At 48.0% G+C, this 238,173-nt stretch overlaps 3 protein-coding genes across 3 annotated transcripts; all 3 read left to right on the plus strand.

The window, feature by feature from the left end:
• Nucleotides 1-65,106: 65,106 nt before the first annotated feature.
• Nucleotides 65,107-110,469, plus strand: UBTD2 (ubiquitin domain containing 2; the record flags this gene model as incomplete). The annotated part of the gene is made up of 3 exons (XM_079542641.1): nt 65,107-65,176; nt 90,095-90,331; nt 110,072-110,469. The coding sequence occupies 3 exons, from the start codon at nt 65,107-65,109 to the stop codon at nt 110,467-110,469; spliced, it is 705 nt and encodes a 234-aa protein (XP_079398767.1).
• Nucleotides 110,470-121,426: 10,957 nt separating this feature from the next.
• On the plus strand, nt 121,427-162,444 carry STK10 (serine/threonine kinase 10; the record flags this gene model as incomplete). Its single annotated transcript, XM_079542181.1, has 19 exons — nt 121,427-121,582; nt 132,308-132,472; nt 146,002-146,050; nt 147,672-147,821; nt 149,563-149,635; nt 150,356-150,550; nt 151,317-151,398; nt 152,503-152,637; nt 153,150-153,701; nt 157,371-157,501; nt 158,248-158,371; nt 159,511-159,690; nt 159,930-160,022; nt 160,164-160,293; nt 160,699-160,823; nt 161,374-161,562; nt 161,727-161,852; nt 162,082-162,195; nt 162,304-162,444. 19 exons carry the CDS (start codon nt 121,427-121,429, stop codon nt 162,442-162,444), a joined length of 2,910 nt encoding a protein of 969 aa, XP_079398307.1.
• Nucleotides 162,445-168,903: 6,459 nt separating this feature from the next.
• SH3PXD2B (SH3 and PX domains 2B) lies at nt 168,904-231,851 on the plus strand (the record flags this gene model as incomplete). Its single annotated transcript, XM_079542568.1, has 13 exons — nt 168,904-168,975; nt 179,943-180,023; nt 197,646-197,721; nt 207,148-207,224; nt 209,559-209,650; nt 217,676-217,701; nt 223,108-223,242; nt 224,722-224,826; nt 226,970-227,087; nt 228,250-228,476; nt 228,695-228,744; nt 229,411-229,536; nt 230,421-231,851. The coding sequence occupies 13 exons, from the start codon at nt 168,904-168,906 to the stop codon at nt 231,849-231,851; spliced, it is 2,616 nt and encodes an 871-aa protein (XP_079398694.1).
• Between the last annotated feature and the right edge of the window lie 6,322 nt (nt 231,852-238,173).

Below are 238,173 nucleotides of genomic sequence, written 5' to 3' on the forward strand. Positions count from 1 at the left end.
CAGTAGCTCTGCTCTGGCTATCTTTGAATACCCATTCAGAATGCTCTCTGTTTAAAGAGGACTGGAATCTCATTTTCCCCACCAGGAAGATCTGCTCTGGGGTATTTTCCTCCTGGTGCGTTTGCTGAATTATTTGCAAGAATTTTGCATCTGGCACAGCCATGCATTTTCATTTGTAAACCAGTTCCCTGCTGATTAAACAATGCATCACATCTCATAAGAATTTCATTTGTTTTTTAAAACAGATTGGATGCTGATGAAGGAATAGTTTCAACACCAACACACCCTCCCACATGCCCGTGCTACCAGAGCTCTCAGCTCCTCTGCAGCACTGGATATTGGCGACCTGAGGGCTGGGCAGGATGGTTCATTTCTCTCCAAAAAAGAGGAAGAAAGCTGCCTGGAGATGCAGCCTTAGTGATGGTGCAGTACGGTGGGTGTGCTTACAGCTCTCAGTATTGTGGTCCAAGAATGCTCTTAGCAGAGGTACCTTAGGGAAACAAAAGGTCTTTCATACTTGACTGCCCTCAGGGAAAAATTTTACAGAAGGGCTACAGCACTGATCACGGTGTAGATTCTCTAAGCTTTTCCTTCACCCTTTTGGATTGGAAGAGCTCTAAAGTAAGATAGGATGAACCCGCACAAGGAGTGGTTGGCAGAGCAGCATGCAGCAGTGACAGCTCCTGAGGAACTGCAGGCTGAGCCCAAAGAGCTGTGTCTGCTCCTCAGAGGATCCCATCCAAAAGCTACGCAATTCAGAGGGAGAAAATATTGTTTATGAAAGCAGATTAGGGTCCAATTTTCTTAAATTACAGTGATATGAAGAGCAGAATGTACCGAGTCCCATAGATCAGGGAGAGAAGCAATAGGGTATTAAGGTATCATCAGAATATCTGCACAAACACAGCACTTCACACTGCCAACAGCAGTGGATTTTAAATGTATTTTTTGGCCAGCAATGAATCTCTTGGGGAAAATAACTAACTTATAAATGCCTGCTTTAGTTCTTGTGAAAAAGAGGGAGTGCTAGCCTTGGCACAGGGTACATCATTACATGTAAGCTCCCCAGCCCATCTCCTCAGCACTGTCAGTGCAATCTGCCTGTGTCCTGCAGGGCTGTGGCCAGCAGCAGTGATGTGTCCTGACACAGAGATGTGCACAGCCCCACTCGGTCCCTTCTGAACTCAGCAGGTCTTGGTGTCCATTTGGAAAAGCAAAGGGTTCCTTGTCACATTCAAGAAATGTGGAGGGATGTGGGCAGTGTTGGTGGAAGGTGGACAGCTGGACTTGCACGTCTTTTCCAACCTTGGTGATTCCACGACTGTGTGTTGTGTAGGTGTCAGGCTGGTCTCTAGGAACAAAGCAGGGAATCCCCTTCACTTGTGAGCAAAAGGAATTTCCACACTTGGAACACACAAAGATGCCACAGCCTACCGTGAGCCCTCAGATCTTTGATATTGGTACATTTTTATATTGCTGCATGATTGCCAACTAATTAAAGATATTCATCAGGCTGCCTTCATAAAAGCATTTTTGGCAAAGAAAACTTAATTCTCAATAAATAATCCAGTTAAACACTGTATATATGGAAAGTTTTCTGTATATGATAATGCTGCAGCTATATGCTGTAATTGATTGAGAAAATTATGTGTAATTGATTGAGAAAATTAACTGCCTGAAGTTTTTTGCAGGCATAAAACTAGAGGCCTTCTGCTTTCCTGGTTAAGAAGATAAATGTCTATAAATGTTACATTTCCAAGTTGAAAAGATAGGTAAATACACAGGTAGAAGCCTCCTCCCAGTGATGGGAAAACAGGCTGGCAGCTGTCAGTGCCCACAGTGATGTCATTCTCCAGCAGGCTGAATGCTGGCACCCAACAGCACCGAAATGCCAAGAGTAATTAAAAATCCGACTTCCTCCAGTGCCCCACATTACACTTGTTGGGACGTGTTTCTTTCATATAATGTCTCACCAAGCTGAGCTGAAGCCAGAAGTGGATGAGATGAATTGGCTGCCTCTGTTTTAGAAAGTGCTTGCAGTAAGCATTCTATGCTTGCTAAAGGATTAAGGTTTTTAAATGCCTAAGGAGTGCTCTAGTATCCAAGATTAACCAGGGAGGGGTTGGGGTTTATTTGTCTGAAGTATCAGGTTGTTGGCTTATAACATGGCTGTTCAACCTTTTGGCTTGCCTGGGCTGCACTGAGTGAAGAGGAATAGTCTTGGACCATGGTTGCTCCAAAAGTAATGCCTTTTTATTTCCATGGGAATGACAACCGATACAAAGAGCACAGTAACGCATTGATTGAGCAAGTTCTCAGCTACAAAACACTATTTTTCCACGTAGTCACCACCATTAGCTATGCATTTTTACCACTTGTCAGCAAGGGCTGCATGCTGCGTTCATAAAAATCTGCACCAGTGGACCACTGCTGTAATGCAGAGTATTGCTGTAATGCACCACCCACCACCTCACTGTGCTCATATCCACTGTCTGGTCTCCATTAACTTCAGCAAGTGTCAATGAAAGCCAATGGGTGCTGTTTTTTCTGTATGGAGGAATTCAATCTCACCCCTTGCTTCATATGCACTTCCATGTCAGGTGCCATTATGTCAGACCTTCTCTTTGCTGCCATCTGTCATATGGCAACAAAATGCAACAGAGTATTGATGGGAAGGTTCAGCCTCTACTGCCATCCCACCAACATCTGCATCTGACATCCCAGGCCAACACTGTAAAATAGAAGGCATCACTTTCAGAGCAGCTCTCATGAAATATGTACTGTAGTTAATGTATATAAAGCAACAAAGCTTAATCTTTAATGCTTGTGTTAAAACAAAAAAAGAGAGCACCAGAATCATAAAACCAGGGGGTTTTGTGACCTTATTTTGGTGAAACAGTCCCTGGTTTGATGGCAGTGGCTGCAATTCTCAGTGGGTTCTGGAGATGCTCATCAGAGGTTGTTGATGTTCTACTCTTCCTGTACATCATTCTCCAAAACAGTTGTTCACAAATGTAGTCATTGCCTGAGCTGGCAGCATGCTGTGCCCTGTGCCCAGTTCCAGCCCAGCTGGGGTTGATAGCACACCACTGCCCAGAGGATCCCAGACGTGTCATTTTAAATGGTTTTGAGGGCTTAGTAATTAGTAACAGCTTATGTGATATCTCTGTGGGGAGCCTCTGCTGCTTTTCTCCATCCAGCACAAAAGGGCTCACATAGCATGCAGACATTAATTAGCATGCTGCACCATTTCTCATAGGGGTAGCCTGATTGCCACATACCTGAGAATTGGGATGTAAGAATGGGGGAAGCTGGGCTTGCTGGCATGCTGGTACTGCCACAGAGCTGTTGGTGATGGCCATGCCCTGAGCTATGCCAGCATGCATCCCTGTCTCAATTTTGAAGCACAGAGCCATGCGGAGTGTTCTCTTGGCAGAAGTTGCTAGGACAGCTTGTGACCTGCCCTTTCATTTCTGGGTGACTGCAAGCAGCTGAGGTGCCCTCAGCAAACCTTCAGGTCAATAAGGAGGTGCTGGGATCATGGAAAATGTTGCTGCTAGTGTAACACACCCATAGGATGCTGATGAGGCTTGTGCGCGTTACAGAGGTGTTAAGTGGCTCCTCAAAGTAGTCATAATTGACTAATAAGGCTTAGTCAGAGGCTTTCCCAGGCATGCTTCATCAGTCAGGCATTTGACACATGGATGTACAATGTTTTTTTGCCGCCTGAAACATGCAATAAAAGTTCTCTGACAGCATGGATCCTCACAGCTGCAGGGAATGAGTGGCTGTGAAGGGTTTTGGGGCTGCATTGGGCAGGATGTTGAGGGGAGGGGTTGCAGCCACTTCTCCCTCGTGCAGCGGTTATGTACAGATGTTTGTATTTGCAATTTGTGTAAAGAAAGGCGAGCCCAGCAAGCAACTGCAGGTGAGCCTGTAACGTGATGTCTGTTAGCAGAGTGACTGTGGGGCAGATCACAGCTCTGTGCTCCCCAGGCAGCATCTGGAGAGATTTACCATCACCGAGTCTACGCAGAGCAAAACAATTCCCCAGATACTTTTTGCGCCAGTGGTTTGATCCTTTCCTGGCTCACAGCTCTTCCTCACCCCTTATTGCCACCGTAGGTGACAGCCAGCAACCACTTCCCTCCCAGCTCTGGAAGCATTTATTCCAACAGTTGGCTTCAGATACCCATCTTTCAAATGATTTCTTTTGGAATTTGCTTTTTCTTTTTTTTCTTTTCTCATTTGCTCATTCCTGCTATGTATTGAGCTTGCTTGTGCAAGCTTTCAGTGCTTGTAGTGCAATAGCTGGTGGACATCAAGTACCATGCAGGCCTTCATGCCTGTCATCGTGCCTGTAGCTGCAGACCTTTGGCAGAAGGTGCTGCAAGTTGGAAATGGGGTGATCCTATCTAGATTCTATCTGCTGTTTGCTTTTATATATATATATATTTTTTTTTTTCCCCAAAGACTCTCTCAGAAGAAAGCAATGGAGAAATTAAGCAACATCAGGAAGACCTGGTGAGAAATGAATCAGTCACTGCTTTCAAAGCTCTGTAGTATGGTCATGGGAATGCTGGCATTACTGCCACATCCATGGGTGACAGCAAGCACAGAGCTGTAGGAGACACAACAGCTGCAGGTGGATTGGGTACAGACAAGGCTGGGACACAGAGTCCCTCTGACTTCACTCACGGCTCTATGCACCTCTTAGAGCACAAAGTCATCTCTGGAAGGGGAAGAAACAGCAGAAGAACAGATCCAGCATAAAGCCAGGACAAATGGAGATAAATTAGGCAGTTGTGTTGCTTTTTTTTTTTTGCTGGCTACTAGTGGGAATGAATGGGCACAGAGCTGGTAGTGCCACATTGCAGTCCTGTTGCCATCCCTCCGTGTCCCAGGGCAGCAGCTGTGCAGTGGAATGGGTCGGTGTGGCCCGACCTGCCAGGCAGATGGAGGTGTCAGCCGGACCAGGCTGCTCCAAATCATTTATTTTTTTTGCTGCTCCTCTTCACAACATTTTTTACAGCCACAGTTGCCAAAGCAAGGCAAACAGACCTTGTGCTGGGATGCTTTCCAATGCAAAGATGAGACGTTGCTTTTCTTTACACAATTTGTTTAAGATATAGAAGCCAGTTCCACAGTGGTCCAAGTTCTCTTCCCCTAATAAATTATGGGCTGATTTGTAAGATGTGAAGCACTGCTGCAAAACCCCATTACCCCAGGGGCACACCTCTGCTCCCAGTGCTCCTATGCCTTGAGGTAATGGCTGCTGCACAAATCTGCAGCTGCCCCTCAGTGCACCCAGACAGGTACAGTAACAGCATCCTTTTGTGGTGCCTAAGCATCTTCAGTGAAAGAGCCTCTGCATGCAGGAGAAGCTGGAGGTGGTGCCAAGTCTCCAAAGTGTTCCTATGCTATTTATCACATGGAGATTTTCTCCTAGTTTCCTGGAGCACCTCACTGTGCTGTCAGGAGAGTGACTTCCTGGAAAAAAGGGCTGAAATAAGCCATGCACACCCTGGTGCTTCTATGCTAAAGGAAGGTGCAAAGTTTCTTCTCCTTTAATGCTCTGTGCCATACAGCTCCTTATGGGCATAGCCCTGAACAGCAAGAATACAGCCTAGCAACATGAGACAGCACAGGAAAGACACTGTGCTGCTATTGGCTGTTCTTAGGTGAAATTAGCCTTAAATATCACCCACCTGGCAGTACTGTAGTATCAAACAGGTCCTGGCCTATAGCAGAAATGCTAAGTCACATCCTGAAGCAGTGATTGAGCACCTGGTGGGAAGGCAGAGCCAACCCAGGGGAACTCAGGTACATGCAATGCATCTGAGTGACCAGAAGGGATGGAGCCAGGATCCACCCCTTCCTAGACCTCATTTAAGGGTTGGCAGTGGAGACAAGGGCATCTTGTTGGAAATCCCTGTGTCTTCCAAAGGTAAATGGTTTCTTTGCTTTGTTTCTGTGCCTGGGGCTGTTGTGTTTGGGTAACTCTTTGCTTGCTGCTGCTTTGCTCCTTGCTATTCTGCTCTCGTTGTTGCATTTCCATTGCGTTACGTGGCCTTTCCTTACTTGTGAATTTATTTCCTTCTTGCTGGCAACTCTTTTGTCCATTCTGGTGTCAGGGTGGGCACAGCTCTAGGGGAAGTAATATTTGACATTGTTTTCAACTGAAAGTAGGAACTTTCTGCTTTTTACACAAGCATAAATGGTTTCTGCCTACTCTCCTAGAATCCTGTCTCCTTTTGAATTGTGTCCTCATCATCAACTCCTATTCCTGTGTTATATATCCAGTTACAACTGTCTGCTCTCCTCAAAATTCTCAGCAGCTGTACTCAGAAACTGAAAGTGTAAGAGAAGCCACATCACCCTGCTGAGAAAGTACGAGGCAGAAACTGGAGAGATAAATATGTTCCTGGATGTTGGTGGGAAAGATGCTTGTTCCCTGCAAGCACCATGAAGCAGGATGTAGATGGTGGGGCTGGAGGAGAAATTCTAACACAGTAAAGAAGCTGGGTGATGAACGCCCTGAGCCCCCTGACAAATGTTGGAATGGTGCAGCATCATGCAGGAATTGTTATCACCCTGAGGGAGGTGGTGCTTATTTCACTTCCAAGCTAATTTCTTTCTACATATTTAACTTCAGAAGCCAGTTTGAGATAGACTTTATGGAGAAATGACTCCAGAGTGTTTATTCGTGCTGATAAAATACAGCATTTGGCTTCAAGCCTAACAACATGCCAGTTGTGAATTAATTAAGTGATAATCTTTATTGGTCTGCAGTATACACAGCAATAAACCTGCACCCTATGTATATTAATAATTGGAGTGACGGCAAGGTGCTAACTCAATCTCAGAAAGCTGCTTACTGCATGTAGATCCTGTTCTGTAGTGCAGCCTGGACAAGTGACTTCCAGCAAACTCAAGCTGCACTGGGAGCTTGGCCTTAGGGCTTCTCCTGTGGGAGCAGGCATGCGGGGAGGGGTGCTGGCTGTGCCCAGCTGCTATCAAGGAGCTGGCTGCAGCCCACCCCCAGAAACAAGTTGCAGTTTCTTGTAATGCATTGCTTGATTTTTTTTTTTTTTCCAGCTTTGGTGTTTGGGTGACCAAAGGGCTTTTGTTATTTCTGCACAGAGCCTGCTGCTAGCAGAGCTCCCCATGCAGCATCACTGTCAGCTGAGGGTGGTTTGAGATTGCTGCTAGCAAAACTGTGGCAGTTGTTCATTTCTTCTAGCTCTTGAGATTCTGAGGTTCTTATTTTTAATTTTCCTTTTTTCTTCTAAATGCAGAGTGGTTCTGTATGGTAATAAGCTTTTATTTCTGGCCAGAGTCTGGTTGCTTTATGCAAAAGCAAACATTCCAGCTTCATGTTGGCAGCTCCACCACCTGTTACTGGAGGGGTAACCGTGAGCACTCAGAGAGAAAGATGTCCTGAAGGACCAGCAGCAGCCGCCCAAAGGCCGTCACAAAATCACCCGCATCTCCTGTCTTACAGAACTGAGGCCCAGAGGATGCATTATTTCTACAAGTGTGCTCCAGCCCTGCTGTTGCCTTTGGCAGTTGGCTCCCTGAGCCTTGGTGCTGGCTGCTGACTGAAACCAGGGCACCGAGGGCAGGATGCATCGCCCATCCCGAGCCATGCTGACCTGTCCTGCTGCTCTGGGGCTCACACTGGGCTTGGCCAAAGAGTGTCCCCTCCCCTGCAAAGTAGGACACTTTGTCCAAGTGCAGAAAACACATGCTGCTGCTTCTGATCAACTAAATTAGGAGCTCAATTATTTTAATGGCTTTTTATTTTGTTCAGAGAACAATCATTCGGGGCCAGAATGTTTTTTCTTTCTAAGCAGACTGTCTGTGCTAATGGCTTGCAACTTGTCAACAGGAACCGAATTCCCATGGTGTCTGAAGGCAGAAACCATGGCATTTTGGCACATATCACCACGCTCCAATCAATCACCTCTGAAAACAATATTGTGAGAGAGGTTGGTTGGATGAGATGGATGGAAAACCAGAATTTATTCCCCATTTCCTTTCTCCTCCTGCCACAGTGTACATAACTGCAGCACTTGTATAAACTGTTTAGGGAAGAGGATCTCACTCCTCTGTACACAGGGGTTTGGGTCCCAGTTCTGGTGGACCGGTAGTAAGGCTCTTTCACACCATATATTTATGATGGGTGTCTTGAGATTTCTTTATGACTTGGTAACATTTATGGTGGAAGAACAGATGCTGACCTCTATTGCTTTTCATCATCTATTTTATTTTTTGAAGAACAGAATGCAATATAATTAAATATAATATTAATATAATAACCTTTTGAGTCTTCTGCCAGAAGCATGCAGTGACATAGTAGTGGAGTGCTACAGTGGTGGAATATACTCAGTAAGAGAATAAAACGTGTTCTGGCATGTCTTCATCAGATAATATGTCCCCTACAATTTGGTTCAGACTGTAGCCAACCTGATTTGTAAACCAGGAGATGGTCAGACAGAGATTACACATTTTGCATCAGATAATGTGTACATAAATGTTCCATTATTCCATCTGCTCTTGTTAATGTTGACAACAGTCACCATCAGTAGAGCAATATTTGCTGGCCATGACTGTCCAGGTGCTCTCTGAGATAACGTGGTCCATCCTTATAATATAAACTGGCAAATATCTGGGCTGCTTCCAGGCACAACTGTGTGGGATCTACTGATAGAAGCTGACTATTTTTAAATACTGTGTGCTATATATAAAATGCCAAACAATTCACAAATAAGGCCTTAAGTAACTGGGACATTATGTATGTATATTTATTCTATCCACTCTTTGCACCAAAATATCCTTATCTACTGCCTTAGCAATCGTTGCTCAACAGTTTTTTGAGTTCCCAAAGGTTTTTTTTCTTTCTACCACACCTGCTAATACAGAGTTTGCTTTAAAAAGATTGTTCTTGACAAACTGAGTTTATTTCTAGTAAATATCAGATGACCATTGGGACAAATATGCATGCTTCCAGTGTAATGGTAACTTGCAGTCTTTCATACTTTAAGATGCATAGACGGATAAGGTTGGACGTCTGGAAAAATTTCTTGGATTGGTGATGTGTTGCCCAGGGAGGTGATGGGGCCACTATTTCTGGAGGTGTCCAAGGACTGTGGGCATGTGGCACTGAGGGACGTGGGCATGGTGGGATGGGCTGGGTTTGGACCTCGTGGTCTTAGAGGTCTCTGCTTAGTATGTAGAAAGTTCATAACGCTTCTTCTGTCTGCAGGACAGAGGTGAGTAGACATTACAGAAGTTTGACTCTTGGATTTGTGATTTTTTTTGTGGTGGTTTGTTTTTTTTTTTTTTGTTTTGTTTTGTTGTTTTTTTTTTGAGGAGTGATTCTCAGGATGGGCAGCTTGCTGAGAGAGAGATGGCTAGTGAGAAGGCATTTGCTTTTGCCAAACTTTGGCTGTTCTGGATGCTCCAGAAAAGAATGTTGAGCATCAGGAGTGGGAGGCAGCTGTGTGCTGCTGGGTACAGAGATGGGAGGCTGATCTGATCTGAGCATCAGTCACTGTAAGTACTCAGTTTTCTGTGAAGAGCATCGCTAACCAAGCAAGAAATTGAGCATTCTTCCCTTTAATATGCAACAGTTATTATTTGCATAGGCTTTTGGCTTCAGGAACCCCAAGTGAGATGTATTGCTTCTGTTTCATGCTGAAACTTGACTTTATTCCCAGTTTAGTTCCCTATAGGAGTACTTTTTTCCTCAAACAGCTTTGCGTTCAGGGTTGGACAAGTTAACCTCCAGAAGCCTCTTTTGAACTGGAATTTTTCTTTCTAACCAGATCAAACTATCAGTAGGATAATTACTTTGTGCAAAAAAACAAAAAACAAAAAAAACACAAACCATGAATGGCAGTAATATATTGCAGTTATTCATTATAATTCAAACATAATTTGGCACTGTTGATAGCAAAGCTGGGCAGCTGGCTTTTCTCTCCATTTTCTCAGAGTCCCCAGAGGGGACTGAGACTTTGCTGCCTTTGGTGAAGTGTTTCTTCTGTGCTGCCATCTCTGTTCCTGCTTTGACTGCAATTGTGTCTTACCTGATAGGAAACACGCTGAATGCAGTGGCTTTTTTCGTTCTACTTTTTTGGTATTTAATGAGAGGGAACAGTGGGAGCAGGGGAAGAACCAAGTCCCTATTTAATCTGTACCAATAGTACTGAAAGAAAAGTGCAGAAAAATGTGCCCAGGCAGCATCTCATCTGTTTTTATCTGCTCAGGCAAAAGTATTTGAGCAAAGACACCTGCTATGCAAGTGAGCATCTCCACCTCTTAGTTTTTTTAAATTTCCTATGAAATGTGAGAAACATCTGATTGCGAGTATTCTTCTCGAGCAGCAGTGACACTTCCACTCCAAGTAGGCTCATAGCAGCCACCAGCTTGTGTCTGGGAGCAGTTCAGTTGGTCGCTGTCATTCCCAAAGAAAACAACTCTCAGAGCAGCACCTATGCTCAAGGGCCATTAGTATGCCTGGAGCATTTTGCACAGGGGGAACAGGAATTATCTTTCTATAGCAAAGCTACAGCACGAATTAATTTTCCTTCTTAATTTCCCGGGTGCAGTAATTTCACACTTGAGGGATAAAGCTTTCCTAGTGGCAGGGGCCTCCTCAGCACAGCAGACTTGTGAATTCATGGCAAATCATTGCCCTGCTAGAGCTGACACAGGGACAGCAAATGGTGGCAGTGCTGTGGGGTGGTTGGTGCCAGCATCTATCTCCCTTGCCCTCTGTGGACAGCCCAGTTCTCTCCAGGGTGAGAGGCCATGGTGTGTCATCATTAAACGTTCTTTTGTCTGCATTAATTACAACAGGGCTACTAAAATAAAAGCTTGGGTGAGCCTCTCACTGCTCTGGATGTTGGGCAGTTTAAAGGAGAAATGGTCCCTGCAGCTTTTACATGGGCTATCCCAGGCTACTGCAGGCTATAAGGAAGGGACTGAGCCTTTTCAGCACTTGCAGATGGGAAATCTTGACTCCTTGAGAGTAACTCATAGCTGTGTACTAAAACAGTCTCATTAAGTTCTAATTCAGGACAATTGCGTGGTACCTTCCTTGCTACCATGGAAGACGCTGTCAGACGACAGAGTTAAATCTAGCAGCCCTTGCCTCAAACCTCGTTATGTGCAAGCATTGCAGCTTTCCTCAGAAGCACAGAGGGGTCTCAACCAATGTCTTTCAGCAGTAAATCTCAGCCTGGCAAGCCCTGGGTGGTGGTCAGTGTGTGACTGCTTGAGCAGTAGATCAGGCATGGCTACTCTACTTTCTAGTTCATCTCACTTTTCAGCTTAAACTTTGTGGAAACAGCAAATAAAATAGGGGAGGGACTTTTAAAAAATAACTGTATCAAATGAGTATCTTTAAAAAAAGAAACAAAGAAAAACAGAACAAAAAGCCACTGAAAAACAAACAATTATACAACAGCACTGCCAACATCACTTAGAAATGCAGAGCTGAAGCCAAGGCCATCCATCTCCTCCCTGCAGCGCAGCTGAGGTCTGGGAGCAGTCAGTGTCGTGCTGTGGTGTTCAGGAGGCACACGGTGAGGCAGAGGAGATGCTATCACCTGATGCTACACCTGGAGAGACGCTGGGCTATGCCATGAGAACCTGGTGCTGGCCCTGCTGAGGCACTGATGCCGTATGTGGTGTCACCCACCACGCCCTGGAAGAATGTAGGTCTTTTTATTCAACTCTTTTTGGCAGAAGAAAGAAAAAAGCTGCTACCTGTCATCACAGATGTGTCAGGCTGAAGGTATGGGCTCCAGTGAACATCAGCTCCTTCAACACTCAGGCAGCCATTACAAAACATTAGATCTGTCATCCATATATTAATTTCTTTCTCCATTCTTCTTGTGTGCGGAGAGTAAAGGTATTTGTAGTACCGTTCTGCACATGCATTTTTGTGAGCTAGCTCCTTCTCCCAGTCAGGTTATGTCCAGCTGGGATTGTACCAGAGGAAAAGAAAGCAGGAGATGATCAGGAAGTTCTTCACCATGTAGGACCCACCATTAGCACTGACTCCTACAGGCTTTTAAGTAACCACAAACATGCACCCTGCTGCATGCAGCAGGACATGCAGTGCTGGGGATGAAGAAACTCCCTTTACTGAAGCGACTGTCATTTCTCTGACCAGGGACAGGATAATGGGGTTGATGGATGGGGTGGATCAGCAGCAAAACTGGGATAACAATACTTTGCATTCAGTCTCTTCCTGCCTTGTTGATCAGTTGTTCTCTTTTGATCTTTCTGTTCCTTTCTCCTTGTCTGGCTCCCTCTCCTGCGGCAAACTGGATGCAAGACAGCAGTTTAGAGGCTAATACAAAGTGAGGCCATAGCAGTCAGTGCTGGTTTAGCCATTTCCAGCCTCAGTCTGCAGGAAGTTTAACCTGTATTTGTTGCAATTTCTCAGCTGCCTCCCTCGTGCTTGTTGCTGACTTGGCAATAAGAGAGTTCAACAGCAAGGAATTCCTTTATTTCTATTTACAACCCAGGAAAAGAGTACTTTAATGGTCTTTCAAACAGAAGAGAAAAAGAGAGTCCATCTTGGACAGATAGCAAATGGATGCCAGCCTGGTTTAGTCTAATAAAGCATCACTGAGATTAAGGTTGAACTGTTTATGCTGTTCCTTCTGGAAAAAGGTGCTCCAGGATAAGGACTGTGATGTTCCTGCGACCTGGAGAATTACAGAGGAATTTCTCCGTTGCCCAGAAGGCACTGACCTCATTCCTCCACCCTCCCACACCCAGCAGTTTATAGGTTCATTGGGAAAGATTAAGGTAATGAACTGTTCTCTCTCATTTCCCCATCCATAGGCAGAAATAAGCAGAAATCGTCAGGCCAGAGCTAAGGCACTGTGTTCATCATAACGTGTTCCCAAGGGCTGGAGGTGAAACTATGTGCTGGTGGGCAGGAAGAGGAGAACGTTGCCTAGGTGAGAGGGACCAGTTCTCCACCTTTGCTATCTATTGCAACTGTAAGTTGCGTCCGAGTTCAAATTCAAGGTGGCTGAAAGGACTTAGTTATCCCAGGCTGTCTGGGAGATTACTTTCAAATTCACTACAGTGATTTAGGAAAATGGAAAGTGCTCCTTTGGGAAATGCCTCAGGAATATGGCCTTCCACTGGGAGGAAGCACAGACACACTTACTGTGTTTTCAGGGTTGCTGGCAGAGCCCTGGGCAGCACGGGAAGAGACACTGTAATCAAGCACGGATTAGGGCTGTCAACATGAGGTGCTGCTCTTCAGCTGGATGCTCGCTGTGGCTCCAGAGATGGGCACAGCTGCTACATTGGGCTGTGGTGCAGAGCTGGCACCAATCTCCTGAGCTAGAAGGGATGCTGGGGTGCCCTGTGGTGGCTGCTGTCCCCAGGCAGTGTCCTGCAGCACCCTGGCTAACTGGGGACAGGGGGAAGGGATGGGTGCCTCTCATTTGGCAGGTGTCCACAGGAAGCCTTGTACTACTGAGCTCGTTTCCACCAGGACCGAGGGTTCATTAGGAGTAAAAATAACCCTGGAAAAAACAGCTCCAAAGCCGTCTCATGGAGTGCCTCAGTTGTTGGGGCTGACTTTGGCCAGCTAAGGGTCTGCCCTTTCTGCCCTCCCTGTGCAGCCCTTGCTTCTTCTGCACCCACAAGTGTAATGAGACTGCCAGGACCAGGGGGACCACCCTTGGCACATCACATGGTTTGTATTGCTCTGCTCAAGCCTGCTTCTTAAGGATCAGCCTTTGCCATTTCTAAATCAAAGGCGTTGTGTCAATCTTCTGAAAAAGATGGAATCTTACATAGAAGAACATGACAAGGGCTTCTTAACTAAATCTAGCTCTGCCTTGGTGCTGTTGCTCTTGAGCTCTCTTGGACGTTTCTTGCTGTTTGAATAAGGAACTCTTCCAGCTCATTTGCAAATATGCTTTGTGCAGCAAATAGAGCTCTAGGATCACCTGATTTTTCAGTTTCATTGGTGAACAAAAAAAAATCAGAAGAAAACAAATTAGCTCAGGCCAAAAAGAACATTTTTCCCAAAGCTGCACTGCAGAACAGCAAAGCAGAGAAGATGAACTAGCCCAAAACAAAGAGACTTGTTTAGCTCATTGGGAGAGCATTCCTTCTTTTTCACCATTTTTCTCAAAAACAAAACAACAACAACAAAACAATATCAAGTTTCAAAATAAAAAAGGAATGGTTCTAAAAGATCAGGCAGAAAGGCAAATATGTCAGAGCAGAAGAACTGCAGCACCTTTAGTAGTGAGTGGGAGGGAAACCTAGGAGGGGAAATGTTCCACTAAACTCAACCTGAAGTATGTGGATGATTTCCTTCTTCCATAAGCTACATTCTTCCCAAAATTTGTTATCCATTGAGGGCAAGCACCCAGTTTCCCTGTTAATCTCCTCTGCAGCACTGCCCTGGAGTGAGGGATAAATTTGCACCAAGGAGAAAGACACAAAGTGCAGGACAGAGGACAGAAGAACGCCCAGCAACAAACAAATTTCCTTCTAAGCCAGATACTACTGAATCTTAAGCCACAGTGAATGTACTTGGCTCAGGGTTCAGCAGTCAGTGATAAATGTGAGGGTTATTTCTCACTCTGCTTCTGAGTTTCTGATAAGAAATGTTCGCATGCTTCCCCTGGAGGAATTAAACTGTAAGAAACCCAAATCTGGCAGAGCTTAGTTCTGCTTGGTTGTGCACAGGGAAAAATGAAGCAATTGAGCTCAGTCCACATCTAGCAATGTATTCAGTCCTGCAAAATTAATGAGGGCCTACATGTGTTACACGTGTTTTCTTACGTGATCCCATCTCCTGGGGGTGAACCATAGGCTGACTGTACGTTGCTGCTTCTGCTGGCTTGCATCAAATTAAATATTCACTGAAACACCACCTTTGCAGAGAAAAGGCAGCGTCCTTCACAAGGAGATAATATTTTGAAGCAGAAGCGTCTACTGGACTCTAAGAAGCTTCATGTCTTGCTGATACAGGGGCTGTATGGGAACAACTTCCTAAAAATGGTGTAGAAGTTGAGAGTTTTCTACTCCATGGTGCCACTGGAGAAATAGAGTGTGTCACCTTAAAGCCCCTGACCAGCAAACAGTCCTTTCCTCACTGTACCGTTGGGGTTTTGGTGGTTTTCATAGAAAGGAGCACCCAAGCAAGGGCTGGTAACCCACCTTGAGGTTGTCGAGGGCAGATGGAGGAATCAGCCATGTACCATGTATTTATGAGAAACAGAGTCAGAAAGACACACTCAAAGTCACTGTTGTCCATCTGGGTATGGAAAGATCACGAGTCCTTCAGGAGTAGCAGCTCTGCCATCATTCCTGCACTAATAATGATGAGGAAAAGGTCCCTTTGGGAAGGGGACGATGCCAGAAACCCTGAGCTGCAGTGTTACCACAGTCAGGTGTGATGTAGGGCTGTAACAAACCCACTGCCAGGGCTCAGGCAGGTCTCACGAGCCACCATGTTACATAATGGGAGAGAAGCTTTAATTAATTATTCTCGGGGCAATTAACATTAGCAAAAGCAGATCAAAGCAAAAGCGGCAGCATTGCTGAGGACACCTCCTGTGCAACACTGAGAAACGTTGCAGAGCCGAGAAGCAAATCGAAGCTGTGTGAAAAGCAGAGAGCAAGTTGCCCCATCCCTGAGAAGCTGATTGAAACCACTGCAAAAGCAAATGGCTCTGGGTTATGGCAGCAGCTTCCCTGCAACAACTGTAACCACAGCTTGTAGTTCCTTTGGAACACTCTTTATTAGAGCAGCAATTGGCTGTCACAGCGGAAAATATTTCACCGAGTGCATGGAACTTCAGTGTGCAATGAGAAGTAAATGCACTCAGTGAAATATTTTCCACTGAAAAAAGTGTAATTTTTGCTAAATTCAGTGTTGCCAGTCTTCCAAAGGGAAAGGCGCATCTTTGTATGTGGGAAGCATTTACAGAAATACTGGGGGAAAAGCTATTTTCGTTAATATCTTTCAGTTTGAATATTGAAATGACAATGAGTTCCACAGTAAAATTGGGCAAGATTATGTCTTCTTTTCTTTCATCAACATTTTATGCATGAGGGGATCCCACTCTGTGCCTGACTCCACCAAAGTCGTGCACGTGACACCCAGATGAGCACAGCCAGGGCAGCAGTGCTCTTTCAGCATGGTCCCCAGGCTTCCCAGCAGCACCCTCCAGAGCTGCACAGATGCAAGCAACAGGGAGAAGGCGAGACCTGAGGAATGCACTCCAAGCAGCAGCAAGAATCACCCAGCCTTGGTGATGCTCTGGTTTTTCAGCTGGGGCTGATGCTCCCTCTGTCCTTCTGTCATCAGGGCAGGGCCAGGGGAACACTGCATCTGATGAGGGGACAGGAGCAACATTCTCCTTCCATAGTGGTGCTACTGCGTAGGATGTGACCTTTTGCAGAACATATCTGAGCTGGGGAGCTTTATTATTCCATGCCAGCTACAGAGTGAAGGCAGATTAAGCTGTCCCAGAGACAAAGCTGACATCTGCAGTCTTCTTGACAACGCTTTGTCAAGGCAGAGGTGGATTTAATGAGGTGGTTATCATGGTCTGACAAATAGCAGTGAAATCAAAGGGTACAGATCATGTTTGAACACATCTGTATCAGCCAAGCAAAGCCTCATGGATCACTGAGGTGAGGTTGCTTCTCAGTGTGGTGTTCTCCAAAGAGCAATAGTGGAGCATGGAGCTGGCAGGGAGGCACTGGACAGCTTGAAACAGGGACCGTAGGGGTTGTGGCACATGGATCTGGATCTGCAGAGGCACCGGTGAGAAATCTACACTGCTTGGTGCCTGGCAGGACACACGGACCTGAGGGGGCCATGGTCGTGCCAATCCCTGAGCCACATCCTGACGGTCTTTTCACACAATCTTGAATCAAAAAGATCTGACCTTTCCCACCAGGCCATTTGCCAGCTGATCTGGAAAGGCCATCTGCCCCCACCACGTGCCCCTCCTGGCCGGGGTGATGACAGCCCATCTCAGCAGCCTCCCACGGCTGGGAACTGAGCATGCCCATGTTTGCTCTTTGTTTTTGCACTTTGCAGGTTTGTTTTTCCACCTTTTGCTTCCAGGAGCTGTTTATTATGCCAGGGAAAACAAAAACAAACAAAAAAAATCCCACAAAACAAACAAACGAGAAAGCAACATGCAAGTTTGATCCTGTATGCTCAGCATATTCCTATCTCTTTACTTTGTTCTCAGCAGCTTTCTGAATGTGTGACCTAAACAAAGACAAAGTCTTCAGTGTGGCCCATCCTCCTGACATGCACCCCTGTCCTGCAGGCACAGGCAGCCCCACTGCCTTCCTACCATTAGCACAGGCAAAGCACCATCCTTGCAAAGTGACAGCACAGCAGCTTTATCTGCCTTTACCTTCTTCCACAAATGGCAGGTGGGCCGGTGTAACACAACCCTTCCTCCATCCTTTGCTTGCTGCTAAATCAATCTGGGGATGCTAGAAGTTGGCCATGGGCAGCTCAGGGCACTCAGCTCCAGACCCACTGATTAAGATAAACAGTCAGCGTGACATTTTCCTAATTATGGAGAAGACGTTCCTAAAGGGGACTCAACTCACTGCTCTGGGCCGATGGAAAAAATAATAACTTACATTGCTGCAGTATTTTTCATCCCGTAAGATCCAGCGGTACGCTATAAATATAATTTATGCGCGGGGATTATTCTGCTCGTCACTGGAACACAACAACACTGCAAGTGAGCAGGAGCGGGATATGGAAAAAGCGCCTGTGGGCTTAGGTCAGGTTTTGTGAGCAAAGAGGGGCCCGTGCAGAAAAACTTATCTGAGGGGAGATTTGAGCAGGTTGGAGCCTGGAGACTCTTGAGGCAAAGACAGTAGAGCAGTGAATGCTGCTGGTCAGGACCATGAGTTTTGCCTCCCTTTGGCAAACCATTGGCTATTTCAAAATGATCCAATCACCGTCCTTTGCAAATTTCTCTTTAAATTCACCCTGGGGCTTAGCAGTGCCTTCACAGGGATCACTTGCTGCAACGTGGCTTGGTGCAGCAACTCATTCTCTGAGAGTTCAGCAGAATGATCTTCTCCATGAGCTGTGCACCCAGGTTATGAAAGGAAATCCAAGCCCGGCTGGCTGCAGGGAGTCAGGCATGAGCTGCAAACAAACAAAGCCTAGGAAGGAATCTCAGTCTGGCTTTTGGGGATGGATTTTATTTGACTCGGATTACACAGATCAGAGCTACAGATGTCACCATTTATCACTTCATCTCCAAGGGGATAAATATTGCCTGAGCGGGTCCCAGCACCCAGAATATGGGTGTGTGCAGTACGGTATTTTGCTGCAAGTAAGACTCTTCAGCAGCCTCTGGTCTGCTCACACACGTGGCCCTGGACTTCCAGCCCCACTGACCTTCCAACCCTGGTGCATTTGCTGCATGGGGACTCAGAGAGTGACACAGCAGGGGAGGCTCTGCTGTCAGGCTGCGGGGCCAACGCAGCTGGGCGCTGTCTGTCTGTCCCCTTGTACGGGCGGGCAGTGGCAGGATCTGGCTCCATCCAGGCCATCTACCCCAGCTCTCAGCCTGTCCCCAGTACTGCACTGCTGATACCCTGATTTTTCCAGGAATGAAACATAAACATCTCCCTGAAGCACATTAACAACTGTTTATTTGCCTTGTGCTGTTGCCTCCTTTCTTGGTCATGGTTACAAGATGAGAATTTTTTTTTTTAAACTTCAATGGAAAAGGAAATTAATAGCTTCCTTCAGCTACTGCCTGCTGCCCGGCCAGAACAGCTGTCAGCCACAGAGGGTGACTTGTGACCCCGAAAATATTGGCAGCATGTCCCCAGGCTTTGGGAGGGCTTGGGAGTCAAGCAGGAGAGGTGGCTGCTGCTCCTCAACCCCGTGCTCCCTGTGAGGATGGTGAGTCCAATAAAACTCATCTCACTCATGGAAAAATCACCTTTCTCCTGCCGAGGGTGCAGCCTTGGCTCTCACACAGGCAACAGTTCAGCACCACCACAGCACTGAGCAAAGTGGAGCAGCAAAGCGCCAGAGCTCCTTCTGTGCTGTTTGCTGAGCTGAAGATGGTCAGAAGCCACAGTGACGTCTCTTTGAAGCCCATCCTCAGGGACAGACATCTCAGCACCGAGCCCTGGCCCCGTGCACTCGTTCTGTGAAGTCACCATGACCCCTAGAGGGAGAGGTGCACAGTTTTGCTGAGGCTGCTGCACACTTCTTTGCCTGCCTGGCATCTCACAAACCCTCATCCTCCTTTTTCCAATGCCACTTTCCCACCAGGTCCAACTATATTGGGATGAGCTTCCCCTGAGCCTCATGAGATGTTTTCCTAGCATCAGCAGATTCCCAGATTTTTATCACACATAACAGAAAGTTATGTGGATTTTGTTTTTCCAGCAGTAAGTCAATATTTGGTGCGCGATTGTTTTTCTAGCTAGAAGAAAGTCTATGTTGTATGGCCCAAATGTGGCTTCCTTAGAATTTGCCTTGTATACAAAACAGATTTCATGGGAACTTTCTCTCATTTTTGACATTTTCTGTGGATCTATTTTTCACTCTGCCCTATTTTCCATGAATATCCACTGGTTTTTTTTGGTCTCACATCCTCAGACATCTCATTGTTCAGCTCTTGTTTTCTCCTGTTTTGCTCCCTCTTTTCCTGCCTGAGCCACCAGGCCTTATACCTCATGTCTTTGAAGGTCAACCTATGGCAAGTGAGTCCTTGGAAACCCCGCATGGAAGGTTCAGAGCCTTAAAAGCTCCTTCAGCTCACCAGGTCTGAAAGGTAATTCAGGTTGGATCTCTTGTCAAGGATTAAACTCCACAGTAGTGGACAGCCATGGAGAGTGCTGCGATAGAGCCTCCCTCCTGAGTGGATACAACCAAGCTGTCACCACCACACGTATAGGAGCATGGCTGCATCACTGCATCAGGGCCTTACTGTGCCCTGAGGCTCTGTGCTCCCCAGGGACTGGGAAGGACTTACATTCAGTGACGGTCTGGATGGGATTCATGGTGCACATTCCCAGTGTGACCGATTTGTAGTGTACCTCTTGCACAACAGTTCGCTGTGTCTTCATGGTGGCTGCGCACCCAGGACTGCCATCTGCTGGCACTGGCTCCGAGGCTGTCCCCAGCAAGGAGTGCACATGGCCTTGCTTTGTGCAGAACGGGGCACACACTCCAAGTCTTGATACTCCAGCTTTTTGTGAGATGTTTACTTTGGGTTCCCTCCTCTTGCTGCTTTTCCTCTGAAGAGTTCTGCACCACTGAGTGCCCTGGCCATTCCTACAGACTGCCACTATTTATTGTTTTTTCTTCTGTTATCACTGCACTTTTTGTGCCCTCTATCTCCATTTCTGGCTTGTCCAGGAGAAAAAATACTCCCTGGATGCTCTTCCGGATGGGAGCCACAGTGCAAGAATCATAGAACAGCTTGGGTTGGAGGGGACCCCAAGGATCATCAAGTTCCAACCCCCTGCCATAGGCAGGGCCACCAACCTCCAGATCTGGTACTAAACCAGGCTTCCCAGGGCTCCATCCAACCTGGTCTTGAACACCTCCAGGGATGGGGCACCCACACTCTGGGCTGCCTGTTCCAGCACTTCACCACTCTCTCTGTAAAGAACTTCCCCGACATCTGATCTAAACCTTCCCTCCTTGAGCTTAAAGAAGGTAGGAATAGTCCTGAACTGGGTGTCCCAAACGCAGCCCCAGGGACAGAAGCTCCCTGGCTGGGGCCAGCAGCAACCATCTGCTCCTTTGCAGTTGCATCTGGGAGCCTGGTACACACAAAGTGGAAAAACACTGGCTCAGGAGCAGACATCCAATCTGTTTGCAGAAGGCAGTTTTCCTAACTGCTTGGCTGGTGTGTGATCACTCCTGTTACCAAGCACTATGTAATGCAGGCAGCTAACTAGTCTTCTCAGCATCGTTTTTCAGCCCATACGTTTCATTTACTCTGGCCCCTTTTCAGTGCTCCGGGCTGAGGAAAGTGCCATCTCAGCTCTCTGCATGCACAGCTCCAGCACACTGCTTGGTTCCCACTGTTGCTTCTGGGTCATCACCTTGATCGCTTTGGTCTCCTTCAGTTGCTGTTTTTCTTACAATCAGAAGGGGAAGAAAGAGGACAAAGAGATCCATATTTTGCTGGGACAAGCAGAAAACAAACCCAGAAGGTCTCTCTTGGGTGCAGGTTTGGGACTTTGGGACATGCTACAACAAAAGTGTTTAGGTGATAGAAAGCAGGGGCTGCTTTGAGGTTCACCCACACCTATAGCTGCTGGTTGTCTGAAGGAGAAAATGGCTTGGGGTGGTTGCTGGGGAAATACAGTACCTCAGGGTAGGAAGAGAGACTGAATAACCAGAATGGGCTGGAATTCAACTATGGTTGCTCTTGTTCTTTTCTAAACAAGGCTATGTGTTCATCTCCAGCCAAAAAGTGGCGGCTGGGGACAGGATATCGTCCCTTCTGTTGCCATTTCTGCACACCTCTGACAGCTGCTGTGTAGGATTCTGCTTGCACACTGGTGAGGGCTTGGGCTCTTTGATGCTTTAAACAAAGCCACATCACTGCTGGGAAGAGGATGAGCTGAGAGCAGTTTCCTTGGATCACTCAGCTTTTGCACCAGATACAAGGAGCTGTTCAGCCTCCTCTGCTGCTTCCTCTGTTTACAGGATAATAACTTCAGTGATTAATCATACTCCCAGGATATGTTTCTTTTAAGCACTAAAAACTTGCAGTGTCAGTGCCTGTATTCAAAAACTCAGGGTACCCGACTGGAATTATCTGGAAATTAAAACAGGAGATAGGAGAATTAGCGGCCAGAACTGGATCCAGAAGGACATCTGAAAAATCAGGCAATTATATTCCAAAGGCATATCTTTTTGTGTTCTCACTGTTACAAATATAGCATGCAGAGCAGGCTCTTCTCTGGCAGTGCTTGTCTATTTTACTCATCAGAATAGTAGCCGACCAGATGATAAAGATCTTTGCTGTCAACCCTTCTAGCTAAGAAATGAAGTTTGAATGAACCATTTATAGACAAACCACTGGAGGAGAGTGAAGTGAAACCATGAACTGTGCTGTGAATCAGCTCCAACACTTCAGCAGTTCTCTCCAGACCTCCACAGCCCTCTAGTTCTTATGCAGGGTTGACTCCATTTACTGTCTGTTCTCAGTTAACCCCAACCAGAGGGACGCTGTCTGGCAGGGCTCCTCACAGCCATGCAGCAAAGTCTCAGGTGAGGAAAGAGCTGAATGTGCCTTTCTCTCACTGATCTCACTGCAGCACCATCACGTGCCTGGGACTGATGTTTCAGAACTTTCCAGATGCTCACATGGCTGTCAAAATTAGGACGTTAGATATTTCCCAAGGTCAAACTGCTGTCAACTTTAATACTATAAATGTTTTAATATAGCATGGAAGCTCTGAAGACAGCTGATTTTTATGCCTTCTCAGCCCTCGCGATCCTGTGAGTTCCGCTGATAAACAGAGAGCCCTTTAATTCTGTAGATTCTTCTACTGCCCTGCATTTGCAGAAGAGATCAAACCACTTCCTTCCCAGCACATCTCTGTATACTCTTCCTTAGCTCTTCACTTCCCTAGAAGCAAGGCCTAGCAGTGCTCTGGACCCTAACTGCCAGGCCTGGCTTGTTTTCACCAGGTATCTCTAAGCAGCTGTGGATATTGCATCCATCCCATGGTGCGCCTTCTGGGACAGGGCAATCACAGCTAAGCAAGGCTGGGGGGACCAGGGCCCCGTCAGGTTGCACAGTAAGATTTCCTACCCCAACCTGGAGGCGTATTGCCACTTTGTTTACTCGTAGGGCACAGCCAGCCTTGCTCTTTATTTAGCTGTGTGCATGTGCCCAGATCCATTCCCTTTACGGGTGCCGCTCATTTGGAGCTCAGCAATGCTCCCCATGTGCGAGGTGTTCGATCCATTCCTTCCAACATGACCTAGCATTTGGCACACAGTGTGACATGGTGCTGCTTGTTGTCCAGAGTGCCTGACGTTCTTTAGAAATTAATCAATATCCTTCCTGGACTAATGTAAATTGTTTTTTGAAATGCAAATGTGTTATCTTTCTCCACTATCTATGCTTTTATCATCACGGCCAAATAGTGGACTAGAGGAGTGAAAACACCCTTCATAGAATTCATGCTTGGTTCTGCTTCTTATACCATGTTTATTTGGGGGTTACGTAGTGCTTCTTAAAGCCAAAAAAGCATTTACAGATCTAATTCCCAGTTTCACCTTAGATGATTTCTGGACCCAAAGGTAGTCATTTTTCCACCAAATGGTCTTCTGAGACAGTTTAGTGACAAACTTCTTTGCCAATGCCTCAGCTACTTCATCATATTTGGCTACAAAGAAAACTACCATTTTTGGCCTTCAGATTAAACTTTGATGTCTTTCCAAGTGTATTTCAACTGCTGTCACTTATGGACAGCTCAAAATTTCCCAGTGAATACAGAGATTTTTTTATCAGTGTCACTTACGGGGTTTGCTATGAAGTGTGTGGAACTGACTCCTTTAGAAACCTTATGTGGGCTCCAGTTGTTTGCAGACTTCAGCCTGAAATCGTCCTCTGCTGTGTAACCAGACCAGAAGGAAACAAGAATGGAAGAGCCATAAGAAACTCCATGCTTTACACTGAAAACTAAATGATAACCATGGTTCCATCGTGCTTTAAAATCTTTAATATTGTAAAATCTGTAAAACTGCAACACCCCCTGAGTGCCTGCATAAAGCCCATCTGCTCCTGGGGACAGTTCAGCCTGTCCAGTCCATGGGAGGTCTCACATTGCTTCGAGTTTTTCCCTGAATCGATACAGAAGCTTTTTCTTTGAACACTACAATTTTAGACAATTTCTTCATCTTTATTGCTTGGGAAGAATATCCTGAAAGGTATAAATTGGTGCCAAATAAATAGTCTCATTTCTGTCTTACGTTTTAGCTGCCAACTTGTTTTCCTTGAAGATGGCTGTGCTTGGGGTGGTTGTTCATGGTTTGAGTGATACGTATTTGATGCAAATACATTCTTACGCCTTGGCAGCTTTTCCATTTTTCTTTTTTTTCTTCTTTTTTTTCCTCCTTTTTCTATTTTTTCCCCCTAGCCTCCCATTTCCTCATGAGACCAAACATTACGAAGTGCTACAGAGCCTGCCACAAACCTGCCTTCTCTACCTGAACTTCTAAGAGCTTCTCCACTCTTCTCCATCTTCCTCACCCCTCCTTTTGAAGCCAAGGCATGGTATTATTCCTGGGGAACCACTCTTTGCACAAAGATGCTGAATTTCATCACCTGCTGCTGCAAGCAGCTCAGCTACACCAAACAGCACAACGACATCTCATTGTCTGGAACCAGTAAGACACTAAGGAGACTGACGAGCACTTTTCTTGTTAAGGAAAGGTGAGACTGAGTTTACATTTACGCTGAGAAAGGGCTTTGCTGGGTAGCTTTACCAGGCAGTCTGTCTCCTTCCAAGGGGCAGAGTCTCTTGGCACATCGCTGTGCAGGCAGAGAGGCTCACATTTCCCACCCCTGGAGCCCTCCTTGCATAGTAACCTTTTTCTTATTTACCCATGTTTTCCCCTTGTTGCTTGAGCCACCCTGGATACATACAGACTGCTGCTCAAGCCCGTCCTGCTAATGCCTATCCTACACAAAAGACAACGTCTAGATGGTGCCTGGGCTGGGGTTTAGCCATTTCTCTCACACCAGAGCAGTTCAAAGCAGACTGCAAGCCTGGCCAGAACTTTATAGTTTCCTAGCAGCCAGTATCTCAGGCAGCTGAAGGAAAATGCTTTGACATGGCATTTTTGCCCTGCTTGTGTCAAATCTATGTTAGCCGTCCTGTTTCCCACCAGGCCTGCCTGGTAGCAGGGCGGCCCATACAAGATGAGATGGTCTCCAGAGCTCCTCGCAGAAGAGGCTCTCGCACAAGGATCCCAGGGACTCCGGCCCATGATCTCAACTGCACCTTGACAGACACAAGAAAACACTAATACTGGGAGAGTGAATCCAAGTTGCAGCACAGGCTGATCCTCGCCCAGGGCTTTCTCTGGTAGGCCCAGGACATGACGCTGTGCCTCAAGTCCAGGTCAGTGCAGAAGCACCCATAAGGTTGGGACCAGACACTGTGCAATGTACGGCAATGGAGCAGGGTCTGGGTTTCCCAGACTTTTCCTCATGACGGAATGCTTCCTTTATGCACTTTGTTGCCTCTGTGGCTGAGAAAGGTGAATAAAACAACTCAGTATGACTTAGAAAAATAATGTTGTCTGCAAGGTATTTGGTGAAGAAGGACAAAGGTGCAGCAAGTGTGTGAGGAATGTGCACACAGAGCTGGCTCCAGCCTCAAAGGAAGCTGCAGCTGTGTTAGCCAGAGAGTCCGAGGTTCTCCAAAAGCAAGCCGTGGAGCTGACACAAGATAACTATTCACCTGAGGCTTAAGGCACCCTTTGCTTTCCATTGTTTTCTCTATAACTGTAGCCAACACACTGCCATAGCCCCCACACCTTGCTACAGGATGCAGAGTAAGATGAACTGGTCATCCTAACTATAGTGGAAATGCTAAGTAATGACCTGAAGCAGTGATGGAGCACCTGGAGGGAGGGCAGGGCCTACCCAGGGGAGCTCAGGTGCATGCAATGCAGCTGAATGACTGGAAGGATCTTGGCTCCATCCCTTCCCAGACCCCATTTAAGGGTTGGCAGTAGAGGTGAGGGTATCTGACTGGACATCCCTGTCTACCTGTGACCTCCTGAAGGTAAGCAGTTTTTATTATTATTATTTCTGTACTCACACCTGTTGCATTTAGGTAAACCTGCAACTCTGCTGTTATTGCTGTGCTTTCCATCTGTTACACCAACCGTAGCCATGGCATAATTATCCCATGGAGGCAGTCCCATTGCTCAACTGTAATTATTAGGACCCTTTTCTGGCTGGTAATGTACCAGTTTAGGAAAGACACTATGCAGTGCTTTGCCTCAATTTCCTCATTCGAAAGATGGGAGGAAAAGCAGCTTGTCTATGTAGATGGGGAAGGATCATTACTGTGTGTCCTGTGCATAAAGAAGAGAGACATAAAATAATCAGGAACTATGATTGACTTTATCTTGGTTTTGATACACAACAAGTCAAAGCTTTTCCCTTCCTAGCACTTGCAGCAGATCCGCACTCCTTTGAGCTCAGTCTTAGTGCCACCCACATCTGAGCCTCACTGGAGCTGGCAAGAACCCTGAATGGAGCAGCCCCTCAAGCCGCTCTGGGAGGTGAGATCTCTTCCAGTGCCCACCTCATCCACAGCTCTGTGAGCCATTCCAGCACAGCAAGGAGCTGCCACCACGTAACCTTCCCTGGGACTGAGGCCATCAACCTGCTGCATGCTCCAACAATCCAGACATCCACTGAGCTTCCTCCTGCCAGCCTTGGTAATGGTTACGATGTTTTTGTCACTTTCCTCTGTTGGTGCATTCCCAGGCTCAGCCTGGTTTGGGAGAGGCAGTTCTACAAGTAAACCCACAACAATGGGCAGAGTCTTAGCAGACACCTTGACTTCTCTGTTGCCCACATTTTGATTCTCATCCAAGCTGGCAGCTCTCTGCCCTCACAGCCACCTGCAGGAGCTCCTCTCCTCCGTAGTGCTGTGCCAGCAGAGCAGCTCAAGAGCATTAACGCCCAGGGCAGCAGTTATCCAAAGAAATGTTCTCCCTTTCTTTTCTTTTTCTCTCACATCTGTTCTCTTCTTTCCCTTCTCTGCTTTTTTCCTCACTGTGTGCATGCTGAAAAAAGCAATAAATCTGGGCAGCAGTCCCCAAAGGTTGCTGTAACTCTGCATGCCCTTCCTATTGAATTTAGGCACTGTGTGCATGGCTCCAGCAAGCTTGCAACCTGCTGACCTGGCCACTAACAGCTATGGTTATGTCAGCCACAAACAATTAGAGTTTAAGAGCAGGTATGGCAGCCATACCTATAATCGCTAAGCACTGAGAAAGCCTTCTTGCTATAAAGGTGGCAGGAATAATCAGAGTGCTTTAAGAAGCACAGGAGAGATCTGAAGACAGCTCACTGGCCTCTGATTTCCTTTCTATTCAGAGTTATAGCCTCACTTACAACAATAGAGAAGTCACATCAGGAACTCAGCTTTCTTGGGAGAAAATAAGGTTCTAGGCATTTTCTGAGCTTAAAAATTCAAAACCAGTAACTGCTAAAGATCAGGCATGAAGAGATGCTCTGAGGGCTCTGAAGAATCCTTTCTCATAAGAAGTAAGGCATAGGGCCAATGATATGGGAAAGCAGTCCCAGAGATGTGCTACTCTTCCCAATCTCACACTGTGTCTGAGGGCTTCTGCATCCTCATGTCAGCCTTTATTTCCCCAGGTCTCTCTGTTTGCTTCTCCACAGCTGCCTGTCTCAGCTTCCTAACCCCATCCCTGCTCGCTCAGCCGAGGTGCAGCAGGCAAAGGAGCGTGCAGAGCACACCTCACAGCTGGGTTTGGGTGGTGTTTGGTGGTGGGGTTCAAGACGTAACATGGCAGCAGAGAATGAACATCAGCAGAGGACATCACCACAGACCATTCTTGATGAAGAAAGTCAAAATAACATTATCTACTTTTTGAGCTCTGAGAACCCAGACATTAACCGTGCTTCCTTCCTGTAGGTGCTGTATTTTAGCCCCAACACTGTGACCTCAGAGAACAAAACCTCAGGGTCAGACACTCAAAGTAGAGCTTTACAGAGCTGCTGCCACAGGCTTGCTGATGCTGAAGGGCAGTTATTGTCCAAAGTTCACACTTCTAACCCAGCAGCTGGAGAGTTGAATGTTAGTTTTCTCACTATGATTTGCCTTCCATGTCCTCTAAATAGACAGAGAGTCTCTCTGAACCCCAAGTATGGGGACACAAGAAGCAGACTGGCTGCTAACTGAGCAGAAGCTGCTTGTGGGAACGCAGTGCTATGGCATCTCTGATTTGGGCCGTGCAAACCCACTTAAGCTGTGATCTATGACAATCCCAGCCACTGAATTTTGCCGCTGTAGGAATGGGAAGGAGCTGAGGAGCAAATGGTGACTTCAGTGGACATCTGGATTTTTGCAAAGCATCTCAGTGCATCTCTCTCTGCTGTGTCAGAAGTCTGGCACATAAACTGCTCTTATCTTGATTTTCGATAGCCCAGGTGCTTCCTTGTATTCATGTGACAGAGCATGAAAACTGCAGAGCACCGTTTTTCATCCCACCACAGCTGCTGACAGCTCGGCTGACTCCTGCTTTGAGCTGGAACTGTCATGTTTGGCCCAAAGCAATACAGTGCTGCCACTCACAGCTCAGTTGTCAGCACCGTGCTGCCTCCTGCTCTGCACATTAATTCCTGCTTAAGCCTTGTGGCACTTGTTTGTTTTCCTCTATTCTTTGCCTATGAATGCATTTGCTGGTGTGGTAAGGTCAACGTGCAGATGTCACACAGTGCCCTGTCCCAGCACAGGAGAAGGAACCCTGTGGTCTGCCCCAGCCTTCCTGCTCCAATCTGTTTTTACAGTCATATCCCACCAGGAGAACAGCTAATCTGATTGTGTCCAGGTTGTTCTTCTATCTTAGGCTTCTGTCGAGCAAAGGAGCAAAAGGTTTGGGCTAAAAAAGCTATTTACTGCTTAGCTGTGCCTCTGGGACAGCTTCTTGGAGCTGCCAAACCATCAAATGGAGGCTTTCATATAGCCCAGCTTAGGTGTTGAGATATTAGATATTCTCTCATTGAGAAGCTCCAGGTTTGAGCTCTCAGGGTGATGCATTTGACTGATTTGTGCTTTTTCTTCAGCAAATCCATACCTCTTTCACTCCCTCCTTCTTTTCAAGCTTTTAATCGCAGCATTTTAGGAAAAATTCCTTGTGAATACATACAACCACTTTAGCTCTTATTCTCAGCTGGTGTTAATTCTAAAAATAATGGAGGAACTTTGTCTGTTAATTAAAACTAATGACTATAGAATTGCAGATGTGTTAAACTTGGAAAGATTTGCATTGGAGACCAATAGGAACAGACAATTTGCAAGTCTGAATAATGAAGGAAATTGCATTGAAATGGATATACTCGGGTTGCTGGAAGCCTCTCCAGCTACTGGAAGTTGCAAAGAGAATTAGTTGTGGCCATTGGTTCTTATAGTTTGTGTTTAACCCATGTTTCAGAGGTGCGTCTGGGAACATTGCCCTTATATCTTGCAAAATGGGGAAGGGGCATTTTCCCCTTCAAGGTAAAATCAGATGCAAGCCATTGCAATGATTACCACTTGTATTCTCCCGAACTGCTTCCAGATTAAGCCTACTCATTTTTGCAGACATAAGAAGTCCAGCTGGATGGTTCGTGCTCATCACTCCTCTACCAGCAATAAGAGCTCTGCTGCCTTTAATGTCACACCCAGCTGCAGAGAACTACATTGAAATTGTTGGTTCTCTAGAGAGTAGTGGGGAATGACAGCACTTATTCTCCCTGGGAGTCTGGTGATGGAGTGGGATCCCAGTGCCCAGAACGTGTTCAGGGAGCTGCACCCGATCCCTGAACTACCCGCAAGACCCTTTGCAGATGGGTGACACACAGCAACCAGAGCAGCAGCCAGCCGTTCTGCTGTGAAAGGCAGTGGGTTCATCATTGCTGGGGATTTGGAGGGATGCAGAGCTGTACCAGACAGAGCTCTCATTATTGGTGGGGTGGGGTGGTATTCAAGGAGTACCCCACGTCAAAGGAGAACCAAGAAACCCACCACTGACTCCTGAGTGTCTTCCCTGCCTCATCTGCTAATGGCTAATGGGAGAGAATGGGGTGACATAACTGCTGCAATTGGAGACCATTTCCAAGGGACAATTCAAGACTGTCTTGAGCAGAGTGAGGAGAAAACAAACACAGCAGTCTCTGACAGCATGAAAGCATTGCAAAATGTCAACTATCTGCTCACTACAGCTGCTGTGGGTGTCCTCCAGCAAACCGCAGCAGCAGAAAAAATGATGGCAGCAATACAGAGAGTAAAAAGCTCCTGCAAAGGGGAAGAAACCTTTATCAATATACACAGATTTCCCTGTGAGCTTTCCAGTTTACATAAGCTAAGGAGTGAAGGTTAGCTCGCATCTACTTTACTGAGATGCATCCATCTTGAATCTATTCTGCAGGCTGCGCTCTCCCAGATGTTTCCGGTAGCTGGATGGTGGTCGGTCTGCTGCCTGCCTTTGCCAGCTGTGCAGCCTGCTCCTGCGCTGCCAAATGTTTTGCCTGCAGACTGTATTTCCTCGTCTGGAGTTGGGTTTTCTTAATTACCCGCCTGTGTTCCTGCCTTACAGAAATTATTTGTTCCTGCCAGGCACTAAATCCAATGGTTGTGGGAGGTGTTTATGTGGGAATAAAAATGGCAGGCTGACAAATCCCTAGTGGCAAAGTTTTCTCTGGTGGACTTTTCACACTGAAACAGAGGAAGATGAAGAGGGCTGGGATGAGAGCCAGCCGTCCAACTGCTGTTCTGAAAATTAGCTGTGCTTCTCTTTTCTGAGTAGCGGTTGTTAAGTTTGAATTTAGCACGGTGTCAAGTGTGGGTTTCATGATCTCAGCTTGTGCTCACCCTGAGCTGTTCTGGGGGGAGCTTGGCAGCACTCAGAAGGGACACAGGCACCACTGCTTCAGCTTTACCTATTCTGGAGCAAAGCTGTGCAAGCGGTTTAAATGCAGAGAATATTTCTAAGAAAACCGTGGGGTTTTCTTCCTTAGGGAGGTTGTAGATTTAAATTTATTTAATGAAAGCTGTGCTTCCTTAAGCCCAGGTGCCTTTCTGCATGAAAATCAGATGACCGAAGTGTGGGTTCTAGACCAAATTCCTGATGGCAGCCAAAGACGATATGCATGCTCATGGGGAGGCACAGAAGTGAGAACTGTGTTTGCTGAAACAACTAGGGAGGAAGGATGCCATGGTATCCATTAAGAATTCAGCAGCTGAACTTCTGCATGGGTCTCAGAGCCATCTGGGGCTTTCACTCACTGACTTGTCTTCTTTCGCTTCTCCAAACTCACTGTAGCTCCTGATTTTTTGACACCGTGTGCAGTTTCTCTTCCAGTTTATTGCCCTGGGTGACACCAGTTGCTATTTTGTCACTCTCTCCTTGCCATCACGCTGTCTTATTAAGAGAGAAGCGTTTGCATGAATTAGTCAGAGAAGCATCCGCAATCAAACTAACACACAAAAGAGGTGGTAAATATTGACTCTTGTTGCTGTTAACTTGCCATGCCTCCAGCTGCATGGGAAAGGAGTGATAGCTGCATTGCTGAAGCTGATGACAGCTTGACTGACCTGGAGCTCAGGTTTATCTACTGGGGGACACACAGTAGTCACAGCTCCTGGGTTCTGCCTCCAGCTGGGCAGCATCCTCCCTCAGTGCTGCCTCAAGCACACAGCCAGGTGTCCTAAACTGTGGGCCCAGGGCTGGGCAGCAGCTGCTGGATGCTCGCGAGGAGCTGGCTGGCACCACAGCTTGGCTCTGCTCCTTATTTCCAGCTTGCTACTTCAATTAGAAGTAGCTAAATATACACAAGTGCTTTCCCAATATTATTTTCCATCTATGCAAGAGAAGAGGGATGCTATGCAGGCATGGAGGAGAGGTGTATATCTTGTCCTCTATTTGGGAGTGAGGGGAGGAAGGTCTGGATGAAACGAATTTGCTTCCAGATATAGCTCCTGCTACAAGGACTTCAGAAAGCTCTTTGAGGATCAGTCAACCTTTTTCTGCATGGTCTAAAGGGAAGTGATACAAACAAATAGAGATCCCAGCATAGTATGGCCTAGAAGCCCATTTCTCTGTCCTGTCTGCTTCACAATACGCAGCCAAACTCACTTTAATAATGCTCCTAAGAAGGCCAGAATTGTCTCCTAGAAAGCAGAAAAGTTGTCTGGGTGACTGCTTCATATCCAGATGTCTGGGAGAGCTACCCAGAGGTACCCCCAGCTCCCATCATCTTTCTTGGTGTCAGCAGGTGTGGCATCCACTGCAAGGATGAGAAGTATATTTCACCTATCCCAAACTACATGTTCCTTATTTGCAGGTGGAAGAAGCATCTTATCTTTACCTTTGTACAAGCAAAAGCTTGTCCTGAAAACTGACCTGTAGTGTCCTTCCAGGACTCGCTGCAGGTCATCTACACCAGCTTTGCATCAGCCCTGCTGTGAAAGCTATGTTCTCCCCTTACAATCCCAGGACAAACTCAGCGAGTGGTACAAATGTGTTCTGATGATTTAGGTGTGTGATGACTTTGTGTGTGATTTGGCGCATCATCCAACCTGTCGGCAGAAACATCCACTTGAGAGCAGATGTTTCAAGTATTTTCTCCTTCTGAGAGCTAAAAAGAAAAAAAAAAAGCCTTAGGCATTGGGTAGAAATAGAAGGTACAAAACTTCCTTCCTAGACAACTTCAGAGAAAACAGAAAAACAAAACAGAAAAGCAGAAGTCGTGTTCTTCAAGCACGAAAGTTGTGTAGGAACTGGCTGCTGGCCTCACTGGTTGTGCTGAGACAACCCTGTGCAGGTGGAAATATTCTGGTGCCTGCATGTCTCAGCTTCTCAACGTGCAGACGCATGACAGAGAGACCTTCAGCTCTCTTGAGCCCCACGGTCCAGCTGCCGGTTGTGCACCACTGTAAACCAATGAAACTGGGATGGTGCAGTGAGTTGGAAGTTTGTTTGTGTCCCAGCCTGGAGGAAAGGAGGTGGCCCCTTCCAGAATGATTAGGAGATGGAAAGATATCAAATGCTTCCCCCAGAATAGCAGCTATTCCATAGCACAGGACTTGGAGGCACAGTTCGGATAAAAGCAGAAGGGAATGGCAGCATATAGCGAATTGCCTGATGCCAAGTGGAATTTTTCCAGCCATGTTCGAGGAACTTGGGTCCAAGTCCTGCTTTGAAGGCCTCAGGTCAGAGGCTATATATAAACCACGCTGAATTTGCTGGCAGCGAGGATGGGGTGGACAGTGCCCAGCACCTCCCTGCCCCGTCATCTTCTCTTGGAAAAGTTTCTTTAAAGGTCTAAAAGTGCTTTCTGGTACAAAGGTAAAGATAAGATGCTTCTTCCATCTGCAAATAAGGAACATGTAGTTTGGGACAGGTGAAATATACTTCTCATCCTTGCAGACACCTGCTGACACCAAGAAAGTTGATGGGAGCTGGGGGTGCCTCTGGGTAGCTATCTCAGACATCTTCATCCTATTCCTTGGACAGACTAAAGTGTTTCTGACTTTCTTTGAGCCCTTCCTGAGCATCAGGCCTGCTCTGAAGGAGAGAACAGCCCTGGCTGCATGCCTCTATCTCTCCTGAAAGAGAGCATCCCATCGACACCATAATCATCAGCCACCAGCAGAGCAACCCCATGCAAATGCTGCTACTCACCATCACAACCCAGCCCCAGACCTACATGAAAACTTTATTTCCTGGACTGACTTCAAGCTTTAAGATGCACAGGCAGCCACACTGGGATGTAAAAGGCTGGCTGGATTACTCAGGCTTTGAGCACCATCTCCTGTCCTGTTGGCTCAGCTCCATCAGGGTACCAGCACACATTGCCTGCAGCCAACAAGCAGCAGAGATACAAGGGGTGGGCTGCTGACTGTGGTCCACAACCCTCCACACCTTTCCTGGGGCAGTACCATCATTTCTAGGCCATGATAAAGAGCCCTCGGGATTTCCTAGCACGAATTTGACTCTCTTCACACAGGGGTCAGAACAGAGGGTGGGAGCAGAGGGAAGCTGCCTAGATTACTTCTGGAGTTCGCATCATCCTGACAGCCAGTTCTCCCAGCTCTGAAGTTCTGTCTCGTCAGTAAAGGAGGCCGGTGCTGCTTTCTGTGAGGAGCTTGTAATTACTCGGCCTCTCGGGAGCTGCAGCGTTTATCGCATTAGTAACAGCTTCAGCACAGAGGCATTTTCCTGGAGCTAAATGCCGCTCCGCTGTAATGCAATGCTCAGCTTTGGCAGGGGTCAGATTTGACGTCAGTGACACATACTGGCTCTGGTCCTGGGTGACATTGATGCCCGGGCACCCTCCTGCCCTCGCCTTCCCTGCACCAAGCAGTCCCAGGAAGGAGCTGGAGCTGCGCTCAGGCCCACGTGCAGCTGCCACCTTCCTGCCCCATGCTCCATCTCCCCAGAGACATCCAACCATCGTCAGCTGGTGACTGTGCCCAAGTTCACATCCCCTCACTGCTCCATGCCGGTGCCACTGGAACCACAGAGCTGCTGATCTGAAAAAAGGGAGAGAGCACAGCCAGGCTTGTGCCACATGGGACAGCCTGGTCACTGTCAGCCTTCGTGTGGCATGCTCCTCATGTAAACACGTTTCTGTGTGTGGATGCAGGCTCACTAACACCACCAGTTGCTCCAGCCAATGTGACGCCATCTGCTGGGGCCTGCAGACCTGATTCCTCCCTGGGGCTGGGTGGGAGCAGCTGCAGTGTCGCTGCTTGGAGCTGAAGGCTGCTTGGGAGCCTTATCCTCAGAAATCCGCATCCCACCCACAGGAGGAATGGTAAGCCAAGTGAATCCTCCCTGTTTGTGAGTACATTCCCTGACCCAATGTGGCTCCTTCTGAGCTAAGGCATTCCCCATGCAAGTACTGCCTCATGCAAGTACCAGCCAGGCTTTCGGTATGGATGTAGCATCCTTCCTCATAACTTCATTCTCTACCAGGTTCAACACTGTATATGGAGCAGTAGATGTGAATGAAGTTGCCTCAAAAGAGCTCTGTAAGAGCATCACCAGCCCAAGCTGTCCTTCCTTCCCTGCCCGAGATGGATGTTTTTGATGGGTGAGGGCAGGACTGCTGCTTCGCACTGGCCTCACCAACTCATTCCTTGCAACTGCGCCTCGGCTTGGCCACCCAGAAAGTTTCTCACTGTGGGCCCTGCTTCACAGGGATACTGGGCTGGATGTGTCTCAAAGGGTCTACATATCTTACCAAGGATTTTCACAGGCCATCAGCCTATTTTTCAAACACAGCTTTGATAAAGGTCTCCATTTCCAGCAGCCTGACTCAGCTGCTGACCCTCTGGGAGGAGAAATCAAAGCCCTCAGCTTCTTCTCCCACAGCCATCTAAAGACAGGGCAGAGCAAAGATGGGAGACTTTATGTCAGCTGGCTTGTAGAATTGATGGACCACTCTCTTGCCTGTCTCAACAAGATGAAGGCCGTGCCAAAGTAGCCTTTGCCATGTAACATTTCCTTTAGTAGTACTGAACACTTCAGTGCTTCCAGTGCATCTCTGATCCTCTCACTCCCTCAAATGGAAAGGAGAAAACACAACCCATGGTGCCTTTATGAAACAAAATATCGCAATATATAGAGATGATGAAGTTACTTTGCTTCTGGCAATCTGTTTTCAGCTCCCTCTAATTTGTTAATAGTGTTATAATTATACCAGCAATTACAAATGGTTTTGTCTTTATTTACTGAAGTATTTCCCCATCTCATACAGTAATATGAACGTTGGCACAGTTTGGTGATTTTCTGCAGGAAACACAGAGCTGAAACACACTGCTAAGACAGATGTGTGCTGGGGAACAGGCAGTCCCTAAGGAATCCTCTCTGCTACCAGGGCTAACTACTGTGCAGTGCTGTCAGTAAAGCCAAATTTATTATTGCTTTAAATTCAAATAAACAATTCACACAGCAAGTTATTTAAGTAATAATTGCATAACCAAATCTAAAATTATATATTCCAGAGAGACATATACAGGGTAATTCTGATCATTACTGGGAAAAAAATAGCAACACGCCAGAAGAGCTAAAGCAGGGGGAAATACAGAGCCCCCAGAATAGCACCTATGAACCAGCTCTGTATTTTTAGCCTCCTGTGAGTCCAGGAGAGGACAGGACATGGGCAGAGACTCTGTGCCTTTAGCTGAGACCCACAGGGTCTGCCCTTGGGCAACTCCAAGCTGCAGACCCTCCCCATAACAGCACCAGGAAAGTTCTTGCATGGCAGCAGATGTTGTCCACACAACATGCCGAGCCAGCAAAGCTGTCTTGTCCATACATCTCTGTTTACAGCACAGCTGCATGGGCACAGCCAGCTCGGCTGGGTCAGCAGGATGTGGCAGGGGACACCTGGTTGGAGGCAGAGGAAAGAAGGGAAGAAATGCGATCCAGCGCATTTTCACCCGCTCTTGATTTGGAAATGCCACATCATCCTTAATGGTCTGTGTAATCAAAAAGTGCTTCACTCTGAACATGAAACCTCTTACAAAAGAAGCATCACTCTTGGCTAAAATGTCCAGAATCCCTGTGGTGCAGTAATAAATGAGATGAATGCAGGGATGTGGGAGCTTCTCATGTAACAGCTGAATGTGGATGCCAAAGTGCAAATATCTTGATTGCCTTGGAGCAAGCAGGCCGTGCCCACAGTTTTGATATATGAGTGGCCTCATGAAAACAAAGGCATAGCAGCATTGTGCTAGAAGCCAGGCAGAATCAGCAGCAGAGAGAGGTTTTTCAAACTCCATCCATTCTAACCAGAAGGCAGGCCTGCCCACACAAGTTTCCTGGGTGCCACAGATAAAGACACTTATACTGATTGCCAGAGGCACAAAGAAATGGGAAAACCATTCTGGTTATCATTCTGCTTCAAAGCTAACAAAAAGGCATTGCAGATCTCTAGCGCTGCAGAGCTGCAGCTAAGCAATGTAAAATTCATCCATGAAATCTAATAGCATGGCAAGAGAGGAACAGTTAGAAGCTCAGCTGTGCTGAGCAAATGTCAGGAGAAATAAGTTTCACTGTATTGAACATTGCTGCCCACATGTTCCCAAACCCATATAGCTGTGCCTACTTTCCAGAATGCCCTGTTTGTTTCTGCAGCATTGCAGCTCTGCTTCTCAGAGCCTCCTTCACACTGCCCCCTGCACACAGCGTGGCTGGAGGGAACTTGTGCATGCTCCTTTCTTGGTGCCAAGGACTGGCCAAGGTGGCTGGTCCACATTATAAATATGGCCCTGAACTAGTAGGTTTTTGCAAGCAGTTCACTTTTTACAATGAAGTAAGGATCAGAGCTTCTAGTTTTACCTACCAGTACTCATATCTATGTGGCCAGTTCAAAGGGAACCTGCTCAGTGATGGACAGTGAATTACATAGCCTGCATTTGTAACAGACACCACCAAGCTCCAAAATGTGTCTTAGTACATCTGCTCTGTAAGTCTTTACTTAAAATTTTGGTGTACAGGTTGATTTCTGGAGCTCTGAGAACACAGCCAAAGCTGGAGTACCAACTCGAGTACATCATATATCCTAAGCTCCAGATCTGATCCTGAACGTGCTCCAAAGTCAGTCCAGTCAAATTCAGGCAAATATTTCCCAAAATGACCCATGGCCCCAGACACTTCCAGAAGGTTTCCAGAGGTCTGTCAACTTCTGCAACCTGCCTGTTTGTAGCTTTGCAACCTCTGACAACAGCTTGTCCTTACTCATCTCCTCCAAGCAAACTGTTTTTAGCCCAGGGATAGATGTGTCAGGTTGCTGGTGACTAATGGAGCCTCACCCCAATTAAGCCAACACATAAGTCTGCTGAGGGTCACCAGAGATAGCAGGAGCTCACTGCCTCCATAAGCTAAGTACGTGCTAGCACACATCCCTGCCCCAAGGCTGCTTCCAGCTTGCAGAAAGACAAATGGCCCTGATAGGAAGTGGGAGGAAGGATAAGCATTAGGCACTGTGTCAAAGAAAGGGGTCTTAGGGTATGGGACAGTCATTGGCCTGAAGGACAGGCAGAGAGAGTGGCTGTCAGCAAAGGCCAAGGTGCAAGAAGCCAGAAGCAAGCTCTGCTGTGGCACCAAAGCTGTTTTGCTCCATGTGTCACTATGGCTGCATCCCAGGGCAGGGCACCAGGGAGCACAGCAGCTGGTGGGAGCAGCCCTGCTGCAGGGAGGTGTTCCCACATCTCGTGCTGAGACATCAGAAAGCTGTGCTGATGCTGCAGCTCCTTCCCCAAAGGGGACAGCGGTAGGTTTTAGTTTCTGATGCTCAGAGATCTATTTTCAAAATATTTTTAAGAATTACATTCTCTTTGGCACCTGTGTCCCTCTGTTTGGTGAAAGTTATCCAACAACCGCAAAGTCATTGAGAGAATTAAAGAGAGAAAAAATATTTAAGTCTTATTTCCTTAAGATTAAAAACCCAACATCCCTTTTTGAAATGTTCACCCCTCACATGGAATTACAGGTTATAATTGTTGTAGCTGACACAGCTAACAATGTGAAACAGTCCAAGGCTGCTCTCAGTGCAGACATCACTCAGCTCTTAGAGCTGAGGCCTGAGACTCCCAGGTACGCAAAGAGGTGATGCCAGGCCCCTTCCAGGCACTCATCTGGCCATGCAATGTCCCTCGCCGCATCTCCCTCCTCACAGCTGTAGAATATGTCTGTGTACCTCCATGTGCAGCCTCCCAGAAAGGAACAAAATGCTCTCAGAAGAAGACATTCAGAGCAAAACAGGACCGAAGCCAGCACTAACCCTGGCAGCAAAACAAGCAGCCCTTCCTGTGATGGATGGAAAAGCAAGAAGGTCGATGTGGATTGAAAGAGCTTTCCAGTCCCTGGTCCTGGTGGCAGATGTCCAGCCCTGGTACACTGGGTGGTTTGTTCAGTGCCCAGTGTGGAAGGAGGGAGATGAAGAGCCAGGCAGTGAGCCATGAGCAGGGTTCTGTAACTCCTCAGTGCAGGTATTTGGGTACAGGAGAATGAAATCTTGCATGCATGGCTGCCCAGTGCAGGACTTGCTGTGACAGCTGGATAAGCGCTGTAGCATAGGAGGTTCTGATCAGCATCTGCCACCAAACAGCAGCAGAAGTAACCTCCCCTAATGAAAGGATGTCACTTAGGTCCAGGGCTCCACTCTGGGTCGCTCCCACGTTGAATCCCTCTCTTATTTCACATTTAGGCGCTGTGATGAATTAATAATGGCAGAGCATTAATGGGCACACTGTTTTCTGTTGGTCCAGCCTGGCTCACATCACTCTGCTGCCTGCAGCAATCACTGCTAGCACACGGCTCCAACCATGAAATACAACACAGCCCCTGGAGGCTCAGTCTGTCCTGTGCCTGATGCTTAGTTTGTGTGCTTGGTCCTAATAGATACTTTCCAGGCTACTGGGCCTGTGATGCTCTTGGCTTCTTGTCTAGCCCAAGGACACAGCACAGTCACTGAAAAGTAGGGAAATAGAAAACAGCATGGCAATTTGAAATTATTTCAGTGCAGTGGTCTTTAGCCACCTCAGCTTGTCCCTAGCCTGGGTTTTCTGACTGGCATGTGACTGGATGGAGTCCCATTGGTGGAATGGAGGGAATGCCCCACCACACCTGAACCTCAGTTGGAGAGTGCTGCAGTCACCAGGTTACAGCACAGGGCAATAAACAACATGGGAAGTAGGATACTAATCCCAGGTCTGGCTCACTTATAGGCAGGGGAGACTGTGGGGAAAACCTTGCTGCTTCCTCACTAATTATCCTGCCCTGTTGCATTGTCTGCTTGGTGCATACCCTTTCCTGGAGGCAATGAAGCATTAAGCATTTCATGAGCTAGAAGAACAAGGGAAGTGTATGAAGTGCTGCTGGCACTATATTCACAAGCACAGAGAGGGAACAGAGTGATTTTTATTTTCCACCACACTTAGATGATTGTTATAAAGCTCTCAAAGATGCCTGGCACTGGGGGATGCAGCAGCAGGAAGAGTGATTGCAGAGCATCACTACAGGGTGGTCAGCATCTTTGCAGGCTGTGATAAACAGCCCTGGGGGTGCCACTGGGAGCAGCTCCCTGCAGAACAAGCTGGATAAAAGGTATATGTTTCTTCTCTGTATTAAAACACGTGGGAGATTGTTGGGCATAGTCTGCATTTGTATTTGCATTTACTGCATCTATTTTGCCTTCTGCTTTCTGTTCACCCATCACTTGTATGACACTGCGTAGCAAATGAGTGGGAAGCCCTGCTGTACTCCTTTATACAATCACTCTCTTCCTCTCCTGGTGTGTTGCGATGATAGAGACTTAAGAAGTCTTTTTCAGACCATTGGAATTTATTTTACACAGTCCACTTAGCCTCTGGAGGAGAGGAATATGCATCCTGGAGTCTGAAAGGGACTCTGGGGCTAACTGGGGAGCAGCCTTTCTAATCCACTGCTCTTTAGAAATGGCAGTCCTTCATAATTCAGGATCTCTTCTGCCAAATCCAAACTGTATGCATCCAAAGTGACTTTAAATAAGCAATCCTGCAGCCACAAATAATGTATGGTGAGAAATAGCTGGTCACTTAGCAGTCCTCCTGTATGGTAACTGCTGAGTCACGGCCTGAACCACTGACTGAGCACCTGGGGACCCAGTCAGCCCTGGGAGCACAGGTGAAGGCAATTCAGCTGTGTGACCAGAAGGGCTGCAGCCTGGCTGCACCTCATTTAAGGGCTGACTGCCACGGGGAAAGGTTTTCTGGTTGGAGATCCCTTCCAATGTGGAGTTTTCCTTGTGAGCCTGGATCATCAGAGATGGGTGAGCACATTTCCTTTATAATGCATTTCTGTTGTGCTTCAATCCCTTTGCCATTGCATCTCCTGGATCACCATTCCCCCACTTCGATCTTTCTGATTGTTATTCTTGCTCTTCCCATGTCCCACAGGAAGCACAGGCAGGTTGGAACGTTCATTTGCTGACACATCTGCACTGTTTTCTTTTCATCTCTCTTTTGTAAATAGCACCATTTGTGTGTCACTGAATACAGGGGGTGTCATAGGGCCTGTTGCCGCCGTGTCTCTCATTTTGACAGGAATCAGCTTCTGCACCAAGTGAAAATTAACCATTAGGCTCTTGGGATCATTTCCTTCACAGCTTCGGCAGTTGCCAGTATCCTCCTGCTCCCCCTGCTGAAGGGCAGGTTGTGTTCAGGCCCTTGAATGACCGGGTGGGTGGCTCATGGATCTGCTGATCTATTTGAGGTGTGCTGAAGGTACTGAGTGCCTCTACAGAAATGATGATAGCTTACTGTTGCTGCATCCAGACTCTAAGGTTAAATGGAGATAGAGGAGAAAAAATTTAAACTGTTCAATGCTGTGGTTAAATTCAGGTATTGCACACTGAGGCTTTTAAGGTCTAAGCTCAGCTCTGCTATTAATCTGATACTAGCACAGAGGTTTGGCCAAGCTTCCTGACTGCTCTATTGATCTTTCCCAGTGGCAACAGCTGAACAACAGCTTGGAGCACTGAGGATTTGTTTGTTAATTTCTTTGTAGACCATCATGAAATTCATTTTCAGTTTAGTTTGTGGACCTAAGAAAGTTCCAGCAATGATTTCAGAGCACACTGTGGATCTGAGGCACCTCCTAAGAAATGGGCTTGTCCTCTGTTCCTTCATTCTGTCCCTTTGGTCAGTTCTTCTGGGCCAAGGAAAGCAGTAACAGAAAAAAAAAAGAAAAAAAAAATTAATTCCTGATGTATTTATCAGTTCGTATGAAGGATGCAGCTCCCAAGATTAAAGAATATAATTTCCAGCTGATTAACCAATTATACAAGCTTGATATACGAGGCAGGTGCGCAGCAAGCACTGGCTGCCTCTGGTGGAACAATGTGAAAGCAGCCTCAAACATGCTAGATTCTTGCAGCCTAGGAGAAGACAAGGAAAATTGGAGTCAACAGTGGTTCTGTGTCCTGCTGTTTGCTGTGTCCAGATCTCCCAGCCTGGGCAGGATCTCTGACATGTGAAGCATCAGGCTGAACATCCCAACTTTTTTTTTCCATCAGCTGAGGTGATAAAAATTATTGTATCAGTGCCCCATGGTAAAAAGTAATATGTGCATAGATGGAAGGAGTGGGTCTGGGTAAGAAAAATGTGGTCTTGTACCCTGCAGACAAGCAGTGCCCACTGACACACTTTGCAGATCTGCGGTTGTGACTGCGTTAACCTAAAGCTTTCTGAAGAAAGCAGTGTTTCACAGCTGACAGCTGCGAGGCTGGTGAGGAATGATCTAGTACAAAACAGGCTGTGTAGCTTACTGCGTAACTGGGACTTGCTGAGTTCCATTCTCTGCAAGGGTATCTCTAAAGCATTCCTTATCACGACTCATAGGAGTCTGCCAAAGCCTGCCACCCCTTCCCTCCTACAAACCACCCCAATGGAGCGATCCCACTTCCTGCTGGCCAGCACCATTTGTGACCACCCCTGTGCTAACAAAAGTGCATTTATGTATTCATCCCATAAACTGCAATAAACTAAATACAGCTGGGGACAAAAATTGAAAGACTTCTTACCAAATGGAGCAATTTCCTTATTAAAGATCTTTCAGAAAATGAAAGCTGACATGATTCAGCCTCTAGAAGAGGAGCAAATATTTATTACCAGTGGGGAATGTGAAGAGCGGGAGGTAACGTGTAGTTACACAGTATGGGCTATTCAGAGTCCATTCATTTTTTCTGTAATAAACACAACCTGGCAAGGAGTGTTTCTCTTGTGTCCTCTCTCCTTGTAAGCTCTGTTTCTTAGGAGGATTCTTTATGGCCTTTGAAAGGCTGTAAGAGTTCAGACTGCACAGCAGGGAGACCTGCAGAGACAGAGGGGGAAAAGCAGCAGAGGGAAAAGCCATGGGTGGAAACCGACTGAGAGGAGGGCAGTGGCTGGATAAATAATATCATATTAAGTAGAATTCAAGAGCCAGACCTGCCATGCTGTGTTAACAGGGGGTGAATAATTACAGGAGAGGTTAGAAGGTGAAAGCCTGTCTCCTGTAGGGAATGAGGAGAGGATAATAAGCTTAGCACACTCACAAAGGCAGCCAAGGAAATCTGACCCCTTATCACACGGTTATCTGTAGAGAAGTAGATGAGATTAGGCCCATAATGGGATTGGTGCCACATGAAGCTTTGCATTTCTGACGTCCAAGGAGGTTACTGACACCAATCCCTGCTAATTTATTGAATTGCTGCAATAAAAATGCCTTCCCTACTGGAAATAGCAGAGAGTAACAGAATAAGCCTCTTGAGTAAAAGAGGATTCATTGCCTGAAGAGGATTTGCAGGGCAGTGCCGTTATTGAGTTAGCAGATTCGGAGGCAGCCAGCTGCTCCGAGAGGCAGAGCTGAATAATGATGCTCCCCCAACTGGCTCCTGCTGCCGTGCCGAGGAGGACCTGCTCCAAGAGGTCCCTTCATTTCTAGGCTGTGTTAGCACAGCATTTGGGGCAGGAGAAGGTCTTCGTGCTCCCCACCGTTCTCCTGGCTGCTCGTGATGCTAACCCCAAGATGGGTACCTCCGTGTTGGTTGGGTTCACCATCACTCCTCCTCCTTCCTCCCCCCATTGCCCGATCCTGCTGGGATCACGGACAGCACCAGGTCCTCCTGGGTGGGATCACACAGGGTGCAAGGAAACCTCGTGGCAAATGCCCCATCTCCCTACAGACACTTCCCCTCCTCTGAGCTTAAGATCTGCTTCGCAGAGACCTTTTATTCCATTTGCAATGAACTTTTTATTATTTTCGCTGTTTGACATTTTCTCCCCACAATTTGTGAGCTTCTCATCCCCTGTGTGGCTCCAACACATTAGTATCCTGGGAGCTCATGACAGCTATTGACAGAAAATGTTGTTTAAGTGGTGGCGACTGATAAAGCACAGATGGAGATGGGTTGAAGTTGGCTGTAAACAATTATTGCATAAAAAGCATGTGATTACAGTAGTGCTTTGAGAGCAAGTCAGCTAAAACAAGCTGAAGATGAAAAATGTTGGGAATAATAAATAATGTGAGAACTGGTTTTCAGAGGGCAGCAGATTTACAACACACCCTGACCAGAAAATAAAAGGGAAAAAAGGCTGAATTCTTTGAGCCCTTCCAGGCACAAAAGTGCTTATGATGAAGTCAAAATGCATCATCTCAACATCTTCAAAATCAGGTGATCTGCTTAGAGGCTAACACCAAAGTGGTCAGATTTCAGTTTTGATTTCATTTTGAAGTGACCTTTGTTGTCAAAGGTGGACCATTCTGTGAAAGGGATGCACCAAAGGGTTAAATTGTCCATAAATGAAACTGAATGAAAGGTTTTGAGTGGAGCCAAAAGAATATTTTTCGTCTTTTTTTTTTTAATTATTATTAAAGAAGGAAATAAAAATGTTTTGATGCAACGCAGACAAAATTTTTATTAGGTTTTTCTATTCAAGCACCAATGAAAACAAGCCCTCTTTTTTTCCCCTGTGCTAATAAAGAGCATTTTTGGCAGGCGTGGGTAAAACCCCAAGAACCAGCTTTTCGTTTGCACTCCGTGGTGTCATACCAAGAACAATTTTTCCACTTAACCAAGCCATAACTTGGCATGTTCAGCAAATTCCTCCCAGAGGAAACTGGGATGGAGCAGGAGGCAGCGGGGCCAAGAAAGCAGCGCTGTGGCAGAGTGCTGTGGGAAAGCATCGCCAAGGTGCGCAGGTCTGCTCCGTGCTGATACACAGAGTTGTTTCCCCTTCTCTTATATTGCATCCATCTGAACACATCTGCATTTCTGTGCTGATCTGGGGCTACATCTAAGAAGACTTTCAGCTCCATAATGGCCCAGCTTGGAAAAGCCGGCAAGCATTACAACCAAAGCCTTCAAGATGACAAATAGAGATGGGCTTACTCCTTGCAGAGCACTTGTTCTTGTTGCTGGGAAGATGGATAGATGGATGGATAGATAAAGCAGCCATTCCCATGGGGAAGGCACACTGAGGGTTTGGCTCTCGCAGCCCATTGGAGCAAGGTTTAAGCCTTTCTGTCTGTTTGTTTTAAATGTCCCAAATATGATGCTGACATAGAATTATTTGAACGATGATGGCAGTGTGAGCTGCCACAATGGGATGGTGGGAAGCTGTCACGTAATTCAGCCAAAGGACAGACCTGGAGCACAGAAGGAGGAGGACAGCAGAGTGGGTCCTGTAGGACACAGACACTGGTTTCCTCTTGGAAACATTGGCTGTTTCACAGGGGTGGTATCTCAGAAGGGTGCTTGACTCCCACTGTCAGCTCCTTGAAGAACAGCCTTCCCTGACACCAGCAGCCATTGGTATGAAGCTTCTCACTAACAGACTTTTCCAAAACAATACATTTCAGCCAGAAGAGGGTTCAAGTCTGCAAAATAATCCCACAATTGGATGTAAACTTAGCTCCCCATCCTGAGCACCAGCTGGCTTTCCAGCACCACAGGTTCATGCCAGCGATCCTCCCTTCAGAGCCAAGGCCAAGGAGCAGGATCCATTGGAGAAGTGGCTTCCACACCACAGTGCCCTTGTTCCCAGTGTCAGTATCACAGTCTTTGGAACCAGACCAAAAGTTTGCATTTAGATTTGCTTGCTTCTTACGGGCATTTTCCACTGGCAAAAAACGATGACGCACAGGGAAAAAAAACTGGAGAAGGCCCTTCTGTCTTTCCTCGCCTCCCCTCCTGCAGTCCCCTCCGTTTCTTTCTCATCATTTAATTGGAAAGTATATTTGCTCACCCTTGCTTTGTGACGCACTGCAGATATCATGTTCCCACCTGATTGCTTCCCCTTTGTTTGCCTGTATATTAATTCTCAGCTCACTGCCCCTGGCTGCAGAACCAGCCTCTGCCCGAGCACAGCCCTGCAGGTCCTGCTCACACAGCAGGTGAGGCCTCCTGGCTTTCTCACCACCTGATGAAAGAACACTGTGTCTGGGATGGCAGCTTGGATTTCCATGCCAGGGAGGGGGCACACACTGGTCCCCAAGGGAGGGAGGTGGTGATGGATTCATCCCTGTCCATACGGTAAAATCAGATGCCTGTGATTCCTGGCAGTAACAAAACCCTGCAGCCCCAGAAACAAGGCTTTTGGAACCAGGGCGCCTTGTCTCACTTCCCAGGCAGCTGATGTCCTTCAGCACTCTCAGCCCAGGGAGCACAAGCAGCAGGGTCTCATCTTCCCCTGCAGCAGGAAGGACCTGTTGCATACTGTTCCCTTCCCATCGCTGCTCCATTGCTGCAGCTCAGGGGTTCCCAGCCCAGTGCCACAGAGCTGTGCAAGAGACATTGCACCAATTCCTGATGTCTTCCCTGTTTGCACGTGGTTTGGGAACATCCCTCTCTGCACCAGTGGTGAGTCTGTCGCACCATCCACCTTCCAAACGGTGGCATCAGGTTTTAGCAATTGTGCTCAGAGGTCTGGGTAGAAAAGAAGATTTTTTCTTCTCATCTCTTCTTGAGATGAGATCGATGGGAAAGCACCACTCATGGGAAAGCTGTAGAGTCTGCTACACAGACCGTGGTTGAAGCAGGAGGAGATGCTGTGGATTCTCCCTTACTGCCTTTGCCAATAGGGTTGCAGCAGAGCATGTGTGCTCCTGTTGGCTCCACATGCAGCTACTGCTTCTGTCTGCACCTATCCCTCACTGCTTCATCCTCACAGGGTGAGGAGAGTTTCAGGTGGTGTGAGAAAGTCACAAGATCCTCCCGCTGTGCCCCTTAATCTGTTCCTTTTTCAGGTGGTGAATTGCACAAAGTAAGGCTCATGAGGCTCGTCTCTCCCTGTACCCTCCAGACCTCCATCATTCAGTGCTATCTGTAATGTAATTATACCTCCTATCAGCTCTGTGAGCAGTAATAAAGCCTTGCAGCACAACAAGTGGTCTGGATTATGTTTATCAATTCAGATGAACAATAGAAAGGAATGCAATGAAAAATCCAGAAACAGTTTGAGGCAGAAACCAACTCCCATATATTTAGCAGTGCCAGCCCAGAGTGGCACAAACACAGCTGAACACCACACCATGCAAATTTTGTCATGGAGCTCCTCCTGTGTATTACTCGTTCTCTATTGCTTTACCAACCCAAATTTTCATAAATGAAAACTGTACATTGCTGAAGAAAATCAGGAGATTACAAGAAAACAATCTCTTTCCCAGACGTAAAGTTTGCCTGGGAAGATGGAAGGCACAGCTCCTCCTCGTGTCATTTTCTGCATCTCGCTAACATCAGAGAGGCTGAGCAAAGCATGGAGGTGCTTGCTTGGCACACAGTGCCCGAGCTCAGGGAGCTGAGCTGCAGGTCTGGGAGACCCACAAAGGAGCTGTGCTGCCCCAACTTCGGCTGGAGAGCAGGAAACAGGAGTACATCAGCAAGGAGCAGAGCATGCAGCTGCCAGACACGCACACCCCGTCCTTCCCCAGTGGAGTAAACAGAAACATGGAGCATTTGGGGGCCAGAAAATGATATCTCCCTTTTTACTTCTGGCTTTGGAGAGGGGAGAAGTTATTCTGCAGCTGGTGATAGAAAAATTTGTCCTGCCAACCCCCTGCGGGGTCAACAGATGCAGGAGGCGAGGAGGGGATGTGGGGCTGAGCACCACGTACAGAGGCAGAGCCCTTTGGCATGGCATTGCCTCAGTGATTTTGGGAGCACTGCAGAATCTCCCCAAAGGCTTCTGGGAAAGGAATGTAATGAGCTGATTGATTTTTTTGTGTCTGGAACACAAGAGTCAACATATCAGTTCACTTCAGACTTCAGTGTGACTTGCCAAAGTGCTTACGCTCCAAACCAAGCTTGGTGTCTTCACCAGCTCTGCATGTCACTGGCCTTCATCCATGTGCACTGGAGCTCTCTGAGCTGCACGGAGTTGTGGTGTGCATGCAATTTGGGTTTTAGCTGGGAGAAGCTCCGTGCTGCGTGAGACATGGTGCTGCTCACAAAAGCACACTCGGACAAATCTATCTACACAAATGCACATGCAGAACAGCCTTGTCCTTTATCTTCTGATTCCTGACTAATTCTCTGCACACAAAGGGAGATAATGCCCCAGGTATCTCTTAAAGAAGGGAGGCAACAAATGGGAGGCCATAAAGAGGATCCCCTAGGATGCCATTGTGGCCACTCTGAGCCTCAAGTTCCTTAAGCCCTGAAAATGTTCTTCTTTTTTAAATATTTATTTTGTTAGTGCTGTATTTATAGCAGACATGCTGATGCCGAACAAAACATTTTCACTGAAAGAGTTAATGGCAAAACAGGAGCCATGCCCTGCAGCAGAACAGCCATACCAGCCCGTGCCATTCCAGGGGATCCCCTCTCCTTGCTGCTTGAGAGCTTACAATGGAAGCTACGAAGTTTGCAACATTCCCTCTTGGCAGCATCCTCACGTTTACTTAGACTGTGATGTAAAAGTGGTGCCTCCAACCCCCTTCCTAAGAGGAGCTACTTGCTGTATTGATCAGCTTGCAGGTGAGCATCAGACGTGGATGCAGGGCTCCAGGTCATTTCATACCTGCTTTCCTATCGATTATCTCATGATTTTTCCTCAGCCCATGTTTTTAGATGGATGCAGACGTTCCTCAACACTAACTGCACTTGGCAGACATCCCACCAGCATGGAGCAAACAGGAAGAAACCTCTTTTCATCAGTAGAGCCCTTCCCCAACATCCCCTGGATATCTGTTCTGTTATAAAGCCCTTGGGAGCTTGGAAATACTCTTTTGGTGTAAAAGTAATGCCTGAAAAGCATTATTCAACAGTCATCTCCTTCTCTTGGACAAGCTGTGTGCCGTGTTGGTTTCTTTTTCTCAATTTCCCAAACTTGTTCCAAGCTCTGTTAAGGAAGCAGAGACTTTTCCTGGCCACCCACCTGAGAGAAGAAATTCCAAATGTAGATTTCCTGGTAAACTGAGCTCCAGTCCACACTGCAGGAACGATCCCAGGGCACCCACTGGGGGAGGCCAGAAGTCATTGCTCATCTGCATGGGGTGGACATCAGCAGCAGCTCCCAAAGCAGACCCTCTGTACTGGCATTTCCAGCCCAAACTCTGGCCTTTAGCAGTGCTCCTCATACCCTCTCCAACTCAATAAATGAGCATTTAGGAAAAAAAAAAAAAAAAAAAAAAAAAAGCTATTTCTATAGAAAATTCTCAGTTGTCTCAATCACTAACAGCCCATACAAATTGAAAACCCCGAGGACATCTTCCTCTGCTATGTTCCTGGCATCACTTTCCATGTAATCTGCAAATTGTTGTTTGCCCAGCTCTGCCTCCAGCGGATCGGGAGAGATTTTGGCTACTGCAGCAGCAGAGAACAATAGCAGAGTGTGTCCACTTCTGCTACTATGGAGTTGTTCAACCAGAACGTAGTGAAGGGAGAATTGGTTTTCTTTGGCTGTGCAGTGTAAGTTATTGGCGAATAAACAAGCCCAGAGGCCAAAGGATGAAGTATTCATTGATTTTTGCAGTGTTTATTTCTGAGTTAATTTTCAACCCTCATAAAGAGAGAAAGAAATCACTGTAAATACAAAATGTGCTTTATTTTGTATGTATTATGAAAAGAGTTTCAATAAAAAGATTATTGCGTCCTTCTATGGGGTGTTAACTGGGTTTGGTTTTCACATCAGGCAGCATAATTTGATCGAATCGTAGCAGTTGCAAGGCAGACCCACGTGGCTTTTGTAATTTGCTTTAAAGCACACAGATGCCATTTTGTAATGCTGAAATTTAGTGGGAGAAGGAGATGTAGAGAAGTAACAAATGCATTATTTCAGCTCCCTGTGAGACCAACTAATAGTCCCTTCCAGCCACGTATAGATGTCTGGATGGGATGTCTCTGCGTGCAGCAAGCTCACATTGCCGTCTCCTTCTCAAAATCCCAGCATGCAGAGATTGGAAGACTTAATGCAGGAGTGTGCTGTGCTCGGACAACTCCATCTGACTGCATGGTCTGCCAGAGGTCCCCAGCTAATTAACTACTGATTGAAAATGTTGGGGGTTTATTAGAATCTTGTAGCTGTGCAGTTAGCAGGGCTTTAACATGCAGCAGGGAGGGGGCTGACGGAAGAGGAGCTGTCAGACGGTTTCTCAGGAAGCACTGCTGCGTTTGCAGGGCAGGCGCGTGTGATTTCTGTCCATGTCTGCAGAAGCACGGCTGGTTCAGCTGCTTCACAGCATCCCCAGGACCACGGATCCTAGTCTTAAAGTCAATGGATGCAATGTTTGAAGACCTTTTCTCTGCCTGTAAGCTGGCCTGCTGCTGGCTGAACGGCTCCCACGGGTACAAGCAGTGCGTGGCAGCAGCAGGAGGAGGAGCGCCGGCCGGGCTGTCTGCAGCACACAGAGGTTCAGCAGAACTCAGCAGGCATCTCCCATCCAAGGCCACCTTTGCCAGCCGCTGTTCTTTGGCACAAAGCAGGAACACAAATAGGAAGAGAGACACCGAACATCTGATCAGCACGGGGACTGGGCTGGCTTCAGCCTGAGGCACTGTGCAGCTCCTTCAGCTGTTTCCCAAGCTGAACAATTGAAATTCCCCTCTGGTTTAAGAGAAGGAACACGGTATGGTGAGCTCCTACTTCCATGTCCGCTTCCCTGTAGCATCACAAAGAGCAGGTCCTCTCCAGGCCAGATGACACTTCTTTGCTAAGCACTTTAGAGTGAATGGACACACGAGGTTGGATGATCTCTTTGAATAGGAATTGCTCAGCACTTCCAAGTAAGAGATACTGGCATCTGCTAAATAAACACAGGTCTAAACAAGCACAGCTGAAGTGGCAGAATTCATCCAGCTTCCTGCTGGGACCTTATCTGTTAGCCTTTCCATTTTTGTTTATTTGCTGAAGCACATTTTCTTTATTTGCATTGTGCTTTTGGCAGTAGTTCTCTAGCACTGACTCCAGCTACCTTCCCACAGGCACTCTGGCACACGAAGGGATGATGCCTAATCACTGCAGCCTTAGTGCTTCACAACAGTAACACTTTATATCCAAAAAATAATGTGGTGTGAGGAAGAAACTTCAAATCCTGCACTATGATCACTAGAATGAGTGCAGCTTGTGGAATACAGACACTTCTGGTGATGAAATCCAGCACTATTTTGCTAGGGCTGAGCACTGAAGTGACTGTCTGGCTGAAGCCACAACAGGAGCAGCATTTCCACCTTCCTTTCTGCTGGTGAGACGAGTTTCAGAGGCGAATGTATATACCGACATGAGGAATCGGTCTCTGCAGTCTGTGATCATTTTCCTGTTTAAATCAACGTGTTTTTACCATAGCAACAACCAAAGAATCAGCATTGTTTGAGCAAACAAACAGTTATTAAAGCACTCTGCTGAAATATTTATGCTTTGTTCCCAAATCCCACTAAGTGCAGTGCTTGAGGTGCACAGCATGGCGCAGTGTGGAACCAGGAGAGTCAGGAGAGCCTTTTCTCTGCTGCCTGGCAAAGTGGAACAAATGTTCAGCAGGCTGTTTGTCAGTCCCAGAGCTAACCATCTCCACACAGCCAGACTGAGGGACTGCCAGGGGAAACCGACTCCACCAGGGACCAGGGCATCCTCTGTCCTTCCTTGCACTGAGGTTGCAGACAGCCCTGGCTGCGAAATTCCAAATTGTCTCTTTTTTTGCACTCCCTGAACTTCATGCCAAACTCTAAGGAAATGATTTTTGTCAAAATTTGTCATTTCTGTGCTGATTTTTGTAAGGAACGGAAAGAGATAAGAAATGCAAGAGGAGTTTGTGGGGTGGGAACTCAAAAGTGTTCAAACTAGGAAGCAAATCAGATGGCCTGTTCTTGAAAATAGGCCCCCAAAACACAGTGTCACATGAACATACTGACATTAGACATGTCCCTTTGTATGGGAATTGCTAAGTCATGGCCTGAACCAATGATTGAGCACCTGCTGAAGGGGCACAGCCAGCCCTGGGAGCACAGGTGAAAGCAATTCACCAGGTTCCACCCCTCCCTAAGGCTCATTTAAGGGCTAGCTGCCATAAGGGAAGATTCTCTGCCTGGATATCCCTTCTTTTGGAGTACTTGGTGAGCCTGATCTTTGGGGTGGGTCAGTAAGTCTTTCTTTATTTAGATTGTGACTATTGCTTTTTGGAGGGAAGCTTAGAACTGGTTATCTGATATTGCCTTTCCTTGCTGCTTCCTGCCAACTGTCCTTTCATTGAAAATGATGGAGTTGCTCAAAGCCAGAGCAGTAGAACAGAATGAAATGACTCTATTGAGGAAAAGGGGCTTATTATTGTGTATTCCTAGCGCTGTCAGCCAGCTCTATGAGTAAATATTGTTTTACAAATAAAAGCCTGCAGCTATTGTTGGCTTTCTGCATAAATCACGATGGCATGCAATTTTCTTGGTAATACACTAACAGGTTTAAAACATTTGAGAGATTCAAATTGAACTGTGAGTTCTGTCAAAAACACCAAAACCTGTAAAAAGACCAGAATGGTACCAGATCCCCCTGCTGGAGTCCTACCCTCTGCAGCATCCAGGGTCAACACGTGTTTGAAGAGGAAGGCCATGTGAGAAGAGAAGCACGTGTCTCTATTTCATCTCATTTGGCAGTTGGGAGATCTGTGGGGAGTTGGTTGTCAGGGAAGAAGTGCCCGTTTTTCCTTTTATTTTCCTTTGTAAAGAAGCAACATGACTGCATTCCTAGGGACCATATGCCAGAGCGCTCCAGGAGATGGGGCTGCTGAAAGCAGTGTATGCATTGCTTCCAAACAACTGGTGAAGCAAATATCTTCAAGTCAGCCTCACCATTGGGATCTGAGTCATTCAGACTGGAACGATCCGGGGAAGATGACTGTTCCACCTGCACAAAGATGAGACACACATGGTCAAAGCATTTCGAACATCCCTCTAACATGGGAAGCAAGGGAATTAGATGCAACGTAAGCAGAAGAAAGGCAATTGGGCTGCACTTTGGTATACATTTAAATTGGCACTGTTATCAGAGCTCCAGCATCCTTCATCCCAGTTTCACTCTTGCACGCACCCACCTCCACGTTCATTTGCTGTGCATAGACACACAGTGCGGATGTATCTTCTGAACAGGGCACTGTGGGATGTGAGAGCAACTCTGGCCACATTAATGCAGCTACATGACTTCTTAGACATATTTCCACAGAATGAAGTATCTAACCTCCATCCTGGACTGCAGTGCTTTGTGAAGGCACAAAGAGACTGACAGGAAATGCAGCGCTCAGGCAGGATTCATGTAAGGTTTATTTCAATGTAATTTAAGGTTTAAGTCCTTTCAACCCCTGCTGTCACAAAAGAGCTTGGAATCCCATGCCTAAAGCTTCTTTGTAATGTCCTGCTTTTCTGACCTAGCAGCTCTAACATTCAGTTGTGAGTTGGATGCTTACGGAGCAAGAGGTGTATCAAGCAGAAATGAAAATGTGCTGCAGTGCACAGTCTGGGCACTGTGCAAGAACCTCACATTGCCTCCTGCTCAGCAAGGTGTCTCTGCTCTGCTTGGACCTAGACAGAGATTTCCGAGTTCAGCTTCAGAAAGAAAGTCCAACCCCTGGGCCAGGTCAGCCTTCATACATGCCCTATGACAAGGGCATGCCAGGGAAAACCTTCATGTCCTGCAGCATCCATAGGCTCAACCTGCTCTGGAATAATAGAGCACATCTTTTGCCATTTGTTCACGGCAGCAAAGCCCCCTGAAGGGCTATTCAGTGGCTGACATCAATGGAAGCAGGGATAAATAACAGCAAAGTGCTACTTTGTTTTCTGCTGCTGGAAGAACTGGACGAGGGAGCGTTCTGTGGCCGTTTAACCTAAATGATGTGGAGCTGACTGTGCTAGCCTGCAGAGCCCTGTTTGTTTATCCAGCAACACTAAGACAAGCACTTGGCAGGCTTTACTCCAGCTATTCCGGGAAGTTTTTTCTTAGAGAGTCACACTGTCCTTTCAATGTTCTCTAATGCAAGCGTTCATGGTGTTTCTCCAGTGAAGGTTATTGCAAATTGCCCAGCGTGGAAAATGAGGAGGAAAGGATACTGTTCTACTTCAAATACTTTTAATTGCTTTGTATTTGCTAGTGCCAGCATCTCCCATGGACTCAAGCAGGCAGATGACTATGGGGAGGTAAGTGCCATCAGCAGGGGACAAATGCCAGGGGCATGTACTCACACCCCACACCTACAAGACACAGGGACCAGGAAGTGGCTGTTTACACTGTGTTAATTGCCACCATGAAAGCTGCAATTGTTGCAATCCTTCATCTCCAGCTCTATTTTCCTCAGACAACAGCACCTTACTTCCAAGCTGGAAGCCAGCATTTCCCACCTCCCAGTGCACCAGCCGCTGTCTCTGTCCTTTAGTCCTACAGGTTTAGTGAAGCTCAGAGCCATTGACCTCAACCCATGTATAGCATTAAGTTCTTTCTGCTCTGGACTTAAAGAGAACACTTCATGCAAGAGTTCATCCACCTTTTTTCCATGACATCAATCTAATAAAAGATATTTTCTCTGCTAACTCAGTCTCACTCACACCCTTAGATCAACAACATTACCTACAAAGACTTTGCTAATAAATGTTCATGGCTTCAATTTTTAGTGTTAACAAGTCTCTGAATTTCTCTCCTGAACTTGATTTAGCACAGCGTCTCCCATCAGTGAACAAGGCTGATCCTTTGTAGGGGGCTGCCAGCTGTGTGCTCATGTTGCCTGAAAGGCTGGCTATTTAAGTTCTGGCTTAATGTCAACTTAACTTCTAAGTTGGAGCTGGCTTACAGCTGGGTGGCTCAGCTCATGGGCAAACCAGGATCCATACACCAGTCACCAAGAGGCACCACGGCATGGGATTATTGACTCTGAATGTAAACCCAAGTGTTCTTCACTTGCTCATCACATCAGCTCCTCCAGAACAGCCCTTTGTATGCATCCTAGGCAGAATTTCAAAGAACTTGCAGGAGCCAATTTGGCCCCTTCTCCTGGAGGAGGCTTTCAGGAGGTAGGCAGCCCCTTGGCCCACAGGCGTGGAGAAAAGGAAAGTCCTGAGCTGATGGGGTTGATCTCTACTCACACATTTTCAATTATTTGTTCTGGATCTCATGATCCGAAATATCATTTCCATTCTGTGCCACAAAGCAGTTGGCATTGGCTATAGTCTGGCTCACCCTAGTGGTCTGAAGCTTAATGAGAGGTGTGTAATGCTCTTTAATTGTTTTGGGTGGTTTTTAAGTACTAAGGAAAAGTGATCTGATCACTTTTGAGCAGCTAAATTAAAAGCAAACTGGATTTTGCTAACTCTGGTGTTTTTGTAGGTGATAAATGCTTTTTAATGAATCTCATAAAACCTCCTCTCTCTGCTGCCCTGAATGCAATTTGGATTTTTATGGTATTTTTTTTATTTTATTATTCTCAAATAATTTCATCAGCATAAAGTTTCCTCCTGGATGGAAATTTAATAAAAAGCTGAATTGTTGTGAAAGCTATAAGCATGATCTAATCTCGCCCACTGTTATTCCTAGACCTTGTAAATGTATTCCTAGCAGTCTGAGAGTTAATAATTAATAAATGCAATAAATTAATTGGAAATTTCAAGCACACACCCTGGTTTGCCCACTAGCAATAATGTCTTCATGTTAAAGATGCATGCACCAGTGCTTCTGCGTTCTGGTATATTCAGCTCCATTACCCAAATAGGGGAGTGGTGTGTCCCGCATGTGCTGGTCACTACATGTGTGACTTCCTTTGGCACCAGTGGGATGTCTTATGTTTGTAAAGCTGCACCAGAGCAAGACCTGTGCAAAAACGCATTGGGATAAAGATGCAGAAAATGCCCAGTCCTCCTTTTATGTCATGGAATGGCAAAAGGAGAGAAGAGGAAGTTTTAAAAGGACAGTTTCTGCTATAAGGGGTTTCAACTGCCAGAAACCCTTGAATTCTACACCCTTTTCAGGCCATAGATGTCCTCACAGCAATGTGGATGTGTGACTAATTTTTCAGAATTTTACAGTCCCTGACAATGTGGTGAATAAAGAAATGATCAGGAAATGATCCCTGTTTGATAGCGCGGCTTTTAGAGCTGATGGCTGCAAAGCCACGATCTTATTTTTCCCACAGATGTTTACTGAAGAGAGTCTCCAGCACAGAAGCTTGTTACCACTGCCTGGACCACATCTGTGCTTTGGGGGCCGGGACATCCCAGCTCCCTGCCTGCTCCCAGACCCCATTTCCCAGGGATGTAGATGCCCTCCGTCACAGTGCCCTCTCTGGGAGCTGTGCTCAGTGCAGGGCTGGGTAGGATCAGAGAGGAGCGTGTGTGGGAATGGGTGGATGTCCTTAAGCCAGAAGAGCTAATGGATTCCATCCCAAAGTGCTTGGGAGCACAGCCAGGGAAAATTCTAAAGCATTAGTGATTATCTCTGAGAAGTGATGGTGGCAGGCCCCGAGAGACAGGAGAAACAAACACTGCCCAGCTTTAAAAAGGAGAGAAGAGGCCCTGGGAGTTATTCGCCCGCCTGCCTAACTCTATTTCTTGGAAAGATGCTGGAACAAATCGTTAAATAATCAGTACAAACACCTAGAAGATAATAAAATGACAAGAAAGAGCCGGCATGGATTTCTCAAGAATAAATCACATCAAATCAATCTCATTTCCTGCTCCGACAGAACAACATCTCTGCTGAATGAGAGAGAAGCGGATGTGATATAACCTGAGTGTAAGAAGTCTGTGTGCTCAGTATTACATGACAGCCTAATTAGGGGCATGTGAGCAAAATGGAAACATAAACAAAATCACCACGATTTGGGTGCATAAGCACGAGGGAAAGCGCTTCCCAAAGAGGCTGTTTGGAGTGCGAGCATACGAGCCTGGTTTGTTCATCATGTTCATTAATAACTGATTTGTATGATAGCAAAGATAATACAATCTTATACTCTAGGAGGTATTGTAAACATTGCAGGGGACTGGATCTGAATTCAAATTGATCTGGATAATGGGATGAAATCTGTAACCTGAAACTCAATGAGGACAAAGGCAAAATGCTGTGCTTAGGCAGGAGAAAACAAATGTACAAATGCAAAACGAGAAATACCCAATAGAGCATTGCTGAAAGGGTGATGGTACCAATTACTTTATCACTTCTGCCTGTGTGCAGAGTATTTTTTTTCTGATTACAACAGTTAACCTAGAATTCACTGTTGGGTGCTGATGCTTAGTGATGTTGACAGAGCTGGAGGAAATTCACATGTTTTTACATTTGGCAAAGAGAATTTCTTTTTTCCAGGGTTCATTCATTAAAAACTAACTTTGTAGTGGGGAGCCTAAGTGGGGAACGTGTGTAATGAGTGTGAGGGACGACAGAGCTACCATCCCCCTGGGACAGATGCACATCACTCTCCATGAAGCTGTGGTGTGTGCAGTGTGCTGCCACGTGCCAATGGTCCTGTGAGTCCCACATTGTCTGCAGCTGAAGGACAGTGCTTGCCAAGCAAATCCACTCAGTCCCTGTACCTGGCTAAGCTGAAAGAGGAAATCTCAGCTTAGTCATTTCTCAGTTCGCGTGCAGAGTGCCACACAGCCACCATTATTTTCCTCGATTCATACAAAGACTAATAAGGCAGAAGGAGAAACTGCCTCTTGTTTATCAGAAGTGTAACAATAGGACCCTATTCTAAAGCAGGAGGCAGTACACAGCATAGGGGACAAACAACAGTTGTCACGAGCTGAGATCTCTTCTTGTCGCTATTGTTTTTTGATATCATCATCAAAAGTTCAAAACAGATTTTCAGCCAAGTTTATCATCCCTGAGATAATTCCTCCAACTCAACAGAGTTGTATGGAATAAGCTTCTCCTCAGAGACAATAGTGACAGGAGGAGACAAGCTTTTGACATAAATCCAGGCAAAGACATCCAACATTTCAGTGTGAATGTGTCGTGCATGCTGGGGATTTTGTTCAGCTTATTCTTTTTTTTTTTTTCCTTTCCATGTAAAACTCAGCCATGTAAAAGAGAACAATGTATTCATTCCATGTATTTCCAGGAAAGCTGGCATGAATCTGGGAGATGAAAAGTCCCATCATTCCTCTTCTTGGTAGCACTAGGCTCACCAACAAGGGAAATATCTCCCAACAAGGGAAATATCTCCCACACTCTGAGCACGGCACAAATTCACCAGAGGTCCTGCACAGCCGCAGATGGAACTCACTGGGGTGCCCCATGTGCAGTCAGCTCCTCTGCCTTCCCATGCCACCATTTCCCTTCCAGGCAAACACCTGCCCAGGCACATACACTGTGTGACGTGGGGAAAGCCATTGCCATACCAGATGTTTCCTACTGCTGAGGAGCATGGAGGAGGAAATTCCCACTGGAGCAGGACTGCAATCCAAGTGAGCACTTCCCAACCACGTGCCTCTCCTCCCATCCACGGCCATGAGAACGTTGAAGATACAAGTCTCAAATATTTGGAATATTAACATCTATCAGTGTCACACATTCCTTAGCGTAGCATATTCTCACATGATTGATCCTGCCATATGGTAACACTAGCCTGTACCATTACCATCTGGCTCAGCTTTAATTGTATCAAAAGCATTTTGACAGGAGGTAGCATCTTTTCTTCTCCCCTCCTCCTCCTCCCTCCAGAAACTGTGTGATTTCTCCTTACATGAACCCATTTCTTCGGCCCTGTGTGAGCAGGTTGTCTGGATATTTCGTCTAGGAAATAACTCAGATTTCAAATGCTCTGTGTTTGGGAAGCAGAGCTAAAACCCAGGAACACGTGAACACAAACTTCTTTACCAGAGGAGTTTTCGCTCTCTGTTGGTGCTCAGCCAAGACAGAAGCAATGGGTCATGAAGCAGCCTGCATGCCCCGACTCCACCACTAACACGCCTTCCTCACTGCTCTGGTACACAGGAGGCCCCTCTGCCTGCAGATGAACAGAGCAAGCAGCTGATGGGCTGTGCTGCACCTGTGTCCTCTCCTCGCGCCCAGCACCCTGCAGCAGGTATGGATGAGAGGAGCCGCCCCAGGGCATCTCCAGTTCCACACATGGACCTCTGCAAACCCTGCAGAGCCCTCAGGGTTATCCATTCCTCACACTCTCTGCTCAGTTACACGCTCCGTGGAGGAAAGCTGCTTTATCAGCTCCGGCTGATCCTGTTATCGCTGCCAGCACATGCCTTCATTCTTGCACTACAAAAAAAGAAATAAAGTAGTAAATCCAAATCTCTTGACTCAACTCCTCACACTTATTCATGACCACAGATATTTTTATCCTGTCTCCTGCTATGTTCCTTTTCTAATGTAAACCACGTCCTACATTTCCATGTCTTTCCTTTGAAACTTCAGTGTCCTTTTGGATGGAGATATGGGATTTTGGCTGAGCCCTCCAGACATTAATACAATAACTGCAAGTGCAGAAATGCAATAATACAGCCCATTGTGCTGTCTGTTGCCCTGTGCTGGCCCAGCAGCCTGTAACACAGCTCGCGCTGCATCAGCACTCTGCAAGAGGGCTCACAGCTTTTCCCCATGCCTTATCCCACTGCCACTAATCCACTTCATTACTCAGCACACCATAGGTGATACTCAGGCATTCCCCCCAAACAGAGAATCGATTCAAATGCAGCTGAGAGAAGAGAACTTGCCCACGAACAGCGGGTCCTAACGAGATAAGCTTCTGATGTCTTCTATCAGCCTATTGAAGGCTGACACTGTGTGCTTATGCAGCTTTGGGGAGAAAGCCTCCATCCAGCACCGCAACAACAGCAGCAGGATGGGAATAAACACTTGGCTGCAGATCAGTGAGAAAGTGATACTCTGCAAATGTCATCAGAATAACACAAAAAAAATCATTTGCCATTTTTATTTATTATACTGGCATAGCATTTCAGAGTGCAATCGGAAGGGACACCACGAGAGGGAAGCAGTGTTTCACTTTCGTCTCCTTAGCATTCTAGGCTAATTCTTTTAAAAATGTGCATTTTGAGCATTTAGAAATATGATGTCACAGAGCAATAAATATCAACCAGTAAGTCTCTTATTCAGACAATTCAAGTTGACAGGAGCTGGTTGGGAATGTGGGTTAAAAAATCTGCTTTCAGAACAGCTTGCAGTATTCAGAATTTATGAAAAAATGATAAGTGTGTTTAAAAGGAGAAGAAGCAATAAAGCTGTCACGAAACACAAAATAAAAGTGGACAACTCACTTGGCAGCTGCCTCACTGTGTGAGTGTCATGGTGGCACCTGCTAATGCTTTAAGATGTATGCCCTGGTCCCCATTTAAATAATGAGTTTGTAAGTTCTTGATACCCAATGCAGACAAGGAACAGAACTTACAGTGGAATTGCTTATATACTTATAGCCTGAAGTTAGAGCAACTCATTTCCCACATAATATTTGCCAAACACAATTTTGTAAAGATCCGGTTTTAAAGACACGAATGGAGAAAACAATTACCTGATTAATCATAGAATCACAGAATGGCTTAGGTTGGAAGGTACCTTAAAGATCACCCAGTTCCAACCCCTGCCAAAGACTGGTTACCTCCCACTAAATCAAGCTGCACTGGGCTCCATCCAGTCTGGCCTTCAACTCCTTCAGGTATGGGGCATCCACAACCAAAACCCCCAAGTCCTTCTCTACCGGGTTTATCTCCCAGTCTGTACACATATTGGGATTCACCTGATCCGAGTGCAGCACCTTGCACTTGGCCTTGTTGAACCTCACTAGGTCCACAGGGGCCCACTTTTAAAGCCTGCCCAGGTCCCTCTGGATGGCATCCCTTCCTTCTGTTGTATCATTAGCACCGCTCAGCTTGGTGTCATCAGCAATCTTGCTGAGGATGCGCCCAATCCCATTTTCAGTGTCAGCGATCGAGATGCTGAAGAGCACCAGTCCAGAATGGAACCCTGGGGGGCACCACTCATGACCGGCCTCCACCTGGACACAGAGTCATTGACAACAACCTTCTGGCTATGATCATCTAACCAATTCTTCATCCACCTAACAGTCCAGCATTCATATCCATATCTCTCCCAGTTATAGATAAGGATTAAGATAAGAGTCAATTGTCCACTTCAAGCTTTTTGAAGTAAAAAATATGCACAAATTTATTTCTCTGTTCTCTGTAAAATAAAATCGGTGCAGAAACGATCAATGAGAAACCAGCATTCTCTCTGAAGACTGTCAGCAGAGGGTACTGCCACCAGCAAAACTGCCAGCAAGGAATATCTGGGGGAATTCTGTCATTTCCCACAATAGAATCCACCACCCCCGCTATGGCTGGAGATTCCTACAATCACGTTTGAATCTGCACACTAAAAAGCAATTTTTAGCCACTCCATTGTCCCTTTTTCTACAGCTACTGAGGACAGAAACCACAGAGCTTTGTAGAAATGTACAAAAGAAGGCTGAAACATCACAACTCCTGTTACTTAACAGAGAGGACAACAAAAGCCTGCAAAAGCAGACCAGAGGAGTAAGAGCTGGGCTTGGCGGAGACAAGGAGAGAAATGTTATATTTCTCTTTTTTCTTTTGACAGCAATACACATTGCAACACTGGGGGAAGATCCCCCAGTAGCTCAGCTTGCCTGTCCCAGCACTTCCAGCAGCAGCTGTGTGCCAAGGTGTTCAGAGCAGCTCTTGTGCTGCTGCAGCTCTGCTGAAAGGCCCACCTTGCCAGTGGCCACACAACAAGGCAGGCAGTCATTCTGCTTATCCTCGGCCAGCTGTCAGTGTCCCAATGTCTGGTGGGGTTCCCCTGCCACAAGTCCCTTCTGTGCAGTAGTTTTCTTTTGGCTTTCCATGAAAACAAACTCTGCCCAGTTTAACATCAGTTAGACACAACTTTGCGGCCTCTAGGTGGTAGGGATTGGATGCTTTGGTATGGTTTTCTAAGGGACAGATTACACTAGCTTGGAGTCAGCTGAAAAACTGTCGGTGGGAATTTTGGAATGGGAGCTGGCATTCCTCAAAACCGCATCTAAATGAAAGTGCTGTGCACCGTATGGGGGGCAGGGGAAGCCTTGATCATGTTGCCTTTGAGATCGAGGCTACAGCCTCATTAGCTTTCAGGAAGAGAGCCATGTGGAAGTAAATCTGAAAATCGCAATTTGCTAAATTTCTTCAGGCTCTCTGAGGAGGAAGATGAGCTCAGCATCACACACTGATTGGACTCAACAGTTCTTTCCTGCTTCTGCTTCCTGTGGGACTTTTGGCAAATAACCTCATCTTGGTGTCTTCCTTTCCCATCTGTCAAAGGAAGATGAAAGAGAGCTGGGCAGACTTTCACTTACAGCGATAAGACTTTGATACTACAGTCCTGGGTAGCACGGATAAAAATCAAAATGTTGATGCCTGAGACAGAAGTTTCAGCACTGGTGCAATTTGTCGGCATCTCATGCTTGTTCCCACGCAAAGATGACTCATCAGAGAACAGGGATTTATCACACTGTGTCATCATGTGACAGCGAAAACCACCACCATTGACTGCAAGAAAACAGTAAGATCCCAGTTGGAGGCAAAGCTGGGTGAAGCATACCAAATGTTTTAGTATGTAGGAATGTATAGGAAATAACCCAGGCAATAGAAATGTGGATCCACTTAAGGCTTTTCCTATGCCTCGTTCCTTGGGCCAGGCGTCCCATCACTCTGACCCTCCTGGAACAACACACAGCACAGCAGCATCTTGTACCAAGAGAAAACTCTGTAGCCATTAGCACTGTAGGGTTTACAACCACAAGGAATAATTTCCAACCATATAGGGTCACTGCACCTGTATGGAATAGTCAATTCATTACCCCATTTAATTTGTGAAATGGCATTTCTGATCTTCAAAGTGTTTTACATCCCACACATTGCAGCAGTTAGCAAGTAATGAAGAGTAAGAATTAATTAATCCTAACCATACCCCAGGAGATAGGTAGACAAACATTAATCTACTGACAGAATTAGAGCAACTGAGGTTATGCGATTTGTCCAAGGCCACAGTGGGTATCTAGGGCAGAGCCAAGATTAGAGTGCAGGACCTTTGATTGCAAAACTCAGTCCTTGCTTCTTGTGAAACACGCTTTGAGAAGGACTGTATTCTGCAAAACAGGTCATCTGTATGGAAGTAGTCTTCACTTGCCTTCTGCACTTTATTGGTACATTACAAGTGCATCCAGATCTTGGGGTCAGACAGTAAATACCGACTGTGTCTAATGTTTACATACACACTAATACACACATACAGACTACATACAGCGAGTGTGTGAGAACAAGGCAGTTAATGACAAAGTTCAGCACCAACCATTCAGAGCACGTGTGTCAGTGAATTGTTGCAGTGTTCTGCTGCGTCAGGGCAACACTTTCCCACGCTGGCTGGCTGTCCTGCAGCCGCCCTGCTATGGAGCAGCCACATGTTAGTTAACCCCTCAGCACACCCACAGGAGTTCGGGATCTCAGGGCAGGATGATATCCAGTGCCTCCCACTGCGTATCCTGAGAACCTCACCACAGCCCATGATTTCCCTCCGGACAGTTACCATACTTTTGTGGTGATATGCACACACCAACACCTAATCTTGTTTAAAATTTCAAACATCCTTAATTTTCTTATCTATTTCTACATTTTCTAACAAATGACATTCAATCCAAAATTTAAAAAACAAAAATGTGTCCAGTGTATTTCTGATTACAGCTCAAACAACTGAGCACTGTGTTTTCTCTCTCTGGTTTAAAGTTCTGCACAGAAAAGGAATTTTTCCTTTTGCAATTAGTGCATGCAAAGGCAGATGTAATAATCTTTCCCCACATGCTTTACAATTCCTAACATTCCTACTTGGACCCATAAAGGAGGCCAGCTCTACGTCTTTTTGTTCTCAATGAAGCGCTCAGCATTTTGCACTCAGCTTATCTCATACATTTGAGATTTTAATTAATGACACAAGTGCCTTCCCAAAAGCTGGCTGGTCTTCCAGTATGAGGAATACATGTGAAAATTAATGGTAGAAATGGAGTTGTCCATGTGTTGCTCTCATTGTGATGCCTGTGAGCTTTATGAACAGAGACTGTATTTTAATTCTAAAAAATACATTTGCAAAAGCCATCTTTTAGTAGGTAAAATACTTTGAGCTTCAGTTCTGCTTTCTGCTGTTCTGTGTATAGGAACATTAAGCTGCTGTATGCGGCAGAATGTGCAGGGAACCCAGAGCTCAGTTTGTCACCAAGTTTTACTTTTTGCACTGCTTTCATTTTTCAATGCTCTGACTTACTGCTAGTTGTTCCAAAGAGCACCTGTACATCTGCAGCACACACACTCTAATTCCCCAAGCCCGCAGCAAGACTGCTGCTGGAGTGATACAGGATCATAGAACGGTTTGAGTTGGAAGAGACCCTTAAAGGCCATCTGGTCCAATTCCCTGCTACAAACAGGGACACCACAGCTCCATCAGTGCTCAGAGCCCCTCCAGTCTGACCTCAGGTGCCTGCAGGGATGGAGCACCGCCATGGTGCTCTGGGCAGCCTGTGCTGTGCCTGGCTGCCATTATCATAAAGAACTTCTTCCTTATCTCCAACTGAAATCTCCCCTCTTTTAATTCAAAACCATTTTCTCCTGTCCTGTCACAACAGATTAAAGCATCTGTCCCCTTCCTACAGCCCCCCTCTAGACACTGAAATACGTTTACATACAGATCTGTAAGCCCTTTATGCATGAAGCACACAACTTCTCCTCTCAGAGGTCTGAAGGCCGAGTGCCGACTGACCAAGAGGCAGTGATTTTGCTTAGTTTTGTTTCTAATTCAAACTGGCAGGCTGTTAGCACAGAGGTGTTTGTACTATTAGCAGGATATGGATTTATCTGAGCGCGTGTGTACCTTCTTTTCGTACACAAACATAAAGAACGCAGGAGGAAAATAAATCAACAAATGCAAAGGGAAAGCCCCAAGACCGCCAAGCCGGGAAAACCAAACAAACCGGGCCGCCCGCTGCCCGCACTCCGCTCCCGGGCCCGGGCCCGCCCGCGTCGCAGCGGAGCGGAGCTGCACACATCACGAGACCCGGCCGGCCCGCGGCCATCCGCGGCCTACGGCCAGGCCAGGCGGCGCGCCGATCCCGCCCGGGCGCGCGGCCGGGGCGGACCGCGGGCGGAGCCGCGCGCAGGGAGCAGGCCGCGCCCCGGGGGCGGCGTTGCGGAGCGAGGAGGCGGCTCCGCAGCCATCGCGCCTGCCCGGCCGGCCGCGGAGCTCGGCTGCAGGGGGAGGGGGGTGGGGGGGCGGCTCGGCGGCGGGTCTGCGGGCCGGGCGGGCCCCATGGGCGGGTGTGTGGGCTCCCACCACGACTCCTCGGGCAGCCTCAACGAGAACTCGGACGGCACCGGAGGTGAGCGCCGGGCCGCGGGGCGGGCGGACGGGCGGGTTGCCCCCGGCTCGGCGCGGGGACCCCCGGCGGGCGGGCGCTGCGGGCCGGGGCCTGCCGAGGGGCCGGGGCCGAGCGGGGGGACCGCGCCGCTCCGCGCCCGCCTTCCCCGCGCCGCGCCCGGCCGCGGGGCTGCCGCCCGGGCCGCAACTTTCCCGGAGCGATGTGCGGGCGTGCTCCGAGCCCTCGGCCCCCGGAGGGTCTCCCCCCTTTCGCCGGGAAGGGGCCGGAGCCGGGGGGCCGACGGGCGCGTGTGCGCCCCGCGGTGCTCCGCGGTCGGATCCCGGCTGGGGGCTCTGCTGCTCTCCCCGCCCGCAGCGCTCCTGCAGCGCACGGCGGCGGGGCAGCGGCCTTCCCGGGGCTCCGGAACTTTGTTTTCTTTGGGTTCGGCTCCTTGCGGTGCGTGGAAAACAATTCTTCAGATAACTCAGGTCCTGGCGCTGTCGTGGGTTGGGCTCTTTTCTCTCGCTTTTTATTTTTTTCTCTCTTTATTCTCTCCGAGAAAGATGGATGCTTTCTTCTAGCCTGGCTCACCCTTGCTAACAGTCAGCTTCCAATGACTTCAGAAGCTGGAGCGGTGTGCTCTCGCTGTGTGGAAGCGTGTGCACCTCCTTTGTGCAAACACTGCTGCGGTGTGAGTGCCTCAGCCCTTGTGCTTCCCTCCACCTAAACGTCTGACTGATTGCCTTTTCAATCTGAGGTTTGTGGACCCCTGATGTTCTCCAGCAGAGCTGTATGTGCTGTGCGGTCGTTTAAAGTCAGCCTGCCAGCACTACAGTTGGTGTATCGGTCGTCCTTGCACGTACAGGGGCCACGGATTCCAGGCTGAAAACTGCTGACCTAGATCTGCATCTTCCCCCTTGCCTTGCAGAGTGTTATTTATTGGTTTGGTTTCACTTCAGGCAGCCCAGCTGGTTGGTGTTCTGTCACATCAGTGACTTTACCATCATTCCATAATATATATACAAAAAATGCAGTGTGTACAGTTACATCTGAAGCGGCCACCTGCTGATTAATGCCAGGTACATAGTTTACAGAAATACCAGGAAATCCAGCTGTGTGGGATTTAATCACATCATTTTCATTAAAGGAAATTGCATAGCTTTGTCTAGTACAAGTCTTCCTTGCTCTTTGCATCTATTTTTTAAAAAAGTTATTCTTAAAAGCTGTGTCCAGTGCTAAGGAAATTTATCAGCCAGTAAGAAATGGAAAACTGAGTCAGGGACGTGGAAGTCAAGGAAAAAGAACAGCGGAAATCTTCACGTCCTCTAAAATCTTGACAAAAAAAAAAAGCCATCAGAAAGCTGTGTTGGCAGTTTTTTGAGGCAGGTGTTATGAGGTAAGATTGTGTCACAGAAATAGCTGTGGTTTAATTTCCTTACTCTTATCTTGCCTCTGATGTCCAATGAATGAGATAGGGGAAAAATAATTATTATCAGCATTTGGCAGATGTTGTAAAATAGTAATGCTGCTTTCTTACGTGCTTGGTAGCAGTGCAGAGGTACGTGATTTCCATCCAAGTTGTGTAAAGATTGCTGTCCCAAGAAGACTTAGTTGGAGCACGTTCCTGCAAACACCATGCATGGCATGACACGCTGCAGCCTTTGGGTTAATAACCCGCTGTGCTTGGTGCATCAGAACTGCAGCTGGATTCCTCAAGATTGTGAGATGCAGATGCATGTCAGCTGGCTCGTGTTGATTCATGCTCTGAGGATAATGTTCCTTAAGGTTGTCTTGCTGAAGTGAGAAGTGATGTAATTTCGGTTGAATTATGTGCTTCTTAGGACTGTCTTAAACAATGAGCTGCAGTGTGCGATAGGCTGTTCTGTAAGGCTGCGTATCTGTTCTGCTTCTCCAAAACAAAAGAGGGGAGGTGGGGATATAGGTTAAGAGGCAAGAACTTCAGTACCTCTTCTGTTACATTTAACTCCCAAGGCACTGAAGTCCTGCCTTTGCTAATCCTTAGGGTTACGAATTCTGAAAGTGTGCACATGCTGAGAATGAAATCTGACTTGATCTCTGGAGGAACCTTTTGTCTTAAGGCATCAGAAAACAAACCAGCTGAAGTCCCAAGTGAGTGTCATTTTTGAGCCCTTCCTGGACAGAACAGCAGCCTGCTCATCCTGATAACAGGGCTTACTTCCTCCAACTGCTGTTTTGTGACCAACTCAAGTGTAATCACTTTCAAATTGCTGTCAATCAGCAGGGCTGCCTCATTTTATAAATCTTAGGAAGATTTTTTAGAATAGAAATGTTCCAGTTCCAGCCAGAATGTTGCTGCTGATAGACTTACTTTGGAGGAGGTTTGTTTTTTTTCCTCAGAACAGGAAAGTTTCTTAAAGAATGGCAAGCAGTCATGAGATTGATTAGATAGTAACAGCAGTGCTTGATGTCGCATAAAAGCGGGAGCCGGATCTCAAGTCTAATTCATACCAGCCTCAATCTATTACAGTGCAGTGAAGAGCTGATGAAATCCTGCTAGATGATATCACTGGAATTAAAATCAGAATTTGTCACATCCCTGTATTGTCCTCCGAGCTTTTGTCAGTCACCGGCACTTCCAGTTATTTCCCTGCTGCTCAGCAAAGCTGACAGTGCCCTGACTGTGTGCGGTTCCTTTCTCTTTTCCTATTGGAAAGGTCAGAGAGATGCTTGCGTTTATCCAGAGAACTATTTAATGTACTTAGGTGTGTCTCTGAGCGTAAGAACAAGCTAATCAAATATACCAGCTCGTGTGTGTGTACAGCTTACTGTGTGATCTGTTCCCATTGACCAAAGCAGGAGGAATCTGTCACTTTGCAAGAATTAAACAGATGCTGCTCTGCCCATCCTGCTGGAGATGAAATGGTTTCTTTGGCTTGATACCACCTGTTTCATTATCACTGCTCTTTTTAGTGGGTTTTCATTTGATAGAATAGTTTTGTTGTATTTAGAAAAAAAAAAATCCTGTTTAAAGCTTGGGGCATTATTGTCCAACAGAGCTGCGTGGTGGTGTGAATGTCCTGGACGATGAGGTGGATTTATTGGAGACTCTTTAAAGCAGATAAAAAGAACAATGGGAGACGATTGTACACACAGATGTTTTTTCCCATTGCTTTAGCTCAGCTGTCTCCTGTCAGACATTCCAAGCTTTCAGGAGCCAAGCAACAAGTCTCCTCTTGCTGTGCCTTGTCAAAGGTGACGGAATTTCTGCCGAACGGGGAAATCGGGGGAGAAATAGCTGCTCTCTGGCTGCGTGCAGCTTGTGTGATGACCTCAGATATCTGTTCAGAAAAGCTTTGAAGCATTGGGTTTGGAGTTAACTGCTGGAGAGCTCTACGTTGTGTTTCCAAGCATGCTCTAACAGCTTATCAAGTTAAGTTTGGTTTGGCATGAAGCAGAAAATTTGCATTCCCACGTGCAAGTCCTCTTCGGAGGGTTCTTATTTCTTTTCCTTTTCTTGGAGAGGAGGATGGGAAAGGTTGTGAAAGAAAAATGAATCCATTCATTTTCTTCCGGTAAACTCTCACGTCTGTTCCTAGTTGCAAATGACTTTGTCTTACTTCCCGAAGTTCAGAGAGAGTTATCTGTGGAGAGTAACACAGGGCAAGAAATGTGATGTCCTGACGTGCTGGCATGACAAGTCATTACAGATTAAGTCTCTCGGCTGTGGCTGTCTGATTGCTGCTGTGCTCTCCTTGTCGGGATGCGAGCTGCCTGTTGGAGCTCTTATCGCCTTCTTTGTTAGGTAAGACGATGATTCTGTTTGAAATTTGTCTTCTTTACTGCCGCCCCTATCACCCAGCAGTGATAATGGCAGCAAGCGGAAATAGGGCTGCACATCTGACTGCTGCACCAGAATGTGTGAAAAGTATCAATTATTTCTGCAATATTTGGTGCAGTGCTGATGCTTCGTTAAGTTCTAGCAAGCCACATGCCAGGCTTGACTTCTGCTTTCACTGGCTGGACAACGGTTTCTGAAATATCTTCAGCTGAGTGGCATCGTGCTGTATATCACATGTCTGATCTGGAGTTACAATAACTGCTTTCATGGTGCTTCTATGGAAGGCTGACCAAGGGAATTTGCATATTAAGTAGTCAGATTTGTTGCTCACAATTGCACTAATACAGTAGGCCCATGCACAGCTAGCACAGGGCTTTTAAACAAGGATCTTATGACTGAGCAGTTAATAGCATTTGGTGCATACCCCGTATGTCAGCATACAAAGAATCTCCCAGATTGCATTTTGCAGTGGTTTAGCAGTTGATTGCAAGCCATGGATAGTGTGTGCCAGTTCATAGCACCTTCCTGGGATTGTGGTGTTGTGTGAAACAGGTTGTTTGGGACTTCAGGTTGTTCCTGCTGTTTTATAGTGCAGCCCTAAGATAAGGTGCTGTTTTGCAACTGTAATGCTAAATTCAGAACAAGCATTGGGCATCACATCCTACTGTGTTTTTTTGTTTCAAAATGGAATAAGAAGGCTTAGTATGGTTCTCACTGTAAGTCTCTCGTGATTTCCACAACAGTACATGTGGTTTTAATCAGGGCATTTTAATAAAAGCCATTAATGAATGACTTGGTTTTCTAATGGCTGGGCACCCTCAGCCTGCTTGGGTTCAGTGGGATGTGCAGTTTGGCACAGCCAGCACCTGAGGATCACTTTGATACCATTTGTAACCTCGTAGACTTTGTTTTTCAGGTGTTAACAAATAGCTCTTAGAAAATGAAATGAGGTATTATTTTTACTGCTAATAAGGGCTGACTAATGCAGCTGTTCTGTTTCCTTTTTGGCATTGTTCCTTTGTGTAATTGTTTGTTTGGTTTCTAGATGAAGCAATTTGTTTTAATTTCTCTGCTTGGGATTTCGGTGTTGAAATCACTGAATATTAAATATAATAAATTGAACATTCTTTGTGCTTTGGAGATTTTTGATAAATGAAAACATGTTATTCATTGCCTGTTTGAATAAACTCTAAAAAATAAAATCAGTAATCCCCTCTTATTGCAGCGGGATAAAATGATAGCTATTATTTTTCATATGAATGTTGAACAATACAATTTATGAGTCACGAGTTATAATACAATTGAAGCCAGAAATAAAGATCTGCCTTGCAGTTCGGTCCCAGCCATTGCTGCAGGTCCTTTTGCAAGTACCAGGAAGGATGAAGGAAGCCACAGGTGCTCTGATTGCCCAGCTTTTAAAAATAGACTAATTCTGATTCTGGAGAACTTTGGACCAGATGTTGATGTTCCAGCAATCAATGCAGCTATTCCTTTGTTTAAGTATCACAGTTCTTTTGCTTGGAGGGTGTGAAATAAGAAGCACTTTTGCTCTGTCCTGAAGTCAAATACTTATATGTCACTTAGGGTTTTTAGGCAGTTGTTACCTGCTAGTAACCAATAGCAGCATCTCCTTCACTTAAAATTCAGGCTCCACTGAAGCAAGTTCTTACGCTTTATTTTCTTTTTCCTCTTAGACTTCTGTAGATTTGCTTTTTCTTAATGTTATACATACATAATCTTGTAAAATATATATAAGTTTGCAAATTTTGCTTGTGCGTGCTACAGCGATGGATGATTTCATGGCCTTCTGGGCAGGTAGGTACTGACCTGGTACCTCATGATCCTCCCAGTTCTTTCCCATCACATTACTGTGACTTTGAGCTTGGCTGCTGTGGTGTGGCCATCCTCTGCTGCAGGTACCAACATGAATGCTGCTGTGCTTTGTGGCTTTCCGAAGAAGTGCTCTGGAGGAAAATGCAGTGGGTTGTTTCCATTTGTGCTGGGGATAGTCCATGAGAGTCTAACTGAAAAGTACAGCTGGGTGTGCAGCAGGAAGCTTTGCTTTTTCAGTGGCATCCCTGCTCCTGGAAGGGAAGGACGAGAGGTTTTCCAGCTGGAAGTCCTGCAGCTGGAAAGAAGACCATGTGGCATCAGTTGGGTGCATGTCTGGCAAGTGTCAGCCTAAAGGCAGGAGCCACTGGTTTGCTTTCATGTGCAGGTGCTTAGGGTGTAGTTCATGGACGTTTGTTTTTTCTTCTTCCAGCTGGAAGCCCTATTGGTCTTAAAGGCACATTATGAAAATAAGCCTTTCGACATGTTCCTGTATCTAGTTTTAAAAGCTATTCCATTTAGACAGTTCTCATCATCTTATTCATAGTATGCACGCAGTGAGCAGGATGAGCTTGATGACTCCCCAATTTGGGGTGCTGGAAGGTGGCTGACCTTGGGTGGGTGCCGGGCAATGCGAGCAGTGTGTGTGCACACGTTGGGCTCTCAGTCCTCTCTGTGCTCTGTTTACTGACAACACACGGTCTCTATTTACTCACAGTGATGCTAAGCCTTGGGTGTTTGCATTGCCCTGCAGCAGCAGTGCCATGGCCCCCGTTACCCTCCATTGGGGACCAGTGTAAGGACTGGAGTGGTCATTATATGGTATGGGAACAAGGCAGGGCTTGGAGACCTGGCTTCAGCGAGCTGGCCCTTTCTGTGAAGCATGCAGAGCAGAAGGAAAAATAAAAAAGGTAAAGTCAGTAACCTGGTTTCTGGCTGTTGGAGAGCAGCTTTACTTGCACCTTGGGGTTTCCAGTTACAACTTAATCTGCTGCGTGTATGTTGTCTGGCTGAAACCTAAGATTTGAAGGAACACAAATGTTCCACTGCTTGAGATGCAAAAGAAGCAAAGGTTTGTTTGTTTACTTTAAAGAAAAACAGTTTTTCCCTCACAGTGTGATTGCATTTCTGGTGTGAGAAGTGCAGAATTGAATTCAGTGCTTCATACTGGTTTATCAGAGATGGGCAGAAGCAGTACAAGTGACACATCCAAAAGCTACCAGCTTGTGTTACTCGTACAGTTAACTTGCTTGTACAGTTAATGGAAAACACCTCTAACATCGCCTGTAACTGGATATTTTACTGTCTTGACCTGCTTGCAGTAAAATATGCAGGGATGTCTGATGTGGTTTAAGGTTCAGACAGATCCTGAATTTTGCATTTCTGCCTTTGCTGACCCTGGGCTGATCTCCCAGATGTTACCTGGCAGCAGCTCTCTCTCCTTGCAGGCTTGGGTTAGGGCTGTGTGAGTGAGCAATGGCCAAAGGCAGAGCAGTGCAAACCGTGTAAGTGGATTTTAATCTGTTTCCTACCTTTTGAAGTGAACTAAAAGCTCTGTTCTAAATGCTGAGTGGTGCTGGTATCTCTTAGGCTACCTTAAATATTTGAAATGACATAAGCAGCCTGTCATCCCGAGGCTCTACAGTATTGAGAGAAGCAGAGCAACTGCAGACTGTGCAGGTAAGAAGTGCAGAAGCACCTAATACACGCCGTTAATGAATTTGCATCCATTTGACCCATTGGAAGCTAATGTGCAGCATTTGAAAACTATGTGAAGTACAAATACAGGTGGAGTTGGGGGAGGCTGTGCTTGCTTATTAGACTACTTTTTCAGCTCCCCCATTCTTCTTTTTCCTCATGTCCTTTTCCCTTCCCACGTACTCAATGAATGTGATTTAACAGGAAAAACTCAAAGCATTGCTTGGAAGCCATTTGTGGGAGGAGATGGGAACAGTTTAAAAGGGAAGAATCATTTCTTCCTGAGAAACTCAGATGTGTGCTTATGTGTGCATATGGGTATACATGCATATGTGCATATAGACATCGTTGTGCTGAAACGAGGTAGAAAGGAGAGGGGCTGGGAGTTTCTGCGTGAGCTATCGTGATTTTCCCACATTCTCAAACTTGAAACAAAAGGCCCTTTACAAATGGCAGTACTTCAGTGTTTTTAGTACTTCAGTGGTTTTAAATGAGAACAGGTGCTGCCATGGAGAAAAAGATTACAGGCTAAAGCGTTTGGAAATGTACGGTGTAATGCTGTACAATGCATATTTCATTTCATGTTTCATAGAGAGTGTTTACTCTTAGTATATGTTCCATCTCCCATTACTGACATTTTTTTCTATAAGTAACTAAAATATTGCTCATAATTATTAACATTTTCAATTTGTAATCTCAAGTAAATGTCACAACTGTAAATAATTTGTGTAGTGCAGAGAACCCGTAATGTAGGAAGGCATTTTTCACCTTTTTCTCATTAGAGATGCGTGTTCTTGGAGAATACTCATAGGGTCTGAAATTGCATCAGAAGCAGAGCACAATAGTTCGGGGCTGGAAGCTTGCTACCTTTGTATTTTTAAAATTCAGTTGTGGAACTCAATTTCTGCTCTCACGCTGTGATCAAGGGCACTCCAGATTCATGAGAAGGATCTCTCGTGGCATTTACTTTGTCGCTTTATTTTTCTGCCATAGAACTATCATCTCCTGTGATTTCTTGTCTGTAGGGATAAATACAGTCTTTTTGTAAAAGAGTACCTACAAAACAGTGGATAGCACCTGCAGCTGGCAAATGCCATTTCCTCCTGCCAATTTTTGTTTGGCAACGTGCTGCTTTTGAGCAACTGAGCCTAGTGTGGACCATTGGTAACTGCAGAGTAATGCCTATCTGGCGAAAAGGTAAATAGTTGAAGAAAAATGGCTAATTCACATGCTTACAGTAGACTTATAGAATGGCTTGGGTTGGAAGGGACCTCAAAGATGGCCCGGTCCCATGCCCCGCGATGGGCTGGCTGCCCCCCTCCAGCTCAGGCTGCCCCGGGCCCATCCATGGCCTAGGCCACCTCCAGGGATGGGACAACTGCAACACAGAATGAATTGTGAGATGAAAGCAAAGGAAAATAAGCTGTTTGGAAATGGGAATGGCAATGAGGAAAATGATTTGGAAGTGATAAACATTGCGTGGAGGTTAGACTAACAATTTCACTAACACTTGCTGGATGCACTCTCGAGGAAGCTATATTTGGTGGCAGCAATGGTTAAACATGGGTTGAGACGAAGCTTCGCGCTCCAGTCCTTCACACCTCTCTCTCACTGTCCTTCTGCTGCTTTTAGTGCTGTTGTGTTTGGGACGTGAGCAGAACGCCCTGCTGCTGAGGGCCAGCAAGCTGTGCTTTGCATTGCGTGTGTTGTGCTCTGAGCGCCCACCACAGGTGGGGAACTGTGGTCCCAGCTGGGGGCTGGCGCATCCAGGGCTGGGGAAGGGGAAAGCTGTCAAATCACTCTTTAAACTTTTTTTAAGAAGTGGGAACTGATTTGAGTTACATGTTGATGACTTGGCTCAATAAAACGCATAAATAAATTTTATTTTTATTTTTGTTTTACTTTACTATATGCTTATAGATTACAGTAAAAGAACATGGCTTGCTATTCGCTAAGGGCTTATGTTCTGTGAAGTGTTCATCAATACTGGCTGTTGCTCTTAGACAAGTTAAAATAATCACTTGAGATAAGTTCTCTTATTTGCTCATTTGTACATCAGTTTTTCACATCTGTGTATCTTCATTGTATCCCTGTCCAAATCTAAATCTAGTTCTGGTGCCAAAACAGCTTGAGTTCCAACAGAAAACCACATGTGTATTGAAATTTCATTGCTCAATTGAAGTCACATGCTTTGAATCAGTCACGTATTGTATAGCCTCATGCTGATGGTACTTAAGACAGTGATGGAACATTGCATTAACACGACTGAAACAAACACATTCATTGTACATATCCAAGGCATTCCAGCCGCTGTATTGATATTACGGCACAGAAATAGCTCCAGAAGTATTACAGACTCAGTTTCTGGCCTCAGCAAAATGCCTTCAGAAAGGAACAAGAGGGAATTCAGAATTTTGGTCTCCCCTCTGAGAGAAGCAAGGAGCAGCACTGTCAGAGCAGGCAAGCAGGGATGTTGTGGTTCAGCATCTCAAAGGAGCACTGAAACGAGGGGCCTTGGGCTGTAGGGAACCCACCAGTTCTCCAACGGTATCTCACAGGAGAGGCTCTGAAAGTCTTGGTTTTTCTCTCAATGTGAGAAGAACAATACAGAAAAGAGTTTATTTTTCTGTAAACCTTTCAAAACAGCTTAACTATTTTGAGATTCTTTACAATTTATTTGAATGGCATGATGGCACGAACCCTTTGAAAACATACCTGGTGCTCCTACTCTGTGATGAGGTGCCGATGGCCTAGGCAGCTCCAGAGAGGTCATTATAGAGTTAATGCCATGTCTCCAAACAGGTTTCCAAAAGCTTTTGTACAAAAGCTTATTTCTTCTGGGGAAAAAGCCTTATCAAAATACTCCAAATACCCTTTGAGTTAATTTGCAGTGAGCAGGAATACTGCAGTGTTTCGTGACTTGCTGCGACCTTGTGGAGCTGTCTCGGATTCTCTTCTGCTGCTGATTTCTTTGGGGAAGCTGTGCTGGATCACACTGTGTGAGTAAAGACACAGAGTCCGTGTTGGACGAGCTAATGAGCACGGGGTAGATTGAACCAGCGGAACAGAACCGGCCCCAGAGGGTTCATACTCAGATGGCCCTGAACAGTCTTCTTAGAGGCAACTTCTGCATTTTCTGTTTGCATGTACCGGTTTTTGGTCAAGTCGGTCTGACTAAAAGTGGTTTTCTTTGATTCCTTTTCCTCCCATCTTGCTTCTGTTGTCACCTGACTTATTTACCATTAGTCAGTGCTCTGAGCGACCTTGTGTGAAGTGCTAACTTCTGCAGTGGTTGGCTATGTGGGCCTTCCCTCACTGAAATCCAGAGAGATGTCAGCAGAGGTGAAGCTCAAGTTCTGTGTTTGTCTTCCTGGGATGTTTCATATCCTTTCTCATAGGCTTACTAGTCTGCTGTGCCTAATTCTTCCAAATAACATACTTTCTGGGAACTGGTTTTAAATTCAGAAGGAGGAGAAGTCATAGCTTGTGGTTAAATGGCCAACAGAGCTTTTTATGCAACTTGAAAAGGGAAATACTTTACTGATGTTTGGAGAGTCAATGCCCGGCACTGGGGAAGGCAAAGCAACCTTATTTTAAGTAGGAATAATTTATATTCCCTGTTTAACTTTAAAATAGTGAGTGCAGCTTAGTTTCGCCATTGGGGAATTCCAAGCATATCTGACATAAGTCAGTTAAGTGTGGATTATTCACCAGGCAGCCGAGGAGTAGAGGTCTGGTGGTGTGTTAATTTGTGAACCCAAAGGGAAGCTGGCCCTTAAGCCTGCCAGGTCCTGCTGCTCAGTGCTGGAGTAGCAGTGGCACATGGGAGGGCTCTGTTACTGCCCGAATCCAGACCCCAGGGCTGTTGTTCTCTTCCTGTTGTTTGTACTTAGGGAAACAAGCATGCTGTAGAACTGTGGAAGAAGCAGTAGTGTTTTACCATCTTGGAAAGGTATTACCGAGAGCCAGTAATTAACATGAAGCTCTGCTTTGGTTAGGAAAACACGATGGGTACTTGGGGCAGTGGGGGCGGTTCAGTTCCTGCAGGCACCTCGCCTTGTTAACGTATTTTGGCAGCCTTCGTGCAGAAGGATGCTGTGAGAGCTGCTGTCTGATGAACAAACCCATTAATAGTTTTTGTTTATTTGCTTTTATAGAAGTAATGATGTTTCAGCTTGAACCAAGGTTGTACAAAGTCCAAGATGACAGTGCTGGCAGAGGTGTCTGTGTTTTCTGATTCAGTGCTGTGTCAAACAGAATGTTCCCTATAAGAAATGCTACCGACCAACTTCATCTTCTCTTAAACTCTTTTTCCAGGGTTGCCTACTCAAATATGCTGTCGCTATCTGATTGCTCTTCCTGCCAAATTTCCCAGCTGAATTCATCTCCCATTGATAAAGTGTGCTTCTAGTGGCTCAGTACAGCCACCCTTCATTCTTTCTCATGTTGTATTTTGTTGTTATTAAAAAAATGAGACAATAAAGGATTTTCTCCAGCGGGCGGTGCTCTTCCATGCAGGTCAGATTTAGGTATTGCCCCACCTCTTCTGTTTTGTTTTGATGCGTTCCAATGCAGATTCGCTTGTTCATTCTGAAGGATAATAAATAAAGAACATGGTTTCTTGGAAAACAGCTATTTTCTAAGAAGAGTACTGACTATTATGTATGAAAGTCAATTTTATTGCTGAATAGTGAGCCCACATGAACAGGCTGTTTTCGATTAGGAGAGCAAATGCTGTTTTTATTCTACAAAATGTGTCTTAGGATGATTCAGTAAATGGTTCTGGGCAGTGAATATTCTGCATTGCTTTTGAGGACTACTGGCAGGCTTAAGAGAACCCTGCCTTGAGAATGGGATTAAAGATAGTTATGCCTGACACAATCTAAATTTCATATTATTTTCACTGTTTTTATAACTCTCTATTGAATGATGTGTTAGAGGGGAGTAGGGAATGTGTGATGTTAGCAAGGCGTGCTCATTACAGCTGCTTAGAAAACTTAATCCTAGCAAATATCTGCTATCTAGGAGTAGGCATACCTTGAGCTGTATGAGCCAGAAATCGGCCTTGTTTGTTTGTTTGTTTGTTTTTTAACTCAGTGCCTACCAAATGAATCAGAAGGCACAAGCTATTCTGTGACAGCTGAGAGGAAAACGCCGTGATCAGGGGAAGGGAATTGCAGCTCAGTTGTAAAAATAGAAGTCTGTTCAGAATGCAGGAAATCAAGTTCAGGTTTAGTGTGAAAAGAATATGAAAAGAATAAGAAATTCTTTCTGGTGGTTTCTCCATCAGTGTCAAAGTAGCTTGTACTCACCATGGACATACCCAGCAAGGATTACTCTTCCCACACCAAGGGAATCTTTTGTTTCTTGCTGCTTTTCTGGTTGTCTTAATGGCCTCTGTTGCTAATAGTGCCTAAATATTGCTGGAAAAGGGAGGGTCCTGGATGCTGGCCATAGTTCTCTGAACCAGAGATACAGCCTAAGAAGTAAAGAGAAACTACTGTCGGAAAAACCCCCTTGCCTGGGGGCTGGCTGTGATAACAGTGCTGGATTGATGGCTTCCAATCCCGGCCGTACGTTTCTAGTTCTTAGTTTTGATACAGGCTTTTAAAAGCAAGAAAACTCAAATGGTTTCTTTGTGTATTTGTTCTATTCACTGGGGGATGTGAATGGCTTTCTTTCATGTTTACAATGACATTGCTGGTGTCAGGGAGGCAGCAGTGGGGTCCCTGCTCGGCCAGGCCCTGGGTGCAGGGTGCCCTGATTGCCGCTTTGCAGAAGCAGCGTTCTGTGTGCATAGTTTGCTCATTAGAGCATAGCAATTAGCAAACTGGGTGAATCAAAAGTGTTCTTGCAGCCAGTCGTTCTGCGAGTTCTTCCCTTAGCCTCTGTAAGCAGCATTTTGCTCAAGGCTTTCAGTATTGCCTTCACCTAAACAAAAGAGTTGTACCTGTGCAGTAAATGTATGGAACTTTGCAGGAGGTGGCTTGTTTTCAAATGGCCTGAATAAGAAGCTCTTTTCACCAATGTTCTCACACTCATTATCTGCCAAAATTTCTTATCCTTATTTTTAGCTTAAGTGTATTTTCTCATCAAGAAAGGGGAAAGGTTGGAGAAGAGGCGTCTGTCTGATGATGCCTTACCCTCAGGGCCAAAGACTTCACCTACAAGAAGGTGTACTTGGGAAGTAGGAAATCTTTGTCAGAGTTTTATATGCCTAATACTGACAAATAGACACAAATTTTGCAGCATGGTCTTTTGAAATTGCTTGGGCATTGTATGTAGAGCATAAAATAGCATAGATACTCTTTGTGCAATTCTAGAGAAGTCCTGCTTTAGATAACAAAACCTCCTATGAGTTGTTCTGAAGCTTTACCTGTTAAATAGCCTTTCAGAATGTCTCGATATCCGACCAGTCTGTAAGTTCTATCAGTGTTAATCTGATCAGCGGTGAAAAGTAACTAAACCAGTAGAACATGTTCAACTTGGCCTCTGCTAAAATACAAAAAATACCAAGCAAACCACCCCAAGCCCTTGAGCAGAGTTTGTTTCACGTTAACATCATATGCTATTAGCTTTACCATCCTTCATTATACACATTGTGCACAAAAGAGAGGGATTTCTCTGCATTTACCGCCAAAAGAAGGCTTACTCAAAGGTAGTTGTGCTAACTAATGGTGAATTATTGTTATTATTAAACTCTAGCTACTTCTGAATTATGTGGCAAGACAGTATGGAAAGTAAACCTTTATTGTTATTACAGAAGAATAATTGGCTGAAAGATGACCCAAAACCCTCCCATTCTGGGTAACATTTTCTCTCCTTTACTTTTAAGATAGTAATTGAAAATCATTTTTACCATAAAAACTCAATTCCTGGCATGTTTTAACCTTTCTTCCATGATCCACGTTTCCACATGGAAACCAGAGCCAGGAGGATGGCTGGCACCATGTCACTGTACTGGAGCCTGATGGCACGAGAGGGAACTGCATGCCCCAGTCACAAGCTGGGACACATGGACAGGTGCTGGTGTTAGTGGAAACTGTCCAGCTTTGCTTATACTTGAGAGAAAGCGCTCCTGATCCTGTTTTCATGCTGTTAGGAGATGCTGGTCTGGAGCCATGTTGAACTGCTGTGCTGGAGGCCACGGCAACACCCTTGGAGCCTTCTTTTCCAGGCTGACCAGCCTCAGCCCCAGCCTGTCCTCACGAGGGCTGCTCTGTGTGCAGCAGTTGGGCCAAAGCAGAACAGCTACTGGGCATGAGGTGAAACTATTAAAACATCTCTTAAATGGGAAGCACATCGAAAGCATCTAAAAATTGATAAAGAAATCATTTGTGAGGGAGTGTGAAGCAGTAATTTCATCGTGGAAAAACTGCCTTGTAAAATAGAGCTTAGTGAAGCAGCAAGTGTAAGAAACAGAGCTTATTGATTAAATCCTTAAATGTTTGCTTATTGTGTCTTACCCGTTCCTTACACTGAGCAATTGCCTTTTGGCTTTCCAAATGGTGGAACATAAAGCAGAACTGTAAAATTAAAATCATTAACATAATGTATGTTTGGTATGTGTGTCAGGTGAAATTCCTATTTTCAGTTCATACTGATCTCTTAATTAACTGACAAGCTTAAGTAGCTGAGATGCAGTAGCAATGCATTTAGTTAATTGGCTAATGTGAAATTCTATCCCTGCCAATAGCTGTCACTGGAATAAATTCAAGGTACAGTGTTGGGCCTTGTTACCAAGCTAATTTAATCATTGATCTTTGTAAAAAACAATTGACAACTATGGGCTTTTTGTTCTTTCCCCTCTGGAGCTGGTGACATCTGAGCACACCTGGCGCTGTGCTTCCCTTCCCAGCTCTGCTGGAAAAGGGGGAAGCCTTCAGAAGTAGCAGCATCACAGTGTGTGCAGCTAGATGTGGTTCTGCTGGCAAGGGCTTGCTGGCTGGATGTCAGCAAGATTGCACCTAATCAGGGTGGAACCAGCTGCATTGTTTAAAAAAGTTAACAACTTAATAATATTCTTATAACTCTAGCAGGATGAAAGATAAGGCTGTCTTTGATATGTTATCTTTTTCTTACATAAGTCCTTCCAACATCAGCAAAATTGTGGTGCACTGACTAGAGAGCAGATAGGCAGCAGATGACTCTGTCACTTGGTGGATGCGGGGAACTCGTGTCACCTCTGTGCTGCCCTGCTGCACGCAGGGGCTCAGCGATGGCACCGCTCCATGGACGCAGCCTCTGGGAAGCTGGGCTGTGCTCTGAGCTGAGCCTGGTGCTGCCTTTGTCTCACTTGAAGCTCACGCAGCTCAGCTGTTAGCTTGCAGGGAAACGCTGCAGCACTTCGGCTGAAAGTTTTTTGGTGTTTGCTGTCCCATGCAGCTGGCCACGGGAACCTCACTGTACGGTTTTATCAGGTGGCTGAAGTTCCTCTGCTAGCGGAACAAGAGGGAAGCTACAGCAGAACCTTGGTACGTTAATAGTGAAGTTGCCAAATTGCATTCTTCCTCATAATGGGAGACAGAATGCCCTGGGTTTTTAGGTAATTCCTGCAGAAGCTTCCTGCTGCATTCCCACTGTGGTTTCCAGCTTTGCTGTGCAGCATGCTGTGAGTGTTTTGTTTTGCACTTGAGAAGCTGTGTTGCTGCCAGGATCTCAGCTGTGACCAAGTCTCAACTTCAACCACATTGTACAGCCTATCTCAAACAGAATCTTAGAATATCCTGAGTTGGAAGGAGCCCTTAAGGATCACTGAGTCCTGCTGACACCTTTTTTAATGGTGGTTGCCATAGGTATCCAATAGGATGGCCAGGTTGTGCGCTGTCATGATGCACAGTGAAGGTCTCAGTGCTTGCATGCAGTGATTTGCAAACACACGAATCTTTATCCTGCTCTTCATCAAGCTGAAAACAAAATGTTCCTATCTGCCAGACATAGAAATAGTTTAGATGCTAGTTTAAAGAGCACTGAAAGATAATTGTATTGATAAGGACAGTCCCTTGGAGCTCATCTACCGCAGAAGGGCTGAAGCTGTGCAGTCAGTGTCTCTGCACTGTGCTTGCCTGCTGCAGAGCAGGATCTGTGTCTCTGAGATGCCTCTGGGGTGCACTCATGGCAGGGCCATCTGGCCGTCGCCCTGCCTGACAGCATCTGGCTCCATGTGCCATCACCCCTTGGCAAAGGTGCTAAGGATTGGAGGTGGCAATTGCTCCCACGGACATTTCCTCTTTCTAAAGATGTACAGTATTAGAACTTTGAGATGAAGACTTTTTGCTTGTGCTTCCAGCAAGGAGCCGGTGGACAGGCAGGGCTCAAGAGTAACCATGATGTCCTTTGAAGCTTTTGCAAGCAGATAATAATGCCATAGAACTAACACTAGGAAATAGTGCTGAATTTCAGTGACAGACCAGTGTGAAAAAGTTCCCTTTGAAAAATTGTTTGAGAAGTTGAGGCAGATAACAATAGAGAACCTCGCAGTGGCTTTTCTTGCATTATTGCTCTACCCTGCAGCACTTACTCAGAGCGTTTGTAAATGTCAGGGTTCGGTGTCCTATTCTCACAGCCTTGGAAGCACAAAAACCATCCTCATAAAATGTGAATGAACAGACCAGAGGCTGACTCTCACCTCTCGCCAGCTGGCTCTCCGCTGGGAGCTGCACCTCACAGACAAAACACAGGTAGGTTCCTGAGTTCTGTGAGCAGCACCTCTGTTATCACAGTGCAGAGCGGGTGCCAGGGCTGCTGGGTGGCTGGACAGAGCCTGTGTGTGTTTTGGGATGGGCTGGGATGCTTGGGTCTGGTATACTGTCAGCGTGCAGATCTCACAGCTTTGAAGCCTTGACATCTTGTTGCAGTAGTTAGTTTCCTTGGAATGTGAGAGGTGATGAGATGAGCTGCTGGAAATCCACGCACTCTTGATTTCTTCTGCAGTTCCTGTTGAAAGTGATGTGAGCACTGGAAGATAGAGCGTAATAGCTGGTGATTAGAGTCAGCTCTCTTCTTTGTCTAGCACATTTGTACGCCTTCATCCTTTCATGTGTTTTATCTCGTGTTGTGAAGCCTCTGCAAGGATCTAGTGCCATGTGTCTGCGGAGTGCCTTCTGTATGACTTGTCCAAAGCTGCCTGTCGTTACCAGCATAACTTATATTTTGCACCATGAAGTTGTTTCTGTACAATGAATTGGTTTTAGAGGAAGATCTTGGGTAAAAGTTGAAGAGAAGCTTTGAGAAATAGGGAAGGTGTGTTCCCTGCTCCTGCTTCGAGTGATGCTCTGTGACACCCACGGTCTGGCACCAGTAGGCAGTAGCCACTGGGATGGTACAGGGATGGCACCTTCATCCCCAGTGGGCTGCATACACTGCTTAGCACCAGCACACTGCAGTCATGGAGGAGCACAGACTTGGCTTTGAGCGATCAGTTCCCTGGCCTCAATTGCTCCTTCCCTTCTGCCACCTGTTTCTTTCCTTCTTTCTTCTGTAACATTCTGTTTTATGACACATCTGTTCAAATACAGAACTTGAATTCCTATCAGGTGATACAGTTTTACTTCTGGTGTTCATTCCTCCCTGCTTCACCATCTCCCTTTGTGAAAAACTTAGTTTCACAAACGCTTAGTTTCAAGCATTACCAGGTGGGTAGGTATACATACATATACAGAATCTGGAAAGTTTGTGACTTTCCCAGTCCTCAGCATCCCCAGAAGCATTACCCTGCTCTAAATACTCTCATGACTGTTCTAATAGACGTTTCTTTCAGTTTTCTTATGAAATCTCGATGTTCCTTCTTTTACTTGTTACAAAAACTTGGTTATTTGGTGACACCTTACATTTGTAAGGCAGAAAACTTTTTATTACTGCCCAGGGACACTTCCTTTCCAAGATACTGTTCTTGCCTTGCAAAAATGTAGCCTCCAAAAGAAAAAATAATGTGGAAAGCAGTAAACATCAGATTCTGCTGTTTTCCCATTGATGTGTAAGCCTGCATTGCTTAATGCAGTTTAGATTGTATAAGCCTATGTGACTTAATGTAATTCAGATTGTCTTCATCTTAGATGCAGTGCATTTCTCCCTACCCTCTCCCCAGTTTCTCTGTTCTTCTGCACCTATCCTTTGTAGTAACTTTTCCTCCAGATGTGATTGTCATTCAGTCTGGAAGGATTACACCAGAGACGGGCACAAAGACAGGTACTAGATAGTGACGCCAAATTACAAGATGCCTTATGAAGAAATTGGAGCAAAATAGATTTAAAATGAGAGTCATTTCATGATAGAGTGCTACTCACTGATTTTGGGGAGGGAAGCCCTTGGGACTATTACTAAAAGAAACTTTATCGGTAGCAATTTATTACTTTGCATTTCATTTGTCTTAGAAAAGTATTTTGTTAGCAACCGATCCTGAACTGCAAAGCAATTTTTGAAACATTATGTTTGATTAGTTCAAATTGTCTGATAGTTAGTTAACTTCTCATGGCTGTCTTCAAATAATTACCCTTTGCTTCCCAAGTTGCTCATCCCCGGGAGGATATCACTTCCACTGTTTTAGCTGTGCATACCTATGGTTTAAGTGAACTGCGCAGGAGCTGCATGCCGTGATCCTTGCTGCCTTACACAGAGCTTGGTCCGTGCTGTCTCCTCAATGATTACTGCTTCTGTCCTCCTCCCCCCTCCCCCAGAGCCTGGTTCATCAGACCTCGCCTTTTCACTGAGAACAGCTTTGGAAAATCTCTCTTTTTCTTTTCTATTCAAACACTCTCCATTTTGTTAATTTTCTGCCCTGCTTTCAGCACTTCTGTTAAATGTTCCTGCTCTTTTCCCCACACTTCATTCAAAATCTTTCATCTCTTAACACTTAAGCAGTTGTCTCCATCTCTTACATATTAAAAAAAAAAAAAAAAAGCCACATTCTCCCAGTGCTGTTGTCATTTCAACATTTTTATGTTCTCTGCTAATGCTTGCCCATATCTGTTCTCAACTTGTGTTCTCCAGGCTGAGGAATCCTCCATGCCCGTCTTGCTCTTGCTGTACATCTGCAGAAGTAAAAGCTGCAGAGGGCTTTTGTTCTTTCAGCTTCTGATAAACACGTGGAGATTAGCAGCTTTGGGCTTCAACCCCAAAGCAGAGTCTGACCAGACCACAGGTCTCCCTCTAAGAATCGTGCTGCCAGGCTCTCCACACCATGTGGGCTGTGTGTCCATAGAGACATTTCTGATGCATGCTTTGGCCAAATTTGGATGTGTTTTCTTGCAAGAGCAGCAGAATTCTGATGCTGCAAGCAACAGTTTCAAAAGAAAAGCAAGAAATTCACAGTGGAGCACTTGCATGGATTTAGCGTAAGCCAAATATTATTCCTAACCTTATTTTAAGAAATAGATGAAAGATTTCTTAGAAAGTGGAATGAGAGGAAAGAAGCTGGCATGAGGATGACTGAAAGCAAAGAGCCCTTTCCTGAGGTGGTTATGCTCAGTTGCAGGAGGTAACTCAGGCTGTTGCGACAGACCGAGTCCTGTGGTCTTAGGGGGTTACCTGGGTGGTTAATAGCAGGGAAAGAAGGAAGATAGAATTCAGCACTGAAGCAGAGATCTACCTGTCCTTCTGTGGAGAGAGTACTTTGTCTGATGTCTCATCTGACTGTTGCATTTGTGTTATTTGATTTGACAGTAAGCCCTCTGGGGCAGAAATATTATCCCATTTGATTATCGAGGGCTACAGTTCATGGGTTTATAAATGAGAAATTATGAGTGCTTTAACTGGATATTGGCATTCAGTCATAGTCTGAAAAGAGTTCTATGTAGAAGCTTTGATGTTCTGTGAAGGACTGTGATTTAAATATCTGGTTTTATCTGCATAAGCTCGCTCAAAGCGTAGATAACCTACGGATTCCATTGCTGTGCCAGGAGGCTGTGGGGAGAGGAAACAAACCTTCAGAATTCATGTTATGAAATAGTGTGAGAGCACAGCGGTATAGATCTGTTCTTCTGAAAAACAAGATTTTGAGTTTTTTCAGGACTTTGGTTAACAGGACCTGCAGTAGGAGCTGCTGCCAAGATTCAGGGGTGTCCTCTACCTGTGAAGAGAAAGCATCACATACCGCTGCACAAGCAGCTTACTTGCCTCTCTAAATAGTCTTAGGCCACTCTCAGGGATGAAACGGCCCAGTAAGGGACGCTTGGCTGGGTAGAGACTTGAGCAGTGCTTGGATTCTGCATGTGTAGGAGCAGCATGTTGCGGCCAACCCTTACCCTGCCCTGACCCCCCCCTGTACACTGCAGGATCTCAGCAGACAGGCATTTTTGTTCCTCCTTTGCATGCTGAGCCCTAGGAAATTCAAGTCTCTTTGCGCTGCCAGTGCAAGAGAACTCCAAATATATTTTTTTGAGGTGTCATTAATGTGCTGACCTTTGTCTTTTTGAAAAGCAGACTGTTAATGGTCTTTATATTTCCATCTAAATAAATCACTTGCCAGAAGATCAACCATTGCCATCTATTGAGACTTTCAATATTGCTTTAGAAAGAGTGTGCCTTTTTGGCATTTAGAAAACAGTTTCACATTTTCGAGGATATTAATAATTTCTTAGTTATGTTGAAGTGATGTAAGATGAAAATTTAATGTGGATGTGACTGTCTATTTGAGACCTTGTAAGCTGTTGTGCCTCTGATATACGTGGTTTAAATGAAGTCAACGTTTTCTTCTGAGCTGTAGTTAACTTCTGAAGTGAGGATTATAAAACTGGCATTGTAAATATCTGACAAACTGCTAACATTCATTTCAGTGCGGATTCTAACTCATCTTTATCAGCTTTATTACAGCTTTGATGTTGTCTAAAACTTTAACGATACAAGTTCATGTAGTGATGTTTCTCTCTAGTGACTGAAAGTTGAAGTGGAAAATGAGAGATTTTAGCTATTTCACACATCACATTTTTTACACGTCTTACTGCTTTTTATGTCGTTTCTGCTCCGCCTATTCACACAGCTGAAGAGATGAATATTTGTTCAGCAGGGCCTAAAGCTTTTAGGGGATTCCTGAAGCGTTTCCAATAAATAGTAAACACATTAAAGACCTTTTTGAATACTAGCTCATGAAGCCTAGTTGTGTTTAAAGGCTTAGTGCTGGCATGGATAGCTTTCACCATCCTTTCCTGCTTGGAAAGAAAAGTTATCGCTGGGTTGTTCATCGCTGCTGTCTGTAGGCAGGGTTGTATTTCTAGGGAAAAGTTACTTGAGGCTGCTGAGGTCTCTGCCTCTTTTGGTCTCTGTGCTGCTGCTCTTGTCTGGTGATGACCCATCTATTCAGGTGCTGTCTTGGGCGGAGAAAGATGGGAAGTGGAGAGAAATAGCCTTATGCAGCTGTGGGACTGCAGGAGTGCCTTAGCCTGCTTCCATAATTGATGTTGGGTAGGAGGAGAGGGCCCAGTGGGATGAATTAGCGTCCATTGAACATACATACTAACAGATGTTAGCTGAAGTAAAATGGAAGATGCCCACTGACCCACATTTGGTGCATTGTCCTGTTTATTCTGTCTGTCTGAAATTTCCATGCTCTGACTGTTAAGCCTTAATATGGAAACAATTCCTTGCTCAAGTGTGTTACCACGTATGTTTTTACAGTTTTAATGCATGCAGTGCATCTTGTCTGGACTGCATCCCTTCACCGTTGTTCTTTGCTGAGCCATCATCAGCTCCCAGCCCACATGTGCCCAACCAAGGCTTGGACCATTAACGTGGGCACTTTGCCAGGAAACTTGGTGTTTTGTAAACACTTAGGTTTGCTGTTTTGAAGTCTACTAAATGGTCAGCACTTTTTTGAAAAGCAAATGGAAGCAATCTTGTGGAAGCAATCCCATGGAAACAACAGGCAATAAATGCTTGTGGTCACTTGAAAGGATTCTGTTTCAGAAGTTTATTATTGTTAGTTTCTGCATGGGGCACAGAATAACGTCTGGAGTGCCAAGCAGTTGTCAGTTGGTACTTTTGATTGTGATCTGACTTAAGTTTCCATGCAGATAAATTCTCATCCATAGTTTTATTTTTGAATTTGAAGAAGACTCATGGCTTCACATAGTTGTAAGTGTCACCTTGCCCTCAGAAGTTTCATTAAATGCTCTATTTTTAATGACTTATATCACCGCTTCTTAAATATGAATATCATTCTGAGCTATGATTTGAAGTAGATGCTTCTGTGGTGCTAGAAAATCAGATTGTATGAGGGGGCAGGCTCTAATGATGAGCGTGTTTTAATCTCCTTAAAGACTGTGTGAAGTCAAGTTGCCTTCTGCATGACCAGACGCTGGTGGTTGGTCCTGAGACGCAGTACTTGCTGCCACTGCTGTCCTGAAAGCAGAGCTGAACGCATGTGTGGCAGAAAAAAATAAGGAGGGAGAAGGAATATCGGAGTAGGATATTTAGGCAAAGTGTTACAGCTCACCTGAGGCTAGTATTTCTGACATATTGAAGTTTGGTGTTCTCACTCATGTCTCTTCCCCATCCCTCACACACACCCGTGCTAAAGAACTGTAATAGAATGTGAAAACATGTGCTGCAGCTAAATGAGGGCATCATAGAATCATTAAGGTTGGAAATACCGCTAAGATTGCAGGTCCGACTGGCAGCCCATGCCTGTGACTGCTCTAAGTCATGTCCCTCAGTGCCACATCTTCCCTTTCCTTTAAACACCCCCAGGGACAGTGATTGCACCCCCTCTCTGGACAGGCTATGCCAGCGCATCACCACTCTTTCAGAGAGTAAATGGTCCAACCTGAACCTCCCCTGGTGGAACTTACGGCCATCACCTCTTATTGCTGGTTACCTGGGGTGCATTGTATGTCTGAATCAAGAGTTGTGAAGAATATTTAGATATGAGATTATCCTTCTCGTGGAATCTGAGCTCTAAAATAAGACTAGAAAGAGATACAAGGCTGTTTGTTATCTGACTCCAACTCTCTGACAGAAAAATCAGAGGATCTGGAGAGACAGTGTGCCTGTTTATGTGCAACGACAGCTGGGGGATGCAGGATGCTGAAGGTAGGCCTGTGTTTGTCCTGCTGCTCTCTGGTCCTTGAAGACTAACCAGGAGCCTGATCTCAGCCTCTCAGCAGCTGAGCTCAGCAGCACATTCCCATGTGAGGCGTTCAGGCCTCAGCGCCGCAGATGTGGGGTGACAAGAGGTCTGCTCCATGGCATGGTAGCAGCTGCAGTCCCTCTGCTCTCCTGGGACTGCCCAAACGCTTCACAGAGAAGGGCTGTCATGACGGGATCCTTACTGGTATCCTAGTAGCGTTTACCTGTCCCTCGGGAACATACCAGAGCCATCATCTAGTGTTTGTGATCTCTCTGTGTTGATGCTGCTGCTTATTTTCAGCTGCAAACACCCTTAACTGCAGTGTGACTGCTGCAGGACGTCTTGCTTCCTCTGGAGACATGTAAGCTGTGTACTCGAGGTTTTGCGGTGGACAGAGCTGCTTTTGTGGTTTGTCATTGTTCTCTTCCCGTGCTGCTGTCACAGAGTCCCATTTCAGCAAGGTTCCTGCTGCCAGTGGGTTCTGACTCTTGCAGGGAGAAGTTCTACCCTGTGTGCACTGAAGTTCAGTCCCTTCTTTGGCTCTGTACCTCAGATGGCAATAAAAGCTTCCCTGGTCCATCTCAGTGTTGTACAGCTTGACTTAATTTTTAGTCTCTGCCGAATAAAGCACGTGAAACAATTTTTAGAAAGCACAATTTTCGTTTTCATTTTCATTTCTGTAGCATAATGGAGGCTAGTAATATGCATCTGATTGCCATCACAATGTATTAAGTGCTCATGAAATGTTTTATACTTGGAATGGATGTCTTCTAGCTTTCTCACGTAAACCACAACAAAGAGCCCATATGATGGGTTCTTTCTGTCACCAGGATATGTCTGGGGCAGATAGTAATGACAGGGACTATTCTGTGTATAGGAAAGAGGCATTCACCCTGCTCCCAGGCACCTCTGGGCATCATGCTTCGACAGGGTTTGAAATAACACCTTGCTTGCAGAAACAGGCAGAAGAAGACTTTTAGTGTGCTCCCAGCAGTGTGTAATTTAAAGCGAGCAGGTAGTTTTAATCCACCAACATTAGACCTAAGTGATTATCTTAACTGGCTTTTGCATAAACATAGCTGTAGTTAAAATAAAACAAACACTCTCATGTTTATTGTGAATGAAGTAACTACGCATGAAAGCTTGACAGAATCCTGGATATTCTTCAGGGATTCATCTTCAACTATTCTAGTGTTCATGCATCTTATTTGCCTTTCCCCACTTGTTCTGAATTAAAACAATTTCAAAGGAGAAGGTACAAAACAAAAATCCTTAGCCTCTGAAGTCCGCATTTAACAGAGCATTGCATTAGCTGAGCAAAATGCAGGGTAGTCCCTCGGCTTCTTTGGAGAACTGAAAAATTGGAGCCCAGCAGGAGGAAGGTGATGTCCTGGAGAAGATTGGCGGGGGAAAAAAAGGATTAGGGCTGCCCAAAAGTAAGCTTTGTCTTTGTAGAATAACCAAGGAATACTGGAGTAACTTTGTGCTGTTACTTTTTTTCTAAGCTTCTCTTTCTCTTTTTACCCCACAGTTGCTCTTGGTCGTAATCAGCCCTTGAAAAAAGAGAAACCAAAATGGAAAAGTGATTACCCCATGACGGACGGGCAGCTGCGCAGTAAGAGAGACGAGTTTTGGGACACAGCACCAGCTTTCGAAGGCCGCAAGGAGATTTGGGATGCCCTCAAGGCTGCTGCACACGCTTTTGAGAGCAATGATCATGAACTGGCACAAGCAATCATTGATGGTGCAAACATAACACTACCACACGGTAGGTTCAGCTGACGTGGGTTGTGGCCTGTGAAGAGGTTTAACTAATGAGTTTTTAATCTGAACATCGTTTGAGGCACGCAGCAGATTTAAGTACTTATACTTCAGTGTGCGCAGTACCTTTCTATTTGATGGTTCAGAGTAAAACGGTGTTAGTTTGTAGAAGGACCAAGGAAACCTTTCTGCAGTTATTTAAGTGTGAATGTTTGATCTGTTACGTTTTATAAGGGGCAGGTTAAGTGCCTGATCTCTGTGATTAACAGTTTTATCTTTCCCTCATCCTGTAGAAGGTTTGGATGTTCAAAGAATCAGTTTTTCCAGTCAACCTTTGCAAGGCAGTAGCTTTTTTCTTGATCCTATGGGAGTCTGTGGCACTTAAATTTGCTCTTAAAGTTTCTTTTCTGGAGAGTATGAAAAACCAAACTCTTGGTGCTGGCGATCTGCTGTAAGCTTTTGTGCAAGATGCACTGTAAGCACTCAGCATTTGAGTTGCTTTCCCTTTCACAACGTTGTTCCAAATTCTGTTTTTTTCAGGTTCTGTTCTTATTCACTATGCCTCTCTGAATAGAATCACTTCCCTTTATGCCAAATACAAATATGGAAGAGAGAAAACTGGGGGGGGAAGGGGAGAAGGAATAACGAGGGTTATTGAAAATAACCAAAAAATGAGCTGTTGCCCCAGACACATGGAACTGAATGCTTTATAAACAACACTGTATTTATGCGGTCTTGGGTCTCCTGGGAAGAAGAAAAAGATAATTTAGAAGATTTTATACTGTCTGTGCTAATTAATCTTCATGACGTTCACTACTCATATAGCTACTTTTTTTTTTATTATCCTTTTATTGGCTGTGTTCAGGATCTCAATTTCCTTCAGTCACTGTTTATCTTGCTTTTCCTTCGGAAAGGGTGGGTTTATTGGTCTGGCTGTCTTTTTTCCATATAGAAGCATGAAACATTGTGAGTTGCTGTGCCTTGGGATGATTTTCCCACTCCTGTTCAGCACTCAGTCTGTAACTTAGCTGAGAGGTCGGAAAGTTTCAGGGCTGCAATATGAATAGTCTTTTCCATAATTCATGCGCAGTGCATTGTAGTCCTCTAGAACGTTGTTTGTTTTCAAGGAGGTTTGTATTTTGCTGGCTTGATTGATAGCTTCAAGGGCAGTTACACGTATGGAAATGATTTTTGAAGCAGATTTAAAGATGAATTTATCGATTATTTTCAGAACCTGCCAATGCTGAGGTAATCTTACTTCTTATACAAACCTGCTACAGTTATGTCAATTATTAGTCCTAATCAATTGGAGAGAGAAAGGTAAATCCCTTCCTTACAAGCTAGTGTGATTTTCGAGAGATAAACTCCTTTCTCTAAAGTGGAACTGATGTCAGAAGACCTTTCTGCAACTGTTTGTCAGACCAACTATTACCTTTCAGGCTGCTTGATTTTATTTGTCAATACTATATTTTAAATAACATATTACCTTTATTACGTCCAGGAAACAAAATGTTCTTCTTCTAAATAGATGGCATTATTGAATTTTTGTCCTTCCAAAACATCTGTGTTGCTGAAAATGTCCTGGAAGAAACTGTCCTGGGTGTTGAGGCAACTTAGGAACTAGTGGGAGCTGTGTGGGTGAGAGGGGTCTGGCAAAGTGAGTGAGTGAAGATGGCAATAATTCTAAGTTGCCATTCAAATACATGGGAATAATGCCTCAGAAACTGAAGATTTGTGAGGCATAAAACAGCCACTGTGTTGTCTTGCTTACTTGCTAAAAGAAAAATGTTACAAAATATAGATTACCTTCCACAGTGGTTTCCTTCTGCGAATACGAGCTGTTCTCTGGGTTGAAATAGCTTAGTGTGAGGAACAGTCTCTCTGTGAATGCTTGCTCTGCAGAGAGAGTCTGATGCTGGTTATGACAGTATGCCAGACTGACAGAAACATAATTGTTTTAGAAAATGATAATCTGAATCACAGAGCGTGCTTTTGTGGAGAGAGGGTATTATTTGTGTGATGCAGCTCTGGAATTTGACAAGACCCTGATAATGAGCTATTTTGACAGCATTAGAATATGTGTTCAGTTTAAATGTTGCACAAGTGTACATGTGAACAGCACTTCCAGGGGAAATGTTAAATTCATGGCATCCAGTCATGCAGAGAAGCTGCTTGACACGTTGGGTCTCTGCTTCCACTCGTCAGAGTGGCACAACAGCTTGTAATTGCAGAGGAGGATGTTATTCAAATGGGAAAGTTTCAGCAGTTCAGCTCTGCTGGGAGCAGAGTGTCTGGATTCTGAGCTGGTGTCGCTTGTTATGTCCTTCTCCTCCAAGGAGAGAGGTTGTATTGTGTGCAGTTCTGACACTACCAAATTTTAAATAACTTAATTTCTTGAATAACTGCTTGCTGAACCCAGTCAGAGTTTCAGGCGTGAAGTCCCAGCGCTTTCTGGTTGCAAGCAGAAGTCTGAAACGAGGCAGATAGCTCTTGTTCTCTTCTTTGGGCAGTCTGAGGGGTTTAGGATGAGTGCTTTGCCTTGGAAATGAGCCTGTTCACTGTCACTGAGTGTAATACTTGAGGGGGAAGAGGTGTGTGCACCCTGAAATTCTGGCTCTGCAACAGACAGTGTGCTCAGGATACTGCCTACTACTGACAGACTGAGTCTGCTTTCCGAGGCCCACATGCAGAATATTCTGAGTATTTCAGAAATAAGCCAGGAATCAAGCTTGTATTAGAGCATCTGTTGCCTAGGCAGACCTGGCCTTTGGTCAGGTTTCAAACACAGAGAACATTCTGAGTATTTATCCAAAATCTTGAGTGCGGCGCAGTGTCGTTGTACCCTCAGTATTGAGTTACTTTGCTTGTGACACTTGTCTCATGCATCAGCTACTTGCATATTCTCTGTTGTGTGACCTTTCCACTACAGAGGAAGCAACTTTGTGTAGGAACTCAAGTGCTTCTTAGTCAGCAGGCATTGTTGGTGTCATGCATGAGCAGATGATGAATGAAAGCCTTCCATCTGCAGGGCTCCTGTTGTCAGCTGAGCTTGTCTTCAAGTAGGTAGAACAAACAAACTTCCCATGTTCCAAGTGACACCAAAATTCTCCCCATTTTTATTTACAAGAACTCAATTTGTGCAAAATTTAAAAAGAAGGGAGTTGTTAAAGCTGATGAAGAACCTGGCTGCTGTGTGTGCATTAAGTACTGAATTCTGTGCATGCCTTGTGCCACCAACCACAATTTAGATGTGTGCTCACAAATGTGATGCAGAACTGTTCCCAGTGCCAGTAGCTCTCTCCATGGGGTTCCCTCTCTCTGCACTGACACTGCAGCATGCCAGTGTCACCCATGTCACCTCTCACATCCAACTTTGCACCCTTCTTATTTCCCATGACTGCTTACTTGTCCATGTAGCAAAGGCACTGCCAGTTCAGGCTGTCACTTATTCAAAGTCAGGATGCAAACTGAGTGCCTGCAGAGCTTCCTGAGAGAAGATGTATACATACCCACCTGTTTTGTCTTCTCCACCTCAAACCCTGATAGGATCTGACCAGGAGTGCCAGCGTACCTCCCTGGAGCTTAGCTTTTGCTTCTTCACGTGAGAGGAAAATAGGAAATGGGCTGCCTAGACTGTGCATAAATACATTGTATTTCCTAGAGGAAAGCAAGCATTTAGGAAGATGAAGTGTAGGAATCACATCAAGACTATTTTTTCTGAGTTTAACAGTGTAGTTCTGGTAATTCAGTGCATGAAAATCTGTATTTGTGGTGGGGCTTTTTTGACAGATGGGGATGAGACATTCTTTCTTTGATTTCATAGCTCACCAAAGAGTGTGGATTCCTAAGGGAAAGTATGTTACAGGCACCTTCTAAGACAGATTTATTTGGTGGGAAAAAAACAGAACGATGCAGTATGTTGATGTGAGCCTATAGCATTTCCTCTCTTTTATTTTCTTTGTACAGCTGAGGGTTAAAAAAGTACTACTACAACAGGGCAGCAAAGCCATAGCTCTGCGTTTGCTGCTCCCCGTGTGCTGACACACTGTGTGCCCTGACAAGCCGTGTGCCACTCCCAGAATGATGCCTTTGGAGGAGTGGGAAGAGGGGCTCGGAGCAAGGAGTGATGGTGGTCAGCAGCTAGAGATGCTAGCTGTAGGAGGGAAGCTGCCCTTTCATTCCAGCAACCTGGTGGGAAGTGAGGAGGAAATGCATCTTTTAACATTGCGTTTGGCATTTTGTCACCTGGGTGAGGAAAAATCCAAACCAATGTCATTTTTCTAACGGATGCCTTCTGCTGTCTTCTGCAGTTAAAAATAGCACCTCAGTATTAAATAAATAAATAAGCTTGTGGGATGGGCTTAGCACTTCTCATCTATCTTGGGTGCCTCTGTGGGATGTATTTAAAAATAGAAATAGCATTCTCTCCAATTTATACGTTTTTCTGATGTCTTAAAGTAGCATATCCTCAATATTTTATTAATGAACCCATTTAAGTTTAATGAATGCTTTTACATACTTCTCAGCTATCAAAAACGAAATGTTAGAAAGTATAGTACTTTATTAGGGTCTGCACCAAACATTAGAGTTGAGCTGCACTTATCCTGAAAGTAGTTAATTTTAATGGAATCTGTCTGGGGTTAAGTGGAGTTTTTACATTCCAGGATGGACACTTAATCTACTGTAGCATAGTAACCAGAGCATTGAATTTAGCTTGTTTAATACTGTTTGAACGATGAAGGTCCCCTCTGTAAAGCCTGGTGGCTTTGTGCTCAGGAGCAGTCAGCTTCTCTGTGCCTTCAAGTGCAGCTGCTGCAGCTCGCAGTGTGCTTGCTCAGTGAGCAGTGCTGCTGTGTGTGTGTAAGCTGAACTGTCATATTTACAGTGTCTAACACTTGAGATCATGAGAAGTGGGGATGCATTTACCTTAAGTACTGGGGAAAAGTTGGTGAGATCACTGAGATGTTCCAGCAGTGAGCAGAGCGCTTCGCCTTCAGGTGATGTCTGGGCCTGAAGTTCTGCACCTCTCTGCACAGTGCCTCCCATCTGTGTGCACTCACATGTCCAAGGCTTTCGTGGTCTGAAAGGACACGTTGTGTGGTTTCCCGTCCACGTCATCGTGACTTAATGCAGTTCAGTACAGCATATCAGGAGGTGGTCACAGGGGGCCATGGCTCAGCACACCATCAGGATGCATGTGCTCCTCACTGATTTTTGTTTGCTTGACATACATAGCCAGAACTATGGCAGCACTCACTAGCTTTATTTTATACAGATGTTGAAAACTGCTCCATTTCTGTTTGTAAATGAAGGCTTGTTGGATCCACACTGTTGGATGAGACTTTGAGAGCAGAAGGTGAAGGGGAGAAGAGGGATAATGGCTGAATGTGATCAAACTGTATATCATATTGGGTAAGTGGGAGCAGCCTGTGGTCTGCGTGTGTTTGGCAGAGTGTCAGTGCTGCTTTTAGTGCTGATTGCACTCATGCTGAAGGTCCTGAGGAGGTTGTTATGCTACATAAGTCAATCACTGGGAGAGCTTCTGTTGCCTGCTGAGGTGGGTATTGCACCTTCCTTACTGGTCTGGGAGTAAACCATAAGAATTGAAGGGTTTTTGGAAATGCTTTTGTTGAAGAAGAACCAGTCAGCTCTCTGTGCTGGTGGAGATTAGGTAGTACCTAAGAGCTTTCAGGGCTGTGTCAGCACTTACTGCCTGTGGTGCTTACTATTAATTTAATAAAAGGAATTACATATCACAGACAAAATCTTCTTTGTATTGAAGCCAAATCCTATATCAGAAGAAGGCTTCTTCATGCCATACAGAGAGAAAACAGACTTTTTTCCTAAGTGGTGTTGAAGCATCATCTCCAATTCAAATGATAGATATGAATTTTGTTCTGCTGTACAGCTTGTACATCGCTTTCTAGAAAATACATCTGCTATGCTGTTTTCCCTACTCACTGGGGATATCTGCCAAACTTTTTACTCCTTTGTGAGTGTTAGGACTCCTACCACACAGCCAGCCTTTGCTAAGGCCCAGGTGCTGCGCAGGGATGCAGGGGTGTGATGCTGTTGTAAGACAGCTTCCTGCAAAGGGCCCTGCGTGTCCATCTCCTGTGCTGTGTTCCAGGCTCCCAACCAGCAGTCACAAAAAGTGAGCTGCCAGACAGAGGTGGGAGAGGAAGCAGTGGGAGGCAGTCAGTAGGTGCTCAGAAGCTGGTCTTTAGATTTGTATAAAAATTCCAGAATATCCACAGCAAAATTGTATAGTAGATCTGTAACACCAACTATGTCTCATTTAAAGTAAGTACTTCCAAAAGTGGAACTCAATTTTTGCCCTCTTTTGTGTGCAGTAGCTACATTTGACATCTTAACTATTGCATTGATCAGGCTACAGTTGCAAAAATCTATATGGTATATTTCACAGTTGCACAGTATTTTAAATTTAAGCTGCTTCTCTGAACGGCTGTATCCATTGCTTAGCTTTTGCTGGCCAGTTGAGTACCTTATTTGCTTTTTCATACCTTATTTGTCTGAAGAGACCTTTGTCATTAAGGAGAAGTTTTTTCTTTATATATTACATTGTCTACACTCAAATGTGGAAATAATGGTGAACTGTGTTTTCTGTGGATCTAGAACACTTGATCAGGTTTTTGTGATGTCTGTTAACTTATTATCATTATTAATTTATTTATCATGGCTGTAGCTGTCTAATCTTAGGTTCCACACTTCCTAGCATTCCCTTTGCTGCAGGCTGAGCCCATCCAGCTGGTGGGATGGCTTCTTCCACTTGGGAAGCACCTTGTACCAGGAAGGCACCTGCACGAGTGGTGTTGGGAAAGAGAGGATGAGCCGTGCCTATGCTGCAGCCCTATTGCATGAGCAGAGGCCTTATAGACGTTGGGTTTGTGTCAGGAAGGTCCCTTAGCTCTGTCATTGTCATTGTTTATGGCTGGCCAGAGACTTATGTCTAGTGAGTTGTCTAGTAAAAGGAAGAGAACTGCTTAATTTTTGCCCTGGATCCAAGTGAAATTTAAAAAGACAAATAAGTAATTCTACCAGTGTTATCACCTTCTGTTGTCCTCTGAAAAGGAATTAAATATAGATGCAAACTGTGAGATGCCATTTCTAAAGGCCTTGCTTCGCGTTCTCTTCAGCCATTTTGTAGCTGTTTGGTTTAGAAGTCCACAAGCTTCATCACACGACTGCGTTGCATGACAAGCAGCTACAGCTTCTTTTGTTTTTTCTTTTTTTAAGCTAGAACTTCAAGGAGGTGATACTGGATTTACAAATATGAGTGAGAACAGTTCCTTCAAACTGAAAATACAACACATTATTTCAGTTCCTGGGTGTGCAAAGCAATGCATTTGTTTACCTTCACACTGAAAAAGGGCAAGTGTGCAGCATTCATTTATAGACCACAGCACCGCAGAAACACTTCCAAGTAATTTCCTCAGAGCTGGTAGTTGAAAGCTTTGGAGAAATTTTTGATTTGATTTCTATGTTTAAGTGGAGCTCTGAATTCTTAAGCTCTTGAGTACTTTACCCATTTCCCTTTTGAAAGCCTTCTAGCAGAGAGGGGCAGGGAGTTAACGCGAGTAACACAATCCTGCGTTGACTTGGGATCTCCCAGCCAATTGTTTCTACTCTTCAGTTCCGTTTTCTCTGGTGTTCGCTCCAGGTTTTGCTCCAGAAGGACCCGCACAAGCAGGGTGTTAAGGTGGCTATGAGACACACACACTGAGGAAGAGAATGCCTTGATTTTACGTGAGGTGATATAAATGATTGCTTTCCTAAATAGTAAAGCTAGCTGCTGGTACCTTTTTTTTTTTCATTTTATGTAATTCTCAGATTGCACTTGAGTCAGAAGAGGGATGTAAGGAAGCAGAGCATCAGTTCTGTACAGCAGGATGGGGCTGTTGGTTTGCCATGTCCTCATCTTGAGAGCTTTTCATACTTTGGAGTGGAGGGTTGTGTATCTTAACAGGGCAAGAGCTGAGAACCGATTACTGTAGTACAGTGTGAGTGTATATTCACAATTTTCTTTACGTAGTGGAGGCAGGAGAAACATGCATTCTTAATTCAAGAGAGTAAGGGTGAAGTGGAAGCATTGGCTTCCCAAAACTGACCATGGCTGAGGATCCTGACAGCTTTAAGCAGCAGATCAAGGCTAAGCAGGTTGCTTGCACTCCTCTGTGTGACCTCCTCATTCCTACAGTACGTCTGTTTGAGGGGCCACAGCAGGGTCAGAGAACTTCTCTAGGTTTAAAATGTCCTTTGTCACAATTGCGGGTTGACTTTGCTATCCATCAGCAGTCCAGTCTTTAATGTAGCTGTGAGCACCTATAGCAACTCAATGGAGAGTGGTGGGAGGCAGGCAGCTGCTAGGACAGTTTTGCTGCTTAAACAGGGATCCGTAAATCCACAGCCTCAGAGGTGGTTGTTGAAGGGATCGTTTGTGAAGGGCCTTTACCATTACAGCCAGCAGCTTGTGAATATTTTAGAAAAACAAGAATGTAAACCAGCACTTATTAAAGTGCAGTGCACTGCAGAGGAACCCTTGTCCCGAAGCGATTCTTAACAGCACTGCTAAATGGATTATTCATTTCCATTCCCTCCCAGCTGGGTGTGATGCCAGGTTTCCAAACAGCACAGAGATGTATCCATTGTGTCCTGAGAGGATGGTGTGCCCCAGTGGTGTGATCGGAGGGGAGAGGACGAGATGTTTTGGTCATCTTCTATTGCCAGGCTGTCCCTGAGCAGCTTCTGACCAGGTCAGAGCCACCTGTTTGTATAGGCTTGTTCATTAGAGAAATACCTGTTGTAAAAGAGAGCTCTTCAAGAAAGGTGCCGATACGTTCTTTTGTATTTAGTTAATTCTTCTGAGAAGACTGGATTTAGAGTGCCTAGCACATGGTGCTCCAAAGAGTTGGTGTTTCTTTCCATCTGAAGTAAAAAAATAACAGCTAGGTTAACATTTGGCCAGTTTGCTTTTCTCTGTACTGCAACCACCTTTCATAGTATGTAGTGGAAAATTGAGCACAGAGACTTTTGAGCAAAGAATGAGAGGAAATGACAGTAGCTATTCAATGAGGCAATTAAAGATAATCATTTGAATTGGGTTAGCACATCATTACCATTTTTATTTTAATGGTCACCCCTTCTTTTATTTTCATTTTGTTTTCCCACCTTCAGAGTTCCATACTGATGTGTCGAATGACGTTTTCCCATTGCTTCAAGCTGACAAGCTGGGTTGGTACCCAGATCTCTGCTAGGGGTGGCTTTCATTCCCTTACCTCCTTACAGCGAGCGCTTGGCACGGCGATGTGCCTGCAGCAGCTTTCTCATCACTTGTGTTTTCAGTGGAAATCACTCATTGCTGCTTCTGATGAGGTGTGTTGGTGCCAGTGAGGGACGTGTCACTGAGGTGCCTGTTGGTTTGGGTACTTCACACAACTCCTAACCTTGAAATGGGATATTTTCTCAAACGCCCCTTGAGCCCTGAGTTACAGCTAAGGTGATGCTTTCTGCCATGACTGCCATGATTAACGCTTTTAAAATAGCTGCCAACATCCTGTCTGAGGGGTGCTGGATTTCCATGTTTTCCTCACACAGAATACTGAAGCAAATCATCAGGATGTGAAGCAGTTGTGAGTGACTGAAATATTTATAAATCTAAGTGCAGGTTAGAAACGATCAGCCCTTCAAATAGAAACCCACTTACAGCTACATCCTACAGTTGTTTTCTTTAAGTATTTTTAACTTATGCTCTTGTTCTCTGAAAGGTATTTTGAGAAGTTTCATCAACATAATTGCTTGGACTCTTCTCAAGTCTCTTCCCCTGGTAGCAGATGCCCGTCTGTTTCCTGTCTTTGGTTTTAGTTTGCCTTTTCTGCTGTGCTGAGGATGACTGTACAGCACTATTTTCAAAATTGCAGCTTGTTTGTTTCTTTTTACCATTAATAAGTGATCAGGAAAGTACAGCAAACCCCTTTAAAGAAAAAAACAAAAAGCAAACAAGACGGACCGTATGTTACAGCCATAAAACACTCAAAATAAAATTGGCCTCGTGATGAAAAAATATCTCAAATTCTTCTCAGAAGAAGCTGCAGACTGCTCACTGATACAGTGGTGCAGATCATGCAGACAGCAGTTCATGTTTGCCTGGAGTGAATAATGTTCCTTTGGTCTCTGACAGCGGCGAGGATGTGATGGGTAGTTTATGAGATACTCCACGTTGGACATTTACTCCATCCCTGGGTGCTTGCAGCTGGGAGACCAGGTATCAGCTTAATGTGCCTTGCTGTCTGCTACTAAAATGAGAAAAAGAAATACGAAGAGTTTAAAATGTGTCTGTCATAGAAAATTTCAGTGTAAGCCAGTGAGAGATGCTGCCATCTCTCCAAATAGGTGATCTACTGTAGGAGATAGTAGACTACGATAGGAGAGGTGGCATTGCTCATTTCTGTGCTTGACACAGCACATTTTGTCCCCAGGTTTGTACACCTGGAGCACACTGTCTCCTTGGAAGCTCAGGTGGATAAATGAGGTGTCCCTGTGGGTGCACCCTGCTTCTCTTCTATGATTTCCAGTGGGCAATGGTCAGGAAGTTTGTCGTCATTCTCTATTTTGGCTTCAGGTATCCGAGTAGGACAGCAGTGGTACCTTTTCTCACAAGGCAGTTATGTTCCACATAGCTGGAGAAGTCGCCTCATATTGCAACTTTCTGGGGCCAAGTGAGGACTGAGCGAGGTGCTCCTTGGTGTGTCACACAGCAGTACGGCACTCACAAGCCTGTAAGTGTGCCAAAAGGAGATGTTCTAACACTTGGAATCGTCTGAATCCTCTTTCAATAAATTCCTTGAGGTGGCAATTTCAGGTCATTGCAGCGTTTCAATGAGCGGGTGATACAGCTTTAACGTTCAATCTTCTACATTTATTCTCAATCAATACTTCTCTTTTTTCCTTTATTTGAATTATAAATAATTCTAAAGGAACAGTGGTGAACACCTTAGAAGTGAAGAGGATATTAGATAAAATAAACTGTTCAGCAGACTTGCCTCAAATCTTTCCAGTAACCTTGTTTAATCATCCCCTTGCCCTTTTTAAGCAGTCCTTTGTTGTAGCCTTAGTCTTTTTTTAGGATGTAGATACTAATGTGGGTTTGTGTCAGTGTGTTTGACCTCTCTGGAGCCCTTAACATTTTTCCTGGTTATCCTTGGAGGCTGTGCATGCAAATGAATGACTCCTGTGCTTATTAACTTGGCTTTGAATGTTGACTCAGGGATATGAGCAAGCTTGGGAGCAGTGAGAAAAGAATATTCCAGGGCAAACTTGACTAGGTTATTCTGTGCTTTCTTTCCATCCCCTGCTACATGCAGATGGGGGGTAGTGTTGTTTAGTCTTAGAAAGAAGAAATTGTCTGTGTATTCATCTCTCATTGCAAACAGATGTGGGACTTCAATGCACTCCATAAAAGCCTACATTCACTTTTTTGTTAGTCTGTAGGGTTGTCTCCATTGCTATGTTACCTCAGGCTATAATAAGTACTGTCTTGAGCCAAATTTCCATCCATGTTCACTTCTAGCTCAGACTAAACCAAGTCTCAAATGTCATTTTGCTGCCCAGAGAGGGCATTGTGGCTGGCAGGGGATTGCTCAAGGTTAAGCACACTGACCCTGGTCATGCAGGGATGGGATGGCTCGAGTTACAGCAGTCACCAGTTGTTGGTTGCAGCTCCCTGTGTACAGCAGTACTTCTTTCCCTGGCCAGCCTGCGCTTCCTCTGCCTGATAAGCAAAAGGACATGCTGCATCTTGGGGTGGGGATGTGAGCGAGTCCAGAGTCGAACCAGCAGAAAGAGGCACGTGGATCATACCTAATGAGATCAATCCCAAGCAAAGGTAAAGTTGTCTTGCCTTTATGTATTGCTTGCAAGGAAGCGCAGCCAGCTCTCGCATAGTTGTTGGATGCTGAAGTAGTCAGTAGTATTGATCGACAGTGTCCTGCTGATCTCAGCTAAAGGAAAATCCTTTTACAGTGAAATGTGGATAGACAGCAGTTATCTTGTCTTCCAGGAGTAACTGGAAATAGCAAATGTTTGTCATGGTAGGAAAGCGAGGCTGAATAGCTGTGTGTTTGGTGTATCGTTACTGTGCAGTGTCCTGTTGTAATGGACAAAGGCTTTTTTTTTTCTCAGCACACCTAAAGCAGGGCCCACAGAACACACTGCAGTTCATAGGATGATGGAATCCTTTTGTAAACGTAGGGATTCAGTTTAAGCTCAACACAATTTCTCCAGTCTGAATGGCATCTTCTGTTTGTGAAAAACAAAGCGGGGTTTTACCCCAGGGGTTGCTACGCTGTGCTTTGTGGTGACCTTTGTGCTGCATCGTGGTCAAACATCCATGAGTTCTGCGTCGGAAGGAGACTTACACAAGTCTGTATCAGGAGAGCAGAGCAAGAACTTGGTGTAAGACCTTGTTGGCAAGAAAAACCTCCAGCAGTTGTATAACATGCCGTTAATAACCTTCCATCTAGTATTCTATTTTAACTGCTTTAGTTATAGGGTTTTGTCTGCTGAGTGCTAAGTGTTCCCTGCTGGCAGAGTACTTAGAAATTCGGTGGTTGTAAAGGCAGTGACAACTTTTGTGACTGAGGACTGCTTCTGTGCATCTTCACACTGAACAGTAACCTGCTCCCATTGCCTGCTTAGCTGTCTGCGAGGGGATGTGATAGGGATACTTTTAGCCTAGCACCACTTCACCCCCCTTTAAAGAAAGCGGGTAATGGAGAACAGCAAATGCAAATGAAGAGGGTATACAAAGGAGCTCTTTTACCAAAAAATAAAAATCTGGTTATCCAAGAAGCCTGTCTAGACAGACATCCATTTTAATGAAATGCAAAGCAGGACAGTGCATGAATACTTCATTACTAAAAAAGACTTGTCATCTTTGAACCCTGATATAATATTTTGTGGAAGCTGTTATCTTCTTGCAATATTAGATCCAAGTTTTAGGGAGTGCTAGAGAAGTGGCAGAACATATGGTATTGTTAATATGACAGCTACTGAGCAGTAATGCATAATTGACTTTCGCTATCCAGCCTCGTTTGGATAAAGAAATACTCACTGTTCTAGACTTCTTGTTCTAGACACTGTTCTAGAGTTCTTATCACAGCAAAAATCTGCACAGAAAGGGAAATGGAAACTTACTGTAAATGATGCTGTAACCAGGTGACTGGTTCACCAGCCTCTGATGCCATGGCTGTGGTTAATGGTCACAGTCTTTTTGCATTGTTTAGTTAGTAGCATAGGTGAGTGTGAGATTCTGGAAGTTCACTGCAGACAGTGCATGCAGCACCCTGCATCCTCCTCTAGTGTCAGTTGCAGGCCAGGTGCAGTTGCTGCCCTGTCTACCCATTAAGATTTGAGCTGAAATGATGCTGTCTGATTGTTAGAATTGTCAAAAACACCCCATATGGGATCAGCTCCGTCTGTGTTGTGTAGAGTTTGCAGTAGTTGGTGTGTGTGTGCCCCACTCAGGGTGAAATACAGTCGAGTGGCTTGGTGCTGCTCCGAGTGTCATCGAGGTGTCTTAGCCTGTGGCTGGGGTTTGAGCCCCCTGATGGTTCTCAGGGCAGGACCTGGCAGGAGGTGCTCCAAGTTGTGCTCCCGATGGCTGACTGAAGAAAAGTGGATTGCTTATCTGATTTCTGTATTTCAGAAGGCAGTGTTAATTATCTTTCACCTTCAGCCCAGTTAATCAATGCTAATGAATTTCAAAAGAAACACCACTACACCTTCCTTTCCCACTCCCCCCCCTCAAAAATACAGCCCAGTACAAAAAGGTTTTTGACAAATGCGGGTTGCAATGACATGCAGACAAGTTGGCTTTGATTTGCAACGCATGCATGGGGTGTACCTCAGATTGGGTAATGATGGCACATCCCTCTTCTCCAGCACAAATCTCATTCCGTTGCCTCTCAGTTCCTTTGGCAGAGCAGCATTCACAAAATACCATTGCAGGGCACAAGCGCTGCACTTTGCGGTGCTGCTGCCCTCTTGTTCCTGCAGGTACCTGGTGCTGCTGATGTGGTGATCGTGGTTTGGGTTTTCTCCTGTGTGCCAACTTGCAGATTCGGAGTGGTTTCCTGATGAGATCTCCAGCTCGGTTCCAATCCCTGCCTTCAACACGCACCCCTTTCCTGGCTGGATGCTCAGGTGGAGATTTGCTGTTCATTAGCATCATTTGATAAGAAGGGGCCTCAAGAGGCTGTCCAGTGCAGTGCTGTGCTGCAGGCACGTGCAGGTGATTGCTTTGCCAAGCTCCTCAGCTGGCTGCATGCACAGTATTTTCAGTGATCTCGGAGCCTAGGTGAGCTCTGCTTTCTGGAGAACATCCAAGTGTGGGTATGGGCACAGAGCAGCCACGAGCTAATCCTCCTGCCAAGGAATGGGAAGAGATGTTACAAAGGCAGTAGCAGAATGCCCACATCCTCCTTCCCCTTGCTGTGCTGTCCCAAGTGCCATTCATGCTGCCTGTGGCAATCTCCTGGCTCTGGGACCAGCAGTGCTGCGGAGCTGAGCCAGACCGATGATGGTCCCCTAATGGAGCAGCTCTTTTCCACTGAACTTGAAACAATATTTATTAGCTCTTATCACTTATTATCTACAAAACCCATTCTTTAAGGTGGTGAAGTTCTTCGGAATAAAAGAGGCTGGAGAGGAGAGCAGAGCTGTGTGGGGTGAGTGCTCGTGCTGTCCCTTTGCAGGGAGTGTGGAGCACGGTTTTGTATGGTAGCCTTAGGGTAGCTGAAGTTTGCACAGCCTATGGAAGCATGGTAGGAAGAGGCCAGGAAGGGCACTTGGCTGTGTGCCTTGTTATGAAACGCTTCATCCGCACCGTTAACGATGAGTGCAGGTTTATTGTTCTCCATACATGATGCAGGGCGCAGCTTCCACAGAGCTCCCCCACAGTGCCCTCCAGGAAATGGAAAAGCTGCCGTTATTAACTGCAGCACCAATCTGTTGTTAACTGCCCATGGTTGTTCAGTTACATGGGCTTTCCTGTGAAATTTTGCTTTTTTTTTCCTATTAACTCCGTTCAGTTTGCAGTGGTTGTAGGTGAGCTAGAACAGAGCTCTGCATGTTTGCACTTGTTTGTCTCGACCCTGTTCTCTTACTGAGCAGTCACCACCACTCATGCATGCTGTTGGCAGCAGTACACTTTTTTTCCTTGTAAGGTTCTGTGTTTCCCAGCCATGACCTGGAATCAGCTGCTAATGAAGATGAAGAGAAAGCTCAGCTTCTTTGCCTGGCTTAATCATCACTCTCCAAAAATTGTACTGTAGCATCCAGAATAGAACCCACTTGTTTTCTGATGCTTGTAACGAGTTTTCATGCATTTGTGACCTATGATTGGATACAACCAGTAGAATACAGGTGAGAACTCTGCTCTTGCCAATTTATTGAGCAATCCAAGCTCAGCTTGGTTTTGGAATGGAGTTTTTCAGTAAGAAAAACAAATGAACCAGCTGTTCCTTGGGCAAATGTGTTATACACAGACACTAAAGCTCCTTAAATAGGTAGTCTCATTGCAGTGCTAGATTTTGTTTTGTGTTGGTTTAATTCCTCTTCCCTGCAGCAAGTCTGGCTGAGGAAGGTGAAGAGGAAAAATCTGCTCAGTTTTTAGGGTTGGGGCATTTCTGAGCAACACTCCTCAAAGTGCTTAAGATCTTAGAGAAATGAAAGATCCTTTAGGAACAGAAGACAGGAAATTCAGCTTTTTTCTGAGGGGAGAACAGTATGTAGCTTTTAAGCAGTGGCATCAAAATGCATTAAGGCTTTCCACGTTTCTGAATGAATGTGATCATGTCAGCTAATTTCAGTAACACTTGAAAAAGTTTGGATTTGTGCTGTGTGGGTCTGTTAAAGTGCTGGTGTGTGGATGTGTGTCCAGGTTCTGAGCTGCTTGGGGATGGAGCAGTGTCCCAGCCTGTCCTTTTCCAGAAAAACATCCACGTACTGATCATCTCAGGAAAGCAACCTTTTACAGCCTGCAAAGCAATTTGTTTAGGAATGTTCCAGTTCCATGTGCTGGAGGATCACATTTGCTCACTTTTCTGCCCAAAACTATCAGGCTGTCTCCTGCCTGGGTGGCAACCAACAAGAACCTCTGTCTTGTGATTCTTTCCAGAGTTCCCCAGTCTCCAAGTTTATATTACTTTGAAATACAAATATAAAAATAAATTAAAAATATATGTATAGTTCACTGTGTTTCTAGCATTGAAGAGGCTTATGGTTTTAGTGCATTTTTTCTACTTTTTATCAATGGCTTTGCTCAAAAGCAGTTCTTCATATTGCTGTCTGGGTACTCTGTGCAGAAGTTTATTGAAGTCGTGCTAGCATCTGGAGAGCTGTTCAGATATTTGAGTATTCCTTGAGTATTTACAGTGTCAATACGCTTGCTCTGTCCTCTCCTGGCTGTTGCTGTAAAACCCTTCTGGAACACCGTGATCTTTCACATGAGCAGCGATCGCTTCTCTTCCTCCTGAGGGAGCTGCATCCTTCCTGTGCTGTAACTGGCTGCTGGGGGCCCTTGTTGCCTGGGTAACAGGGAAACCTTAAAAAATACATTTTCTTTTGCATTCTCTCTGTGTTCTCATGAGAACTCAACATTCTTTTCTGTGTCCCTTTGTGCTGAACAACTTCAGTAGCCCAAGCTGGTGCGTTATGCAGGAGGGCTCAGAACGTTTCTGACTTGCAACAGTGGCATTACTGGGGGCTGCAGCTCAGGTATTTGCTTGCTGTGCTCCGTGCAGGGCTCACTGCATGGTCTGGGTGGAGCTCTGCCTGGCTGCAGCAATGGGAGCACTCTGCGGGCAGCACACTCGCCTTCTCATCCCCTCTCTGACAATTTGCATTTGCAAGCATTGCTTAAAATAGCTCCAAACTCACCGTGCCTTCTGGTAAATGCATTCAGCCTTCTCTTAGCTTTTGGATTCCAACCAATGTGACACTTCTTTGCACTCTGCCTTGGAGCCATTTACAACATTTTAAGGGTTGTCATTGGAGCCTGACCCTCCCCAAAAGTCACTGCCAAAAGCCTCACAACCGCGGAGCTGTGCCTGTCCCACTCGGCTCCTGCAGGTGCACAGCCATAAAAAAGGCTCTGCTTGCAGTGGACTGATTCTGTGCCTTAATCCATGTGTCCACATCCTGCTCCATGTTTCGAATGTGATATGGCTCAAGAGTCTGGAGTATTTTTACCGACAAGAAAGAAAGGATGGGTATTTGGCCAGGTTTGTGGTAGCTTGTGACATTAGCAATTTGTCGTAGGCTGGTGGTCAGCCTGGGATAGCCCCAACCAAGGCCGTGCATGAGCTGGTGGGGGGCAGCTGGCCCACAGCAGGGATTGAAGCTGGGTGATCTCCGAGGTCCCTTCCGACCCAACCCATTCTATGAGGCTATGCTTCTGTGGTAGAGCTGTGCAGTTTTATTGCAAGAGGTTTCCTCTACGGTGTCTTGAAGAACAAGAAAAACAAACCTAAAAACACACGCCCACACCTCCAAGCTGGCTGCTCTTTAATAGGATTTTTTATAATATGACTTATCTGATGATGATTAAGCAATCGAATGTTTATAGCATATGCTTTGACCTTGATGTTAGTTCAGCTGGGCAAGGATATAAACGATGAATAAATTCCACAGCAAGCTTATCCCATTGTGTTTGAAATCAGCTCTCGGATATACTTCTCTAAAACAGGGACACTCTTGTTGAAATGCATGGCTTTTAAAGAACGATACAATTTTAGCTGCAGTAGCTAAATTTAAAAACTGTTGGGGTTTGGCTCTTTCTCTTTTTTTCTTTCAGCAGCAAACTGTCTGCTTGTTTCTGTGAGCCGCGATCCAGAATTTAGCGCTGCGCCATTTACGAAATTGATGAGGTGTACAGAATGAAAGGAACACTTTAAAGCTGAAGGCTGAGGACTTCAGGACTCACTACATAAATCACACGCAAAGCATCCTGAAAGCTCTGGGGCCAATACAGTTTTGATCAAGCTGGTTTGCTCGGAGATTCATAAATGATACAAGACTGCACTGAGTGCCATGTTTCTCTGAATTTCCTTTTCTTTTTGCTTTGTTTTCTCAATAAATACCACGGCACGGCAGTCTTGCAGCTACTGGTACAAACAGAAAGTCCCCAGAAGTGGCTGATACTTTAGCCAAACGTTTCCTCTGTGTGTTTTCGTCAACAAAAAAAAAAAGCGGGGGGCCCATCTGTCTAAAAGGCAGCACATGTCCAGCATGAGAGTCACAGCATATCCCCAAGTTAAATGTTAGAGTGCGCTCATTTTGCTGATCAAACAGCAAGGTTTAAGGGAACCCGCTGTCAACATGAAGAAGCCTCCAGCCAGAAAAAAAAAAAGCAGCCATCATTTCTAACAAGGAGCAGTTGGGTGTTTGTTGTGTGCAGGAGTGCAGAGTCAAAGCATTTCTTTAACTATTCTGTAGCTCAGGGACTTGGCTTCCCTTCAAAGGCTCCAACTACAAAAGGATGGATAATGTTGCAAGTGAATGTGCCCCCTCTAGGGGCAAAAATGTGGAAATTCGCTGGAGCAGGTAAACCCAAGGCACTGGAGAGGCATTTCCTTGGAGTGGGAATATCTGTTTTATTTTTAACGCCACGGAGAAGGGATTTCTGTTGTGGTGGGGATGCAGTTCCCTTGGCATCTCGCTTCCCTGGCTCGCTGCAGGCGGTGACGTGTGCTGTGCGTAGCAGGGCTCGTTTCTTGGCTTCTGACACTGCAATCGTAGGATGTTAGAAAAACGTGCTGCTGTTTTTCCAAGGTAGCTCTTGAAATGCCTTTGCACAGGGTGTGTTTCATACTGCGTTTAACATTTATCCGCTTGCGGTTATTAATTCTGCAAGAGTCGTAGGTTCTTGAGCTGTTTAGCGTGTGTGCTATGACCAGTAGGGAAGGATGTGCTGTATGCAAGGCAGCATAGCTGTCTTTTATAGCAACAGCCAGGTTATCCTGGGGAACCTCTCAGGAGTCTGAGGAGATGGAAATGACTCCTGACACTACAGGGATGTGGGACTGCTTTAAATCTGCTCTGGTTCCTTGTGTGCCACATGTCACTGCTCCAGCAATGACACCCTGCTCCATTTGGAAATGCAGAGTTGTCCAGCTTGGGTGCCTGTGTTTGTTTTCTCTGGCAGTGAGCACTAAAACATAGAGCCTATATGAAACCATTTCAGCTATTTCTGCATCTTTGAGAAGTTACAAAGTCTTTTTTTCTTTTTTTTTTTCCATAGTGGTCTTTTGCCTCCAGGCTTCACCATTTTGTCTTTTCATAACTCATGTTTGGGATCATGTAATTCATCCCAGTAGTATTTTCTGGAAGTTTGCATGCCCTAAATACCAGGCTGTGCTGCCAGTGAAGCGCCCTTCTACATGGTTCATGTAGGGTATGGCTCCATCTCATTCTTCTTGCTGCTCCTAAAGTTTATCAGCTCTGTCTGAAGGGTTGGGTGCATTTGGGGGACTGCTTCAATTCAACCCCAAGTTTCCATGTGGAGACAAGGTGAAGCAGTTCCTAATGGGAACTTAAGGCTGATCCTTTAAGACCTCAAAACCTACCTCATTGCCATAACAGTGGAGTTAGTGCTCCCAAGTGTCACTGCTTCAGTTTTAAACGTGAACCACATCCACACTCACTGTTTCCTGTTCTCTTACCCCTCAAGGTGCTCTTACAGAGTGTTACGATGAACTGGGCAACCGGTACCAGCTCCCCGTCTACTGCCTCGCTCCGCCCATCAACATGATCGAGGAGAAGGGCGACCTGGAGACTCTGGACATCCCTGACCCACCGCCCAACTCAGGGCACGAATGCCAGCTCCGTTTGCGCCTGTCCACAGGCAAAGACCTCAAACTCGTGGTCCGCAGCATGGACACGGTGTACCACATGAAGAGGCGGCTGCACGCAGTGGAGGGAGTGGAGCCCGGCAGCCAACGCTGGTTCTTTTCGGGCCGGCCGCTCGCAGACAAAATGAAACTGGAGGAGCTGAAAATCCCAAAGGACTACGTGGTGCAAGTCATTGTGAGCCAGCCCTTAGCAAACCCGACCCCGGTGGAAAACTGATTTCTGCTTGTTTATCGATTCTCCTTCTTTCCCTCTCTGTCGTGGGACTGGTTTTCACTGCCCTGTCTTCTTTCGTTTTGTCCTGCTAATGGATTGGTTCCAGGAATTGACCAGCAAAAATTCCATCTGTGATGGAGATCTGCAAAAACAAAACATAAAAATGTAAACTGGCCTTTGGGGTTTGCCTGATCTCATATTTAACACAGCAGCAAGCAGCAAAGGGTGAGGGTGAAGGAAGGAGTGGGAAAGGGAGGGGAAAAGGGAGGGCATGCAAAGAGGGAGGGGCGAGATCATCTTTCACTTAAACAATAAAAGCATGTAATGATCCTTAAAACTGTAGGTGGTGTCCTGATCCACGGAACACGAGTAAGAGAGCACTTTTATTTAAAAAAAATAAAAAATGGATATTTCATATCAGCACCACCTACAGTTCTCAAGACTTGCAGCTGCCCTGTGTAGGTCCCACTGTGTGTTGTGGAGATCTTGCTGGCTAACCCGAGGCACGTCAGGGTGCTGCCGAGGCATCGCCAGTCCTGGGCAGGGAGCAGGGCTGGGGCTCAGTCCGTCCTTCTGGCAGCTCCTGCCGTGCTCAGCCCATGCAATTGTACATTCCGAGGTGGCAGTGCAGTCCTGTGCCATTGCTGGTGCCAGCGCTGGGGACGCAGCCTGCTGGGGCCTTAGGCAATAACTGTGTGAAAGTATACTCTCACGTACTGTACTGTAAACCTACAAGACTGACTTTGCCTGAAGTTTACCTGCTGACTGGCACCTGGCTGTGTGCCTGCCGCAGTACTGTATAGCACTCAGAGCATTGAAACAGACTTTGAACAAGCTGGCTAGGAGGAGTGGTGAGCTGGTCTGCAGTTAAGGATGAGGTGCATGACTGTTGTCTGGTGGCATTGGTGTGCCCACTGCAATAGGTTAAGTGCAGTTACACCCAAATGCAACGAATTGCAGCCTCCCCTGCTCCATTCTGGAGGGCTCCGTGTGGAAAATGGTAAGAACATAAAAGCACACAAGTTTTAGCTTTTCCTGTGTCATTTGAAGCAGCAGTCATTCTCGATCTGGAAATATCCTCACCAACACACAGCAGCAGCCCAGAGTGCGGCTGTGGTGTCCAATCAACAGTACTTTCTCTTCAGAATGTAAGAGGAGTCCTTGTGACAAATGACAAATCCTTTTCTAGTCTCAAAAACGTGAATCAGACAAACATATCTGGGGGGCAAGAACCTGATCATCGGTTACCTCGGGTAGAGATGTGCTCTGTTCCTCAGGCTTGTCTGGCAATGCCTTTGCTTGAGATCAAATCCACTGCTCCTTTTAAACTTCATTTCTAGTTTGCTTGTTTTTGCAGCCATCAGTGAAATCATTTCTTCGAAGGTCCGACACACTGGCCAGGTTTGATTGTTTTTCATGGATTTCTGCCTTCCCATTCTGAATCTGCGATCTGAACCTACGGTTGTCTCAACTCTTACTCATCTGCTGGTGAAACTGCTGGGTTAGGATTGGCCATTTGAAACCCAATTAATTGCATAGAACACCGTTTGTCTGGCTGTGAGGGAGTTTCTTGCTCCACAAGTGTCACTGCAGAGCCAGAAGCACCCTGGTACCACATTGCAAGTCTGACCCAACAGGTGGAAGCAGATGCAGGTAGTGGGTGCAGCCAACTTTCACCTCTTGGAAAACAGATCCACGTTTCATGTGTATTACTTCTCTATCCCAAAATGGCTTTCATTTTAGTCCCTGTGTTGTACGCTAAGATTTCCTTCAGCTCCTAAAGTCCCAGTTTTGTGCAGGATGATGGAAGTGTAGTGACAGAGCTGTAAAGGAGAATTAGTTCCTTGTTCTCATAAACACCCAAGTGTTCTTCGCTTTTTTGGTTTATTTGTGGTTTTTCTTTTTAAAGATTAAATCAAGGCTGATAAATACTAATCTAGAACAACAGTTTTCTATTGTGGAATTTTTTATGACAAATATGCTTTCTTATACTGGGGTTTTGCAGCCAAGTCTTTTGCATTCCAGAGGGAAAAATATTTATTTGGTATATAAACAACACAAATCTCTTTGATTTTTCACTGGTTAAAGGGGGGCTTTGTGCCAGGAAGGCTCTACTTGTTGTGTAAGGCGTAATTGTACATCTTCATATGAACATTCACGTCCCTCCAGTCCTTTCTGGGAAGGGAATTGTGATGGGTGATTAAGAGAGAGCAAAGTTAAAACCAGCGTGACATTTCTGAAACTGTGAACACTACACACTGCTTTTTGAGGGGTACATTTTGGAGGTTTGGTTGTTTGTTTTCATTCAGGCAATTGTCACCAGGTACAGCTTTTGAGATTAGACTGTAGGAGCTGGGAGACTTTGTTCTTCCCTTCTTGACCCTTTCAGAATGGCATCATTTGCATTTTGCTGTAGCAGATTATCATGTTTTTTGTTATCTGTTTTTCTGGCAGGGTGGTTTTTTGCACAGTGATGGTCTGAAGGCGGTGTCATGTGTGAGCTCTGACCAGGACAGAGGACTGGTTGGTGAAGGTGCTCTGTTCTGTGACAGCCTCTCCTCTCTCCTGAGCACTAAGCACACAGCCAGAACTGACAGAAATTCAGTAGTAGAAGTGTTTTTACAGGTGGCAGTGAAATCTTTTCATTTCTTCTTTATGAAACGAAGCAAATGTGCTCAGCACCTACCCTGCTGGAAACAAATTTTACAAGATTTACATGAGAAAAGAATTCCAAGTGGCAAATATATATATACGTGTATATATATATAGTAAAAATCAGTAAGGAATACATATAATAAGGATCGGTAAGGAAAGCATACAGCATGTTGACTAACTTATCCCTTGTATATTCCTGGAGGCTGCAGTATGCATTGAGAGAACAGTCACTTCTGTCTGCGGAATGCTTTGTCTTTGAGCTCCAAGATGGTCTGCAGCGCCAGTGCAGGGGACCCTGGATTTGCAAGGAACTCGTGATGGCTGAGCAGGGCAGAGGGAAGGGCTTGTTCCAGTGCAGAGCAGGGAGGCACGGCTGAAACGAATCCAACCAAACACTGAAACGCCTTTCAGCTCACAGCCCCGGGGAGAAGTGGGACGGGGGCAGGTCTGTGGCTGCTCACAGGGGAGGATGAGAGGAGCCTGCTGCGCTGCCTCTGTGTTCAGTGGCGGGGGAAAAGCTGAGCGGTGAGCTCAGTGCTGCTGGCAGCCTGGGCTGTGCTGGGCTGAGTGATGCAGCTACTTTGGTGATGCGCACAACCACGAACTGCAGTGCCAGGTGCACGCAAGTGAGGAAAAACAAGACTTTTTTTGTTAAGCCTGTCAGCCCTCTGTGTCATTCCTGATCAACTCTGGCCGTGAATTGAGCCAGTAGGTGACATTTTTTGCTGTCTGATGTGCTTCAGATTTTTCAACCTCTCTTGTTGCTTCTTCCTGACCCAGAAGTGACGAACCAGTAAAAGCCCACGCTCCTGGGCAGCGGAGAGTGCAAAGGACAGAACGCTGCCTGCTGGGAGCTGCAGGACAGAGGGTACTTGCAGCAGGGTGTTCCTGGTTTTCCACAGCCAACTGGCAGCACTCCTGCATGGTGCCCTGCACCTAAGAGCCCAGTTCACTGCATTGGCTGCTTGTGAGTGGCTGTGTATCAGCATCCTGTACAGCGGACACAGCTGGGAATAACTGCACTATGAATGTTCTTAGTTTTCTGGAAGCCTTTATACTCTGGAGCTTGGAAGATTTATTGATGTGAATCAGCAGTGTAATGAGTTGGGTTTTTAATAGCCACAAAAATGCTGAAAGTAATAGAAACAACACAACAAGTGAACTCATGGACCAGACGAAGCACAGCTCCTCTTTGCCTTCCACAGCAAGCTCACAGGTTGGCTTGGGGAGGAGAGGATGGGATTCCTTGATACAACAAGGCAACACGTGCAGTGCGAGTAACAGTAGAGCAGATGGCCAGCTGGCAAAAGTATTGCTGTAGTATGACATGTTTCTGCATATATATCTATTGTTAGTATGTAATGTAAAAACTTCAGTGACACTATTAAAGATCCTAGTTTGTTGCAACGGTGGGATGCTTTCAGCCACAGCATTTTGAAAGCATTTTCGCTGTGTGTTGGCAAACTGAATGCTGTACATTTCTCCATTTCTGTCTTGTTCAGAGACACAAGCAGTAGTGACATTTCTGACTCCTGATCTATATTCTACAAACTCTTTTCTGCATCACTGTAAATACCTTCCAGACTCCCTGCACCTTTTGCAGATCGTGTTAATGTTGGGGAGGGGGGGGGGGGGGGGAATGAAGGATTTTTGTTGGCTTTTTCACTACGCTGCTCAGATCTCGTTCTGTTGAAATAAATGGAGGCTCTGTTGGAAAGGGGCTTTCTTCCTTCGCCCTTCTCCACTTCCCCATAAGCCTGATCCCTCCCGGCTGGCAGCTCTTGGGCAGCTTGTGTTCCCTGGGACAGCATGGAGAGGGGTTCTGAGAATGGAGTTACTGCAGAGTTGCTTTGGGGATGAGGGATGAGCTTCCTACGCTCTGCAAACTTGCTTGGACAAAACAAAATGAAAGCCTCACACGCCTGAGATGGTGGTGGTCTGCCTTGCACGTCAACCATTGTAGGAAGTCCTTGAGCTAAACTCAGCAACTCTGCTTCTGTCTTCTCCCAAAGAAGATGAATGTCCTGCTTTGTATCTGCAGCTACAGCGCTTCTGTTGGTCACTGACTGTATATACAAGTGCTTGGAGACTGCCATTTTCATAAAGAGTTTCTGACTGCTCTGTTGTGCCGATGGCTCCCCTCTCCCACGCTTCATCCATTCAGTGCTTCGTAGCCGCATGTGTGTGTGTTGCTCTTGTTCATAGGAGATGGAGATGGAGCTCCTTCCATGGCAGACGTGGCACCGAGCCTACAGACGTCAGCAGTCAGAAGATGAGGTGTTCAGCCAGCGGGCTTCGTTCTGTGGACTTTGAGACTTGCCATAAATGTGTCCACTGGACTCCCTGTGGAGAAGTGTGTTCCAGCAGGACCCTTGTTGGGTATTTATCCGGTAGAACTCGTATCTGTATATTTTACAGACGGTAACCATTTGATCAGAGCCATGGGGCAAATAGAGAACTTAAAATCCTGACTCCTGCCTTAAAACTCTCAGTTCATCTTGAGCTCCAAAAATTCTGCACCTGCCCATCTCAAAGTCCATTTCCTTAGGAAATTTGAGTCCAGTTAAAGGCTGGAGACAAAGAAAAATTAAAACAAATTTATTCTTAGCTGATGGCTTTATTAGAATAACTAACTGGTCTTGTAATAAAAAGCCTGTTTGTGCCTCTCAAGTCCAGGGAATGTCTAAAAAGTGGAGGTGGCTTTTGAGCAATGATTGGGATGACAGCATTAGCTGGAGGTTTGTAAGACACTTGCTTTCACACGCCCTGAGCAAGAGACTTAGGTTTGTGTCCTCTCTGCCTCATGGTAATGGCTTTCAAAGATGGCTGGTACCATCAGATTTGTACTTCTTGAATAAATATCTTCATTTTTATGGTAAAACCTTTTGTACGCAGTTTGTTTGTGTGTGCCACGTAACAAGGAAGCATCCGTATTACGCAGGGCACGGTGCTGGAGCTGGCACTGACACGGAGAGCACGTCGTTCCAGCACAGCAAGGATGAGGGAATCCCAGCGATGTGACCTTTCTTATTTTCTCCCCTTGTAATTTTTATAAGGTCTTTTGGAATCAAACACAGGGCTGTGTAAAACAAGCTTTTGAACTTTTCCCCCCTCCCTGGCTCATTCGATCGGTGAAGAACTCTCAGCCCGCATAAAGACGCTGTGAACATCAGGTCACTTTCAGTGCATTCTGTGTTTTTGTTGTACCTCTGTTTCCTGGCTGACATATGGCAGTAGTGTGTGCACATTTTGAATCAGTGGCAAAGCACAAGTAGGTTGTCTTTAGGTTGTTAAATTATGTGATTTTTTTTTTAACCAAGGGAACGTCTTCTGCCACTGAGAGCAAACCATCGTGACCTTCTCTGAGTTGGAAATGCTGTACAAAATTTCCTGTACTGAAAACAGAAAAAGAGAAATTCTCCTTTTCCTGCATTTAAAAATAAAAGTAATACTGGAAATGCCATGCCTTAAGGAACAAACGCGGCCTTGTTTTTCTTTTTGAGTTTCTGCAGTAGCATTTTGGATTCTGAATGGGAACCCTCCAGCTTTCCCGTGACCTCCTGATGTGGCACAACCCTGTTTGGGGCAGACATCACACAGCAACGCAGCCGAGAGCGGTCACAGCCATGGGTTGGCTGCACCCAATCGACTTCATGGTCTTCCCAACCATAATGGTTCTATGCTGGTGTGTGGCAGAGTCCTTTGCCAAGAGGTGTGCCGTCCGTGGGAGTCCAAGGAAGGCAGAGCAGCGCTGTGCCTGGTGGCAGTAACCACCTTGTAACTGCACTCCCTGGTGCGTTGTCTTCATTCAGGTCACCTCCATTAACTGCTGAACGTGTCACAGGGTGTGAATCATTTTTTTGTGGTCTAATGGTAGCACAGCAAACATTGCAGTGTTTCGGGTTTCTTTTAGTCTGTTTTCCTGGTAGAATCAATGTGAATGATAAGCAAGCAGGTTCGTGACTTGCCTGAATTTATATATATATATTCTATGTGCATATATATACATACTCCCATATAAAGAGATTATACATATATGTAATACATGTACCATCCCTGGAGGTGTTCAAGAACTGTGGAGACGTGGCACTGAGGGGCATGGCTGGGGTGGGGTGGACCTGACAACCTTGGTGGCCTTCGCCAACCTTTATGATGCTGTCATAGGAGTTTGGGTGAAAATACAGTTTATAGAGCTGTTAGATAGACTGCTTCTGTTCCATTCTAGCTAACGTGGAATACAATTAATGTTTATATTGTGACAGTACTGATAGCTCATTGTGCTCTGTCTCACTGCAGTCACACAGCACTGGGTCCAGGGCAGCATTCCGTCCCATAGTGGTGTTACACACTGCCAGCTGCTGGTCCTGAAGATGTAAGGCATGGTGGTCACTTCCAGCTTTGCAAGGAGCCATTCATTGCATTCTATCTGACCTATCTCTGGAAGTTGGAGGTTCCAACTCTGGAGTTGCAGCAGAGGTCGCAGAGGTGGGTGCTGCGGGTGTGCTGAAGCCGTGCGTCATGCGGGGTCAGCAGCTGAGCTCACAGATGGGAAGTTTCCATCCTAATGAATCCCTTATGCTGTAGCCTCGCAGCTTCATTAGGGGAGGTCGGTAATGGCAGTGTGTTTGGAGGAGGTTGAATGCTGTGATGCCATATGTAAGGTGAGGGGAAATGCATTCACCAGGATGCTGCGTCCAAGGGGTAAACAGCCAACATTTAGCAGCAGAAACTGCCTCTCTGGCTTTCTCTCCACATGGCTTTAATTAAGTGTCTGAGTTAACACAGAAAGCAGCATTTCCTTCAGTCGAACCACTCCTCATGAGCAGTAATGAGGATGCAGGAACTGCCTGACCCCTGGGTGTGCCCTGCTAATGCAGAGCAGGCAGCAGCAAGCTGACAAACCCGAGTGGATCCAGGGCTGAAGCTCCGAGCACCTCTGTGCATCACAGAATGGCTGGGGAGCACTGTGTGATGGGGAGATGTCATCCCCAGTGCCATGAGGGACACTGCTGTGGAACATGGAGGTGGAATCCAAGCTGCACCCATCCTTCCTCCTCCTCAGGTGCTGCTCTGTGGCACCCACCTTGATAGAGCAGTGAAGTGGAATGGAGAAAACAGAACACAAAATGTTGGGGCTCTGTCGCTTTGGTTTATTGCCTTCTACGTGGTCGTTCCATCTGTTTGGTGTCTGTGAGCTGAGCCCAGAGGGGAGGAGGAGCACGGCTGCACTGCTCCCACATGGGGAGGGGGCTCTCACTGGGGCTGCCAGGAGCTGCGCATTCCAGCAGGCAGGATGGCCACAGCCCACTGCTGCCTTCTTCAACTTTGCTTCTCCTCCTGGATGTCAACGCAGAGCACTGCAAACATTCTGTGTAGCTCAGTTTCTAGTTTTGGAGATAGCTTAGCAAAACAGCCTTGGCTAATGCAAACTCAGAGACCCCCAAGCCCCAGCTCCTGTCCCCTTCTCCAACAGGCTGCCTCCCAGCATGCTCAGGAGAATTTGTTTCCAGCTTCTTGCCCGCGGCTCATCCAGAACACGTTACAGGCTAACGGGGCACCTCCCTGGCATGTTTCTCCACCATTCCATGATGAGTTCCAGATGTGGCTGTGATTCATAACATCTGGGGCTGAGCGTGGCTGGGCACAGGGAGAGAGAGCCTTCACAGCCGCGTTGCACAGCCTGCTCACAGCGTCCCTTTCACCAGGCAGCCCAGAATAAGGGACAGCACCAGCACGACACAGGGCAGGTCCTGCTCCTTGCAAGAGGGCACAGAGAACTGGTTCTGTTTTGGGGCAGAAAGGTTTAGGAGAAGGCTGTAAGCACTGATTTCCTGCTTTGAAGAAAGCAGGACTAACAGATGATGCTGCCATGCAGAGAATAAAGGTGACCTCTCGTTGGCCGTGCCTGCAGGAAATCCTGAGCCCCAGTGCTTCCTGCTTATGGGCTGTCCCATCCCTCCCCTGCTCTCATGTCTGTGCAGCAGTGTCGTGGCCACATCCAGACCCAGAGATCCTCCCCACAGCTTACATGCTGCAGGTAGAAGTCAGCCCCACACCTGGTAGGCCAGGAGGATGCACAACAACGTGTAGAAGCCATTCAAGTTGATGTTCCTCGTCGTGCTGTGGTCCAGCAGGGTGAACAGCAGCACAATCTGCTTTTTCCTCAGGTCCGTCATGTAACGGAGAATGCAATAACACTGCAGGTCTGGAAAGCAGCGAGCTCCCAGGCCTCATCTGCACAAAGCTGTGAGCAGCAATTTGTGGGGCTTATTTTAGTTTAAATGCCACTGTTCCCAGATGAGGTGCACAGACAATTCGGGCAATAAGAAACACAGCAGCAGATGAGATACTGCTCAGAATTAACAGACAGCATTAATGAGATGTCTGATTTATGAAGTGGCATGTATGTGATTTCTGCACCGAAGACAATGTTAAAGCACACATAAATTCCTGACTTCCTTCTCTTCCACCCTACGCCCTTGAAAGGAAAACAAAAAAGAAAACCAAAAAACTTTTCAATAAACAGGAAACGCTGGGAAAAGAACGCATTTTTCTTTTGGAGGAGTCACTTGTAACTCCTGACCCACCCACATTTGTAGCTCAGTTCCATCTGCTCTGGCTGCCCAGGAGCTGGGGGTGCCCAGCACCGTGCTGCTGCCTGATGGAGAGGAGGAGCGACCTGTGGCTGTGAACAGCCTTACACAGAAAGGCAAGACGCCTGTCTGCCTTCCAGCACAGAGCTGGCTTTTGGAAAGGATTACACTGTGAGGTTGCAGCAGTGCTAAGGAATGAGTTTCACTGAGCCAGAATCCCCTCTTGCCCTGCATTGCTGGCATCTTGCTTGTACAGCTGTGAAGACCTCCTTTATCACCTCCTTTTGTGTGTCTGTTGTCAGCTCACGGCAGCCAGGAGCTGGTTATCGTGTCTGTACAGCACTGGAAGCCGACCTGGGGGCTCTGTGTGCTGCAGGGACGTGGGGGGTGATAACACTATAAAATCAAGCGGGGTTATGGGCTGTCAGAAAGCAAAGGAAGGGGAAGGAAAACCATTTGGATGTGATGCTCACGGACATGATTTAGCAGAGGGTTGGTAGAGTTAGGGTCGTATGGTTAGGTCATGGTTGGACTCGATGATCTTTAAGGTCTTTTCCAACCTGAGTGATTCTACGATTCTGTGAGGGTTGAAATCCATCCCAGTCTCTAGCAGGGGTCCCATGAGCCAGGTAACCTTCAGAGAGCTGCACCAGGGTGGGGAGCGCCAGGGCCCTGTGCTGGGGCTGCAGCTGCTCTTCATTCCAAGACTCCCAATAGCCAGTTCTCCTGGCAATGAAGCCCACAGACAGCAGATCTGCCGATACAGTATCAAACATAGGGTAAAAAATGCCACAGCTCATTTTCAAGGGTACACTGATTTGCCCAAAAACTTCCAGAGGGTTACTTTGCAAAATGTCTGTGAGTGGAGAAATCACCTCTCTGAGCTCCCTTCTGCTAGGGCTGAACCACAAGCCCTTCAGCACAGGGCTTATCTTGAACTCTCTGTCTTCACAGAACCTGATGAGGACGGAGATGCCCGATAGCTGCCCACAGCTATTGCAGTGGCAGCCTAGAGATCACAGAATCACAGAATCACCAAGGTTGGAAAAGACCTACAAGATCATCCCGTCCAACCATCCGCCCATCACCAACAGTTCTCACCAAACCACGTCCCTCAACACAAAATCCAACCGTTCCTTGAACACCTCCAGGGTTGGTGACTCCGCCACCTCCCTGGGCAGCCCATTGCAGCGCCTGACCACTCTTTCAGAACATCAGTATATGACAGAATCAAACGCTTACTGGGAAGATAGATGATGGAACAAGGAGAATAACCATAGGGAGGTCCAGAAGACTTTAAGAAAAAACCTCCCCGGCTGCACCATCGGCTCTCTCCCCTAGATGTCCCCATTTAATACTTGATTTTATAGCGGCTTTTCAGAGGGGCTCGAAGTTCTGCCAACGACACCGTGCGGACCGGCACCGAGCCGGGTCCCAACCGCGCTCTCCGCTCCGGCTCTGCCGGCAGCCGCCCACCTCGGCCCGGCTCGGCAGCGCAGTACAGCACGGCAGCGCCGAGCCGAGCCGAGCCGGGCGGGGCGGGTGCCGGCCAATGGCACGGGGGGGCGGCAGGCGGGCAGGCCAGCAGGTGGAGCGGCTCCGGCTCCGCGTGCGCGGCTGCGGGCGGCTCCGTGCTGCCCTGGGGCAGAGCGCGGGGCGGCTGCCGGTAGCTGGCGGCGGCGTGGGGGGGGAACCGCCGCGCTCCCGGCAGCATGGCTTTCGCTAATTTCCGCCGCATCCTGCGCCTTTCCACCTTTGAGAAACGGCGTTCCAAGGAGTACGAGCACGTTCGGAGAGACTTGGATCCCGGCGAGGTGTGGGAGGTCGTGGGGGAGCTGGGAGACGGAGCCTTCGGCAAGGTCTACAAGGTGGGTGCGCTCTCCCAGGCACCTGCGCTCCCCCCGCGGTGCCGCCGGATCCCCGCTCCGCGCGCCGGGCTGCGTCTGCGCGTCCCGCCGGGCACCGCGGGGCTGGGAGCGGGGGAAGCGTCTTCTGCAAGTGGGGGCAGCGGGAGAACTTCTGGTTCAGTAGGACCGAAGTGCAGCCGTACCTGGGGCTGGGGCAAGAAGGGAGAGAAGCGTTCTGTCTCTCTCTTTCATTTAAAAACAAAACAAAAAAAAAAAGCCTTTTTCTTTTTTTCCTTCTGAACTGTCAAACTTCTAAACCTTGCCAGACTGTCGGAGCAATGAATGGAGAGCTCGCCGTCTCCAAGTTTTGCGAGCCTCCAGGGGTGCCATTATGTGTGTGCAAGCTCGGTGAGCAGGGGAGCGCAGCTTCCGATGGGTACAGTGCTATGACTGCTTTACCTTTGGGGGTTTTAAAGGCCAAATACCAAACCGGACTTTGCTCCCCAAAGCTCCCCTGGTACGGCTCTGCGCTGCTCAGCTCTGCTGCCCGGCAGCTGGGGTGGGCAGGATGCTGGCGCTGGGGCTGGCTGGAGGAGAAGGTTGGGCTCCAGCTTCCCTGAGCGAGCTGCCCTGGTTGCAGAGATCGTTTGGAAGCGGAGCTGTGAATGAGCTGTTTGGCGGCTGCTTTCTGGCAGGCTCGTTAGAACGTTCAGCAAGGTATTGCCGTGTCAGAGCTGGGAAATGCAGAGTGACCAAGAGAAGGGCGAGCAGGGAGCTGGCTGTTTGCAGGCCAGGACAGCACTCTGCCATTTGTTTTCTCTATTTATGGCTGTGTTATTTGAGAAAAATACTCTAAAAATCAGACTTAAAATGGAAATCTTTGGTGAAGGATCCATTCTTCTAATATAACGCAGTTGCTTACAATTGTGAGTTAAGCTCTAATATATTTATCATTTTGAAAGTGGCACCTGTGCTAATTAGCTCTTCTGTGACCCATTTGCTTGGTGTTGTGTATTGGAAACCACTTTGTATATAGCAACGCTCACTCCTGCCTGGGTAATTATTTGCTTGTATTTGCTTAGGTTTCTTGTGCAATGAAAGGAATGAGGTAAACATTGTAAAATAAGTTAATGGGCTTCTGAGACAAATGAAAACTTGGAGGAACACCTGATTTATATCTCCTCCACTTTAGATGTGTTTCACGTATCCAAAATAGTGAACTTTAAAACAATAAATAAATAAATAAATAACGGTGGCTGGATTGGTTTTTACATCAGCTGTCAGACCTGAATGCCTCTGCTGTGAACTCTAGCCTGACACAAAATTAATCGATGATGGTAACTGTGTGTGCTGTGCTGTCGGGCAGCAGCACTGCTGTGTCTCCAGCTCCTTCCACCTCCTTCCATCCCCTCTTCAACCCAAAGCAGGACGTGGGCTGTAGTCATGGCGCAGTGCAGGCCGCGTGGTTATAGCCCAAAGTTCACTCTGTCTGCAGCTGTGATTGTACTTTAACAACCAGATTGAGAGGACTGTCTGCTTTAGGCATGGGGTGGAGGCTCACCTTGTGACGAAGGAGAGGGCTTTTCTGCTTCGTTGGTCAAGTTTCAGTTCTCCATCTTTGAACTGTGCCCATCCTTCATCTGGAAGGACACGGTTGGCCTTTAAGAGCTCTTGCACAAGATTCGGTTTGTTTAAGAACCCCGAAAGATTCAGGTGACGCATTACTCTAAAGCCTTATTTTAGCTAATAACTGGTACTGTTATTGCAGAGCCGTTTGCTGCCATGTTAAGGTTTAACTTGCATGTTGTCTTCCTTTGTCTTTCTAATCTGGAGCACGACCCCAGTGATGTGTATGGGATGGTGACGTGAAGGATTATGCTTGCTGTACTGCTCTGCTCAGCTGCCAGGAAAGCCCAGAACAAACAAACCAGCCCTTGTGCACCAGGAAAACGTAGGTGGCCAAGGTGCAGTGAGAAATTGTAATCGTTCTCTTCAAGTTACTTTGATGTCAATTTGCTTTTCACACCAAAGCAATCATTTGGAGCGAGTCGAGGAGTTTGTGTGGCAGTGAGAGTTTCAGGATGTTTGAATGAAGTTCCTGCCTGCCCTCCGCCCTGCAGCACGGGGATGTGATGTAAGCCCTGCATCCTGCCCTGCCGCCCATGTGTTGGGCCCTTGTGCAAAAAGATGGGATTCATTCGTGCAGGGAGTAATCTGAAACACAGCCTGAATGCTCCGTGCTGGGAGCCATTTAGATTTTGGTAGAAGGAAAAGTGTGTTTATTGGAGCGGGTTTAGTTTTTGTGATGCTGGGTTTGAGCAGGGGGAAGAAGGGCTCAGCTGCGCAGCGCTGGTGTAACTGCACTGCAGAGTGCTTGGGGAGCTGCTCCTTGGACTGCCCGGCACTCAGCTGAGCAAAGCTGAGCTGGTTTGACACAAAAGTAGGACGGGCTTGATTTCAGTGTATGTTAATTACAAATAATCAACTCTGAAGTAGAGCCCAAAATGTATATGGTCGGCCTTAAGAAGCACCCAGTTAGTAAGAACTGCGGGAATTCCTGCTTCTCTATAAAGCCTGCTCTTCTTTCCCCAGCAGAAGGGGACCTGATTGTATGAGGAAACAGTGAAACTCGCTGCAGAGGGTAATGATGCTGAAAAGTAGGAAGGCGGTGGGGAAAACTGCTGCTGCTTTGCATTCACTCTATGAATCCTTTGGTTTTGGTAATTCCAGTGGGTGTGATAAGGCAGTGATAGCAGCCCACAGAGAGCAACGCGCTGCCTTCCAAATGTATTTAGTTATTTTCTTCACCCAAAGGTTATTAAATCAGCCATCTGCTGTCAGTCATCAGGCCGGTGGTCAGAGCTGCAGTCAGTGTGAAGTTAGCAGTTCCCCTATTATAAAACATACAAATGAATGCAATATAAACATAAAAATTCAATGTCCTACCTCAGAACCTTTTGTTGTCAGCAGGAATGGATGCACCCTGGCTCTTACAGGCCCTGATGGGGACAGGGCTGTGTCTTGTAGAAGCATGGGCTCTGCTGAAAGGAGCCTGCAGTTTCGCTGCCTTCCTGCTTCCTGTCAAACTGTGGATCGTTTTTGCTGTCCTCACACCTCTTGTTGAACGCTATCTCCTCTTCCCAGCACATGCTGATGGGTGCTGCTCTGATAACGCTTCCTCCTAGCAGGGTGGGGATGGGATGTCCCCTCCTTGCAGAGCAGCCCGCAGCTGTCAGCACTGCACAGCGCTGGGGCAGTTCATCTGAACCCTCCATCAGTGCAGGCACCAAGCCTGAGCTGTGCCACAACAGTTCCTAGGTGTGCCTCTGGTGCTGCTCTGCTGTCTTTTTTTAAGGTGCAGCTTCAGGAGCTGTGTGTGCGTTATCTGATGTGTTACGGTGGCATTAGTGCTTCGTTGGTAGCCCTACAGTCTCTAAAGCTCTGTTTTGGATAGGGGTGGTGAAGGGCTCATGGTGGAGGTGCTGTGCAGCTGCAGTGTAAACCCAGCATGGGCACAGGGAGGCACAGGGCTGTCTCTGCCACCACCAGCTGCCAGCCTGGGCTTCTCCCAGGTCAGCTCACTTTTGACAGTTTGGTTCACGGTGAGTGTAACACCCAGTTCCTGGAAAGGGCATTGCAGAGGGACGTGGAACTGCTAGCTTTGCTTTTTGCTTAAAAAGGAAAAAACAAAAAAAAAAGGAAAAAGGAAAAAGCTGAAGTTGATTGCAACTTTGTCCATAAAAAGAGGGCAAAAGGAAAAAATGTACGATTGTGATTGGGTCTCGTCCCTTGGAGCTGAGAGGTTCTCCTACAGTGTTTCACATGGGGAGAGAAGAGGAATGAGAATACATCGCTCCTTTACTGAGGGAGCAGTGGCCCAACGATATTAAACTTGGTTGAACTTTAAACTTGATTAAACTTAATGTTCACTTGAAATGCAGTGACACATGCACTGCTCCGTCCCTTCTGAGGGCCAGGCGAAGGCTGTCTGCAGCTCTGCCGAGCCGTGGCTGTGTGTGCAGGGGGAGAAGGATGGCTCTCCGTGCCCTAAATATTTTGACAATTACTTCTGTGTCACGGCCTGGAGCTTGGCAGTGCTGTGTGCCACGGGCAGCTGCATGGTAGGGAGAGCTCAGAGCAAGGCCTGGGGTCTTTCACCCTCAGGCACACACCAATCCGTGTCCCTTAGAAAAATCCTTACCTGTCTCATGATCTTTTTATTTTTTTTCCCCTTGAACAGCGCAGTTTCTTTGAAGCAAGGATGGGGGAAATGTACTTTTTCCCATCCCTGAGGTACTGCTGTCTGTAAATCTGGGGTTTTCCTAATGAACATGCTGCTGTGCTGTGTGGGTGCTCAGGGAGCTGTGCTCACACACAGCCACATGCCTGTCCCCTGCCTGTCCCCCACCTCACGCACGCAGCCACTCAGCCTGTAGCCAAGTCCTTAGCACTGTGTGCTAAACTTGTTGCAAAAAGATGCAACCACTCAAAGTGTTCTGGTGGTTTTCATTTTGGTGGGGTTTTTTTTCATGTTCTACTTTTTTTTTTTTTTGAATGCAATGCGTTGACTGAGTGAAGCTCAGGGCAGACATGCTGAACTTGGGGCACTGTGCTCTTGCAGGCAGCTTGAGAATGTTTCATGCATCCTTACTCCAGGTCTGCACAGGCTGAAAGCCTTCTGTCCATGTCGAGCTTTCTTTGCCCCCACATGGTTTTTTCTCCTGTTTCTGGCTCATGTTGGCACTGTGCAGCCAGCTCAGTTCCTGCAGGTTATGGTGCGATGTACCAGCAGAGAAGCTTCTCACCACTGCTTCGGCCTGTCCTGCTGTGCTTGGGTACAACGTTCCAAGCACTGCACAGAGCTTTTCTGCACCTCAGCAGGCCAATGCACTGCTGCTTGGGCTTGTTGGCACCCCCCACCTTCTGCTGGGCTGCTGCTGAGCCTTTAAGATGGGAAAGGGTGCATGTGCCATGCTCCAGTCCCTTTGTTTGTGCATTCACTATAGATTGGAAGTCCTTGGTCATTGCTTGAACTCGCTGCCGATGTTCCTTTCCATTGCCCCTGGCACGTCAAACCAGAGGAAGACACTTCTGCATTTTTACTAACGCTTTTCTATTTGTTTTGCAAGCCACTTCCACTTCCCTTTAACTCTTGCAAAAGCGTTACCATAGCTGCCAGAGCAGCAGTGTGGTGCAGCCCTTGGGCTGGAGCTCTCCTGCCTGGCCTGGTGCCTGTGTGATGCTGTGTCTATGGGGGGTGCCAGGTACATGTTGCCCTGTGGCTTCAGCAGTGTGATATGCAGAAGGGATCGCTGTGTGTGTGCTGCATTTGGCCCTCTGGCAGACGAGGCAGCCTGCTGGCATCTCCTCCTGTCTTGTTGGCATAAGGCTCAGCGTTATTTCCCCAAACACACGTATTGCACCTGAAAGTCATAACTTAGAAGGTTAAAATGTTCCTTGTAAAGAGTTGTATTTCTGGGAGGCTGCACTGGAGCTGGGTGCAGCATGAGAGGCTGCAGGCGTTCGGATAGAAGGTTTGAATTTTGGGTGGTCCTGCGTGCAGCCAAGAAGCACACTCAATGATCCTCGTGTCCCTTCCAGCCTGGGACGTTCTGCATGTCTGTGATTCTCTGCCAGGCTCAGTGTTCTGGGGCTCCCCGCTGCCACAGCTGCACTGCTGCACCCACATCACTGCCAGCTCTGCTGCCTGGTACTCTTGGGTGGGGTGAATTCAGCATTTCCAAAACAGAAAAACCAAAGACACAATAATAATAATTTAAAGAGAGTTATTGCGGCAGACTGAAGTGGCTCTGTGGGGCTGATCGGACATGAAAGTAATTTCAGCTCCCATTGATTATTTGGCAATAATAGGAATACTGACTTGTGCCTGTCTGCTCTGTGTTTATTGATGCAGACAGCTCAGGCAGAGTTCATTGGAAGGCAATTAATCATTATGCTATCCCTGAGAAATACCTAATCATTCAGTTGCTTCTGTACAAAGACACACAACAAGAATTTGCTGCGTGGAAAACCAAGGCAGAACCATCAATCTGCAAATACAGCATCCACTGGAAGGAGGCTGAGGAGTTGCTTTTCTCTTTTGGTTCCCCAGCTCAGTAATACCTGGGGCATCAATTTTCGCAGCACGCAGAAGGGACAGAAACACGACTGCACATCATTGCAAACCAGCTCTGAAAGGGTCACCCCACGCTCAGGAAGCTCCCAGGGCACCATGCTGGTGAGCAGCACAGGCAGAACTCCTGTGGCACCACTTGGAGCATGCTGGCTGCCAGCTCCGTTCTTTGTCACTGGTGGGTGAGAGCTCACAGGGACGGTCCCTGTGCCTGCCCTCAAGCACGCCGTGCCATGGCAGGGTGCTGCCTGAGGAAGGACAGAACAATCTGCCTTCCGGCAGCGAGTTCTTACAGAACTTTAAGTAGTTCCTGTGTTTGTCAGAGCCGAGGTTTCACAACAGTCTGAGTCATAGGCAGACCAGACAGCCCTCTGTATCACCTGAACAGCCACCTCTTACCCTTTACATCCTTGAAGTGGGCAGCACTTTACGCCTCTGCCTCCAAGGAATGACAGTGCTTGTTCCCTGGTGTTCCCAGTGTGTTTGGGAGCAGCGTGCCCCTCACCCATCTTTTTCCAGAGGGCTGCAGCAAGATCCTTCCTTCCTTTTGCTTTATATCCCGCATGTTGGCTCCTGGCATGGCTTTCTGGAAGTGGTTTATTGGGTAACTTTTATTTGATTCATGTTCTCCTGTGAACTGCATGCCCCACTGCTGTCTCTGCACAGCCATGTCAGCCTGTGTCTGTGCGGTGCGTTGATTTGCAAAAAGGCACATAGGGCCAGAAGGGCATTTCAGGTTTTAAATGCCAGGACTGTAATGAATCCAGCTACAGCTCAGCAGCACATCCTGGGCGCTACGCTGGCAGCTGTCTGCTCTGTATTTTGTGCTAATTAGCACTCCAGGGACAAATAATCCATGGCATTAAAATGCCCAGCAGTGGAGGAGATACATGATGGAAGTGGATATTTTTTTAATTTAACTATTTTTATTTTTGACTGACCAGCCATAGGTCACAGACTGGCATCAGTTTCTGTTCTTGGGATCTCACCAGCTAGCTTCTTCTTTCTCTTCAGCCCACAAATTTCAGTGGAAAATCTGCTGGTCTGGGAAACACTAATTCATCAGAGTGTGCATTTTGGAGTATTTTGTGCAGGAAATGAAACTCTCTCTTCATCTTCACATTCTCTAGAGGTCATTTCAAATGCTGTGGCTGTCTAACACACTCACTGCTGGTGAGTCAACCTAGGGTACTCTCGAGTCATCCTGGCTTTCTTTTCCTCTCTATCACTGTTTTTAAATCTCAAAGAAATGAAAAGATAAAGAAAATAGCTATCGTGAGAGTTGTTCTCATTTCCCTTGCTGCAAAATAAGGGCTTCCACCTCATGGCAGCTCCTGATGGAGGTGAAGCTGTAGAGATGCAATCTTCCGGCTCTCAGAGAGCAAGCAGTGGATGCTGCCTTCCTGAGCCTGGCACTGTTTCCCCTTGCCCAGGTCAGCAGCTCACAGACTGGAGGTGCAGGTTGCTTCTGTGTGACTGCTGGTTTGGCATTTTGAGGTTGGAACAATCTGTATTTTGCTTGGTGCTGATGTCTTGGAGCAGTTTATGACTTATTGCACGAGGACGAGTAGAAATCAGAAAAGGCCTTTAAGCACTAAAGGATCGTTGCTTGTCTCAGATGTCTGAAACTGGCTTGCAGAGATAGCAGTGTAAGCATTTGGCGTATTTAGCATCCAAACAAACCTTCCTGGAAGAACGTCTCTGTTTTAATACGCTGTATGCAGGAAAATACTAGCTGAGAAGCTGGAGGAAATTGCCAGATGTGAGTTACAGAGACCGCACAGCACGCTTAGCCAAAATTTGACATTGCCTGTACGCATCTGGCTGCTACAGTGCTGGGCTGTGTCACACACGCTGCCTGCTGATGGGGGACAGCTGTCCCTCGCTGCTGCAGGGCTGGCACGGTGGGAGCGCAGAGGGCTGGGTTGGGGCTTGGCAAGATCGTGGGCAGCTTGGAAGGGGTCAGCAGTGCTGCCTGGTGGGGTGTGGGTGCTCATAGTGTGTGGGGAGCGGTCTCATCATCATGCTGGAGGGGCTTTGTTGTAGTGAAAGCCGACTTGTGCAGCTGGTGGGACTCCGTCCCTTGCAAAACTGCAACCCTCGTGTCTGCAGCAGCGGCCAGGAAACTGCTCTCATTCAAGTCAGTCCTTATTCATGGGGAAGGGCAGCAGCTGATCATACTGTGGGCATCTGTAAGGTCCCAGAATTGCTGTTCTAACATGTAAGAGAACTCGTGGCCTGTGCCAAAGCCACATGGACCTCACGGCCCTTCCTGCTGGCCTTGTGCACCACGTGGTGAGGCGCTGCGCAGGGCCAGGCGAGTCAAGGAGAAAACAACTCTTGCTCTGCGGTTCTGCCACCAGCAGCGTGACTTCACCCACTGCGTGTTTGGACCGAAGGCAAAGCGGTGTGCTAACAGGCTCATATCTGGAGAGGAAGCCGTATCTGGAGGTTGCTGGGCTACTCACCGTTAGTAACACGGGTAACGATGAATAAGATCAGATCGTGGACTGCGATTGCGCCCCCGCCCACAGCCTGCTTTGCAGAACTGTGTCTTCCAGGTCTGTGTGCGCAGCTTCTGCAACCACAGCCGTGTGCCAGCCGAGGCTGCAGGGTGGTGGGGTGCAGGGACCGTGGGGACCACGTGCCTGGGGAGGGCGAGCAGCCTGGGCAGTCAGAGCCATCCCTCCCCTGGCAGTAGGCTGAGCCCCTGGGGCTCCGTGGGTGCCTTTAGGGCCCCTGAGTCCTGGTCTGAGCCCCGCTGGTGGGCCCATGCGGTAGCTGGCGTCCAAGGGAAGCCCCACCTTGTCTCACAATATTTACTTTCCCTCCTTGGCTCCCTCCCAGGGCGGTAAGTGCAGAGCAAACATGGTGGGGCACTTGGTATGGAGCTTGGGAAGCACCATGCATTCCCTGTGCTTGCTTCTGCCCCAGAACCTTGCCCCAGCCTGCCTGCTCTCCTCTGGTAGCTGCTGGCAACTTGAGACACAAATTGGAGGGGAAAAAATGCCCACAAACCCAACAAAAAACGATTTTCTTCTGAAACTAGCATGAGCCACTGTCTTGCATTTGGGCAGCAGGCCCAGGTAGAAATGGGTTTGTCCCCTGTGGTAAAGACACACATGTTCGTGCCAACTAGTGTGAATTCAGCAGTCAGGACCTCCTTATTTTCCCTCTCTCCATTGTATGGCTTTCCCCTCATTCTCTCCTCCTCCCACAGCCTGGCTGGTAATACACAGCAACATTCTCACCTAAGCCTTGTAAAACTCTTCAGTAGGGTTCATAGCGTTTACGTTAGGAATTAATCCTGCTGTAAGCTCCCATGTAGGTTTTGCAGACACAGATACATAAACCACAAAGCAGTAAAAAAGGTCCCAGCTGCTCCTTCAGCGTGAGCATCTCCAGCATGACTTCTGCCTTGGGAAGCAGTCGTGATCCTAGGAGGAGCAGCGTGGAGGAGGGACGAGGAGTAGAAAAGGGGATTGAGCTGACGTCATGCTGCAAGAGCTCCCCTGTGTCAGTGGAGGAGCAGAGTGTGTGAGCTAATGGGGATTTCTCCTGTTCCTCAGCCTGCTGATTCAATGCACTTCTGGGAATGGCATTCAGCTCCTGAGTCAGCTGCTCCATCTCGCCCCCTCACCCAGCCCGTGATGCTCTGATAGCAGAGTTCTTTGTACAGTCAGTCTTGCAAACACACCCTTTTTTGCATTTGGTTGCAAATTTTTGCGAAAGTTGTGTAAATTTCCAACTGCAAAGTGCTCATTGGCCGTGACAGTTTTGGGGGAAGCAAATGGGCGTCAGTGGTTGTGTTGTGTGGCACCCCATGCTGCATTAGCAGCCTTCTTCTGGTGCATAGCATCTACAGGCACAGCAGTTCCTAGGCAGCTGTTGGTGCTCTCTTTCTAGGCAGTGAGTGATACTTGTGGAAGGGAAGTTGGAGGTGATGGAACTCACTAACCCTGTATTGCCAACCCTTAGAACAGCAGAGTTGTTCTCCCCTAGAAAGGAGAGGAAAGTCAGCAAGGTTTCCCAGGCAGCAGGACAAAGGTTTGGACATATTTCTATGTATTATGTGAAGCAGGTTGCAATAAACAGGTTCATGGAGCTGTATGAAATAGCGGGGCAGCCTGCTGAGACTATTTCTCTTACCGTGGTCTGAACAGTCACAGGTCTGAAGGTCACAGGAATGCTGGACAGTCTTCAGAAATCGAGACGCACCCTTCTTGGTGCTTTACCTGCTGAGGAGGACATCCCAGTGTTTCCACTACGCATTGCAGAAAACTGTCCTGGTGAGGAAGAGGAGTGTAGGGAGCGTGCTGAGTACTGTACTGTGAGTTTAGTTGGATTTTGGAGCTATCGCCTACAATAAGATCAGAGAACCTCTAGATTCTGAGATCTTCTTGCTTCCGTATCTTCTCACACTACAAACAAATGGAGATATTTCCTTGTCAGTGTTGATCCTTTGTCTGAAGCTTTGCCCAGGCCAGAGGGAGCAGCAGTGCATCTGCAGGCTCCCATCCTTGTGTTACAGATGGTCCTGGAGGAGCAGGAGCTGTGCAGGCTCTGTGTGTTCCTCACTATCCTCACCTGCTCATGCTGGTTTTGTCTTGCAGGCTAAGAATAAGGAAACCGGTGCCTTAGCAGCTGCCAAAGTCATTGAAACAAAGAATGAAGATGAACTGGAGGATTACATGGTGGAAATTGAAATACTGGCAACCTGTGATCACCCGCACATCGTCAAGCTGCTGGGAGCCTTTTATTGGGAAGGCAAGCTGTGGGTAAGAGTTTCTCCTATGTGTGACCTGTATGATTGTACGTTTCTAGCTTGGCAAAGAAGAAATGGGTAACTCACAGAGAAGCAGAACCTTTGGAGCACCTTTGAGCATCAGTGTGAATTAGAAATGACTTGCAGACTGTGCTCTGCTTGCTGGATTTTCCCCACTTTCTTTGACAGGCAAACTGTCATCTAACCAAAGCCGTTTATAAATAGCCCAGGGAAGATCAAGAGATCTTAAGCTGAAGTGAAACTCAGAGTTGTTAGATTTTTCACCTTTTGTAGCTTGAAAAGGTAGAAAATGCAGCACTGATGAGAGCCTCTCTTTTGTATCCACCCTCTCATTTGAAGGATCTGATGAAAGTGTAACCCCATTTTTTTTGGCTCATCCGTTATTTCTGGCTCAGCACACAAAAAAGCAGGTGGGCACAGGCAAAAGGACACCAAATGCAACCCAGCAGGCTGGTGCAAGGCCTGGACTAGCAACTTCCTGCATTGCTCTCCTTTAGTCCAGCTGGTACAGTCTCTACCCAGCCCCTCCTCCCCCACTCCTCTTTTTCTATTAATTCCTTAGTGCCAGAGGAAGGTTAGCATGGAAGGCACCTTCCCTGGACGTGAGCTGTATCTTGCTGCTTGTCCTGCCTGCCTGGGACCGAGGGCAGAGCCCAGGCTGAGCTGCAGATCTGCCACTGGAATAACACAGCTCATACCTTCTTTCCTTGGTTAAGCAATGCTGCAGAAATGCTCTTGCACTTCCTTCTGTGTGTTTCCTTGCTTCGAGGGAGAAGGCTTACACGCTGTATTTAGATGGCTGCTAATCATGGTGCTGAGATGCTGGGCATGTGGGAGAACAAAAGTAAATATGTGCTGTTCTAAGGAAGTGAAAGGCAAACATCTTTCCTGGGAGGGGACTCAGGATTTGGACGAGATTGCAAATGAAGCCACATAAATCCTGGCAAAACGAAACAAGCAAATGTATAATGAGCTGAGGTGAGAGGTGGTGCAGGCTTATATTGCACTGAGTTCTGCTTTTCCCTCCCTGATCTGCCTGTCCTGCACACGCTGGCCGGCCTCGCCAGCTCACTGAAATGTCAGCCCCCTCCCCTTTCCCTTCCACCTCCTTCCTGCAATAGGAAGCTTTGCCTTCCTTCCTGAAGGGAAAATGGATTGCAGATCTCTGCTCCGCTTTTGTCTATGAAGTGCTTTGTAATGTCATATGCTCGCCGACCTACTAAAATTAAACAGCCTCTTTGAATCTAATGGAACAAGAGCCTCCTGTATGAGGCTGTCCCGTGAGGGCAGACGTGACAGCCCTGGCCATTGTTTTGGAGAGAGGATCGTTCTCTTTATTTAATTATTTGAGTGGCATTTCCATTTCAGTGCTCAGGCCGTTCCTATTAATGTTGTAGTGTTTTTCTGGTTTTAGGGAAGTAAATACGCCGGCCTGTTGGCCTGCTGGAAGGTTTCTAGTTGCTCTCAGGCTTTCTCTGAAGTCAGAGGTTTTTGCTTCTTGGTCGCCAGCCCTGTGGGGGAAAATCTGCAGCCATATATCAATGTCTCCTCATCTGGCCTTCTCCATCCCACCTCGATTTCCATCTGTGCAGTCACTTGAGCAATGCTTTCTTGGACCATTTGCAAATGTTCCCTTTGCAGATGGGTGTGCAGACCCTGCTGTAGTTCAGGCTTCCCGTGGGTGTGTGTCCTATGGTTTGCTGTGCAGGGAAGGCAGTGTTTGGGAAGGGGCAGGAGCTGTGGCACATCCTGGCTGCCAAAGCTCCAGACGTGCCCAGCCTCCCAGATGGCAGGAGTGCCTTGGTCTGAATAATTTATGGCTTGATCTGTGCCACAGGCATTCTCAGCTGACAGTCCTGAGAGGTGCTCTTGCTTCATCAGTCTGTTGACTGATGTCTGACTCCTGAGTTTTGAGTTTACATGGAAAATATGAAAGGAAACCTGGCCTTTGGCTGCCTGGACCCCAGAAGTTCTCTGTGCCAGGCAGGGCTTGGGGTCAGTGTGCTGTGGGTAACAGAAGGGGACGTTCAGTTTTTGTGGGGCAAGAACCTTCCTGTGCGAAGGGAAGTGGTGTAGCTCAGCACAGCCTCGTGTAAATACAGCTCTGAAATGAAGGCATAAACCAGCAAATTCCTCTTGCTTTTCGACCTGATCTGTACCATGCTGAACCAGCAGAACCCCAGTGCAAAAAACAGGCTGTGCATGGAGGGATTCAGCAACTCTCCAGCGATATGGCGACAAGACAGCATCCAGCATGAAACTCCTTCCAGCATATAAACCCTTTGCAGGGATGCGGTGCCCTCGGCCACTGGGTGCTCTTCTGTCCCCTTCCTCCCCCACGGTCTGTTCTGTGCTCATGGCAGGGGCTGAGCAGCCTTGTGCTGGCTGAGAACAGCCCGGTGAGGCTTGCAAAACTGCAGTGCTGGGAGCTCTCGTGATTTTATTTTATTTTGATTATAAGCCCTGTGGCATTTGATGTTCTTTTGCATAAATCCCAGCTGCTGGAAATGGGGGCACCAAATGAAAGCTGAGAATCTCAAGCTATTAAAGAAAAAAAGGTCTGGTTGAAGTCCTTGTGGCTGTGTCGCATTGTGTGTGTGAAGTGTGTTGCAGAAAATGGAAACACAAAGGCAGACACCCCCCACCCAACTTGTGTGCAACTTCAAAACAAGGTTTTTTTTAACATCATTTTGTCATTGCAAAATGGGACCAAGGTGTGGGTTTTGAACACTTGGAATTAACAGTACTGAATTTGTGCTGATAATATTCTGTACATGGGAAAGGAAAAGAACAAACCTCGCGTGTTCGGTCCCTCTTGAGAGTTTGGGTTCTTTGTTATGTTGGTTTGTTTCTTTCTTTCCACAAGAACACAGACTGAGACCTCAGAGGAAGGAGAGGCCCTTTGATCTGCTTGTGAGCATCTCTGCTGCTTCCGAGTGCCTCTTCGTGCAGACAGGAGCAAGAGGAGATGGGGAAGGGGATGGCTGAGGAGATCTGTGCTCCCAGGGCTCTGTGACGTCTCCACCAGCAGCATCCCTGCTGCAGAGCCTGTCGGGATGCTCCAGCACCCACACTGTGGGGTGCTATGGCAAATAGTGTCATTTGGCCACAGGCAGTTAATATATGAATCCTCCAGTGGCTGCATAGCTTTTCTAATGAAGCACGGGGAAATTCTTTTTTCATCCCTACCCCTTTTCTATAAACTGTCACTGCTATAGCAAACGGGCTTTTGAATGAACAGATGTTTCCTAGAGATCAAAGCAAACGGCTGTACCATGCAGGTAACCCTGCCTTGCCAGGGTGTTCTGAGGTTGCTTAATTCAGTCAGCTCGGAGTTTCTCCTTGCTGGCCCCCTGTGAGGGTATGCTGCTTGCAGTTAGGCAACAGCTTTGTAGCCAGTCTTTGTACCTCTGGAAGGAAGGTATTTTGCATTTTCCATGGGCAGGCCCTGACCTGTTCAGCCAGGGACTTTCTGGATTGTTACTCCTTTGATATGGATGTTGACTTGGACATTCTTGAAAATCCTGTATTGTGAAGAGATGCTCATTATCCCATGCACTAGAATGCTGGGCTAGAGAAAGCATCTCCAACTTGCAGATCTCTGAAGTTGAAGTACCTTTTCTTAAAAACAAGCACAAAAGAAAGCTGATAGCAGTATTGGGTTCCTTAAGGCTCTCCTTATGGGGGGTGGTTACAGCCCACAAGGAAGCAGAGCTGTGCTGCAGGCTGAGTGGCCTTTCCTAAAGGTGTGGAGTTCTGAGTTCCCTCCTGTCCCCCTCCCTGCTCTGAGCCAGGCAGTGCTGTGCACAGCAATGGGGTCAGCACACTGCCAATGAGAGCTGGAGCTTGGAGCTGCTGGCAGCTCTCTGGAAATCCTGTCCTGGGTAAAAGTGAGGCTTTCCCTTAATGCAAGGGTTGACTTGAAATGGTTTTGATAAAGCACCAGGGATGACTTACACAGCAGGCTGATGACCATAGCAAAGCCAAGTTCAAGAGTACTTCTACAGGTAGCAACGTGACAACATGAATTGGAAAAGAAGCCTTTGTGTATCATCCTCTATAGAGGATAACGTGGCAAGAAAAGGTTAGTGAAGCACTAATAATGCCTTATGATTACATCCCTTTGTCTGTTCCACAGTACATGCTGTGGAACGCTTTCATAAAAGAGACTAAGTGTCATTATTCTGGTTATTAAAAGAGAGAGATGGGGAACAGACGGGAATTTGCCTAAAGTTTACCCAGCAGGTAAATGATACCTGGGAATGAGTCCTGAGTGCTGGATCCCAGTCCGGGGCTCTAACCATAAGGCCTTGGTTTTATAAAAGAAAGCAGCAGACAACAAGCCTGTAGGCAAATTCACTTTCAAAGCTTTTTATAACTTTGTTTATGAATGAATCTCAATGAGCCACATTCCCACTGGGCTGGCTTACCAAGGGAAATGCTAAGCAACTGTGTTTGCATTTAAATGAATATTTATGAACTACCTGTGTATAGGAGACGGTGCCTTGAAACACAGCTAAGCCCTGGAATGAGTGACAGACTGCAGTTTTAGACATCTTCTTTTTCATCAGATATAGTCTGAAAGTTGTTATCTGTGAGGGAGGGATGTCGCTCTGCAGACCTTGTGGCCTCCAGTGGTTTCCATTGACTTCGAAGTCTGAAAGTCACGTAGCAATACCTTGTCCTGTGTGATGGATCTGGGCCTCTTCTGTTGTCATTGTGGGGATGGGCTGAGTGAAATACTGCTTGTCGCCAAAAGATCATCTTAGCTCATTGCTCATTTTAGCTATTTGTATTTTAAAAGGTTCTGTGCTTTCTGCAGCCCACCCAGTGCCAAATGCTGTTGGTCAGCAGGTTGAACTGAAAGTGCTGATTGAGCTGGTGAGAGACGGGGATCTCAGCCCCACTGCTCTGTGCCTGGGCAGACAGCCATCACCTCGGTGTGTTTTTCTTGTTCCTATAGCCAGGGAGAGCAAAGTCAGGGACTGTGAATTCAGTGGATTGCCTATTGCTTTATTGAAAGAAATGAAATGCTCTATGCGGTGCCAGCAAGCGGAAGGATGCTCGTTGCAATGTCAAAACTCTGTGGGTATCCTAAACGTAGTTCTGACTTGCTCTACCAAAATTTCAGTAGCAGTGGAGATATTTCTGCTAGCCAGGGAGTGAGTGTTAGTTCAGGTAAATAGTTGGTCATCTCAGAGTGATGCAGCTGTGACAGAACCCATCTGCAGTCTCCATGCAATCAGCAGGAAGCTCTGTGCTCGGGAGGAGAGCGCTGTGCTCTATGACTTTGCTCTTGGTAACTCCATAGGACTTGGTTTCCTTACTTGCTGCCCTGCCTCTTTCCCTCATTGCCTATGAAGACAGACCTTTTTTATTTCAAATATTTTAAAATATTTTTTCTGTAGGTTATTTTATTCAGAAGAGGGGAGGGAAAAAAAGGTTTATTATATTTAAAGCCTCTGAATGGTGTTCTTGTCTATAGGGAAAATTGGCAAGCTGAGAGCACTCTCTTACAGAGAGCTAATTATTTCACTTCCACCTACAGCATACTTGCTGTGTCAGGCAAGCTGCTGACATTTATTCTCCTCTGTGGCAGCAGTGGATTGTTCGATGGCACAGCCAGCACATGGTATGCAGGGTAGTGTGATGCTGGCTTCTGTGGGCGCTCGTCCACCCGTGGCAATTGGGCATGGCTTGTGAGCAACCCTTCTGTGCTGTTCCCCTCTTTCTTACGGCCCTTTGGCATGTGAGAGGCATTAAGCCTGGGGGAGGGGGGGGGGAAGGCACTGCATTAAGCAGGCAAAGCGATGTGGCCCACTGCCTTGCTCACTTTGCAGTTGAAGCTGGAGCCTTGGGCTTCAGGCTGGCTGCAACAGCAGGATCCTTAGTGTGGTTGTAAACAAAGCTGTGATGTAAAGGAGATGAGGATAGATGAGACCAAACAACGTTTAAAAACCACACATCCCCCTGTGCAGTTGGAAGAGGCAGATTGTGTGCAGGACTCCACCACAACGCTGTTTGGCTCCCTGCCCTTGTCCCCTCTTCCAGCCAGCAGATCTGTGTAACTGCAGTGTTAACCAGCAGAACTTGGGTTCAAATGTCAACCAGACGGAGGAAAGGACATGCCCCTTGACAGTCTAAATGTGGTTTCTGTGCCTAAATATATCACTTTGTTCTTTCCATCGATGGAGCACAGCTCTGTCCTGTGGGGTTTGTGTTGGTTGCAGCTCAAGCTCCTTGTTTGTACTCGGAGGTTTGTGTTCATCCCAAGCTTTTGCTGCAGCCGTGTGGATGGGCTCAGCTGATCAGGGGGTGCATCAACTGAAGGGGCAGTGGATGGCGCACTGGTAAGGGTGACCTCCACCCTGCTGTGGTGCACTGAGAAGCACGAGGCATCACTGCTTGCCCTGGAGCTAGTGACAGGGCACTGTGTGTTGTGACCTGTGGCAGTGTGGCCCTGATGAGATTTACTTGCTGCCAGTCTGCCCTGAACAATGAGCTGGAGGCAAGATGTGCTCTCTGCATGCTGCAGGTGGAGGTTGTGCTGGCACCCTGGGGACAGAAGCAGGCTGTCCTTGTATCCTGGCTGGCTGTACCGTGGTCAGAGCCTTTGCTTTTCTGAGGTCATGATCTGTCATTTGTCTGGGTGGCTTTTGGGCAGGTGACCACTGATGTTCTTCTTGCTTCATCCTGTATTTGCTGCTACAAGTGTGTCTGGACCAAGCTTGTTCCCTCCACATTTCCTGCAGATCTTGGTCCCCATCCAGATGCTTCTGACCCCTCTTGGTGCTGCAATTTGTGCAGTTTGAGAGCACAGCTATATCTTACCTCTTTTAATTTTCTCTGCAGTGTGTTATGAGGTGAGTGGCAATGTAGGATGGCTCAGAAAGCTAGAATTCAGGACCCAGTGAATGATCATCATGGGTAACAGAACAGGAATCATTCTGCTCCTCTGGAAGCAGCCCTGAGGGCAGCAGGATGATGCCTTTCTGGATTGCTCCATCCAGCTGCTGAGTTGAGACCAAAAGCCCTGGAGACTGTCTGGGCCCTCTGCTTGCCCTACTGCTGGAGAACTGGGGAAGAACCCATCTCATCCAGGTGCCAGGAGGACAGGCTACTGAGCCATCGCTCCTTGAGTCTGTCACAGACAGAGGAAGTCTAGACTGCTTCCTCCTGTCCCTTCTGCCGCTCTCCACCACCTTCATGCCAGGAGAATCATCCGTTGCGGAGGGTGAAACAGTGCCAGTGCTGACGGCATAGGGAGACTCTGGGAAACCCAAGCTGGATTCACTGAAGGGAGTCTCTGTCCCACTCTGAACCCAGGAACTGTTTTTGGAGGTCTGAGTGGCTCACAGGGGGGCTCTGTTCCCCAGGTGGGCTCCAATGCATGGCTGGGTGGGACAAGGTCTCAACTACATGTTTACTCTGCGGGCTGGAGACGGGAAAGGAAGGCACTGGAGGCTGTGATGCCCTTTCTGAGGGCGGAAGGGTGATGCCAGGTTTCAGGGCCAAAGCCTTCACTGTTGTGGTGCAGCACTTGGCCAGCTGAGCAGGGCCAGGGGTTCTGCAGACACCAACCTCATGCGTGTCCCCAGCCAGTGTCCTGCTGAGCAGGATCTGGCAGCAAGGGGAGAAGGCTCTGCAGCTGCAGAGGCTGTTGCTTAATGCAGTGTTCTGTTGAAATGCAGGCGGTGGTACGTGCCTTGTGGTTTTAACCCGAGGTGATGCTGCTGAGGAGTGTCCCTGCTGAAGGGGAAGAGGACCAAGACTTCCCTCTCTGGGCATTCCCCACACAGAAGAGAGGGGCCAGCTCTCACTGCAGGCTGAAAAGCAGTTCAGTGATGTGGGGTGTCTGCCCCTTCCTTCTTTCTCTCCCTCCTCCCCCAGGGCAGCTGGACCCAGCACAAAAGCTGAGTCGGGCTGTGTATCCTGTGCCTTCTGCATGAGCATGGGAACCATGACTGTCAGCTAGATGTGCTGGGAGGAAAGAGGGATCAGCACAACTGGAAGCGTTGGAGCTTTGTTCATCGTGAGCCCTTTAGCAGTCCTGCACCATCCTCCTCACCCATCCTTTGTGTTGGGCAGCTCAGCTCATTTGCAGTGCCAGGAGTGCCTGGAGGCAACTGGGGCCTCTGACTAGCTCTTTTTCTTTTTTTTTTTTTTTTTTTTTTTTTTTTTTTTTACATGTCTTTGTTTTTTTTCTTCCCCTCTTGTTCTATTTTGCTGAATGTGAAGGATTTCTGGTGACCTGGTCTGTCTCCACCCACTGCCATTTGTTGTTTCTTCCGCTTTTCTGGAAGTGGGTGGGGGATGCCAGCAAAGCCCCGTGCTGGCCGAGGGCTGCTGTGCAGCATTACCTGCATCTGCTCATCCCCATCCTTGTGCCTCTCCCTCCTAAACAGACTGGGTACTGCACAAGAAAGCTCTGGGAAAACGGATATAAATGAGTGCTATGAACTGCAACATCCCTGTGGGAGCTCTGAGCCTGCTCTGCATACTGGAGCAAGGGGGGGGGGGGGAGGGGAGGGAGGAAGGTGTAAGGCTGTGATCGCTGTGAATGTGGCAACCTGAAAAGCATTCTGCTTTAACAGAGCACAGTTTACTCTCCCACATGTGCTTTTCTAATTTCCCGATAGCGGGACAAGGCAGGAGAGCCGACGGCTGTGCAGGAGGGTGCAAGAGCTCACTGCTGTGGTGATGAAGAGCTGAGCAGCCCCAGCAGAATGGCAGAGCCACAGCAGCGCATGGTGATGGGGCAGTGCAGGCACAGGATGCTGTGGGTTACCCGCTCCCCAGCAACAGGCTGTACAAGCCAGATGAAACCCTTCACCGCAGATAGAGAGAGGAAATTGCTGAAGTTTTGAAGCAGTTTCATGGCCAAGCATTGTGAACTGGGGACGGATGGGTCCTGGGGATGCCTGCTGGCACACAGGGCTGTGAAGGGAGGTGGGGTGCTATGGAGCAGTCAGGCTGCTCCATGTGTCACTGCAAAAGCGACATCACAGCAAGAGCTCGAGTGCTTTAGGAGTGAACACGCTGTGTCGGAGTGCTCCTCCAGTTCAGAGGAGCCCAGTGTCCTCGTGCAGCCCAGTGTTCTGGTGGGAAAAGCCTGCCCAGGGCCCCCGCTGCCTCGAGGAGCTGCCCACAGCTTTACCAGCTTTTTTTTTTCTTTCCCTTTTCTTTTTGTCTGCCTGGAAGAGGCTTTTCTCCAGTGCTTTTGCAGAAGGGAACAGTTGATGGGCCTCTGCCCTCTGACATGCCAGTTGGGTGAGTAACAAGTTGGCTGAGCTGAGGGTGTGTGCTCTTAATTGGGTTTCAGTTAGAAATCTCAGCATAAGTTCAGGGACATCAGCTGTTCCACCCCAGGCGACTATCTGCTGTTTGGTGAAATACCTTTTGAGATAAGATTTGGTTTTGTTTTTGTTGTTGGTTTTTTTGTTTTTTTTTTTTTTTAATTCTTTTTCTCACAGTGTTGAAAGTTCCTGCATGCACCCAGCGCAGAGCCAGGCCTGCCTGGGCGAGAGGAGCAAGCTCTGTTGTCCCCAGGAGGACAGCAGCGTCTATAAGTGTGTGTGATTTAAGTCAAAAGTGGCTTCAACAAATGTACATGTATTTATTCTCCTGGGGAACACCGTAATTGCTGAGCGTGGCACTCAGGCTTCAGTTTGTGGTGTCTATAACCTAGGTGCCCAAATCCATCCTGTGCACGTCCCTCGCATGTCCCATTGGGCTGCAGAGCAGGCGGGTCCCTTGGCTGAGCTGTCAGCGAGGGCTGCTGGGCTCTGGCTGCGTGGGAAGGGCTGCTGTGTTTTTCAGTGTCAGGAGCTAACGGTGAATATCTGCACGTGCTTGTGAGATGTAATTGCAGCTGCCTTTGGGCTCATAAATGCACTTAGGGCATTTTCATTTTATATACAAACTGCTTTGGAGCAGAGGGAGCAGAGGGAGGGCTGGTGCTGCTGCCACTTCTCCTCCGCAGCGGGCAGGCTGAGCAGGCAGTGAGGAAGCCCCTGGCTTTCTTGCATGGAGTAAGTCATTACAAACAGGATGTTTGTCCCGGGCTGCTCGCTGGAGACCCTGCAGCTGGCTGTAGGACACTGGCAGGGGGCTATGCACCCAGCACAGATACTTTGAGGGAGCTGCTTGTAGAATGCCTACATCGAGCTGCAGTGTGATTCACAGATAACACAGGACTATGTTTGGGCTGTGTGAGGCTGCTGAGGATCAGCAGCAAGCCCCATCTTCAGCCTCACCCATCAGCTGAGGAAAACTGAGCACAGAGCAGGCATCGGCTTGGCACAGAGCGGAGAGGCAGAGGGCAGCTCGAGATCAGCACTGCTGATAGCGAGGTCATGGATTCGGTCCTGCCTTGGAGACACGTAGACAAAGGTATTGTCTGCCTGTGAATCAAGGAATGTAACAACAGTCCCAAGCAAAGCATTAAACAGTAAGTCACAGCCCTTGGGTACACCTCCCTGTTGTATGGGCTCTTTGCCAGCAGGACTTCTGTTGTTTTTTTTCACTCCTCCAAGCTCCTTCTTCTTTGCAGCCAGAACAATGAGGTGCCCATGTTGAGGTCAGTCCTGGACTGCTTCCCTGCCTGCTCCCAGCCACATAAGTACCGGCACAGCCCCCAGCCTCCTGCAGCCCTCAGCCCAAGTGCTTGCATGCAGAGAAGTCTACATGCTCCTGACACCAGGCCTGTGTTCCTACCTGGCTTGATGGTGAAACTTTTTTTAAGCTGGCCCTGCTCCTGGAAGGAAGATTTGTACGTGTGGTGTATGAGCTATGGGATTAGGAGTTGGATTTATTCAAGTCAGGATTTCTGGGCTGAAATGAGCCCATTAGGGTTTTTTGGATGTTCAGACTATATAACCACACCCGTAATTATTATTTGGCATCTCTGCCCTTGTTGAAAATGCATATTTTAAAATTTCATATATTTTCCATATTCCCAGTGGCTGGCTTGCTGCCTGCTGTGCCTGTGTAAGCACAGACATTCATGCTGTTTCAGAGGTAGTATTTCCCTAATATTCTCATTGCTAGCCTGTGAACCAGAATGAAACCCAATAGAAATGCCCTGCAGCCCACGCTGACCCAGAGCGGGGTCTGTCATGCTCTGCCCTTCCCCATGGAGCAACTCTCCCTGGAGCACATCCAGCTGTGCCAGTGGTGCATGCAGTGCCTGTGCCCTGGGCCAGGGATCCCAAGGTTATGCCCACCAGGTTTGGCTCTCACCAAGCCCTCTGCTTTCCTCTCAGATTCAAAATACGTTCCTTGGGCTGGAGGCTCTGTAGTGGGAGCTTCAGAAAATGCCAGGAAATGCCAGGCGCAAAGAGCTGTGAAGCTGTTTGTTGGGCATAAGCACCCGTGTCACCTGGATGCTGCATTAGCAGCTGATTTGAATTGGGCTGCTGGAAGGTTTGGGATTCCTGAGACTGCTCAGAGCCAAGAGCTGAGCCTGGTGGTACCGGAGGGTTTCTCATCAGGTCTCCTCTACTGACTGAACCTGAGGGTTGAACTCAGAGACTCCCTATCTTTGGGCAGGTGATTCCCAAGGCTCCTGGCTCCAGTAGGAAAGGATTGCTCATGTGGGATGAGCAGAACTACAGCTGTGATTCAGTGATGAGACAGGTTAATCTGTGCAGGCAGGTTTCATGCCAGTCAGTGACACGAAGTGATGCTCGCACTTACAGGTCTGAGCTGCATTTCAGTGATGGTGGAGATCACCATGCAGAAGCAGTGGCAGGAGGTAACTTCTGCCTTTGCTAGTGAAGTGCTGATGCTATGGTTAATGGTACAAACTCAAGTAAGAAGAAGTGTGATAAAATCCCCCTTTACTGTGAGGGGGCTCTGCTGGCCCACTGTCTTCCTCCCTGCCAGCCTTGTGCTCAGCTCTGAGTCAGCACAGATTTGTTCTCCTGGTTTTCAAATCATATGAGTGTCTTCCCAATTGCTTCTCCCCATCTGCCGCTTCCCCAGCTTGCTCAAAACACTTCCCCCCCCCCCCTCCTGGCCTCTGGTTATTCTTCTCTGCTTCCTCCAACTGTGCCTGCGTAATGCTGCCCAACCTGTCTGTGTTTCTCCCAGCATTGTCTCCCCTCTCACTCTTGGACCAGGGCCGATTCTCACGGCACACTCGGAGGTGTGCTGCATCTCAGTGTGGGTCCCCTCTCCAGGACAAAGCAGCCATGACTTCCACCAGGGTCCAAGTTAGGAAATAACATACGCTGTGTCCTTGTGTAGGAAGCGCAGAACGAAGGGCTGGGCTCTCAGCTGTGGCCACAGATCTCGGACCATGGGGCAGAGAGAGACTGAACCTCCTCCTCTTGGATGGAGCAGTGCTGAGCGACGTGAACTTCCTATGAAGGGCAGTTTCAGCTCAGGGAGCTGTGCTGGAAAACACTGCCTGCAATGTGCTCAGTCCTTGTCCTCAGAGTAAACTCTGGCATATTGCCTCTCGGGCATGTCACCCTGCATTGCTCTAGCAAGGAGTAGAAGAGCTTGTTGGGGCACTAGGCTGTGAAGTGTCTCTTGTCCTTCTTAACCCTGGCTGCTTGAAATTTTTTGTTTGCTTATCTAAGCAGCCCCATCTGCCTTGAACACAAGCAAGGAGCTGGGGTCAGCACCAAGCTGTCCCCAAAGAAGGTTCCAGAGGCAGGGGACAAGGGTGTGTGCTCCCTGCAGGCTGTGCATCTGTGGGCTGAGGTTTAGTGGTGCTGGACTGTGCACGTGGTGCTGTGTCCTGTGTCTTGCATCCCGTGGGACTTGCATCCCCAGTGCCTGTAAAGTTTTCAAGTGCATTGTGCCATGTTTAATGCCTGGTGGATGCAGCCCTGTGGGGCAGGCAGGGGGAGAAGAGGGGCAGGCAGCAGTGGAACGTGGGAGATGGGCCGGGTTCTGCTCGTGTCCCTGGGATACAAACAGCAACAATCTGGCAAATGCACTCAAGCTCTTTGCTCACATATTTTTCCCTCAAATTGCTCGAAGTCAAGAGAGCAATGAACTACTGAGTAATGGGAGGTTGAAAGACCCAACTAGCCCTTCCCATCCCTTCCAAACAAAATCCTGCCTGATTTCTCCCTGCCACGTCAGCTCCCAGCTATGACAGCTATCTCATCCTGTTGGCAAGGCCATGTCTCTGGAGCAGCCTTGGCTCCAAAAGGCAATGGAAAAAGATGTAAACAAACACGGGGAGCGGAGCTGAGGCCGTCGACTGTGGCTAGGCCTGCAGGTAGGGCTGGAGGCTGTGAGCTGCGGGATGGGGCTGTGCTCAGCTCCTGGGGTGCCGTGGGATCCGCCTGCAGCACTGGGGCTGTGGTTCATGGTGGGGATGTGCCCTGGGGAGGGCTGGAGCCTCAGCATTGCCATGAGGGTACGGAAGGTGCCTGTGTGGTGTGAGCTTTGTTGTGCAGGAAGTGGCAAAACGAACGCTTTGTTTTTCTTCACCCCTACCCTGCAGGCTTGTCTTGGTGGCACACAGAGCTGACTGTAATTCCTCTCTCTTTGTTTCCCCAGATCATGATCGAGTTTTGCCCAGGCGGGGCGGTGGATGCCACCATGCTGGGTGAGTGCCTGGCCCTGGGGGGGTCCCAACTGTGTGGTGCCATCAGGAGCCCTGCTCTCCTGCTCTTGCTCCTCTCCCATGAGTTTGCCTATTCTCCTACCTGGAGCACAAGGTGTGGCAGCCCCTGGGTGTTTCCCAAGCTACTTTTGATGTCCTTTTGTGATTTAAATGCTGCTGGGGAACAGCAGATCACAAGACATGTGGGAGAAGGCAGTCTGACTGAAGGGCTTTAAATATTTATCTGCTTGGGGCAGGGGTGCTGGTTCCCACAGCTTCCCCGAGAGGGCTGAGATGCTTCATCTGGGCTCATAGTGGTGGATCTCTCAGGGTCTCCTCGCTGACTTCTCCGTATGGTATCAGTCATCTGGAAAACAGCTCAAGCATCCAAATAAACTGCAGTTTGCAGCGATTCCTGGAATCTTCCCGTTTTTAATTCCTCCCTTCTGCATAGTACCACTGGGACTGGGAGTGTGCGAGTGTACCTCAAAACCATCCCAGGGCTGTAGGGACACAGGGAGCTGTAGTCCCCTCCACAAGGCCAACCTGCACTATTCCGTTTTGAAGTTTAGACAATTCCAAAAGCTTTGCTTTCTTTTTAGTTCCAAAATTTGCACAAAACTGTTGCCCACAGCAGTGTTCAAAGCTTTTCTTTTGCCATACGCTCCAAGGAGAGGGCTAAGGCAGTTGCTGTGGTCCACCCGTCAGCCCCCACCCCAGCCAGACTGGAGCTGGCTCGTGCTTGCTCTGTTTTCAGCGTGCTCTGCTGTGCACCCAGCTGTAGTGCAGAGGGGGGAACATGCATCGCAGAGGGCCTGCAGAGAGAGAGAGCGAGACCAGGCTGATGCTGACCATCTGGAGGCCTGACGATTTGCAGAGCTGCTGCTTTGGAAAGTGGTCTCAGATGGCGAAGGCAATCAGGAAGAACTCAGTAGGGTGGTCGTGCCAGTAGTCGCACGTCCCCCTGTCCAGAAGCAGGGACAGATGCTGGGGTGTGAGCTGCTGCTACTGTAAGAAAAACAGCTTAGACCAGTGCTCATCATTCCCTCATTGGAGTGGCAGTGTCCCCCTACTCAATGCTGTGGGCAGGGCATACTGCATTGCTGTGATAGAGGGCAGCTTCTGGGGAGATGGGCTGACAGCAGGGCTGTGCACAGAACTAAGAAGTGTTCGTGCTTGCATTTAGCCCTGCTGCCACCTGCAGCTGAGTTCAACTCTTTGCTCCCTGCAGCATCATCCTCTCGTGTTCCCATGCCAGGTGAAACCCGGCTTGTCTTCAGTGACCCAGTTCCCAAACAGACACGGACCTGTTTTCCAATCATGCAGGAACCTTGTTGTGCAGCAGCCCCTGCAGCCTCACCTGCCTCCCCATCGTCCACTGCTCCCAGACCAGGCAGCTCAGCTGCACACCCTGGGAGTGAGCCATGGGTCAGGAGCTCCAAGCTGAGTGCTGGCTTTGAGAACAAATTACCCTAATAAGCTAATTTGCATTGGTCTCCTGCTGCTTTGACACATGGACAGTGCTTTTTAAATGGCCTGACAGGATTGTCCGTGCCTTACTGAGGCTCAGGGAGAACATAGCTCGAATCCCTGCCCTGTTTAACAGCTCTTTCTCCCCTCACAGAGCTGGACCGGGGCCTGACTGAACCCCAGATCCAAGTGATTTGCCGCCAGATGCTGGAAGCTCTCCACTACCTTCACAGCAAGAAAATCATCCACCGGGACCTGAAGGCTGGCAACGTGCTCCTTACACAGGATGGGGACATCAAGCTGGGTGAGCACAGGGTCCGCGTGGGTGCTCGCTCTGCCATGGTGCTGCTTCTGTTAGTTCTGCATAGGGAGGCTGCTGTGGTGCTGTGTTTCAGTCTAACATGATTGGGATTGCTGGATGCTCTCTTATATCATTTGCATGTATGGGAGCAAGACTGGGATGGTGTGCACGTTTTGTTGCCCTGCTTCTCTGCTGACTGATGAGCTTAGGGAGGAAAAGATGGGGGAAAACTTTCTGTTACACAGTGGGGCAAAACCACCATCAAACTGTGTGCTGTGCTTAGCTGAGGAGTTCTCTCAGTATCTGCTGCAAATAGAAAGCTGGTGTTTTCTGTAACCTGGTAGGGGGTTAAAGATTACATTGGGAAGGAAGTGGCTGAGAAGCATCGCTGCCTGGTCCTGAGCAGGTGTCTGTGGTCAGCTCTCAAACATGGTGTCCGCAGATGGGCTGCTGGGAGCGGAGCTGAGGAAGGGGTGCCTTCCTTCTTGGGGGTCTCAGCCTGTGTGTACCCCATGTGTTGGCATCAGGAAATGGCTACAGTGAATGTCCCCAAAGCCAGCTGAGAGCAGCACCTTTTGGTGGAGGGTGCAGCACTGCAGGGGCTCTACGCTAATCTATGAGAGTAGCATGGAGCAGTGAGACCCCCAACTCACACCGAGCCAGAGACTTGATGGATTTTCCTTTCATGAATTTTGTTTAATCATGTTTTGAAGTTGATTTCTAAGCACTTTAGCCTGCTGAGCATCCTGTAAAAGGTGCCAGTTGGCAGGGCTGGGAGCTGAAGGAATTCATCTTATCTCCAGAGCAGGTCTGGTGGTGACAGGGTGAGTTGTGCCAAAGAGAGGCTTTGCCAATTCACTATAGGTCTGAGTTAAATTGGTGTCCAACTAGTTGCTGGAGGATGAGAAGGCAGCCTTCTCATTGGATCCTGGTTGGAAAGGTGCAGATCCCTTCTAGACCCTGCCAGGAGGGTGCCAGCAGCTGTGGGTGCTCATGGAATGTGTCTGTGGGCGCCAGTGGAGACCCAGGAATGGCCCATTAAATGAGAACCCATGCGTAGGCAGCCCAGGATGCTGGAGACCTTCCGTGACCATGTACTGTGCTCTAGCATGAGAGGTGCTCTGCTGCCTTGAGCCAGCAGGGACCTGCGGTTAGGGATGTTTTGGGCCCAGGCTGTGGATGGACAGCAGCTCCTCTGAATGTCGTCACTGCCATCTTGGAGAGAAAAGGCACCTGGGGTGGATTCAGTGCCTCCATCAAGTTTGACTGGGTTGGCTTGGCTTGGCTTCAGCAGCTGCTTGTGGGCCAGAGTCAGGGAATGGTGTCATACAGTGGCTGTTGTGTACAGGACTGTAAAGGAGACAAAGAATACAACAGCGCTTTGTCTTTTGGGGAGTAAAATGAGACTCTTTGCTATGAAAAAGCAGTGTTAAGAGAAATTTGTCATGGAGCTGCTTTTGTTTGTTTGTGGAAAAGATCTCAACTTCCCTCTAAATACGTAAGGTTTGGGTTACAGCAGGGGTGACTTGTTCTGTGTATGTCATACATGGGAGGGAGAGGTCCCTGGTGGTTGTGTACCCAAAAGCAAACTTAATTTCTGATGCTCAGTGTAGTGGAAACAGCACGTTGTATCATGTTCTTTCTTTAAATGTGTTTGCTTTTAAATCTGTGTTTCAGCCAAGTGTGCTAATTCAGAAGGGTCTTTCAGTTCTCCTGCAGCATCTAATGTTACTGCTCTTTGCAGCTGACTTTGGTGTGTCTGCCAAAAATGTGAAAACCTTGCAGAAGCGAGACTCCTTCATTGGGACCCCTTACTGGTGAGTGACCTGATGAGGTAGAAATCCTGTCTGTAAGGTGCACATGATGGCTTCATGTGTCTGAAAACGAGACTTGCTCAGAAACATGGAGCTGGTGGTATTTGCATGTTTGTCCATATTGTCCTACGAAGGATTTTAACAAGGAGTCTGGGCCATCGCTGGCATGTGCAAGGGTTCTCCTTTCCTGAAGGGAGCCATGAGGACCATCAGTGGCACAGAGCACTGCACGGTGTCACAGTGCCCCGCAGTGCTGTCGTGCTGCAGGCTCAGAGGAGTGAGGTACACACATGTGCTCGCGTGTGTGCTCTGGCTGCTCCCCTCTGCCTGGGTGGTAGAGCGTGCTTTGAAGCAGCTCCAAGCACATGAGCGCAACTCCTCGCTCCAGAAATGCAACCTCTAAATCACCCAACTTGCTGAAGGAATGGAGACTGCGAGTATTAATTTATTGTCTGCAGCAGCATCCGTGCCAGATGTCAATGGCCTGGGGGTTTTCGTGGGTTGCCTGGGCTGTCTCAGCTGTTCTGCAGAAGAGGGAGGAGCATGACCCTTAGACAAGATGCTGCTACTTCCCAAACCCAGAGCTGGGAAGAAAGGCCATTTTTGTGTGTGTGTGTGTGCCATGCTATAGATTATTTTAAGCATTTTTAATCTCTGCTAAGAGGCTCCTGAGCATGGCAGCAGCTGTGGCATCATCCCTGCTCCTTGCTCTGCCCCTTGCAGGATGGCCCCGGAGGTGGTGATGTGCGAGACCATGAAGGACACTCCGTACGACTACAAAGCAGACATCTGGTCCCTGGGAATTACATTGATTGAAATGGCCCAGATTGAGCCGCCCCATCATGAGCTCAACCCCATGCGAGTCCTGCTGAAGATTGCCAAGTCTGACCCGCCTACGCTCAGCTGCCCTTCCAAATGGTGAGGGGGGGCACCTCGGGATTTGTGATGTACACAGGACAGCAAAGCCTGGAGCACACATCTTCTAATTTGTGTAGCATCTCAAGAGAGAAGAGTCATCTTCTATCACGGTGGTGTTTAATTTGAGAGCCTAGGGTGGGATCGGGGTCCGGCTTTGTGCTAGGACCCCGGGAACTGCTGTAGGAGGGAAGCTGCTGGGGCTGTGACAGACAGCAGGCAGGAGCCCGAGGGCAGTGTGTCACCACACACTAGTATAGTGAATGCTAGTGGGCTGGTGCTCCCCTTGGGGCTGCTCAAAAGCCAGAACTGAGTCAGAGACAGCACCCTTCATCTGGGTGGTGTGCTCTGTGGGCTGATGGTGCCCTCCTCTGGGGTTTCTGGTCCTTTGCGGCCGTCCATCTCCACTGGGGCTGAAGGGTGGAAGGAGTAGGTCCTGGGGCATCTTTGTTCCCAAGTTGCACTTGGATTTTGGAAAGCTGCAGGTAGGTGCCCTTTCCTGATCGCTCTGCCCGGGATGTCGGCACAGCAGCTGGCACTCTGTCCTGCTGTCTTTTGCCATAACAGGTAAGGGAAAATCTAGACCCTCACCTGGCCATGTTGCCGATTCTCATATCATCTGAAAACTGAGTGCTGGGCTTCCCGTTCTGGGAGTGAAACAGAGATAGTGGCCAAATGGAAACAGGAACAAAACCTGTGCTATAGAGTTGTCCCCAGTGGTATTTGAAGTCTTTCCCTCTTCTGAGCTGCTCTCAATGACTGTCTGAAGGTCCCTGGAGTTCAGAGATTTCCTGAAGACAGCGCTGGACAAGAACCCTGAGACACGACCCAGTGCAGCCCAGCTGCTCGAGGTAGGGACCAGCATTACCCAGCGTGAGACTGCCCTACTCCCTGGGTCTTTGCTGGGCCATGAATGTCTGAACTTCATTGTGTTTCCTTTTCAGGGGGAAAAAAGAGTGATGATGAGCTCTAGATAGGTTTTAGATAATACTGCTCTTGTTCAGAAAGTCCATAGTACTGCTCAGCCACTGAGATGATCCAAAAAGCAACAGCCATGTTGTACTCATTGAAGCAAACTGCAGAGTTCGTATTGATACCAGCTAGAATAGAAGTGGCTCCTAGTCCCTAAAAATAACCAATTGGCAGCCAGCTCAATTTATAGCTGGTTATACCAAATTTAAATGCAACTCTTTTCCTCCTGTTTCTTACCAAAATAACAAAACCCTGGAAGATGCCTGTTTGCATGGAGTGCAAATGCTGTGCGACATGAGAATGTTTGCTGCATCCTTCCCACCCTGTAAGCATTCAGCTCAGAGTGTGCAGAGGGCTCTGGCCCTGTAAGCACTGAGAGTGGTGCAGTGACAGATGAGAGAGGAGTGGCTCTGTTTATCACTGGGGCAGCCCCTGGCGGGTGCATGTTTACCTGAGTCAAGAGGAGGAAGTGCATGATGTACTCTGCAAACCGCAGGGACTCCCCAGCCTCTTGCAGAAGCTCTGCACAAACATGCCACTGTTTACTGAGTGATCTGAACCCAATTTCAATTAAACCTTCCCCCTCTGTGTTTGCACAAAGGCTTCCCACTGCTCTGCTCTGCCCCAGCAGTGCCCCAAGGGCTCAGACCTGTACCCCGGGGTCAGCCCACCCGCCAGGCAGGAGGACATCTCCTTGCAATGAGATCCCCTTGTTTAAATGCAGCTGGTGCTTTCTAGGAGGAATGTTGACAGAAAGCAGCTTTGCAGAGGATTGTGCTTGGAGCATGTTTACAGAGCTGAGATTTAACCTCAGCATCATTTCCTCCCTCATACGAAGCTGTAAATTCATCTGGTGATGCTGGCAAGAACCATGCCCTTAGGTCTTTGCAGTTGTTTAAAAGTGAGATGTGTACCTTACTGTCATCTCAGCACCCTTGCTCTGGTTTTTGCTGTCTCACATGTTGTCGTACTTGGCTTTTCAGCATCCCTTCGTACGCAAGGTGACCAGCAACCGGGCCCTGCGTGAGCTGGTGGCTGAGGCTAAGGCAGAGGTGCTGGAGGAGATCGAGGACAACCGGGATGAGGCAGAGGATGATGACTCCTCCGAGTCAGCCTCGGTGAGTGCTGCTCTGCCGGCCCCGTGCCACACTTGGCACAGAGTGGGGCGGCAGTGGGTGAAAAGCCCCCAGCCTGGCTGCAGAAGGCTTAATTTGGGTCTTTTCCTAGATGCCCAATGTGAGCAGGCTGCTGCCCTGCTGGGGCCCTGCAGGTGGATGGGAAAGCAGTTTTGTGACCAGGGAGGGGCCAGTTTTCAGTGGCTGCCAAGGACATGGGGAAACAATGGTGCTGGCGGGTGGCCCAGCTGCCCGCTCATGAGATGGGAGTGCACAGAGCTGCTGCTGTGGGCAGGGCTGTGAAGGATGGAGAGCCAGGGCTTTCACTAAGCTCTCTTTCTTCCTATGGAGAAAGACATCAGTATTCCAGGGAAAATGCCCTGAAAGGGAAGATTTCTTCACAGTTCTCTGTAGTTGTGGGTGACTTTACTCTGAAGCATGGGGACTTAAAACTCATGCAGATGTGTTGAAGTGGTGGTGCAAAACCCAGCATCTTCTGTTTGTTGTCTTTTCAGCTGCCTGGAAAGCACAAGCGAGACCCCTCTGAAGTGAGTCAGCTGAGTTTTGATGGGGACAAACCTCCAGACTCTTCCTCACTCAAGACAGCTAATGGTCCTGTAGCAGCTGACAAGGAAATGGTGAATGGACAGAGTGATAAAGTCTTGGATGAAGGGATAAGCAGTGACAGTGACAAGTTGGTGAATAGCCGCTCCGCTAAAACCCTTGTCAGCTCCAGCCCAGATGAAGGGAAAGCCACCCCAGGCAAACCAGACATCATCTCGCTGTCTGGACGGCGGGGTAGTTCAGCAGAGGGGGATAAGCAGCCCATGCCAGGCAGCAAGGAGCGGAGGAGCATGGTGGACCGACCAGAGAGCAGCCACCTGGAAAACTTCCCGGAGGAGAAACTTGCCAACGGAAGCTTGGATTCATCAGCAATGTTCCCTGGCAGCCGGTCCAAAGGGGACTCAGATTCTGGCAGCACGTCGGCCTCAGAGAGTATGGACCTCACCATCTCCCTGTCTGCTGACCTGTCACTCAACAGAGAGACTGGTTCCATCTCCCTGAAGGTGAGAGCAGTGGTTAGGGGGTGTTGAGCAGGAAGGGCAGCAAGCCCACCTGCTTGCACCTAAATGCTGTTGTTTTTTTTTTTTAATCCAAGTCCCTGAAATTCAGATCCTCTCCTTTCGAGACTGAGTGCATGCATGCATCTATATCTCATTAAACTCCTTCCTGAAAACCAGAATGTTTTTCTGGAAGATTTTCGCTCCATAAATTGGATTCTGTGATTGCAGGAGAAATGAGTGAGTTTCCCCAAGTCTGCCATGTGCCTGGAGAGGGAGTGGATAACGTGGGAGAGTGCAGAGGTTGGATGACAGCAGAGGTCCAGGAATGTTGGTTTTTATCCCTCAGCATGACCTGAAGTACCACACAGGTGCAGAATGCTGTTTGGTGAGATGGCCAGGAAGGTTTGTGGTAGTGCTGGGTTAGTGCCATAAACATAGGCATGTCCTCAGAATGGGCAAAATCTCACTGTGAGGCTGCTGCATGTCCCAGGCCACTGCAATCTAGTGAAAGTTCATTGCTCTGTGGCTAATTTTAAGTCCTGGACAAATCTGAAGGATCCATGCCTGTCTTGTGCAGTTGTGCACAGTCTGATCAAGCTCAAACAGGAAACCTAAAATGTCATTTCTTAAACTTTATGTATTGCCATCAATCCCTGCTCTTTCCTAGAATACCTACCCCCAGGAGAAAGGCACCAGCCCAGAAAAGACTCTCGATTTTTCCAACCTGCTGTACATCTGGCGTGGTTTATGTCAACAGCGATTTGCACAAAGACCTCCCAGGCTTTTTGGCTTTTGCAAAGGCTTTCTGGAGGCTGGGAGTGCTTGTGAGCCAGAGCCAGTCAGGTCAGCGTGTCTTAGATGAAGAAGCAAAATGATTCAAATGATATTTGCTGAGCTTCGGGAGAAGAAATGTGTGTGACTTGAGGTACAGAGAGAGGTGTTGCACAAGACCTTTATCCAGTAGCATCCATGAGAGATAACTTCCTAGCACTGAAATGTGCCCAAATTCCACGCTTGGCAAAACTTTCCTCTGGTTTGCCCTGCAGGAGTGCACACGCAATGTAGATCTGCTAATAAGGGAAGTGTGGCAATCTTGCAAAGCAGCTCACCCCTCTTATTGCCTTTCCTGTTGTTGCTTGAGGCCAGCCAAATACACACATGATGACATGTGTGTAATTGCTCTTCTCAGTTGGTCCCCTAGCAGGGGAGGGTAAATATCAAAGAGACAGGCATGTTAGATGACATTTGATCTACTCCAGTGAGAGACAGTGCTGAGAACAAACAATATCACATCTCTGCAAGCGAGGCTTTCGAGCAGAGCTGTTCTCTGGGAGTAATGCTGCTGGTCAGTCCTGGATTGTCTCCTGATGTCTCTGCTTTGCTCCATGAGCTGTTGGGATGTGGGGAGGCATGGGCTGTGCTGCTAGCTCCTCAACCAGCAGCATTTGCAGTGCACTTCATTGCTCTCAAGTTTCTCTGTGACTGAATTCCTCTTCCTCCCAGTTGCTGGGGTGTTCCCCATGTTAGGATGCTTTGTGATTTCCAGGGGCTCTTGTTTTACAGTTGAGGAAATAGCAGTGCTTATTTATTTACTGAAAAGATGGGGAAGGAGGTTTCTCTTACTGCCTTTTCCCTCTGTTTCATACAGAGCATTCCCCCAGGGTTTCCTTTGCAGACAGATACCCTGCACTGTACCCTTGGTTGTTTCTGATGCTTCAGGGTTGTGTGCAGAGGGCCAGGCAAGCTGCAGCCAGAGAAGGGACAACCAAGAGTTAAACGGTTCTGGCTCTGAAAACTGTTCTATGCATTTTATCACAGGTTAAACTGTGAAGTTCAGATCGCTCCTTTATTACCAATCTACTTTTTCAGTTGTTTATAATTTACTCAAAGATTCACCAAAAAATTCCCAGATCTTTTTCTTCTCTTAGGAAAATTGAGGATAAGAAATCAATAGGTGAGTTTGGGAGGCTCCAGCTGGCAGAAGAAAGCGGTCAGCAATGGGCTGCAGACAGGAAGCAGACAGGGTTTTGAAAAAGAAAAGCAAACTTTCCCAGATAGAACTGTTTGTGGGAGGAGATCCTCCTTTGGAGAACATAGCACGGGGGGGACAGGGTGCCAGATGGGCACTGTGAGTGGCTCAGACCTGCTCAATATTGCCACTTTCTCCTCTTGAAAATGTAGGAGCCAGCTGTTTTAATTCAGTTTGTGGCACTTAGAGCTGTTGTGGCCTAAAATGGTCTCATGTAAGCCTTTTTTTCACCAATTTCAGTGTTGTTTTATCCATTAAGGTACTGCTAGATTGTTATGCAGTGGATAAGTCATGTACCCTTGGCTCTTCTCTTGCTCTTCATCTTGGTTTGGTTGGGACAGAGTTAATTTTCTTCATAGTAGCTCACAGGGTGCGTTGTTTCAGATTTGTGATGAAAACAGTGCTGATAACACACTGATGTTGAGCAGTGCTTGCACTGAGTCAAGGACTTTCTGGCTTCTCATACTGCCTGCCAGCAAGGAGCTGGGATGCACAAGGAGCTGGGAGGGGACACAGCTGGGACAGCTGACCTAGGCTGACCAAAGGGATGAGCCCTGCAATAAAAGCCACTGTTGCTTGGGATCTTGCTGGTCATCGTTCAGCTGGTGGTGAGCAATTGCACTGGTGCATCACTTCTTCTTTTCCCTTTAGTTGTAAGGTTCTTTTGTTTTCTTTTATTTTTCTTTCTTATTAAACTGTCTTTATCTCAACAGTTTTCTTACTTCTGATTCTCTTCCCCCCCATTCAACTGCAGGGGTTTGATCAAGCAGCTCTGTGGTGCCCAGCTGCTTGCCAGGGTTAAACCTCATCTCTCTGGTTGCTGCAGGCTCTTTGGGTGCTTGTTTAGGCTCTTGCAGGCTCATGGAAAGCTCTTGTGCTACGTTCTCTGTAATGGCCATCAGCGTAAGAACAAGAGGACTATGGGCTGCCTTGGCCCATTTCCTTATTGCCTTTTCTCTGTAGGACTGCACAATCTTAGGGACATGGTTTAGTGGCATGGTGGTGATAGGTTAACAGTTGAACTAGATTATATTAGTGCTCTTTTCTAACCTTAACAACTCTGTGATTCATTCGTGCCCTTATTTATTTGCCAGAGAATCCCATTCCCCTGTGGCAGCCCTTCAGCCAGGCTGCAGGTGCAGACCTTGCAGAGGAATGCAGGTTCTTCACTTTCCTCAGCATGAGTAGAAGTGAACCTGGGCTGTGCTTTGTGGTGCTGTAAAGAGCTTGGAGCTGCTTGCAATTAGCAAAGCGCTGTAATGAGAGCCAGAGGGACACAAACTCCGAGATGTTATGCAGGGTTGGCTCAGTTCTCTGTAGCCTTGGCTGCCTTGCACCTGCGGGTCAGAAAGCCCAGGGGACTTACAAGGAAACACTGCCAGCTTCACGTCTTGTGGATTTCTAGGCACTGCAGTTTTGCAGGGTGGAAATCACACTACTCCATCATGTAGCAAAGACTGAATGATTTGAATGGTGACTCCAGATCTGCTGATGATTTCCACTTCAGTGTGTTGTCCTTTCTTGTGTTTGTTCTTTATCAACAATGGCATCAAAATTGCTCTGAGATCTCCAGCTCTGTACCGTGTGCTGCAAACCACAGGGCTGCTTCATGGCCTTTTTGTTTCCTCCTCTGCTGAATGCAGGATTCCAGGATGCACAACAAGACTCTGAAACGCACCCGCAAGTTTGTGGTGGATGGAGTAGAGGTGAGTGTCACCACCTCGAAGATCATCAGCGAGGATGAGAAGAAGGATGAAGAAATGAGGTTTCTCAGGCAAGTTGGCCTCCATGCCAGAGGGAGGGCAGGGCGACAAGCTGGGCAGCGTTATTTTCTCCACTAGCAGAAGCTGTCCTGTCGCTATCTGCCTGTGTACAAAGTCAGTCTCCATCTTGTTGATAAGCTCCCTTCATGTACTGGAAGGCCACAGTAAGGTTTCCCCAGAGCCTCCTCTTTTCTGGGCTGAATAAGCTCAGCTCCCTCAGCCTGTCTTCCGCTCAGTGAGGGGAGTGATGCAACATCTTGGTAGGTAGGGCAGAATTTGGGAAAAACTGCCCTTTCTGCCACCCAGTTGTGAGGACAGATGGATGCAGGGTGTTGGGAGCAAGCTGGCACAACACCAGCTTGGCCTGAGCCATGTTTTCAAGATAATAGTCTTGCAATAATCTGGATGGCAGGCATTGCCTGCAGCATCACCTTAGGAACTTTGTCAACACTTATTGGAGAGGGCTTGAGTGCTAACAGTCTGTCCTTGTGAAAAGTGACAGCTTGCCAACAGTTCATGTAATTAGCATCTTTCTTTCTTGAAGTGATCTGGTGTCACAGAGCCCAATGCATACCGCTCTGCTGGCATTTACCTCCTGCCTGTGCTTACAGCAGTCAGCAGCTAAGGGATGCCCGTGCAGTTTTCATTCACTCCTGCAGTGCTCTGGTTATTGATTCTGCCATCTCCACTCAGGCACGCAGCTCTTGAACTCATCTGACAGTGTTTCTCTCTCCCTCTCTCTTTTAACCTTCTTCAGGCGCCAGGAGCTGAGAGAGCTTCGCCTGCTTCAGAAGGAGGAGCACCGAAACCAGGCCCAGCTCAACACCAAGCACCAGCTGCAGCTGGAGCAGATGCTCCGGCGCTTCGAGCAAGAGATGACAGTAAGTGGGCAGGGGGAGCTGCTGGCTGTCAGCTGCTTTGACTTTCCTTCCTGGCAAACTCTGTCACAGAGCAGTACTGTCTGGGTTGTGGCAGAGCAGCTGAGAAGCCCCTCAGGGATGGGATGTATTTGTGGAGGATGGAGCCTTTTGTGGGTGAGATGTGCTTTGGGAATGCTGACTGCCATTGCAGAGTGTGGCACGGGAAGGGTTGTTCAGGAGTTTCCCTCTTAGTGGTCTTTTCTTGCATGTCTGTTTATTGCTACTGTGAGAGAAGATTTGTAGCGCTATTGTATTTAACAACAACAACAAAAGCTCTTCAAATAAGAAACCAGTGTGGTCAGGGTCCGAGAGCTGGAAAACTGGCAAGTCTTTGGGTATAAATTGAATAAACATAAACTGTGCTGGTTAGTTAGTCCCTTCGTGGGCAGCTTACACTGAAGTAGAATGATTTTGTAGTCCAGTCTCTGTAGAGCTTTCATGAACTATCTTTTAAATACCCCTTTATTAATTCACCTAGCTTGCACATCTGGTAGCCCCATCCTCCCACAGCAGGCTGGGAGGCATCAATCATTTGTGTGCTGTTAGACTGTTAAAGTCTTGACGTGCCACATCTGTGAATTCCCATCTTAGCAAATCACTTCTCATTTCTGAGGTTATTCACCACACACTGCAATGTGCAAAAGCCCCACATGTGCTTCTTGTACCATTTCCCTGTGGCAGTTTGCAGCACAACCCCACTGATACTGGTGTGCTCCATTCCAGCTGCTTGCAGGGAGATCAGACACAAAGGCTCTGTTGGAGCACGGTGCCCTCAAACATGAAAATCCTTGTCTGTAGAGAAAGAAATGTTATGTTTGAACTCTGCTGCCTGTTAATATTTGCTCAGGGCTGTGGGTCCCAGTGGGATGCTGCGGATCAGGATTTAAGCAAGTAGATAGTGTTGAAATGCATCAGTTCTAGAACAGATTAAAAAATGGTTCACGCTAGAGCTGGGTCTGCCCTGTGCACTTCATGCATCGTTCTATGGGAGTTTCTTTCCTCTGTATTCAGTAAAGAGGCTCAATTTGTATTAGGACGCCTATATCAGAAGACAAAGCTCGGTGGAGACTGAGGCTGACTTGTGTTCCCTTCCTGTACAGGCTAAGAAGAAGTTCTATGACACTGAACTGGAGAACCTTGAGCGGCAGCAGAAGCAGCAGATTGAGAAGATGGAACAAGATCACTCGCTGCGCCGCCGGGAGGAGGCCAAGCGCATCCGCTTAGAGCAGGAGCGGGACCATGTGAAGTTCATGGAGCAGCTGAAGCAGAAGAAAAAGGAGGTAAGTTTGGGGTCAGATGGAGGAAAGCTGGCTTCCTGCATCTGTTTCTTCCAGCAAAGCATAAACAGTTCTCTGTAGCAGAGCTCAAGGGGGAACCAGTTGTTGGTGTTTTAGCAGGAAGCTTTTCGGTTTTCTTTGGTATATTAGGGTGTTTCTTGAGGTCCAGATGTTTAGCAACATTCCCTGGTGTTTTCTTGGCCTAAATTACCTGCTGATAAATCTCCTTTCCCTCTCCAAAGGTCAAGAATGAGGTTGAAAAGCTGCCACGGCAACAGCGCAAAGAGAACATGAAGTTGAAGATGGATGACTTTGCCCAAAGAAAACAAGCCATGGTAAGGTTTGAGAGAAGATTGCCACTACGCAAAGATAGAAGCATCCTTCTTCTCTGAGGGATTGGCAGCTTGTAAAATACCACCAGATGCTTTTCACATTGCAGTAGGAGGGCTCATGCTGTTATTGCTGTTTCCTTCCAGGAACAGGATTTTTTGGCCAAGCAGAAGGAAGATCTGGAGCTAGCCATGAAGAACATAACTGCCCAGAACAAAAAAGAGATCTGTGACAAGGAACGTGACTGCCTGAACAAAAAGCAGCAGCTCATGAGAGGTGGGTGGTGAGGAGAGGGAAGAAAGCAAACGCTGTAACGATGGCCTCATCCACTGCTGGCTCGTCCCACGCAACAGCTGCTGTGGCAGAGTTGCAAGCTGGCAGGGTGGGATTTAGAAAAAACAGCCCTGCCAGATCCTGTCTAAATGTTTAGCAATAATAATAAATTGCGCTTTAATCTTCAAAGCACTTTACAAATACGAACCAATTAGGCTTCATAATTACAAGAAATGATTCTCTAATATGGCTTGCAACCACTTCTGCTTGGAAAACAGGTGGTGAGTGGTCACACGGCACATCTGCTATGCTGCTGCCACCTGTAGGACCACTCACGCTCAGGGTGCTGTGTGTGACCAAGCTGAGGGTCCAGGGTGGGTTTTCTCCTGACTCTCTTCCTTTCCTCAGACCGAGAGGCATGCATCTGGGACCTTGAGGAGCGTCAGCAGCAGGAGAAACACCAGCTTATCAAGCAGCAGCTAAAGGACCAGTATTTCCTCCAGAGGCATGAGTTGCTCAGGAAGCATGAGAAGGTGAACAGTTAGCTCCTTCTTGTAATGGTCCTGCGTGCTGCTTGGGTGTCTGTGAAAGGGGTGCTTCACATCCAGGATTTAAATGAGAGTGGAATGTGAGCTAGGAGTTGTAGGTCTTAGTCATTATTAGTGCAAAGGGATCAGAATAACACTCAGGTCAGATGACTGAAAGAATGGTCAGGTGCTGGAATGGGCTGCCCAGGGAGCTGGCGGAGTTACCAACCCTGGAGGTGTTCAAGGGATGTTTGGACGTTGTGTTGAGGGACCTGGTTTAGTGAGAACTGTTGGTGATAAGCAGATGGTTGGACTGGATAATCTTGTAGGTCTTTGGCAACCTTGGTGATTGTGTGATTGTATGAATTGCTTGGCATCTATATTCTGTGCTGCTTGCATTTAATGTACAAGAGGCAGCTGTGAATTTTGACGGGTTTTATGGCTTTATTTTTTCTGGAAATGTTATCCTGTATGTGAGTTGGATTCTCACAGCAGTGCGCAAGGTTGGCACTTCTGACATGTGTCTCCTCCTGTTAACTTGTCTCGTACATTGCAGGAAAGGGAGCAAATGCAGCGCTACAACCAACGTATGATAGAGCAGCTGAAAGTTCGGCAGCAGCAGGAGAAAGCTCGGCTCCCCAAAATCCAGCGGAGTGAAGGGAAAACGCGCATGGCCATGTACAAGAAGAGCCTTCACATCCACTCCAGTGGCAGTGCAGCTGAACAGCGGGAGAAGATAAAACAGGTCAGGCCATGCACAAAACACTAGGGTTGAGGGTTGGCTTAGGGCTGTAGAGCTTCACTGGGGAATTCAGATTGCAAAGAAGAAACCATTCCCCAGATTCTAACCTACTGCAGTGATCTGAGCAGCGATGCTCACACAGAGGCTCCTGCTTTTTTCTCTTCCAGTTTTCTCAGCAGGAAGAGAAGAGGCAAAGGGCAGAGCGGCTGCACCAGCAGCAAAAGCATGAGACACAGATGAAGGACATGCTGGCCCAGTGTGAAAGCAACACGAATGAGCTCCAGCAGCTGCAGGTACCTGTGCCCTCTGATGTGCAGAAAAGCCCTGGCCACTGTAAAAGTGGCTGCAGTGAGCTAGAACTGGCATTCTCCAGCTTGACCTTTAGAAGTTTTTATGGCACTGTGTAAGCATGCCCTGGAGCTCAGAGCTCCGAATGCTTCTGGCTGCTGCAAGTCTTCCTGGACTGCAGGATTTACAGTCCCACTTCCTTAATGAGTGTTTTGCTTTGTGGTCTGTGTTTAGAATGAAAAGTGTCACCTTTTGATTGAACACGAAACGCAGAAACTTAAGTCCCTGGATGAGAATCACAACCTGCACATGAAGGAGTGGCGGGACAAGCTGAGGCCACGGAAGAAGGTATTGCACTCCCTGCAGATTGAGGTGCTGGGATGGTTGGAAGGGGCAATGTCCAGAGCTCTGGTGCTATATCAAATATACCTTGTGTTTTGTTCCCTTTTGCTTCAGGCCCTGGAGGATGAGCTGAACCAGAAGAAGCGTGAGCAGGAGATGTTTTTCAAGCTGAGTGTGGAGGCAGATGAACAAACCCCAGCATCCCCAACCAAACACACCAAGTTCATCCCCTTCAGCTCCACAGAGAGCTCGTAACCCTGTGGCTGGCAGGACACCAGCTGGGCCTTGCTGCATCTTCCTGGGCTGTAGTGGGGCACCTTGGACTTGGAAGACTCTCAGCAGCCTCTTCTCACAGCACCTGCCTGTCCCTGTGCTGTTCCTATGAGAAATGTGCCTTTGTCCTTCACTGGGAGATGCTACTGGATGTTTTGGAGGCTTTTCCAGAGTCTGGCCTGCTCAGCAGAGCTCATGACTGGGGAGGACAGTTTCTGTGGTTTACTTGCACTGTTAGCTGAATGCATTGCCTGTGCTGTGAGCCTGGTGCTCAGCAGGCTCATCAGCTGGAACTGAAGAATAGCAGCCCTGAGCAGGAGCAGTAGGCAGGGCCTCGAGCACACTGCCAGTGGTTAAGCTGCTCCTCCCAGTCCTCTGTAACCAGCCAGCCTGGGACAAAGCATCCCTGTGGTGTCTTATGCAAGCCTTGGCCTTGTTGCCCCCCACATTTGCCTTAGATTTATTTGTATCTGCCATGGCCCCCTTTGTCTCAAAGGAGACAGTGATTTGGATTTATTTCCTTTTAGGAGAGAGACTGGGGTTCCCACCACAGCCTGTGAAGAAAAGGGACTTGCTGAGCACCCTGTCAGAGTACCTTCAGTTTTTCATTGTCATTTCATTTGCTGTGGTTGCAGGCACCACGGTCTCTCTGCACCTGGCTAACATTACCTTATTGGGCCCCAAACTTGCAGCTGATAATGTGGGGCTCCTCACTGAACCTCTCAACTGCCTGCAGGTTTTTGTCTCTTGAATGTGTGTGCACATGGGAGTTTGTCATGTTCAGTCCCATGGTGTTGCAGTGAGGGGTTACAGGGTGTTAATGCAGCAACTCTTACGGTCACACATGTGCCTGAGGTTTTTTTTAAGTGCTATATATGTGTGGGCCATGTAAGTCAGGCACTCTGAAGTCAGGGTAGCAGGAAGAAGCAAAGGAGTCTTGAAACAAGGGGTGCAAGGGAAGAGGAGATGCAAAGATAGGTCACAATGGCTTGTTACCCTGTTTTATCTCCTTGTGAAGTGCCATGGTCTCTTGGATGATTCTCCTGACCTTCAGCTTAGCGTCAGGCTGCAGAGAGGCAGAGCAGCAGTGGGCCCAGCCTTCCACCCTCTGTTCTGTGGCATTGTCTCAGGTGGGTGCTGTTCCACATCAGCACAAAGCACTGCATGGCTGAGCTTTGGCTGAGCTCCGGTGACCCAGAGCATGAGCCTGGGAAAGGGAACTGAGCAAGGCCATCTTCATGCAATGGCAGTGACCAAAAGGCATATGGTAGCACGTGGGTTTTCCTCTTCGATGTCTGGACAATTGTTCAGTGCAAGAAGAAATGTCCCTGCTAAAAAATAACTATTAGCATGTATCAGTTCAGAGATGTACTGCTGCCATTTCAGGGCAAGGTGGTCTGTGGCAAGCTATGCTCTCAGCTCCCTAGCTGAAGGAGTCAGCCCCCAGGTCTTTCCCACATCTTTATCTGAGGAGTGCATTCACTACCCATTTAGAGTTCATAATATGCTTCCTACAAACTAGCAAGATTGCATTGATTTGGGCCATTCCAAGATTCTCCTGAGTCTATATCATTAATGTCTTAATAAACATAGCCTAGAGATGTGAGGGCTGGGTCCATTGCAAGCAGTCTGCATGCAATAAGTAGTCTGTCTTAGGGAGGCTGCCTCTCCCATCTCCAGAAGGATTGGCTGTGCTTTTCAGATACGATGACAGAACCAGTTTGGGACAAAAATGAATGAGCACGGGTTGATCCTGAACCAGGACGATGTGTTTGTTTCAGCCTTTTAGTTGCAATGGAAATGTACAGTAGCAGCCCCAGTGGTTCCCTGTCCCGCTGGGGTCAGGCTGGAGCTGTTCAGTAAGATGGTGGTTGTTGCAGGAATCAGTGCCTGGTATGTGGCTTTTGGTTTGGTATGTGTGACCTGCGGAAGGATGTCTTGCAGCGCAGTGTTGCTGCCATACTTTGTCCAGTTGAAGCAGCCTGCAGCCCCTCTGACCGCTTTCTTGCACCAACCCAGGAGTGTCAGTTCTCTCTGAATACTGTGCAGCTGTGGGGATGGATGGAGACTTTCTGGAGGCTTCTAAGGAGCTGGTTAGATCCCCTGAGGGAAATCGGTTGTGCCTTCCTTCAGTGCAGCTCATTCACAGCTTGGAGTTAGCAGCATGGTTTTGCTTCTGCTAATAGAGGATGGGAATGGTTTTGTCCCCTGTCTGTTCTGCTCCTTTTCCAGGTGCATTGGTGCTCTGGCACCAAACCCTCTCCGTGCGGAGGGCAGGGGAGCACATCTGATGATTGTCATGTTTACAGAGAGGTTAGTTTGCCTCCCTTTAAGAAGAGATTGTTTTGTTGTTTCCTGTTGAGAAGTAACCACAAATACATTTTTGGGGGAGGGGATGCGGGGCCATTTTTTAAAATGTGGCTTTGAATAAAAAGACTTTTAAAATGTTTTGGAGAACATCTTGGAGTCATCACTACGATGTTAAGAGCCTTCTAATAAAGTAACAGACCGAGAAACCCGGCCGCGTGTCTGTTCTGCCGCGTGCTCTCAGCCGTGCCTCGCACCAGCACAGCGTTGCAGCCGCAGGTTGGGTTTTGCTGTCAGAAAGCCCCAGAGCCTCTTCTGGCATGGGAGCACTGCGCGGCCGAACTTCTGCAGCTCGTGAGCACTCCTGGCATCTCCGCGATGAACCGGAGCGCTGGCAGCGCCGACAGCAGCTCCTCGATGGCTGAGAGCAGTGCTCGGCTGCCCCTGCTTGGCGGAGAGGAGCATTGCATCCTCCTGAGGAAGAATGCAAATCGCTCGTTTAATTCCTTTTTCTACAGGTTGCCTGGCTTTAACAGGAGCCGCATAGGCTGCAGAGCACCGGGCTGTACGTCTTCTTGCTCCGTGATACAGCAAGTCAGAGATGGAATAGTTGAGAACGCATAACGAGCTGCCTCCATTTACATCTGCTGCGCTGCGCTGTCCCCTGGGACAGCCCGGTCCGAAGGGGCCTCACTCAGTGCATCTCAGGGGTATTTAATTCATCCGCGTGTCCTCGGCAGCGCCTGAGGGGAGCTTCAACCGTGACAATTCTTATTTATAAGTAGGTGGAAAGCACCGTGTATTCCAGACATAGTCATCATCTGCCATTCTGCCTCAATGAAGCACGGAGCAAAGTGAAAAAATCTGTCTTTCTTCATAAAAATCCAGCTGCCAGTCCCTAGAAGCAGCTGGTGCTGCTCGAGCCGTGCCGCTCTCGGCTCTGCTCATTACCTCCTCTGCACACAGTGGGCTCCGAGCCACCCAAAAACTACCTGAAGGCTTTCGCAGCGCTCCTCCTGCGGTGGGGCGGCGAAGCGCTCTGCGGGGAGAAAAAGCATCGGGCTGGGGCTATTGCAGAGGAACAGCGATCTCTAAAAAGGAGCTGCACTGTGCCACGGGCCGGTCGTGCCCCGGGCGGTGCAGGGCTGCGGGCCGCGCTTCCCCGCGCCGGGCGGCAGGTGGCAGCTGGAGCGGCCGGAGCTGCGCGATAGCACCGCTCGGCGGGTCCTGCCCCACGGCACAGCTCCGGCCGTCTCCGCTTTTCCTCGGTGCCGCAGCGTTTCATTGCCAGCGGTCCGCTTACACACAATTCTTACATGGACAAGGCGAGCAGAGGCGGTGGTGCTGTTCTCTCTGCAGGGCAGTGTGAGCTCCTTGCGTTCCGTCCCTTGCACTGTGCCCAACGGCCCAAGCAGCCTGCTGCAGGCACACGGAAAGCCCTCTGCACACCGAGCTGAGGGCTGGATTTTCAGAAGTCGTTCATCCTCTTGGATTGAAATGTTGGCTCCAGCAGGTGATGAGCTCTCCTGTGTAGTTAGTTAGCAATACCTGAAGCTTCTCCTAGGGCAGCTGGGGACAAATTGTTCATCGCTGAACTCCTCTCGATTGCTCCTGCACCCCGATATCAGGGAGCTTCAGAAGCACTGCAAACACAGCCCTGCTGCTGCCGTGGCCGTACCCGAGATGTGCACCAGGCATGGGCCTCCAGGGCCATCACCCCTTCCTTGATCCACACTGAGGAGCAGCAGAACTGTAATCACAGCCCTGCAGTTCCTTGCATGCCTCCTATGGGATGCGGTCAGGTCAGCGTGCAAAGCCACGCTCCATCTTTCCTACTGCTCTCATCAGGGCTGTTAATTAAGCACAGGAGCCACCTGATTGTCTGTAACCTCTGCTCATTCCTAGTGCTGGATGCAGTGGAATTGCAGCCAGTGTTGGTGTGTTGGGTCTGATGCAATGGGGTCGCCTCAGCCCCCTCTGAGCAGGCTGCAGTGCCGGGGAAGCAGTGCTGATACTGAAGTGCTTCTGATTGATTTTGTGTGGCTGCATGGCTCTCTGCCAGCATCCGCAGCCTGGAGTGGGTTTGCACTGGAAGATACAGATAGCAAAACCTTCTGTGCATAACAAACTGCCTGTTTCCTACGAGTGATTTACAGCCGATGTAGAGGAATGGCCATGACAGACTGCAGCATTCATTATGGGATACGTCCAGAGAAGTCCAGAGAGGTGCTGGAAGTGGAAAGGCAGAAAAGCACCGTGTGCTCATGGATGCAGGTGGATCTGAGGTGCCATGAAAGCTTGTTCACACATTCCCCGTTTGCTTTCAGTCTCACACACCTCCACATGGAGATGTTGTAGCATTCAGGAACTGAAGTCAGCAGCAGAGGAATGCCTGAAGAGTCTGTGCACAGAATGGGGAGGTGAGAGCAAAGCTCTCCAGGCACGGCTCCGGCCACGTCTCTCTGGGCTGCTCAGGCTGATTTCCTTCTGAGGGTCACTGAGGGCTGATTGTTGTCTCTTGCGGCTTCTCACCAGCAGCTGCATGGCCAGCATGAAAGGTAGGGTAAGCCAGCATGCAGGGCACTGAAGGGCCTGACTTGTTCTGATGCTGAAAGCAGCAGAAACAGCTCACTGTACGCGTGGTTTCACACCACTGCTTACACTCACTGACATTCCCAGGCATGTGCAGAGTGATCCCAGGGTCCATAGCAATGAGTCCAAGGTGTGTAGGTCATGGCCTCAGTGTCAATGTACAGATGGAGTGAGCAGTAGAGCTATCGGCCTGGCTGTGTTATTTTCAGTGTGCGAGGGATGTCAGGTCACTCTGTTTGCTCTGTTAAATCAAATTAGCAGAATGCAGGAGGCCAGCTGTGCATGCAGATGACCAGCATGCCCAGCACCATCACTCTCTGCAGAAACCTCTCATCCTGCAGTCATTGCTGAACACAGCAAAGCGGCACCCAAACCAGAAGGGATAGCAGCAGATGTAGCATTTCTAACTCCACATCTCACTGAATTCCCCTCACCTTGCAGGTTAACATCTGTTGTCTGCACCTCTGTGGCTCTCTGTGGCAGCAACAGCAAAGTTAGCAGCACAAGAAAGCTACGTTTAAGGAGCAGCCAAGGAGTGAGATGAGTTGTTAATGATTAAATTAAATTCATATGAAATTTAATGACCTGCCAGCGTGATGCTTGGGTAACTCTGTAATGTAATTAAAAGCCCATCGGGGAGGAGAGCTGTTGGTTATGCCACGCGTTGAGTCGCTGCTGGGAAGAAGCGGGTGATGGGTGGAGCAGCTGCGGAGCAGCGCTGGGTTGCTGTCTCGTCTTCTCCCCTGATGGAGTGGGCTGCTGGGGTAGGGCTGTGGTGCCTCAGCCCCCAGCCCTGAAGGGTGTGGAGTTTCCAGGACAGTTCTGGAGATCTGACCATACCAACGCTCAACAAAACCTCTGTTTTCTACTTATTTACGAAATGCTGTAGGGATGCTGCTGTCAGTGCCCAAGCCAGCACAGCTCGGGAGCAGTTGTTGTGGCACACGAGCGCGGTCAAGGAGCCCGCCCCCAGGTTCCCTAAGCCAGAAAATACACATCAGCCGGGACTTTCCTCCACGGCACAACCACCCCCCGGGCAGGACGAGCAGCTGGGGCTGTGCCACCAGGAAGCCGGGCCGGCTCTCACACCGGCATCGCTTCGGGGAGCTGCAGAGCAGAAAGAGTGAAGAAGGAGGACGGCGCGGAGGGCTCGTACTGCCCCGCACAGCTTTTTCCGCACGCGCCGTTTGGAAAAGCACCGCTCGCGGGCCGACGCAACTTTTGTTTTCCCGGGCTGGTTGCACGGAGCCGCCCGGCGGCTTGCCGCGCCGCGCATTCACCGCTCACGACACCTCTCGATGTCGGGCCGCACACGCGCGGGCCGGGTGGCGCCGCTCGCCCCTTTAAGCGGATGGCGGCGGGGCCGCCCCTCTGGCTGGGATAGGCCGGGGCGGTGCGGGGCCGCCTCCCTCCCCCGGCAGCGGGCGGGCGGCTCGGCCGGGCTCGGCGCGGCGCTGCAGGCTCCGGTCCGGGCTGCGTGCGCCAGAGCCTCCCCCAGCGCCGCCGCTCCCCGCCGGGCCGCCGGGCCGCGAGGGCAGAGGCATGCCCAGGCGGAGCATCGCGGAGGTGAAGGTGCTGGACGTGCAGAAGCGGCGCATCCCCAACAAGCACTATGTGAGTGGCTCGGCTCTGCGCGGCTCTGAGAGCTCCGCCGCGCCCGGCCCGGCCCTGGGCAAACAAAGGCCGGGCGCTGCCGGTCCCCCCGGAGCTCTGGGCGGGCGCAGCAGCGCTGCCGGCTCTGTGCCGCTCCTCCCGGGGCGCCGCTATGTGGGGCGCGGAACGATCTGCGGGATCTGCGGGCGGGGTAACGGGGATGGGTTTGTTGGGAGCGTCCGCTCCCCGCAGTCGGCTCCGGGGCAGCGCCGAAAAGCGCATCCATCCGCCGCGTGGAGGGTGTGGGACCTGTTGGGTGCCCCGGTGTGAGGGGAACCCGGCTGCTGCCCTCCGTGCCTGGGGCGGTGCTGCTGTCCTCTGCCCAGCTGTGCTCTGTACCCCTTCTGTGCGGGGAGCGCGTTCCTGCACGCTCCAGGGCATCTTCTGAACGGCTGTGAGTTTGCCTCTCTCTCCAAGGGTTCAGGTTTTTTCTTGGTTTTTTTTTTTTTTTTTTTTTTTTTTTCTTTTTTCTGTTTAAATTTACTATTATTGTTTACACTTTGGTGTGCTTCCAGGCATCCACAGAGACTTTGTGGGGGAATCTTGGCAATAGCTGTAAAGCATAGACTGAAATGTTCTCCCTGCTCGTTTCGGAGCAGGGTGACCCAGTGACACACAGTGCTCGCAGCGCTGCTGGGTTATGGAACACGGCGTTCCTCTGCTTATGTCAGGGGAGCTGGGCAGCCGCAGCCATGGGCTTTCTTGGGGTTCCCTTGAATGGTGTGTAGCAGTGAGCAATAGTCAGGGGAGAGCATTAAGGACAGGATAAAGAGAGCTGATAGCACTCCCCTTGCATCCAGGCGAGCGCCTCGGCTCTGCAGTGTGGCTGCTGCCTGCCAGCCCTTTGCCACCCCTTTCTCCTGTCCTGCTCTGGCTGTCGCTCTGTCAGCCCCAGCTCCAGCCGTGCCCCCTTCCTTCCGCATCTATCCCAGAGTTAGTTACTCATGCTGGCTGGGCAGTGCATCAGATCCGGAGCACCGTGTATGTGAGGCGGTTTGATGAGCTGCATGCAGTTGTGTTTGTGTTGGCAGAGCTGTTGCATCGCCCTCAGGTCCCGTAATGGGCGTGTTGGGGTCACCTAGGGGTGCTTCTCCCCTCTCCCTTCTGGGCCTTCCCATACTTTGCTGGGGCTCCATGCAGCCCTTGGGCTCCTGCTGTCCCTCACACCCACGTTCCCGTTGCTGGGACGTGCAGCCTGAGCTCTGGGTGCAATGTGCTTTGGGCAGGGCAGCCAGGCACAGTGTGGGTAATCCCATCAGGCTGGAAAACGGGACGGCAGCACTTTAGAAAGGAGAGACATGTTGCTGGCTGGGCGACAGCTTCTAGGTCTGGATCCTGGGGATGAGGAGGCGACAGCAAAGCATTTACATGGAGCTCGTGGCAGTCAGCTGTGCAGCCAGGGTGCTCGGCCAGCTGCTGCCTGCTCTGCTGGCGGCTCAGTCCTCTGCCTCCAGCCTTCCCCTGTACTCATCTTGGACCCAAGTGCAGCCGCATGAGCCAGCACGAGCTGAGCCTGGGGAGGGCAGGGAGGGGCAGGTAGTCTCCTGCCAAAGCAGTGCTAGAGTGAATGGAGCACTCGCTTTGCTGGAGGGGGTTGATCAGAATGAGGCAGACTCACGAAGCCAGTTAATTGTATGGAATCAAATCCTTCTTTTTTTCTTTTTTTTTTCTTTCCCCTCCTCCTGCAAAGAGTCAGAGAGGAGGGGCAGCAAATCATGGCTGAGTCATCTCTTTAGGCTGTATCTGCTGGCAATCTGCACAATCTGCAAGCCCAAGTCGGCCACCAAGTGTATGTGCTAAGACTTTGCTCTCTTGAATCTGTTTTCTGGGCACGAATTCTTTGCGCTGTCCCCGGAGGCAGTGGCTCCAAGAGCCTTCCACTGCTCTCCATTGCCCCCGCTCTGCCTGACCTGCAGCTGACCTGGAACACTCCGGTCTGGCCTCTGCTCTTCATCCAACAGGCTTTTCTTTGCCACACAAAGGTGCTGTTGTGTCGGCTGTGTGAGGCTGCAGCAGAGAGCTGTGGAGTTCCAGTTTCCCAGAGAAGTGAGATCAAACCGCTGTTTCAAAGTTCTTGTTGATCCCTGCCGTGGGGCAGAGGCAAGAGGCTGGCTGTGCTCAGGCTTTGCCCATCACTTTGGTAATTGGGACAAGAAGTGTTGTGTAACCAAGACAAAAACTTGTGCTTTCACAGCTCTGATTCGAAGCAGGACACGTTTCCCCAGGCTGGGGCAGGGGCTGGTTTAGGAATATTTGCGTCTTCTCAAAAAGTGATCACATGCCATTTTGGCACCAGGCAGCAGAGTTTCTCAGATTTTCCCAGTGCTGCTCTTCCATAAGCACAGCTCTGCTTCCAGCCCCATCTCAGCCTTTCACCCTCAAACGCCTCCGAGTTTTGCAGCCCCACTAGAGATGTCCCCATGTAACAGTTTCCAGGGACAGAGGCTGCACAGGGCCTCCATATTTCCATCCTTCCTAACCCTTTGTGGCCCATTCCCAGCTGGCTGCTTTTCTGGCTGGGAGGGGCTGGGGATGCTCAGATGGAGACAGAGCTGTGAGGAGCATCGCTCCCTGGTGCTGGGCCTTTCCTTGCAGCGGGAGCTTGGTTGGGTGAGCACCCAGCAAGGTGCTTGGCAGCAATGGGGACGCCCACCGGGGTTAATGGGAGAGCCCAACACAGCCCAGTGCCTTCTCCACAGTGCTTAAAAGTGTCTTTGTGTGCTTCCCAATCCTAGTGTGAGAGTGCCAGCCTGGTGTGCTGCTGCCTTGCTGCTCTCACCCCTGCAGCCAGTCTTGTGCTCCTGAAAGGATGTTACTTCTGTGGTATTGGCACGGTGTGAGGCTGACACGTCTGCCTCCTGTTCTTGTCAAACCAGCTCAGATCATGCAAGCAGAAGAGCTGGGAGGGAAAGGAGAGCCAGGCTTCCAAGTGGTAGGAGTCTCCAGTTTGCTCTGCCAGCTGCAAAATGGCTTCTCATCCTCCTGACCTGCTAACCCTGGTGTTTAAATTGCAGTTGTGCCATTTGCACCTTTAAGCTTTTTTAAATTGGACTGTAAGTGGAAGAAGGGGGCAGTTGGAGAAATGCTCCTAAGCAGGTGTGCATCGTAGGCTGAACTGTGTCAAGAGAAGAACTGAGCAACCATCAGAGCCCATTATTGGAGTGAAAGAATAACAGAATCCTTAGAGTTGGAACGACCTATAACGGTCATCTAGTCCAGCTCCCCTGCAACTTGCAGGACCATCCACAGCTTGATCAGATTGCTTAGAGCAAAGGGGCCCCCTTCTGTCAGGCAGCGGGCGGATGCGGTGACATTTCCCTGCAGTCACAGTTGCAGTGATTACAGCTCTTGTCTCGGTGCTCTGGTGCTCAGGAACAGCGAGAGCTCTAGGTCAGTACTGCAGTGCATTCGTTTGAGAAGGCAAACTCTAAAAGCAAAGTTTAAAAACATTCATTCTGGGTGACAGGGTCCACTGACTGTCTCTTCTATTGGCTGGCCAAGTCTCAAATTCTGATAAATGAATGTTTATACAGAAAAGACCCAAAACAAAACCAGACTAAATTTTCCTTTAAAGGACTCCATGTGGGATCTTTTTATAGCTTTGTGTTTGTTATTCTCTAGTAGAAGTCCCCAAAATGTGGCTTCTGCTTACTGAATCTAGACCTTGGTCTGTTTTCTTGGAAGCTTCAGGAGCTTTCTTCTTAATACAGCCACATTTTGCATGTTTTGTGCCATGTGTTAATAACCATGCAATTGAATTGCATTCTGTTTCCAGTGCTGTTCACCAAGAATACCTCCTTAACTCATTTGATTCTAAGTGTCTGCTCCCCAGCACAAAACAAAATTGCATACACATTGGTTGGGAAAGAAAGAGCAGCAGGCTGCATGTTTTTGCTGGCTTTATTGGGCTATGCTTTTGCAGGTCTTCCTTTCCCAACCTCAGTGCACACTTAAATCGCTTTGAAAAAGGGAAATTGCAACCAAGTGTGCAGCAAACGTTGATGTTGCAAGCTCAGTTAATGAGATGGCAAACTTGAAACAAGGTGGTTCCACGTGTGTTTAACCACCTCATCGGGATCTGCAGGTGCCTTATCAAAGTAATTAATGGTGTTGGAATTTAGTGTCTAGATTGTAGAGTTGATAGGCATCTTAAAAGCAAGTTTGACTAAAACCACATTAAAAAAATCAGTGTTATAATTTTAATTGGGAAATTGAAAAGTGATAGTGGGTATCTTCTCTGCTCCTGTGCCCTGCAGTTAGGAGGCTGTGGTTTAATTTATTGCACAGCCAACCCCGATGCTTGTCTGGAATTGTTTATTGAGTTTTGGAGAAGAATGCTCAGCTTGCGAGAGGAAGAGAGCTGGTGATCTACAGTCAGTTGTTCCTCTGTGCTTTATACGTATAGAGCAGAAGATGTCTTCTGGAAAACTTGCATCCCATGGGCTGGTGTCACAGCCACTCAGTGCTGAGTTGGTCATTGGAACAGAGCTCCGAGGGGACCTGGCCCCACTGCACTGTGTGTGGCTGCTGTATTTTTCTCTCTTGTGAATCATACTGGTTGCTTGGATTAAAAAGAGATTGGGGGATGACTCTCCCCAGTGTGATGCTCTCTGCGGAGGGCAGCCATACTGCTGGCATGGCTGGAATGTCCTGTGGGGAACTGGAGAGGCGGGAAGGTAAAACAAATGGAGTGAAATCCACACAGTGGCTATTAGCTAAGCTGGAAAAATGAAAATAGGCAATGAAGCAAGGCTGAACCCAGAATGCTGGAGTCTCTTTGAAGAGTCTCTGAGCATCTGGCTGTGGCCCCGAGAGTTTGAGGGCTCTGCATCTTTGGTGTTGTTTTGCTGCTGTATCTCCTCCTGTTCTCTGTCAGCTGGCTTATGCTCTCCTGTTTGTGGCAGGCCAAGGGCAGCATGTTTGGAGCTGTGGATGGGGAGAGATTTGGACCCATCCTTGCACCTGCTGTTGCTTTGTTGCACAGTTTTGAAGAGCTGATCAGTCTCCTTCCACCCTCACTTCTCGAGAGAGTTGAGGCTTTCAGGGAGCTCAGCCTTTGCAGATGAAACCAAACAGTCAAATGCAAAGTCCTTTATTTTCCTCCAATTCATGTTACTTAAGGCTGGAGAAAACCTTGAATGTCACAGTTCAGAGGAAGGGCCAAATCCTGCCTGGCGAGTGTCTGCCAAGGCCAGTGCAGATGGTGGAAAGCTGATGTGCAGTCCCTGCAGTGAGCCCCACAGTCCTGCTTGGAGGTCTGTGACTTGATCCCTCACAGCTTTGCTTTGGAGGACATATCTGTTTTCTGGCTTTTTCACGTAGCAGTGGGAAATAGGAAACAAGTGCATCCATATGTTTGACCTTCAGTGTGACTCAAAGCAAACAAGCTGACGTGCATGCTTTGTGATGGGAGCCAGTGCCATAACTGAGCAGGGGTTGGTGCATTGTCATTGGGGTCCCTGTGTCCTGCATGGCCATGCAGTTGTGCACAGCATTGTGCCCAGGTGATCTGTGCGACAGCGGGGCAGGACAAGCTGGTGTTGTTGTTGAGAAGGGTAGAGTGGAAGGGGTGACTCAGAGCTAGGGGATGTGGTTGGTCTATAATATGGCAGAACCTGGGTGTGTGGGCTTTGAATATTTGCTGTGACGGTGGGGATATTCCTGTCCTCATGCTGTCTGTGACATTACGCACTTCTTCCATGTGCTCTGCTTTTCTGCTGCTTCCTTTCTCCTTGGCAAAGTAGAGAAACCGTGGTGGCATCTGGGATGTCCCACAGCTATTGCTTATCTGTGCTGCTCCCAGTGCCATCTAAGCCAGCAGGGCCCTTCTCCCAGCTGCCCCTGTCTGCAGAGCAGGGCTGACGTGGTCTCCAAGGATGGAGCTGTGGCTGGGGTTCCTCCTGCTCCCATCTCTGGTATCCGGGGCACAGCAGCCCTTGCTCCCCTCGGCAGCCCTGCACTCCTGCTGTGGGGAAGGCTGATGGAGAAGGGCCAAGCACAGCAGTTCCTCGCCAACAACTTTCTTTGTTTCCAGCCACCTCCCTCTCCCTTTTTTTTTTTTTTTTTTTTTTTTTCTCTTTTCCTTTTACAATTTCCCACTCCCTTTTCTCTATTGAACTCTTTGTTATGGTTCATTCCCTCCAATGCTTTGGTTTCACAGCCCCTTTGAATTTCTCCTTGCAGCCGGGCTCTTGGCTCCCCATTGTTTCCCTACGTCTTGGGGTGTGGGAGAGGGCGGGTGGAATAAAGAGACTGATCCTTTTTCCCCTCTGCTGGCGAAAGACGCTTGAAATCTGTGGAGTCTTCCACAGAGAGGTTTATTGTATGTACTCTCTCTGGGCCCAAGACCACACAGGCTCAAACCCATTTAAAAGGGCTCTGCAGACAGCTCTGTCTGCTGGAGGCTGTTATGTCTGGCTGTGCCCTTGGAGCTCTGTGGACAGATGCTGATGCCCACTAGTGATGGGTGCACAGAGCTGGGTGTCCCAGAGCCCGTGGAAGTGTCTTTCCAGCTTGCTGCTGTTCACGTGCCTTGGCTGGCATGGACATCAGAGAGCCATGGAGCATGTAGTGGAGCTGGCATGATGCTGCCCCTCAAAGCCGTTTTTTTGGGCCTTTCCATGTGCCCCCACAGCCAGGACATTCTTTAAGTCTCCTTGGGGAAGCTGTGGGAGGAGGTAGGCTGCAGCCCTGGGCTTTCCTGCAGCTGTTCTTAGGCTTTTCCACGAACTTAAGCAGTCCAGGCTGATTCCTGGTTGTGCTCTGTGCATGTCCTTAGTGTGTTTACATAGGGAGTTCAGAAATGATTATTCTAGGAGGTCACACGGCCTTGTGTTTCAAGAACAGGGAACTATTTTTGTGTATTTGTTTTTTGTATCTGTTCTTAATCCCGTTGCTTCAAGTCAGCCTCTCAAGCCACCCGCTCTCTGTAGCCCTGCTTGGGATAGTTTGCCTCTTGGAAAGGTGTGAAACTGAGGGCCTGAAAAGGCTTCAGAGTGCTCAGGCACTTCTTGCTATGAAACTCACCAGAAACCACTGCTATCTGCAGCACTGAGGCTCTTTATGAGTTAGGGAGAGCCCTGTCATGCTGGCCCTGCTGGCTGCCCTTCCCAGGAGGGACATCCCACCACAGTCTGCTCCATAGGAAGGATGGGTCTCCCTCACAGAGCCAGGGAAGCATTCCCCAGCTGCCAGCATGTTTCCCCTGCAGTTGCCAGAGCCCTTGCTGCCACGATGGCTGACGAGCGGCTTTTGTTGACAGCTCTGTTACGGTTGGCCAGGTGCCATTTGCATTGCTTTTAGCAACCTGCCACTTCTGACAGTTCCCGTATGAAGGATTTCAGTCCCACTTTCCACTGGCTCGGTCTCCCTCCGAGTTGTATCTCAAGGAACACTGGAGCGGGGGGAGAGGCGGTGGGGACCAAGCAGGACGGTCTGGGAGAGCTGAAGTATCATTTTTCCACCTTTATAATTCCCATTTAAGGTGCTCAATTTCAAACACAACCAAGAGGAATCTGAGAAGATTGGGTTCCTGATGGTAAACTCCTTGATCGGTAATTTTTAAATAGTTGACGTACGGCCAATTACTTGTAACATAGCGCTCTGCAGGAAGTCTGGAGAGCCAAAGCACCGTGGTGTCTGTCGGAGTTCAGCTTTCTACATCTGTTGGTTTCCATTCTCTGAAGGTTTTGTTCCACGCCATCCCTCCAAGGGATGGGAGCAGATGGTGTGCTTTGTGTTAATATGAAGTGCTTCTCTCCTCCGGTGCTAAACAAGACCCACCTGCATCTCTGCGGCTGTCCCTGGTCTCCCTTCCACCCATGGGAGGCCCTGTGCAGGTATAGCGGGCTCATTTCCTTACTTTGGTGGTGGATGTGGCTGTGATGGAGTTGCCCATCCAAGTGCTCCTGTTGAAGCCTCAAGTTCAGGTTTGTGGGGGTGGCCTCATGCTTAGGTTTTGCAGAATGTGGTGTGTGAGTGACCCTGAAAACTCCACACCCTTCCTCTGTGCCATGCTGTAGTCAGACAAATGCTGTCAATTGCATTTCAGCAATTTCTGAAGCAGGGGCAGGAATTCCAGCACCGCTCTTGTGACCTGTGGCTGCAGTTCAGTGGGAGGTTTCAGTCCCAGTGATTTCTGCCTGTCCCAAAGTGCAGCCCCGTGCCCTCAGCCATCCAGCCTGGTTCCATAAGATGTCTGTGAGTTGGAGCGTGGCAAGGGATGGGGGCTCTCAGGGTGGAGCAGAGTGAGGTTTCCTTTCCTGTCAGAGGGCAGCTGTTGGTTCCCAGGTTTCACAGAGTCAGCTAGATCCCCTCCACCGTGCAGAAACCACCGCTGGCCCGGGCAGGCCTGTAAGTATTTAGATAGCATTGCCTGTTGGTTTTGGCCACAGCCCAACCCAAGCGCTGGGGTTGCGGCCCCCTCCTAGGCCTGGCTGCCCACCATCTGCTGGGCTCTCCCACCCCTCCGTGGAGCAGGGCCTCCCTGCCAGCGGAGCGGAGCTGCAGAAAAGCCATGAAATAACAGTTTCCATGTGCCCTCAGCTGCACAGCTGGGCCTGGAAAAAGCCTGTCCTTGGGGCAGCCTTTTAGGAAGCGAGCTGCTCAGTGCCACACCTGTGATTGCAAGGACAAAATGGAGTTTGGGGCTGCTGCTGCCCGGGCAGGCGTTGTGCCTGGCACAGAGGACAAGGTGTAGTGCTAGGCCAGGAGGGGAAGAGCAGCCTGAGCACCATGCTTTCCACTTGGTCTGTATCACTGAAGGAAGCACCTGAGGAAGGGATGCATGGGTGTCTGTGGGAGCTCTGAACCGCTCATCCTTGTAAAAGGCTTGGTGGAGTGGCCAACTGCACCATTCATCCCTTTTGAAATTTGCAATTTTCTTGCTAATTAAGGAACACCTGAGCTTTGTCTGGTGTTTTTTTCTGTTTTTTTTTTTTTGTTGTTTTTTTTATTTATTTATTTATTTATTTTTTATTGCCCTCAGAGCATCACAGATAAGAATTGTCAAAGATCTGTGGCATCTTTAGCCAGCAGGTGGGAGGGGGCTGTTGGGGTTAAGGACAAGGGATAGTCGGAAGGAAAGAGGAAGTCAGCTTTGCAAAGGCAGTGTTTTTATGGATGTTGAGGAGTTCCCTTTTCTGCGGGTTTCTTCATCTCTTCTCTTCTCCATAGATGAGGAGATATCCCTAGGGACCTCTCAGCTGTTTAAATGGGATGAGCAAGAAACCATTATCCAGACTCCAGGGAGATCTGCATTCCAGCAAAATAGGAACGAGCTCATCAGCTGGGAGAAGTGCCCCTTCTCTCCATTACAAGGGTGTAATAAAGCTCGGTGTGCCCACAAATCTCAGGGCTTTATTACTCTTCTGAGCATTGAATTCATTTTAGCTTGAGCAAATCCACATCCTGATTAAAATCCCAGTCTAATAAACTGTTGACTCCAAATAAAGGCAGGATAGGAATAAACAATGAAGAAAAGTTGGCTCTTCCCTCTGCCCCAGTGGAAGGCGTTCTCCAGGCAGGCAGCCAGTGGTGATATAACCCTGTGGAGTGCTGCAGACTGGTAAGGAACCTGGGATATCAGCTGAGCTTCCAACCAAAATGAGCTCATGCTGGCCTGCTGGCAAGTCCTGGAGTAAAGGGTAAAGGCAGCTTGGATGATGCTTAGCGTGAAATTAACGCTCGGTTTGCTGATGGTATGAAGTCATGAACGTTATGAAGTTATTAATTTGTTTAGTAAGCACTTGCTTCATATCACTGCTTCCTTCTCTGTCTTAGTTTGGAATTGATTCCACCAGGAAGTTTGTGGTTCCTTGGGAGTCCCCTCACCTGGGTAGCTTGTGCTGCATCAGAAGAGAAGAGATGTGAGAAGAGATTTCTAGTGGAGTTTTAGTTTGGCATTCAAGTAGGTTTGATTAGCTCTAAGTGTTCAGTGTTGTGGTGTCTATGCAGGCCTTCTGGTATTTGAGGTTGGCTATTGGACTGGGATGTTGGTCACATTCCAGCATTGAGAAAAACACGCATCTCTGTGAGAAGTGTTTTGAAACTCTTAAGAGACTGTGTTTTAAGCACCGAAACGTCACCCTTCTATGAGCCTTCACTCTTGGTTGTATTAGTCTGAAGTTCCTGCCTGGTCCCTTCGCCTGGGCTTCTAAATGGTTTATTCCTGTGTCACTGAGTTGATATTTCTTTGGAATTTCTTTGGAACTATGTGAGACATGAGAGTAGAAAGAAGAAATGAACATGCCCTTGTTCTGCTTACTCAATCTGTTATCAATTAGTGAAGGCTTAGGTTTGCAACACTTGAGAGTTATGTTGGCATCTCACCAAGGGTCATCTCTGGTTTCTGCCAATAACAGGCAGGGACGTTAAATAATTGCCCAATTCTGTTATTTACTTGTTATCTTTCATGGAAGAATAGTACAACTGGGGTGTTTTCTTCTTTCTCTCCCCTCTCATTGATCACCAGTGAAAGCCTGATTGCATGGTCTGTGAATAACTGAGGATTGTGAGGATTAGTTGTATAGCATTTCGTGTAACAGGAGGGTAATTTGCACCCCAGCAGGCTTCAGAAAACAGAACCTCAAGGTGACAGCAAAGCTGTTTATGGAAAACCAGATGGAGTTTTGAACTGTGTAGGCTCAAGTTCTCCTCACAAGTCTCATTCTGGGGTGCAGAATTTGTTATGTACCTGTAGCTGGGGGTAGGGAGCTGTCTTAATTTCCAGCTTGGAATAAGCATCTTGCAGTCAGCTAAACCGCAGCAGTGGAGTTTAGTAATTTAAGCTTGTTTATTTCCTAGTGTTGCTGTAACTACTTTAAGTGCTCCCATGCACTCCCTGGTTGATGCTCAGCCATTTTGCAGCCATTGGAGCGTCATGGGTTATTCTGTCACTTGTATCTGATTTCTTCCTTTGTTCCTTACAGGTGTACATTATCAAAGTCACGTGGTCCAATGGGTCCACAGAAGTCATCTACCGACGGTACAGCAAGTTCTTCGACCTACAGGTAAGCGTTTCTCCAGTTCTTGTGTTTTTTTGACTTCAGAGGGTTGAAAGACCTGGTAAATGGAGGAGCGTGGTTTGCTTTGTGCTAGAGGTAAGCATTCCTTTTGTAATCTACCGGAAAATGTTTAGATTTGAGGGAATTTAAGCACAGCTTTGGACGTCCTTGGGAAAGCAAGAACAAAGCAACCTCAAAACCTGCACTCAGTGCCATTTGCAGTGCAGTGTAGGGATTTTGTGTGTTAATCTCTCACTCCCTGAGCGGAAAGTGCGTAAGGGGTCATAGTGTGTTTGAGTTTCTCCAGCTGAAATCAATGCAAGTGGTGGTGGGGTTTTTGTTTGTTTGTTTGGGGAGGTGGTGTTACAGCTCATCCATTCCTGTGGAGCTAATTCTGTGCCTTTCCCAAGTGCTAGCACACCAAAATGGAGCTGCTGCTGAGAATCACTGGTTCCGAGCATTTTAGGGAGCAGATGATGGGAAGCTCCCTTTAACCAGCACTCAGTGGATTCACTGCCAGCCCAGAGTGCAGCAGGTGGCAGCTACTTTAGCAATTACCTCCTGGTGTGGAGTTGAGCAGGGAGCTGGGAGGAAGGTGGGGAAGGAATGGAGGCTGGAAAGGCAATCTGGGACACTGGATTGCAAAAAATCTGAGCCAGTGCTCTGGGTGAGCAAGCAATGGGTGTTCTCCACCTCCTCCTTGTACTGTGGAGATGAGCCAAGGGGTCTGTCTGAGCTTTATGAGCAAAAACATAAACTGAGCTGCTGGAACAGGCTCTGTACAGATGCAAAAGGAAAATGCACAAAGTGATCTATGGACCTGCCAGAGAGCTCACTGGCACATCCCTCTCGTGTAGGACTGGGAGGGAAGCTGGGCACCCTTCAGCTTCCTGCGTGTGTGAAGCTGCATACATCTCTATGCTTTATTTCAGTGGTTGCTGTGCTTGCCTGGGAAAGTGGATACCTCTCTTTAAACTGATGGGGTTTGAATGCATCCTGACACAAACAGGCTGCTAAAATAACAGCACATCTGGGCCTGCCTAGCAAAGCAAGCCCTGAGGAATGTGAATGGCTTTAGTAGGTTCTGCTGGTCAGATGGCTTCAGGTCAGCTTGGAAAGCCTTTTTTAGGCTTGGGAGTGCGGGTGGGTTTCTGTGAGATGACTGCTCCCATGCACAGTGCCCTGCTCTTGTGCAGCAAGGCTCTTACAGAGCCATGAGCATGGTCATAGGGATGTCCATAGTGAGAGCCCCAGTCACCCTTCTGTGCCTGTGCTGTTGGTTCACAAGTTATGTCACACCAAGGCAAGGTGGGCAGTGTTGTGGGTTACCACTGGTGCAGGGAAGGGTTAAGCTGTGAGCAGCTGCTGGAGTAACCAAGGAAATATGAAAATAAATAAACAGAGAACAGCTGTTGGGCAGTGGCCAGGGCTGGAAGGAAATGGAACTCAGCTCTTCCTTGTCTTCAGGATCTCATCTTCTTTGCTGGTGCCCTAAGGTGGTAGCCAAACTCAGGATGTCCTCTGTTGCAAGAGGGACAGAATGTTGGGGTTTGTGTCTGCCAAAGCAGTGCCTGCCTCTAGCTGTGCTCTTACGCAGTTGTTGCACGGTGTGCCCTGAGGCAGCTCTAGAGGAAGAAATGCTTTATATATAGTGTGGTACATTTGGGAAAGTTCAAGCCAAACCTTGCCCTTCCCTGCTGCCTCAGCATTTTCTTGCAAAAAAAAAAAAAAAAAAAAAAGTAACCACTCCTTTCTGGCTTTGTTGGAAGAATGAATGAAATTGTGGTTTTTCCCTTCCTTCCCTGTTATCACATATGCTTCCTGGTGTGCTTACTTTAAACTTGTGGTGCAGTACAGTGGAAATTGGATTGAAAGGAGAGAAGTGAAACAGATCCTCTTAGCGCAGTGGAAAAAAAATTGCTCTAGGTAGGCTTGGTAGCAGTGACTGCTGCAGTTGCTGGAGGCCTTTATTGAATGACTGTTTTATGATTCTGTGCCAATTTTAGTTCTTTGGGCAGAAATTTTCCATGCTGGAAATTATTCATGCTGCTGGTTATTAGATTAAAAAAGGAAAAACAGCAACGCAAAAGAAGTAATTGGCTAAAAGGGTTTGGTTGCCTCTGAAAACATAGAAAGAAGGGAAGAGTTTTGCTGTGTCCAATCCTGATGATCTTGGTGCACTGGAGGAACAACTGGAAACTAGAGTCCCAGCTGATCCCTGCATCAAAAATCTGTCTTTGGGGCTGTCCAGGCTTACTCATAGTCACAGCTCTGAGAAATCTGGGTAGAGAGATTTCTTAATTTAATAGCTGTGTTCCCAGTTATCTTGGCTGCACTTTCCAGGCTCCAACCAGAAGCCGAGCAAAGGTTTGTGTTGTTGTTTTCTCCAGTAGCAGCTCTGGCTGCATTGGGTGAATGTTGGTGCACCCTGTCACAGATAGTGAGCCTCTTGTCATCCAAGCAGGGATGGGGAGGAGATGTTCTTGGGTGTCAAAATGCGGACAGTGGGACCTGCGAGGGGGCTGGATGGGATGCTGGTGTTTCAGAGCAGCCCCAGCACCGTTCCATGAGTGCTTGGGGGTTTTCTCCTGGTATTTCCCTGGTGGGCTTGCTGCTGAATCATTTGTCACCTTCCATTGTGGCCAAACAATTGTTTTAGGAGCTGGGCCAAGTAAAACACATGCATGCTTACTACTGACAGCCTTGCTGGCTGTCCTGCTCCCACTGCAACCAGTGGCACTGTTCTGTGTCCTTCTGCTTTGTGAGATGAGGGTAAAAGGCCCCTGTTGTGTTTGGGACAGCAAACAGAAATGTCCCCAGATGCTGAGCCCTGCGCAACGTGTCCCTTGTGGCTCTTGTGAGGATGGCCAGTTCTGTGACGATGGAAAGCCATGGAAGTTCAGTATTAGCTGTGTGTAAGGTTGCAGAATAAAGTAAAGAAGCAAATGCAGTAATAAAATAAATAGGTTAATATCTCAACAATAAATACCTTGCTGGCTAATTAGTGTAATGAGTCACGCCATGGCCTTGGGCAGTGCCAGGCAGTGAAATTGGGAATGTTTAAACTGAGTAATACCTCCCTCCTCCTATTTACTATTAATTGCAGGAGGAAACCAAGGCATTCAGTTAATGCTCCAGCATTTTTCTGCTCTCTGAGGATCTCTGGGTTCCTACCCTGTCTCCTCCTTGTTTTCTCCATAAATGTTATGCATCACACAGCAATTTATGTAACAACAATGTTTTAGGGATGAAAACAAAACCAAAACAGATAACCCTACCTGAATTTATAATTCTAGAATTTCAAACCTCAGGTAACTGTGTGATTGCAGTAAATTTGTAACTTTGGATGCTAACCTCAGTTATGCATGGGTCTCTTGGCTGAAGGAGTTCTTTCCTTCGGACAGGATTAAGGCTCTTTTGAAATGCATGATATGCCAGATGTGAGCTATTGGGAGCAGATGAATGCTTTTCCTAAGAAATAAAGCAATGAGATTGTTGCTTTCAAGAATGCCAGTTGTGTTCTGGACGCTAATTGAGCCTGGCAGGTACGTTGGAAACTTTGGCTGGCATGGAAACTGGTAATTGAATCCTTGACGCGCTGTCTCTGGTAGACAATGATCAAATGTGAAGTTCTGTTGTGCCACAGAGGTGCTCCCAGCACTGCCCATGAGCAAGGAGCAGGCTGTGACCGTGGGACCCCAATTGGTCACATCGGATGCATTGCCCTGGAGGCGTTTAGCAAACCTTTGGAAAGGATCCTCTTGAAACCATTGTCTGGACTGACTGTATTGGTTAGCTTTGGTGGCTTGCATTTTGTGTTTTCTGTGGAAATCCAAAGAAAGAAACACTTTTTCCACTATTTTGTAATTATGAGCTCATCGGCCGCAGTGGTAGTCATTTCAGGTCCTCATGTGACCAAGAGCCACCTTGTCTTGCTACACTCATGATGTGCCCTTATGTCCAAACTCAACTTTTCAACACCAGTCATGCTCTCACCAGCAGCTGCTTGTGCTCTCTGAGTCCCTTCAGCCCTGTTGCCTTTTACATGTTGGACAACAGAATGGATGTTCCTGCACTTGCGAGTGGATCCAGCGCATTAGGAAGCGGGTACCAAACCTTCCCTTCCAGCAGGCTTTGCTATTCACACCACGGCCTGCTATCTCACCACCAAGGCAGAAGCTTCTCCTTTGGCATGTTGCAGCAAGGCCTTACATGTCAAACTGTACAGGGTACCCTCCCTGGGCACAGGTTGTTGCCCCTTGCAGTCAGAAACTTTTCCTCCAGCCCTATTCCCTAATGAAGGCTGAAGGAAGAGAGGGCGATGCCTTGTGGTTGCTTCTCTGCACAAAGGTTTAATTGTGAGCCAAGGGAAGGAGACGTGACATAGTCTGGAGTAAATGTGCTTGCTGCATGGTTCAGAGGCAGACAAAAAGAGAATGTTAAGTGTACTTAAAAATATGGCTCTGGCTCTCGCACGCTGCATGCACATCCAGCGTGTTTTCCAGTCCTCTGGTCCGTCCATATGTTTAACAAATCCTTCAGGTTCTTAGCTGGAAACTTTCAGCCTTGACCCACCTGGAGCTATGTCATCTTGGAGAGAGTCCTGCATCCTTCGTGCCAACAGCTTTGTGTGTGAGAGGGGAAAAAAAAACACAGGCTGTTGAAGTGGTGCCTACTTCTATGAGAAAATTGGCAAAAGGCAATGGTGCGTGCATGTCATCTCTACATGAAAGGCAGATTAGTTGTTCTATGGGGTTTTTCACCTGCTGTGCACGTGCAGCAAAGACAGAGTGGCGGAAAAGTCAGTATCGTGGTGATTTAGACTGCTTTAAAATAAAATGTTACATGGAAATGTGCTCAGAAGATGCTGGCTGGTACAGAGGTGAATTGTTCTTGTCAGCCTGTTGGCCTGAATAAAAGAAAATCCATTGAGTAAATTCAAATAAGCCTGGCTCCTTGCTTCCAGCGCTGTGAGGTGCACCAATGTTGGGTACAGACCCCCCAGCAGCCTTCCTCTGCTTCTCCTCTTCCTGGGGCTTCATCCCACAGCAGAGCGGGGTGTGTTATCTTCCTTCTCCAGACGTAGGAAAACCAGGGCTGGGAATGCAGAACAGTTTTTCCCCACCATCGCCAGGCTCCTCAGGTGTAGCACAGCCTGCTCTCTGCTTGTACCTCATGCCTGCTCCGTGCTGGCAGTGCTGTTTCTGTTGGTCTCTTTGATGCTAAGGCCCTAAGGCAGTGCAGGCACTCTGCTGCTGAAAGATGGATGTCTTTTTGTGTCCAGGGATTGTAAACAGGACTCTTTCGATAGCTATTTCATAACGCGGATCTTATTTCAACACTTTGGGAATTTCTTTTTTCTAAGGTTTGCAGAGTTCAGTGGAATTCTGTGCTGTTGTGTGTGTGTGCAGCAACTGCACGCAGCGACAAAAATAAACCAGCAGGATCTCTCCCTCAGACAGCTGCTTTGTGAAAGACAGGCACTTGCGTGACCAAAGATGAGAAAAAGCCCACAGCTTCCTATGGTGAGGTTCCTGTGCAAAGCACCAGCAAGGCTCTCTCCTTTGTTCCTCTGCATCCAGACTTTGCCAGGAGCCATGAGCTTATGCACCACGTGTAGGAGTACAGAAGAGGTGAACTGTTGTAAGCTGACTCAAAAAGAAGAAACAATTTCTATTAAGAAAAGATGATCGCTATCTTTGTAGAAGCAGCAGCCTGGATTTTTCCAGCAGCACATCAAAGATCTTACTCATTCTCTCTTTTTCCCTCCACAAAGAACACGTACAGCCCCGTGCACTTCAGCCTAGTTAAAAGTTGGCTCCCTTCATCCTTTTCTCTCCAAACGTCTCCCATTTATAGCTTTCCAGCATTTGGTAGCGGGTAGCCAGCACATTCCCCGTGCGTGTCAGCGCCAAGGCAGGTCAGTTGAGTTATAATTGGCTCTTGCTGGCAATCTGACTAGCTGCTAAATTCTTTACCTGGCAGCTGAGCAGGGCTTTGAGCTGCTGAGAGCTGTGCCTGATGCTGGGATGCTGCAGCCTTTCCTTTCAGGGCTCCTCTCACCTCCTGATCTCATCGCTCCCAGCTGTGCTGAGTTCATCTTCTCAGCTTCACCCCCTGGAGGTGCCAGGGGGCCCTGTGGTCCACCTTCATTCAGTTTTCTTGGCACCTGCCTGTGGAAACAGGACAGGGAAGGGATGGCACTCAGCTATGCATCACTCCATGGGTGTGCTGCCACCCGTGCAGGGAGGAGGCCCCGAGGTGGGGTGGCTAAAGCTCTCTTGGATGACCTAGAGGCCAAGCTAAGTTCTCTGGATGGTGATCCAATGTGTTTTTATTTGGTGCTGTTTTCAGTAAGGTGATGTTTAAAGGTTGTCCTGTAATATGAGGAGATGGGCTACACCTCTCTTTCCACCAGCCTGAAGGGCTGAACTTGTCTCCTTCAGCTTTCTGGAGGGAAGACCTTGCAATTGGTATCATGCAAAAGCAGCTCTGGGTCTGAAGCATATTGTTTGATAAGTACTACTGATACTTCTGGGGAGAGAGAAGATTGGTGCAAAGAATCTGTGCCTGCTGAATTCTTAGTGAGATGGCTGGGAGCCATACGCATTGCTGAATGTGTGTGATGCAGTAAAGGGCACACAGCAGTTTGGAAGTCCCACTGTGAACCAAGGTGTGGATCTCTGGAATGATCCTTGCAGGGTCCTGATGCAGCCTGGGGATAAGTGAGGATTTTAACTGCCTGCTCTCCCTTTCCATGCTGTAATACATCCTAGAAATGATGTTCCTCTCCTTTTACTTCCTTTGCACACCTTTTTCCTTCACCTCTGACTTGTCGTCCCCATCTCTGGGACTAAGCACAGACATTTCCTAGGTATGTGGCACTCTGGAGGACAGCAGCAAAGAATAAAGCAGGTCTGTGCCAGCCTGGCTGTTCCATTGGGTGGGGGAGGATGTGTGTGCAGGATCTGCCCTTCCTCTGGTTCATGCCTTCCTTCTGCTATGCTGGGATAATGTCTTTGAGGCCTTTGCAACAGTGGTGAGTCACTGAGCAGTGAATTACAAATGATATTTATGGCTGTCTTTACCTGAAAGCATGGCATTATAGATTAGGTCTGGTAAATGTAATTAAGGTTGGTGGATTTCTTGTTTTAATACTACTTTCGGTAGAAACTTAAAGTTTGGGCAAGAAACAGCTATCATTCAGATGTCCAGTGCTTTTCCAGTGTTGGTACCATCATACATTAGCCAGGTGAGGCGTGTTCTGATGCATACAACAATTCTTTGTGCTCCTGTTTTCTCTGCAAGCTGGGCTGGCTAATCGCTGGCCATCAGCCAGCACCCAACCTGCTGGAAACTGAAGGTATTTTGTCATAACATGCTTTGTGAAATGCTCCCCTCACAGAGCAGTTGTAGGACAGAGGTGATGCTCTCTAAGGCTGATGGATCTCAGTGTGCAGTGCAGCATCACTTGAAGGTGGAGAACCTCCCCACCTGCAGAGCTGCCCACATCCCTGTGGGATTGGGACGGCTCTGAGGGCCAGGAATGAGAAAGAGGATGGAGGAGGTGAGACCTCTCCCTGTGTTTTGCTGCAGGCAGAAGTTCACTTGATTCAACTGTGTTGTGCAACTCCAGCTTGTCTGAGGCACTGGCATCCGGAGGGCTTTGGCCGAGGCTTTCAGCCTCACAAAATACAGCTGTCATTTATCTCAGAGTGTTTCTAGCATTAAAAAAATGAAGGAAATACCACTTTTTAGGAAGCTTAATTTGTGGGTCTGCCTTCTGCTCTGAGAAACTGTGTGTTGGCCATGCCCCTTCTCCTGGCTCCAACTACTGAGCCTGGTGGTGGAGACACAAAATCTTGGAGTTCACACCCAGTCTCGTCAAGCAGAAATCCGCAATCCATGTCTCTTCATGGCTAGCGTGCGTGGTGGAAATAACTGGTGAAACAGCCATGCAAGAGGTCTTTGTGCCATACCACGCAGTGTGCCAAGCGAGCTGGGCAACTGGCTGCAAAACCATCCCATTTCCTTGTCCTGGGTTGGGAGGAAAGTTGGAGTTAAAATTTCAGCAAAGAAAGAAACTCGGGTCAGTACATGTAAGACATTTTCTGGTTTTTAATTTAAAATCAGGTATTAGCTTCTATTAAATGTTGCTATTAACTGTTAATTTAAAAGATAGCCTTATTATTGATGAGTCACAATGTAAAATTCCTTTTAATTTTTGTGGCTAGATTCTGCTATTTAAATTGCAGTGTTAACTGAAATGGATACCTGTCAGCATTTTCCAGCTCCCCACCTCCCATCCTGCGGAGCTCTGAGGCCTCTGCCTTCAGTTGGAATTTTCCCTCCTGCCAACAGTGCCTTCTCTGAGCCCCCAAACCTTGGTGATTTTTACAGGCAGAGGCTTTCCAGTTTTTCGGAATCTCTGGTCAGGCGATGCTTAGAGAGGAGCTCTGACAATCCCCAAATTTGGGTACTGTTAGGGTTTGTGTTCCTTTAGGGGTTTAGTTGTGCTGACAATTCTTGGCATTGCTTTCTCTTCCCCTATTGCTGCCGGGTCCTAGAAAAGCAGATGCAGTTCCAGCTATATGGTTTGTGTGAACTGTGTGTGTGTGTGTGTGTGTGTGTGTGTAATCTATGCTCTCACAAGCACAAAGCACTGGGGCTTCTGCCTGCTGCAGGCTATGTGCTCACAGGCCCCCACACCCTGGAGGGGAACAAGTATCCCAGGTCAGAGATGCTCTCCATGTCCATTGCAGAGGCAGTGCTCTGTGTGCTCTTGAGGCTTCCCGATACCCCGCTCCCTGTTAAGTGCATCAGCTCCTCGGTGAGCTGCGAGGCCGCTCTCCCCCACCAGCTATCATTTAACAGCAGCACTCTGGTTTTGCAATAAGCAGAGCTTCTTGGCGAGCTCCGGCCCTCTGGCAAGGGCTGTCTGGACTCCGAAGCCCCGAAGCGCGTGTGTGTGCGCTGGCTGTTGAGGCTTCCTGCCGAGCTCGGGTTTTGGGCACCGCTGAATTTGGCACCTTTAATGCCCTTTTCTGTAAACAGAGCAGTACAAGGCAGCCTGTGGTGCTCATAGCCACCCAGCCCGGCGCCCCGTGCTCCCCAGGAGAAATGCTGGTGGTGGAAAGAGGGGGTGGAGAGCAGCAAGGTCGTGCAAAGGCATATGTGGTTAATATGGAAACTTTGGGTTTTGGCAGCTAGACTTAAAGGGTTTGTCTTATCTCGTTTTCCTGTCCCATCTGTGTAATAGTGGCCCTGGCTCCCACGGAGCTGCTGGTGACAGGCATCTCCATGAGCCCAATAAGGATGAAATCTTTCCTTGCATGGACAGAAAACAACTCCTCACAAGCTTCTGCTGATTGTGCTTGCTCAGCTGGAAAATGGGGTATGTGTTTAGGGAAGAAGCAGCAGGGAAAATAGCTGGTTAGGAAGAAGTCTGATGCAACAGAAAGGTCATGAGGCTTCTGTTTCTGACCAGCAGCGCTCTCCCAAGTGGTCAGACTGCAGCTTTGGCAGCTCCGCCTGTAGCTCAAATGCCACCTCCTTTGTCTTATCACGTTTGGGCCTGCCACAAGTATAAAGCTGCATTAATTTCAGGAAAGGAATGCACAGCAGTTTGCTTTACCTTGTGTGCTGGAGCGGGGAAGATTTTTGAGAAGGGAGAGGTTGAACAGAGATCACATTGTGAGTTACGCAGGAGAGAAGCTAATGAGTGGCCACCCAGAGGTTTGGGCAGGCATGTGGTTGGAATGGGGTGGCATGCACATTGGGCAGCCCTTGGTGGCTGGGAGCTGGAATGCTTTGCTGGAGGCTGCCTCTCTGTGCAGAGCGTGGCATTCAGTGTGAAGTGAGATCTGCCTACAGCCTTTGGGCTCAGCCCCCCCATCTCAGCTGCTCATCAGGCAAATGTGTTGGTATCGTGGAGTCATTTGAGTTGGAAGGAACCTTTAAAGGTCATCTAGTCCAGCTCCTCTGCAATGAACAGGATATTTCTCCACCATTGTTTACATTTCTCCAACAGCTCAATCTTATGGCTTCCTGGTCTTCCCAGCAGATCCAATTTGGGATGCTGGAGGGAAGTGAGTGAACATGAACACGCTCTGCAGCCTTCCCTATGGCCGCTGCTGCCTGAACAGCTCACGCTGTGATATTTGCTCAGTGGGCTGATGCAGGTGGCACAGCTCTGTTCTGCTCCCACGCCAGGCTCCAGCCAGGGCTGACACATTGTGGGTGTGCTGGAGGGAAGTTCCCAGGGATGGGATCTGGAAGAGGAAGCAGCACAGACCAGCATCACCCCTGGGTATTGCTGTATTGCTGCTCCGTTCCCAAGCATGTCTACTGGCAGGAGTCATTTCCCATGGCTGGGTCGCACTGGTGAATGATGGGTGCTTATTGATTGCTTGGTGGTGTTAATGCTCTGCTCTCGATGTGCATGTGAAGTGTGGAGCTTTTGGTGCTCTTTGATATGGCCTGGGACCTGCTGACCCAACATAATGCCAGCTAGGGTCTGTGCTGCAATTATCAGAAATTGTGGGAAATGTTTTAGTAAAGTACTGTGAAGAGAATTACGGCTTCCAGGATGTACCACCTCCAAGTCAGATGTAAAAAACTATAAATATTAATCACCCACTAAGCAGAGAGGCCAGCAGTTCAGTGAGGAGACTGTGTTAATGGAGATCAGTGCTGTGGGATTGCTGGGGGCAGAGCTCTTGCTCTTCTCCAAATGGGAGGCGTCTCTGCTCCCCTCTTTTCCTATCCTTTCAGTTTTTAAAGCTTTGTAATCTCTCTTGAGTATATTCTTGGCAGCTCAGAAAACAAACAGTGAGTGCTTCTCTGGAACTGTTGGGGCCATCGTGATGTGGATGATGATTCTGGATCCCATAATTCTGGGGTGTCTCACCTGATGCCTCACTAAGTGCAGGCTCTGGGAAGGTGCACATCCATCTGGTTCCTTTCTGAGTGCCTTGGAGCAGGCACCCAGAGCTACTTGTTGCTCCTGAAAGCACAGCTTCTAATGACCTCAGACATAGTTCTCAGTGCTCTTGGAAAATATGCTTGAATTAGCACAGAAGTTACTGCAGGGAGCAGGGCCTGACCTGACCAAAGCACATTGTATCTGAAGACCAGGGTATTCCTTGTGCTGCCTTCTTGTCTTGGTCTTTGGTCCATCTACTGCAGTCATCACGTGGTGTTATGGGGATATTGGTGACAAGCTCCCATCCTCTCATCACAAGTGACTGCCCTGATTCTCTCTTAGTGAGCTTTGTTTTTTTAAGTTTCCAGGCTTGATGACAAAATGCAAAACTCATTACACTGAGGTTAAATAATGGCTTTTAGGGGTTAGATGCTTAGGGCCACGCTTTCATTTGCTGGAGATGCTCAACAGACGGGGCACTGCAGTGTCACTGGGCATGATCGCTCAAGCCAGTGGGTGCATCAGGCGAGCATTGATGAAGTTCTACTTAGAGAATCAGCGTGTGCTCTGGCTGGAAACATCTCCAGTCCTAGGCACGGAAGCTTTTTGCCTGGTTCCTCTTGGAGACCTCACATTGCACTCAGTTCCCTGAACCTGCAGGGAGGATGAGAGCAGGAGGGCTGGGGGTGCTGGGGTAGGACGGGCTGGGTGTGCTTCCTGCCCGCGCCCGCTTCCCTTTCCATGCGAGAGCTATTCACAGCCACTGACATCTCCCTCTGTCTAATGTTTCCTGTGATTTCATAGGAAATTTCTCTTGCAGTGGCAGCTGCTGCCAATTTGTGTAGCCCTTTTCTCTGACCTCAGTTAATTCTTTTTTGTCATTGCTGAGCCATGCTTTTCCATCAGGTTTTCACAATCTGGCTTCTGTGATGCCATTTCCTAGTGCTGAGCAGGTCAGGATCACCCTGCCCAGTAATGCGTAAGAAGCATTTCAATCTATCCCTTGCACTAGAAAGGCAGGAACTGGAGAGAAGCTGTGGTCATCAGGAATCTGCTTGGTTGTGCTTCCCATCAGCTGCAGTTTCTCCTTGAACATCGTTCAGCTCGCACCGCGTGGTCACAGTGAGCTGAGTGCTCTGGGACCGGTGTCTGTGGAAGCTCAAAGCGGTGGTGCAGCACCAGCAGTGAGGTGGGTTCTCTGAGCTCACCCTCTTCAGCTCAGCATCACCAGCACTTGGGGTCCAAGCTTGCTCCTTGTTGGTCCTCTGTCTCCTGGGCTGCTGCTTCCATGTCCTGTTTCTTCCTAGGCAGTCTGTGGAGATGAAGGGAAGGTGCCTCTTATTGCATGACAAAATGACCAAACACCAGCAGTCCCCAGGCTTCCAGATGTTCTCTCTTTTGCACATCGTTTGGCAGACGTTCCCCAAACACCGGGTTGCCAGGATGCTCTCGTCTGCAGGAACACATTTGTGAAGACTTTGGTTTGTGTCTCTCTGAGCATCCCAGTGGGTGCTGCTGTGACATTGGGCAGTGTGTGGGCCTGAGGCCCTTTCCCTTTGTATTTTGGGATGATTGGGTCACATCCTGGGGGGCTGGAAGGAGGTAGATGAGAAGGTGTGAAGGAAGTATGAATGTCCCTGGCTGGAGCTGGCCACGATGGGGACAGTGGGGCACACAGCACAGCCATCTGCCTGCTGCCTCCTTTTCCCTCAAGGAATGGGACTGAGGGGAATTTGTGGGGGGTGAGAGCACATTTGGCTCAGGCCCATCTTTTCACCAGCTGCCTTTTCTCATTGGGAGGCAGTTGCTCTCACAAAGAGGCTCCTGTGACTGCTGCCCCTGCCCAACCGGATTGTGAAGACTTTTGTTGAACTTCCATTCTTTTTTTTTTTTTTTTTCTCTTCAAACTTTTTCCTTGGGACACTGTCAAAAGCTGACTGCTTTGCTCTGGATCATGGCTGTGTCTGGTACAGCATGGATTAGGTCAGCTCTTCCTTGTGGGACCAAAGTGGAGGAATGTGGTTTAACTCTGAACCTCCATCTCGCAGCCAAAGCAAATCCTGACGATAAGAAAAGGGGGGAATTTCCCTCTACACACAACCACAGCTTGCACATTGTGTCCTGATCTTATGCAAGAGTGAAAGAGTTTGCTCTCCTTGTCTGAGTATTTCATCACCACCATCCCGTGGTGTTAGATCATGTTGTTCAGTGACGTGCAGCATCCCCTTTATGAGCTGGCAAAGATTTGCTTTCTCTTCTGCAGTCCTGTTGTGAGCCACACAAGATGCAGTCCTCAGGAACAGAAAACCCACGCTTGGAGCTGGCACCACAACTCAAAAACAGCAAATCCCACACCCCCACCAGTTGCCAGGCACTGCTTCAAGAGTCATTTCATGCCTCTTCTTCTGCACCGTTATCAGGGAATGCATTCCACCTTGACAGACATTTTTCCTTCCACCAGACAGTCCTTACCAGCTACCAGTGCTTCATCTTGTTGTTTGCAGACTCCTCTGGATCTGTCTGGAACTGGGAAGCACCCTCACAGCCCTGCTCCTCCAGTAACCATCCATCCCTCCGGCATTGCGCTGTGTGCATGAGCAGCTCCAGCTTGGGCAAAGCCCATCCTGAATGTTCTGCTTCCTGGGAACAGTGCTGAGTGTACACGTTGTCCCTCCCCTAGGATTGCCAGCAGCCTGCAGCTCTGATAAATGATTCAATTAGGATGTTATCTTATGGGTTTCCTCTTAATGAAGAAGCTGCCTGGCAGTGTGCTAGCTGGTGCTGCAAGCAGCTGGGGAAGGGCTCCTTGTTCTCCCTGGGTGCCCATTTTACCTCCTGCCCTGTTAATGGGCCACTCGGCCACAGGCAGGCGTGGGAATGTGAAGCCCCAGGAATGTGGCAGCACAGGCAGTTCTGAGTTAATAGGGAAACCAGTGAACTGATAAGATAAGGCAAATTGGTGTGGGGTAATAAATGGAGAACAACAGCTCTGTGCCCTGATGTGCTGTCAGGAGGAGCCTGGAGGTGCTCTGCTGGGACACCCGTGCCGTGGTGCTGGCACAGGGAGCTGGCACGGGCACCAGTGTGAGCACCATCCAGCCCAGCCATCACTGCTGGTGTACCAGTGAGAAGTGCCGTGCGAGAGTTCAACTTTCTGCCTACCAAAAACACACCAAAGTGCTTTGAGCTGCACACGCTCTAGTTTTTTGTTTTGAAGATTTTGTCTCCAGTACTTTTAAATAGTCTCAGAGGGGGAGAAACAATAAGGTTATTGTTTTTGTCCTTCATTTTCCTTCCCGATGTGACTGACTGCATTGCTGGGAGCAAGACTGCTTCGTGGCCCTGCACTGTTCTGCTCCACACGGGTAGCTGTGCTCCTAAGGGCTCTGCAGCTGCTTGCTGCTCCTCTGCCCCATTTCCTTCTCCCCCCTGAATCTTGGCTGGCTGGGAGAGTTTTCTCTTCTGGGAATGCGATGTGATCACTGTTATTTGCAGCTTCGATGGAAACCCTGCCTGCTGACATGATTTGTGGGAGTCTCCCCATGCTGACTGCCTGTGTTCCAAAATTCCTTGTCTGCTTGGAGTGTGTTTCCCTGCTGGGGCTGAGGAGGAGGGTTTTCTGCAGAGTGAGCTGCCTGGCCCTCCTGCTGCTTACCTCGCTTTCTGCAGCTCATTTTCTGGTGTGTCTGTGTGTCCCCCCCCAGCACCTGTGGGGCTGCTGTGCTTTTACCCACCTTCTGTCCTTTTTCCAGGACTCCTGGGCGAGAGTGGTGGAATGATGTGCGCTGTAGTCCCTGTCCTGCAAAATCAGCTGAGACGGGATGAGCCAGAAATGGCCCAGGGAGCCTTGAAACACAGAGACCTGGAGCTGGGTTCCTCCAGGACTCCAGCATCACCTCGGCCCTGAAGCCGAAGGTTTCAGGGGCCCTGAAGTTTTTTTTCATTGCTGTTACATCTTTGTGTGCTGCTACTGTGGAAGGACTCTCAGCTCGTGACCAAGGCTGAATTTCTGCAGACGTGTGCTCTTGTATCATTAACACAAGCTGCCTGCCGTGGTTAGAGCAGGCTCTGGGGCTGTTTTCTTTGGAGTGGGCTTCAAGCTGTTCCTTAGCCACAGGCTGATGTCTAGCAAAACTGATGAACCAGCATGTGCTGCTGCCTTCCATGGAGCTGCTCAATATGGCAGCCAGGCTGGGTGGGATGGGATGAGGGGTACCAACCTCTCTGTCATGCTTCTTCCTCATCATCCTCTTCCTCCTTTGCTGCAGGATCTCACAATATCTTTTCCTTCCTTCTTGCAAGGGCAGAGCAGAGCATGAGGGGAGCCCCAGGCTTTGGGCAGCCACTGTGAGAGGCATTTTAGTCAAGAAGCAGCAGGAAATGGGGAACTAATGTGCTAGAGTTCTGGCGTTTGGTGGGATCACGTGGTTGGGAGCAGCTCTGGCCAAAGTCACTGTCCAGGCACGTGTGCATGGGGAAGCTGTGGCCTGCACGTCCTGCCTTGGAGGCTCTTGGTGTTCAGATCCTCAGCTTGCACTCAGAAACGAGAGGAGGGGAACTCTTCCAGTGATTCAGGAATCGCACTGCTAACGGCAATCAGATGTCAGCATTTGTGACTTGTTTTGTTTTGCTCGTCCTGCACCAGTCACAAGCTCTGAGGAACTGATCCAAACAGGAAGATCAGGGTTAGGGCGGTCAGACCCCGTGTGGCACAGAGCTGGAGCTCACAGGGTGATGGGGCTGTTGGGACATCCTTTGTTTTGAGGGTTGGTGGGAGTTGACTGCGTGCCCGGGGAGCTCTTTGCTGTAAGCTCACTGAAGTTTATAGTGGAAAGAAGCTGTAAGCACAGCACAGTGTCATCCTGGTTTGGAGATGGTTTCTTTTCATTTAGAAGAGAATATTTGACAGCTTTTTTTGGTTTTCCTGTTATGTTTGGGGACTTTTTTTTTTTTTTAATCACAGTGTAGGAAAAGCACCTCCTTCCTTCTGCCTCTTCTTCACCAAACCTCGAGAATTTTATGGTTGCAACTGGTGCATTTGAGATCCAAGAAATAAAGTATTCAGGTTTTGCATGTGCCAGAGCTGAGGTGCTGTGTGGACAAAAGGGGCTCAGTTGCATTGTTACAGTACTTTATACAAGCTTGTGATCCGTAGTGGAAGAACCATGAGCTAGGAGCAGATGCCCCCTCTAAGCATGGAAAAATAGGTGCTGAAGGTCAAGATCCATGAAAACCAGGGAGCCAGGCAGGAGGACCTGCCCCATGGTGCTGAGACCCCCATGCCTGGCCCATGTGGGCGTGGGGAAGGGTTTCCCAATGTTTTGTTCCCAAGCAGCAGGTACAAGGGAGCATAGCTTGTCAGTCTGTCTGCTCAGTGCTGCACTCCCTCCGGGGCTGCCCACAGATGTTTCTCGTGGGGGTGCCATGGGATGGATGATTGTCTCCCTCGTTGTGTTGTTTCCTCTCTGCTTTAAATATTAATTGTGCCAAAGGAGAATAAGTGTATTGGCTTCATAGATGCTTAGGGCAGTTCCTGGGCAGATTGTCTATAGTGCTTCCATAGGTGTTTAGATGTTTATGTGGAATGCAGTAGGTTCAACAGGAGCGGATAAAACCAACTTTGGGTACTCTGGGAACCAGGGTGCTCTGCAGGTGATGGGAGAGAGTGCTCAGATCCGTGCTCCAGAGAAAGCAAGGGAGAACTTGCATCTCCATCCCATTCCTTCCGAAGCAGAGAGTAGCGGAACTGCAGGATGGATGGATCAACATAGGATCATTAAGATTGGGAAAGACCTCTAAGACAATCTAATCAAACCACCAGCCCATCTCCACCATGCCCACTCACCCACGTCCTTCAGTGCCACGTCTCCTCATTTCTTGAGCACTTCCAGGAACAATGATTCAACCTCCTTCCTAGGCAGCCCATTCCAACGCATTACCACTCTTTCTGAGAAGAAATTTTTCCTAACATCCGATCAGTTAAGTGCAAAATCCAATCCAAATGGTGTTTTCCAGCAAGGGAAGTGCTGCAGATGTAGATCCTGCTGGGTGTTCAAGCTCTATGGCAACTGCAGGGGTGTTGTGTGCATGCCCTTGAAGCACCAGTGCAAATGCCAAATGGACACCAACAAGGGTGGGAGTTGTCTGTCACCTCCTTTTGCTGATTGAGCTTACTGAGTGCCTTCTCTGTGCAGTTGCACTCAATCAGGAAATTATTTGTTCAGTGCTGAGATTCTCTTAAACCAATCTCTAAAAATTGTGTAGCACAAAGTGTTCTCCAAAGTTGATGTATTACTTTATGGTCTTTTGGGCAAACAGGAGTTTGTGCTCTGATTCCAAGCCAGCCATAACCCAGGAGCTCTGTCAGTGCTGTGCTATGCTTGAGTTAATAAGCTTAAAATACACCTATTTTGAGGAGCTTCTCAGGCCTAACGGCTGAGATCCATTGGTATGACAGTAGTTGCAGAAATGCCTGTGTAGTCACCCATGCTGAGCCAAACTGTGCTGAGTGCAGCAGTGGTAAGAAGTGACTTGAAAATAGAGATAGTGGTAAAGTCTTGTGCATCACCCTGGCTGATTGTGTTTTGTACAGTGTCTCATGGTACTTGTTTTGGAGAATAGTCTTAACCTCCTTCTATGGAGCAAGGCTTTGAACTGTGTGCAAATTACTGACTTTAATCACCTTTCTTGCATTTCTTTTTTAGATGCAAATGCTGGACAAGTTTCCGATGGAAGGAGGGCAGAAGGATCCCAAACAAAGGATCATCCCCTTCCTGCCAGGTAAGAGAGTACATTCCTGCAAAAATCATGCTGGGTTTGGCATGGCTGTGAGCATTGTCTCAGCACTGTGCCCATTATAACAAACAAACAAACCTGTGTGTGCAGTGGGTGTTAAACCCCTTCCCTCTCTCTCCAGCAAGCATTATTGGGTGACATCAGCCTCTTGCACAGCTTCTGCTAGGAGCAGCCCCACAGCAGTTTGCAGGAGGGGCTGAGTGCAGCGTGAGGCTCCCCAGGAACCACTCATTTGCTGAATTTCCTATCCCCTCTAATTTGAAGGGCTATCTGGAGGGGATGAAATGACAATTGAATTCTACATATTAAATCAAACTGGTTGACAGCCTCAGCTTCCTCCCATGATGTTTGGGGTTGCTGAAAGAAAGGATTTCTGTGGCATGACACGTGCCCTACAGCCCAATGTGCTGCTGAGGATTTGTGTGTCCAAGTAACAGATGCAATGGCCCATTTCAGACTTTGTGGTGCAGGGGATTGGTTGTGGCTGCCCTTTGAGGCTGATGTTATGGGGGGAAAAAAGAGCCCTAATGTGCCATGCAAAAATATCCGAATTGAGGGCATCCTGGGAGTCTTTTGTGCACCCATAACTAATGGGTTTGACCACAAACTTGTCCTTCCCCCTTCCACAAGTAGCTGATGGGCATATTTAGAAATGTCACGGTACCATAATCACTTCCAGTGACTGTCAAGCTCATTTAATGTAGCCCTTTGTACTGTGTTCTGCCTCCTGGCTTTTCAAGAAACACAAAGGCATTCAGTGGGGTTTAGTTTTCTCTGACTGGCACAGAGAAAATCATTTACAGGCTACTCTGAGTAAGGGAATCTTGTCTGGATTTCCCATAGGGAGATTACTGATTCTGGCTTGTCCTTGAGCTGTAACATCAGCAGAGCACACCTGACATGGAAGAGCCCTTGCTGCACTGCCACTTCTGCCAGCAAACTAAACTGCCAAAGGGCCTAACTTGCAAAAATTGGACATAATGTTTGGCTAAGCTGTACTTTACAAATTCTCACCAAAATACTGCTATTTTTGGATGGTAGAATTGGGCTCAGGAGGCCTGATTGGAGCCCTGCTTTTCACAGCATGCTCATCAATATTTGTTTCTTCTTCTTTGTGTTGAAGTAGTTTTCCTTTGCTGAGAGGCTGTGGTTTCCATTGGAGGAAGAAGGGTGTTGAAGTTGCTGGAAGAATAAAGCCTGAGTGTTGTGTGATAAAGAAGTTGGGGAAGTTAAGATGGCCATGCTCTGTAGGAGCTTGTATGCTTCTTCTGTGGAGGTGTTTGCCCTTTTGCTCTAGTCCCCTTTTTGCAACAGGATTAAGTAATACAGCTTCCCTGTTTGGAGCATTGGTGAGTTTTGTTGCTTGCAGCAGAGCCAGGACTTCACCTGTCTGTACAAGGGGTGCTGCCCTCTGAGTGAGCTTGCTGCACAGCCCTGGGTCTCTTTTTCTGCAGAATGCTGCTCTCATGTGCTCAGACTTGGAGGTTTTTGTTCAGCTTCTGGGAGTACTGTAGTTTTCTTCCAGCCCCATTTTGAGCAACGTTTTTAGCATCTGAATTTCATTACAAGTGGAGATTTGGCTCCAGAGGCTTACTAAAAGTGTGCTGCTGCCCGGGAGATGGTTGTAGAGCAATGTTAGACACTGCGGCCACTGAAGTCTCCAGTGTCTCCTGTGACGCTGCGTTCATGCAGCTCTGGCTTTCCTGGCAAAGCCCTCAACCTCCCAAACTCAGGGTCACCCCCACGACGTGAGGAGGTGCCATCTGGGTTTGTTCATCAGGCTGCTTTCCTGGAATGGGAAGGGATCTCCGTGACTGCTCTGTAGTTCCAACATCCAGCTCAGAGGAACTCTGTTTGCACTGTGTCACTTTGTTTCATAGCGCTGTTGGTTTCGAGGATTTGCTTCTTGGAAATTTCTAGATACTTTGGGACTTTTGAAGTGTATCAGAAAACACTTTTGTAAGTGCCAAGTCCTTCAGCCCACTCAGCTCTTTGGAAACAAAGCCATAAGCTAGGTTCTCCGAAGTGGAGTGGAATCAATCGCAGCGTTTGAGGAGTTCGGGGCCAGGGTTGTCCCTTCCCAGATGTAAGCACCACACTCCTCCATAGCATAGCTTGGTTGGGTTGAGTTCAGCCTTTCTGCAGCTGCAGCGCTGTGCCTGGAAAGCCTCTGCTGCCTTATAGGGGAATCTGAAGTGGACTCTTGGCTACTTCTGCTGGCTTTGAGTCACTGGCACAGCCTGCCCAGCATCGTGTGGTGCTGAGGATGGCCCTTTGAAACAGTGCTGGCTGCACCCAGCCCGTGCATGGGATCGCCTGTGGTCCATGGGGCAGAGCCAGGAGCCGCTGGTGGGAATGAAGGAATGAAGGCCCCAGGGGATGCTGTGGCTGCAGGATCTGTCCCCGCCTGCAGGACTTCCCGCTAAGGGTTACGTGTTTGCTGGCTGGGGAGAAGGTGGGATGGAGACCCCAGGAAAGAATGAACTAAGAAAACAAATGAGCTCAGTTGGGCCAGTTGTGTAAGGGCTGCGCCAGATCTTTCAGGAAACAGCTTTTATAAGGAGAGCAGAGTCTTCCAAACACCGTACAGCCCAAGTGGCCTGGAGCTGATCCTGGCCAGCTTGCTTTGCTGGAAACGTGAATCAGGCAAGGAGGGTTTGCCTGAGGCTGAGCTCACTTTGGCTGTAAAATTGCTTTTCAGGAAGCTTTAGCTACAGACAATAGCAAACTCCCAAGAGAGAAGGAGAAGAAGGAGGATTTGGAGGGATCATTTTAAAAAGCAGAGGGATGCCTCCTTTCTACTGTCTTCCCAGCCTACTAATCTCCTTGGCACAGATGTCACTGCTACCCACACCTTTCAGGGCTTTTCTCCCAGGACAGCTGTGAGGTTTTTAACAGCTCCCCGTAAAAGCCTTATGAAGGAGATGGAAGACATCTCATGCCTTGTCCCACTGCATCTGCTCAGAGCTGTGGGGGGGCGAATATCTTAACTGCTGTTTTCTGTTCTAGCTAGATGGGCGTTTCTGCCATTGCACTGTTGTGTGGACAATCCCAGGCTGATTTGCAGCCCGCAATCTGCAGCGCTGTCTTTTCTATAGGGTTTCAGTTGATCCTGCTGATCTGCAGTGTTATCCAAAACAGAATCCAATGGGGAAGCAGTTGCTCTGCTTCTGACCTTTGAGCTGTGTTTAGCAAACTGTCTTGTGCTTTAGCAGCGGCGTTGGACTCAATGATCTTTTGAGGTTCCCTGCAATTCTATGATTCTGCGTTTTTCCCCTTTACATGGCTCTGCAGACCTTAAGGTTCAATGCCTTTGGAAGCAGGTTGATTCAAGGAACTCTTGCATCTCTTGGTAGGCTCCTATATTGATGGTTTGCAGTAGTGCTTTCAAGAAGATTTTGAGGCATCTTTCTATGCAGTTCCACTCTCTTTCTCATGGAGAATAGCTGCTGAGTCTGATGGAATAGCCAGAATTCACAAGGAGGGGGCTGCCTTTCCTCCTCCTTTTTGTTCCTTTCAACCATTTTTCTTATCAGAGATCTTTTTCTTTTTTTTTTTCTTTTCTTCACTGGAAGGATAATGAGGCCTTTGCTGTCCTGCAAGTAGCAGAGAGCATGAAAGCCGAAAGACTGAGGTTTGCTGCAGAGCTGGGTGGGGAAGAAAAAGCACCATCAAGCTGATCCAGTAGTGCCCTGAAGAGCTTTACTGTTTTAGTGCGGACCAAAATCCTTCTTCGTGTACCCACAGGAGCCTCTGGTGCTCCTTCCTCTCTTTTCTGCCACGGATGTGTCATCTCTTCAGATCTATTCTTCTGGCCATCTCACCCCACTGCTGAGGCTTTGCCAAACATATGCTAAGTACAGGGCTCTTGGAAATGCTGTCTCCCACACCTGCTTCCCTATCCATCCTAGGAATAGCCCACGTCGCTGCCTGCTCCATGGCCTGGGACTAATTATGTGTACATTTGGGGCTGCCTTTTTTTACCTCCTTTTTTTTTTTTTCTTCGAAGTGAGTTTGGAACTTGTGCCAGGGAAAATCTGGATGTGATTTGAAAGGTGCAGAGACGTGAATTCTTTCCGAAGCAGTGGGGCGGGGGGAGTCCTTCAGGGCAAAGCGAAAAGGCACAGACGTTTTTCCAGTCTCCAAATCTCTGGCTTCCCTTGTGGCTGTGATCAGCGGGGTGAAGGCTTTAAGGTTCCCTGCCCCTCCAGCTTGCTTGAGATCCAGTAATAGCCTGTGGCTTAACAAGATCCTCAACTATTTGCTACGAAATTCTTCTGCATCCTTTTCTTCTGCTCCTTGCTTCTGCCTTCTTTGCCTGAAGAATTCCCATGAATGGGAGTAATTAGCACAGCTCTTCTTCCCTACCTGTTTGCTTAGAGAGATGGATCCCTCTCATGGGCTGCCTGCTCTGTCTCGTACCATGTGGAGACCCACATCCTTATCAACCCTTTGCCCAGCTGTGCTCTGACACTGTGCAGTCCCTGATGAATCATCACTCCCCAGCCCTCTCCTGAGCTCCTGCAGCGCCCTTTGCTCTCAGTCCACCAGATAAAGTGATTTTGATTATCCACAAAGAGTTGTGGGCTTTTTTGCCAGTCCTAGGAGAGCAGAAACTTTCTGACTCCAGAGGGTTTTTGTGAGCAGAGCTCGTGTCCTCCCAGCATCCTCCTGCTCCTGTCCAGCTGGGTACAGAATGGCCCAACAGTGTTCTTTCTGCTGTCAAAGTGCTCAGCCCAGTGATGTGCAGCTTAAATGCAGAGGGGCAACCTCTGCTCCTCTGAGTTTCCTGCTGAGTGGGGAGTAAGAGGCGGCGGGTTGTCCCCCTGTGTCCTGGCTGCCCTGTGTCATCGAAGCACTCTTGTAATGGGGTTTTGTGGGGAAAGGGAGTGCTGAGATTGCAGGAAAGGAAAACCTTCAGGAGGGGTTTGACAGAAACCGTGCCAGCAGCATGGCTGTTTTTCCAGGAAAAGTCCATAGGGTGACACACAGCGTGGGACAAAGCATGAAGATGCTCACTTACAAATCTGTTAACTTGGATATGGCATGAGACAAGCAGAAACCAGATTCATGCTTTAAACTGGTTGGAAGTGAAGATACCTCTCCCACCTCTTCGTGCATCATCTTTTGTTGTCCTGTACTTGTCCCTTCATCTCTGGGCGCGTGTATGGCTCTCTTTGGGCAGCCAGCCAGCAGCTTACAGTAACTGATGACAGTGACATTTGGAAACTGCCATATAATTGGTAACAGAAGATGTTATCTGCTGCATTCAGCTCTTCCCTTTGCTGCCCTGTCTCCAGCTACCAGTACTGCTAGGTGGAAATGGACAGGCACATCACTAGGCTGTGTTGTGGGAATGCATGAGGCCTACAGGGATGCATTGGATGGATTTGCTGCCTATCCATCATGTTGGGTGAATTCCTGACAGTGGGTGCCTCTGGCCATGGTAGGTGGAAACGAGTGGCAGTGCTGGAGGGGCAGGAATGTCCCTGCAGAAAAGGGGAAGAAAGGAGGAGCACACCTACACAGAGCTGTGTAGCCAGGGAGCATCATGTCCCAGGAGGCCATGAGCTGTGCTCACTGATGGAGTCTGAAAGCAGCATCAAGGCTCTCAGTGGTTTTCCAGGCTTCCCTCCTAGCAAGGCAAAGAACCATATTGGCTCCCTCCTGTCTGCAGAGAGCTTGGGGCAGGGAAAGAGGAAATGGAAGACTGGAACAAAGTGAGCATCAGAGCTGATCAGATTGTATCAGCAGGTCAGAACAGGAGGGAGAAGAGGTCAGGCACAGCAAGGGGAAAGAGCAGGAGGAGTGCCTGCAGCTGGCATCAGGTACACTTGGTAGTTTTCCCCTTTGGTAAATCCCCTGCCCAGGGCTGCCCCTCGTGGGGGTATCTGTGGGGACAGGGGGCAGCTGGGGATGCTGTGATGGAGGTCCCTCATTTGTCCCAGCTGTTTCTGTGTTATGCACAAAGCACCGAATGGGTGCTGGAAAGCCTGGCATAAAAAGCTGAGTACTTTCAGTCTTTTTATGGTGAAGTTTGATTTTGTCTTTGATGTCTTATTGATGTAAATATTTATGGTGTCTTCCTTCTTTCTAAATGAAACTAATCCTTGTTACCTCAGAGCAATCCTATAATAATAAACCATTCTGCACCGCTCAGTCTTCCTCAACAGCTGCAAAAAGCCAGTAAGTGTGTAAATGTGGTACCAGGTGTAGATGGAGACGGAGGCAGGGAACATTCTCCCACTTCTGCACTGAAAATCGGTGAAAAGAGACTTCGTTTGCTTTGATTTTTAAGGAGTTGCTTATATTTCAGCTTTCCTTAGAATTTGATTCCTTCTAACTGTAAAGCGTGCATTGCGCTAGTCAGATTCCTCCCGTCAGAATACTAATTAAGAATAATAATGCTGCCACGTTACTCTTGGAGAACATATGCTTGCAAGACACCTAACTTCTGCTGTGAAGCAAATACATATCAAGGAAGGCAGGTGTGATGCTTCAGAGCAGCTACAGTGATAGTAAGGTAATGTAGCACTTCACAAATGTATTCACTGGGATAAAGTGAAGTGTATATGCAACTGAAGAAAGAACACTTCCTAAATTGTCAACTTGCTCGACATATTCCCAGGTGATAAAAATCTGCTCACAGCTTTGTGTGCATGAAGGGCATTGCATTTTACTGCACTTTCTCCTGCGGTGACCTTTCTTGTGCAAACGAGGGGAGAGTCCTTGCTCTGTTTGTGCGTGCATTAACACTAAATGCAGGTAAGTAGGAAAATGGAATAATTTCTACGTGCTGGAGATGTGACAGGATTGAAGAGGTGGTGGAGATTGCTGCAGCAGTGAGCTGTGCAGAATTGCCTTCCTTTGCCTTGTCCCACCTATACTTTTTGTGCTGGGGCTGAGGGCAGGAGCTGTGGCAAGGAGGGATGCAGATAGGACATGAATAATGCCATGCGCTTCTCTTGTACTGTATGGTCTTCAGCCACGTGAAAGGCCCCAGTGGCAGCACTCTTATTCTCATTTTGAGGGTAGGGCCTATAGAAAGTGTACCCAGGAAAACACTGCATCTCATTGACCCAGGAGGGAAGTAATTTCCTGCTCTCTCTTGCTTTTCAAGTAAAGGATTTAGACAGCTGTATTTGGCAGCACTGGAGGGCCTATAATTATGTTAATTAGGCATTTTGATGGGAAAACAGCTTTCTGTTAGAAAATAAACTTCATTGTTGAAGAATACTAGATCTAGAGCCAGTCAAGCGACGAGCTGGCTTTCCTGCTGTTTCATATGCTCTGTGCCTGGGCTAATTTAAGATCACTTCAGTTGTTGTGATGTATTTATTCCCTCGTAACTATATTTTTTTTATTATTATTCACTAACATCTGTTTGTTAAACATTTAAATATTCCCACACCCAGAGTGTGTTATTTTAGACATTTGGAATATGCACACCCACCAGTGATTTTGGCAGACATAAGAACTAAAGAGCCATTCTTTACAATTGGCAACAAAACTATTTCTATCAATTCGTCTTTTTAAAAATCATCAGTCATTCAAATAGAAATATGTGCAGCAAATACACCATGACTGCAGATGACATAACTGTTGAACATTTGCTCTTCTGATGGAAAATCATTGCTATCAAGGGAGGGAGGTCCAGCCTGGTTGTGGCTCCCTTTCCTTCCCGGTCTTCCCAGACAACTGATGTTCCCAGACTATTCAACCTTCTAAAAGACAGATCAAATAGAGGGGGATTTTTATTTTCCACTGTATCACAAAGATTGCCAGACGTGGCTGTGGCGGGCTGCAAGATGGAATGCATTTCAGACAAGAGTATTTCCCACTGTGAATGTCTCAGCCCTCTGCTGTCAGTGGAACATAAATGAGGAGCAGTGCTGATACGAGCAGTCTGATCCTTTGCATTTCACTTAAGGGCAAGCACGGAGCTAGTACTGAGTGTGATTGCTGTGTGCTCCCTTTGAGAGCCCAGTCTTGAAGGCATTCTGCATTAACTGAGCCTAATAGGAGATTTGGCTTCTCCATAATGTTCTGATTCATGCTCTGTGCAGGCTGAAATTGGGTTGTTTTAGTTCCTGTCTTCTTAAAAAACGTGTTGGCAGGCTGCACAAATCATGCACACTGGAGTCAGACAGTAGTGGAAGGTATTAAAGCTTTGATAGGCATGGGATCATTTTAACTCATCCTGTTCACAGGCACCTTGGTAGCATCCAGCCCTGGTTCCAGTGCTGCCACAGGTCGTGGGAGTGCTTGCTGGAGGGGCTGAGGGGAGCCACGGCACAGGGAAGGGCTCAGTGACTTTTTGGAGTGCTTTCCCATTTTGTGATGTTGTGCTGTTGTTTGGCTTCTGATTTATTTCCTCCTTGTCTGCGTGCACAGACACATCAGTTGTACACTGTGGGTTTGGGGGTGGGATCTGAGACTCCTGTAGGGACAAAATGAAACATAGGTGGAGGAGATGTCAGAAGGAACTTGTGGGAACTTTATAACTCCCTCCCAAATCACAATTTTTTCACGTTATTCTGTTGCAAAAGTGCCAGCGTAGGTTCGTGGAGCACTGAAAGTCTGAAATGCTACCACGCACCAGTGCTTTTGATCACGGAGTCTCTGTGTGTATCTGTTTCACTGTCCGCTAATGGCTTTTGTCTCATTAAAAGCCAGAGAAGCTGTTCTCTGTGAGAGCAGCTTGAAGCACTTAGGACTCATTAGACTTCAAAGGAAACAGGGCCGTACCACAAGCAAGAGGGGAGGAAGTGGAGTGGCAAGAGGATCCCATTAATGGAGAACAAAAATAAACCCCAGACAGGAAGGAAAATCCTATAGGTCTGACTCAGGGCTGCAGTCCCGACACTGCGGCTTCAAGGACCGATTCGACACCGGAGCTGCACAGGGAGAACCCCCTGCCTTGGCAGCTGCCCACGCTGGAGCCAAGTGCTGTGAGGGAACCCAGAGCCTGTAGCCAGCAGTGGGGGACGGATGTCTCTGTTGCGGGGATGTCCCTGTTGCAGAGATGTCCCTGTTGCAGAGATGTCCCTGTTGCAGAGATGTCCACCTCTCCGGCTGGCGGAGTTTGTCAGTGGACTTGTCTATGTACACTGTGCTTGCCAACAGGCAGTAAGGTATCAGGCACATGCTCCTCCTTCATTGCCACACTGGTGAGGGGAGATGGGCATGTGCTTTGCTGGTAATTGGTTCCTCTTCTCTCTACTTGAACGTGCTTGCCATTTTAAATATCTTTTGTTCTAATATGGGATTTAATGCACAAGAGGGAACACGCTGTAGGTGTGGTGCTTTTTGTGAGATGCACGAGGAAAATGTCCTGATGGAGTGACTCAGAACAGACTGTCCCTGAGCACTGCATTGACCTGCTCTCTTCTTTTGTCTCTCCTATTTCAGGGAAGATCCTCTTCCGCCGGAGTCACATCCGCGACGTTGCAGTCAAGCGCCTGATACCTATTGATGAGTACTGCAAGGTAAGGGAGGATTTCTAGCATTGACCAAAGGTGAAGCCACCTTGATCAGGCTCAGTCCTTCCTTCTGATACAGTGATGTTCCACTACTGGGAGAATGTGGAGGGTGAGCTCTTTCTCTCACCATCAAACCTTTTTGGTGAAGAAAACCCATCCAGTGGTCATATAGAGGCAAGAGACAGCTGATTGTGATCTTTTTCCAGTAAGGCTGAGACAATTTCATCCACATACAAGACTGTGCTAAGGTATAAAGCAGATTATAATATTAGGGTTGTTTTTTGTTTCTTTATTTTTTTGTTTTCCCTGGGAAAAATAAAGTCCACAAAAAATTATTTCATGTAAATCATACCAGGTCTCACCATGTCAAGGAAGGGCACTGACACTTAGAGCAGACATGAGATGGTCCAGAAGTGGGATTGGTGCTTCCAAAATCCATTTTGAATACTGTTGAAAGCCTGAGGGAGAAGATGGGGAAACAGTGAAATGCTTGTCATGTTCCACAGCAGTGGGAGGCGTAGTGATGACTTTGCATGACGAGAGGAACTGTGGGTCTGAGGACTCAGCCAGACCCTAGGAGAAGGTTGTTGTGGCTGCAGGAGCAAGTACAAGGGTAAAGGTGAATTAGTGAAGGGGTCTTGAACATCTGTGCCGTGGGACTACAAGTGAAAATCACAGAGGGCCAGGACTGCAGATGACAGCAGAGTGATGGAGATAGGGTGCAAGGTGAGCTTGGACCTGTGAGGTCCAAACAGAGTGGCACCAGGATGCTGATGATGCGCATCGCTGCTTGGCTCCAGCCCCTTGTCATCTGCGTCATTGAAATACACCAGCTCCACACAGACACACAGCAGTAAATTTAATTTTTGAGAAGAGAAGGTCCCTAAGTGAAAAGATGCTGCAGCTGTCTGTTTCAGAATGATGCCATTAATGGTATAAAATATAATGAATCCATTTGACTTAACAACTGGAACATAATGGCTGATGTTATATGACCCACTTAGAGAGCTGCTCTCTCCTCCTCACATTAATGCATTGCCAAGTAAAAAATGCACACCGAATCTGGCCTTCCAGTTGCTTGCCATTAACCATAAAGCTGCTGCTGAGCTCGAAGGTGGGCGTGGAACCAAAGAGCTGCAGAGCCGAGAGATGAGCATAGGGTCAGTATGAGCAGAGACAGCTCCTCCAGGGCACGTTGTGCTGCAGAACCTGGACCTGCTGTCCCAGTGTGCTCTCCCTGCTCAGTTTGTTGCAGGGGCACATTGCGTGTTGGCGAAGAGCAAAAATGCAGAATCTGTTCTGGCCTGCTGAGTTGAGGGCTAAGCAAATCTGTTGTGAATAGGTTCCTAGAGGAAACTGCTTAGGAAAGATTTTGCTTTCTTGCTGTCCCCTGGTGAGAAATGGGGAGGAAGTCTCTGGAGAGCCCTGGCAAATGGATTCCGATGCAGTGAGGTGTATTTGTCTTCACTAAATAACAGAATTGACTTGCTGTGATTCCAACACAAAGTCATGTGCTAATGGCCCTTGTCAGTTCTGTCTTTTTGGTGACAAAGCCAGAAGTGGGACAGACATCATGCGAGTCATGATCTTGTGTTTGTAGCCACAGCTGCAGAGATCCATTGGCCAGTTGCATCCTCATGTCTTGAAAAATGAACTGAGCTATGAATCTTGTCTTCTGTCCTCCCATCATAAGATGTTTTCTGTGATCGTTGCCTGCTATCAGAGGGTGTGGAGCCTTCTCCACATTGCAGAATCAGGGGAATTTTGGCACAGGAAGATGTCTCGATCACGGGATGCTTGGTGCTGGGGAGTGGTACCCTCATGGGAATGGCATCCGTGCAGATCCTGCTCTTCGAATAGCCGTTTTCTGCACACAAAAGCCATGGAGTGAGTGGTTTTCTCTCTCCTGTTTCTCTCACATGATCTTGTTTGCAGAGGGGCTGTGATTAGTGGTCTGACCGTCTGCTGTGCTGGCAGTGAGTGACTGTATGCCGAATGGCTGGAAGGCTTTTGGGGGCCAGCAATTAGGTCAGGATGGAGCCACATCTGATCTGTGCAGTAACCCCAGGGCTATGCAGATGCGGCTTTGTCTCTGATACAGATTCTGTTTGCCCTCACTCCTTTTGTGAGACTGTTGTAACAGCACATGGAGGGTCAAACATCTTCGGGATGATTTCAGATCTCCAGTTGCACATCTGTTTCCCTTTTTGCAGTCACCATTGCTGGTGGCTCTGTTCCTTCCCATGAGCACAGTGCTCCACGGAGCTGTGACCCTGCACTCCGAGGCTCCATGCTCAGGTGGCAGTGCTTCACATCACCAGTGTCTCTGTTTCACCGCAGGCTCTGATCCAGCTGCCTCCCTACATCTCCCAGTGTGAGGAGGTTCTTCAGTTCTTTGAGACCCGACCTGACGACTTGACTCCCCCCAAAGAGTAAGTTGGTTGGGTGGCTGCTGCCACCAGGGTGGTGATGAAACACAAATTGCCTTCTGCTTGCCAGCATCCAGGAGTCCAACATCTCTTTAGAGATCCTCCCAGGAGTCACAGATGTGGGATTTGAATACTTCTTTGGGGAGGGAACAGGGGCTGTGCAGCTCAGGTGAACACCCTCACCCGCTCAGCCTGGTGTACCATCCCTAGCAGTACAGTGGGTGCGCCACTCTGGGACACCAACAAGTGTTGATGTCCCCTTGAGACAGCCAGGCACAGTGCTGCTTTCTGCGTGTACAATGCTGGTTTCAGAAACACGGTAAACTGAAAAACCTCATTTCACATGGCAGTGCTTAGGCTGGGACTGCTAATATCCTCTGCCTCATTCAAGGGCTCTTTCCTCCAGCCATGTCTGTGAGCTCCATCCGTAATCACTGCTGACTTTTTCCATGCAAAACAGAGAATGTTTGCAAGGAATCTCGCGTGCCTTACGCAACTCTGTGTGGTTATAAGTCTTGTGACTATGAGCTGCTTTGGCCAGGAGCCACCCATCTCTTACTAATCACAAGCAGCATAAATCTGAGCAGCTGCTTTCATCTCCTGCTATGCAGCTCTCTCTTTATGCTGCTTGTGACACTATGCGTAGCTCTAGTGAAGGTTGAGAAATGGAGGAGGCTTGATTAATTGTGCAAGGATAAGGCAGTAAATTGATTTGACATCATTCTGTATTGGAAGGATGTGGAGATAGATACAGGGATTTTGTTTTTCTCCTCTGAGCAGGAACATTGAGTCTTTGGGGTCCTTAGGGAAGCGTTATGCTTGTGTGGATTTTATCTTCTCTCTGGGTTTTAGAATTTTTTTGTGTGTGTGCTTTAATTCCCCCCTTCCTCCATCCTTGTTTTCCTCCTTTGATTCCCCTTTCTTGGCCTGTTGTCATTCCTTCTGCAGCTCACAGTCACTTGATGAGATTGGTCTGAGGGCCCTGCAGCCCATTAACTAATTGCATGCTGTCAGCTGGTCCTCTTATCCATCCTGCCCTGTTATTGCTCAGCACTTAACCTGACTTGATAGTTGGCTGTCAACAAAGACAGCAGCTCAGGGGCAAGCAAGAGGTGCAAGAACAACATAAGCTTGCGGGGACAATGGGTGGGGATTTTCATGGGAGTTAACAGAAGCTGGAGCTGTTTTAGGGTACAGGGAGCATGAATCTGAGCCCTGTGCAAGAAGTTGATGAGCGGCTTTGCAGAGGGAGTTACCTACTGAAAGTGGCTGGGGTTGGGACGCCAGCACACACAGGAGGTTGTAGGGTGCCTGTGCCGCAGAATTGCTGTGTGTTTCGCCACTGGAGCACTGGTTGGATGAGCGAGTGAGGGGTTGCAGAATGCAGCGATGAGATGAGCTGCCTTCCACTGCTCTCCTGGGAGCAGAGGTGAGTTTGCAGTATGCAGAAAGACATAGGAGGTAACTCTCATCCGTTTGCCTCCAGCAGCAAAACGTTGCAGCATCTCAAGGACGTCTTTGTTGTGTTTCATATCCCAGCCTGAATGCCAGAGGGGTATTTATTAGCTACAATTCAAAATGCTAATTAATAAAAGTCCTTGGCTCTCTCCTCTGGAGAGATTGGTGGGAGCCCTTTCCTGAGCCCTGTGTGCTGGCATGCGGCCAGCGAACCAATAACGATATGGGAGCAGTGATGGACGGCTGGGCTGGATCAGACGTGATGGCATGTCTGGGGTTTGGCCGGATGTCATCATTCATAAAGCAGATAAATACTTTTCTCTGGGAATTTGAAAGGGAGCCAGGCCACGAGAGGAGAAAAGAAAACAACAAAAAAAAAACCAAAAAAAAAAAAGGCAACTTTTATGATGGGTGGCTGGAAGGTGGGAATGAGGGATGAAAAAAAGACTGGTCAGCACGCTTTGTGCCAAGCCAAGCCGCCGCTGATGTGGCACTGTGGCTGGGAGTGTTTCTGCTCCCTGTCCCTCCCTGTGCCTTGGTTTCCCTGGCTGACATCTCAGGGCCTGTCCCAGGTTGCAGCACAGAGCAGTAGATGGTGTTGGTGATGGGTGCTGCCTTTTTCCCGGGGTATGCAGAGGAGGATCTGCCTCACTCACATCATGCTGAGATGTGAAGCCACTTTCAAGAGCTGCAGTAGCCTGCAGTCCATGGAGCTCTGTTTAACTGCAAAAGGTGAATTAATCCTTGGATCTTTGTACTGGAAAGAGGAGGCTGGACAGCTCACATATCTGTCTCTGGGCTCCTCTGGTATCTGTTTCCCTAACACTGGAGCTTTTCCTGGGCAGATCCAAGGCTTTCCTTGTGCTCTCCTGCAGTGCAGCTTCCATACAGTGTCTGCTGGTTTTGAGAGAACACCAACAAAATCCAGTCACTGGTTACTGACCTGAAAGTTGTGACTTTTCTCAATCTCTCATTTTTTACAGCCTCTTGCGCTGCTGCTGGCATGCACAGAGGGAGACAAAGGAGAAGGAGTCTGAATGGAGAGGGAAAGAGTCAAATGCATCTTTTTTCCTCCACTGCTTCCAATTGGGCAATAGATCATAGCTAAAAGCTGAGCTGAGACAGGAGTCTGCAGTGCTAAAGGGGTGGAAGAGGGAGGTGAAGCCCTTGCTCCATCCCATCCACACACACTCGCCAACTTTCCAGCATCCTCCTGCCCAGAGGGACCACTTCAAACAGGAGTGGGCTGAGGTTGTGGTGTTTCCGCTGGCAGAGATGCTCAGTGGCTTTCATGACATGGAGCTCTGTCCAGCAAGCTCTGGACTGAGATAACTCAGTGAGCCCACAGAGGGGAAAAGAGGGACTGTAATCTGGAGGGATTGGTTGAATTTGGGAAAAGGTGGCTCTGGGAGTGGGGGAAAGAAGAGAAATCTTATGGAATAAGAAAGATAGCAATCAGTGGGGCTGTGGATTTTTTCTCCCCAGTGTTGTATAGAAGCCGTATGAAAGCCATAGTTTCAAAGGAGAAAACTCAACAAATTCCTGCTTGCTGCAGATCTCAGCAGGTCTGACCAGCAGCAGAATGTTCGACTGCTGAGGTGGGAATTTGCTATGTGTGCCTCTCACCCCTCAACCACACTTTTTCAATTTCAAGCAGTTTTTGACCACAGCAGAGAGCTGCTAGGATAAGGCTGGGGACATCTGAGCTGCTGGGCACAAAGCCACTGCTGAGCCAAGGCATTCAGCTGCTTGCTGCTCACCCACAGGAGCCCAGGTCAACTCTGTAGTGCAGCAAGATCCTGAGGGACTCTTCAGTAATTGTCTGTACTGTACGAGTGAGGAGAAATGGGAATGGAGCTCTCATGTGCTTCTCAGGGCTGTGGAGATGAGCTCCTTGTGAGAGGCATCTTGCAGTAAAGACTGTTCTCTTTCTGGTAGCTGGGCATTCTGTCTTTTGTAAGACACTAACGGTTGTTGTTCTGAACCTTTCAGGATATGAACCCCCAATTGCTGTTGTTTTTTTTCCAGCATAGGAACCTGTAGAGCAAATTTATTATCCAGTGTCGTGCCTAAAAGTTGTCCTCCGGCACCTCTCTGCACACACTGTGGATTTGTGGTTTAAAAACTACTGGCTTCAGGAGATACCAGCGTCTTCAAAATACGTAAATAAGTCCTCTTGTCCTTCTCTAAAGCAGCTTTTCCCTTACATGCTAGGTGTAGTCCTAGTGTCCCTCTAGAAAGAGAGGGCGGTGTTGAAAGTCTGCTGTGTGCTCCTTGGCCAGTGTGCTACAGCTTAGCTCAGAGTTGGTGTGGGAGCAGTCCGAGCACCAGCTCACTGAGGGTCTTTTAAGGGTTGGTGACCCTTAGAGCAGATGGCAGTGGAGGTGGATACTTCCCCATCAGTCCAGCTGCCCTGTGTGCCTAGAGCTCCATGCAAACACAGTGAGGACAAATTCCTCTTCCAGCCAGGCTACAGAGGGGGACCTGGGGTGTTCCAAGGGCAGCGCAGCTCTGCTGCTGGGATGGAGGTCTGCAGGAGGTGTGTGGTGAGGAGCTGGGGCACAACCAGATGAGAGCATGTGCTGCTAATTAGGTTATGCCTGCAGCAAAAGCTCAGCAGCCCTTCATGATTCTATTAATGCTAAGATTGCGGTGCTGGGCAGTGAGTGGGGGTGGCAGTGGATTAGTAACGGATTGCTTCCCATACGCAGACTGATGAGGACTCCAGGCAGTCACTAGCCCCAGTAAATCAGTGAAGGGAGAGCTGAGCCAAAATGAGTCGGTGAGATTTGAGAGCTGGTGAGATTTGATTGTGCCAGCTTGTCTCCATATGAGTGATTGAAAGGTCCTGCTTAGGGCCACTGTGCCAGCAGCCATTGGCAGGTGAAAGATTTGTGTTAGGTCCAATGCACCCAAAGACAGTGCTAGACAAGCATATTTCCAGCACTGCAATAGAGAGCAAATCTGTTCCTTGGCCGTATTTCCATAAATGTGAAGAACAGACTCATAACCAGTGTCTCCCCCGAAGAAATCTCTTTCCTTCCTGCTTCCCTGGAGCTTTTAACCTGCTTACCTTTTCCTGTAGTGGAGTTGTCCCAGGAGGAAAAGTTTTCCTCATCATACTCGCGCAGTGTCTGAGTTGGGGCTTGAACTCCTTGGCCAGGAGAGCAGGGATTTAACAGAAAAAGAAGAGCTCAAATCCTTGCTGTAGGATGCAGTGGTTGTCCCATAAAGGGAGCCATTCCTTTTGCCCATAAACTCAAGCTCCCTGAGTTGACAGATGTTGGTTTGGATAAGGATGCTTGTTGCCTTGTGGCTTTTGAACCGTGTCCTGCTCTCCAGACAAATTACAGCTTGTATAAGGAATTGTTTGTTTTGCGGTGCTGCTGGTGCCTACGTGCAGATTCACCAGGAGCTCAGGCTAGATCTCAGCTCCAAAATAGTGGTCTCCATCATTCTTGGCTGAGAACTGTCCTTTCCAGGTGACAGCAGAAAGAAATAGTAATGGGTCTGAAGCCACTATGCATAAACATGGTTTACTGCATCACAAGCTCCTTGTGTGAACAGAGTACTTGATTTTGTATGCTTACAGGGCACAGGGCAGCCTTCTGAACCCACAGGTTTGGCTCAGACAGCTCTCCAGCAGTTAAACACAAGAGTGGTATTGGCACTGCAGCTGGGAGCAGGGGCCTCATTCAGCGGAGTATTTGCTGATCATCAGCTCTCTTAAACAGTGCCCTGTACTCCAGTTCTCAGCCTGTCTTGCTATGACTTCTATGACTTCTAACATCTCTATGCTTGCTGAATACTTACAAGCTGAGCTGCCTCCTGAGAGCTTTTTTGATGGCAGTGCTGTTCTATAGAAGGGCTTATTATTATTTACAAGAAATAGACTTTTCTGCAGGAAATATTTTCTTGGAACGGTGACTTCAGACCTATCTCATCTTGCTTGCTGATTGCGAGCTGCATGATTGGCATTGCAGCAGCTGGAGTTGTCATCCTCGTGTTTGTGCTTTGCTGTCCCTCTCCCACTCTGCCACTTGGCTGTAGCTATGGGGCAGCATGGGTGCTGCTGAGGTCTGCAAGTGCCGTGCTGTGCCAGGGCCTTTGTCCCAAGACCCTTCCACGCGATCTCCCTCATGTGAGTGTGTAGTGGAAATGCTAAGTCACAGCTTGGAGCAGTGATTGAGCACCTGGTGGGAAGGCAGGGCCAACTCAGGGGAGTTCAGGTGCATGCAATGCAGCTGAATGAGCAGAAGGGGTGGACCCAGAATCCACTCCTTCCCAGACCTCATTTATGGGTTGGCTGGGTGGAGCTGAGGGTATCTCTTGCTGGAGATCCCTGTCTACCTGATGCCTCCTAAAGGTAAGCAGCTCTCTACTTCATTCTGTGGCTGCTGCATTTGGGTTCGTTCTCATTTGCTGTAGCCAAAGGCTTTGTCACCCTGCTACTATTATCCCATTATGGCATTACAGAGTCCCACTGCAAGGTAGGCTCTGCTGCATGCTCACTGCAGAACCATGTCTGTGTCATGTAGCTGCCTCCCTAATCCAGCAGCCACCAGACCGCAGCGGTTTCTTGAAGTCAAGCAAGCTTGTAGCAGCTCTTCTCTAGGCACTGTTATAGTTTTCCTGGTTTTCTAATTAATATTTCATGCCTGAGGTACAACCTCGGAAGCCTGTAAAAACCTTTAGCATCCACAACATCCTGAAGTAGGAGATTAATGGCTTACACCTACATATTGTTGAAGAACAGCCTGCTTTTTTGGTTTCAAACCTGCCTGCAGCCTTGTGCTCCTCGTCTCCTTCCTATTGCTGGCACCAGGGAGATGCTGTCTGACTCACTGTGGAAGACTGTGATGAGAATATTTTGACATAGAAGTATTTACTGACCCAAAGTGTTCTCTGCTAGTGAGTTTCCTTTAAGGATTGCACTTAGGGATTATTACATTCCTGAAGGATGCTGAACTGAGCCTACTGCACCCTAATGCAATTTGGCTCAGTGTTTTAAGTGAGATTACTGTTACACAATAACCCATGTCTTCAGTGTCCCTGACAGGGAGATGGGAAAGCCCTGGTGAGCAGCTGGAGAACTCTCCTGGGTGTTACCTCTTGGAGAGCTCTGTGTGGCTGCTTGGTGGCATGTTGCCATCATTATATGCTGGTACCTTGTCCTTGTGCTGTGGCTGCCTGGTTTATGTGGACACTGGTGCAGGTGAGGGCTAGATGAGTTTCCCAGCAGCAGGCAGCCTTTCCCTCTCTGCTTGGAGGCACCTGTTTCCAGGAGGCTGTATGTGCACGTTGTTGCATGCCTTTCTTCGGCCCATGAGAAACAAAGCAGGAGGAGATGCTGCTGGCAGTCTGTCAGAGTTTCCTGTCCTGTCTGAGTTCTTCTGTCCTCTGAGGTGGTGGGCTGGTGTTCACAGCTGTGTCTCTTTGTATCTGTGCCAGGAACAACCCAGCAGCAAAGTGAAATTACAGCTTCTTCCTTGCCCCCTCACCCAGACAGTCAGAAAGGAAGCAGGGGGATGAGTTAAAGCAATAAGCTTAGCAGATGTCAGGGAAAAGCAGCAGTCCTTCCCATCAGCACAAGGATGTGGTGCCCATCTGCCACCTCCAGCATGTTCACCTGCTCTCGTCACCCTGTTCTAGTGCAGCATTTCAAGGCAATAGTGAGAAATTATGTGAAAGCGTTGAGAGATCTTTCGTAGCAGCAGGGACCATTGCCGTTGGAGCTGTGGATGGGGCTGGTGCATTTGTTTGGATTTCGCCTAGTTTGGTGCTTTGGTTTGTCGTCTGTAATTGTTTGAGGTTTGTCTCAGCACCTATTATCTTAGGTTTGTTTGTTTTTTAATCATGAAATGCTCTAGAATTAATTGTGCCTGAAGTGAGTTGTGCCCAGGGTGTGAGGCTGTGCAGCAGCCATGTTTCTTATTGGCACTCTGGTGACGGAAGGGACACAAGACCTTTGGTTTCTAACCCATCTCATCAGCATGGCCATTGCTGTCCATAGTGCCTCCTTGTGCCTATGAATAGCTCCTGTTTTGTGTTCATCCTTTCAACGCCACTTTAGTGAGTTGTTCTGTTTTGAGGCACAAATGCTTGCCCCTTCCCCAGCCCTGCTGCCTATCCTTCTCCCGGAAGAGGTGCAAGATATGGAGCAACTTCTGTATTTTCCTCTTGGTATTCAAAGTAGTGTCCACTCCTGTGACACCTGTGGACTATGCTGAGCAGGTTTGGGTTTCCCTTGCTCCTGACTGCTGCCAAATCATCCTGGTCTGCATGTCTTTTCCAGGTGACACGGTGGGAGTTGTGGCTGTCAGAGTAAGTCACTGAGGAGCCAGACCAGTGGCCAAGCTTCACTCTGGGGAAAGCAAAAGCATTAAGTTACTCATTGAGAGGGAGAGAGGTGCAAGGCTGCTATCTGGCCTGTGGGGTTGTTAGCTGGTGTGAGGGAGGTCAGTGGCACTGCTGGGACCAGCACTGCTGTGCTCTCCTGCATAGGTTTCCTGTGGCAAACAACCCAGCTGTCCCCATCCCACTATTGATGCTCTTCCTTCTCTTTTTCAGGGAGCCCATTGGAAAGAAGAGATCTGGTAAGCACTCCTCTCCTCTCCAGTTTCACCATCTCCTCCTTCCACCAACAGGGCCTCTCAGTACTACACAGAGGTCTAACTCCATGATGGGCACTGCTGCCAACCCCTATGGGGCTCCCTAACATGCCAAGTCCTCTCCATGCCCCATCCCTGCCTCCTGGTGTGCTTCTAAAGAGGAAATGGCATTGAGGACATGAAGGCTGAAATTCCTTGTTGTCCCTGCAGGTGTCCCATGGAGGGATGGGGTGATGGGGAGAGCTGCAGGCACCTGTCTGCTCATTCATTGAGTCATACTCACCACTGCAGTCACCCCCGCGTTCGTGTCTCTCCTCCCCTCACACCTTGTCTCCCCTCATTTTGTTCCTCCATCAGGGTTTATCCAGAGAACGACCTCTTTCCTACAGAGAGGTAGTAACTGCCGCACGCTCCCTGGGCCTTGCTCTCGCTTTGCCTTTTGCTGCAGGACACTTGCTATGTGTGGTGGGCAAGCCCCTTGCATCAGCTGTCACATCCCTGTAGCTTTCTGTTGTGGCTGGTGGACTCAGGGCGGCAGTGGTGAGGAGGTGTGGCAGGCACAGTGCCATGTCACAGCCTCAGGAGAAGGACAGGGCTTTGTTTCCAGCCAGGTATGTGCGACCACAGAGTTACAGTGCCCTCAGGCCTAAGGAGTGTTTGAGCTGAGAGGTGACCACCATGGGGCTGCAAGTCTCCTGGTACAGCAGCGCTTTATACTTCAGGGTTGCACCAGGTTGGGACCCTTTGGGTGGCTGGGTGAATCTGGGATGCTCTGCTCCTCAGGACAGGGGCACATCTCTGAAGGCCCCTTGGTTTTAGTGGTTATCTGAGGGCATCTTACAGCTGCAGGAGTTAGTATGTGGCACCAGGACCTTTGGAAAAAGAGATCTGAGCCGTGGCTGAATGGAGATGCTGCTGAAATAGCTGTGGAAAGATTTTTGAGCTTGATAGTTGACGCTGCCTTAAGCTGTATAAGCAAATTTCACTTGTAAGATGAGTGGGTTCCTCTCTAAGGCAAGAGAAAAAGAACAGGGAAGACTTGAGACTGAATACTGTCCTTCTTTTCTGTTGGATCCCTCCCTCGAGAACTGCTGCCGTCCCAACTTCTGACTGAGACAACTTGTAGGATGCGTATGCCAAACAGATGTTGTCTGCTCCAGTGGTGGCTCCTGGTTTTGCTTTGTTCTTCTGGGCCAGTCATAGCCAGATGACCTGACTGGCTAATGGGGCTGCCAGCATGGTTAAAACCTTCAGACAACATCTTCTCAAACTCTGACAGCTGCAAGGTATGTCTGGCAAAGCTGGGCCTTGCGAGGGCTGCTTTAGAGCTCTCACAAGCTCTTTTGCAAGCACAGGCTGCAGTTTTCACACTAGCTTTCTCCTGCTGTGTTGGTGTGTCTTACATGGCTTTGTCAGAGGAGATGTGCTGAAGGTTTTGCTTTAAGCTGAGTTATTCCTTTCACTGCAAGCCTATGTGGAGGCAGAGAGAGGCATCTGGCTGTGGGTGGGATGAAAACAGGCTGTGCTTTTTTTTTTTTTCTTCTCATCTTCTCTCTTTTGATAGAGTGGAGGTAAAATACAGACATAGAATCCCTTGTCTTGGAAATGTCTCTGGTGTGATGGCTCAGTGGGAATGTCTGTTGGGTAAGGGAGGGATGTTATGTTTCCCTGTGAGAACAGTGTGTGTTTAGATCACTTCCGTTAAGCAGGAGAAAAGAAGACCTGTCTAGGACTGAGGGGAAGGAAAAAATTAAATTCTGCTCTCAAAGAAACGAGTTATTTTTTTTTTAAGGACACTGGCTGTTGGAGAAGCAGGAGTTTTTCTGCAGTTAGTGTATGGAGCTTTGTTCTGCCATCTCATTTCCAATAAGCCCATTAGCAAAGTGGGCTTATGCGCAGCTCTCCCTCTTGCCCTGTGGGCATGGCAGGTTGACAAGTGACACTGTGATGCTGCTGAGGGCAAAGAGAAAATGCTCTTTGGGATGCTGTTTGCTTAGCACCACTGAGAGAGAGGGAATGGAGAGTTTGGGTAATTCCCAAGCTAGATTCCTGTCCTGGCAGGACAGGGTGCAGCACTCTGACCATGGCACTGGTGTATGATTTGGCTGTGGCATATGTGCAGTAACCATCAGGGAAAGGTGTTTATGTGCAGTAACACTGCCACAAGCTGATGCATTGCCAGATGTGTTCAGAGTCTCCTCTCACTGTTCCATGTTTTCTGGCAGAAGAAACAGAATTTGGTTCTATTACTGTCACCTGGAATCCTCTCCTGCCTTGAGAAAGCCCCTGATGGTTCGTCGGTTGCTCAAACTAGGCCTGCTTTGAGATGGCAAATAAGGAGTAAGACACAAAAAAAGGGCTCTCTTAATATAATCTCCTTGTGGAAGGGGCATCTGATAGATGCTAACAAGCAAAAATAATTGGAATTCCTTATTTCTGCAGCTCTGCCAAAGTGGGGTTCAGTTGCTCTTCTTGGAAGATCAGTGCTTCAGATCACCTGGCAGGTTTTACATGGTCTGTAGCCAAGCACTGGGTTGCAGTGAATTGAAGTGCTGCCCATAGCCTTCCATGGGACCAGGAGACTCAAGGGATGTGGGTGGTTATGAGAAGGCTCAGAGACAGGGACTCACCTGATGTTAGTTGGTGAGCATTATTTCCTGCTTATTCCCCACAGTCTGGAGCTTTAAAGACCAATTCGGCCACTGATTTAGGTATGCCTGATAGTAATCAGTCCCCAGACTCATTCAAACATTTCTTTTCACTCCTTTCTGAATGCTGCAGAAGCACAGATGGAGATTCATGGGTTCATTGTGGCACTAATACAGTGCATGGAAGTCTGAGACTGTCTCAGCAGTTTTTATTTGCGTGGAGCTGCCTTAGAAGAGCTCCCATATCCCTGTCAGCCTTATTTCACATGCCTTCTTGTGTGGCCGCATCCCTTTTGCTGTGCTGTGCTGTGTTCCCACAGTGGCTTTTGGTCTGAAATTTGTTTTATCTGGGACAATAAGCACAGCTCTCATATCCTACAGCAGCCATAGGAGGACCATTCTAAAACTCCAGAGTTTCTGGCACTATTTTAGATGGTTACGTTTATCCCATTGCTATTTTAAGGGACTAAGTCTGCCCATAAATAGGATGCTTTATTGTTGACTGTATTTTTGTGGTTGAGGATGATTATGCCAGGTGAAAGCACTCCTCAAATTAACTCCTACTTCTTCCTCCAAGCTTGGTTTACCAGTTCTGTTGCTGGTTTAATAGGTACATTGGAGGATCCAGAATTGCCTGCTGAAACTACAAATAGCCTCGGAGCATTGTTTGTAATTACAGCTGGGGAGGCAGAAAGGAAAGTATTTCTCTCTTCCTGTAGCTGTTATTCTGCTCTCAGGGGCTGAGTAAATCCTCTGATCACTATAAGCACAAACCTTTAATTGAGTTAGTAAAACAGTCTCCAAATTCCTGGCTTCCTCCACTCACTTTAGGGGCCTATTTTTGTTTGGTGCCCCACCTCTGGGTTATGGCATGGAGGAAGCTTTTATTAGTGGTAACAGATCCTTTGTACTTGGTCAGCTCACCTGCAGCTCTGCAGAGAGCTGTTTATAGCAGAAGAGCGTGGACAGTTTGCCTCTTCTTCCTTTAATGAGTGTCCTGAAAAAAGACATTGTTCATTTAAATGTTGGTTGTGGTCATTCTTACTCAGAACCAGTTTGAGAGGTGGTGACCTGAGGGAGCAGAGGGTTCCAGCGCTGCTGTTAGATCCTGTCCATCTCTACTCATCCCTCTTGCTCTGCTCATTGCAGGATTGTGCCCTGCAATACGTTCCATGATAGGAAAGATCTCTGAGCTCTTATGTAATGGGGAAGCCACTGAGTCGTCTTGTAGTGCAGTAAAGTAGAAATGTCTTCCTGATTTGTTTCGCCTTTATATCCTAAGGGAACGCCACTCTTTGTATCACTGCTTTCTGGCACCCTCCTGAGCTCGGGAGGTCATTGTCTGATGCATCTGCCATGCCCTGGCAGCCAGAGAGCAGCGGTGATTTCCACAGCTGGAGGCCCCTACAGCCCCAGTAAGGGTGACTTAACAGCTACGCTCAGGTGTGTGAGTCTTTCATGTCACTTGCGCTATAATAATTAATACTGTTCTATTTCCAAAGCACTTGGCAAATATTAATTAATTTTTACTGCACCTGGGAGAATTGGGTAATAGAACAGTATCCTCAACTGGCAGGCTGTGAAGCTGCCAGGCAAAGTGTTGCACTGGAGGCTTGGGACAGCAGGGAGAAGAGTACAGGCACTTCTGACACCTTTTTGCTCCTCAGTTTTTTGCGGGCAGACAGGCAAGTGCTGCCTGTGCTGAGTAACCAAGTGACTTGGTGCAAGGCTGAGCCCAGGGGAATGCCCTCTGTGGTGGAACTGAGGGGTCTGAGTTCAGTGCTGAGCATCTGCAGGTCTGCAGAGCCCTGGGTTGCATTGTGATCTCCTTGCACGTGGTGTCACAGCAGAAGTCTGTGTGCTTGTGGGAGTGGGGGAGTTTTGCTGCATGCAGAGAGATGAACTTAAGGGCACGTTTCTAAAGCAGAGATCGATTTGACTTGAAAGCTCTGTTCTTCCTTGGTAAGTGGTGCCAAGAAAATGGGATGGATCCATATCCAGAGCACTCTCCTAAATAAAAACGTGCTTGGAAGGTATAAATGATGATGGCCTTCTTGTGCCCGGCAGGTGCCTCCTGGTCCCCTGGTGCAGTGCTGGCTGGCCCCTCACCTTAGCCTGCAGTGCCACCTTCAGCCTGGCCAGCTCGGCACAGCCAGCCAGGGCTCCCTGGCTGCTTCCACCGCTGTCAGATGTCAGGCCCCTTGCTGGCGCAGGGCATACTCTGCTTTCTGTGTATCCTGTCTGTCTGGTCCTACTGGGGTATTTCTTCTCAGTGGACATGAAATTGGGATCTTCTGCAGGAATTGAGCAGCATTAGTAGAACAAAGAGCCAAGACAGCAAACTGCTGGCAATCTGTGAGAAGGGCAGCGATGGGGCTGCTGTTGTACCCTGCAGATGCCCTTCTGCCTGGGTGTGCAGGTGTTCAGCCAGGAGCAGCAAAACTCTGTGCGGGCTGTGTGTGCTGGGCTGGGTCAGAGCAGGTTCGTGTGCTGGTCTCGTGGTGGTGGTGGGCTCACTTGGATGGCTCTGAGCAGGAGGTGGGAGCAAGTGCAGGGCCTCACGTGGCTGTACCTGTCTCACCTGGCTGCTGGTTTGGTCCCTCTCCTCCTCACTCTGCCCAGGCCTCTGGCTCACATCTCTCACGCTGGGGTGCCCAGGGTGTCCCGGAGCTGCTTGGGAGCAGTGCTCTCAGGAACTGCTGCTGACCTCGGCACGCGGCTGGGTTCTTGTCCCCCTGTGCAGGAGCTGACTCTGCCTCGGTCGATCCCTTGGTGCTGGAGCAGTATGTCGTGGTGGCCAACTACCAGAAGCAGGAGAGCTCCGAGATCAGCTTATGCGTGGGCCAGTTGGTGGATATCATTGAGAAGAACGAATCAGGTACAGAGAGCCAGGCTTGGCGGAAAGCTGCAGGTCTGCTCTGCACCTCAGAGCAGGGACAGGAATAGCAGTCCTGTACTGTTGGTGTCTTCTTTAATAGGAAGGGAAGCAAAACAGCCTCAGGGCACCTCAAAGGGATGTCCTTGGATGGTCAGCTTAAGTAGAATGTGAAGGAAGCTTCAGTCTGCAGGATTTCTGCATGAGTGTGGACAGAACTTAAGGATTCTCTCTGAAGGAAAGGTCTGATTACCTGCTGTGCTGAGCACTAGGTGCCATCCATCTTCTACACTCTCACTTTATGCTTCTTTGTGCTGAGAAATGTGGCTGATGGGTCCTGTGGCCAAAAGGCAGTCCCAGGGCTGGCGGGCTGGTTTTGCAGATGTGTGGACACTGGCTGTGGAAGACCCACTGTGCAGCTTCAGTTCCTGCCCCTCCAAAAGAAAGCTGTGCAGTGCTCAGCCACTCAGCCCTGTGCTTGCTACAGCTTCAGCAGGCTCTTACCCTCTGCAGAGGGAAGGTGTTATGTCATGGGTCCACCTTGTGGAGTTCATTGAAAAGGGGAATTTATTCCCTGAAGTGAATACAAGTTGCTGAGGGAGTTTAAAGGTAAATTATGAAAATAGATTTTAAAATTCCTGAAACCTCATCCCGAGAGAATTAATTGAACCAGCAGCTTTTTGAGAATGAGAAAAATATAAAGCAACCCTAAAGCAAGTGAAACCTATTAGCACAGCCAATTGAACAGGTATGGCAAATCATTTATTTATGAAATGTCAGCTCTGATTTTCCTTTCCATGCAGGTAGCTGCTGCTTCCCTCCCTGACAATCTAGTTGTCTTTCTAAATGGCTCACTGGTGGTATTCTGAGAATAATGCTTGGTTGTAATTTTTTCCCTCTGAAGACACAAACAGCTTGTGCTTTTCATAACTAAGGAGCATGAATTTATTTTGATCAGACACGCAGGGTGGCCCAGGATTGCTATGGCCTCTGTGGAGCTGGCCAGGTTTCCACTGGGAGATCTCATGTTTGAATCCTGCTTTTGCTCTTAGCTTTTAAAATTTGCTGTTTCCACAAATGTAAAGAAGGCGAGAGCACAGCAGGAGTCAGTTATCGATTTGCAGACAGTGTATTCATCTCTGCTAATTAGACTAGGCTTGCTGACCCATGCTGAGGGAAAGTGAACCATGAAGGAAAAAAAAAAAAAGGAAAGCAAATGAGGTGGCTGGAGTCATTCAGCTCTCATAGTCTGTCCTGATTTTTGTGGCTGTGGGGAGGGAACCATACAGGTAGATATCGTAATGCTGCAACTCTCCCTTGCTGCTCCCTTTCAGGTAGCACATGGCTCTTTTGCTTTGGAGTGATCTCAGCCTCTCGTGTGCTAGCACAAGGGGGCAGAGCCCCCCAGACTCAAGGTTGGTAGGAAGGGAAGTGGCTTTAGGTTGATGTCCTTGACTGAGCCAGCTGCTCTTTTCTTCCTAGGCTGGTGGTTTGTGAGCACATCAGAGGAGCAAGGCTGGGTGCCAGCGACCTGCCTGGAGGCCCAGGATGGTGTCCAGGATGAGCTCTCAATGCAGCCTGATGAAGGTAAGATGTGGCTAGAGACAACAGTCCCAGCTTCTGTCCAATATGCCAAGTGGCTTGCAGGACTGTGTAGTTCTGTCTGGCCTAGTGAGGAGAAGAGCCCTGGGAAGGACAAAGCCACAAGTGCTGCAGTTACATCTGCCATTAACAGTCCTACCTATGCAGTGCTGTACCAGGAGTGAGGCTGGTGGATATTGGCAGTATAACTGCTGCCTTTTCTGTTCCCCCAGAGGAGCTGAAGGTGCCTCCTGCAGGGAAGACCCAGTCCTGCCATCACATCTCCTTTACTCCCAGGGAGCACTGGAGGAGCAACCAAGCTCCTAGGGCAATTCCTGTGTCTTCTAATCTCATGCAGAAAGCAAGAGTATGCATGAGCTCATGTTGTGAGAATAGCGAAGTTGCAGCTTTTCTGTACAATAAAACTGTATACAGTAAATCCAAAACACCTCTGGAGAACACATCCTTCCTTCTGATCGCTGTATGCTCAGAGCAGTGCTGTAGTTTGCTCAGCCCATTGCCTAGGGAGGTAGAGGTGGGAGGGGGGGTCCAAAATGGGGAGGGCCCTTGGTGGGGTCCCAGTGGGTACAGTCTCTGCCTCTCTCTGGTGTCAGCCCTGTCTGCTCTTAGACCTGAAGTGCTGCCTCCTTACGTCCTCTCTTATCCTCCTGCTTCCCCGACATGCTCTCCCCAGTCCCATGGAGATACTGGTCTCTGCCCAGGCATGTTGGCCGCTGTCGGACTCTTGGGGACTTGTACACAAGTGGATGGGGTCAAGGTGGACTTTGTAGAGATGTGTTTGACTGCCTTTGTTTTGTGCTTGGTGCTTTGTTGTGTGCATGTTTGATTGCTTTGCATGTGATGAAAACTTTGCTTGTGTCACTGCTTGGTACATGCTGTATGTGCTCTTCAACCTTCTGTCAGGCCCATTCATGTCCACTTCTCTTTCCTCTGCCAGCTATTCCTTCTAACATTTTTAGACTTGTTTTGGGTATGCAGGCTGGAGTTTCTACTTTCTCCCAACACATTTATGCAGATTTCTTGCAACTGCTGCCTTAGGCCCTGCATGAGCCCTTTCATTTGCACGAAGTGGGTGGGGAATGAAGTCTTCCTACAGCTTTGCTCTTCTGAGAGGACAAAGACATGAAGTCTGTGTAGCGGGGATATAAGAATGTCCAGAGGTATGGGTTTTGGAGATAGTGTAAAGGGCATTTTGTGAAAAGTCTATTGTAGCATTGCTTAAGCACAGAATTGCAAGCTTTCCTGGATTTAATCCAGAAATTATAGGACCAAATGAGGGAGAAGAGTAGACAGATAAACCATTTTGTCTGACAAGCTGCCCACGTGGCTGTTAGGATATTTACCCTTCCCCTTGAAGGGCAGAGCATCAGTGTCCCTGCTCACTGTTGTTTCATCCAGCAGACAGTCCAGGCCTATTACGTGATTTTGAGTAATCTCTCGAGGAACATGACTGCTGAATAGGGAAATTCATGTAGACTTGCTGTCATAGAGCAGCTGGAGAGCAGCCGTGTCTGAGAGCACAACTGTATGTGTTGGGGTTGCTTCCTCAGGTCTCTGGAATTCCTTTCCCTGTATAGCAGAGTTTTTTTCAGAGAAATCTGAACTGAAATGGATGGATACAAGGGCAGATAGAGGGAGAGCTATTGTATAAATCAAGATAAAAGGAGCTTCGTGTAGATAGTCCACGTTGAGGAGAGTGTTAATTGCTTTGTTTCCAAACATGGTGGCTAGTACTGGAAGAACTGTATGTGTAAAAGGGTGAAGGGCCAGCCATCCAGTTCGGATGTCTTTTCTAGCCCCTGGAGGGGTATGTTTTCAGGAACAGTAGGTATTTGGGAGAGCGAAGGCAAAATCAACTGGAAGGGAAAGCTTGAGCAATGTATGAAAGGAAAAGAAGGGGCGTTCTGTGCCTCCTCAGGCCGTCAGCGGGGAAAGTCACAAAGCTTGTGTTTCAAAATGCACCCATGTTTCTTTTGACACTGACATTCTCTTCCAAATGGTTGTGTATCTTTATGTGTTTGCACCTTTGTTACAAGGATTACCGTTCATAGAAAGCACGTAACCACTGTTCAATAGAGTTCAGCTTTCTGTAGAATTTATCTGTGAAACTGCATTTTCTTTCCAACAGAGGAGAAGTACACAGTTATTTACCCATATACCGCCAGAGACCAGGACGAAATGAACCTGGACAAAGGAGCAGTGGTGGTGGTGATCCAGAAGAACCTGGAGGGCTGGTGGAAAATCAGGTGCTGTCCCTGCCTCTTGCACTTCACTGACAATGCAGGCTATGCAAAGCAGAGACCCATGGTACCATCCAAGGGCAAGTGTAGGGCATCAGAGAGGGCAGAGGAGCAGAACTCATTTCTCTCCATCCCTATGTATTAAAGTTAACTGAAATTCAGGGCTTCAGCCAAGCGTAGTTGTGGTTAAACACCTTTAAAATCCCCTAGTGCCCTGTGCTGAGGAGGTGGACTGCATCACAGCATCACATGCCCCAGCAGCTCGAAAGGAAGCGGTAGAAGGGCATTAATGTTACATCATGTCTTACTGACAGGAAAAGCAGCGAGTGTCCTGGAACCAGGCTGGATCCTCTGGCTGTGTTAGGAGGTTTCTGTGGAGAAGAGCCATCCTCTGGGCCAGGTCTCTGTGTACAGGGTGTGCTGAGGCCAAACACTCCCAGTCATCCTAAGCTGATACTTGTTTTCTCCTGGAAGCTCATTTTCACTTCTCTGTGATCTCACAAACAGCTGGACTTGAACAGGGTGGGAACATGTGCCACCATTTTCTTAACCTTATGCTGAACCTGTGGTATTGGCAGCAGCAAAGGCCCAGAAAAATGTCCATTGACTTTTTGAGCACAGGAGAGCTGCCACGAGAGCTCTAAAGGCATTTACAAGCTCAGGAGCCTGTGCCATCTGAGCGCAGTGCCTGTAGCTCAGCCAACAGGAGAGCCTCTGACGCTGGCGCAAGACCCTTGAGCATAGCAGGAAAGCTCCGAGGATGTGGTTTTTCAATCAGGTCATGGACTGGTTTTTCTCCTAAAAAGTGCAGATGTAGAGCAGGGAATGGATCCAGGCTGTGCTCCATCCAGAGAACAGGTACATCAGTCCTAGCAGCAGAACCCTCTGGTTTTCCCCTTTGTTTCCCCCACCAGTGCATTTCATTCCTGAACTGGTTCCATTGCTGAGATGAGCTCATGCTTCACACTGCTCTCAGCCCTCTGGCTGCAGTCAGTTATTGCTGCGGCTCTCCAGGTGCCCAGAGGATGCAGAGCCTGATTCTGAGCAAGTTCATTTTGCCCAGGTCATTGTGGTGACCCTGTGTTGCTGCAGTGCAGTGGGTTGCTCCGTTTGCAGACTTGTGGTGGCACTGTGACTCCATGCAGTGACACTGCCGTTGTCACCACAGGTACCAGGGCCAAGAAGGCTGGGCTCCTGCCTCCTATCTCAAGAAAGGGAATGGAGAGATGTTCTCACAGAAGCTGGGGTCTGGCTCCTCCACTCATTCCTGTGCCTTGGATCTGGATGGCATCTCCCGGCAGCAGGTTGTCACCAGCCGAGAGAAGGATGGGCTCGCTGGCCAGAGGGATGGGAGGTTTGACAACCGTCCCCTGCCCAACGCTGACATCCGCCGCAGTAAGTGGTGGGTTGGGAGGACGCTGGTGGTGGCTGGGTGTCAGTGCAGCCTTTCCTGCACGCTTCCAGGCAGCGCAGCACAAAAAGGGGGCAGAAGGCTCTGCAGGTAGGTCTCGAGGTGGCACCACCTTTCTGTTGCGTTTTTCACTCCCCTTCTGGAAAATCTTATGGAACCAAAAACTAGACCCTCAACAGCATCTGAAATCCTTCCTCCACAGAGTCACCGAAGATGAGGCAGAGACCCCCTCCTCGCAGAGATCTCACTATAGTAAGTGTATTCTGAGCCCTCCCAGAGGCTTGGAGACCCAAAGAGGGGGGAGGTATCAGATCTGATGCCTGATTCTTGATTTTTTTTTTTTTTTTTTTTATTTTATTTTTTTTTTTAAGCATCTGCTTACTGATAAAGTCATCACTGGGGAGGGAATACTGGGATAGGCAGTCCCTGCTTGGGACCAGTGCAGCTATCCCTACATCCCACTTGCCAGCTGACACAGAAGAGCAGTAATGGGAAAGGGAACTGGAGAGAAACGTGAAAAGGGGACATTGGTCACTGGCTACTCTTTGCTTGGGATGGACTCTGCTCTTAGTGGGGGCTAGAGCATGCATGCTGTCTTTCTTCTGTCTTAAGTCCTAAATTGTATTTAGGTAAAACTTTGGTCAGTCTGTCCTGCAAGGCTAGTTTGCCAGTGCGATGTAGCAAACTCTCTCTCTCCTTCTGGAGAGAGTAATTCTGCTGTCAGTAATAGCTATGGGCAGTTTTCTGATCATCCTGAAAGCATTTTGCTGCTTTGTGTTGATGAGGATGCTGAGTGGGCTGAGCTGATCTCCTTGGTGTGCTTGGGCTACCTGGTTGTTCTGCAGGCTGTTGGTCTGTGCACGCATTATGTTGCACCTTCTGTAGAAACATGCTGATGGGTTTTCTTTATTTTCATAGCCACGTGGTTTGAACCTGCCTAAACCTCCTGTCCCTCCTCAAGTGGAAGAGGAATATTACACCATTGCTGACTTCCAGACCACCATCCCTGATGGCATCAGCTTCCAGGCAGGAATGAAAGTAGAGGTGAGTCTGTCCCTGTGCTCTTTGCATCTTCACTTCCTAATTTCCATTGCTCTGGGACCTCTTTCAGGCAGGAGCTCTCTTTCCAGGCAGGAAATGCCACAGTGTTCTTGGTGTTTGTGATCACCTCTGGACATAACATCACAGGTTATCCTCCAGCAGGAGAGAAACCTGTAAGAGCTTGTGAGACTTTACAGTCTCTGGTGTTCTTGTGGCCTTCTGTCCCCTGAGTATGGTGTTATCTGAGCTCATGGAAGGTAAGACTACATGACAAATAGAGTTATAGGTGACATTCTTTTTCTTACTTAGGCCAAATATAATACTATAAGCCCAGAACTGTTTACTTGGCACAGCTGGTTTTGCTCACAGAATCCCTGTTGTAGATGTGATTTTTGTTTTTTCGGACTGTATACACTGTGCCTTTCCTATGGGGATTTTTCTTGTATGGCTGCCCCACTTTGCTCATCCCATGTCCTGGTCCCACTTCAGCAGTGCACTGAAACCAGCCAGCTGCTGATCAGCGCAGTGACATGGGGTTGATCATCCCAACAGTGCCGCACAGTGGCCACTGCCTGCACCCAGCATCCCAGCTGTGTCTGCTGCAGCATCTTTGGCGTGGCTGTTTCGTTCCTCAGTCATGCACGTCCCTTAGCAGGATTCCCTCCTTTTTGGATACCAGTCTTGTGCTTTTCATGCTGAGCTGAGCACGCAGTTGGAAAAATGTTGTTTTCTGGATTTTCACATGATTATATTGTATTTAGATATCAAGTTAGGGAGGCAGAAGCCTCAAATTCATGTGTCACTATGATGTTATTTCAGAGATACCAAGCATCCCCTTTTTTGCAGAGTGCATGAGTGCACGACTGAAGTCTCCTTTCCTCCTGCAGGTTATCGAGAAGAACCTGAGTGGCTGGTGGTACATTCAGATTGAGGAGAAGGAAGGCTGGGCCCCTGCTACGTTTATTGATAAATACAAGAAAACCAGCAACGCGTCCAGGCCGAACTTCTTGGCTCCGCTGCCCAGTGAGATGGCCCAGCTCCGGCTGGGGGATGCTGCAGCAGAAAGCAGTGCCACAGAGGAAGCAACAGGACCATGCAGGCCTCTGCCGGAGGCTCCTCCAAATGGCATGGACTGTGGTACGAAGTGGGCCAAGGACTGCAAGGGGAAGGAGGCTACTGAGAGCGGGGACCTGGCCTTCACTTGTGGCTATGAGGAGATCTCAGACCGGGATGTGGAAGAGAAGCCCAGCCTGCCACCCAGGAAGGAGTCCATCATCAAGTCAGAAGGCGAGTTGCTGGAGAGGCAGAGGCCTCCCCCCAAGCCTCCAGGCATGATTTTGCCAATGATCCCCCCGAAGCAGTCAGCAGCCCCAAAAGACAGCAAGAAGCCTGAGCTGAAACCTGAGAAGAGCAAACTCTTCCAGCTGAAGAATGAAATGGGGCTGGAATGCGGACACAAGGTGTCAGCCAAGGAGGTGAAAAAGCCAAACCTCCGGCCCATTGTCAAGCCAACCAAGCCAAAAGCTGAGCCTGCAGAGGACAAGCCTGAGCCGATTGCTCAGAACCCCTTCTTGAAGTCAAGACCTCAGATCAAGCCCAAACCTGCCGCAGCCCCTCGGACTGACCCTCCTCCAGCTGATGACAAACTGGACATTTGCAGCCTGCGGAGCAAGCTGAGACCTGCCAAGTGCCCAGAGAAACCCCCTGAGCAGGACACCACCGCCAGCGAAAGCTCCTGCAGTAACACTGCAGTTGCCCCAGAGGCTTCTGGAAGGTTTCAGGAGCGACCAAGCATAGAGAGCAAAGCCCTTCCCAAATGCCCCCCAGGCCCAGCTGTTGCCCTGGCTGCCCGAGAGCCCGCACCGCAGCGCCCGGTTGTGCCGCCCCGCCGGCCTCCGCCACCCAAGAAAACGACGTCTCCTGTTGCTGGCCCCGCGCCTGAAGCCAGGGCATCCCCACTGCCAGGGAGGCCCATGCTGGTTCCCCCCAAAGCCAGGCCCTTCCTGTCTGCTGCCATCCAAGACGAAGCCAAAGCAAAAAGCAGCATAGGCCCAAAGGTAATATCCAAAGTGGTGGAGAGAGGGGAAGGAAGGGAGAGGACGTCAGCCCCCTTCTCCAACCCAGATGTCTCCAAGGAAGCTCTCTACGTGGCAGTGGCGGATTTTGAGGGTGACGAGGAGACCAACAGCTTTAGAGAAGGGACTTTGTTTGAAGTGCGTGAGAAGAACAGCAGCGGCTGGTGGTTCTGCAAGGTCCTGACTGGGGGGCCCTGCTGGGAGGGCTGGATCCCTTCCAACTACCTGCGGAAGAAGCCATAGCCTGTCCTGTTTACACGGTTGGAGGTTCCCTGTTCTCCCACCTATTTAATTAGAGTCTTAATTTATAGTTTTCCGTAAGGCTGGCTTTAAAAAATAATAATTGAAATCCCATACATTCCAGCTGATGCCCCTCTCCTGCCCCGAGCTCCTGCTCTCTCTTGGCCTGGCATAGCAGCCCTACATGTGGGGTACAGTGGCCAGCACAGTTCTCCATGCTGGGGAGAGCCTTGGTAGATGGGTTTTGCCACCTGAACAGGGAATTCGAGAAGCAGCAGCAGCCAGGGAGAGAAACGCAGCTTGGTTTGGTATCAGTGAAGGAAATGTGGCCTCATGGATGGATTTGCTTTTCAGTGAGGCTCAGGGTCATGATTGAGTGTTGTATGTTGTATTGCTTAATCCAAGTGTGTAGCAGAGTCGTACAAGAGATGTGGCCAATAAGGGGGGACTGTTGCTCAGAACGGTCTGTCCCCATAGCCCTGTGTGCATTTGCAGATGAATACACGCTGGAGGCACTCTGGGCTCTGCCTTGCTTTCCCCTGCACATGCATTGGACAGTCCCATGGTCTCTCCCCATTCCACAGTGACAAGTGTTAACTTAAACATCCTCCTGGTGGAAAAAAAGAAGGAAAAAGAAAAGAAAAAAATGCGCATGAACACATACAGCAAGTCCTCTCTGCAGACTGTACCTTGCCATGTTACAGCCAAACAACAAGAGGTGTTTTGCTTCGGTAGCTGAAGAATACTATGCAACACACAGAGGACCATGATGACCCCAGAATCCCTGGAAAGAGGATGCTTTGTTTCCCTTCTGACACAGACTGCACTGCCTGTTGGACTAATAGGGGACCACCTGTTCCCATGACCCACTGAGCTTCCCAGGGCTGGCAGGCAGCAGCCAGGTGGGTCTTCCAGTAGGTGCTGATCTTACCAAGTGCAATCCGGAATGTGGGAGCTCAGCTACTCATCGCATCCAGTTGTGAGGTGTGGCTGGTGCTCAGGTGCTCCCTCCTTTGTCACCCTAGCTTTCTGTTCTCCTGTCCACAAGTGCTTTCAGCTCACCCTGTGTGTTGGTTGGCTCTGGGGGCATCAGGTCAAACAGAGCGGGTTTTATTTCCACACTGACACTGCTGCCTGCTGGGCCTGATCCTGCTGGCAGTGGTGTGTGTCCCAGGGGGAGGATGAAAGTGGTCTGCTTGGCTGCCTCTTCTTTATGCCACTTTCTTCTCTTGCAGAGTCAGAGCCACGTTTCTTTCTTTAGAAGAGCTTCATGCCCTTTGCTTCACTGGGTTTGTGGTTGACCAAGCCTATGTGCCCTTGTTATTCTAATTGCAAGGGGAAGTGCTGCACATGCAGCTCTGCAGCCACATTGTTTGGCTGCTGAAAACAATAAATGTTCTCCTTTTAATTTGAGGTTGGTGGAATTGAAGACACTCTGCACGCCAGAGCCATGCTACCCACTCCCCTGTGCACCTTCTGCCTTCCCATATCCTGTGCTTTCTGCACTGGAATTGTGGACGTAAAGATACATCTTTGTATATGCAAACTGGGCAGGGTTGCACTGGGAAGGTGATGGTTCATCCCAGCCCCACTGTAGCTATAGGGAAGCCCTCACCATTCCAGCAATGCCAGAAGCCCAAAGGTTCATTTAGGTTGCAACCTAACCCAGTAACAGATCCCTGTTAGGAGATGTTGGTGTGTTCCCTGGAGAGCTGCACAGTGGGTTGGGGAAGAAATGCTGCCTTTTCTCTGCTCCAGTAAAACTCCTTTGCTGTGGCAATGAGGGGGGCCAGGCTGAGATAAGGCAAAACAGCCCAGCTGAGCCATGTGGGAGATAGGTCCCCATCCCCTCTGGCTGCTGGCAGTCACAGTGGGGTGACTTGTCCCAGGATGGCAGATCCTTGCTCCTTCTGTGCTGAATGTCCTAACCCCTGAAATGGCTCCCCTTTCTCTGCCTCGTCATCGCCTTCACTGATCCCACTGTTCCTCACCAAGAACAATCCTCTTTCTGTTGCTTCTTTCTGTTGCTTCCAGCCTAAATGAGGGCTATTTCTGCTTTCCTCCCATCCTGGGCCTCAGAACTCGTCCTGCTTCATTTTGCTGACACAAGTACTGTATTGGGCTCGTTGAGCACATGACAGCATCAGTCTTTTGTTTCCAAAGATCTTCCCAGCATCACAGAGGTGTCATCCTCAGTGTGACGGGGCAGCAGGACCCTTACCCCTTCCTGCCGCTCTTCTGTCTGCAACGGCACAGGAGCCCCAGCAGGAAGGTGCCGTTGTACTGATGGCACGTTTGGTGCCACACAGGTGTGCCAGCCCTCTGTGCTTCCATCTGGCGGTACCTTGTGGGTGCTGAGCCCCCGAAATGCCTTGTGAGGAGGAGGAGGGTGGCCCGTGGTACTCAGGCACCTCAGTGGGGGGATGAGGGGAGCTGGGGGAGAGGGCTGGAGGCGCCAGCTCAGTCTCACTCGCTCTCAGTGTGTCTGCCCAGCTCTCGCTGTACGATGTAAGCGTGTATAAATCTGCATTACTGTGGGCGGGTGGGGGTGGCAGCGGAAGATAGATGTAGCTGTGTAAATGCCGTATCTATACGTTCACCATTAGGGGTTGGGTTTCGTGGGTTGGTTTTTTTGTTGTTGTTGATTTTTTTTTTTTTTTTTTTTTTTTCATTCAGTGGGGTTTGGAAGTTTTGTTTTGTTTTGTTTTGTTTTTCAATTTTAATTTTTTTATTTTATTTTTTTCTTTTTTTAAGAAATAAAAAGAAACTGCTTGACTGGTTTCAAGCACCCCTGTGACCCCCGTCTCTGCCTGGTGTGTGTCTGTGCTGTTCCTGGGCCCCAGCTCTGCATAGGGACTGCTCTGGGCACTGCACATGATGTCCTGTAGGTGTAAGGACAGGGCAAGGGTGGTGACATCCAGGAGCCTGAGCACAGGCTTTTGTTTCACCATCCTCACACCCGAATGCTCTGGGGGCAGTGTGTGTATGTGGCCCTATGAATGGTAAGGAAAATGCCTTCTGGCATTGTGCACACGCTGTGCTTGGTCAGGGGGCCTTGGGGCAGGCTGTCACTACAGGATGAGGCAAGTACAGAGGATAGGAAAAGGCAGGGGCCCTGGATGCCCTCCCCGGGACTCACACAGGTGTGGTGCAAGCTCCGAAACTTGCAGCAAGAGCCTGCTGGCATCTCACAGGCATCAGCCCCCCTCCGCAGATAAGACTGGGCAGCACAGGCTAAGAAGAAGCATTCAGGCACCCATAGCCATCATCAGCTTCCTTCACCACCTGCAACTCATAGGAGTTGGAATGCAGACAGTTCAGTGTGGCTATGCCCTTGCCAGCACACAGTTATGAATGAATTCACCCACTCTGCTGCAAACCACATCAGAGGCTGCTGGCCTGCTGTCTGCCTGCAGCTGCCACAGGATACGAACAGCTACAGTGCATGCTCCTGTGCCTCTCTGTTAAATACAGAGCAGCTCTGCAAAACGTAAAGAACAGAAAGAAAGAGCAAGAAGCCCCAGCAGCCCAGTGTGCAGCCCCATTGGTGTGGCTGCAGCAGGATCTGCCCCTGGGCTTAAGGTGCACTGGGCTGATTACTGCAGTGATCTGCCAACTTCTCTACAGTTTGAAATGCAAGGCAGCCCTCTGTACTTGCCAAAGTTTTATTTGTTTCATAAACGAGTAAAATTATATTAATGTAAAACAGGTAAATGGACAAAAATAAAACACACACGGCACTGATCACAAGGCTACAGAGTATTGACATGTAGAGGTGCAGCTCCCCCCCGTGCGTCCCCCCCCCACCCCAGTCCCAATGAGTTGCTTGAGAAGCTCAATGCAGAGGTCCAACATCTGAGTCAGCTTCAGCATGTTGTGCAGATCACAGGACTGAATCATAAAGGAAGCAAGAGTAACTGCCTCTGAAGGGGAAAGGAAAGGGGTTTCCCTCACTCTGCTGTTTTTTCCCCTCTCTTCCTCTTTCTAAGAAAGAAAATGAAATCAATAGGAGCAGGGGGAAAAAAAAAAAATCAATGGAAATTAACACTATTTTGCTACTATATATATATATATATATATATGTAACTTCATACACACATATATATATATAAATACAAAGCAGGCTTCTTGGTGAACACAAAACTCTACAACACTACCATTGATCTGTGTTATGTTCTCCCCGTTTTATTTTAAAAGTTGTTTTTAAAAAGGATAAAAAGTGCACAGACACCCTTATAAGGCACAAACAGATCTTCTGTACAAATCATGTATCATCGGACTGTTTAAAAAAAATAGCAATACGAGTACTAACGATTATATCTGTTAAAGGCTGCCTTTTCCTGGAACTCTTTTTGAGGGGCCTCTGCCACTGTTTTCAAAAAATCCCTGTTGCTCTCTGGCAGGGAGAGCCCCCACTGCTGCCTGTTACCCCTGTGCTGGGTGCTGGCTCTACTCATTCCCCACAGCAGCTCACTGCTTGCTGGTGCTGCCCTCCTGGAAATCAATGGCAGCTGCAGCAGCAAAACCCACCCCTCTGCAACCTGCTCAGCTGGTAATTTTTGCCATTTCTCCTTGCTGGCTTAAAATACAAGAGCTGCACCAAAAAATGAACCAGTTGTGCAGTCAGCCCTGCTTGTTGAAGACCTGAGGTGCCAGCCAAGCAAATGGGCTACATGCATCACTGCAGCTGAATGCCAGCTCCCAACAGAGCAGGCAGCCCTGCAACAGGGAGTGTGGGGACAGCCAGTGGCATCTGTTAGTCCAGTGTGATCCCAGCCAGCATCATTTGCTGTGAATTCAGCTTTCCTTGAGCTCCTCCTCATGCTAAGAGTTCCCCCTGCAGCCCATGCACAGCAAGGGCACAGGGCAGCCCACCTGGCCAGGTGTCACCCAACAGCCCCAGCTGTGCCACCACAGCTCCCCGTGCTGTGCCCACTAACTACAGCGAGGCCTTGAGCTATAAAGGCTAGGCTAAGCAAGTGTTTGGGGGGATCCACAGGCAGGCAGCCTTGAGGTCATCACTGCAACACTTCAGCTGCTGGAAAAAACCTTGGCCTCTTGATTATGCAACAGTGGTGCTGTACAGGCAGGGATGAGCCACGTTTCCCAAAAGGGCTCTGCAATACCAGCAGGCACTCGTGTCAATGAAGCAGGACAGTGGCTGAGAAATCCCATTTTAAAGCAGCCTCTCATCTATACACTTAATTGAAATGCTCATTAGCTCTTTAAGTTTTAAAACAAAAAAAGTTTTCTCTATGCCCTGCCTGCTGGGTGTATGTAGGACAGCTCACTGCCCCCAGGGAGAGAGAGAGCAGCCCCACAGCCCCCACTGGGCAGCATGGCCAGGCCACCAACAGCAGTAGCAGCAGAGAGTCAGCAGCACACCCATGGCATGGAGGGACAGGAGCATCCCTCTGCACTCAGCGGCCCTGCAGCACATGGGTTGCTTTTCTCCATTTTTGGACTGAAATGTGGTAACTACACCTTTCTTACTCACTTGGTGGCACACAATCATTGAGCTAGAATGACATCAGCCCCTCTTTCAGCCTCTGGTTTGCATCATGAAATGCAGCCAGGCCTGAGTCTTGTGTGGGAGGAAGCCTGCAGGGGGACAAAGGATAGCTGTGGGAGCATCAGGGAGGACACCAAGCCCTGCACAGACCCACTGCCTGCCCATACACTTCCCTCCTCCTCTAGGTTGCTGCTGCTCATGGCTGTCTAACACCACAGCTGAAATCCATTTACCTTTTAAGTCTAATAATAGCCTCAGAGCCTTTCCTTCCACCTCCCCTGCAAAGCCAAGTTTGATCCCTATTCATCCCAATGAGTTCTTGCCTGTGGCTGAAGCCTCTCCTGGCAGCCAGCGTGTGGGCAGTGGGAGCTGTGCTGGGAAATCCAGAGAGGCAGAAGAAAAATGGCACAGTGCCCAGAAAGAAGGTGAGCCCACAGGGACTGGGGAAGGATAAGAGACATGAGCCAAGCAGGTCCCTATGAGACCACAACTGCCCCATGCTGGGAGGAGCAGAGCAAAACCTGGGCCCTGTTCCACCAAAAAAAGCAAGAGCTGCTGCAGCCAAGCCAAAGGAAGCAGCTCCTCCACATGCCCCAGCAGCCTGCTCAAAACCCAAACAAATGACAGTCTAGTTGTGCTACTATTTTGGCCTTTGCTTGCTTCCCTTAAATGGATGGGTATTAAATTTTCAGATCAATTTTGTCCACTCCAAACCCTCCCACTGGGCCACATTCTAATTTTGCTCCACCACAGCACCAGCAGCACAGAGTTGTCTGAGCTCTGGGGCCGGGCAATCCAGCAGCACCCAGCGAA

This window comes from Tetrao urogallus (genome assembly GCF_951394365.1).
Source record: "Tetrao urogallus genome assembly, chromosome: 14".
In the NCBI taxonomy this organism is placed as follows: domain Eukaryota; kingdom Metazoa; phylum Chordata; class Aves; order Galliformes; family Phasianidae; genus Tetrao; species Tetrao urogallus.